The sequence below is a fragment of the Erpetoichthys calabaricus genome, chromosome 6, assembly GCF_900747795.2.
Source record: "Erpetoichthys calabaricus chromosome 6, fErpCal1.3, whole genome shotgun sequence".
Taxonomy (NCBI): domain Eukaryota; kingdom Metazoa; phylum Chordata; class Cladistia; order Polypteriformes; family Polypteridae; genus Erpetoichthys; species Erpetoichthys calabaricus.
The window spans coordinates 124175581-124463938 of NC_041399.2; the positions used below are offsets into that span (position 1 = coordinate 124175581).

The following is a 288358-nucleotide window of genomic DNA, read 5'->3' on the forward strand; positions in this document are numbered from 1 at the left end:
TCGGTCTCTCTTACCTTCCCCGCTATGCCTTTCTGGTCAGAAGCTCCTGCAGCGCGCCGATCCTCCTTTGCCTGCGGCTCCTGATCGCATGCCATTGCCATCCCTCCTGACCCAGAAGGCACATCGCTCGTCCAGCAGCGATAGCACAAGCTGCAGCTCTTCTTGCAGCTTCTGCAAAACCGCTGCCAAGGAGAGAGAAACAGCCGGCGGTGAGCTTACCTTTCGAGCAGCGCCACTCGCCGACTGCTGTCCTTGGGCCCTTCCCTGCAGTCCACTCGGGTTTCTTCGAGGCATGAGACGGACATTCCCTGCTCCCGCCTCCAACCAATCATTGGCGAGAAAACAGGACACGCTGTCCAATCCCGTGCCTGTCATGAGGAGGGACTTCTGGTCGGCAGCCATCTTGTCCTCCTCTCTCACAGGGAGACGAGATTCCGGGCAGCTCCGCGGCTGCTGCGGCTGTCGAAGCTGCAGCCCTTCCTTCTCGGCAGCTCCTCCAGCTGCTGCCGCGTCTTTGAGCTGCCCCTGAAACATAAAGTCCAACAGCGGACCGCTAATGGTCCGCGACTGTACATTTCCCTGCGGGGTTCAGTGCACGCCGCCCCTGCGGCACGTGGGTGAGCTTCCCTGCTGTGCTGGGCCTTCCACAGACTTTTTGCATAATACAGGTCCGCACCTTGAGCCAGGTGCAGCATCCTGCCGACTACGCCACTGTGGAAGGGTACAGCCCAGACACAGACAGGAGGACACGGTTTTAAGCATCACCACACGTTTATTTACACTATTTATATACAATGTCCTATGTGCATCGCCACCAAACACCCCCCACAGTCTCTTAACAGTCCAGGCTTCTCTTCTAAGCCACCTCACTTTCCTTCTCACACTTCAGGCCTCTCTTCGCCCACCTCCTTCTCCGACCTCGCCCACTTCCTCACCGACTCCAGCCTTGATTGTCGGAAGGCGGACCCTTTTATAGGCAGCCAAATGCCGACCACACCCAGCCACCTGTGACAGTGCTCATCTGACTGAATGCGGTGCACACGCAGTATTAGCTGGTGCAACCTTAAAGTACCTGGTGCACAGACCATGATAAGTGATGGGCATGAGGTAGCAAGTTGTATGCACCAAATTGTTTCCCAGAAAACAAAAAAATACACCATATCCCCTCAGGGTCTATGTGCGAGTGTGCAGACGAATACCTGCAAACAATAAGCACATACCTAAACACTTTGAGTCAGATAACCCTTCCACAACCCTATCTTAGTATAACGGGGCATGCGATGGGCATTTCGGGACTGACGTTGTGGGCATTACCTGACGTATGTCATGAAAATTGCAGGCTGCACTTACACCCATCCCGAGACAACCAATTAAGACAGATCCAATAGTATGGAGAGAGGCATCAGTGTATAGAAAAAAAAGAATTGACAGGTTGGGAAATGCCATGATTGGTGGAATCATCTGCTTCATCATCATCGAAAGGCTTCATCTGCTTCAGCTGCCCAAATGAATGGCACACCTTTGTGCATGAGGTGATGCAATGGCTCAGCAGTGTGGGTAAATTGTTTAATGAATCATCTGTAATAAGAACAAAGGCCTAGAAAGGCTTTGACCTGAGTGGGTGATGGTGTGACAGGCCATAATGCAACCTTGTCTGTGTTTACAACATCTGGCTGAATGCCTTCACTCAAAATACTGAGGCCCAAAAATGTGACAGAGGAGTGTGCCATATGGCACTTAGTGGGTATGACTTTGAGCCTTGATTCACGGAAACATAGGAAAACCTCATGTAAATGCTGAAGGTGTTGGGAGATGTCCTCACTATGGATGATAATGTCATCAAGATATATTAAACATATGATCCAGTGTAAGCCATGGAGCGCCAACTCCATCAAGCATTGAAAACTTGGAAGGGCATTAGAAATACCCAAAACATCATTTTGAAATGATAAAGTCTGACACCTGTAGAGAAAGCAGTTTTCTTAATGACTGTTAGGTCGAGTGGAATTTGCCAATATCCTGCAGCAAGGTCAATACTACTAAATATTCTGGAATCAGATAGACTACCCAGTGTGTCATCAACCCTGGGAAGCGGGTGAAAGTCTTTAACAGTAATTGTATTAAGGTGACGATAATCAACGCAAAATCTGTGGATACCATATATAGCTGCTGGTAAGTAAGGCAGGATCAAGCATGGGTCAGACACATGCCATAAGAAATCTCTCTGTCCAAAAAGGTTAGTTTTTAAAAAGGTTTAGTGAAAATTCAAGCAAACAGTCCACACAAGAATAGAGAAGAGTTGTTACACACATAGAATAAGTGGTAAAAAAAGGAAAAATGTTTCTCCTTATTAAACTTTGATTATTGCTATACTTAAAGATGAATTATTTCACTATGCTTTACTTCACATTCATTATGTTCTAAATGTGCGGCACTGCACATACAACTGAACACGTTAAGACACGGTTTGAAACCGTGTGCCTTCCATGCCTTACCTTTGGCAAGGCAGGTCACTAACTGAGACTAATCTCAGGTCGGAGGGACAAGAAATAGAATATACCAATTCAATTGAGCTTGTGGGGGTTATATGAACCTCCCATAGACTATGCACTAATACTGTATATAGGCAGACATTTAATATAACTTAGATAACTAGCAAATGGCTCTTACACCATCCTTTTTCCTAACTAATACAACTGGAGCCGACCATGGACTATGAGACTCCTCAATAACATTATGCTCCAGGAGCTTCTCCACTTCCTGTTGCAATAGAGCCTGTGTTGCAGGGGAAACTCTATATGGATGTAATTTGATTGGCTTAGCATCACCCATATGGATACTGTGGGCGATCAGGTTTATTCTGCTGTAATCATAAGGATGTGAGCTAAAAATATCTGAATAGTTCTTTAGTAAAGTTTCAAGTTGTATTACTTCTGCTGTTTAAAGTTCTTACTGAAAATTTTAAATAAATATTGTTGAAATGCTTTGGTAATAATAACTTGTTTATTTTTATATCAGCATTCAATTACTGCATATGTAGGGATCTGAATCATAGCACAAACATGAGGTTCGGACCTTTGATATTAGGCTGCCCATTTACCCAACGTATAAGGAATTCAAAGCAAAAATGGACTTTGTATTTTTCAATACTCAGGGATTTGGAAAAGAATAGTTATTTTTTTAAACCAGTTCTCAACTCTGCTACTGTTGTGAATTGTTGTATAATACAGTATATATAACATGTGTTAGTGAAAGACCAATGTTTGATTCTAAGTTGATTGGTCTTATACATACTCTTCTGTATTGCAATATTTTTACAAGTAAATAAAAAAGAAACAAGACAGGAATATATATTTTGCTAAATTTAGGCATGTTTGCTTTTGACTAAATAAATTATGTATCGTTTGCTTGGAAATTGATCTTAAACTTTATTTTGAGAGAATCAAAACAAGATTCAATATTTTTCACATGCAAGTTCTAAGATTGTTTTCTGAACATGGAGATAAATGTTGTTTACTGGAATATGGCAAAATAACAGTTGTTACATGATTATTAGTGTAGCTTTCTTTAATGCTAACTGATATTAATAACAATGTTCAATACAGTAAATAAATATCAAGCTAATAAATTTAAAAATTATTTCTGAATTTACTTTTGACCTCACAATTTTGGTGTCTGGTACATTATCTAACAACTAAGCCACTTTTGTCAATTAAGAAATGTAAGAGCTTTTACTTTCTGGGACACAAACTGATTTATTCTTTATTTAATCATTTTCCAACAGGTGTCTATAGGTCCTGCGGTGGGCTGGCACCCTGCCCGGGGTTTGTTTCCTACCTTGCGCCCTGTGTTGGCTGGGATTGTCTCTAGCAGACCCCCGTGACCCTGTAGTTAGGATATAGCGGGTTGGATAATGGATGGATGTCTATAGGTCTTTTACAGTTGATTATTTAACATGTTCCCTTTAGTTGACACACATAAAATGTTTAACACTGTGACTATCAGAAAGCCCATAAACTTGAAAAGAAACATTCAATATCTTTGAACAAGAATCAAACTCGTTAAGTCTTTTTAAATAATCAAAAGAAACCATTAAATAGCTTTTACATTTGTATGTGAAATTATGGCATTGTATGTGTTAAAACAGCATTGCAGACATTTATATAAATATCAATGGCAACATTTCTGTCATTTTCCAATGGATCTATATTATTACTTAACCACATTTGTATTTCTTGATCAGCAATATCAGGTGGGACTATTGTACTATTCTCTGTTTGAAATACTGACAGCATAGGATCAATTTCACTTTCACTGTATATACTATCCAGAACAGAACTATTCCAAGAAATAGAATTTAATATTCCTAAATGCCAGCGCTGTAGTGGAGAATACCCATTTTGTGTTGAGAGCCCATGGTTGTTCCATTGATTAATAAACTCTGTCAATGATCTATGAATCCGGGGAATGTACACATAGTGCAGAGTGAGAATATGCAGTCCATTAGTAGTATTTAGAATGCCTTGTTGCTCCATACACAGGAAGAGATTGCGGTAATGGAAGGTAACAACTCTGTTGACTTCTGCCCATAACCGTTCAATTCTTTGGTTGTGAACACTTCTCCCAGTAATAAAGCTTCCTCGATTAAGACCTCTTCGTTCTAACATAAATCTCGCAACCTCAGTGTTCTCTCCACTGTGATCACCACGTACTCTTGAGGGTAAGCCAAAATGTCTGACACAAATAATGTAAGCACGCTGGAGGCTCTGTTGTTGCCAAGATAATTCAAATAAATAATTGTGTGACTGAATCCATCTGAATCCAGCCCCGGTTTAACAATGACTGCCACCAGTACTGTTAGCCAACAGGGTGCTGGCGGAAATTGGGCTACTGTTGGCTGAAGAAGAACAAGAAGAAGAAGGAGAGAGGAGGAGACATGTCCCTAGGCAGGAGGAGAGGAGGAAGGTAAAGAGAGTGGAACTGAGGGTAGGAACTTTGAATGCTGGCAGTATGACTGGTAAGGGGAGAGAGTTAGCCAATATGATGGAGAGAAGGAAGGTTGATATATCGTGTGTGCAAGAGACTAAATGAAAGGGGAGTAAGGCGAGGTGGAATGGAGGTGGATTCAAATTGTTTTATCATGGTGTGGATAGGAGGAGAAATGGAGTAGGGGTTATTCTGAAGGAACAGTATGTCAAGAGTGTTTTGGAGGTGAAAAGAGTGTCAGACAGAGTAATGATTATGAAGCAGGAAATTGGAGGTGTGATGATGAATGTTGTTAGTGCAAATGCCCCGCAAGTTGGGTGTGCAATGGATGAGAAAGAAGATTTTTGGAATGAGTTGGATGAAGTGATGAACAGTGTACCCAAGGGACAGCAAGTGGTGATTGGAGCGAATTTCAATGGACATGCTGGTGAAGGGAACAGAGGAGATGAGGAGGTGATGGGTAGGTATGGTGTCAAGAAGAGGAATGAAGAACGTCAGAGGATAGTGGATTTTGCCAAAAGGATGGACATGGCTGTGGTGAATACATATTTTAAGAAGAGGGAGGAACATAGGATGATGTACAAGAGTGGAGGAAGATGTACACAGGTGGATTACATCCTATGCAGAAGACTCGATCTGAAGGAGATTGAGGACTGCAAAGTAGTAGAAGGGGAAAGTGTAGTTAAGCAGCATGGATTGGTGGTCTGGAGATCAAGAAGAGGAAGAGAGTGAGGTTGAGGGCAGAGCCAAGGATCAAATGGTGGAAGTTGAAAAAGGAAGACTGCAAGGTTGAGTTTAGGGAGAAGGTGAGACAGGCACTGGGTGGCAGTGAAGAGTTACCAGACAGTTGGGAAACTGCAGCAGATGTAGTAAGGGTGACAGCAAGAAGGGTGCTTGGCGTGACATCTGGACAGAGGAAGGAGGAAAAGGAAACCTGGTGGTGGAATGGGGAAGTACAGGAGAGTATACAGAGGAAGAGGATGGCAAAGAAGAAGTGGGATAGTCAGAGAGATGCAGAAAGTAGACAAGAGTGAAGAGAGAGGTGGCGAAGGCTAAATTAAAGGCCTATGATGAGTTGTATGAGAGGTTGAACACTAAGGAGGGACAAAAGGACCTGTACCAATTGGCTAGACACAGGGACCGAGCTGGGAAAGATGTGCAGCAGGTTAGGGTAATAAAGGATAAAGATGGAAATGTACTCACAAGCGAGGAGAGTGTGTTGAGCAGATGGAAAGAGTACGTTGAGAGACTGATGAATGAAGAGAACAAGAGAGAGAAGAGGTTAGATGATGTGGAGATTATGAATCAGGAAGAGCAACGGATTAGCAAGGAGGAAGTAAGGACAGCTATGAAGAGGATGAAGAATGGAAAAGCCGTTGGTCCAGATGTCACAGGTGTCTCGTCACACTTATAGGTAATCTAACTTAGACACCATTAAAATATCTGACTACGCCACCCAGTTTTATTAAGAGACTGGGAACTCCTGAAATTTACCAATAATAGCACACAGGTTTCTTTAAATTGGGCGGTGAGTAAACACACAATGAAAGACACAACAGTAATTTCAGAAAAAAGCAACAGTAAGTTCTATTGTACAAGACAATATAAGGTACATTAAAAAGATAAATGAACATAACAGAACCTAAACATATCAGGAATTAATTTCCTTTTTTTAAAAGGAAAATACACAGTCCACACTCTAAAAGTCTGTAAAAACAAGAATTGGAGGATACAACCTTTAGTGGTGCAGAGTCCAGTTTGTGCACTGTGTTACCCCAACACTTAATTGTTCAACTGTCCATGGATGCACTCTGTTTCCCGGCAGAAGTTGTGTCAAATTGTTGACTCCCTGTCAGCGTCTCTTCGTTGTTCCTTTTTCTTCCACTCTGGGCTCCTTGTGTGGCTGGGACTTAGGCACGCCTCATTCCTCGTCTGTCAGCTTCGCTTGGTCCTCTCATGCGGCTTCCCTCTTTCGCTGGACCCACAACTGGTGTCTCCTTGTGGAGCTGTCTCTTCCTCCCTGGAAGTAAATGTTGCCGTCCTTGTGCCTCACGTCGTGCCAGCCAGGTACCCTTGTCTGCCTGCGAGCCCCTGTGCCTTGTCCGAGTGTCTTGGCAGCGTTTCCTGTGGACTCTTCCTCTGCCTTCTGCTGGCCAAGAGTTTATATTTACTTCAGCCCCTGCTGTTGTCAGTCCTGGACAAACAGTTTAATCAATGGCACATCTAAATTGCCTGGGTTTAACAATTAATAAAAACACAAGTTAACAAAATGTATGGTTACCAAACATTAATAAGTACAGATATGCTGATGAGGAACCAATATTTCCAAGCCAGGTAAATACAGGCATCATCCAAGGCCAGACTTCAAAGCAGTGGCTCCCTTGCAAGACAGCAAATACCATTAATAAGTACAGACATGCTGATTAGAAACCAATATTTCCAAGCCAGGTAAATACAGACATTCTTCTAAGGCCAAACTTCAAAGCAGTGACTCCCTTGCAGGACAGCAAATACCATTAATAAGTACAGACAGCCTTTTAACTTCTCACCCCCCAGTCCCAACAGTGGGGGCCTAATGGAACCACCCAGTGCACAAAAAAAAATGTAAAAGTGTCCCCCTCTGACATCCCCCCAGACTTAACCATTGTCAGTCCCGGACAATCAGTTTAATCTTCTTATTCTCTCTAACGGGCTGGGGGTCTCCCCAAATTTTCCCTCCTCGATCGGCGCAACTCCACAGCTCCCCTCTCTGGGACATCACTATTTTCTCTAGAGGCTAGGTTTCCCATTGTCCAAAACCCATATATGGGAAGTCCAGGTGGAGATGGTTCGGCCGTTGGGGTAGCTGAAGCACTTAGTGGAGACAAACAACAAGGCTTTAAAGCATTACGGTGCACATTTTTCTCTCTACCTCCCCCTTCTGGTCTCACTTTATACACCACCCCAGAATCCCCTACCTGGCCCAGCACCACATAGGGTTCTTGGTTCCACCAACCTGTCAGCTTCCCTTGTCCGTGTCTACCTCTATTCCTCAGCCATACTCTTTCTCCAGGAAGCAAGGGAACAGCCTGAGCATTTTTGTCGTACTGAGTTTTATCATTTTTTGCTGCCTTATCCATTTTCCCCTTAGCAATCTGACCTGCATATAGTAGCTTCTGATGGTGCTCCTTTACCCATTCCTCTCTGGTACCCCCAGACTGCAGCCTATCCACCTCCAGAATCACATCTTTCGGGACTCTCAAATGGCGACTAAACATCAGATAAGCAGGAGCATAGCCAGTGGAAGTGTGAACAGTATTATTATAAATTAACAATAACTGGGGTAAGAAATCAGGCCAACGACTCTTCTTTTCCTCACTTAGGGTTCTTAGCATACTCAGCAGGGTCTGGTTAAATCTCTCAGTCATACCATTACCAGCTGGATGATAGGGCGTAGTCCTACTCTTTTCTACACCATACAACTCACACAGCTGTTGCATTAGGGTGGACTCAAAATTGGGTCCTTGGTCCGAGTGGAACCGCATGGGGCACCCAAAATGTCGGATTACATTTGTCTCTAATGCCCGTACAGTAGTCAGTGCTGTCTGATCTCGCGTTGGCACTGCCCATGCATAACAAGAAAACAAATCAGTCATAACTAAAATGTACTGATAGTAATCTTGTGGCCTTCCTAGAGAGAGAAAATCTATGGACACTACCTCTAAAGGAAAAGAAACAGAAATGGGTTGTAAAGGTGCCCTACATGTAGTCCTATCCTTCTGCAGGCTACAACTGACACACCCAGCCTGAAACAGTTTTACCTCCTTCTCCATGCCTGGCCAGAAAAATTGTCGATGCAGATTAGTGAAAGTCCTCTCTATTCCTGAATGCCCTGCGGCTTCGTGGAGCACCTTCCACACCTCCAGTCGTTCTTGTACTGGGCACAGTACCTGGAACCTAGGTTCATGGGTGTTAAGATCTAGTGTCTTGCGGCACAGGACATCCTCAACCAAGACATACCTCTGTAGATGTTGTAGCCATTTTCTTTCTGGGATTGACAGCCTCTTCCGCTCAGCAGTGGTAGGGCCTCGTCCTTGTTGTACATAGGTTCTTATCCCTTGGAGCTCTGAATCTTGGTCCTGGCTTGTTCTCCATTTAGCACCAATGGAGGGCTGCCCCTCATGGAGTGAGGGTACCACTAAGACCTCCTCTGTTCTGGCCACCATCTCTGTAGAGGGGATACTAACAGGAAATCTGGACAGGGAGTCAGCATTTACATTTTCCTTACCAGAACGGTACTTCTCCTCGAAGTCAAATGATGCCAATTGGGCCACCCACCGCTGCTCCACTGCTCCAAGGCGTGCTGTCTGTAAATGGGCAACAGGGTTATTGTCCATATACACAATGCATTTAGCCCCCATCAAATAATCTTTAAATTTCTCAGTAATGGCCCATTTTAGTGCCAAAAGCTCCAATTTAAAAGAACTGTAATTTGCATCATTCCGCTCTGCAGGGTGTAAACTTCGGCTGGCATATGCAATCACTCTTTCCCGGCCCTCCTGGACCTGTGACAAAACTGCACCTAGTCCATGATGACTAGCATCTGTATATAAGACAAATGGCAATGTAAAGTCTGCAAATGCAAGGATAGGGGCCTGTGTCAGAGTAGTTTTCAGTAAATCAAATGCCTGTTGACACTCCTGTGTCCAATTTACCTTTCTGTGGCCAAGTCTTTTATCTGCCGGGGCTCCAGTGAGCAAAGTAGTCAAAGGCCGTGTGATCTTCGCAAAGTCTTTTATGAAACGACGGTAATAGCCTGCTAGGCCCAGAAAAGCTCTTACCTGGCTCACAGTCTGTGGTGGAGCCCATTCTTGCACCGCTGTCACCCTTTCTGAATCTGGCTCTACCCCCTTCTGGCTGACAACATGTCCCAAAAATTTAACTTGCTTCTGGAACAGTTTACATTTAGTAGGGTGCAGTTTGAGGCCATGCTTCCATAGGCACATCAATATTTCATCAAGATGCCGCAAGTGGGTGGAGAAGTCTGGTGAATACACAATGATGTCATCTAGGTAGACCAAGGCTGATTCTGACAAGGGACTGCGTAGGCACTGCTGCATCAGCCTCTGAAAAGTGGCTGGACCATTACAAAGCCTAAAAGGCATACGGTTGAATTCATATAGGCCAAGGGGTGTGGCAAAAGCTGTCTTCTCTTGATCACGGGGATCCATCTGCACCTGCCAGTAGCCACTGGCTAAGTCCAAAGTGGAAAACCACTGTGCTTTGGTGAGGGTGTTCAGAGTCTCTTCAATCCTAGGCAAAGGAAACGCATCTTTATGAGTCATCGCATTCAACTTGCGATAGTCTACACAGAAACGCCACCGACCATCTTTTTTCTTTACCATCACAATTGGGGCTGCCCAGGGGCTACTGCTCTCTTGGATGACACCACTTTGTAACATTTCCTTCAAAAGTACCTTCATTTCCTGGTACATGTTGGGTGGTAAGGGATGAAATCTCTCTCGCACTGGTGGGGCATCTCCTGTCAGAATCCGATGTTGCACCAGGTCAGTACACCCAAAATCCTCATCACTCAATGCAAAGGCCTGGTTCCATTTCAGTAGTAATGCCTGTAGCTCTTTCTGTTGTTGTGGGGTCAAATCCTCCTGCTGGCATAAACTAACCAGCTCTGGTCTCAGGGTTGGTTGGTCAGCCATATCCTGCTCCACTAGATGCACCTGCACGACCCCATTGTCCATTGCTTCCAGAACCACTTCATTTGGATCCCACAGCTCCATTTCATCTAACCAGAACAAGCGGCCCAACTTCTGGTATCGGCTTATGAACACAGGGAAAGAGTTCAAGTTGCAAATACGCACAGGCATACGTCCTCCTTTCACCATCGCAACTGTTCGTGCAACAGTCAAAGATGACAGTTCAAACAGGGGTTCCACCAGCCCACAATAGTTCCTTCAGCAGCTCCTGAGTCCATTCCTTCATCTGTGTTTTCAGGTCACCCAGAATCTCAGCCTTGAATGCTAGTCTCCAGTCTGCCTATGAATGAGAATTAATTGCAGAGAACTCACCAACAACTCCGCAAGTTGCTTCCCTGTGTCCCGTATAATTGCATTCCCCTTCCAGCAGCAGAGCCTCTTGATGCACTTCCCCAAAAGTTTTATCTGGGTGGTGGCGCACAAATGTCCGTAGTGCTTGTTGCAGTCCACTGTCTTGGAGGCCCAACAAGAGCTGATCTCGCAGCTGTATATCGGAGGGGGCTTGGGCTGGGCTACGCTGTTGTAACCTGCAATGAAGTTCTCTCAATCTAAGGACAAAAGCCCTGACAGGTTCATTAGTCCTTTGTGCACAACTGTAAAATTGGGACATCAGAGTAGCTAATGGGACTTGGTCACCGTATAATCCATCTAGAACAAGAAAAATCTTTGTAACCCTATCTCTTTCTTCCACACTCAACACACTGACTTCCCGTTTGGCATCCCCAGTCAATGCTCCCATCACAATACTGACCTTTTGAGACTCCCCATATTCAGCAGCCTCTAATAACCCCTGTATCTTTTCTTTCCATTCAGCATATTTCAAATCACCTTTTTCCCCACTAAACTTGGCAATCCAAGGTGCACTGGCAAAAATAGGCATCATCATGATGATAATAAAAACACAGTAAAACTACCCCACAAAATCAATAACTAAATAAAAATGATTTAAAAAAAAAATGCCTAGTACTTCCAAGTGTGTTTACTCACAAGCCCAATCCTGCTGACTACTGCCAAAATTATGTCACAGGTGTCTGGTCACACTTATAGGTAATCTAACTTAGACACCATTAAAATATCCGACTACGCCACCCAGTTTTATTAAGAGACTGGGAACTCCTGAAATTTACCAATAATAGCACACAGGTTTCTTTAAATTGGGCGGTGAGTAAACACACAATGAAAGACACAACAGTAATTTCAGAAAAAAGCAACAGTGAGTTCTATTGTACAAGACAATATAAGGTACATTAAAAAGATAAATGAACATAACAGAACCTAAACATATCAGGAATTAATTTCCTTTTTTTAAAAGGAAAATACACAGTCCACACTCTAAAAGTCTGTAAAAACAAGAATTGGAGGATTCAATCTTTAGTGGTGCAGAGTCCAGTTTGTGCACTGTGTTACCCCAACACTTAATTGTTCAACTGTCCATGGATGCACTCTGTTTCCCGGCAGAAGTTGTGTCAAATTGTTGACTCCCTGTCAGCATCTCTTCGTTATTCCTTTTTCTTCCACTCTGGGCTCCTTGTGTGGCTGGGACCTAGGCACGCCTCATTCCTCGTCTAACAGCTTCGCTTGGTCCTCTCATGCGGCTTCCCTCTTTCGCTGGACCCACAACTGGTGTCTCCTTGTGGAGCTGTCTCTTCCTCCCTGGAAGTAAATGTTGCCGTCCTTGTGCCTCACGTCATGCCAGCCAGGTACCCTTGTCTGCCTGCGAGCCCCTGTGCCTTGTCCGAGTGTCTTGGCAGCGTTTCCTGTGGACTCTTCCTCTGCCTTCTGCTGGCCAGGAGTTTATATTTACTTCAGCCCCTGCTGTTGTCAGTCCTGGACAAACAGTTTAATCAATGGCACATCTAAATTGCCTGGGTTTAACAATTAATAAAAACACAAGTTAACAAAATGTATGGTTACCAAACATTAATAAGTACAGATATGCTGATGAGGAACCAATATTTCCAAGCCAGGTAAATACAGGCATCTTCCAAGGCCAGACTTCAAAGCAGTGACTCCCTTGCAAGACAGCAAATACCATTAATAAGTACAGACAGCCTTTTAACTTCTCACCCCCCAGTCCCAACAGTGGGGGCCTAATGGAACCACCCAGTGCACAAAAAAAATGTAAAAGTGTCCCCCTCTGACACAGATGACATACCTATGGAAGCATGGAGGTGTTTAGGAGAGATGGCAGTGGAGTTTTTAACCAGATTGTTTAATGGAATCTTGGAAAGTGAGAGGATGCCTGAGGAGTGGGGAAGAAGTGTACTGGTGCCGATATTTAAGAATAAGGGGGATGTGCAGGACTGTAGTAACTACAGGGGGATAAAATTGATGAGCCACGGCATGAAGTTATGGGAAAGAGTAGTGGAAGCTACAATAGGTTAAGAAGTAAGGTGATAATTAGTGAGCAGCAGTATGGTTTCATGTGAAGAAAGAGCACCACAGATGCAATGTTTGCTCTGAGGGTGTTGATGGAGAAGTATAGAGCAGACCAGAGGAGTTGCATTGCGTCTTTGTGGAACTGGAGAAAGCATATGACAGGGTGCCTTGAGAGGAGTTGTGGTATTGTATGAGGAAGTCGGGCGTGGCAGAGAAGTACGTAAGAGTTGTACAGGATATGTACGAGGGGAGTGTGACAGTGGTGAGGTCTGCGGTAGGACTGATGGATGCATTCAAGGTGGAGGTGGGATTACATCAGGGATCATCTCTTAGCCCTTTCTTATTTGTAATGGTGATGGACAGGTTGACAGATGAGATTAGACAGGAGTCTCCTTGGACTATGATGTTTGCTGATGATATTGTGATCTGTAGCGATAGTGGGGAGCAGGTTGAGGAGACCCTGGAGAGGTGGAGATATGCTCTAGAGAGGAGAGGAATGAAGGTTAGTAGGAACAGGACAGAATACATGTGTGTAAATGAGAGGGAGGTCAGTGGAATGGTGAGGATGCAGGGAGAAGAGTTGGCGAAGGTGGATGAGTTTAAATACTTGGGATCAACAGTACAGAGTAATGGGTATTGTGGAAGAGAGGTGAAAAAGAGAGTGCAGGCAGGGTGGAATGGGTGGAGTAGAGTGTCAGGAGTAATTTGTGACAGATGGGTATCAGCAAGAGTGAAAGGGAAGGTCTACAGGATGGTGGTGAGACCAGCTATGTTATATGGGTTGGAGATGGTGGCACTGACCAGAAAACAGGAGACAGAGCTGGAGGTAGCAGAGTTAAAGATGCTAAGATTTGCACTGGGTGTGACGAAGATGGTTAGGATTAGAAATAAGTACATTAGAGGGTCAGCTCAAGTTGGCCGGTTGGGAGACAAAGTCAGAGAGGCGAGATTGTATTGGTTTGGACATGTGCAGAGGAGAGATGTTGAGTATATTGGGAGAAGAATGCTAAGAATAGAGCTGCCAGGGAAGAGGAAAAGAGGAAGGCCTAGGAGAAGGTTTATGGATGTGGTGACAGAGGGCATGCAGGTGATGGATATAACAGAATAAGATGTAGAGGACAGAAATATATGGGCAATCCTTAATGGGAGAAGCCGAAAAAAAAAGAAGAAAGGATGCTAAATACAGGTTTGTGAGAAAATGGCTTTCAGCATTTGGCATGATAAAATTTCAACACCAGGTGCTAGAACCATGGATCTGGAACTGCATGGTCAAACTTAAGCACTCTAAGTTCAAATTTGCTTCCACCTCTCCTACCTGTTAGCCTGGGAAAGACAGACAGATAACCTGGATAATCCTTAAGGGCCAGATCGACAGTAGACAGTACTTTGTGTATGTAACTCTTCATTAAACCTGTCAATAATGGACTGCTAAGGGCAGTGAATAGTGCTGAAGTTAAATCCAGGCACAATTACATTCATTAAGTACAGAATTCAGGCATTTTGAGCCACTTTTTGACAAGTATTTGACAGACTGTGGACTTACTGAAGTATATTTACCTTTAGCTGGGTATTGGTCAAACTATTGCAATACAATACACAATTAATTTTTGTATGCCCGAAATCAAACAGGAAGTGTCACAATGGGCTTTAACAGGCCCTGCCTTTTGACATCCCCCCAGCCTTGACTCTCTAAGAAGACAAGGAGAAACTCCCAATAAAACCCTTGTAGGGAAAAACATGGAAGAAACCTTGAGAAAGGCAGTTCAAAGAGAAACCCCTTTCCAAATAGATTGGGCATGCAGTGGGTGTCAGAAAAGGGGGTAAATATAATACAATACTCAGAACAGAACACAAGTAATTCTCAATACAATATAATAGTGCAATAGAAATATTACAAGTACAGAGCAGAATTCAACAGTAGATGATATCACATAATACGATTTGGATTTGTTCAGAGTCCTGGGGCTTCATGTATAAACAGTGTGTACGTAGAAAAATGTTGCGTATGCCCATTCCCACACTCACATCGAGATGTATAAAAGCTAAACTTGGCGTAAAGCCACACACATTTTCATGCCAGCTCATTCCCTTGCATACGCAAGTTCTCATCTTGGTTTTGCAAACTGGAGCAACCCAGTGTCAAAGAAGTGCTATTGTTCCCGTGTGATTTCCCTTTCTCTTTTAGATCCACATCCACAATGCGTGTATTATCAAATACACTGAAATTAACTGCATATCGTTTATAAATTTAAGGCACCCAATTGTAATCAACCTGTAACAATATAATGGTGCACAGAATGGCCAATCTATTCCACTGCCATGGCTGCTTTAGCATTGTTGAAGGACTTCGCAAATGGAGGGATCAGAAGAGAACACGTATTCAGAGATCATACTAATTTCTTGGCACATGATGATGACTGGCTTCTTAGTCAGTTTAGATTTCCAAGAGCTGTCCTCTTGGAGCTGTGTGCTGAACTGGCGCTGGTTTTACAAAGGTAAACTTTGAGGAATTGTGCTCTACCTGCTCCTTTGCAAGTTCTGTCCACTCTCGTGTTTTTAGCCATAGGAGCTTTTCAGCGTGAACTGGCTGACTGATCCAGTATTTCTCAGTCATCTCTGAATCGTGTCATGCCAGCTGAATGGAATGGCATTATCCGCTTGTCAAGCAGATATATAACATTTCCGTATACTGTGGTTGAACATGCAAACATCAAAGCGCAATCTGCAGCAACGTCCGGTTTTCCCAATGTAATCGGAGTGGTTGACTGCACACACATTGCTTATAAAGGTGCCTTCATAGAAGTAATTTGTTTAAGTAAATAAAAACCATTTTCATTCATAGGGAACAAACTTTAAAATGGTGCTGTGCGTGATGGCTGGCTTCTCAGTAAGATTATTACCTTTTTGGTCACAGTTGTATGTTACCTGTATGATTTAACCATATAACACAATTACTTAGGTGACAGTGGGTACCCGCTGAAGATGTGGCTTCCCACCTCACTTGCAAACCCACTGAGTGAACAAGAGCGACATTATAATAATAACCTCCAGTCATCTGCTCGGGTGTACTATAATATATATATAATATATATAGCTTAAGGGCCGTTGGTGCTGCCTGGAAAAGACTGGTGGAGTGCTGCTCTATAGTCCACAGAAAGTGCGTCACATCGTGCAAGCATGTAGCGTTCTACATAATATGGCACACATTCGTAGCTTGCCCATACCTGAAGAGATGCAGTATTATGAACCTGACCCTGAACCACCAAATGATCAGCCAGCAATGTCGAATGAATGTATTTAACAGAATGTAAAAACAGGTAAGCAGATTTCACAAATTCATTAAATTTTTGGTCAATATCACACAATACTGTCTTTATATTCCGTAGTTCATTAGCTACATCTACCACCACAACCACTAATGCATTTTGTGAGTCTAGTACAGCGTCCGTCAGCACATAGCCAGATGATTGCCCAGCGGTTTCTGAGGCAGGGGTGTGTGAGCAGTCAGCACCTGAAGATGTGGTCGGAACAGAAGCAGCACCATCATCGCCTGGAGCCACATCCTCAGCATTGGGGTCATCTTTTGTACTAATTTCTGGAACAGAATAAATACTAATTAATACAATGTACAATGTTTGTCTTATTACACATGCAAATTATTTACACAAGTAATGTAGTGGATAATGGTAATCAAAAAAGAAATAAAAATTCACCATCACCCGCAGTGATGTCAGAATCTCCCTCCCCAGCTGGTAAAATGCCAGTAACAACTGTGTTGCCAATAATTGCAGCAACTCGATGCTCAAACGGAGTAAGCCCCGGGAGTTCACTACCTCCTCCAGTGGTGCTGAAATTCAAACAATGGGCTGCAACTCTCCTTTTTAGAGCAACTTTGATGTCTGACCATTTCTTTTTTATTTCGGTCACAAGTGTGATTTTCTGCTCCTCAACTTTTGAGTGTATCCACCACGCTATGCCACTCCATCAATTTCCTTTTATTGCTTATTCCACTACTTAAACTACCAAATAAAACATTTTTCCTTGCCTCTACTTCACTTAGTAGGACCTCCATTTCGCATTCGCTGAAGTTTGTTTTGTTTTTTTCCCGCGCTTTTGCCATTGTCTTCTTAAAGCAAGGGGCTGTTTATATTGATTTGCATATTCAAAGAGGTGTATTTCTGGGAGGAGTCGGGGTGGGGCAGCAGGCGTGTGCACGTGCGTATAGTTCACGCTGACCAAGATTTACATAGCCAAAGAACATGGAAGTTGGTGTACACACAGATTTATGCATCTGAAATTTTTTGTGCATACATACTTTTATCCATACACCATGTTTTAGTGAATTCTATGCATGGCATTATGCATGAGGCCCCTGGAGACATCGGCTATCAAGCTGCCTCGCCCTATTGGCCATTCCACATTTGAGGCAGCGCTGGGCCAGCTAATCTGATTAAAGGACCCCTCTACCCAATGATTCCTGCAATCCTCCATCAGAGATGACTTTACCTTAGGCAGGCAAAATAACGAGTAGGACAGTGGCACCAAGAGCCACATTTGAGTACAGAGAGGAGAAACAGAATAGGTAAGGGTTAGTAACAAATTATAACTATCATATTACTTATGTTTTAGTGCTAATGACTAACAATAGAGGTGCAGTATGTATAATTTATCAGCAGCTTTAGTCAGGATACGCTAAAGTAATGAGTCTTCAGCCGGGTATTTGAAAGCTGAGTTTGAAGGGGCATCTCTTAATATAGCAGACAGACCATTCCACAGTTTAGGGGCCCTGTAACTAAAAGCTTGATCTCCCACTGTTATTTTATTAGTCCTTGGAATCACAAGCAGACCAGCATCTTGAGATCTTAATGTACGTTCTGGTTTGTAAGTCATAAGTTCAGACAAGTAAGCGGGACCTAGGCCATTTAAGGCTTTATATGTTAAAAGGAAGATTTTGAAATCTGCCCTAAACTTAACCGGGAGCCAGTATAAGGATTTAAGAACTGGAGTTATATGTTCATATTTTCTTGTTCTTGTTCTTGTAATAATTCTTGCAGCAGAATTTTGAATTAACTGGCAGCTATATAAAGAACAGTTTGAACATCCAGTGAACACCGAATTGCAGCAGTCAATCCTGCTAGAAATCAATGCATGAATTAATTTCTCAGAATCTAGCTTATTTAGAAAAAGCCTTAATTTCCAACCATTTTTAAGATGGAAGAAACATGATTTAAACAACTTTGTAATGTGAACTTTAAATGGCGTGCTATAATCAAAGATAACTTCTAGATTGCAGGATGATTCAGTAAAATTAATGGTGATTCCAACTGAGTTAAATGATAACAAAATATTGTTGCGATCTGCATCATTTCCTCCAATAATTAACATCGCTGTTTTATTGGTGTTTAAAGACAAGTACCATATATACTTAAGTATAAGTCGGGTCTTGAAACCCAAAAAATTGATCATAAAATGAAACCCGACTTATACGGCCATTTAAAAATGCGACACTTAATTTTTTTTTTTTTACATCTTTTTGCCTCCTCCAATCTTGCATCAGTTTCTCAGATGCATCAAATTTAATTGCAGCAGTGCAGTTACCAATTTCTTTCAGCACTTCAACAACATTTAATTTAAAACTAGCTTCATATTTTCTTCTGATCAAACGCTCCATCGTAGATAAGGGATACTCTTATGATAAAAATGTATGAGGTTGTGAGATACAAAAAACACAAATCAGTGCAAATGATGCTTTGGAATAGTTTGAGTATTACTGTGTAGTCATGTAGGCACAGTAGACAGAGACAGAGAGAGAGAGGTTAGGAGCACACGCTGATACAGCGCATTGCCGCACCCACATAGAAAAAAAAGGCAGTGTGCTCCATAGTTATTCTCTCAATGGGAGGTTAGCATATCATAATCCCTTGTACCAATAGCGTGAGTTTTCTCCTTTCAACTTATACAACCGACATTATAAAATACTGGAAATTATACGGTAAAATCAAGTCCCATCTTATCCGCAGGAGAACTTATCCCCAAGTATATATGGTAGTTCTCATCCATCCACTCCTTTAATTCACTGGCACAACTAATTAACGACAACATTGAAGAAACTTCATTTGGTCTAAACAAAAGGCATAACTTGGGACTATGGGACACCATATTGAACTTTTGTGTATAATGATGGAGTACTGTTATCACATTTCTGTACATATTGGAACTGATTTGATAAATAAGAGATAAACCAAGCAAGGACAGTGCCTATAAGCCCAACATCATTTTCTAGCCTGTGCAGTAAAATGGAATGGTTAATGGTGTCAAACGCTGCACTTAAGTCTAACAACATAATTATAGTGGAGTTTCCTTCATCAGAGGATATCAGAATGTTGTTTACAACACATGTTAGTGCCATTTCTGTACTATGACCAGTGTGGAAACCAGGCTGGAATTTCTCAAATAAATTGTGATGTGTAAGGTGTGACTGAAGCTGATTGGCAAGTACTTTTTCTAGTATTTTAGAGAGAAAGGGTAAATTTGAAATGGGTATATAATTATTAAGTATATGTGGGTCTAGTCCTGACTTTTTAAGTAATGGTTTGATGACTGTCATTTTTAGTGCATTAGGTACTGTGCCATGAAATAATGAATTATTAGTAATATTAAGAATATGCGCTGCAAGAACATCAGTTCCACTTTTTACTAGTTTTGTTGGCACTAGACCTAGGGAACAAGTAGTAGGTTTCATTTTAGAAATTAAAGTGAAGACTTCCTGCTCTATTACAGGATTAAAACTTCTAAAGTGTTGAATGCAATGTGAGATAGGGTATGCCAAGCTAGTATGTGGTTTGCACTGTGATGCTGAGATCTGGGATCTTATTTTTAATTTTCTCATTAAAAAAGTTCATAAAGTCTGTACTGCTAATGTCTGTTGGTATTTTGCACTTTAGATTTGCATTCTCATTTGTTGAATTAGCCACTGTTCTAAACAGTACATAAGGATTTTTATTATTGTTATCTATTATTTTAGAATAGTAGTTTGAGCAAGCTTTAAAGAGAGCTTTTTTATATTTTTTAACCGTCTCTGACTGTGCAATTTCAAAGACCTGCAGCTTTGTTGTTTTCCATCTGCACTCTAGTTTTCGAAACTCTAATTTAAGAACGTGAGTGTTCTCATTAAACCAGGGAGAGTTTATATGTGCTTTGATCACTTCTGTTTTAATGGGAGCCACTATGTCCAGAGCATCTCTCAAGATAAAATTGTAATGTGCTGTTGTTATAATCTGTGAGTGTATTCGTAAGGGCAGAACCAAATCAAACATAATTAAGTAGTGACCGGAAATAACTTCATTCAATAGAGTAATATTTAAATTTTGAATTTGAACTTGGGCGGCATGGTGGCGCATTGGGTAGCACTGTTGCCTCGCAACTAGGAGACCCGGGTTCACATGCAGGTTAGGTGCATTGGCGATTCTAAATTGTCCCTAGTGTGTGCTTGGTGTGTGCACCCTGTGGTGGGCTGGCGTCCTGCCTGGGGTTTGTTCCTGCCTTACGCCCTGTGCTGGCTGGGATTGGCTCCAGCAGACCCATGTGACCCTGTCGTTAGGATATAGTGGGTTGGATAATGGATGGATTGATTTCAGCTTTGTAAGTTATAATTAAATCTAATGTGTGGTTATGATTTGAGTTGGATCTTTGACACTCTGACAAAATCCTACTGAATTTAACAAAGAAGTAAAATATTTGTTAAAAGTGTCAGTTTCATCATCAATGTATACATTAAAATCCCCCATCAATACTACGTGATCATAATTTATAGCCAAATCAGATAAAAGGTTGCCAAATTCAGTCATGAACAATGAATATAGCCCTGGCGGTCTGCAGATTAGCACTACAATTGTGTTGGAATCTGTTTTAATATTTAAAATGAATGCCTCAAAGGATGCAATATGCATTTTGTTACAATGAATTATTCCAAGGCCTCCTCCTCGACCAGAATCTCTAGATTTATGAAGGAATGTGTATCCATCTGGTGACACCTTAGCTAGGGAAACAGTGTCAAATTTTCTAAGCCAAGTTTCAGTGAGAAGACACAGATCAGATTTTGTACTTAATATAATATCATTTACCAAAAAAGCATTACTTGCCAATAGAGCAAATGTTCAAAAAGCAGCCTTTAAAACTGCATACTTCTTTCTGAACTGGTGATATATCTTTTGTTTTATTTTCAACTAAGTTTCTATTACAGGTGCCCCTGGTCTTGTTTTATCTCTTAGTCTAATTATACACCTTATTTTTTGGTTATCAAGTAATTTAAGGTCTGCATCATGACTAAATTTACTGGATGCCCCTCAACGGGGATTATGGGTAACAGGTGGAATAAACAATAGCCTGTGATTTAAGATCACACAACTGTGGCTTAGATTTTGCTCTAATCAGTCAGCCAGGCTTTTTTGCTGCCATATTTTGGGATGATACATAAGTTCCCTTCCAGTCAGGATGAAGACCATCTCTTTTGAAAAATCCAGACCTTTCCCTAAAATCATCCCAATTGTTCACAAAGGCTATGCTTTTATTTGCACACCAGGTTTGTAGCTAGATGAGAATGGAATTCATTCTGTTATAAATCATATCCTCTCTATACTGTATAATCTTGGTAAGGAGCCAAATACAAATAAATTCCAACATTTTCATTTAGCTTTGGTGCATAGAGAAATGAAGTTCCTCTTTAATACCTCAGATTGTTTTAAAAAATATAATTAGTGCAGACATGCAGCAATAAATGAGATATTTCATTGTCAGCGACACAATCCAATTGGGCCTCTATGTCAGAAATTGGCATTTAACTTTAACTGCTGGTTTAACATAGTTTGGAATTCTAACATTCCGCACTATGGAATCGCGAATAATGAGCACTTTGTTGTTCTCAGGATCCACAGACGCTGTGCAGAGTGCTGAGAATCTGTTCTGGGTCCACATTGGTGACCTGGATGCCGAGCGACTAAATTTTGGCTTCTTAGACCCCAATCTTACTCACACTGTGGCTGAATTGATCTGGCTATTCTTATTGCTATAGCATTACCTATAACAGCACAGTAGAAAATTCAGTTAAAACGATGAGAAATGTGAAAACTTGTCTGAGTTCAAGTATATTAGATGCATTTATCTGGGTATTCACGACGACTTTATGTATATTAGATGCATGTTTATCTGGGTGTGCATGATGAGCGTTTACCAAACTAAGATTCTTGAGCATAAGAATTAACTATCAAAGCTACTAATGTCTTCAGACAAAGTGAGTCTCAACTATAACTGCTGTCCATGCAATAGTGATTCAGCTCCTATATACAGACACAAGTAGCAGTGGAAGCGAAGCACAGTGTCATCTCATATACACATGGAGTATATATTCCAATATATACTCCAATATTCCAATTCCAAAATATTCCAACCCATAAGTAAAGAAGAATTACAACTGCAGCAAAAGCAAATATCTGATGAGGAGAATCCAACAACATGAAGTGAATTGCTAGCGGGTGCTAAAAGCCTTAATGAGAGGGTCTCCCAGCGAACCAGTTGAACTCAGAAGGCACTGAAGTTACTGCCAAAACAATGATAAAGATGAACTCATTGCTTAACATAAGTTACATTTGTTCTCTGGGCATCAAGTGCACAATTATATGTTGTGTATCCTACGATATATAAAGGATAGGTTTTATGGCTGACAATACAGACAGCTTCACCTGCCAAAAATGCATAGTTAACTTAGAGATGGTCGAAAAATATGTGTTTTGGAACACTGCATTTGGAATCTGACAGTGATTAGGCAAACCAAAAATTGGATTAACTTGGCTTGTTTAGACAATTCATCCATTTCTGACTTGGCTTCTATCTCTCCAGGGGCCTCATGTATAAACGGTGCGTATGCACAGAAATGTTGCGTACGAATGTTTCCACGCTCAAATCGCGATGCATAAAACCTAAACTTGGCGTAAAGCCACGCACATTTCCACGATAACTCATACCTTGGCGTACGCAATTTCTCCGCTCGGTTTTGCAGACTGGCAGCACCCAGCGTCAAAGCAGTGCTACTGTTCCTGTGTGATCACCCTTTCTTTCTTAGCTCCACATTCCTGACGCGGCTTTATAAATACACTGAAATTAACTGCATATTGTTTATTAGTGTAATGCATCTGATTGTAATTAACCTGTAGCAATATAATGGTCCAGGGAATAGCCATAGTATTCCAAATACCATAACTGCTTTAGCGTTGTTACGCTCACTGCATCTTGTTCTTCTTTTTGCTGCTCCCGTTAAGGGTTGCCACTGCGGATCATCTTTTTCCATATTACTCTCACTGCACCACTCGGAGTATTTATATCACTGTATCTGAGTGTGAATCAGAACAGCAGCTGATCGGAAAGAGAATTATCGGTATACAGTTTCAAGTACACACTACCTCAACCACGGCAAAAAGCGTCAAAGCCTTTCCTGTAAGGACCTCGCGTTTCAGAAACAGTTTCATCCCAAGAACTATAAACGCACTCAATCAGTCCATCAAGTGCTCCTTGTAGAACTGTTTGTACTTATAAGTACAATTACCTCACTGTAAACTTACACTACAGTTATAATATTGCACAACCTGCGCTACTTTATAAAGCGCGTATGATGGCAATATCATTTTTAAGATGAAATGCAGCAAAATATGTTGCTTATAGTATACATATAAAACTTTAACTTCATTTAAATAATCTGCATTGTTAATAATTAAACATGTGAGGACACGGTGCTGCAGCATATAGCTAGTTCACGGATAGCTCCTGCCTTGCGCTGTATTATTGCTGGTGCTGACGCGACACTGGAAGGATAGACGGATAGAATAATTAAACATGTACAACGAAGATATTTCAATGTTCCTTAAAAGTTTTGAAGATTCGGCGTTCTATGCTTACAGATGGCTTAACGTCTATTACAGAGCTGATTGTGTGGCGATTGAGTATTTGGAGAAAGAAAAGTATGTTTGAAAGAGACAGTACTTCTGTAATAAATTATTTCATCGAAGGTCGCACATGGAGCAGCAAGCCTCTTGCGTGAGATATGAACAATCACTGCGCCACCGTGTTCCCATGTTTAATAACATGCTTTCATTGCTATCATCATGAAAATGATATCACGTATACATCTCAGTATTTTAATTATTCAGAGAGCTGTAATATCTCGAATCTAATGGATTCTGTGTCCTGTCGGAGAAAGAGAAAGAACGAAAGCACGTAGTGATTCACACACATAGAGCACATAGAAGATCAAATACAGAACAAAGCATTTAACGTGCTACTTGAGAAACTAGTAAAATAAACGATTTTAAGGTGAAGTTTATGATGTTCTACTTTAATGGCAAAATAAACTACGTGATTACAGTGGAAATTTCGAGATTAAAGTTGACATTTCGTGCTTTTTTCCCACTGTGCGCCAATTTTTTTTTTGTCTGTATCCTAATAAGCTTTCATATGACACTCAGACGGTGGGCTACGAGTCGCCTTTTCACAGCGACTTTGATATGTGATTTCTTTTTTATTTCGGGTACTGTGCGACTTTGTGAACTTGCAGCATATGTTCCAGGGGAGCAAGCATGGGAAAGGAAATATCTCCCCCTGGACGCTAGATGTCAGCCTCCCTGGGTTGCAGTGCTGCCTCGGACTTCCGCAGGGCTTCATGGGAGTTGGAGTTTGGTGTAGCCCTGTTGGGTTCCGCAGGTGCCGCCAGGGGGTTCTGCAGCAAGAGCTGCTAGCCCCTTTTGGGCCTTAGTTTCGCCACACCTGGAAGTGCAGCCTGATGTTGGAAATTAAGCACCTGGAGCACTTCCAAATGCCTAATAAAAGGAGCCAGCAACCACCACTCATTGGCGAGAGTTGGGAGGAGGAGGACAAAGCTTAGAGGAGGAGTGGTGGTGGTGAATGAAAGAGAGGAGTATGGTGTTTAATTGGTGTTCTGATACACTTGGGACTGTGTTGTGCCTGTGGGAATTACGGGGAAGACGTACCCCACAGGTAAAGAACAATAAAAGTCTTTTTATTTTATACGTGCCTCCAGTGTGAATCTGCGTCGGGTTGGGCGCTTATATAGCACCTTGTTACAGTATAAAAAAGCTCTTTTTATAGCCCACTTGGCTACTATTCTATATTAATTGATAACAACAGTAATAATCCTTGTAAACTGTTTAGAACAGAGGCTAATCTAACAAATGATCATTCTGAAGTACAATGCAAAATACCTACAGATATTATCAGTGTAGACTTTATTAACTTCTTTAATGAGAAAATTGACAATATAAGATACCAGATTTCAGCATCACCTCTCAACTATCTACTAAACCCTGTCTCATCTTATACACACCACTTTAGTAATTTTAATTTGTTAACAGAACAGGAAGTCAAATTTTTAATTTCTAAAATGAAACAAACTACTTGTCCCTCAAACCCAGTACCATCTAAATTAGTAATAAGCTCAACAGAATTTTTGGCAGCACCCATTCTTAGCATTATCAAAAGTCTATTACTGCATGGTTCAGTCTCTGATGCACTAAAAGTGTCAGTTATCAGACCAAAATGTAAAAAGCCAAAGCTAGACTCACATATGCTTAATAATTATGGACCCATTTCAAATGTACTCTTTCTCTCTAAAATGCTTGAAAAAGTAATCACCAACAGCTTCAGTCCCACCTTACACATCCCAATTTATTTGAGAAATTCTGGTCATAGTACAGAAACAGTGCTAATCTGTGTTGTAAATTACATTCTTATATCCTATGATAAAGGAAATTCCACTGCAATAATGGTGTTAGACTTAAGCACAGTGTTTGATACCATTGAGCATTCTATTTTATTACAGAGGCTTGAAAGTTATATTAGGTTCACAAGTGTCCTGCTTGCCTGGTTTAGTTCTTATTTATCAAATCATTATCAGTTACACAGAAATATGCTGACAGTACTCCATCATTATACTCAGAAAGTAAATATGGTGTTCTGAATGGTTCAGATCTACGACATTTACTATTTTCACTTTACATGCTTCCAATGGGAACTATCATTAAAAAACAACATTAATTTTCACTGATATGGAGATGACACCAAATTATACCTGTCTTTTAGAGGAAATGAAATTTCTACAGTGGTGTTCTTAATTAACAGTGTCAGTGAGTTAAAAGAGTGGATGAATGAAAATTATTTGTCTCAGAATAGAGAAAAAACAGAAATGTTAGTTATTGGAGGGAATGGTACTGACCACTCTATAACTCAGGTGGAATCACCATTAGTTTTACTAAATCAGTACACAATTTAGATGGTATTTTTAACACTACATATCGTTTAAAACACACATTACAAAAGTGTACAAATCATGTTTTTCCATCTTAAAAATTTTGGAAGATTAAAATATTTTATAAATAAGCAACATACTGAGAAATTAATTCATGCATTTTTTCTAGTAGGGTTGGCTATTGCAATGTGCTACTTATTGGCTGTTCTAATCTTTCTTTATGCAGCTTTCAGTTAATTCAAAATGCTGCTGCAAGAATTGTGACACAAACCAGAGAATACATATAAATGACTCAAGTTCTCAACTCCTCACACAGGCTCATTTCAAAATTCTCATTGTAACTTATAAAGCCTTAAATGGCCAAGGCCCTAATTACTTATCTGAACTTATCATTACTTACAAAATAAAACACACATGGAGAACTCAAGATCCTGCCCTACTGAACATCACACAAAAGCCCATCAAGCTGTGGAATGATCTACCTGCTGATATTAGAGTTGCCTCTTCATTCTCAGCTTTTAAATCCAGGCTGAAGACCTGCTGCTTTAGTCTAGCATACCCTGATTAGGGCTGCTGATTAGCTGTGAAGACTGAATTTCTGTTTGTTAGTCATTTGTACAGAAATATAAGTAATAAAGTATTTATAAACTGTTACTAACCCTCCTCTATTCTGTTTCTTTTATTGGTATCTGGATATGGCACTTGGTGCCACTGCTGTACTGTCAGGTTGTTCTCCTGCATATGGAAAAGTCATCTCAGATACAGAAGTGTTGAAATAATCAGGTGGAAAGTTTCTCTCCTAGGTTGGAGACAGCATAGACTCTACTACAGGAAACCCATTACAGTTGTAGGCAACCAATTGGCCTAGGACTTTATTTTTGATTTTATTCTCTCTGTTGTCAACTGGTCATAGTTCATCAATTAATTAATAGATATTGTTGATTTTCATTTATGTTTGTTGAGTTTCTCATTTGTTCTCCATGTGTTTTAACAAATCTGTTTATATGTGTGCTAGTTCTGTATTTAGAAATTAGTATATTCTCTACATGTATTTTAACTGATAATTATTGATAGCATTCTGTGCCTACACTAAGTGAAGAGTTCTATATAAGGAAAAAGTTGTATGTATATCGTATATAACAGTCTTCTTTATTCAAACTCTCAAACTTGGACATCACCAGTTAATTGGTATGTAATATCACAGACTTGCTTATTGTAAAAAAGCATTTTACAATAAAGAAACTGTATGTTATTTGGTGTTTATTTTTTAATATTTCTTTTTAATGTCAACTAAATATATTTTTATATATGAATGTTATTTAATTTTGTGGTTTATAGAAAATCCTGCTATGCACAATTCTCTGTGCATTCCCATGAAAATAATTACTGAGAAATACGAGTACATTGGGAAACTTCCAAGTATCACACAATAAATAGCACAGATAAAGGGTTGGTGACCTGCAGAGTAGTCCCTTGTAATGTGGAGACAGATATGTTAAAATTTTCAGTCAAAATGAACTTAAGTTTCATGGATTGATGGGTTCGTAACAAAGGCCACAGTATCTTATCCAGCCAAGAAAAAAGGGCTTTGCAAGGGAATTTTCCATCCCCTATCAAACCTGAGGCCCCAAGTGAATACTAGCTTTTGGTGGAGATGTTTCTTAAATACAGGCCAGACTAGAAGATGCAGGACTTCCAAGGGATAGGTGTATGTTACATCCAGGTACATTGGTGGCGTATTTCTCTACTTAAGGGGCAAGGAGGGAAAAGTAACAACTAAGATCTTTTTAGAGTTTATAAAATGGTCTGTACGTTTGCATGTTATATATAAGTTAGAGACCAAGGTTAGACTCATGACATTGCATTTTTAGAATAGCAATCTTATTAATAATCAAAAAAAGAAAATTTGAGTATGTCTTAGAAGTACAAGTTTAAAGATCCACTTAAATGGATCGATAGATGTTTTTTGTCAGCAATACTTTCGTTTTACTCTTATATTTCTGTTACCCTCATTACCGTTATATTTTAAATTTTCACATCTATTTTTTAAACATTATCTCTTCTACCACTAAAACAAGCTCTCTGGATTTCATTGCTCATTTGCTGTTTTAGTCAGTTTTCACTTCTCTTAGTGAAGTCCACAGTGAAATCTCAACACTTTTCAAAGACTTATTCTGTGGATTTCATTGACCATAAATGGCTGTTAATTGTGGATGTCCTGTTAATTCTCTGTAAGTCACAATTTTTACCAAACCTTAAGGAAAATCTGCTCAAAAACCATTCTTTACAGAATCCTTAAGGAATTTGCTTTAGTAAATATTCCTAGCCAAAAATTCTGCCTTTATTTAGACTGAAAGTAAAAAAAGGCAGAAAAAGAAACACACCAACAAAGCTTATATTGTTTGCCATCAAATTCCAGTATAGAAAAAATACCTTCATTTTACAAATACAAGGGGCTGTTTGCATTTTCTTCTGTTAAAATAATAGTGTGTCAATGTATTTTTCTGAATAGCACTGAATAGCAATAGTCAATATTAACACTTAAATATAACCGTCTTAACTAGTTTTGCCTATTGAAAAAGGTGAAAATAAACTCTAAGTTGATGTTGATTTTAATATCCTAAATTAATCATTATTATGAGGTTATTGTATAGTGTTATCTAGCTTTTAAATCATTAAAAAAAATCTTAATTTGCAAGTTTCTAGCTCAGAGTTCACTAGCAAGGTATAATTGATTTATGCTACAGAAGCATATTCCCATTACCCAAAAAATAATAATAATAATTGCCTTATTTCATAAAGATATTCCCTGCTTTTACCAGTAGCATTGTACACAGGTTATTTGCTTCAGATGTTTTAACATGAACTAAAATAAAAATTCCTGCTTAACAGTGACAGGAGCTCAGGTTTGATTGCTAGTCTGGCAAGTATCTATGCTCCCCATGTGTTCATGAACAGTTGGTATGTGTGACTGAGGATAGCTATGGATGAGTGCTTGTTTTAAGAAATGTATCATTAATTACCCTCATTGGTGTTCATAAACTTCAACAAAGTATTATATTATCTAAAATTAGGACCATAGAGATCACAGTCATAATGTAACTTGGATTCACTGATTAAATACTTCTGAGTGCCAAGAGAATTTGTAATATGTAATCTACAGTATAATGTGCATGTGACCAGTTCACCTGGTGTTGTGGATGCGTTTAGTGTAGAATTTAAAGATAAGGTGCATGCCTACATTCCTTTTGCTTGCTACACTCTTCATTGTAGCCTGTTGCTGCTGGCTAGTCCTCTCCAGTGAAGAGAGAAGCAGCCTGGGGTTCCTTTGCTAGTACATAGCCTTTCCATCACCAAGACTCCTGCCTGGTCTTCTCCTGGCCTCATATGATAACTATGTGTTTTGCAGCTCCACTTTAACAGGGCAGGGAATCTTGGGGTTACAGTAGTCCTCAGAGTTGATGGGCAAGCACACAAACTGGACACACCCTTGCCTCAGCCACCACTGTCCCACTGCCTTGGAGGTTAACCTTGGATGATAACAGGCTAGAGGAGCAAACCCTGAGGGAAAAAACAATGTGTTGGCAGTGAGTGTAGGTGAATCTCAACATAACAAGAAACAGACAAAAGAAAAGGAGAAGAAAAGTTAGGTGAGGTCAATATTGATACTGACATTAAGGATGCCTTAAGATTGCAAAATGTGGTTTTCGAGCTAGTATTCCATTCCACAATTTATGGAGCATGTTTCCTTGTAAGGGGAAACAAGGAAAAAACAATCAGCAGCATCTGGATGATCCTAGAAAAGCTTGTGCTGCATTCCCATTCTGGAAAGTCTGAATTTCCAAGTCCCTAGTCGGAATTTTCAACTGAATGCTATTAAGTTGAAATTCCAATGTGGAAACTCAGGGATGGTCTGTCAAGTCTGAGTTGAACTGACTTCAGATCATGATGTCAGTCCATAATGGCAACGTTCACCGTGAACTTTAGTGAAAGCTGTAGCATTATACTGTGTATTAGCACTTGTATCTATCTATCTCATTAAATCAGTCATACACATGGCACTGTTAAACTTCTGTCTGTGGACAAAGTGTTTGGACATGCAAAATACAGTGCAATGTGTTGTTATCAACTGCTGTTTATTCTGATGGAGCAAGCACAAGAAAGGTTTTCCTAAACGTGTCCATATTGATTTTCTGAAGGTTTTATTGGAACATGGTCAGCTCAGGTGTGAAGTCATTCCCAGCTCTTACGTTCATCTTCTGAGGTAAATGGAATGCAGCATTGGAATTACCTTTTCATAATGGATGTTGCCTGTTTTGAAAGATTATTTTTTTTGGTTTAATATGCAGTCTGGCTTGTTTAAGGGACCCTATTACAGTCTCTATGCGGTGTAGGTGCTCTTCCCAGGTACTTGAAAAGTAAATCATGTCATCGAGGCAGGAAGAACCAAAGTCTCTGTGTGACCATAACAGTCTGTCTGCTGGAAACTGAAAGGACACCATATCCCAAAGGGAAAGTCACAGTACTACCAATAACTACTGGGGGTACTAAATGTAATTTTCTCCCTGGCCAAGGGGGGCAATAGGATTTGCCAACACCCTTTTGTTATATTGATAGTAATTAGGAAACAAAAATTACTGAGATTGTCATCCCCTGGCATGGGGTAGGCATTGAATATTGAAACCTTATTGATTAATGGGACTGGACTATGGACTAGTTCTTTCCTCTGTTGCTCTTAGGTTTATGATTTTCTTTACTTCCACTTTGACTTTAACTTGTTTCATCTGTATCCACAAATATTCACTCAAGGCAGGGTAGTGAGGTACAGTGTGTCCAGCCTCCTGACAGAGGTAGTAGCAGAGGAGAAAGTGGAGAGGAGCCATTTCTTCAGTGGTCTTGCTCCAGAGGATTGAAAGCAAGTTTCCATTTGTACAGCCTTTTCTTCTCTGCTGTAATATTAGCCACTTCTAGGACCTTGTGGTGTCTTTCTGTTAGTTTCACAAGCTCTTCCATGCAGTTCAAAGGTATGTTTCTGGACACACCTGAAAAATAAACCTGGCAAAGAGTGAAGGAAGACATCCGCAGCAACCATTTTAACCACTTTGTCTTTCACTTAGGTGAAGCCCTTTGAAGTATTTTTCCCGTAATTCAAAGTTATGAACACTTACAGGTCCCCTTGAGTCACATGTCTACTCACAGTACTTCCAAGCACATAGTCCAGGTGTTAAACCTTATCACGCTAATATCTCTTTCTTCACAAGTTCATAATTGGTGGCAAGGTGTTCATCCAGGTTATAGTATATGTGTAGCGCTTTGTCCATAAGAAACAGGGCCAGGATATTAATGTGAGAGAATATGGTTGAGAGTTTTCATATAATCAGAAATGTTTCACTGTCATCCTTGTGCTTAAGGAGAGTAAGTATTTGTGTTGGACCCACACCTGTTTCATTTCTTGAAAGGTCTTTGGCATTCCATGGCCATCAGGATCTATTGATTGGCAATCTGCATTTGTAATTATCTCATCTGGTTGGCTAGTTTCTGCATGGAGGGCATGTTCACTCTTATTTTTTTTACTTTGAATTAAATTAGTCTTCAGCAGTACATGCCAAGAGCCTTGTAGTACAATGATTTTGCTGAGTTGATTGTTTAATTGTATTTTCCAGCTGTGTCTGGGACTCCTATGCTACTCTGTTTGGAGAATTATTATTATTATTGTTATTGTTGTTGTTATTATTGTGGAGGTTATTGTTGTTTTTTGAAAAACTGAAGACTCCAAATACAAAAGTCAAACAACAAATTTACATCAAGATGTCATTATTTTGAGCATTTTTAATGTTTTGTTTAAACAAAAACATCACTACAGACCAATGCTGCTTAATGCTTCAAAAGCAAATGAACAATCTTTCTTGTCAATATTAGTCTATGAATTACATTAGATTTTTGTCCTTCCAATGTTTTTGACAAGTTGTGTCTATGCTGACATGTATATACAGTGCTAGTTGCATAATAGAGAAACAGCTCTATAAATTTAGTATCATGCTAAAACTAGATAACATCATCAAAGATGTAATAAAATTAATGTGAAAAAATATTAATGAAATCTGTAAAATTGCCACAAATGTGTAGCATTTACCAAAATGATGCAATGGCAGCCATTCTAGTGCCAGTAAAAACTTGCCACACATTAGCTAGCAGATAGTGAAGAGGTCAGAGATGTAGTTAGCCTAGCAGAGACAGGGATTATTAGGGGCCAGAGTAGACAAGGCAGTGATGAGTAATTTAGCCAGGACATTGGGAAGCATCCTACTATTTTCAAAAAATGCCCAGGGATCATTTATACTACAGAAAGCCAGGACCTCAATGTTGTGTCTCATCCGAAAGATGGCATCAATTTTTCCACCATAGTGTCCCTGTCACAACCCTGGGGCATTGTGATACATGCACAGTTCACAAGGTAAGCACTCACTGACAGACTCACCAACACTTTACCTAGCAGCAATCAAAACTTTTCTTAAATAGTCCTCATTCAAGTACTGGCCAGGATTAAACATGTTTAGCTGATTTTAGCCATGGATGTTGCTCCCAGTCATTACTGCTACTTTTTTTATCACAAAAAATCAGAAACTGTATTATATATGTTTAGCTCTGCCCTGCCTCTTACTTCTTCTGGTCTGCTGCCTCAACTTTTATCCTTTGCTCTTAATTTCTCTTTAACCCTTCTTTCCAGGTTTTTAATTTTTTTTCTTTTTTTCTGGATACATAAATTCTCCTTTTGATCTCCTATCAAAACAATGTCATTTGCTTTGTGTATACATTCTGCCAAACTGGTTACTAGGCCTCTGTTTCAATCTTTTCTATCTTTTCTTTCACTGTTTCTCTCTCTTCTTTTCAGTTTCACTTTATGTCAAACATATCCCTGTTTGATTCATCTGTCATTTGGCCTTTGATACATTTGACTCATTTAATCATTTTGTAAAGTGAGAGGTGGATAGGGTGTATGCCCTGCTGCACGTTTTGGGTGGTGGATGTGTTTCATGTAATCTTGCTCACTTTCTCTGTCTCTCTGTTTCTCTCTGCTTTAAATCTGGGATTTGGATTTGCTTAACATTAGTGGGTGTTTCTTTATTCATTGTATTAAATATTCTGCATCTGAGTGTTGTAGCAGTTAATACTTTGTGTATTTTAAAGTTTTATTTTGTCAATAAAACACTATCACAATAATGAATTTCATAGCAAAATATAGCTGTAATTGTCACAATCAAACAAAAATAAAATAAAAGATGTTAGATTTATTTTTACATTTATTCAAGTAAACAATATATACATATTGTCACACATGTGCAATTTGGGGACAGCCAAAGAGTCCAATTCAGTGTGTGAAAACAACAGAAAAAAAGTTAGTAATGAGCAGTGCATCAATCTGGTAATAGTCCTTTGTGATTACTCAAAATCACAATTTACGGGTTGACACCCCAACTCTTAATTTTGTTTGACTTCTATTTATTCTACATTGGTATAGTCGGCAGGATTATTGCTTGAAAAGATGACCGAAGATCAGGACCTGAACTCCATGCTGACCAACATCTTGACCGAACTTCAGAGGGTGAAGGTACAGCTAGGGGAGTTGAGAACGCAACTAGCAGAATCAGAGACTTGTGCGGCGTCAGCATTGGCAGTAAGGTCAGATCAAGCCCAGGCTCCATCCCAGGTATTAGTTCTGCTTACAGAAGCGGATGATATTGAATCTTATTTCTTGGTTTTTGAATGCACCACCACCAGGCATCACTGGGAGTGAGCTCAGCAGGCTTATTATTACCTCCCTGAGGCCTCTGACTATGACACCCTCTAGGCAGAGGTCTTAAAGAACTTTGGCGTTACTGAGAACCAGCAGGCGAGGGAATGGTGCCTCTGCCGATTAGACCTGGAGAGGCTGAACAGGGCACAGGCCTTTGATTTATAGAGAAAAAACGGGTGCTGGCTATGGCCAGACATCAACAGTGCCAGACAAGTTGAGGAGCAATTTGCCTGTGAAACACTTATCAATGCCCTCCCCAACTATCTTGCCCAGCAGGCCCACAAGCACACATATAAGAACATGGAGGCCTTGGTTGAGGTGATCAGGCACCACTGGGTTGTCTCTAATTTAGAGAGGGCAGAACAGTCTGCTCACCTATCTCAAGAGGGACGTGTCATTCCCACTGATCCCACCTGCCGCAGTATGGATCACACCGCCGTCGCAAGCCCTCAAGAAAAATAACCTAGCCTTCCCCACTGTTTCAAGTGTGGGGAGACTGGACACATCATTTCTGCTTGCTCCCAGCTGAGCAAACTAATGGACTGCAATGTGATCAAAGGAGAAAGGTATAGTGCTCTAGCTAACCCTTTATCTCTAACGTATACCGGAGTGGTGTTGGTAAATGGACATCTGGTGATTGCCATGTTTGATTCTAGGGGTAACATTGCTATTGTTGCTCAACGTTTTGTTCTACCACAACAATGGTTAAAAGGCAAGACTAGTCTAACCTGTATACATGGGGAAACTCAATGGTATAGGTCTGCCTCATGCATGATTAATTATGAGGGTACTATGAAAAAAGCAGTTGCTTTCATTGCATTGGCTGGCCCAGCACTAACTCAGCTGTGGAATGGCCAATAAGGAGGAGGCAGCTTGATGGCCAAAGTCTCCAGGACTCTGAACAAATCCAAATCGTATTATGTAATATCATCTACTTTTGAATTCTGCTCTGTACTTTTAATATTTCTATTGTACTATTATATTGTATTGAGGATTACTTGTGTTCTGTTCTTTGTATTGTATTGCACTTACCCCCTTTTGATAGCCACTGCATGCCCAACCTACCTGGAAAGGGTACTTTTGAGCTGGCTTTCCCAAGGTTTCTTCCATTTTTTTCTGGGAGTTTTTCCTTGTCATCTTAGAGAGTCAAGGCTGGGGGATGACAAGAGGCAGGGCGTGTTAAAGCCCATTGCGGCACTTCTTGTGTGATTTTGGGCTATATAAAAATAAATTGTATTTTATTGTGTTGAAAGCTTTGCACTTCAAACCCTAAGGTTGTAGGCTTAAATTCTACTACTGACATTGTGTAACCATAAGCAAGTAAGGAATGTAACAAATTGTGTTTAAAATATTGTAAGTCACCTTGGATAAAAGCATCACCCAACTATGTAAATGCTGATTTTCTTGCTGCTCTAAAGCACACTGCCTCTTACATATTTACCGTACTTAGTTTTGTTTCCAAATGAGATTAGAAACACATTCACTTGAAAAGATCTTGCAGTACAGTATGACAACTGATGATTATTGTGGTGTTAAGTAGCAGTTTAGACTTCATTGTTGCTAGCTATTTTGCAAATGTTAGTTAAAGAAGCAATGATAGTTAAACAGGCCTTTATTATTTAACAACCATGGATATTTATTTTTAAAGCCATTTTAACTGAACATGTTCTCTTACATAAATAAACTTTACAAAACATTAAAAAATTCAGTGATTACGGTTTCACTTTCAGAGTCTGCTAATTTTTGTTTGTTGTGGTAGGTACTATAAGATATTATAACTGAATAAAAAATATATGGTCTCTCTGAGGCTTCCTAATTTGATTTCTAAATTGTATTTATCTATATGATAGATAGATAGATAGATAGATAGATAGATAGATAGATAGATAGATAGATACCTTATAATACAATTAAGTACATTTAGGTACAAGCAGCAAAATAAATGAATAAATGCATAAAAAATAATCAATTTATCAATCAATTTATAAGCTAATTATTTAAGTGCTAGAAAAACATAATTTAGGCTAGGGTTTGTTATTAAGTCTTAGGTGAAATAGACCTCTAGTAATACACCTGAATTAGTGTTTTCATTTAGCTATATAGGAGATATCCCTATTTTGTGATTGAATAAAAAATATAGTCTCCCTTGTGCATTATAATTAGAATTTCCTCCTAAAAAAATGAACTCAATAATACATCTTGTGTTTGAAAAAAAAAACCTTTAATATCTAGTTGCATTGAAAAGTAGACCTAATATTTTGTGTTTTTAAGTGGAAAAGTTTGTTTTTTTTTCTTTTCATTGCACACCAAGCACCAGATTAAACAAATACCCACATTGGTCCAAGATAAATAACAGTGTGGTCTCTTTCACTATTAGTCTGTTAAACAGTCAACAAGATGCTTTCCATAACAGTTTTCAAAAAAGTATACATGATATATGCCCTATTCTCCAGCATAAACATACAAATATTGTTATATGTATTATTTGAAAAAGATCTTATAAGATTACCAAAATATTGTATAGAATTATATTTTAGAATATCATGATGACCATTGTAAATGCGCTAGATGATAAACAGCAAAACTTACAATGTGGAAAAAATATTAAAAACAGCAAAAACAACATATGGTGGTTTTCTGAATATTCTTAGGTGTAGCTAATTGCCTTCAATTAAATTTTGAGATATAGTTCAAAATTTAAATGAGTTCCACTGACTATATACCTTAAAAGATTAAAAAAAATAAATAAAAATGTGGTACACATTAAATCTTCATAGATAAATGATCAATTTGTAAATTTCAGTTTGTAGCAGGTTTCAAGATATAATTTTGAGGGACAGTAAATACATATATTTCTTATATCAAAGTACATTGTCAGTTCATGAATTCGATTTCCAATAGATCATATTGCACTGTTTTCTTTCTGTGACCATTTAAATCTGCTATCCTGCATCTTGTTAGATTATTGCCTTTTAATGAATAGCAATTGCAGACAACCAGCACTTCCAATTGACCACTGAAAGATTTTAAACACTTTTTTTTGTCTCCAAAGAGCCATCCATTTCAAGGTAGAAAGCAAAATAATCTTTCACTTTAAAAGCACTGTAAATTGGGTATCATCAGGTCTGCTACTTTGGAAAGCCACTAGGTGTAGCACTGTTACACGGACATCGGTGTCAAGTATAAAGCCTCATTTTATTTATAACCAGTTTCTAAAAATACAATAAATACTTTCGGTCATTTTGCACATTTTTTCAGTCCTCAACTAAATTACGTGTTTTCAAAAATGTCACAATGTATTCTTAGATTACTGCAATCCAAATCATCAATACTGTGTTTAAGAAAAAAATTCCTTAAAAAATTACAAACTTTCCTAAATATTTATGAACCGTATATTGCGCGATTTATATAAATGCCTACAAATGTATTTTCATTGCTCATTTGTAACCGAATTCAACATTGATACACAGATTTTTAATTATTTTACTACTTAAAAGTTCTTATTTATTTAAATAGCCCCCAAAAACCCCCATAAGCACATTTTCGCAATTCTTCGAGCTCTGTTTAGTGGAATATTTTCAAATCGGCTGGGATTATCACACACAGGATAAAATGTATACATTACTATAAAACATTTTATGTCAAAGTAATGATTTTTCATAGGAAGTGATTTATAAATTCACTACAACTGTTTGATAAGTCAATATGGATTTTTTATTTTGTATGTACTAGATATATATTGTTGTTTAATACAAGAAATTAGTACTAGTTTACTAGTGATAGCGTACTAATGCTAATACTCCTGTAATTTATTTATAGCTTACCATCACTGCTATTTGGTGCAGAATGAACCGCCGGAATTGTTATCTTGGCAGCATAACATGACATATCTTTTCTAAAAAAAGAAAACTGGTCTTGGAAAACATTACTATATATAAGCAAATTAAATGAAGATCTTTACGCTGTCTTTGAAGTCTTGGATGTACTGTATAATGAAGTTGCTATAATGATCAGTAGCTCATAATTCATGCAAGTAATCGGACGTCGGATATTCACGTGTTGAAATAGGAATACGCAGAAGCAGTAACAAGACATCTGTTTACCATATTTTATGACATAAGTGTTAAAGTAATATCCATTAGTCTTCATTTTTTTAAAATATGGTTATTAGCATTAGGAATCACGAGGAGATGGGGCTTATCATGACAGCATTACTACAAGGCAGGAAATAACGCTAAAAAGGGAAAAAACTTAGCCGAAAATGGTCTTTTGTGTCAGTGTTGTCTTTGTGCTGCACAATTAGTCTGAAATCCACAAATTTCACAGCTTAATTTGATACAGGCCAATGATAAAATGTCAATTGCATATAATCCGACAATTATTACAGTAAATGGGAATTGCGTGTGCGATGATACTAACGGGCGTTTAAGTATTTTAAAATGACTTTCGAAAACCAATTGAACAGACCCTTTATAAATGAAAATATTTTCGTTATGCTTAAAATTGTATATGACATTACTATAAGCAAAATGGGGAGATCCTGGTGGTTACTGCGTAAATATCTAAACGTGTGGCGGGGAAATGCAACTAGCAAAACAATGAAAAGCATTTCACACATTTATATTTCTGCATTTTAGTAGCTTCAAACTAGTAAGTGAAATCCGGAAAGGTTGTTATAGCTACCCAATCCACGGGGGTCCCTGTCTAAATCTCCTCTTAAATCTCTTGTCTCTCTTTAAACAGCATTATATATCACCGACTTCTTCTATGGCTAAGGAACTCTAATGAGTACTAAAAGACTATCTTCTGGTAATTAGCTCATTGCATTGCAGAGTTCCTTCACTGTCTGACAAACAAAGGAAGAGAGAGAGAGAGAGAGAGAGAGAGAGAGAGAGAGAGAGAGAGAGAGAGAGAGCAGTATCATCAGAATTTTCCCTTTGGCGATAAATTCTGATTGGATCCCCAAAGTGAACTACTTTAAACTTTATAATATTTGTCTCCTGACTGCAGTCTTGACTGGAAGTACTATAGGTCTGTGTGTCTCTCTGATGCTGCTTCAGACAGAAGAAAATACTTGACCGGGTGTGTGAGATTTTAAATATATTGTACTGCTATTATTACTATACCTAACTGTTTGTATGTATGAAGGGCAAATGCTTTGCACAACGTTTTTGAAAATGACCTGCTTTGGATGTTTCATCTTTCTTTGTGGAGTGGCTCAAGTCACGGCAAGCTACCCCATTTGGTGGTAAGTTTTTTTTTTAACTTTTAACTCTCTCTCTCTCTCTCTCTCTCTCTCTCTCTCTCTCTCTCTCTCTCTCTCTCTGTCTGTCTCTCTCTCTTTCTCTCATCTTGCTCGGTCGATCGTTCGCTCGTTTCGCGGGGACACGACTGGCTCTCATTTTCTCTTGTATTACTTTTTAAAACTTTCTGTGTCGTTAATCGAACTAAAACATGTTTTGGTCAATGGCATGCTTTCATGGTTATTTTGACATCTGATTTATATATATATATAAAGGTAATTTAATTGTAGTAATGTTTCGTTACACATTTTCTGTCAAATCTTTTAACGCATTTTAGACACTTGATCCAAAGCTGTATCAGATATCAGATAACATTTTAAAGCTAAACGGCCCTTTGATCCTTCTGAAAAAACACTGATTGAATTAAAGAGATAATGATATGAGTTGACATGAGCACTTCAATGTAATTTTTGAGCTAGTCAGGTGGAAACCTGCGCAAAGCAAGAATGACTTCAGGAGAACTGCAAAAATGCTTAAAGGTGCGAAACAAATCAGGTAAGACAAGAATGAACAACCTAGACTGGTTATGCAAACAAGGGTAATAGAAACTTTTTCAGACCGGTTGTAGATTGATCTGATATGTTTCTATAAAGTCATCTTTCTAAGTCATATTGCATTTATTCAAACATTTTAAATATTAATAAAACTCTTTTACGCACAAAATTCAAATATGATGCAAACGTGATTGAAATACGTTGTTCTTGCAAACATTTTAAGCAAAATATTCTTACTTCATAATTGACTTACACCTTACGGTAGCTACACTGTTTCAAAGTGGAAATAAATTTATAAATCTATATCCATTCGTCCATTAACTATTTGTATTAAATACTCTATGTCTTTGACCGAAAATATTTAAGTATGACTCCTACAAAAAACGAATTAAGTAAACAGTGCTTGAGAAGACATGTATATAATTTCTGGGTTTTATGCATACATATGAAACAGCAATCCCCTACTAGAAAAAAGTGGTTGTTTATCATTTATACGTGTTCACCAGCATTCAAACTGTTAATTTGTATATATAATATAATATAATATAATTGATGTTTTAATGAAACCTTCAAATTTACAATAAGGAGATAGCTATGTTAATCTACAGTATTTTACTTCTTGATTACTAATTTGATTAGAGTTTTGATGGTATTAGAAAGACGTAGTAAATACTAGTTTTATTTTTTGTTGGTACACCGTAGTAATACCTTCATACATTATTATTATTATTATTATTATTATTATTATTATTATTACAAGTAGTAGCAATTGTGTAGGTTCAGTATTTGTAGTAGTAGTTGTAGTGCATTAAAAAAAAAAAAATGTAGCTATTTATTTATTTATTTATAAGACTTATACTTTGATAAAACTTTATAAGAAGAAACAAAAGTGTATTTTGCTTTTGCTGTCTATATAAATTAAGCCATTATGTTTTGTAAATTCTACCGAAAATCTTTGCCAAAATTGTATAGAAAAACGATACTAAAACTTACATTACTGTATGTGTACATGAGCCATGCAGATAAGGGAAAAGGCAAAATTCGGTTTATTTAGCTAATTGCAAAGTATACCGTATCTTGGAACCAATATTAAAAAAAAATTCAGTATGTTCTGAAATGTACTTGTGGAATGAATATTAGAAAATACTCACAAAGGCCTTCTTTTACGTCTCAATTGCAACCCACCTAACCGTTTTGTATTACTGTATGCCTTACCTAATATAGGAAACTAATAATGAACCTCTAACATTATATTTGAGGACCTGGATATTTTAATATGTAGGTCCTTATTAAAATTCCAAACAATATTTTCATCGTCTCTTACCTTTCAGAGTTGTATAAATATGTACAGATATTTTTTCTCTATTTCCCAAATGTGCTAATCCATGTTCTGTTTTGCAATTAAACAATAAATTTTTGTCAACAGACGAAAGTAAAATCTTGATTTTTTTAAATAGAAGAAGACTAATTTGCCCCGTTTCGTTCATTGATTAGACATTTTGGCATATTAAACGTTTTTTCTAAAAACAGAACACTCGGATTTAACGGATTTATTAAAAGAACACCGAGTACATTTCGTTTCAATTGGAACATGTTCAAAATACGACTTTTTCAACAAACAATTCCTTCCCGCTAACAGTTACTTTCTGTCAAGATGATAGAGAAGAAGAAAAAAAGCACAATAGGAGTATCACACCCCTCCGAAATGGTTTGTTGTTGACAATTTAGTAATTTTAATACACTTGTTTTCGTATCTTGTTTCGTTTCATGGGCTTAGTGATCAACTATATATATCCGTTCTAAGCAAGCAAAGTATCTTTGCCATGTTTTATGCCTTTTGGAGTTATTTTTATTATTGAAATAATCTTCGCTTAATGGTGCTTTTTAAGTCTCATATTTTTAATGGTATTGATGTATGACAAATAAAGCTATTTCGGCAGGAGGTCACAGGGTTTATTGGGCAGTTTATTTGTTCATCTTGAAACAGATTTGGCTAAACTTCTCTTTATTTGCTCGAGTCAGGTGGGACGGGGCGGGGTACTGTGTTGGGAGATGTAATAGTGGAAACTTTGTCATACCGAACTTCTGCTAAAGACGAACAGATACAGTAAATGCTAGGCCAATGTCGGAATCTTACACCTTTTGTTACTTCTGTGCAATACATTTTTTATTTACCTGTTACAAGTTTTTTTTTCTGTTGTCTATAACGCATTGCCTTGATTGTAATTAATTGCAATTGTGTATTATTATTATTATTATTATTATTTGAGGTATATATAATACTTTTTCTTCCTATATCCCAATTGCCAAATGTTATCACTGTCTGGATGGGTCGCTTTTTGCCGGCAATAGTTTAAAACTGTATTTAACATATAATCATATTCTCTCCCTCTCTCTCTCTCTCTCTCTCTCTCTCTCTCTCTCTCTCTCTCTCTCTCTCTCTCTCTCTCTCTCTGGTAGTTGTTATAAGTTATCAGCGCGTAACGTTATGGATGTGTATCCTTCTTCACTGCATTAATGTCATGCTATATTGGATGCAGCCTATGTTGTAAAAAAAATAAATAATAATAATAAACTATACTCATCAAAACAGCACACACCGATTTATTTTTCATAACCGACAGGGAAATACAAGTAACAATAAGAGTGTATTTTTAAAATTCTGGTCGAAGTTATTGTGTACACATTAAAACGTTTTAAAGTTAAGCAAGGTAAACCTGAAATACAGTCATAAATATGCATTTGCTTTGTCTTATTTATCATTAGGTGCACAAAAACTCGTTAAAAGATAGATAGATAGATAGATAGATAGATAGATAGATAGATAGATAGATAGATAGATAGATAGATAGATAGATAGATAGATAGATAGAAACAAAAGACTCCGTATAATTAAAATATAGATTATTCCAATTGCATTGTCATTTAGTGTTTTTCTGCGAAATAGTGACTAACGCATTTAAAAAATTCCAAGGGCAGAAACCTTAATGGTGTTTAGCTAATTTATGTTTTTTTTAATAATATAGAACAGTCTGTATAACAACATCAATCTCTTAGCCATAAGGATATTGTATATTTTGTGAATTTTTAAACTCGAGGCCTTTGTTTCAGTGGTCATTATTTTAATTAAACAGAGAAAATTAACAATTTACTCCTTTTATCACATTTAAATTGAACTTGTGCAGCATTAACATATTAGAGTGAAAGTTTTGTGTCTTTTGAAAAAAAAATAAAAGCAAAATTCATTTTCCTTTACCCTCATATCTCTGTCTCATTATACACACACATATACACTCAAACACACTATATATACAGTATGTAACATGTATATTAATTATATACTATAGTCTTTTGGTAAATTTTGCTCTTGAGACAAATTAATTTCTATATATCTATCTTAATATTATATTCATATATAATATACTTGAGTAGAGTCTGGAAATTACTTGTTGAATTCTGGATTCAATTACAGCAAAAGTCCGTAAATTGCTTCAGATGCTTGACTGTTCTATAAAAAAATACAAATATTTGAATTCTACATAATCCTAATTCTTTTTATTTAGCGTAACATTTGTTTTCTTTAGGAAAACGTAATGATTAGTATTACTTGTATACTTTTCAATATACCTGTACATAGTGCAGCACCTATGCACCTGAAAATACTGTTTTTCTACTCATGAAATTGAATATATTTTTCTACAAGTATACTGAAATTTTAAAAACCTTCCAGTGAAAATGTCAGGTGATCATTACAGCTTTTGTACTGCAATAGATTAATGGTTTATATTAAGTTGAAAAGGCTCTTTCTATAAAGAAATGTATATTCCAAAAGAAATGCACAATAACTCTCACTGCTGCAAATTACAAGGCAGGTCATTCCACAAGATGGAGCACTTTCATTTCAATCGTATAAAGTGCTAAAACATCATATACAGACAGCCAGAATCCAAGAAGAACTGGGAAAACTTTCAGATAAGTTGTTTTTTATTTTTATTTTTAACTACAAGTAAATTGTGTTACAATAGATAGATAGATAGATAGATAGATAGATAGATAGATAGATAGATAGATAGATAGATAGATAGATAGATAGATAGATAGATAGATACTTTATTGATCCAGAGGGAAATTTAAGTACCAGTAACCAAAGACTATACCAAGTTACATATAAACATTTAAGTACACACTATACAAATATCAATACAATAAGCGCAATGGGAATTGTACAAATAATATTAGTATCAAAGTGACAGGTGGCACATAATAATAAAGAGACAGATACTAAAGTGATATAATATTAAAGTAAAAGTAAAATGAAGTGACATAGCTTATGCTGATAGGATAACATAATTAAAGTAACACATTATGAAAAAAAGTTTATTCAGTAGTTACCAAGTAGTGAGATACAGTATCAGATGTAATACATAGCTAATATAACTAATATATTGCTTATGAGCAGAGAAGGAGCATCAGGCCCAGAACTCAACCATCCCCCAGCCTTGTTTGGAAAGAATTAAAGAGTCTAATGGCTATGGGACAAAAGATCTTTTGAATCTGTCAGTTCTGTGATAGCAGCCTACCACTAAATAAACTCCTCTGCTTAATTATGGTCATGTATAGTGGCTGATGGTCACTGTCCATAATAGACAGCAGCACCCATAATGTCCTCCTCTCTGCCACTGTCACCGGAGAGTCCAGTTCCATGCCAACCACAGATCCTACTCACCTAATCAGCTTGTCAATACAATCAGCATCACTCTTCTTTAAGCAAATGCCCCAGCACACCACACCATAGAAGAGAATACTGGAAAGCACTGACTGATAGAACATCTGCAGGAGTTTCTTACATATGTTAAAGGAAACCAGCCTCCTCAGAAAACAGAGGTGACTTTGCCCCTTCCTGAAAGGAGTCTTTGTGTCCTCTGACCAGTCCAGCCTGTCATCCAACTGCACTCCAAGGTATTTATAGGTCTTGACCCACTCTGCATCAACCCCTTCAATGGAGATAGGTGTCAGCAGTGTTCTAGACCTGCTGGAGTCCATTACCATCTCCTTGGTTTTGGAACAGCTCAACAGCAACTGGTTTGACCAATACCATCCTACAAAGCCATTCACCAGACCCCTGTACTCCTCTTCCTGTCCACACCAGACATACCCCGGAATGGCCATATCATCTGAGAACTTCTGTCTTTTTAAAAATAATTTACAGATTTTTAAGCATTCCATTAATTAAAATAATAACCATTTCTTGCTTTTAAACCACACTAACAAAGCAGCTCTGCAATAGAAGTCGAGTGTATGTTCTTTGTAATTCAGACTATTGTTATGAACATATGGTTAACAGCTCATTTCTATTTAAATAGTTCTTAAACTTTGGATAGTTACAAATGAATAAGCACTGGCACAAAATAGATATAAAATGTGGATAAGCAGTTTGTTTCTTGTTTGCTTCTACATATGCAAATACCTGCTTTTAACTGTACTATAATAACATATTAAGATTACTCTAATTCAAGCTCAGGTTTTGGTTCCTTAGTTAACAGTGAAACAGTGCATACCTGTCACTGAGTAATTGCTTTTGTTTTATATGTGAAATTCCCCAAGTCAGTTGTTTTGATGATCTTTTGTTTACTTTCCCTTGCTTGTTTTCATTAATGAAAATATTGAATTCTTGTCACTCTGTTACACAATTATATTGTTACTCTTTTTGAAACAATGTCTCTAAAAGTAGCATATTTTTTTTCTTTATGTGCTGACTGCTAGTCATGACTGAAGAATGAAGCCTTTGATCTTCACTTAAGACTTTAATATTTTTAAAATATTTCTTCATTTATTAAATTTACAACTATTTTTTATCAATTCTGTTATTATTGAAAAATATTTTTTTGCTTTTCATGCATCTAAGTAAATGAAACTTGCATTTACTGTATTGATTATCTTAATACCGCATTAATGCCTCTTTATTACAAACTTCATTTGTAAAGGTACTGGAATGAGAATGCATTTTTTAATTTACCCTGACAGTTGATTTGCAAGCTGAATTTCTTATTTGCCTCTAGGCTGCCAGGTGGCTTGAGCTCTACAAGTTGTAAATAACACCTTGAAGTCTACAGATTGAAGGGTTCGGGAAATCAGCAGAATAAAGAAATAAGTTAAATGTTTTGTGAGATTTAATTCTAGAAGTTAAGGGATATTATGATTTAACAAATACTATCATTCAATATAACAGGGGCTTCCTATATCTTTGGAGAGTTGCTTCAGTCAATTATTTTTTTTTTATGTATTGCCTACTTAGACACTGTGGCCAGATAAAGTGATACTCCATGGCATTTGTTCTTACTTTTAAAACAATGATTAAAGGGGTGTGATATACTTCAAAGTGTAAGGTTTATTATGAACTCTTGGATTTAAAACAATCTTCTAAGACATGTTTAGGCATTTTTTTTTAATTCATACTGGATCCACTAAGCTGTTCCTTTTAAGAACACTGTTAATAACCCTTTTATTGTGCAGTTTGTTAACTTTTAAACATTGTCATTGTTTAATGGCTTTTAAAATATTATGGCAAACTACACACACACATATTATATATATATATAATATATATATATATATATATATATATATATATATACTATATATATATATTATTATATATATATATATACTATATATACATACATACATACATTTTACATACAATGTATTTATTGTATATATGGTTTAATATAGGTCATCTATACATCTTTAAAGAAATATACATTTTTTTAACATTAGAATAATTTTGAAAAATACAGCCCAATAAGCTTATCCTATTAAGTTAATTTCTACAAAACAACATTTAGTCCACTTTTGAAGGTCTAGCAAGTTCTACTATCTATCACACTGCATGATGATTTTCTTAATGAGTCTGAGGTTTTCTGTGTAAAGAAAAAAATTCTAATGTTTGTACAAAAGATGCTCTTAACTAGTGTTCTTCTGAATTCTTTTTAAAGTAACATCTGGGATCCACTATACTAATCTTTTCATACAGAATGTCAGTCGTTAATCTTTGTTTACATCAACTGAAAAAGTTTAGCTCCTTCCTTCACTCCATCTCTCCTCATGTCTCATACCCCTTAATCCTAAAATTAGTTTTATAGCTTTTATCAGGACTTTCTTTTATGCTGCTATGTGTTTTTGTCAAATGAAGACCAAAAACTGTATAACCACTTCACATAGTGCTATATGGCCAAACATTCTATTAGCTTTCTTTTAAAGCTTCTGTACACTGACTGCTTATAGACAATGACAGGTTCATTTTCTGAGGTCTTCACATGTGAGGAAATAGATAACAATCTGTGGTATCTGTGGAACTACTAAGGAGGAAATTGTAGAGGGAGAAGTACTTCTTAGATTAAATAAGCTGAAATCAAACAAATCACCTGGACCAATTAATATTTATTATTGAGTTCTTAAAGAGGTGTGTGAGTACATACAGTGCATCCGGAAAGTATTCACAGAGCATCACTTTTTCCACATTTTGTTATGTTACAGCCTTATTCCAAATGGATTAAATTCATTTTTTTCCTCAGAATTCTACACACAACACCCCATAATGACAACGTGAAAAAAGTTTACTTGAGATTTTTGCAAATTTATTAAAAATAGAAAAATTGAGAAAGCACATGTACATAAGTATTCACAGCCTTTGCCATGAAGCTCAGAATTGAGCTCAGGTGCATCCTGTTTCCCTTGATCATCCTTGTGATGTTTCTGCAGCTTAATTGGAGTCCACCTGTGGTAAATTCAGTTGATTGGACATGATTTGGAAAGGCACACACCTGTCTATATAAGTTCCCACAGTTGACAGTTCATGTCAGAGCACAAACCAAGCATGAAGTCAAAGGAATTGTCTGTAGACCTCTGAGACAGGATTGTCTCGAGGCACAAATCTGGGGAAGGTTACAGAAAAATTTCTGCTGCTTTGAAGGTCCCAATGAGCACAGTGGCCTCCATCATCCATAAGTAGAAGAAGTTCAAAACCACCAGGACTCTTCCTAGAGCTGGCCAGCCATCTAAACTGAGCGATCGGGGGAGAAGGGCATTAGTCAGGGAGGTGACCAAGAATCCGATGGTCACTCTGTCAGAGCTCCAGAGGTTGTCTGTGGAGAGAGGAGGACCTTCCAGTAGGACAACCATCTCTGCAGCAATCCACCAATCAGGCCTGTATGGTAGAGTGGCCAGGCGGAAGCCACTCCTTAGTAAAAGGCACATGGCAGCCCGCCTGGAGTTTGCCAAAAGGCACCTGAAAGACTCTCAGACCATGAGAAAGAAAATTCTCTGGTCTGATGAGACAAAGATTGAACTCTTTGGTATGAATGCCAGGCATCACGTTTGGAGGAAACCAGGCACCGCTCATCACCAGGCCAATACCATCCCTACAGTGAAGCATGGTGGTGGCAGCATCATGCTGTGGGGATGTTTTTCAGCGGCAGGGACTGGGAGACTAGTCAGGAAAGATGACTGCAGCAATGTACAGAGACATCCTGGATGAAAACCTGCTCTAGAGCGCTCTTGACCTCAGACTGGGGCGACGGTTCATCTTTCAGCAGGACAACAACCCTAAGCACACAGCCAAGATATCAAAGGATTGGCTTCAAGACAACTCTGTGAATGTCCTTGAGTGGCCCAGCCAGAGCCCAGACTTGAATTCGATTGAACATCTCTGGAGAGATCTTAAAATGGCTGTGCACCGACGCTTCCCATCCAACCTGATGGAGCTTGAGAGGTGCTGCAAAGAGCACTGGGCGAAACTGGCCAAGGATAGGTGTGCCAAGCTTGTGGCATCATATTCAAAAAGACTTGAGGCTGTAATTACTGCCAAAGGTGCATCAACAAAGTATTGAACAAAGGCTGTGAACACTTATGTACATGTGATTTCTCAGATTTTTTATTTTTAATAAATTGGCAAAAACCTCAAGTAAACTTTTTTCACATTGTCATTATGGAGTGTTGTGTGTAGAATTCTGAGGAAAAAATGAATTTAATCCACTTTGGAATAAGGCTGTAACATAACAAAATGTGGAAAAAGTGATGCACTGTGAATACTTTTCGGATGCACTGTATATAAACACTTGACATGTATTTTCAGTAAGTCACTGCACATTGTGGAAATTCTGAAGGACTGGAAAATCTCAAACATTAACCTGTTATATAATAAGGATGATCTGGCATAACCAAACAGGCATATGGGCCAGTAAGCTTAAAATGCATCACAGGTAAATTATTAGAAAGAATTATTAAGGTTTTCCTTAATTGATTGAGCAATGCATACGAAAAACAGGAGTTTTACTGATCAGTCAGCATGGGTTAAGACGAGGGAGATCATGCTTTACCAATATGCTGGTATTCTTTGTGTAAGCAACAAAAGGATTTAATCAAAATGGAGCATATATTATTTATCCTGACTTTCAGAAAGCATTTAATGAGGTGCCACATGAGAGGTTGGGCAACAGACTAAAAGAAGTGGAAGTTCAGGGTGTTGTTTGTAGATGGGTACAAAATTGACTCAAACACAGAAGAAGAGGGTTATGGTACAAGGCACAATATCAGGAATGGCTGATGTTAAGAATGGTGTGCTGCAGGGGTCAGTGATAGGGCTGCTGATATTTTCAATATATATAAATGATTCTGATAGGAATATAAGTAACAAGCTGGTTAAGTTTACAGATGATAATAAGCTAGATGGACTGGCAAATAATCTAGAACCTTGAATTATTACAGGGTGACTTGTACAGTATATAGAATTGGGCAGATTTGTCACAGGTGAAATTTAATGCAAGTAAATAAAAAGTATTGCACGTAGAAAGTACAAATGTTAGGTTTGAATACATAATGGGAGGTCTGAAAATCAAAAGTAAACTTAGGAGAAGTATTTAAGAATCGTAGTGAACTCAACACTATGAACTGCCAGACTGTGTTCAGAAGCCATTAAGAAGGCTAAAAGAAATAGGTTATATAGCATGATATGCAGAGTACAAGTCCAAAAACGTTATGCTGAAGCTATATAATGCACCAGTTGGACATCATATGGAATATTGTGTTTAGTTTTGGTCTCCAGGCTACAAAAAGGACATAGCAGCGCTAAAAAAAGTCCAGAAATGAGCAATTAGGCTGATTCCAGTGCTACAAGAGATGAAGTATGAAGAAAGATTAAAAGAGCTGAACTTTTTCAATTTAAGAAAAAGAAGAAGAAGATGAGACACGACTGAAATGTTTAAAATTAATTAACATAGTAGGGAATTAGTACAGTGGATTGATACAGTCACTTTAAAATGAGTTCATCAAGAACATGGGGACACAGTTGGAAACTTGTTAAGGGTAAATTTTGCACAAACATTAGGAAGTTTTTCTTTATACAAAGGATCATAGACACATGGAATAAGTTACCAAGTAGAGTGGTAGACAGTAGGACTTTATGGACTTTCAAAACTGAACTTGATATTATTTTGGAAGAATTAAGTGGATAGGACTTCCTAGGTTTATTGGGCTGAATGGCCAGTTGTTGTCTAGATTGTTCCAATGTTCTAATGACTGAAGGGAGCCTAATTACAAATATATTTAAACATTTGAAAGTAGATAATATGAAACTGGATATGAAAAACTTGTCCAGTCATTAACATTCAATAAAGTCTCCCTCTGTTTTGAAGAATTCTTTCCTTCTTCTGGGCCAGGTAGATAAGCATTATTTAAAGACAGTAAATAATATAGCCTCCTCACTGACACTGTTTTATACAGATTTAAATGATGGTTAATACTCATCTGCAGTACTCACTGAATTGAGAAAATAATTCACCACGGACGTAATCAAAGTATCTTCATTCCCAAAATACCTGTAAAAGTTGTGGTTTGGTGGCTATTTATTCACTACTTCATTAGGCTCACCTAATCACATTACCCAATTTAAATCAATTAAATACCTCAAAGGCACTTAAGGCCATTTATACCAATCAATATCACAATTTGAAGCTTTCCAAAACATCCTGTGACAATAATAAACAAGGATATTCTGTCCGGATAAAATTACAAGATGTGTTTCAGTAACTTGTTTAAAATATGCTCTGCTGTTTTTTGGCAATTGTTGCAGTGGGTTCCTTTAATAAGATCGATGATGGTATATTAAATTATAATCCTGGCCTGTCCTAACCTTCCAAAGCCAATCTTCACTAGTTTAAACAATAAATGACTAACCTAGTTATACATCTTCTCAATACATTGTTTCCCATTTGGTTCTAATGTATCACATAGCAGCAGAACAAGTACAATACAATACAATTTATTTTTGTATAGCCCAAAATCACACAAGAAGTGTCACAATGGGCTTTAACAGGCCCTGCCTCTTGATAGTCCCCCAGCCTTGACTCTCTAAGAAGACAAGGAAAAACTCCCAAAAAAAACCCTTGTCGGGAAAAAATGGAAGAAACCTTGGTAAAGGCAGTTCAAAGAGAGACCCCCTTTCCACGTAGGTTGGGGTAGCAGTGGGTGTCAAAAAGAACGGGGTCGATACAATACAATACACAGAACAGAACGGAAGTAATCCTCAATACAGTATAAAAATAAAAATATTACAAGTACGGAGCAGAATTTAAGAGTGGATGATATCCCTTAATATGATTTGGATTTGTTTAGAGTCCTGGAGACCTCAGCCATCAAGCTGCCTCCACCATTTGGCCATTCCACAGCTGAAACAGTGCTGGGGCCAGCCAATCCGATGAAAAGACCCCTCTACCCCTCGATTCCTGTGATCCTCCATCAGGGATCACTTTACCTTAGGCAGGCAAAACAACTTGGCAGGTGGGCACCAAGTTCCACATTTGAGTACCGAGAAGAAAAACAGAATAGGTGAGGGTTAGTAACAAATTATAACTATCATGTTACTTATGTTTTAGTGCTAATGACTAACAACAGAGATGCAGTCTGTACAGTTAATCAGCAGCTCTAGTTAGGATATGCTAAATTGAAGTAGTGAGTCTTCAGCCAGGATTTAAAAGCTGAGACTGAAGTGGCATCTCTTATAGTAGCAGGCAGACCACTCCACAGTTTAGGGGCCATGTAACTAAAAGCTCAAACTCCAGCTGTTATTTTATTAATTCTTGGAATCATAAGCAGACTCTTGAATCATAAGCAGAATCTTGAGATCTTAATGTGCACTCTGGTTTGTAAGTCATGATAAGTTCAGACAAGTAAGCCAGACCTTGGCCATTTAATGCTTTATATGATAAAAGGAGGATTTTGAAATCTGCCCTAAACTTAACCGGGAGCCAGTATAAGGATTTAAGAACTGGAGTTATGTGTTCGTACTTTCTTGTTTTTGTAATAATTGTTGCAGCAGCATTTTGGATTAACTGGAGGCTGTATAAAGAACAGTTTGAACATCCAGTGAACACCGCATTGCAGTAGTCAATCCTACTAGAAAAAAATGCATGAATTAATTTCTCAGAATCCTGTTTATTTAGAAAGTGCTTTAATTTCCCAACATTTTTAAAATGGAAGAAACATGATTTGGACAACTTTGTAATGTGTGCTTTAAATGACATGCTAGAGTCAAAGATAACTCCTAGATTGCGGGCTGATTCAGTAAAATTAATGGTGATTCCAACTGAGTTAAATGATGACAAAATATTGTTGTGATCAACATCATTCCCTCCAACAATTAACATCTCTGTTTTATTGGAGTTTAAAGATAGATAGTTCTCATCCATCCACTCCTTTAAATCACTAGCACATCTAATTAAAGACTACGTTGGAGAAACTTCATGTGATCTAAATGAAAGGTATAACTGGGTGTCACCTGCATACGAGTGAAAATTAACATTATATTTCTTAATGATAGATCCCAGTGGAACCATGCAAAGTGAAAACAGTAAATGTCCCAGTACTGAGCCCTGTGGGACACCATATATCAGTTCTGTGTATAATGATGGAATACTGTCAGCGCATTTCTGTACATATTGGAATCGATTTAATAAATAAGAACTAAACCAAGTGAGCACAGTGCCTGGAAGTTCAACATCATTTTCTAGCCTGTGCAGTAAAATAGAATGGTCAATGGTGTCAAATGCTGCGCTTAAGTCTAACAACATAATTACAGTGGAGTTTCCTTCATCAGAGGATATTACAATGTTGTTTACTCATTAGTGCTGTTTCTGTACTATGACCAGTGCAGAACCCAGACTGGAATTTCTCAAATAAATTGTATTGCGGTAGGTGTGACTGAGCTGACTGACAACTACTTTTTCTCGGTATTTTAGACAGAAAGGGTAAATTTGAAATAGGTCTATAATTATTAAGTATGTGTGGGTCAAGGTCTGACTTTTTAAGTAATGGTTTTAAATGACTGACACTTTTAGTGCATCAGGTATTGTGCCATGCAACAATGAGCTATTGATGATGTTTAGAAGAGGCGCTGCAAGAACATTCATTGCACTTTTTACTAGTTTTGTTGGCACTGGAGATAGGGAACAAGTAGTGGGTTTCATTTTAGAAATTAAAGTTAAGACTTCCTGACCAGTTTACAGGGATTTAAAATTACTAAAGTGCTGAATGCAATGTGAGATAGGGTCTGCTAAGCTAGTATGCCATTTGTACTTTGATGCTGAGATCGAGATCTTATATTTTTCATTTTCTCATTGAAGAAGTTCATAAGTCCTGTACTGCTATTATCTGTTGGTATTTTGCACTGTAGGTCTGAATTCCCATTTGTTGAATTAGCCACTGTTCTAAACAGTACATAAGGATTTTTATTATTGTTATCTATTACTTTGCAATAGTAGTCCGAGCGAGCTTTAAAGAGAGCTTTTTTATATTTTTTAACACTCTCTGTCCATGCAATGATGCTTTGTTGTTGTCCATCTGCGCTCCAGTTTTTGACACTCTAATTTAAGAGCTCAAGTGTTTTCATTAAACTAGGGAGAGTTTCTTTGTACTTTGATCACTTTTGTTTTAAGGGGAGACACTGCATCCAGGGCATCTAACAAGGTCAAATTATAATGTGATGTTAGCTGATCTAAATTGTTTTCCACATTTACATTTGATGTTAGCTGATCTAAATGGTTTTCCACAATTACACTCGACGTACTCAAAATATCTATATATTTTGAAGCAGAATTATAATCTAGATGTCGCACTGTCTTTGTTTTAATCTGTGAGTGTGCTGGCAAGGACATGACTAAATCAAATGTAATTAAGTAGTGATCAGAAATAACTTTATTTAATGGAGTAATATTTACATTTTGAATTTAAACTTTGTAAGTTATAATTAAATCTAATGTATGGTTATGATTATGAGTTGGACTTTTGACAATCTGACGAAATCCTACTGAATTTAACAAATAAGTAAAACATTTGCTAAAAGTGTCAGTTTCCACATCAATGTGTACATTAAAATCCCCCGTCAATACTACGTGATCATAATTTATAGCCAAATCAGATAAAAGGTTGCTAAATTCCATCATGAACAATGAATATGGCCCTGGTAGTCTGTATACTAGCACTATAATCGTGTTGGAATCTGTTTTAATATTTAAAATGAATGCCTCAAAGGATATAAAGTCGCCTAAATTTTTAGAAGTGACTTGTATTTTGTTACAATGAATTATTCCAAGGCCTCCTCCTCGACCAGAATCTCTAGACTTATGAAGTAACCAGTATCCCTCTGGTGACACCTCAGCTAGGGGAGTGCCATCTGTTCCAAAAGAAAGGACAATGTCCCATTAACCTGGGTTCCTCCTTATACCATCCAGATTAGAATAGAATTAGAGTAGAATTTATAAGACCACCGTATCAGTTTCTGTTCACAGCTTGGCACCTAACTCTTTAAGTTTGGATTGTAGCCTTTCTTTATGTATGCCATTAGTTGCAACATGGACAGTAACACACCTGCTCTGGCACCTCATCCCCACCTACACTTCATATTTATTAGAGTTATCATTTGGCTCCACAAGGTCCTGAAAAAGGTTGGATACCTCCAACCTTGGACAATGTGAAATTCTTACCTTAATCGTTCATCCAACTGTGACACACTTGTTTCTACATCTCTGATTTGGAGCCTCTTTCCACTTTGGAAAAGAAATTGGACAAAAAGCATCCCTCTCTTTTGTCATAAGAATACTGTATATACATTGATATTACAGTAAAATGAGAATAGAGAGAAAACTCAAGCAAAATGACACCTTTTATTGGCTAACTAAAAAGATTACAATATGCAAGCTGTCGAGGCAACTCAGGCCTCTTCTTCAGGCAAGATGTAATCAAATCAAGTAAAATGAGAAGTTATTCAAATCCAGTGTTATGTTACGATAGGTGAGTCATTACCCTATTTTTTAATAGCAAAGTCTGGAAATTTTTGAATGAATACAAAATGATTTTGCCTATGTAAATAACATTGCAAACAAACATAAGGATACTATTAAAATCTTGATTTTTTATATTTTTATATTTCATCTTTGTGCAATTCATATTTTTCTGAGTTTCCCAGAAGCATTGTGGCAGTAAGACCATCTGTATTAATAGTCAACGTTAATTTATGATTGTGTTACAAGTAGCTGGTTAAATCCTTTGTAATCAACATCCTCCTGACTCATTCGTTATATCACTATGTTTATCTTAAACTAGCTGTTTCTTTTGCAAACCTTAATAACAGACAAAAGTCTAAGGACAGAGCATGTTAAGTTCATGTCATGACAATTGTTTGGAAATTTTGAATACTAAGATTTATACACGACAAGGTGATGTCATATATACATTTTGACACCTGACACCTCTAACTAAACCACAGATGGCACCTAAAAATTATACAATGCAACATATTAGTAAACCCTCAGTGTGGTGAAGCACAATATATGTGAAAAATGCACTTCCTTCATTTTCATAAGTAATTGAGTCTCATATGATTTTTCACTACAGTGGTGCTGTGTTGTGACACTTATGCGAGTAGTGCAGCACACCATTGTTTTAGAGAGGCATATCCCTGCTGAAACAAGACAAGGAAAACAATGGAACGAAGAACAAGGGACGGAGGCTACAAATGTCAAAATTCTTGCTTGCAGTACAGGCTGGGTTAAGAAAAGGAATTAATTAATTTTGTGACAATACAATACAGATTCCTGGATCATATTTTTGGATTACAGCTGTTAAGCTGTAAAAATTTTTAATCATGATCAGTCGCAAAATTTTATTTGATAACTCGCGATTAACCACTTTTAACCAAGATAGTTCAACAATGTCTGTAAGTCTCCTGTAAATGCCATTGTTGCCCAACTTCTGAGCTGCTCAAACTGCAAAGACATGTGTCCTTTATAAAAATCCTGTATACAGTATGTGACACAGTTGTCCCATGTGAATTTAATGTGTAAGAACCCTCAGAACTTGCTTAATTATGTCTCTCAGTCCTGTATCTTCAACTATATTTAGAGGTATTTGGTGTGATGCGATCCATTTTACGGTAGGTAGAGGTAGTTAATTCTTTATTTTTTTTTTTAATTCATGAGCAAAAGTTGAGTTGTACATTCCTGGACTGGAGTCTACTGCAGATTTTGCTGCCTTGCTTTAACAGTGGCATCATGCATATTTTGCTCTTAAGTGCATTGTACAGTATTTCTCTGATATTTAAATTTGTCCACATTAAGTTTACAAGTATAGACAATTTTGTTCTGTAAACCATCTGCAGAGTTTAAAATCAAAAGCATGCATCATAACAAATGGTTAACTACAGCAGACTATTGGCACATATATAATCAAATGTCATGCAATATTCATAGGCCAGGGGTTTTAAACTTTTCCTTGGTATACCACCTCCAGAATTTGAAATATTTTGAATTAACACCATTTGTTTTTATCTTAAAACATTAAGTACTGAACTAGGTACAACTAGGCACTGAATTAGGCACAACTAAATGTACGATATCTTAACTTTCATTCCACCCCCTAACACACTATTTGGGGATTTTAGCAAGTGGTGTACTGTATATATCTCTCTATTATAAAAAAAATCTTGGAAGGCTTGGATGAGATGTGATTTCTCTGAGACACCTTAATGTCCCATGGGACAAGGCAGTGAGACAAAAGGACAGCTGTTGTACAGTCTTTTAAATGTTCAATAGCAACACGAGCGGCAGAGACGCAAAGTGGCTGGCACATAGCGTGCCCGGGAGGGGATGGGTGGGGGATATATAGTATATTTTGTAGTGTATGCCTTTAAGTCTTTCTTCTGTACAGCAAATTCTTTTTTAATTAATTATTTTTGTTAATGTAAGCACAATAGCATGGTTTGTTAAAAAACAAATAATTAGAAAGCCTAAACTATTCTGATTTGTATTTTATAAAAAATATACAGTTACATGCTTCTTTTATGTAACAATTGAATAATATTTTCATTTACTTCTATGTTTTGTGAAAAGCTAGGAAACTAGGAATGAAATTTCTTCCTTTTGGCCAAGTTCATTTGCAAAAAGCTGAGAAAACAGAAGATTCAGACTTTTGCTGTTTTTTTTATCGCTGCAAATATGAAAGCCATGAAATATTGTATTAATAAAACATCTTTTCTCTTAAATCTAATATTGACTAAAATTGATGTCTGGGAAATCAATCTGAGAAATGTTCTATGTATTTACTTTCCTATTAGACCTCATATCTAACATTACAAAGTCACTCATTAGCTACAGTTATCACCTAAGTAAACAAAGCAAATATCCTTTTAGGTTTAATACCTAGAAATGTTAGTAATTGCTTGCAGCCAGTCATAACAAAACACAGCTGGCTGGTGGCAAAAGCACAAGTTCTCTATAAGTATTTAGAAGGGACTAAATGATTCTTGTTCAGGCAAAGAAATATTACCAAAAAAACATGCTGCCTTCAACTAACAATGATAATGGAGAATGTCCTTATCTATTCAAGATGAATTTCCTTTTTACTTTGTTTGGCAACTAATTTGCCCATCTTTTCAAACTTGTCTGTATTAATTTTGTTTCCCTTAATCTGCAGAATTTTTAGGTGCTCGCAAATAATATAGGAGAAACCTATTGCAACAGTCACGTCTGTCTATTTGCATAAAACGATTTGGCCTCCTCACAGAATTAATTTGTTTAAATTTGGCACACTTATTCTTCAAAGAAAGTTTTGGAGTCAGTTTATTCTTTATTGAGATATATCAAACAGATTGCACTGTACAAAGTTTTGAAATACTGTATAAAAATCTTCCATTGAAAAGCATTGGTGAATCTGTGAACTCATCCATCTTAAAATAGAAAAACATTCTGTGTGATTTCAACTAACAATTCATTTACTGTTTCAAATTTTACATTGACAGCGTTTACACCAATTTGTATATTTTTCTCTTTTACTCATCTGCCAGCTGTTCAGTTTTCCAATACAACACTAGCGAAAAAGCATGCACTCAAGCAGCTCTTGCAGCAGCAGCCTTCTCTTGTTGCTTTAGATAAAGTTAACCATAAAAGTGCAAAAAAAAAAAGTCACTTCTCTCGAAATTAATGGATTAGGAAAGCAATTATGTAAGCATAATTAAGATTGTTTTGAATGAACTAATATTATGTGCTGAATATTATTGTAAACAAAAAGTTTTACTAACATAGAGCTAAACAGTGTTTCAATTAGTTAAATAGGAAAGAATGGTGCAGTTCCTGACAGTGATAAACAAAGCAATAGCAAATATCAAGGACAGGGCAGGGATTACAGTTAATAAGTACTGAAAGAGTTAAATAGCTATATAACATACAACAAACTGAGCTGAGGTTATGGTGTATTCATTGCCCTTAAATTTCAGCCAAACAAAATGAAATGTGAAGTGAGCCAACAGATGATCAGCTAAGTTGGACCTCAAACTTAATTAGAAGCTAATTCTTGCTGTTAATAAAACCCATTATTTATTTCCATGACTTGTTGGTGATCTCAGTCTGTCACAGCAGACATTTCCAGAATTGTTGATTTTTCTAAGAGCACCAACAAAATGTTTTGTGGTCTTGATCAGATAAACATCACTGAGACTTTTACCTTTTTTTATTTTTTGGATATTGTATGATGGATATTGGTTAGCTGGTCACGTGCTGAGTCATTTTGAATCTCATTATTATTTGGCCGATATTTAAGGAGAAAAGAAACAATGAAGGGGTCTGAGTTGCAGGAAGTCAATTGAAATGAAAGCAAAAGAATTTAATTACAAGGAAAAACTGGTCACTAATTAAGAAAATAATTAGAATGAAAACCTTCAGCCACTGTGTCACTTCAGGAGCTGGACATCCCATCATAGCACATTAAACTTAATGTCATTCTTATTTCACCATAAAAAGCACAAAAAATGTAGTAATAAATATTAAGTCAGTGTTTAACCCCCTTAGCCTTAGATCAGAGAGTCACTCGGGCTATAAACATAGAACTAAAAGTGTTAGTCCCGAGTATCACTCGTGCAACTTTATTGAAGCGTCTTGTGTGAAACCTGAGGACTACTTGGGCTGAAAAAGTGCCTACAGCGTTAAAGCCGAGTGATATTCAGACAACAGTATAAGCGAATAAGCGTCAGACTTGAGTGTTACCTGGGCAATGGTGTAAACGTGTCCTCTCCTAGCATCCTAATGGCATCTTGTAAGAAATACCTTTAATCAGCAGTGATGACAAAGTGAATCTGTCTTCCGGCAGTGAAATCAGAATGGTCAGTGAAACCAAAAAAATGTAAAATGTAATTTTTCAAGCCAAAAAATTAAACTTTTTTTCTTGAGAAAAAGTGTAATGCTAAGGAGGCTACAAGGGATGACAGAAAGTGTACAGCGTTAAAATGAGAGTAAAATTCAGTTTAATTAATTTAACATATATATAGTGTCCTCCAACTCAGGATAAACAAAAATAAACCCATTAAATGAAAAACAAATATTTTCTTTATTGCAAAAAATGAAACACACCACTATGGTGCATATTTTGAATGGCAGATCCAAGAAGAATGGAAAGTGTTATAGTGTGCAAGATTTTGGATTTTTTTCTGGTAGTGGGTCAAGGAAATCTGTTATCAAGAATACAGGCAAAATTCAATAATATCCCTAATCAATAATCAAACATGCAAGTCAGAAATTATATTGGGAGTAAAAAAAAAATGTTGTTACGAAACTAAGTTTCTTTTTGCCATCCTAATCTTTTTGTTTGTCTAATGCAGATCTTTGTTTTGAAGGATTACAAAGCATGAGCTGCCATTTTCAATAGCAGAAGCGAGATGACTTCATGTGTCATGTCACCATTTCCGCCATGGCCAGTGTTTGATCATGTTATCAGATCACCTATGTAATGCACTTAACATGAAAGATACCATCCAACCTATTAGTGCTTTTTCTAGACGAGGATTGAAAGAAATGTCAAAACCAGCTATGCACCTGTTTCCTGTAACCTCCTTCCTGTCATGTCATTAATCTATTGTCTTGATCAGACTTTTGTTTTAAATTGTTTGGAAACTCTCCTTGATTTCAGGAAAAATATTTATATCTTGCTTTAGAGGTTTTTGAGGGCAATGAACCATGTGGTCACATCTATTTTCGCGATTGATACGCTTTTGTGCTATTTTGTATCTTATTCAGCATTTTTAAAGTGGTTTTTTTTGATAGTTGCTATGTTATCACTAGACAAGGTCAGCTAGAGTTGTGCAACATAAAACATATCCCGGTCAACTGTATAAAGATCATGTAACGCACTTCCCGGTTGGCCTTGATTAGACTTAAATCAAACCTTAAAACTATTATTCCTTTGTTGTTTTGAAAAAAATCTGTTTAATAAAGTCTGGCTCTGCTTTTTAACCATAATTTAAGATTAATGTTTTGGTTTTTTGGATTCATCGATATGACTCTCTACTTGTTACTTTGGTTATAATTCATCTCTTAATTCTTTTTCTAACTAAATTCTGCCACTGTCCCTTGCAATCAACACGCTATGTGTTTCCCCTTAGAGACATTTATGACTGTGGAGCGTCAGTTACAGCACTACAGCCATGTGGCGCGTTTCCCCAAGGGTGATCCAACTTGTAACATCCTCATTGTTGGGGACCGGAGGAGCTGGACCAGGCCAAGGGGTCGCCCACTTAACACCTGGCTGTGGCAGATAGAGCATCATTTCCAGAGGGTGTGACTGGGCTGCGTATCTGCCGAATTGTTTCCTCGTGTAGTGGGTGCAGCAACCCACTATACCAGTGCATGCTCCCCAACTTGATTATCACTAAGCTCAAGGTTAGTTTTCAGGGATTTAAACCTAACTATGGTTTAAAAATTTCAAACACTCTAGAATTTCGCTTTGTCCACCAGCCTTCTCCAGCTTGCATTCATTTTCAGTTTCACAAGACTTCAGACCTGAAAAGTTTAAGGACTTACACAAGTGAGAAGACTTTGCAAGATTTCAGATTCCACTGTTCTCTTCCAGTTGTGCTAGCTTCCTGCAATCATTTGTAGCTAATATAAACTCGTACTTATATAAAAAAAAAACACCTAAAGGCCCTGCTCTTGTATATCTTTCTGCTCTTCTTCAATCATATATACCAGATTGTTTCCTCAGGTCTTCTAGTACTCATCTAGTTTCTATTTTCCAAGAAAATTGTCTACTGTATGAGCCTGAACATTTATTGTAGGTGTTCTCAAACTGTGGAACACTCTACTTCAATCAGTCAGTCAGTCATTATCCAACCCGCTATATTCTAACACAGGGTCACAGGGGTCTGCTGGAGCCAATCCTAGCCAACACTTGGGCGCAAGGCAGGAACAAATCCCTGGGCAGGGCGCCAGCCCACCGCAGGGCACATGCACACACACACCAAGCACACAATAGTGACAATTTAAGATTGCCAATGCACCTAACCTGCATGTCTTTGGACTGTGGGAGGAAACCGAAGCACCTGGAGGAAACCCACGCAGACATATGGAGAACATGCAAACTCCACGCAGGGAGGACCCAAGAAGCGAACCCAGGTCTTCTTACTGCAAGGCAGCAGCGCGACCACTGCGCCACCGTGCCGCCCCCCTCTGCTTCAGTCTCTGCAATTGCACAACTCTTACTGTTCCAATTCAATTCCAGGTTCTAGCAGTGCACACACCAATCAAAGTAAGTTTGAGGAGATTAGCAGTTATAATGTGTGGCTCAGATATTGGTGTATGGCAGAGGAGCACAGCTTTATAGAACATCGGGGCAGCTTCTGAAACAGATGGGCCTTGTGATGCCATTGCAGATTGCATTTGAACCTAAGGGACATCAATGTATTGGGAAAGCCTATGACTAGGTTAGTAAAGGATTGCTTAAACTAGGGAATTAGAGGGCAGGGAACTTAGAAATCACTAATTTAGTAACTTCAGAGAAAGGAAAGGATAGTTGAATTAATTCACCTTAATTAAATAATAAGTGTCTTGGTGTCTCTACAACTGCTACGTCACTGTCAATCCAGCAGTTTGTGATGTGCCATGTTTTGGAATGACAAATACAATGCATATAATTACCACATGCATTACAAAATACATTCCAATAGATAGTCCACTGCAAATATTTACACTAAGGTCTGTGTTGATTACGTAGATTTCAAGCTGCCTTAGATGGGTAGAACAGCTAGTAAAAAATATAGAACATAACTTTGAAATATCTATTCCATTGATATAAAGTGCAAGTAAAATAAATAATATGTTAAAAATGGTAATCTTGAAGCTGGGGGTATCAGGCCTAAAACAAGTTAGTTGTAGCTATACATCTGAGCATAGGATATGTTATTAAACCAAGCAGGTGCTTGACTATTCAGGGACAATGTCTGCCCCCCACCTTTTTTTGAAGAGATTCCACTGATTAATCCTTGAGAAGCTCTATATCTTCCTCCTAGTTGTTTCCTAGCATTCCTAAGGCTGGCTTCAGCTAGTTCAATTCTCTTTTTAACCTGATCAGTGACTGTTAGTCTGTCTTTTAAATAAGTAGCTTCTTTTTCCAGCAGTTGCTTTTCTGTTGTTGACTGGCATACGTCATTTTCAAACCAGGTTTTGTCAGCTAGTGTGGTGACTATTTCAGCTTTTAAACCATCTAAGGTTTCATACACCTTGACCTGATCCTGTTGCAAAACCTTTACTGTTGCTTTGAGGTTCTCTGTGTGTTTACATGCTGCCTACAGTTCATTTAATGTGTGGCTATGCAAGGCAGCTAATTATCAGCTCGTACCTGTGTATCTGCTAGGTCACACTCTGCATGCTTCTTGCTTTCTCTCATGGTCTGGAATTGTGCCTGCAATGCCTCATTTTGTTGCGATATCACTTTCTTCTCTGCTTTAGCAGTTGGAGCCATGGATTCTAGCTTCTTTACTTTTTCCACTTCTACAAACATAATTTTGAATTGCCTCAACAAATTTAATGAGATAGCAGAAAGCAGCTTCATTGCATTAACAGATTTGCCTTAATCTAACATTTGCTTTGCTTCTCGAACAAGTTCAATCTGATTTTGTTCAATGTCATAAAAACCTAAGCCCACTTTCAAAATAATCTGGATTCTCCAGAGAAGAAAGTCTAGCAACAAGCATTTCAACAAAGTTCATTATCTCAGATTCATTATGGCAAGCTTCCAAGAAAGCCACTAAGCAATACAGTATATCACAGTCTCCTTGGCCTAAGCAATGCAGTCTATATTATCCTGTGCACAGCTTATGCTGCCAGTCACTTGTAAAATAAGTCTGATGCTATACCCACCCCGGGATGCCAAATTAATGTGGGATTGTGATGTTTAATAATCAATATAATCCAGCAAATTAATGCAGTTAATGGGGTGTAGGATCTCTGTTTCATCTGCCTGGTGGGATGCCGGAAATATGAAGTGATCTATACAATATATGAACAAAGTTTATAAATCTGCAAAACTCTACATTAACACTTTCACTTTCTGTGTTGTGGTTCGAAATGTGACTGAATAATTACTTTCACAAATAACTCAGACATGCTTGTTGAAATAAGCAAAATAATGCAATTTATTTATAACATAAGGATAACAGAAAATGGATATATGCAATTATATATATATGTATGTATATGCTGTAGATATCTATACATATTAATAAAAGGCAAAGCCCTCACTGACTGACTGACTGACTGACTGACTGACTGACTCATCACTAATTCTTGAACTTCCCATGTAGGTGGAAGGCTGAAATTTGGCAGGCTCATTCCTTACAGCTTACTTACAAAAGTTAGGCAGGTTTCATTTCGAAATTCTGCGCGTAATGGTCATAACTGGAACATGTTTTTTGTCCATATACTCTAATGGAGGAGGCGGAGTCACGTATCGCGTCATCACGCCTCCTACGTAATCACGTGAACTAAAAACAAGGAAGAGATTTACAGCACGAGTCAAACGCGGGAACGAAGGTAAATGACGTTAATTTTTGAGTGTCTTTTAATACTGTGTAAGCATACATATTAACACATGTGCAATTAAACGTGTGCATTTACGGGGTGATTTCTCAGGCTTAAAAGCTCGCCTTTTACTAAAAAGGTAAATGCAAAACTATTTTCAATCATTCTATGATCTGATTCTCACAACTGAAGGCACCGTGGCTGATGGTAAATGACGTTAATTTTTGAGTGTCTTTTAATACTGTGTAAGCATACATATTAACACGTGCAATTAAACGTGTGCATTTACGGGGTGATTTCTCAGGCTTAAAAGCTCGCCTTTTATCAAACGCGGGAACAAAGGTAAATGACGTTGTTCACTGTCTTTTAATACTGTGTAACCATACATATTAACACATGTGCAATTAAACGTGTGCATTTACGGGGTGATTTCTCAGGCTTAAAAGCTCGCCTTTTATCAAACGCGGGAACAAAGGTACATGACGTTGTTCACTGTCTTTTAATACTGTGTAACCATACATATTAACACATGTGCAATTAAACGTGTGCATTTACGGGGTGATTTCTCAGGCTTAAAAGCTCGCCTTTTACTAAAAAGATAAATGTAAAACTATTTTCAATCATTCTATGATCTGCTTCTCACAACTGAAGGCACCGTGGCTGATGTTACGTCACTTGCTGTCCAACCATAAGCGTCACCTGGTAGGTAACCAGCCACTCACTTCACTCCCTTACTGGAATCGAACCTCTGAGGTTTTCTTTTGTTCTTAATTAAAATTTAAAAGCAATACTTCACCGCTGCTAAGCCCCTCTAGTGCTGACGTCCGAGGTTCGATTACCGTAAGCAAGTGCAGTGAGTGTGTAATTTCATTCACGGCATTCGTAGTCTGATTCACAATCTGATTGTATGGGTGGTTACCTACCAGGTAACGCTTATAGTTGGCCACCAAGTCAGGTCGAAGTGATCACTTGAGTAAAGGCAGCTTCACAAAAAAACAGATCCTTAACAAACTGTTATTAGTATATTTTACCTCAATTTAAAAAGGTTTTATTTTCTTCTTAATAAAAATTTAAAAGCGGTACTTCGCCGGCGCGAAGCGCGTGGATTTGACCGACTGACACATACAGACATATTCATGAGTGCAGGTACTTCAGAAAGAAAGCACCGTGTAAACCTAAAGTTTAAATTAAGTTCATAGACCTACAAAAGGTTGCCATTCATTTGAGGCAAGATTGCTTTTCTTCTGTACAACTATACGTTGCATTCTCAAGAGTGTGCTTGCACGGCTTTGGATATATATATATATATATATATATATATATATATATATATATATATATGTATGTATGTCTATATATAAATATGTAAGCTTATAAGTACTGCCTTACTTCTCTTTAAGAAAGGAAGATGTAATGATACTTGATTTAAACGATTCCATGTCTTCCTGGGTTTGCTTAGCTTATTGTCAATATCTTTACACGTTTTTTTAAGACTTATTGACTGAAACGGGCTTTCACGAAAAAAGTTAGGGCTTTGCTACAGGATACACCCTCCACAAGTTAAGCAAGTAAAAATAAAATATATATTTCTGTTTTATTCAAACCTTTTAAGTTCGTATGCATAGCCCCATTTGGTTGTTTAATTTTTTTTTTCTTTCTTCAGTAATATTTAATCTCCTTAAAGAAAAAGAACATATCCATTTTACTTTTTTTGTATCTCTTTAGTAATATTTTAGTGTAAAAGGATAACCAGTATTTAAACCTTTTATGTTACTTTATACATTTATTTTACACAATGTTGAAAAATTAATAAGAAAGCTACATATTTTGGCAGCTGCTGCTTTAATTTTCAATGAAATGAAAAAAGCTCTCCAAGAGAAAACGTCAATGAAGAAGAAACAGTTTGCACTATCTAAAAATGAGAAACCCTCATTTATAAAAGTTTGCTGCAGATGACTTAACTGAAAATAAATGAATAGTTCCTATGTGTATAATACATATTTATCTATTTTACTTATGCCTTTATTCCAGCAACTTACAACATCTGAGGTACAATTTGTTACATTACTTTTGTTTTTGCAGCACAGGCAGGTGAAGTGACTTCCTCAGGGTCACACAGTGGTGTCAGTACCAGGATTTGAACTGACAAGCTCTGGGTTTACTGAAATATTACTGAAGAAAGAAAAAATACAAAAACGGGCAAATAGGGCTATGCATACAGATGTCCATCCATCCATTATCCAACCCGCTATATCCTAAATACAGGAGCCAATAAGTACATATGTATATATACAGTATATATATATATATATATATATATATATATATATATATATATGTGAATGTATGTATGTATATATGTATGTCTATATTTATATATATATATATATATATACGTAGATATGTAAATTTGTATATGTATATATATATATGTACGGTATATGTGGATGTGTATATGTATATATGTGTATGTATATGTAGATATGCGTATATGTAGATATGTATATATATGTATATATGTTTATGTATATATATAGTTACATAACCTCTTTAACACACTACTTCTCTGCTGCGAAGCGCGGGTATTTTGCTATATGTAGATATCTGTATATGTAGATATGTATATATATGTATATATGTATATATATATGTTTACATAACCTCTTTAACACACTACTTCTCCGCTGCGAAGCGCGGGTATTTTGCTATATATATATATATGACAGCAACACTCATAACAATGACAACACAATTACATATATATATATATATATGTACATATGTATATATATATGTGTCAATCTATCTATGTATGTATGTCTAGATATATATATATATATATATATATATATATATATATATATATATATATATATATATATATATGTGTATATATATTTATGTTTATATGTTTATGTGTGTGTGTGTGTGTGTGTATATTTTATATATATAAAAGACAGCAACACTCATAACAATGACAACACAATTACATTGACAATCATATTACGTTATTTTTAAAATGTTTCCTTTTTTTTTTCATAACCTCTTTAACACACTACTTCTCCGCTGCGAAGCGCGGGTATTTTGCTAGTACAGTATAAACACAAAAGACACAAACAACACAAAACATAAAATTACGTAAGCTTAGTTTAACATTTTCTCCCCTTATAGAAAAAGGCACATAATTTACCACTTCTATCTTTTGGCTTTGTTAGAACTTTCCTCTCTTATAGGAAAAGGCACACAACTTATGAATTCTGATTGTTCAGTTCATGAGGTTATAATTCCTTCTGGCTGGTTATGATGTTTCTATTGCCAATAAGTGGCATTCATTTTCTTACAGCAGCTAGCATTTTCTTTGGCTCAGGGACCAAACCCCACCACACTGAATTCTCTATCTTAGTGTGTGAGGTGTTGCTCTGCCCTTTCCCTTAGGATGTAGGGTTATAGAAACATGTAATAGCCAGAATTTATGCTTCACAGGATTATTATCTATAGTTACAGTTAAGACTGTGATGAATTGTCCATGGCAAAGTGAAATATTAAATAAATAACTGTGATCAGGGAAGTGCAGGCTTCAATCACATGCGGGTGTGCAGGAGCACACTTCGCTCCAGGATGGTTGGAGTGCCTGGCTACACGTGTAAATGCACACATCAGTCAGGTGCCTTGTTCTTACTTGGTGGGAACAGCATCACACTTGCACCTAATTAGGTAAGCCAATATAAGAGACTAGCCAACCCGCGGCGTACCATACGTCGCATAATCAGGCCGCTTTTTTAATGATTTTTAAGCACAGGGAAAAAATTAACATTTGAAAAATCCGGAGGAGAGGGGAATGATGCCCATTACGCCCCATCCGTCATGCTAGTCTGCTGATTTCTCGTTCAGTAACCTGTGAGTAGTGATGGGCGGGGTGAAGCCTCACAAATTATCAACACGTTTGAAGCAATTGTGTCGGAAATCGTATCAAAGCTTTGAAACATGTCAAATGCACTCACCTCTCTCGTGACACCTCCTGGCCATTTTCATTAACGTTACAGAAACTTATGATACACTTCAATGACGTCTGTTAAAAGTCGTATTGCTTTTATTTTTTCGTAGCTACAGACTGACAACGAAGAGAAGGGTTTGTCAGCAGCTTGTAGTGTGTGATGTCTAAAAAATATAAATATAACTAACGCCGACAGGCAGAATGCACTATACGATAGCAAGAGTTAACAAAATAAGACGCCTCACCTCAGGCATTCCCGGCTCTTTCAATTAGTATTTACTTTTGCACTGTATCATTATAATCGCTCCTGTTATTAGTATTATAATTAACCCTGATCTTTTCTTGAGATCACATTTAATAGCCTTAAATGTTTTCTTTGGTCTGTCTTAATTAAAACGGAGTAGACAGAAAATAAAGGTTTATCCCTGTACTTTGCCATGATATAGGTAAGCACATTTGAGAAAGAAAATGTGAAATCCTTAAATCACAGATGTCATTATTCGATCAAGTATTAAAATCTGCAGTGCTTCGAAAGCTCGACACAGTGTCGAAACCTGAGTATCGAGCGGCCCATCACTACCTGTGAGTCACGTAGAGTTTCATTGTTGTTTTGCGATTCTGGCCGCTTTTTCGCGTACTGAGTTGTTCTGGAGTCACAGTTGAGAAACAGTTTTTTAATGTCTTTTAAGCACAGGGGAATAAATGAACATGTGGCCCGGTGCATTCTTTAACTGCCTTGTGGCGCTGTAGTAGTACGGATGGTTTGCAGTAAGGAGACAGTGGAAGATTGTGGGTTCGCTTCGCGGTTCCTCCCTGTGTGGATAACAAATTATCCGCGACAAACAAACTGTTTTACACGCTGCAAACCAATCAATGTTTTCAATGTTTTTTAAGCAGAGGGAAAAAAATGAACATTTGCAAAATCCGCAACGCTGCTTTCAGTAAGTACAATGCACACGCGTTTAATTTGTCAGCCACTTTTTGCCAGCTGTCTTTTCTGGTTTGGGCCGCTTTTGCAGTGTTACCTCTTGTGTATATTATATCTTGAAATCCTTTGAGTTGCTAATTAACTAACTAACACCCACCCACTCAGCTTGTGTGAAAAAAATGTGCCCGTTCTTTTATCATTTTGTTGCAGCCTATCAAAGACTTGCTGATCATGTTTTGTAGACTCAATATATATTGGCTTTTCACTCAGCGCGAGGGCGTGCATTCATCTCAGATTATTACATCTTGCTAGACTAATCTGCTACACGGCTGCGTTTGAAAAACCGACTTATCCCGGATGAGTTTCACCGGCATTAATGATTAGGAATTTGGTTGGAACAAAACCCTGCAGCCACAGGGGTTCACCAGGACCGAGTTTGGCAAACACTACTGAACAGAGATGAAACCAACTCAGGTGAGGAGTGGGGGTGGGCAAAGTAGTTGCAGCTATTGATTATTCAGTGTTGTTTGCCTGGGTGTCTGATCTGCTCAACAGGATTATAAATAAAAGGAAAACAATGTGAAGGCAATGTCACAGGTGATTCTGTGGTATAGCGGGTCCACAGCTCCCCTTCAAAAGCCCATTTTTAAATAAATAATCATCGCACTCACAGTGTAGCGAGGGGCGTGGAAGTGTGGTTGAAATGGTTTCCGGGTAGACTCGTGCTTCGGGCATTTCTCCCCTGTGCAGTGTGTGAGCGAGTGAGGAGAGAGAGAGAAAGCCGGTACGTTAGAGTGAGTGAGAGCAGGCTTGAAGGCAATGAGTTTCTGTGGTATAGCGGGTCCATAGCTCACTTTCAAAAGGCCATTTTTAATCAGGCGACTGACAGTAGTGGAGTCAGGCACAGAGAAGGTCAGCTGCAGAGAGAGCGTCTCGACTGTTGCAGGGCCTGAAGCAGGTGAGACGCTAATGAAGAAGAGGCACAGGGCTTATTGGTTTTTAAAGACTGCTTCCTTCATTGTGTTTTAACTTCAGTTTTAAAGGATTGCGCGGCTCTCACTTGCGCTGCCTGTGTGTGCCCTCTGTCTCTCTGTGGCGCTGCCTCTGTGTGTGTGCGTGGCTCTCTGTCGAGTGCTGCCTGTGTGTGCGCTTGTCTCTCTCTGGCGTTGCCTCTGTGTGTGTGCGCGGCTCTCTGCGGCTCTCTCTCGCGCTGCCTCTGTGTGTGTGCGTGGCTCTCTCTCGCGCGCTGCCTGTGTGTGCGCTTGTCTCTCTCTGCCGTTGCCTCTGTGTGTGTGCGCAACTCTCTCTCGTGCTGCCTCTGTGTGTGTGCGTGGCTCTCTCTCGCACGCTGCCTGTGTGTGCGCTTGTCTTTCTCTGGCGTTGCCTCTGTGTGTGTGCGCGGCTCTCTCTCGCGCTGCCTGTGTATGCCTCTGTCTCTCTCTGGCATTGCCTCTGTGTGTGTGTGTGTGTGTGTGCCTCTGTCACTGCCTGTGTGTGCGCGCGGCTCTCTCTCTCGCGCTGCCTGTGTGTGCCTCTGTCTCTCTCTAGCGCTGCTTCTGTGTGAACCAAGATTCCACTGAGGTTGACTAATGAAAAGACAACGTGGCTCAGAGCTGCAAGTGGACTGTTGCACAGACAAACAGAAATGACGGCATGTTTTTCGAGGAGTTGCGTCCAAGTTGGTGGCCGTGGCTGTGATTTTTTCGTCGTATCCAATGGTCTAAGAGTTGGTGGGCGTGGCTCCTTCCTGCGTGCGCCATTGGCGTCTAACTTGTCGGCTGTTTAGTGAATCCACGCCCCTTCCTGCGTGCTTTCCATGGTTGGCTACTTGTCTTCTGGCTTAGTGAATTATATACATAGATATTTGCACGACAGATTGGGAGGAAAAGAATAAGAGAAAAATAGAAAGAGAGAGTGAAACAGAGGTTAAAGGAAAAGAAGGATGAACAAAGGCAGGATTGAGAGAAGCCAGCATGCGAAGGGATTGAGGCAGGCAGCCAAGAGGAAGCCCCTTGGAGGAGCTTAGGGCCGCCACTCAAAGGGGCCAAAGAGCATCACTCTGGCCGAGTGTTTCTAGGTGTCTGAAGTGACCTGTTGCTCAAGTGGATGCCTACATAAGGCTGAGTCATAGCAGCACAAGTAGCAGAAGTGAGGCTTGGCACAGCACCCTGGTGGGAGCCTGTGGGACAGCAGGACCCAAGCCTGGATTTTAAAGGTTGACTGTGCATGTTGGTTGGGCATCTCCTCTGTCTGCAGGATTTCGTGTGGGTTAGGTAGAGTGGATGTTGGTTTTTGAAGAATGCAACAAAGCTTGTGAGATTTTAAATGACTGTTTCCTGCCTGTGATTTTTAATCTTGGAGTATGGAGCAGACCCGGACTGTCACAAACACCACAGTACCATAGTACATTAGCTGGCTTTATCCTATCTATTAAATTACAGTTAATAGTTCTCAGAATCAAAGAATACTTATAGTTTGAGGGGAGAGATGCATGATTTATTTCCTGGCCGTCTATCTCCATATATGTGGAAGTACTTTTAGTGAGCTTTCTTTTCTTTGTTCAAGAGGTATCCTTCCTTGCACCGTCTGGTTACAGGTGGTATTGCAGTTTTTCTTTGACGGTTTTACACAAAGTGTCCTCGGATACTAGCAAAGTTACACCTGCTAAATCAATTGGTGATCAGGCAGTGGCCATTGTTAGCAAGGCAAATGCATGGTTTACATATGGTCTCAGTCTCTCTTACTCCTGTCCTCACTGTCTCTGAGCAAGTTTAGACTAATGGGAACCTTGTCCAAACTCCAACAAAGATGTGAAATATTAAATTATATTAAATATTAAAGGTATTAAATCTACCTTTTCAGTAAGCACGGTTGTTCTCTAGAGTAAAGGGAATACTTTGACTTTTGTTGCCGCCACACCCTATCAACTATGGGTTCTGGCTATGAGCAGCCAAATTATGGCCTGGTCAAGCTGCAGCGTAGTAAGAGAAGAGCAGTTAGTTAGGGTGGTGTCAATACGGTTTTATAGGGAGGAAAATAGGTTGCGTCATTTACTTCTTGGGAGCACATACACCCATCCACTTAGTTGACCACTGGTGCAAAGTTCTGTTCATCAGTTTTACTCTTCCTGAATTTTTAGACCTTTATTTAGAACCTGAGTCCATTACACACCTTCGAGAGAGATGTCGCAGCTTGTTACGTAGTCTGGTATCAATCATCTTATCAAATAAGGCTGCAGATGTTGCATTCCAAAAGGTGGCCCATTTAGGCACCTAAATAAAAATAGATATAGTCAGTCAGTAAGTCATTGTCCAACCCGCTATATCCTAACACAGGGTCACGGGGGTCTGCTGGAGCCATCCCAGTCAACACAGGGCACAAGGCAGGAACAAACTCTTAACAAAGATATTATCATACACTTGAAAAAGGACTAAAGACTTGTAGTTTCTTATGTTTGCAATCTTTGTGCACAATTTTCTGAATTCAATACTCCTCCAGGAAGTTCTTGGTGTGATAAACTTTGTTTGGTTTCTGCCATACATGGTGTAGTACAAGACAAGAAGTCTTGTTATTCATTCAAATAGAACTTGCTAAATAAAAGTTGTGCTACTGTGTTCCTGTTGGAATGGAAGGGATTTCTCTTCTCCTATATTCTCCATTTGTAAATAATCCTGTAAATAATGCACCACAAAAACTATTATAGGTTTTGCTTTTATATAGAGGTGGCAGTTCTTCTTCATCATAACCTAATCAAGAGCCCTTGATTAACAGAAACATCTTAACCTACCTGTTAATTTCATATGACAGTGGTAAATGTGGGAAAAGCTTTTCATGTATGGTTTCTGCTTATCAAATTATTTTGATGAATAAATAAGTACTCTGTACAGGGATTGTTCCAGCTTTGTGCCAGATTCTTAATGAGATAGGCTCCAGCTTTTCTTCGACTCTGCTCAAGGTAAGCGGGTTTGGAAATGGACAGAGGAATGGATGGATGGATGGATGGATGGATGGATGGATGGATGGATGGATGGATGGATAATAAAAAATCAGTACCTCTTATATATTATTTGGTAGTTTAGGTTAAATCTGCCTAGTTTTAGGAGTTGGTGAGGAATACTATATAGCTGTTACTTATTCCCCTAGATGTTAAATTATAAAAATTAAAGTGTGAGCACTTACTTTTCACTTCACTATATGACACTGGTAAACTTTTTCTTGACTAAAGGAGGTACAATATTGGTCCTTTGTGGGTATGTTTCTTTTTGTGCCTTTGGGCAACATGGCACCTGGTGTCAAAATCTGGTTTATACATTTTTTGTTACTTGGAAATAATAACCTTTTTGATTCTATTCATCTAAGTATTGATATGATTCACATTCTTCCACTGTGCATTGCTGGGAAAGGATTCATTAAGGTCAAGTGAAGGATTGGATTCCTGAAAGAAAAATCTGTGCATGATTTCGTATTAGTTTTGAATGTACTGATTACAACATTCCTCTGATTACAGTTTACAGCTTTTTGTTACTTGGCTTTGGTTACTTGTATCTTTTTGGGCTTATGATTTACCACTGTGTTTTCTAAATATAATCCTGGTTTCACTTGCAGAGCTTTGTTATTTAATTTCTGTCTTCCCATTTATGCCCCCTTTGTGCATTTGATTTCTCTGTGCTATCTCCAGATCTTGGTTTATCTCTAAGCTGCCGTTGCTTGGCTTGTGATACAATATTTAATATACAGTTTTAAAAATTCAGTCTTCAGTTTATTTGCAATGGTGTTCCTGCATTAAGGTCCTGTCAATAATTTAACTTATTATTGAAATGCTTATAACAACCCATAATTTTGTCATTTTAGGCAACTTCTAACTTTTCTTTGTATGTTCAATGTATTTTCCTATGTAGGAAATTATTGCTTTTTGTGGTTTGTAAAATTGTCTTTACTCCAACTGCTGCATGCTTGTTTCTTACTGAAGAGGCTAGCCACATTTCAGCAATGGGGCTTAAAGGCCATAGCACTTTATTGACAGTATTCTGTGATTCTGCTTCTGGGAGATTAGCTCTGATACTAAACAACAACCAGTCTTGTGTTTGAGCAGTTCAATGTATGTATTCTGCATGTTCTGCCTGTGTAATTTTTGGTTGCTTATTTTTTCACTTCTCTCACAAGGAAACTCTGTTCTAAATTTGAGGTGTTGATGTTTCAGTTTAGTCAGTTCTTAGCCAACGTATTTTCCTGGGATTCATATGATTGTGGGACATTCAGTTTACTAAATATGTAAACCACTAGCCGACACCCGCCGTAACATACGGCGGTGTAAGAATAGAGAACGGACAACAGTGAGAAAGGAATTCAGAAATCAAGAAGAAATAAATACTTCTTGAAAGACGCAGTGTGCATGTAAAATTTCCAGCCAAGCAGGATTACATGTGAAAGTGATAAATAAATCAGGCTTTCCGAATTTACGTACTATGGCCATGGCAAGCTGATAGTTTTGTTGCATGTATCTTGGACTTCCTGGAAATGTGGATGGTAATATGATCATTTTGCCTACACATACGTTATTTTCAGCGTTTGCTTGCAGTGCATCTGAAAGTCCTTTGTATTGTTCCACACGCAGATCTTGTTGATGTAATCTGAGATAGTTGAGACCTCTGTTTTAACATACACATCTACGACGTACTGTTGGAATAGTTTGCCGCTGGAGTGCAAAATACTAAATGTATTCCTCATTGCTAATCTGTACGCGTAAAATTGGCACTGAGTAAGCGTTATTTGCTTGGCGGTTCTTTTATCGGGAACATGTAAATCTTTGTACTAGCCAATGTCTCTGGAAGGGAATAAAAGTGGGTAAACCATAGGATCGCAATTCATATTGAGCGTAGAAATCTGTTTACAGGAGTTGCCTATGGGATAGATGCAAATGTCCCTTACGGAAGGATGTTCGCCATCTTCTCCGACGAAAATTGCTGCAACATCGGTGTGACATGTGACATAAGTGAGTTTTGACTTTTCTTATGGGCAGACAAGCAATTCTGCTTTGCCAATACATAGTTTTGATTCATAGAATGTTTAAATCAAATTTGAATGATTTTTTACCAAAAAATACTACTTCTGTTGCTGTCTTTTATAGCAGGGATTCCTATAGAACTCTATGTGTACCAGCTACAGCCCACTAGATGTGCTGCTACCCTTATTGCAGATGTTGTTCATTCCCAGTTTTTACTTGAACATTGTTTGTTCATTATTTTACTGACTTGATAAGAATAGGCTCTAAGAGTAGAACTCCTGTTTATGGATAATCCAATTGTCAATAAACATTCATTAAAAATTTTATTTGAGTTTTCTGTGATCTTCCTTTCTCTTGTTAATAAGGCATTCCTAGGAGTATTACATGCTCCTAGGAATTATATCCATCCATCCATCCATTTTCCAACCCGCTGAATCCGAACACAGGGTCACGGGGGTCTGCTGGAGCCAATCCCAGCCAACACAGGGCAGGAACCAATCTCGGGCAGGGTGCCAACCCACTGCAGGACACACACAAATACACCCACACACCAAGCACACACTAGGGCCAATTTAGAATCGCCAGTCCACCTAACCAGCATGTCTTTGGACTGTGGGAGGAAACCGGAGCGGTGGAAACCCACGCAGACACGGGGAGAACATGCAAACTCCACGCAGGGAGGACCCAGGAAACGAACCCAGGTCTCCTAACTGCGAGGCAGCAGCGCTACCCACTGCGCCACCGTGCCGCTAGGAATTATATGTTTCACATTTTCATCTGTTTAAAACCTACATCTCCAGTTTCCTTTCATCCAAGCCTGGTTAAAATGGATATTACCAGGGTGGAAGAGATATGCCCTGAGGCAGAGGGTAGTTGAGCTAGAGCACTTGAAACAATATTTCTGAAAGAGTGATAATTCTGAATTATAGTTTAATATAGAACATGAGGAGGTAGAAAACATTGTTTTGTGTTTAACCAACTAGTCTACACAAACTAATAATAAATGTTATTAGGATTGTAAAAGCTATATTTATTCTGATATATTTCATTTTGTTTTATTTCATTCTATGTTTTTATGTACTTTCTTTATTAACCTTCCTAACACACACCTTTCACGCCCTGTTACAATTTACATTCTGAAAAAAAAAAAAAAAAAAAGTATAGATTTTATATATATATATATATATATATATATATATATATATATATATATATATATATATATATACTTATTGACATGTGCATGAATTGTAAGGTCTGAAAAAGTAATTACTGTACTAAAGTTACAGTATAAAAGGAGTCATCTGGAAATGAATGGCAGTACATAACAAGGCATATATCCAGAAGAGGGGTAAAGTTACTAATTAGCATAAAATTCACCTACTTTATTAAGGAATTCAATGCACATAGAAAAATCTACTCAAACAAAGAGAAAGAGAGCAAGAATGCAAAATCTTCACAGTGACTGCTTCCAGACCCAAATTTGAACCCTGGCTCTGGAAGAAGTCAAATTGCATTTTTCGGTATTGTACCATTGTAGGGAAGCACTAAAGTCCCCACTCTCTTTAAAATGATGATGCATTTATTTTTATTGGAGATGTCAGGAATGCACCAGGCCTTGACTCAGCTCACACCCTCACAAACAGAGACACACAAATGTCAGTTTAACCAAAATGAAAAAGAATTTATTGAATAAATAATGAAATGAATACAATTATCGCGTACACAGGACCCACACAAAATCCTAATGGTGATAATAGATTTTCAGTCTACATACAGCTATAAAACCACCTGACAAAACACTCAACACTGAAAGATAAAAACTCACAAAACAGTTCAAAAACCTTCCAGTATAACAGATGCAGATGGTGGTGAAAAATAAACTGAGATCCCAATTAAACAGCCTCCTGAATGTTATGAAAAGTTTGGTCCTACTATTATCCAGTTGTTACATGATGATTTGTGGACATAGGGTGCACTCTCATATGAAGACATTTTCCAACCATAACAAAACTACACGAATGATCAGGTACAGAACAAGAAAATAAATCCAGAGAAAACTGTAATTCCAATTGTTGCTACTGTACTCCAGTTGTGAAGTGAAGTATATAGACAAAAAGACATCAAAATACTGCAATCCTGCCAGCTTCTACTGGCCCCCTTTTAAATTCTGCATCATGCCTTGTTTCACCTAGCAGCCCCCGCAACAACTGCCAAAACTCATTATTTGGGTCCAGGGCTGTTGTGAACCGTAGTCTGTTTTAAGTAGTGCTGCGATATACTCATCTTGCTGCCAATCACAAATAATATTCCAAACTAAAAAGTCACAATGTAAGGAAGAAGGAAACATATACTGTACATTTCATGTACTATCAAGCTAAATTTAGCTGTATGATTAACTGAGTCATTAGGCATTGAACTGCACAATTTCTTGTTCTGTTTCATAAATCAACTTTCTCAAAATGTATTCTTTTTCACTGACTGTGATGAAATTTAAACTGGAAAGTCTTTTTAGTAACAGTTACATATTTAGGATTGTAGGAAGAAAACATTTAAACATATGATTGAGGCTGTTTAAATAATCATAATTTTTCTCATTTGCAGCAACATGTAGTCAAATTACAGCAACTGACTATTCATGTGCTTTGAACTTGGGAGAATTTTAAGTACACACATTATATATATATATATATATATATATATATATATATATATATATATATATATATATATATATATATATAGTGAATTAAATGCTATATAGAGCCCGACCCGGCACAGACTACACAGAAGCATGTGTAAAAGCACAACAAGATCTTTATTATTTTCACCTGTGGGGCACATCTTCCCCGTGAACCCCACAGGTAATATACAATCCCAAAGCACTTAAACCACAACACACAACCCTTCTTCTGGTACCACCACTCCACCCAGGCAACCTCTTCCTCCCGATTCTGGCAGCTGAGTGGTGGTCACTGGCTCCCTTTTATTGGGTACCCGGAAGTGCTCCAGGTGGTTGATTATTGACATCCGGCTGTACTTCCTGGTAGGGTGAAACCAGTGCCCAAAAGGGGCCAGCCGCTCCTGTTGCAGCACCCCCTGGCGGCGCCTGCGAAACCCCACAGAGCTGCACAGAACTCCAACTCCCATGAAGCCCTGGGGGAGTTCGAGGCACTGCTGCAACCCAGGGAGGCTGCCATCTAGCGTCCAGGGGGAGATACTGGGCTTCCCACCCTTTTCCCCCAGCAGATGTGGTGAAGGGGCGTCCTGGCCAGGCATGGGCCCTGGCCATCCGTCACAATATAAAATGGTTATTGTGCTTTGCCCCCTGCTCGCTTTGCTCGCCAACCCCCATGTTTGGTTTTTCGGATACACATTTTTTTTATTTTTTTTTATTTGAATTGTTGCTATTTCATTAGTTTCACTTTTATTTCAGAACTTATGTAAAAACAATATTTGGAATCTTTCTAGTCCCAATATGCTGAATCTTTTAAATGTGCTCATTGAGACATGTGTTTAATGACTTTGTACCATAATTCAGGATAGGTTTACTCTGTTTTGAATTTCAGCACAAATAAAGTGATCTACATCATCAGCAGTTAATAATTTTTTTTGCAAAGTAACCAATAAATACATGTGAGGTAAACCCCGTGTTTGAAATTCTCTGACTTAAACTTCAAAGCCTTACAAAATGTACATACATCTGACATATCTCCTGTGTCCATATATTCAATCTCTATTCGCCTTTTAGTTATTTCTCCGAGTAGTAATTTCTCTTTTTTTGTGCTAATGCGATGTTTACTTTCTTTTTTGACACTGCCGTTTTTTTTCTGCTTTCATATTCTGTATCTTGCTCTGCATTTGTTTCGCCCCTATGTTTTTTTTGAGTCTTTTGAATTCCAGTTTTCATTATCTCTAACCTGCTCTGCATATGTTTGCCCCCCTTTTTATTAACCTCTTTATGACATTTTACTTTGTTTTCTACTCTGTCTTTTATTTCTGACCTCGCTTTGTACTGCTTTTTGTTCAAAGACACCTGGTCCGTGGTGATTATTTTCCCTTTTTCGAGTAATAATTTCCGTTTTTTTTGCGCTACTGCGATCTTTACTTTCTTTTTTTATACTTTCTAATTTTCCTACTTTCATATTCTTTAACTTTCTCCACATTTGTATCGCGTCATAATCTGCTCTGCATGTGTATAGCGCCAATGTTTGTGAATGTGTTTATGAAGTTGCGAAGGCGAAAAGACTTTGTTTTCCACTCTTTGCCTTTTATTTCTGACCTCGATTTGTCCTGCTATTTTTTCAATTACACCTGGTTCTGATGATTAATTACCTTCTGTTTGCGCTAATGCGATCTTTACTATCTTTTTTTTTTTATATACTGTAGCGACTGACGTAATAATGTGTCGCAAAAGTTCTACTTGAACAATCGCCGACTTCGTAACCCCAAACACAACTTTCTAGCACCCTCTCCGACCCCTCCTCCCCCGGGTTTCGCCACCCCTTACCGCATCAATCAATACCTCGCAATCAGTCTTCCGTGCTGTACTCTGCCTTCCCTAAATCAGACCTAACAGTCACTTAAAACAAAAAAGGCTTCAACCTGGCTGGGATGCTACAATACTTTCGAATTTTACTGCTTTCATATTCTGTACCTGTCTCTGCATGTTTATCACGCCATCATTTGTGTGAGCCTTTCGAATTCCACTGCTTTCATAATCTCTTATCTGCCTTTTTTTCTCTCCAATGCTTTTAGGTCTCTTTTCTCAGCGCTGCTCTTTCTTCTTTGCTTTTAGTTGTTGACATTTCATCTAGAGCGTATTGTCCTTATATGCCTTATATGTGCTGAGAGCACAGGATCTGTGTGCTAAAGGCACTTTCCACGACTGAGTGTTTTGATGGCCATGCTCTTATTTGATATCGTTTGAAAGTAGGGCATGTCTTGCAAGAATCTCATGTTCCACAACCCTGCGAAACGGCCCTGGGACAATCTCTTGGCACCAAGTCTCTTGTTTACGGTCCCGCGAGACGCTCCATGGCCAGTCTTTTTTGTCTCGCGGGTCTTTTAAATGTCTTCTGAGAACTTCTGAGAAGATCACATATCGTCGCCCTGCTTTTTTCTTTCCAGGATTTTTTTTTATAATTAAGAGATATATACTTTGAATCTGTAAGGGCATGGACTTGAAAAATGCAAAAACTGCAAAGACATTCTGTTCAGTGTTGACCACCAATATGTCCAGGATTTCTTGCAAATTAATTGAATTTTACTTCATACAAATCATTATCTAAACATACTGATGCTTGATTGGGTTTAAATCAGGTGATTGTTGATGCTGCTGTATCAAGTTGAATTCATTCTTTGTATTTCTGGAAACATTCCAGGATATTCTTAGTCTTCTGGTATGTAGAATTTCCCTGCTGAAAAAAACATTTGCAAGTAGGTACATGGCTTCCATGAAGGGAAGAATCTGACTGGCAGTTATAATCAAATGCTTTGTGGTATTCAAATATAGTTATGCTACTGTGACTCACACCATTACATCATGACAAAGACTGTCGATTTTCAGACTGGAGAAACTGAATTAGTTGTCTAAAGTCCTCAGACTTAGGTATGGAAAATAAATGAAGGCCACAGGTAACAAAGATAGTGATTAATTTGTCAAATACTATATATTGTTTGAGATATATTTATGTTAATAATAGACAGAATATGTATTGGAGATATATATTTTTGGAAGAAGTAAATGTAAACTATTATAAAAATTAGTCATCAAGTAAATATAAAGTCATTTTCTATCAGTAATAATATAATAAGTACATTCCTGTCTTATCCAGACTAAGCCGCCAAAGTTAACAAATTGCAAAAATGCCAAAAGCCTGCTTGTACCGAGCATTATATAACAGTGCTAAGCTAATAAGGTTTGTGAATTCATAGTAGTACTTCTCCCTCTACAATTTTCAAATCACTAAATAGTTCTTTAGTAGTTCCTGTTACTACTGGGATGTTATTCAATGAAATTTCCCTTATCTGCAGAATTGTTCCCCAACTGCTCTTTTCCTTCACTATCCTTGTTCGTGGTTGCATACGAAAATTTAAACTTAACAGTTTTAGACTTTGCATCTGTTATGTCATTTTCTAATACAATCCAGATCAGGATTGCAAGGGTCCTGGAGAATACCCTAACTAGCCTAGGTTGCAAGGCAGGAATAAACCCTGGACAGTCCATCACAGAGTGAACACACACACATACACACCAAACACACACACTCTTAAACATAATAGTTCTTCAGAGCAATGTCATGGGGAGCCATTTTTGGTTCCAAAAAGAACCATCCACAGAAAGAATCCTTATTTATTAAGATCTTTAGCAGGCTTCATAAAGTAAATAATAATGAATAGTTGGTAACTTATTTGTGAAATACCAATGGGTCATAATTTTAAGAGGACTCTTGCTGCATACCGTCATATGAAAAAGTTTGGGAACCCATCTTAATTCTTTGGATTTTTGTTTATCATTGGCTGAGCTTTCAAAGTAGCAACTTCCTTTTAATATATGACATGCCTTATGGAAACAGTAGTATTTCAGCAGTGACATTAAGTTTATTGTATTAACAGAAAATATGCAATATGCATCATAACAAAATTAGACAGGTGCATAAATTTGGGCACCCCAACAGAGATATTACATCAATGTTTAGTTGAGCCTGCTTTTTGCAAATATAACGGCCTCTAGACGCCTCCTATAGCCTTTGATGAGTGTCTGGATTCTGAATGGAAGTATTTTTGACCATTCTTCCATACAAAATCTCTCCAGTTCAGTTAAATTTGATGGCTGCTGAGCATGGACAGCCTGCTTCAAATCATCCCAAAGATTTTCGATAATATTCAAGTCAGAGGACTGTGACGGCCATTCCAGAACATTGTACTTCTCCCTCTGCATGAATGCCTTTGTAGATTTCGAATTGTGTTTTGGGTCATTGTCTTGTTGGAATATCCAACCCCTGCGTAACTTCAACTTTGTGACTGATGCTTGAACATTATCCTGAAGAATTTGTTGATATTGGGTTGAATTCATCAGACCCTTGACTTTAACAAGGGCCCCAGTCCCTGAACTAGCCACGCAGCCCCACAGCATGATGGAACCGCCACCAAATTTGACAGCAGGTGACAGGTGTTTTTCTTGGAATGCGGTGTTCTTCTTCCACCATGCAAAGCGCTTTTTGTTATGACCAAATAACTCAATTTTTGTCTCATCAGTCCAAAGCACTTTGTTCCAAAATGAATCTGGCTTGTCTAAATGAGCATTTGCATACAACAAGCGACTCTGTTTGTGGCATGAGTGCAGAAAGGGCTTCTTTCTCATCAGCCTACCATACAGATGTTCTTTGTGCAAATTGCGCTGAATTGTAGAACAATGTACAGATACACCATCTGCAGCAAGATGTTCTTGCAGGTCTTTGGAGGTGATCTGTGGGTTGTCTGTAACCATTCTCACAATCCTGCGCATATGCTGCTCCTGTATTTTTCTTGGCCTGCCAGACCTGGGTTTAACAGCAACTGTGCCTGTGGCCTTCCATTTCCTGATTACATTCCTTACAGTTGAAACTGACAGTTTAAACTTCTGAGATAGCTTTTTGTAGCCTTCCCCTAAACCATGATACTGAACAATCTTTGTTTTCAGATCTTTTGAGAGTTGCTTTGAGGATTCCATGCTGTCTAGTGATGGGCGGTATGACCAAAATTCTATATAACGGTATTTTTCAAAATTATACCGGTTTCACGGTATTGGACGGTATTTTTTTCTCATGCATGAGTGGATGTTAACCACATTTTCCACTGCAATTACTAGCTAAGAATAACCTATTCCACTGTCATGAGAATTGTACATTGTACAAAAAACATTTTAATATGTACACAAGTATTAATACAGGTTTTCATGGCCCCATAAAGTGATAGTTTTCAAGGGGGTGGCACTAATGAAGAGAAGGAATCACGTTGCATGACAGATGCAGTCAAAATATAGAGCCTTTATATTGAACAAAGTTTGCAAACAATTTTGACAACATATTTTCAACCATTCAAAGAGGCATTTATACTTAGTAAAATATTCAGAGGTGCTTGTGAAAAGTTGTATTGCACTGAACATGTCTTAGAAAAGGAATAAATAGTAAATATTTTTTGTAAACCAACTACACTTTCTTAATGTTAACAATCTCTGTCCACAGACACGTTAAAGTGACTTTTTAAACAACTTTACCATCATTAAACTGCATAATATTTAAACTAATAAATAATAACAATACAATAAATAATAGTGCAACTTCCAGTAATAATACTATTACTTCCAAGACTTCAAAGCCCAGGTGCATTACACAGAATTCACCAAATTAAAATAAAATAAAACAAGTGCAACTTGGTGATGACATCTTTACCAACTGAACCATCGTTAAGGCAAACTGCATTAATATGGACCTTGCTTCAAGCTAAGCTATATACATAAATAATAAAACTGCAACTTGCATTTATAATGCTATTTGTAGTATAGCACTACGGAAGCGTATAAGGGCTCATTTATACTTCACGCTCAGAATGCGTATGCGTCCGCATCATGGCTGCCACACGTTCCCAGCATTCATTTGATGCGTCCTCTGAGCAGGTCCTCAGAAATTAACGCGACGCGTGCGTGAGTTGCAGTACCAGCAAAAAGTCAGGGGGCGCAGTGTGCTAAAAGTTGGAATGTGACGTCAGAGTCTCTGATTACTATCTACATGTGACAGAAAGCCGCTTTGCGGATCCTATGAGATTGGTGTGCGCACTTCGATGTTTGATGAATGGTTCGAAGTGGTGAAGCAAACTGCCGACATACAGATGCATTCGTGGTGCTTTTATATTCAAGTGTTGCATATTCCCGATCGTAATGACACGATACATTTTAAAAGTCTCACATACCGTCTTCTGTGCCGTCTTTTTTTCTAGGGCTTCCTCCAGTACTGACAGCAGTGGCAAACAGCAATAGATCGCCACACTGAGCACATTAAATGTATGATATTCCAACTCTCTGCATATTTAGAATCCATTGATTTATACTTGATATCACTTTCATGATGAAATGCATTGAAGTATGTATGTTACATTTTACAGATAAATCGGAAATTTCGTTTAAATAATGAATACTGTTAATAATGACACACATGGGGGTGACACGGTGGCGGAGCGTTAGCGCTGCTGTCTTGCAGGGAGTCATGTCGCTGATATTCCCTGCCTGGAGTTTACATGTTTTCCTTCTGGGTTTCCACAGTGTGCTCCAGTTTTCTTTCAAAAATATGCAGATTTGGTTACACTAAAATGACGCCAGCGTGTACGTGTGTGCTTGTATTCACCTTGCGATGAGCTGATGCCTCGTCCAGGGATTGTTTCAGCCTTGTGCCCAATACTAGCTGAAGTGGACAAATCTCTGGACTGATGGATTTAATCATTAAACATCCTTTTCAGAGATATTGCGGTAAGGTGTCATCGGAGTTTAATGGGTGTGCCAGGCAATTCACAACACAGCGAAGCCAAACCTGTTCTTCCCGAGATAATATCTCGCACTGCCACCTGGTGGATTCCTCCAGATTTACGTAAAGTACGCACGCAAGTATAAACAGTACAACGCTTGCGTAGCAGGAGCATCCTCTGCAGGATGTGTTGCGTCGCGTGAAGTATAAATCCGGCCTTAGGGCCACGGTGAAGAAAAAAAAAAATACGGACACAGTGAAGAAAAAAAAAACTATATGTCGAGATTAAAGTCGACATTTCCACTTTATTCTCAATGTTTATTTTGTCATTAAAGTAGAATGTCGTAAACTAAAATTCGTCCTAAAATCAATGTTTAATTTGCTAGATTTTCTCAAACCCCATCATAAGTTAATGTAGCACATTAAATGCTTTGTGTTAAGTGTTCCCCGACCCAGTTGTTAATCGCTGTACGTTTCTTAAACTGACTTCCTCTGCACTAAGAGGAAGTGCTTGCAACGATCGCCGCACAGAATACATTCAGTTCATGATATTCCTGCTCTCTGAAAATGTAGAATGCTAAGATAAATTTTCATGATGAAATGCATTAAAGCAGGTATTAAACATGTACGGTAGTGCTGCTCCCTCGCAGTAAGGGGTCCCTAGGTGTACGTTCAGTGTAGAGAACTTTATGGCAGGAGTGACGAGGCGCCAAAAAACTGGATGTATGAATGGGTATCGCACAAGTTTATCTTAAATATTGTGTAAATATTGGGTTTGTGATCTGGTGGTCGGAGACATGAACACAGAATTCAATGCATGTTGTTCTGAGCGGGCTTTCTTTATTGCATGCGTGCTGTCTCTGTCTGATGTACCAAACCCGCAGTTCCTATCTTTCCTTTTTCTTTCTCCACATAACCAATCACCACACGATAAACGTCTTTGTGAAAATAAACGTAGTTATAACCTTAGACTATGGAGTGTTCAGAACTTTAAAAAAATCTTTGTTATACATGTTTAGTTATGCCATCCATTCAGGGTTGCGCCCATCCCAGTAAGCATTGTGTGCGAGGCAGGAGCAAATCCTGAACGTGACACCAGCACATTGTAGGGTGAATACAACCAATACATACACTAGCAGGGTCAATATAGCATAACAAAACCCCACATCCTACATGACTTTGAAAGGAAACTGAAGCACACCGAGTAAACCCACCAGAAAAACATGCTATTTCAAAGCTGGGAACACCCGGAACCCCATTGCTGCGAGACAGAAGTGCAACATCCACGTCACCGTGCCCCCACATGATTAATACATGCTTTAATGCATTTCATCATGAAAATTATATCAAGTATTTATCTTAGCATTCTAAATGTTCAGGGAGCAGGAATATCATGAAATTAATGTATTCTGTGTGCTGCCTGCACCTCCTCTTAGTGCAAGAGGAAGTCAGTTTAAGAAGCACGTAGTGATTAACATGGCTCCGGGAACACTTAACACAAAGCATTTAATGTGCTACATAACTTATGATGGGGTTTGAGAAAATCTAGTAAATTAAATATTCATTTTAAGATGAAGTTTAGTTTATGATCCTCTACTTTAATAACAAATTACAAGAATAAAGTCAAAATGTCGACTTTAATCTTGACAAACGGTGAGAATAAAGTAGAAATGTCGAGAATAAAGTCAACATGTTGACTTTATTCTCGTCATAAGCATCGAGATTAAAGTGGAAATGTCAAGAATAAAGTCAACATGTTGCACTATTACACAGTATCCAGGTACGTTACACAGTATTGAAAAAAATAAAACAAGTACAACTTGGCTTGCAGTATTACCCAGTAGTACAGAAATAATATTCACACATTTGAACATAATATTCCACATCCGACCTTTTAAATCCAAAGTATCTCCAGACAATAGACGTGACTCCTTTTTCCAGCAAAAGTTCTTCTGTGTCATCATATTCAACTTTATCGTCTGCTTCAGTTTTCAGAATGTTCTCTGTCCATTTTCACCGCACAATACCTCCACTTTTTCACATTTGATTTAATTTCATACAACTGAATACTGTTTCACTAAAAATCTTTGTTCGGAAAAGACCCCAGTACTCAGATGTTCCTAAGAAATGAAAGACATACCACTGTTATCTTTTTTGTTGAAAGTAGAGTAAATTATTATGCTGACTGAGAGGGATTCACAAACTTTTTCATATTACTGTATATACACTAACACTGGCTAAATACAGGTTTTCTTAATCTGTCAGTTGTAGTAGCTAATCTGTAGGTAGCCTAAACCATACATTAGATTTCAGGTTTCTTCTACATATTAGGAAGTTTATCAAAGCACAAAAATTCAACTTTATATGCAAAGAACCCTTCGCAGAATTAAATGGTTCTTTATCAAACAATGGTACTATGAGGAACCACACAAACTAATTAAGTAACTAAAGATAAGAGTGTATTTAGGCAGTTCAGGGGTTTCCCTACAGCAATGGAGGTGAAAGAACAGTTCATCATAAAAGAGTATTTCTGCTGCACACCTTTAGAATTGAAGAAGTAAAGTGGCTTGGAGCGAAAGGTAAAGATGCAATTCTTTAGTCTAGGGAAAACATAAGTTTGGGAAAAATCCATAGTCATATTTTGAAAACAACCAATTCCATTGTAGCTTCTGTAGGTTAAATTTGCTTCTCTGGTGTGGTTTGAGAGAAGAAGATGCCAGGTTAAAATCTTAACTTCCACTTTAACATAGTCCCATCGATAAATAAACCAGTGGGATCGATTTTACACTGGCTCACCATAGGCATGTGAGGCATCTTGGTCATGTTCAGGCAAACTGAGTGCACTGATGACACTATAATTGAGGGTAACATTACAACAAACCTGCTAGTGTCTCTAGCTGTAGTGGTATTGGCTGAAGAATGGCATGTTTTGAGGAGGTCTTCAGGAGTCTATTCAATACTATTTATAGATGAGCAAGGTTCTCTTTCCATTATGTTATCTAATAGGATTATTGAGAATGTGTTAAATGCTTCATATTAATAATATTGCTCTGATGTTAAAGTAGTTCTCAGAGCATGTCTTTCCTTACTGTTAAAGCTACAGGACATCCCCTTGGGACTTTATCTCAAGGCTTACTTGATCCACAGAGAGGGTGGCTACTTCCTCGGCCTGGGTCACTTCAGGTCCATCTTTTTTCTTCCTTCTCTTCCCCAGAAGCAGCTACAACTCAATGCTGGAAATTGAAACCTTTGCAATAAAGGGAGGCTTAGTTGTCACTCAGATAAGAGCTTGATTATACTCCTCCAGAGACTAAATGTTTTCCCAGCAGAAGGGTGCATGGACTCAGTCAGGTCAATCAGGTCTCTCTTGTAGTTTCTGCTTTATGCTGAAGATAAGGCATTTGCTGACAAAAGATTTAATAATTTTCTTATTAGTAAGAAATATATGCAATCTTACATCAAAAAGTGTTTGTAGATCCTAAAGGAGAAGGCAAAGGGCACTACTTCTTGCATCAGTCGTATCATGAGTATTAATGAGGTGTCAGACCTAAATTTTAGTTTTGTTGGGGGTACCCCTAAGTGACAGTACAACTGATGGCAGAGCTTTAGGCCACTTAAGTTGCATCTATACACAAAGTTTCAAAAACTTGTGTTTAGTGGCACCATTGGTGTACTCTACCCGACCTACACTCTGTGGTCTGTAGGCTCAGTGAAGCAACTGTTATATGTAATCCTTTGGTAAGGCACTATATAAGTTCATGAGCAAAATTAGTTCTTCCATTTGACAGGATCTGAACTGGAATCTGAAATTGGGGAATGATTTCTTTTAACAATGTTTGCTGCTGCAGCTTCATCATTTCTCCTGTGAGGCATATCCACTTTTGTCAGGTGGCATTCGTATTAAATCCATTTACAGTTGATGAACAGAGCATATGCTGTAGGTGGTGGAAAAGCAGATATTGCCTTTGTTTTAAACACATTACATGTGCCTACGTTTATCCCTATGCCTGGTACATAGTATTCTTTCTGCAACTACTTCAAAATCCCCCTTTTGACACATGCATCAGCACATGTGTCAGCCTAATTAACCACAGACAGAGCAGCAGGGTTACCAAATTATTAACCCCATTTTTTTCTTTTCAGTTTTGTTAATAAAGTAAAGTCCCATAAATTAATAATAATTAATAATGAGTAATACATTTTGGCAAATGTGAAAAGAAGAGCTATAGTAGTCAACTGAAGCAGGAAGAAACGGACAGCCAAAGGGTGTCAGTCAGGGAAAAGCCTGTAAGTAATGGAACAATCTGATGAGAGTGAAATCACTCCACTCATCCAACTGAAGGCACCAAGATTCAATTTCAGAGATAAAATCAAAAGAAAATAAGGTAAAACAGCAAATAGGTTATTAGTCAGATAGCCATGTTCTGGCAATGTAGCACCACGTGTACCTAGAGAACTGGTGCCATTTAGAAAAACAGAGTCAAATAAGAATAACTGGATCAACAGATATCTGTTTAAATTTAATAAAAGACCAAATTGGGAAAAACATTTGGGCTCCACATTCCCAACTCCCATTTTCCAATACAAAACACTGTTCAGGAGAAAACGTACAGTACATTTGTATCTTGTAATTATTTGCAGGAGTGATATTTCTATATTGTACTAGGGGGTTTTGCCCCCTGCTCGCTTCGTTCACTAAACCCCTGCCTACGCTACGTGCCAGCAACTTCACGTCACTCACGTATGTGGATTTCACTTTCACCAAACAACAAAACTTTTAATTCTCATGGACAGGCCTCTTCATTGGGAAGAAACACTACTTTTCCCTGATGACAACACAAATCAGATGATCTACAAGTCTCTGACTTAAAGCTTAATGCCAAACAATATCTACATACTTCTGTCATATCACCTATGTCCATATATTCTATATATTTTCGCTTTTACCTTTTCATCAATACCTCATTGAATTTTGATTCCATGTTTGGAATTACATTGTGACAAAGCCTACAAGTTATGTGTCTGACAATAGCATTCACACAAATGAGAAATGATTGAACCGTGTGTGTGGTTATATGGGCAGGACTTTTCCAAATTTCTTTGCATAAGCTCTTGTCTCGCGGGGCTTGAAATTTTCTCTCGTGGGATTTCACTTTCACCAAACAACACATCTTCTAATTCTCATGGATACACCTCTTCATTGGAAAGAAACACTACTTCTTTTTTTCCCTGATGGCAACACGAATTAGACGATCTACAAGTCTCCAACTTAAAGTTTAAATCTGAACAATATATTCGATCTCTTTTCACTGTTCTGTTACTTCACCGAGTAATAATTTCCGTTTGTTTGCACTAAAGCGATCTTTACTATCCTTTTTTTTGAGACTTTCGAATTTTTGTATTTCCATTATCTCTTAACCAGCTCTGCATGTGTACTGCGGCAATGTTTTTGGAATCTTTTAATTCACGTGGATATGTCTCTTCATTGGGAAGAAACACTACTTTTTTTTTTCCCTGATGACAACATGAATTAGATGATCTGCAAGTCTCCAACTTAAAGTTTAAATCTGAACAATATATTCAATCTCTTTTCGCTGTTCCGTTATTTCACTGAGTAATAATTTCCATTTATTTGCACTAATGCCATCTTTATTATTGTCACAAAAAGACGTCAAAAAGGTTTGGGGCAGTCACCCGTATATTATGATCCTGGTTGCAAAAGTTGAAATGATTGAGTAGTTTACAAGACTGAGTCTAAAACAGAACTGAATACGTGGAGGTAAGATGGCGATTTTAAAGGCTGGTGGATGAAATGATGTCATCTATACTGGAACCGGAAGTGACATCTTCGGGACCGAAAGTGATGTCATCAGAGGCACTGGAACTGGAAGTGACACCATCAGAGGTGCCCAGACCTGGCAGGATTTCCCAGGAATGGTCTGCAAGGAACTGAGAGAGACAGTCAGCACACTCCACCACCCCCTTATCTGATATAGTATTACAATTACTCAAGCTCTTTGGCTGCCTCCTAATCGCACGTGTGTGACACTATCCTTTTTTAGAGACATTCGAAATTTCATAATTCCAGTATCTCTAACCTGCTCTGCATGTGTACCGCACCAACATTTTTGAATTCTTTACGACATTCGACTTTGTCAACTACTCTTTGTCTTTTATTTCCAGCGTGGTTAAATCTCTTGGCACAAAGTCTCGCGGGATGTGAAAGTGTCTCTCTGAGAAAATCAAGTCTCCTCTCTTTCCAAGATTTTCTTTTTATAATAAAGAGATAAATTTGTATTTATATCTATATTCTAATATAAAATTCCTTAGTATATCAATTTATTAAAAACACACAAAACCTTCCACTATCCACTGTAGCTTTGCAGAATTAATAATTTCTATTTTGCACTCTAACCATACAAACACTGAATAAAGATTTAATAAAGTTACTTACAGTATTAAGCTTGGCTGTGACATACAAAGGAATATTTATATTTATATACATGGTTCTCACATAATTTTCAAATTATTAGCATGCCAAATCTGCCTACATATGCAGCAGATCACACTGATAGGTGTAGGTCAACAAGACACTGAGAACAAAACTTCTGGTCCTATTTATTAATGAACCAGTACTCTTATCCCAAGTAAAAAAGAAATCGTTTTGTAAATAATATAAATTTATTTATACAAAATAATGCCAAAATGTTGATTTCTTTTTACCCATAAAATCCTGTCAAGCCTAAGTAACACAAGCTGTGTTGCTAAAGTCCAATATCTTCACTGATAATTCCAAGGTAGGAGTTTTGAAAATGCTGAGTCTTTGGAAAAGGCACCATCTACAGTTCTGATAGTTTAACACTCATTCATTGCTCCCTGCATTCAGTTTAAAAAGAATAACCAAAATGAAACTTTAACAGCTCAAACATGTTTTTTACAAAATGATTCTGATTAATCAGTGTACAGTACATATATCACAATTGGAACTGAAGCTTACTGCAATTGCAAAACAGGAACAGTAGTCCATCCCCGGGTGAACACAGACATATACTAAGGTCAATTTAGCAACACCTATTCACCTTCTCTGAACATCACCGAACAGTGGAAAGAAACCAGAGCAACTGGGAAAACACACACATACTGTAGGTACAGTACATGCAATGCAGGAACATGCAAACTCAATGCAGGGAGAACTTGGGATGTGAAAGTTTCTTTTTTTGTAGTCACCATAACGCCCCCATTTTCCATTCACCCTATAGTCTATGCACTAAAATGGTTAAAAGAATTGCAGTAATGAAAATTTATTAGGTCAGTACAGCAAATTATTTTGTTGCATTCCCCAATTACTTTATTTACTTTTAATTTATGCACTTTAACACTTTAATTCTATCAGCATAATATATCCAAATACTTTTACCCCAAATTAGTTAACTAAGCAAGCAACCATAAGAACACACACACACATCATGAGATCACTCAATCAGATACATACACACACATACACATTAACAAACTGCAGAATGTACTTTATTGTTATCAAAAGAACATCTTCTCAAAAGGCTTGGCCACAGCTCTGTAAAAAGACACCTTACATTTGTTAAAATATATATATATATATATATATATATATATATATATATATATATATATATATATATATATATATATATATATATATAATCCAATGTATGTCTGTCCACTTTTCACAAGACAACTAAACGGATTTAGATGGGTTTTTTTCTATAATTTACTTGAACATTCCAGTTGCTTTTCCAACTACTCTCTTTGCCCTATGTATCATAGTTCGCTTGCTGGAGTGATATATTCGCGCTAATCAGAGACAGAGGCTGTGGCCTAAGGGGAGGGAAGTGTTACGTCAGGAATGGGGAGCCAGGCAGGGCCCTCCTCACTGTCCTTTTTCACTAATATGCCGGTGGAGCCGCTGGGCATGGTTAGTATATACAGTATAAAAACATTCTGAGAAACGTTAGTGTGTGTGTGTTTGCAAAAAAATGGATACAAACAGATATAAGTCCCTATCTGAGCAGAAATCATTTCCTTGATATAATGCTTATTCTAAAATTGTCTTACCACTTGCCATATTTTAAAAATGTTTTGAACAGACCCTCTAAGTGAGAATTTGATTTTTTCCAATTACAAACAGTATGAAACATCAGTTACCCACTGACTTATAAAAAGTTGGTTGGGATTTTTCCAGTTGAGCAAGATTAGTTTACATGCTAGTAGTGTGGTATAAGCAATTACCACTTCTCCACTTCTAGTCCATCTATGAGTACAACAAACAAACTGCTAATGAGCTTGGACTGATTGTTTCACCAAGATTGTCTGAAAGGGATTCAAAGATTTTTGTCCAAAATGATGTTAATTTATTGCACTTCCAAAACATGTGTTCTAGTGAGGCTGGAACTAGATTGCCATGTTCTTAGACTGGATCTTGCTCTGGATATATTTTGGAAAATTTTATTGATTGGATAGATAGATAGATAGATAGATAGATAGATAGATAGATAGATAGATAGATAGATAGATAGATAGATAGATAGATAGATAGATACTTTATTAATCCCAAGGGGAAATTCACATACTCCAGCAGCACCTTACTGATACAAAAAACAATATTAAATTAAAGATTGATAATAATGCAGGTAAAAACAGACAATATCTTTATATAATGTTAATGTTTACCCCCCCGGGTGGAACTGAAGAGTCGCATAGTTTGGGGGAGGAACGATCTTCTCAGTCTATCAGTTGAGCAGGACAGTGACAGCAGTCTGTCGCTGAAGCTGCTCTTCTGTCTGGAGATGACACTGTTTAGTGGATGCAGTGGATTATTCATAATTGATAGGAGCCTGCTGAGTGCTCGTCGCTCTGCCACAGATGTCAAACTGTCCAGCTCCATGCCAACAATAGAGCCTGCCTTCCTCACCAGTTTGTCCAGGCGTGAGGCGTCTTTCTTCTTAATGGTGCCTCCCCAGCACACCACCGCGTAGAAGAGGGAGTTTGCCACAACCGTCTTATTGAACATCTGCAGCATCTTATTGCAGATGTTGAAGGACGCCAGCCTTCTAAGGAAGTATAACCGGCTCTGTCCTTTCTTACACAGAGCATCAGTATTGGCAGTCCAGTCTAATTTATCATCCAGCTGCACTCCCAGGTATTTATAGGTCTGCACCATCTGCACACAGTCACCTCTGATGATCACGGGGTCCATGAGGGGTCTGGGCATCCTATAATCCACCACCAGCTCCTTGGTTTTGCTGGTGTTCAGGTGTAGGTGGTTTGAGTCGCACCATTTAACAAACTCATTGATTAGGTCCCTATACTCCTCCTCCTGCCCACTCCTGATGCAGCCCACGATAACAGTGTCATCAGCGAACTTTTGCACGTGGCAGGACTCCGAGTTGTATTGGAAGTCCGATGTATATAGGCTGAACAGGACCGGAGAAAGTACAGTCCCTTGTGGCGCTCCTGTGTTGCTGACCACAATGTCAGACGTGCAGTTCCCAAGACGCACATACTGAGGTCTGTCTTTAAGATAGTCCACAATCCATGCCACTAGGTATGAATCTACTCCCATCTCTGTCAGCTTGTCCCTAAGGAGCAGAGGTTGGATTGTGTTGAAGGCACTAGAGAAGTCCAGAAACATAATTCTTACAGCACCACTGCCTCTGTCCAAGTGGGAGAGGGATCGATGTAGCATATAGATGATGGCATCCTCCGCTCCCACCTTCTCCTGATATGCAAACTGCAGAGGGTCGAGGGCGTGTTGAACCTGTGGTCTCAGGTGGGGAAGCAACAGCCTCTCCATGGTCTTCATCACATTTGATGTCAGAGCAACAGGCCGGAAGTCATTCAGCTCACTAGGACGTGATACCTTTGGTACTGGGGTGATGCAAGATGTTTTCCAAAGCCTCGGGACTCTCCCCTGTTCCAGGCTCAGGTTGAAGATGCGCTGTAGAGGACCCCTCAGCTCCGATGCACAGACCTTCAGCAGTCGTGGCGATACTCCATCTGGACCCGCTGCTTTTCTGGCACGAAGTCTCCTCAGCTCTCTGCTCACCTGCGCTGTTGTAATTATGGGTGGGGATGTCTCTCCTTTGCTGGTATCAGCAGAAGGATTTGTGGAGGGTGCAGAGTGAGAGTGGGTTAGGGTGGTCAAACCTGTTAAAGAAGTTGTTCATTTGGTTTGCTCTCTTCACGTCTCTCTCGATGGTGGTACCCCACTTCGAGCTGCAGCCAGTGATGATCTTCATCCCATCCCACACTTCCTTCATGCTGTTATTCTGCAACTTCTGCTCCAGCTTTCTCCTGTACTGCTCCTTTGCCACCCTGAGCTGGACTCGGAGTTCCTTCTGCACGTGCTTGAGCTCATGCTGATAACCACCTTTGAAAGCCCTTTTCTTCTGGTTCAAAAGGCCCTTGATGTCACTTGTAATCCATGGCTTGTTGTTAGCATAGCAGCGTACAGTTCTTACTGGAACTAGAATGTCCATACAGAAGTTGATGTAGTCAGTAGTGCAGTCAACAACTTCCTCAATGTTCTCACTATGTGATCCCTGCAGGATATCCCATATATACTGTATATATATATATATATATATATATCAAACATGAAAAGATTTTAAGTCCAGTGATTGAATGCTTTGAGCATATGGACCTAGAGTGTATTCATTGCATTGCTACCTTCCACTCTCTGAGATATTAAGTAAAAGATCCTTTCCCTCGCACCCTAGGATCTTTGAAAGGACCTTCTCCACTTTAAGCCCATCTGGGAGTACACCAAACACTACTCTTAATGAATTAGGAGTGATCATAACACCAAGGCTGTCTCATAGGCATTTAAAGATTTTGGTCCAGCATGATGTTCATTTGGACTACTGGTGAGGGGACGCTGGCGCACGCATGTTGTTGCCGCTCCTCCCTGTAAACAACACTTCTCACAAAATTCGCCTAATTCTACACTTTCTTACGTTTGTTTTATTTCTTTTATTGTACGTATAGTTCGTGGATACAGCTGACTCGAATTGTATGGATTTGGCTTATATTTACAGATTTTATGGACTCTACTTTGACTGGGAATAGCTGAGTCTGTGGATCACAGGACGAGAACCTTCAAGCATTTCTTTGTGCCTGGCAATCTAGGACCTCGGGATGATCTGTCTCCGTGATTATATTTAATTCGCTTTGCTGATCTGCTCCCGTTTCATCTTATAGTACTATACGACTGGGAACTGATCTGATGTTCTTATTAACCTGGCTTTTGGCTCCGGGGCGATCACGCCTGAAATTACCAAGCGTTACATTTTGTGACTGTGTATTGGAACCTCCAACTCCTGCTACCTCCTCTTGCTATGCTTTCTGCTGATTGCTATGGCTGCTCACCTACGCTACCACACCCGCCTGTCCTACCGGTTCCACTCTGCTGTGCTGCTTCTCCACTGCTATTCAGATAAGTATTACTCAGCATCATGCTAAAATACTCTCATGACAAACTCCTTCTTATTAAACAGTTTGTCCAGAGCAAATGGTCTGACTGCAACATCCTAAAGGACGCCGGTATTTTGCAGCGCCCGAAATATATACATCGCGGGTCAGGTCGCCGCCACCGCCGGGCTGCGAATGAAAAGACCACCGGCAGCATTTGCTCAGGAATACGCCGTCCTTCTCATGACCCTGGAAATAGAATTGTCAGTGTGCCAAATTTGCATTATGTGGGAATAAACCCTGATTGCGGCTCTGTGCAGAAAGAAGCCTCATTATGTAATATTGCACTGTTTAACTCACAGAGGCGACTCCAATTGGTTTCACTTTCCACTCAGAGCCTCGCAGCTCAAGACATGGCGGCGGGCTGGCAGTAATTATCAGAGAAGACTTAAACGTTAAAAGAATCCCAATTGACTGCCCATTGTCTTTTGAGTGCCTGGCTCTTAAACTAACAACGGAATCAGGTCCTGTCTCACTCATTGTTCTTTATCGTCCCCCAAAATACAATGCATCCTTCTTATCCGATCTGATTGAACTTTTGACCCACCTAAGCTCTTACTCTCAGAGAATTATCCTTCTTGGTGATTTCAACATCCATATTGACACCCCCCACATCTAAACTGAGAAATGAATTCCTGTCCTTACTGGACTGTTTTGACTTGACACAACATGTTGATTTTCCAACCCATTGTGGCGGTCATATATTGGACCTGATCTGCACTTCTGGACTATCTGTTGCCAACATTTACAGCACTGATTTGGGACTCTCTGACCATAAAGCAGTATTTTTCACTGTCTCATTACCTCTCCCACCTCTTACCTGTAAACGACAAATTTCTTACAGAAACCTTAAAAATATCTGTCCCTCTATCCTTTCTGGATCCATTTCTGATCTTTTACTGTCTGCACCTATTCCACCAACACTAGATAGTTTTGTTGACTATTATAACACAGCCCTTCACTCAGCATTAGATAAAACAGCTCCTTTAAAACATAAGGAGGTTTCCTTTAAGCGCTCAGCTCCTTGGTATAACTCAGAATTGCGATCTATGAAAGCAGCTGGCCGACGCCTTGAGAGAATGTCACGTAAGACTGGCCTCACCGTGCACATCCAGGCTTTCTCTGACCACCAAAGAGCTTACAGAGAAGCACTAACTTCTGCCAAGAACACCCATTATGGCAGAATAATAGAAAGTAGCCATGATAACCCAAGGGTTTTGTTCTCTGTAGTTAATAAACTACTCGAACCCGCATCTGGTCCAACTACCTCTTCTACTGAAGTCTGTGAGGAATTCCTCCACTTTTTCCGTAACAAAATTAAAGATCTAAATAATTCAACCAACATAAATACATCATCTGTTTATATCTCTCCCTGTTTTCCCACTCCATCCAGCTCCTTCTCTAAGTTCTCACCAGTCACATCTGCGTTTGTTAATGACCTGCTTTATAAGATGAGGCCGACTACTTGTGTACTGGACCCCATCCCCACCACACTACTTAAATCCTGCCTTCATGCCATAATCCCGACTGTTACAACAATAATAAACTCATCCCTTGACACCGGCTCTGTGCCGCTCACTTTTAAAAGTGCTTCTGTAACCCCAACGTTAAAAAAGTCTGGCCTTGATGCTGACAATCTTAACAATTTCCGGCCTATTTCCCACTTACCTTTCCTGTCAAAAGTTCTTGAGCGTGTTGTAGCTTCCCAACTCACCAATTACCTAACCTCTAATAATTTGATGGAACCCTTTCAGTCTGGTTTCAGGGCGCGGCACAGCTGTGAAACTGCTCTGCTACGGGTAACCAATGATTTGCTTATGGCAGCAGACTCTGGACAAACCAGCATATTAATTCTGTTAGACCTCAGTGCAGCATTTGACACTGTCAGACATGACATCCTACTGTCCAGAATGGAGAACATGCTGGGTATCTCTGGCACTGCCCTCCAGTGGTTCAAGTCCTATCTGACTGATAGGCAAGAGTTTGTTAGTCTTGGCAACAGTAGATCCAGCTCAGCGCCAGTCACACAAGGAGTCCCTCAGGGCTCTGTCCTCGGTCCTCTGCTTTTCTGTATTTATATGCTTCCCCTTGGCCATATTATCCGTAGTTATGGATTGGGTTATAATTTTTATGCAGATGATACTCAGCTCTACTTCAATGTTAAAAGTGAAACTTCATCAGAGCTTTCTCAGCTCACAACCTGCCTTAGTGAAATTAAAACCTGGATGGAGCAGAACTCTTTAAAATTAAATTGCAATAAAACTGAACTCCTGCAAATTGGGACTAAAATGCAACTTAATAAAATGAGCTCCTTCCCAGTCCATCTTGGCAGTGTTCTCATCAGACCTGCCTCTACTGTAAAAAATCTTGGTGTCATTTTTGACTCCTCCCTCACTTATTCCGCCCACATAAATCACATTAAGAAACTTTCTTACTTTCACCTCCGTAACATATCCCGTGTTCGCTCCTTCCTCTCCTTCTCTAATGCTGAGAAACTTGTCCATGCTTTTATCACATCCCGCATTGATTATTGTAATTCCCTACTGGCAGGTGCCCCTTCTAATCTTATATCACAGCTCCAGCTTATTCAAAACTCAGCTGCAAGAGTCCTTACTCGAGCCAGCAGCAGCGAGCACATCACACCCATCCTGCTCCGCCTTCACTGGCTCCCTGTGTCCTACAGAATCGAATATAAAATCCTACTAATAACCTACAAAGCTTTAAATAACCTCGCGCCAAACTACATCAGTGACCTTCTCCATCACTATGTGCCTGCCCGCCCACTAAGGTCCTCTGATTCTGGTAATCTTGTTGTGCCCGTCACTAATCTACACTCCATGGGTGACAGGGCCTTCAGCTGTATAGCGCCCAGATTCTGGAATGACCTACCAAAATTAATCAGGTCAGCTGACTCCATGAATTCTTTTAAAAAACAACTCAAAACTCATCTGTTCAGGAAGGCTTTTAGCTCTACTTGACTTTATTACCTTTCTCTCAGTTTACTTCTCTGTCAAGATGCTCATGTAACCTGTATGTGTGTGCGAGACCATCAATTATGTTGTCTGTTTTTTTTTCAGAATTTACTGTCTTAATCTTCTTTGTTTATTTATCTGGTTTGTACAATGCTATATACTGTATATTCTGCCATTCTTTATTTATTCTGTAAGTGCCTTGAGCATGGGAAAGGCGCTATATAAATAAAATGTATTATTATTATTTTTATTATTATTTGGTGCACACCTAAAACATGTGGCTCAGTGAGAATGCAATGGTCCCAGGTTGGATCATGCCCCGGAAACATGTTGGATAATTTTAAATGAGATAGATGTGCTCGATAAAAGATTTTAAGTTGAATAATTGTATGTTTTGCACATATGGAGCTAGAGTGAATTCTCTGCATGGCTGCCTTCCACTCCTTTATATATATATATATATATATATATATATATATATATATATATATATATATATATATATATACACATTGTGGAAAGCAGCCCAGACACAGACAGGCAGACAGCAATTCTTCAACACCAAACACATGTTTATTCATATCTACAATAATAAAGTGAACACACAACCCCAAAGTTCAGGCCTCACAATGCCTCTTCCTTTCTTCAGGCTGCCTCTTTTCCACTCCTCCCGAGCTCTGTCTTTCTCCCCTCCTGACTCAAGCCATCGAATGGAGGGAGGCGGCCCCTTTTATACACACCCGATTGTGCTTCAGGTGCCTCCCGATTAGCTTCCGCCGGCACTCCCCAGTGTGGCGGAAGTACCGGCTGCGCACCTGGAAGCACTTCGGGTGTCCCTGGTCTTCTTCCCCCCAGCACTTCCGGGTGTGGCGGAAGTGCTGAGGGCCAGGGCTCCTCAGGCATTGAGGCGCCCCCTGGTGGTGACCACGGGCCCCTATAGGGTTAAGCACCCAAGCTCATTTCCTGTGGTCCCCAAAGCCACCAGGGCGGTCACCCCCTCGCAGTTTGGAGGAGGTGTAATCCCTCCTCTGGTCCTTCTGGGCATCCCGGCTGGGTTCCACCCCCAGCCGCCTGTGAGAACATATATCTAAATTGGAAATAGTGGAAAAATTGTGTTAATAGGAAGCTAAATTTGCAGTGTAATTGTTCGTTGTATGCAAAGACATTATCTATATTCAAATCTCTAAATGATTTAATCCTGTACATTTTCCAAACATTAAAAACTGTGTAAGTTTGAGAGGGTGAAAAAAGGGTGCTTATCATGTAGAAGTTCCACAGATAAAAAGTTTCTCTATCTTGAAGTGCTTCCTACATTGCTTCCATATTCTGAGTGAATGAAGGACAATTGGGTTGTTAGTATATTGATAATAACTTGTAACGGCCGACCCCTTACCCAGCTGGCAGCTACACCTCCAAGCCCTGTGGCCTGGATGAATTACTGAGCTGAATCTAAATAACAAGCCGTACCTCTAACAAATGAAAATTTTCCCCACAATCGACGGGTTAAACAAGCACGCAAAAAACAGATGATATGTAAAAATAGGTAATTATATTAAATGAGCAATAAGAAGAAAAAAAAAACGCACAATAAATATATATATAATAAATACATATATATAACCCTCCACCAAAGCAACAACACCATATATATATATATATATATATATATATATATATATATATATATATATATATATATATATATACACACACACAATAAACCCTCCCTTGCCCTTGTAACATATAACAAACAACACGAATAACCAAAAATGAATGAGATACGGAAATGAATGTGAACTTGAGTCCGGTCAAAAACTGTCCTGAATACGGTTGACTGAACTAGCGATAAATGAGTCGTTTGATTTTCCCGGAACAAAATGGAGCAACCTCACCGTGAATCCTCGGTGAGTGGTGGATGATGAAGTCCGACCTCGGGGTCTCTCGTGATGAGGGTATTGAAGTAAGTCCGGCGGATTGAAAAACAAACTGGATGAAAATGCGCAATGTGGAGTACAGCAGGTATAAATGGCTCGTGGTCGTGAAAATGAAAAGTCTCCTTCTCTCCTCTCCTTCCCCCTCTCCTTCCTCCTTTTTCTGTTCCCTCCTGATTACTTAAATAGTCCTGTGATGGATGTAATGGATTAATAGCAAACAGGTGTTTTCCAGGATTGAGGCTGCGGTCTCCTCCCATCATCTGTCCCCCTTTACGGGGACGACATTCACTGACACACAAACAGCAAACGGGATGATGGAACAAGACGCACATGGTACTAACACTGACAACACTATTACTACTATGTAGCCCCGCTACATCCCCCCCCACCACCAACCCTGGACAAGGGAGGGCCGAAGTACGACTTAATATTGGCCACATGAATAGTGTCAAGCTTGGAGTTAGTGCCGATACCCCTTTGAATTTGGAAATTAACTGGACTAGTTTGTTTCATGATGACTGCTGGACCTAACCATTTAGGCGCAAGCTTGGCGGAGAACTGCTTGCTCGCATCCGAGAAGTGGTGGGCTCTAGTCCAGACCAAGTCTCCCGGCTTGAAGTGCGGTTCCTTCCGCCGGGCATTATATAACCGGGCATGTCTGGACGTCGATTCCACCAACCTCTGTTGGATTCTCCGCCGAAATTCTTCTAATTTTAAAGTGTTATTATGAAGGGTGATTTGTGAACTAGGGGCTCCGGGTAAAAGTCGGTCGAACAGGCCCATCAGCTGTCTGCCCAGTGCCACCAAAGCAGGCGTTTCACCTGTGGCTTCGTGCACTGCGGTGTTCAGGGCAAACCGGAGCTTGGGGAGCCATTTATCCCAGTCCTGATGGTGTTCACCCACATAGGAGGCAATCATGTGCTTCAGGGTCCGATTCACTCTTTCCGTCATGTTAGCCTGGGGATGGTATGCTGTAGTAAGATTTTTCTTCACTCCCCAGGCTGTATAGAGATCATCAAGGACTGAACTTGTGAACTGGGGACCCCTGTCCGAGATGATGTTCTTCGGTACCACCCAGCGGATGAATATCTCATTCTTCACGGTGGAGCTCACCTTGCTGGCATGGGCATCTGTCAGTGCAAATAGCTCCACCCACTTAGAGAAATAATCCACTACCACCATCAGGACAGTCTTTCTTGAGCTGGTCATCGGGAATGGCCCCATCAGATCAACCCCCAAAGTCTCTCCTGGTCCAACTGCAATAGTCGATTGTAACATCCCTGATGGTTTACCAGGTGGGTTCTTCAGCTGTTGACACGTGTGGCAGTTCTTCACTTGGGGGCAAACATCTGTCTGGACCGATGGCTACCACGCCACCCCCAGAATCTTCAGGAGGGTTTTTGTCCGGCCAAGATGACCACCTAAAGGACTGTCATGAAAAAAGTTCAAAAACTCGGGGATGAGCGCCTCCGGGACCACAAGTTGTTGTTGCAGGCCCCCCAAGGATGATGTCACAGATCTATAAAGAACTTCCTGGAGGTCCACAAAGTGTACCTGGTCGGTGCGCTGGTTATCCAGCTCCTTCCGAATGTTTTGGCAGAAAGGGCTGGAAGCTTGTGCTTGGGCCAGATCATAGAGTGTACTAGGTAGTGATGGAAATACCTTCTTTGCTTCTGCCAAACACACCATCCCCGAGGATTCTGACGCCCTAGACAGAGCATCAGGCACGATGTTGCTACAGCCCTTCCGGTACATCACCTTGAAGGTGAAATTCTGGAGGCGCAGCACCCACCTGGTCAGTCGGGAAGATGTCTTCAGGTGATTAAACACCCAGGTCAGAGCATGGTGGTCTGTGTACACTTCAAAATCAACCCCTTCTAGAAAATGTTTCCATTTTTCCATGGCCCACACTACTGCCAGGCACTCCTTTTCTGCTGTAGAGTAATTGAGCTCGGCGCCGTGCAGCGCTCGCGCAGCATATGCGATGACGCGCTCTTCCTTGTCCTTTTTTTGGATGAGCACAGCCCTGAGCCCCAGGTTGCTGGCATCAGTATGTACTTGAAAAGCGAGCCATGGATCGGGCTGGGCCAGGACGGGTGACTTCTGTAGATGTTCTTTCAGCTGCTCGATGGCGTCCTTGCATTCTTTATTCCATTCCCACGGGACATCTTTCTTTCTTAGTTGGTTTAAGGGAGTCGCTATGTCAGCCAACCGAGGGATGTATTAATGGTACCACCCCACCAACCAAAAGAAACACTGCAAAGATTTTAAGTCTGTGGGCGTGGGGTAGTCTCGGATGGCCGAAATCTTCTCTGGGTCTACCGCGACCCCCTCTGCAGACACGATATGCCCGAGGAAATGGATTTAGGGTTGGATGAAGGTACACTTTTTTGTGTTCAGGGTGTGGTGTGCTTGCTGGAGACGCTGAAAGATGGTACCCAGGTCCTGGAGATGCTGTTCTAGTGAAGGGGAGTAAATAATAACATCATCGATGTATACAAAGCATATCTTTCCGATTAATCCCCTCAGCACTTCTTCCATAAGTCGTTGGAAAGTGGCCCCAGCGTTCTTTAGGCCAAATGGCATGGTTTTAAATTGGAAAAAGCCCTCGGGGGTGATTATGGCCGTCTTCTTTTTACTCCCCTCATCCATCGGCACCTGCCAATAGCCACTGCGGAGGTCCAATGTACTAAAAACAGCCGCTCCATGCAGTGACTCGAGTATTTCGTGAATCAGTGGCATGGGATATGCGTCCAGGTTTGTCTTCGCATTCACACCCCTGTAGTCCACGCAGAAACGAAAGGTGTCATCTGTTTTCTTCACTAGGACTACAGGGGACGCCCAGGAGGAGAAAGATGGTTCAATTATTCCCTCGGCGAGCATTTTGTCTAGATGTTGTTTAATAATGTCCCTCTTCAGTGGAGAAACCCGATACGCCCGGTGTCTCACAGGGACTTCGTCGGAGGTATGAATCACGTGGGTAACCCCGCGTGTGACTCCCAATTTCTCAGTCCATACCCCCGACCACTTCTTCAGGACCAGCCTGACCTCTTCGGGTTGTTCCTCCACTGGGGCAGCCGCCGAGGTTTGATTTTCACTCCTCACTGCTGCGTAAAAATTGATTTGCTTCAGACTTAAGTCTTCCCTAGGCTTATGTACAAAATCGCATACCCCTTCCCCTGGCTCCGTATACCCCTGGGACAGAGATGAATAGTCATTTTCATAGCTGTTAAAGAATCCAGCCCAAGGAGTAACGGGACGGACAGGTGTCGGTCATCCAGGACGTAGGTCTCTATTTCCCAGGTGGTGGACAGTACGCTCAGAGAGGGCACCACTTATGTAACGGCCGAACCCTTACCCAGCTGGCAGCTACACCTCCAAGCCCTGTGGCCTGGATAAATTACTTAGCTGAATGTAAATAACAAGCCATACCTCTAACAAATGAAAATTTTCCCCACAATTGACGGGTTAAACAAGCACGCAAAAAACAGATGATATGCGAACGCTGCAACCAAGCTCCTGCCTCACTGGGTCACATGTTCTGGGTCTGCACCAAATTAACATTATTTTGGACAAAAATTTTCAAGTGCCTTTCATACAGCCTTGGGGTCACAATCCCTCCTAACTCACTAACAGCTGTGTTCGGTGTTCTTCCAGACGGACTTGAAGTGGAAAAGGACAAGCAAACAGTGATTGCATTCACTACACTTTTGGCACGCAGACTTATTCTGTTAAATTGGAAGAATCCTAACTCTCCTCTCATAAGTCAGTGGGAAACCGATGTTTTATATTATTTGAAATAGGAAAAAATCAAATTCTCAGTTAGAGGATCTGTACAAAATTTTTTCAAAACCTGGCAGGATCTGATCAATATTATTTTAGAATAAGAGAAATAACTATTACAGCATATAATTCCCTTCTCCATCTCTTATTTACATATATATTTATTTCTCCCTTTCCTTTGCTTATTGTTGTCTTATTAAAAAGCCCTAAGCAATTCTCCTTTAGCTAAGCTCTCCTTCTCAGGGGTGGGGTTTGATTTGTCTTTAATTTGTTTGGTTATAAATTGATCTATTTGTATGGAATGATTACAATAAAAATTAATAAAATATTAAAAAAAAACAAAAAAAAAACAGATGATATGTAAAAATAGGTAATTATATTAAATGAGCAATAAGAAGAAAAAAAATGCACAATAAATATATCCATCCATCCATCCATTTTCCAACCCGCTGAATCCGAACACAGGGTCACGGGGGTCTGCTGGAGCCAATCCCAGCCAACACAGGGCACAAGGCAGGAAACAATCCTGGGCAGGGTGCCAACCCACCGCAGGACACACACAAACACACCCACACACCAAGCACACACTAGGGTCAATTTAGAATCGCCAATCCACCTAACCTGCATGTCTTTGGACTATGGGAGGAAACCGGAACGCCCGGAGGAAACCCACGCAGACACGGAGAGAACATGCAAACTCCACGCAGGGAGGACCCGGGAATCGAACCCAGGTCCCCAGATCTCCCAACTGCGAGACAGCAGCGCTACCCACTGCGCCACCGTGCCGCCCACAATAAATATATATATATATATACACACACACACACACACACACACACACACACACACACACACACACACACACACACACACACACACACACACACACACACACACACACGTGTGAATTAGATACGCAAATGAATGTGAACTTAAGTCCGGTCAAAAACTGACCTGAATACGGTTGACTGAACTAGCGATAAATGAGTCGTTTGATTTTCCCGGAACAAAATGGAGCAGCCTCACCGTGAATCCTCGGTGCATGGTGGATGATGAAGTCCGATCCCGGGGTCTCTCGTGATGAGGGTATGAAGTAAGTCTGGCGGATTGAAAAACAAACTGGATGAAAATGCGCGATGTGGAGTACAGCAGGTATAAATGGCTCGTGGTCGTGAAAATGAAAAGTCTCCTCTTCTCTCCTTCCTCCTTTTTCTGTTCCCTCCTGATTACTTAAATAGTCCTGTGATGGATGTAATGGATTAATAGCAAACAGGTGTATTCCAGGATTGAGGCTGCGGTCTCCTCCCATCATCCGTCCCCCTTTACGGGGATGACATTCACTGACACACAAACAGCAAACGGGACGATGGAACAAGATGCACGTGGTACTAACACTGACAACATTATTACTACTATGTAGCCCCGCTACAAACTTGTATTTACTGAGGTACAAAGCAAGGAATATAAAGATGTACTGCATTATTTTATTTCTATTGCAGACCAAGCTTGTTTGTTTTCATCTGTTTGTGTTAGTGTTCAGGGTTTTACAGCTTGTATATTTGCCAGCCAGTAACAAAACTGAAAGTTAGGCTGAGCCATGCTACCTTCTGCTTTAAGTTGTTGTAGGGTTGCCCTTTGGATGCATGAATGTTTTGAATTCCAAATAAATGAGGTTATGATTGAATCTAATCTTTTTGAATATTATTTTTTAATATATATGGGGATGTTTTGAAATACAAAAAGAAGCTTAGGATATTCATCTTGACAGTGTTAATTCTCCCTACTAAAGTGAGAAGGAGGGTAAACCACCTATGCACGTCATGTCTACGTTTTTCCATGCAGACAGCAAAATTGTGTTGAAAAAGAGCTTTATATTTATTTGTGATATTTATCCCTAGGTATTTAAACTGATCAGTGATGATTAAAGGGAAGGTGTCCAATCTAATGTTGTGTGCTACAGAATTCACTGGAAAAATCACACTTTTACTCAAATTAAGTCCAGATATCTTTTGAAATTCTCTGAGTGCTGTTAGGGCTGCAGGCACAGAATGTTATGGGTCTGATATATATAGTACCATATCGTCTGCATATAGTGATATTTTCTGTTCAGGTCCTTCTTTTATAATCCCCATTGTCTCAGATGCACCTTGAAAGTGAATAGCCAAAGCTCAATGGCATTTGCATATAGCAGTGGTGACAGGGGGCATTCTTGTCTAGTACCACGTTCTTGTGTGAAGTAGCCTGAAATAATGTTGTTAATACAAACTGAAGCTTCTGGACTGGTGTACAGTAGTTTGATCCAATGCATATATGTTTGAGCCAAACCCAAATTTGTGCAATGTGGTGAATGGGTAGTCTCATTCAACCATATCAAATGCTTTTTTCTGCATCCAAAGATAATAAGATCTCCAGAGTGTTAGATTTTATGAGTTAATATATTACATTAAATAGTCGTCGAAGATTGGAAGCTAAGTGCCTACCTTTAATAAATTCGGTTTGGTCTTGTGATATCACTGAAGGAAGCACTTTCTCAGTCCTTTTAGCTAGAACTTTGGAGAGAGAGAGTGAGAGTGTGAGAGTGAGATTGGTCTGTATGATGCACATTGTGATAAGTCCTTATTTTTCTTAGGAAAGAGAGTAATTAATGAAAAATTTGAGGTAGAATTTTATTGTCTCTGGCTTCTATAAATATTGCTAATAAAAGAGGAGCTAACTTAATTGAATCACTCTGAAGTGAGTTTCTAGCATCTAGTAATTCTGAGATTGTCAGAGGTTTATCCAATTCTGCAGTAAGAATATCTAGCTGTGGTATCTGTAATGCATCAAAAACACATTAGATTATGTATTCTTTAAAGTGAGTAGAATATAACTTTAAGTAGTCTCTAAATGTGTGCATTATATTTTTATAGTCAATGATTTTATCTCCATTTGTGTTGGTAATTATTGATATTGTACTGTGAACGTCCTGCTTGTGGATTTGTTGAGCTAAGATCTTATTAGCCTTCTCTCCATGTTCACAGTAATGATGCTGCAATTTAAAAATGAGTTGTTCCATTTCTTTTATTGTCAAGGGGTTGAGTTCTGATTGCAAAGCCTGTCTTTCCTTATTAAGTGCCTCATTTGCAGACCTGGCATGTTCTTGATCTATTCTGATGATTTCACTGATTAACTTTAATGCCTTCTTCATTTCTGATTTATTTTTGTGGGAGAGATATGAAATAATCTGTCCTCTTCAGAGTTTCCCAGAGTATTCCTGCGGAGATCTCTGAGGATGCATGTGTCCCTAAAGAGAATCAATTTGCTTGGATATAAATTCTGTGCAGTTCTCGGCAGCTGATAACAGAGGGTTAAGACGCCAGCTGCGAGATGAATATGTGGGGCGTAATGATTTGAGCTCCATGATCAGAGGGGCATGTTCAGAGTTAACAATAGCATTGTACTAGCAAGATTTGATCGTGGGCAAAAAATTGTTATCTATAAAGAATAATCAATTCTTGAGTAATAATGATGTACAGTTTAGAATAAGGAATATGATCTTAAGTATGGATTTAGAAATCTCCAAGGGTCTGATGTTATTATCAATTACAAACTGTGTAATTACTTTTGCAGTGTTAGATGTTATCGCCCCTGTAGCTGAATACCTATCCAGGTCTGAATTTAAAACACAAAGTCTCCAGCCATTATATTTTTATGAGTGTTCACATTAGAAATGGATGAAAATACATTATGTATGAATTGTCTATCATCCACATTGGATATGTAGATATTTATCAAATCACTTTACAATTAAATTACCCGTCACTATCATGTATAACCCTTCAGGATCAGATTCTACATCTAATAATACAAACGAAATTGTTCTTTGAATTAGGATTCCCACATCTCTAGTTTTCTTGTATAACTGGAGTGGATTGTCTTCTTTAAACTGAGTGAAATATAAGGATCATTGTACTCCATAAATATGTGGGTTATATTTTTATGGTCAATGATTTTATCTTCATCTGTGTTGGTAATTTCTATTATTGTGGTGCAAATTTTCTGCTTGTGGTTTTCTTGAGCTAAAATCTTATTAGCCTTCTCGCCATACAGTGATCCCTCGCTATATCGCGCTTCGCCTTTCGTGGCTTCACTCTATCGCGGATTTTATATGTAAGCATATTTAAATATATATCGCGGATTTTTTACTGGTTCGCGGATTTCTGAGGACAATGGGTCTTTTAATTTCTGGTACATGCTTCCTCAGTTGGTTTGCCCAGTTGATTTCATACAACGGACGCTATTGGTGGATGGCTGAGAAGCTACCCAACTTACTTTTCTCTCTGTCTCTTGCGCTGACTTTCTCTGATCCTGACGTAGGGGGTGTGAGCAGGGGGGCTGTTCGCACACCTAGACGATACGGACGCTCGTCTAAAAATGCTGAAAGATTATCTTCACGTTGCTACCTTCTGTGTGCAGCTGCTTGGTGAAGCGACATGCTGCACGGTGCTTCGCATACTTAAAAGCTCAAAGGGCACGTATTGATTTTTCAGTTTGTTTTTCTCTCTCTCTCTCTCCCTGCTCCTGACGGAGGGGGTGTGAGCTGCTGCCTTCAACAGCTTTGTACCGGCGGTGCTTCGCATATAAGCCAAACAGCCCTATTGATTTGTTTGCTTTCCTCTCTGCTCCTGACACGCACTCCTTTGAAGAGGAAGATATGTTTGCATTCTTTTAATTGTGAGACAGAACTGTCATCTCTGTCTTGTCATGGAGCACAGTTTAAACTTTTGAAAAAGAGACAAATGTTTGTTTGCAGTGTTTGAATAACGTTCCTGTCTCTCTACAACCTCCTGTGTTTCTGCGCAAATCTGTGACCCAAGCATGACAATATAAAAATAACCATATAAACATATGGTTTCTACTTCGCGGATTTTCTTATTTCGCGGGTGGCTCTGGAACGCAACCCCCGCGATGGAGGAGGGATTACTGTATTCATTAAAATGATGTTGTGATTTAAAGATGAGCTGTTCTGTTTCTTTTTTTGTGAAGAGATTGAATCCTGATTGTCTTTTCCTATGAAGTTCCTCATTTAGAGACTGTGCGTATTCTGGTAATTTTGCTGATTAATTCTGATGCCTTCTTAGTTTCCAATTTATTTTTTTGGGAAAGATATGAAATAATCTGTCCTCTAAAATGTCTTACCAGAGTATTCCTGCAGTGACCTCTGAGGATGCATTTGCCTCTAAAAACTAATCAATTACTTAAATTGAATTATGTAAAATTTACATCTGTTAACAATAGGAGGCTAAGATGCCAGCTACGAAATAAGTGTGTAGAGCATAGTGATGATTCAAGTTCCAAGATCAGCAGGGCATGATCAGAGATAACAACAGTATTGTACTTAGAAGATTTGATAGTGGCAATGAATTATTATTGATAAAGAAATAATCAATTAATTGTATTAGTACTCATATTGCGAATAGATTCAAATATGTTTTGGATCCAAATTAGGTACATAGATGTTCAAAATTACTTTAGATTTGAATAAATTACCCATCACCATAACATAGCACCCTTCAAGATCAGATACTATGTCTGATGCTACAAATGAGATGTTTTGTTATTAAGATTGCCACACCTCTGGTTTTCTTTGTATAGCTGGAATAAAAACCTGGTAATCCAATCTCTTTGCATTTGAAAGTGGTCCTTAGTTATTAAGTGAGTCTCCTGTAAAAATACTGTCTCAGCATTTAGGCCTATTAGGTGGGATTTTTTTTCCTCTTTAGATCATGATTGAGACATTTGACATTCCAGCTTACAAAGTTCACTGTTTGGTTAGAGAGACACTATCTACTTTCGCTGATTAAAACAGATTTTGTGGCAGAATCACACAGTTTCAAACATGAAAATCTAACAGCATACTCCCACCAGCAAAAGACATGCAGCAGTCTGTGACAGTGTGTTGGCTTCAAGTAAATGTGACAAAGAATCAATGGTAGTAAAAGTTTTCCAAACACAAAAAAGGCAAATGATAATGCAAAAAGATATAAACTTTCAGTTTAAATAAACTTGGAATATTACATAGCAAAGGGAGAACTGAGTTTCACACAAATGAAACCAGTTATTTTGCTATGACCTTTCTCCAACATATGACAACAATGTTCTTTGTAATGAGCTAATTTCCAACATTACTGCATACTTACAAAAGTGTTTAGTGTAATTCTGAATTCATAAGCCAAATTGTGAGTTTAGTTAATTAATTTAAAACTGTTTTTAAGGGTATAGTGTGTGTGTGTGTGTGTGTGTGTGTGTGTATTCATTTCACAACCAGAGCCAGAAGTGCTACTGTTTTATTTTTATTTATTACTATTTATTTTTAATGTTTTATTATATAAATGTTGTATAAAACCTATATTTTGTTTAAAATATCTACAAGTAGTTCATTTTTTAAAGAATACATTTATGAAATATTTATACAAACCTGTTTATTTTGTGAAAAGTTCCATTTCATGCAGAAGAATTGCCAGATTAATCGATTATCAAAATAATCATTAGTTTCAGCCCTATAGATATTTTTCACTTTGTGAACACAATATACTCATAAGTTTTCAGCAAGTGCTTTAAATGGTTCCAGAAATACTTCAATAAACTAAACAATTCTATCTGTATCACACAACATTACATTCACAACACACACACACACACACTGCAGTTGGGATTGAGTGGCTGAGAAAGTAATCAAACAACATTCGAAGAAAAGAAGAAACGGATGCCTTACCTGGCTATAGTTTTGTACCTTCTGGCTTTGTAAACACTGCTACAGTTAGACTTTCCATTTCATATTTTCTTGACCTGCATAAATTCTTAAGTTACTTCATACCCATTTCTTTTTACCCTATTTAATGTTATTCTTTCCCCATTAATATATATAAATTGATTTTTTTCCTGAGAATTCATTAATACAATGACAAATGTAATAATAACTTAAAAGTTTCAGCTATACTCCCTGGATTTAATAATTGCAAGTCCATCTGAAAAGCACCTCTGACACAGGGTTTCTCAGTTAATCGCTGAAAGCGGTGTCTATGCTGCACCGTGGTCAATCTATCTTAGTGCTGTTGAGTACAGTATCTTGAGTGGCTCAGCAATCCGATCCTTGCATGGAAGTCCCTTCCGCAGGAACTACATACGAGGTTTGATTTTGAAACTGGAGCCTGAGTTTGTTGTTTCTGCCTTCTGCGTTGCCTTCTGTCCTCTAGCTGCTGGAGCAGTCTTTCTTCGCCTCTCTTGATGCCTTCTTGAACAACCCAGCACCAGCCACTTCTGTTGCCTGCAAGCTGTTCCCAATTTTATGAGTCGATGCCAGTTCATTTTTGGTCAAGCTTGCAGACATATTTATACTGCTGGGCGGCCCACTGGGCGTGTCCTGTGACCAGCTCGCCGTCCATGACATCCTTAGGAATGTGACCATCTGGCATTCAATGTACATGTCCCAGCCAGCACATTTGTCTCTGGCTAAGGAGAAGATGCATGCTCAGTGAGTTGGCATGCTCCAGAACACTGGTGTTGGTAACTTTGGCATGCTATGTGATACTGAGGATGCATCGTAGACAGCAAAGGTGGAAACTCTCTAGTCGAATTTCCTGCCTGGCATTTGTAGTCCAGGATTCGCTGCCATACAGCAAGGTGGTGAGGACACGAGCTTGGTATACCTTCAGTTTGGTATTCAGGGTCAGTTGATTGTTTTTCCATACTCTCTTGCTCAGTTTGGCTGTCACACTGGCAGCTCTAGCAATCCACCTGTCGATTTCACTATCGAGTGATAGGTTGCTGATGATGATGGAACCCAGGTATGTAAAGTGGTCGGTGACTTCAAGCACTGTTCTGTCAATGCTAATTTAAGGTGGAGCAGGGACATCCTGGCCCATGACATGTTTCTTCTTAATGTTAATAGCCAGACCAAACTTCCTGCAGGCATTTACAAAACAGATGATCAGCTACTGGTGGACCATTTCAGTATGTGAAGTCAGGGTCACATCATCAGCAGACAGCAATTCTCTAATGAGGATTGTGCGAATCTTAGTCTTTGCCCTTAGGCAAGCTAAGTTGAGCAGCTTCCTATTGCTGGTATGTAGGTTGATGTGTTCGACAGAGCTGTTGAATGAAGTTCAGTAGTATGGAGGAGAAAATGCCAAACAGAGTTGGTGCAAGGACGCTATCTTGTCATTACACGTCATGTGGTACCTTGCCTTCCCTCCAGCAGAGGCACAGGAGCTCATAAACTGGCTTTAGTAAGGCTGGCTTTCCACATTTAATGATCTCTGGTGGTATGGCGTCCTATTCCAATGCCTTTCCACATTAGGGCATCAGTGGCTTTGCTAAGTTCAGGGACAGTTGGTTCTGTGTCTAGGTCTCTAGAACAGGCAGGTCTTCAATGATGTCTAACACTAATTGAGTGACAGAGTTTTCTGTGGCATACAGGTCAAGACAGTGTTCGACCCATCGACCCATTTGTGTGTTTTTGTCTGTGAATACCTCTCCTGTGTTAAACTTCAGAGGTGCATACTTCTTCATTTGCTTACCCATTGCTTGTTTAATGCATTCATACATGGTCCTGATGTTGTCAGTGTCTGGCACCAGCTGAATATTGCCTGATAGTTGAAGCCAATAGTCATTTGTGCAGCAATTTACAGTTTATTGGACCTAGCAATGGGGATCTTTCAGTTTCTGTAGATTTTGCTGTCTTGGGTGGCACTTGTAAGTGATAAATGCATTTCACTTAGTGTCAATGACTGTCTCTAACACTGATATGCCAGCCTTAAACCAGTCTGCATTATGGTGCTCTGTCTTGCCATAAGTCATGATGGCAGCACTGCAGATGGTGTTTCTGAGGGAATTCCATCTGGCTTCTATGCACTGCTGTTGGTCACTAGCCTTTCCAAGCCTCTCTATGAACTCCTTGTTTTTGTATGTGTGGGTGGACTTACTGATGTTAATTTTTGGTTCACATTTCTTCTTGGAATTTCTTTGGTTTGAGCTTTACCTTTGAAACAATCATGGAGTGGTCAATATCACTGTCTGCACTGTGGTATACTCTGGTATTGCATACGCTGTTTAGGAAGTCATATCTGGTGATGAACGAGTCAAGCTGGTACCAGTGTTTTGACTTTGGGTGTCTCCAGGAAGCACGTTGACATGCTTTGTTCTGAAAATATGTATTTGTGATTCACAGGCTGTGATGGCAGCAGAACTCAAATAACCTCTGGCTATTCTGATTCATTTTTCCTGTGCCGTGATGACCTAACATGCTTGGCCATGATTCTTGATTTGCCCCAACCCTAGGATTAAAATCTTCCAAGAGGTAAATGTGCTCTAAAATTGGGACTCTGTTAACAATACTATCTAGGTGTTCATAAAACTGGTCTTTGACTTTGGAAGTCACATTTAGGGTTGGTGCATAGATGCACACAAAGTTTACAATACCTGCTGATGTGAAGAGGTGTAGGATGAGAACTCTTTCTGTGCCACCCATTGGTGGTCAAATCATGTGGAGAGGGGTGTTCCTGACAGCAAAACCAACTCCTTGTTCCCTGGTTTCCTCAACATATTTCCCCTGCCAGAAGAAGGTATAATGATCTTCCTCCAGGGATCCACTGTCTGGTAGCCTTGTTTCCTGCAGTGCAGCTATGTCAACATGAAGTCTTGAGCATCCTCAGTTTCTTTCAGGTCATTGGACAGTCCAGTGCGCATTGTTCACACGTTCCAGCTTGAGATACAAAAAACTGGGGTCTTATGTTTTTTCCAGTGATATTGTCCTGTTGCATGGTTAACACTCTGTTGGTTGAGCAAAACTCTGAGCTCCAGGAACCTGCTGAAGCAGGCAGACGCATGGTGGGTCAACACCTTACTGGGGCTGCTCAGCTTGAGGTAAGTGATAGTTGACCAATGGGACACAAAGATCCTTCCCACCATTGAAGATGACCCGTGAAATCCAGCTCTGTGCCTTTTTAGGAACAAGGACTTAAAACCTGTAACTGCTGTCTTCCGTGATGTGCTCACACCATGAGGTGAGACTGGAGTAACCTCTCCAGGATGCAGGCCTTGGCAACAGTATATAAAGGCCTTGTTCTGCCCAGACAACAGTACCCCCCCCTTTCAGCCGTGTCGACTAAATCCAAAGGAATGGAAAATATTACATTTGGAGCCAGCTTGAATGTAGGAGTTGCTGGAAGAAGGTTCAGTATTGACATCCAACTGCATTTGGGACTCTGACTTCAGGTTTTCCTCAGGGTAAACTGCTGAAGCCATGACTGGGTATAGCCGCAAAACAGCAGAGGTTTGAAGTAAGAGTTTTCCTTCTCCTTGATGAGTGGTCCTCCTGGATTGATGAGCTAGATGCGCCCAAAGCAACTGGTTATGGTGCCAGTAACAAGGTGTCACCCCTTCTCCTGTTAATAAAAACATTTCCGCCAGGCTTAGAAACTAAGCCACATGTGAAGGCCAAGAGCTGGACTTAGTTGTCAGAGGCTATATGAGATGCATGCCATGGGGGGGGCATTTGTAGGTGGTGGGAGCTTGTCCCAGCTATGACACCCTTTGGAACCAAAGCTTACAGTGAACTTTGTTAAAAAAAGTATTGAAAAATGTGATTTTTCAGAATAGTGTTCTGTTTTACAGTAATCCCTCCTCCATTGCGGGGGTTGCGTTCCAGAGCCACCCGTGAAATAAGAAAATCCGCGAAGTAGAAACCATATGTTTATATGGTTATTTTTATATTGTCATGCTTGGGTCACAGATTTGCGCAGAAACACAGGAGGTTGTAGAGAGACAGGAACGTTATTCAAACACTGCAAACAAACATTTGTCTCTTTTTCAAAAGTTTAAACTGTGCTCCATGACAAGACAGAGATGACAGTTCTGTCTCACAATTAAAAGAATGCAAACATATCTTCCTCTTCAAAGGAAACAGAGAGTAAAGCAAACAAATCAATAGGGCTGTTTGTTTTTAAGTATGCGAAGCACCGCTGGTACAAAGCTGTTGAAGGCGGCAGCTCACACCCCCTCCGTCAGGAGCAGAGAGAGAGAGAGAGAGAGAACCAAAGTCAAAAATCAATACGTGCCCTTTGAGCTTTTAAGTATGCGAAGCACCGTGTAGCATACTTAAAAGCTGCACACAGAAGGTAGCAACGTGAAGATAATCTTTCAGCATTTTTAGACGAGCGTCCGTATCGTCTAGGTGTGCGAACAGCCCCCCTGCTCACACCCCCTACGTCAGGATCACAGACAGTCAGCGCAAGAGAGAGAGAAAGAAAAGTAAGCTGGGTAGCTTCTCAGCCATCTGATGAGTTATGAGGAAAGAACAAAGCATCTGAGCCTTTCAGTTTAAACATAGGGACACGGAAACTTGTTAAGGGTAAATTTCGCACAAACATTAGAACGTTTTTCTTCACACAGAGAGCCACAAACACATGTAAAAAGTTACCAAGTAGTGTGATAGACAACTTTCAAAATTCAACTTAATATTATTCTGGAGGAATTAAGTGAATAGGACTGGCAAGCTTTTTGTGTTGAATGGCCTGTTCACATCTAAATCTTTCTAATGTTCTAACGCTTAATGGAACTCAATTTCCCCCATTTACTATATAAGCAATAAAAATGGTATAACATAAACTTAATAAATTCCACCACCCCAATAAAAAAAACAATAAAATCTTCCACTGTATGTATCGCTTTAGCCAATTAGTCCTCAGTGTGAAACACCTTGGGCCTCAAGAGGAATTCAAACTAAAACTTGGCATATGGACAAAAACAGAAATGTGTGTACAGACAAAAAAATTCAGATACATAAAATTGTGCATAAGCAAATTTCCAAGCACTTCCCCTTTATAAATCCCAATCAATGTGAATTTTAACGCACATGTATGCACCTACAGCACCACCCCAACTCCTCCCAGAATTTCAGATATTTGAATATGCAAATCAATACAAATAGCCCCTTCCATTCAGTGTTTTGTTAAAAGACAATGGTAAAAGCACATATAAAAAAGAAAGAAAAAAAAGTGGTCAGATGTCAAAGTCAACCTGAAAAGGTGAGAGTCTGAGTGTCACATAGAGCATATTAGGGCCACAGACAAGAGAAAAAAAATGAGGACACAGTGAAGAAAAAAAAAGGCCTATGTTAAGATTAAAGTCGAAATGTTGACTTTAATCTCGCAGTTTATTTTGTCATTAAAGTAGAATGTCGTAAACTTCATCTTATAATCAATGTTTAATTTACTAGAGTTTCTCAAATCCCATTGTAACTAAAGTAGCACAATAAATGCTTCGCATTCTATGAGTTCCTCAACCCAGTTATTAATCGCTATGTGCTTCTTCGACAGGCCTTCTCTTAGTAATCGCCATACAGTATACATTATATTCATGATATTAGAGGTCTCTGAACATTTTAGAATACTAAGATGTATACTTGATATCATTTTCATGATGAAATGCATTAAAACAGTAGTAAACATGTTGGGGGCATGATGGTGCACCGGTAGTGATGAGGTGCCACCTGTCCAGAGATTGTTCCAGTCTCCTGCAAGATGCTTGCTGTGGTGCACACAACCCTGGATGGAATAATTTCTTGCAGCAGTACTGTCTTTGTCAAGCATACCAACTCCAATTCCTGTCCTTCCGTTTTCTTTCTCCACATAACCAATCGCCACACAATGTCTGTAATTAATGTAAAATTAGCTGTAAGCTTAAAATGAAGATTCTTCAAAGTTTTAAGGAGCATTGAAAAATCTTCCTAGCATCGCACCAGTCCCAGCAAGAACAATCCCTGCACCACCGTGCCCCCACATGTTTAATTATTAACACTTTATATTATTTAAATGAAGTTAACAATTTATCTGTAAAATAGAATACACATATTTTAATGCATTTCATCATAAAAATGATATCAAGTATACATCGTAGTGTTCTAACAGCACACAGCTCCAAGAGGACAGCTCTTGGAAATCTAAATTGACTTAGAAGCCAGTCATAATCATATGTAAATTATGTGCTATTGAATTGAATTGAATTTCTTTATTGTCATTGTATGGTACAATGAGATTCAATATGCAACTCCTCCATAAACTTTTTTTCCTATAAAATGATAACAAATAGTAATAATAATATGATAAAAAATAATAGAAAATATACAATATGAAAGCATAAGTACAAAGAGTGCAGATAGTGCAAATGGTTCATAAAGTGTCTCAGGTTGTGCAATATTACAGTTGTAGTGCATGAAACTGTTTCTGAGCCTCAAGATCCATGCAGGAAAGGCTCTGAAGCATTTGCCAGATGGGAGAAGTTCAAATAGATGGTGGCATGGGTGAGTGGAATCCATGCAGACACTGGTGGCCTTCCTTAAGGCTGTAGCATGTGCTATAAATGTTCTCCAGGACTCAAAACTGTACCCCGACTATCCTCTGTGCTCTTGACACAACCTGCTGTTGAGTTTTCCGATCAGCTGCTTTTCAGCTGTGATATTAGTACCACACCCAGTTAAAATGATTAAAAATACTCTCAGGGTTGCACTGAGAGCAACATCGCCAAAGCAGCTATGGTATTTGGAATAGTCTGGCCATTCCATGCACCATTCTGCCCTGTTACAGATTGATTATACTTAAGTGCCTTAAATTTGTAAACAATACGCTATTAATTTTGGTGTATTTGATACAGCCTGCATCATAGATGTGAATCTAAAAAAGAAAGGGAAAAAACACAGAAATAATAGCACTAGTTTGACGCTGGGTGCTGCCAGTTTGCAAAACCAAACAGAAAAGTGTATACGCATGGTATGAGGCTGCCATGAAAATGTGTGTGGCTTTATGGCAAGTTTAGTTTTTATACAAATCGAAGTGCGCGTGGAAACGGACATAGAAAACATTTTTCTGCATATGCTCCATTTATACATGAAACCCCTTAAATACTACTGACTTACTTGTATGTGAAAAATGTTTGATTAATTAAATCCAGCAATGACACTTCTAACTGCGGTGGGTTGGCACCCTGCCCGGGATTGGTTCCTGCCTTTTGTGCCCTGTGTTGGCTGGGATTGGCTCCAGCAGACCCCCGTGACCCTGTGTTCGGATTCAGCGGGTTGGAGAATGGATGGATGGAATGACACTTCTAAATTTGAACTTCTGACAAACATTTATATTGTTAATTTCAGTACATATTGTCAGACGTGTAAACCTTTTTTAACACTGAAATGGAACAGGAATTACTTGACTTGTAAGACTGAAATTTCTTGCTTTCCATCATCCATTGTATTTGTGGATAGCTGAAGAACATGTATATTTTAAACCATACTACTCTTTCAATTTCAAAAAATGGCTTATATATTCAGGTAAAATATGATCTCACATGCAATTGTACCTTACTTATTTAATCTACTGTAAATGTTTGAGTCCTTAGCTATGAAATGAAATAGTCCACCAAAGTTTTATTTTCATTGTCTATGAACTTATGTAATGCTAGATAGTTCCAGAATGCATTTATGATAAAAAAGAGATGTATAAAACACATTTTATTGTAATCTTTTATAGTTTTAATTACATGAGTTATTGCTCTGTTTGGTCTAAAGTGTAAAAAAATTCATTAAATGTACATTTTTAATCTTAAATCCACCAATTAGCTGTTTCTCTAAACAAGATTATTAATCTTGATGTTTACCATTCCAAAACATCACAATGTATTAATACATTTCTCACTTATCAAAACCCTTCATATCGATATAATATAGATATGTCAACATATCTGCTGCCAGTTTTGTTTTTTGAGTAAATGTATCTTGTACAGAATGATTAAATATTTTGACTTTAAAAGACCCATACATTGTACAGTATGTGCCTAGCAATGAACTGGCATTATATCCAAGGCACATTTTCAGTTTTGTAACTGATGTTTCTTCTAGTTCCTACAACCCTGTAAAAAAACCAGCAGATTTAGAGATTGAATGGGTGTGAATTTCACATATTATTGCACTTCTAACAATAATAAGAATTAGGCACTTGCACCATTTATATTTACTACAGTATTATAATTCACTTAGCTAGCCTTGCAGGATCACCTGACGTATGAGCCATTATTATTTTAACTTTGGATGATCTCCCCAGTGTGCTATATTTCAGTATCAGTAACTTTGAAGGATCAGGTGTCATAAGCGTTATCATTCCAAAGGCTAGCCAGTTTGCTTAGTTATATAAAATCTAATGTACTGTATTACTAACAGCAAAGTACAAACAATACTAAAGTCTTCTGGGGCAAATTTACATGCCTTAAGAATGATTCTCTGGGCTTCTTTCTATAATGTATATATATATATATTGATAGAGTTGAGTGATGGACTAGAGCCTAAGCATTTGCTATGTGTGTATGCTTTCCACCTGAGCAGATTAAGAACAGAATTGAATTCAAGAATGTCATTAATAAGTACTATATTCTATATTCTCAGTCTGACATTTTCTAAAAATATTTTAATAAATAGATTATCACATTTTTTTCTGTTGATTTTCCTTAAATATAAACATTTAATTTCATTAATACAGTGTACCAAATACCAAATACGAAAAGAAAATTCTTAATAATCACAGAGTAAACTCCAAGTTAAATACCTTGTCTCACCTAATTCTAATCTATATTTCCTGGATATATATATTATTTAATTTTACTTCTGCTTCGGTTTTACCTTACAATACTAGATATATAACTTGAGGTGAAGGCATGTACATTCTTTCTTCAAAACATGCTTTGTTGCCCCAGGCCCTACAAGTGAAGTGCAAATTCTGTCCTCTGTAGGGACTTGCTGAAATATGCATTAAAATTGGATCCACTTTAAATCAAAGGTACAAACTAGGTTAGACCTGATTTGAGTCATTAATGAACATGTTCCATTATGTCATTTTTTTTTTCTTTTTCTAATTATGTACATTCAAAGACAGTAGTGAGGCGAGGAGAGTGATAGAATTTTACTCTGAAAAGAGAACAGTTTCTGACATATAATCAAAAGAACAACATGTTAATATGGGAATATCACCAATTATGTTGTTGCAAGCAGATTCATAGTAATGTTCTGGTGTGCTCAACATAAATCTTTTTTTTTTTATATTTTTATTTTATTAATTTTCATTGTAATCATTCCATACAAACAGATCAATTTATAACCCAACAAATTTAAAAACAAATCAAACCCCATCCCTGAGAAGGAGAGCTTAGCTAAAGGAAAATTTCTTTAAGCTTTTTAATAAGGCAACATTAGACAAAAGAAGGGGAGAAGTAAATATCTATATAAATAAGAGATGGAGAAGGGAGTTAAATGCAATAATAGTTAATTCTCTTATTCTAAAATAATATTGATTAAATCCTGCCAAGTTTTGAAAAAATTTTGTACAGATCCTCTAACTGAAAATTTGATTTTTTCCAATTTCAAATAATATAAAACATCAGTTTCCCACTGACTTATAAGAGGAGAATTAGGATTCTTCCAATTTAACAAAATAAGTCTGCGTGCCAAGAGTGTAGTGAATGCAATCACCGTTTGTTTGTCCTTCTCCAATTCAAGTCCATCTGGAAGGACACCAAATACAGCTGTTAGTGGGTTAGGAGGGATTGTGATACTAAGGCTGTCTGAGAGGCACTTAAAAATTTTTGTCCAAAATGATGTTAGTTTGGTGCAGGCCCAGAACATGTGACCCAGTGAGGCAGGAGCTTGGTTGCAGCGCTCGCAGGTTGGATCCTGGCCTGGAAACATTTTGGACAGTTTTAAGCGAGACAGATGAGCTCGATATATAATTTTTAGTTGAATAATTCTATGCTTTGCGCATATAGAACTCGAGTGAATTCTCTGCTTTGCTACCTTCCACTCCTTTTCTGATATATTGATTAAGAGATCTTCTTCCCAATGTCCTCTTGGATCTTTGAAAGGTAGGGACTCTAATAAGATTTTATATATTGCGGAAATAGTGTTTGTTTCCTCGGAATTGAGCAGTATTTTTTCCAGCATTGTGGAGGGTGCAAGGTGGGGGAAATCGGGCAATTTCTGTTTAACAAAATTTCTAATTTGAAGATAGTAAAAGAAATGTGTAGCTGGGAGGTTAAATTTTGAACGTAATTGTTCAAAAGATGTAAATATGTTGTCTATATAAAGATCTCTGAGCATTTTAATCCCAAAACTTTTCCAGGTATTAAAAACTGGATATACTTGCGAAGGTTAAAAGAGGTGGTTCCCTTGCAGAGGTGCCACTGATAAAAGATTTTCCATCTTAAAATGCTTCCTAATTTGGTTCCATATTCTGAGTGAGTAAAGCACAATTGGGTTATTAGTATATTTGCGATAACTTTCATTTATTGGAGAGCAGAGCAGGGAATATAAAGAAGTACTACAGGATTTTACTTCTATTGCAGACCAAGCCTGTGTATGTGCATTTATTTGTGTCCAGGTTTTTATGGCTTGTATGTTTGCTGCCCAGTAATAAAACTGAAAATTAGGTAAAGCCATGCCACCGTCTGCCTGAGGTCTTTGTAGGGTCGCTCTTCGGATACGTGGGTGTTTTGAGTTCCAAATGAATGAGGTTATTATTGAATCTAACTGTTTAAAAAACGATTTATTGATATATATTGAAATGTTTTGAAATAAAAAGAGAAGTTTAGGAAGGATATTCATCTTAACAATGTTAATTCTTCCGGCTAGAGTGAGATGAAGGGTTGACCATCTATGCAAGTCTTGCTTAATTTTTCCATACAGACGCCAAAATTTTGTTGATAAAGAGCTTTATGTTTACTTGTGATATTTACCCCTAGGTATTTAAACTGATCTGCTATGGTAAAAGGTAGGGTGTCTAATTTAATATTATATGCTTGTGAGTTCACTGGAAAGAGTATACTTTTATTCAGATTAATTCTAAGACCAGATATCTTTTGAAATTCTGTTAGTGCTGTTAAAACAGCAGGGGACAGTGTTTTCTGGGTCCGATATATATAAGACCATATCATCTGCATATAGAGAAATTTTCTGTTCCAGTCCTTCTCTGACAATCCCCTTTATCTGATGAGAATTTCGGCAGTGAACCGCCAGTGGTTCAATAGCGATTGCAAACAACAGTGGCGACAAGGGACATCCTTGTCTGGTACCATGTTCTAGTTTAAAGTAGTCTGAGCAAATTTTATTAATACAAACTGAAGCTTCTGGACTGGTATACAGTAGTTTAATCCAAGCACAAATATTCGGGCCAAACCCAAATTTCTCCAATGCAGTGAAAAGGTAATTCCATTCGATCATGTCAAATGCCTTTTCTGCGTCTAATGATAGTAATATCTCTGGGGTGTTTGATTTTGCTGGTGAATATATAACATTAAACAAGCGTCGGAGATTTGAAGATAGATGTCGGCCTTTAATAAATCCAGTTTGATCTTGTGATATTACCGAGGGCAGCACTTTCTCCATCCTTCTAGCTAGGATTTTTGAGAGTATCTTAACATCATTATTCAGGAGTGAAATTGGTCTATATGATGCACATTGTAACAAGTCCTTATTTTGTTTAGGAAAGACGGTGATTAATACTTGTCGAAATGTTTGAGGTAGTATTTGGTGGTCTTTAGCTTCTGTAAATGTTACCAATAAGAGTGGAGCTAGCTGAGTGGAGAATTTCTTATAAAACTCTACGGGGTAACCATCAGGGCCTGATGATTTCCCGCTTTGTAGTGACTTTATAGCGTCTAGTAATTCTGTTAGCGTTAGAGGTTTATCTAGTTCCTCAGCACTTAAAGCATCTATTTGTGGTATTTGTGAATTATCCAGAAATGCATTAGATTGCGTGTTGTCTTCTTTGGGCTCAGTGGAATATAAAGACTTATAGTAATCTCTAAATGTGTGCATTATTTTATTATGGTCGATGATTTCTTCTCCATTCTTGTTGGTGATTACTGGTATTGCATTGTGAACTTCTTGTTTATGAATTTGTTGAGCTAAAAGCTTATTAGCTTTTTCTCCGTGTTCATAGTAATGCTGTCTAGACTTATAAATAAGTTGTTCAGTTTCTTTAGTTGTTAAGATGTTAAGTTCTGTATGCAGGGCCTGCCTTTTCCTGTGAAGAGCTTCACTTGGACGCCTGGCTTGTTCTTCATCTATTCTAGTAATTTCATTTCTTAGCTCTGACACTTTCTTGGTTTCTAATTTATTTCTATGGGAAAGATATGAAATAATCTGGCCTCTTAGGAAGGCCTTTAGAGTTTCCCAGAGTGTTCCTGCAGAAACCTCTGCAGACGTGTTTGTCTCTAGGAAGAAGCTGATTTGTTTGGATATAAATTCTGTGCAGTTCTCGTCTGCCAATAAAAGAGGGTTAAGACGCCATCTGCGAGGTGAGTACGAGGGGCTTATTGATTTTAGCTCCAAGACTAGAGGGGCATGGTCAGAGATAACAATTGTGTCATATTTGCATGATTTAATTGTAGGCAGGAAATTATTATCTATAAAAAAATAATCAATTCTTGAGTAGCTATAATGCACTGGTGAGTAGAACGAATATGTTCTTGAGTTTGGGTTAAGAAACCTCCAGGGGTCTGATAAGTTGTGATCATTTAAAAACTGTGTAATTATCTTTGCAGTATTAGATGTCGTCCCCCCTGTCACGGGAGTCCTATCTAAGAGTGGATTTAAAACACAATTAAAGTCCCCAGCCATTATAATTTTATGAGTGTTCACATTGGGAATGGATGCAAATAGATTTTGCATGAATTCCTTATCATCAACATTGGGTGCATAAACATTTATCAAAATCATTTTACTGTTATATAAGTTGCCCATGACCATCACATATCTCCCTTCAGGGTCCGACACTACCTCTGATGCTACAAATGGAACTGTTCTATGTATGAGAATTCCCACCCCTCTAGTTTTCTTTATAAAGCTAGAATGGAACATTTGGCCAGTCCAGCCTTTTTGTAGTCTGAACTGATCCTTGGTTAGTAAGTGGGTCTCCTGTAGAAATACTATTTTAGCGTTTAAGCCTGTTAGGTGAGTGCATACTTTCTTTCTCTTTAATTCGTGATTCAGGCCTTTAACATTCCAGCTCACAAAGTTAACTGTCCCATCATGGAGACATTGATTCTGAGTTTTTAATGTCATTTTATAGTTTTAATTGGTAATATGGCAGTTTTTAATCTTAGTTTCAAGATTCCCCAGGAGTTGTTGCATGTTAGCCTGTTGCTGCATTGATATTTATAATTATAAGGATTATAAGAATAGATTAAATATAACCTGCTCTCCTTCTCTCCCCCCTTTATCCCCCCACCCCCCCCATTTTGCCTCCCCACATGAGGCTAGACCCCACTTCGCGATGTTCCAGTCCTCTGACATACGAAGAGACAGAGCACGTCCAAAACAAAAACAAACCCCACCCTGCAGCGGCGTTACAGAATTAAAACAGAGATATCTTTTACAGTTAAATCCTTAATACTATCTGCCGAAAATGTTCTCATTAACAATATTTAAGTTTGAAATAATCTTCAGCGCTTTTAAGTTAAGATATTAAGATTAAAAAAAAAAAAAAAAAAAAAAAAACAACCCTGGGAGTGATTTTAAAAACTAGTCTAGGATAAACCTGGTAATTCATACTGTAATAGTATAATGGTAATTGTATAAATAGTAGAACAAGCATTAAACCAAGGGTATGAAGTTAAACAGTCTACTTTAAGGTATAGTAAAATAAAATAAAAAAATAAATAAATAAAAAAAAAAAAAAGGAATAAATAAATAAATAAATAAAACGAATCCTACTTTAATCACTTCCACATTTTCACACTCACGTCTATAACTCTATAACTCTGATTAAAACATAAACATATAACATATAAAGTCCAGATAAAAACAAAAAAGAAAAAAAAAAAAAAAAAGAAAATAAGATGTATAATTATAATACCAGTCTCTTTAAACATGGATCCAGCGATCAGATCATAGGTCTTTCCCGTGCCTTGATAGAATACGGCTCTTTAATTTTAATTAACTTTCAAAAAAGTGTCGGAAACAGCTTCTTTAATTCTTTTTCAGCTTCTTCTTTGCTGAAGAAGATATAATGTCCATCTTGAACTTCCACTTTCAGTTTGGCAGGATACAAGAGGCTGTATTTGATATCGGCTTCCCGTAGCATCCTTTTAATGTCGATGTAGGATCTGCGTTTTGCAGCTGTTGATGGTGAGAAGTCGGGAAAAATACGAATAAGATTATTTTCGAATATAATCTCTTGTTTGTGTCTGAGAAGTGCCATCACATCAAGCTTACATCTTAGTCGTTCGAAGCGGACAATAAAAGACCTAGATTTAAAGGCGCTTGGTATCTTTGTGCGATAAGCCGTGGCTATCTCATTGTCGAGTTTAAAGTCATCTCCAATTATTTTAGACAGTAATTCTACTGCAAATTTCACTGGGCTTGAGCTTTCTCGTTTCTCAGGTATACCCTCAATTCTTATATTATTTCTTCTGCACCCATCCTCCAGGGCTGCAAGTCTGTCTCCAAGTTTTTTGTATTCCGAGTTCGCAGCTGTGGCTTTTTCATCGGCGTTAGATGCCAGTTGTTCCGCTGTTTCCACTCGAGCCGTGAGTCCCTGCTTAACGTCTTCCAGCTGATCTGAAACGTCATTAATATGATCATCAAGCCTTTTCAGTTTGGAGTTAGTTTCTTCAATGTGTTCCACTAATTTCTCCAACATGCCTTTAAAGTTCACGTCGAAACGTTCAAATAGACGCGTTTCCTTATCTTTGTTATCCTTCTTGAGCTCAGTGGCCACCTTCTTAAGATCATTTGTGTTATCTTTCTTAAGCTCATTCATGGCCGTAACCATGGCAGTGGCCAGTGTAGTGTTCATCTCTTTCTGTGTAGCTATCTGTGTAGCGATCATCTCTTTCAGTTCGGACAGTTCGCTTCTGCTTTCATGCTCCGCAAGTGAAAATGCAGCTCCTGTTACAGGCTCGCGATGAGTAGATGAGAGCACGTCCTGCAGAGCCCTTTCTAGTCTCGAATGATCCTCAGAAATCGGCGATCCATCGTGACCTGTATCACTTGCGCCTTCGCTCCCATTTTCACTCTCGACTGGAGACGATACAATGGAGCGGGGCCCCAGGAATTCTGCGCACTCGTCTGCCTGTTCCAGGTCAGTCTCCGTGATGCCATACCTTACACTTGCACTCAGGCCGGAAGTCTGTCCGGACTTCGATGCAGCTTTAAGTTTCTTTTCCGGTTCTTTCTGACTTTTCTTCTTGTTACTCATGCTTGTATATTGTAGTGGAAGTTCCTTGGTCGGGTTAAATACAGGATACCTCTAAATAATATGAAATACGTGGGAAAATAAAGCCGCTGCTAGCGGAGCTCTGCTTCAGACGTCCATCTCCTATAAACGGACGAAACCAACATAAATCTAGTAAAACAGTAACTGCCAATCTGCAGTAGCAATGATCAAAATTGTGAAAAAACTGCATGTAACTATTGGTATTGTATACAATGTAAGATATTTGCAATTTTTGTCTTCTAGAATTAAGTGATTATGTAGTTAGAGTCTCTAGAATGTTCACATTTTAAATATATTCTACTATTATGTGTATGGTTTATCATTATCATAATTGAGGTATTCAGGACCAAACTCTAAATCTGACATCCATCCATCCATTATCTAACCCACTATATCCTAACTACAGGGTCACGGGGGTCTGCTGGAGCCAATCCCAGTCAACACAAGGCGCAAGGCAGGAAATAAAACCCGGGCAGGGCGCCAGCCCACCGCAGTAAATCTGACATTCCTCAGAAATTTGTTTATATGTGTTACAATGTCTACGCCTTACTGTATAACTTCTACAAATGCATCTTCAGCTTTGTATTAAATATCCTCAAAATGTGTGTGTGTAGGACTCATTTTATTTCTAAATTCAAAAATAATTAAAAAATTAGCCTTTATTACATATTTTTGGCAAGACTTCTTCCAATTACTTTGACTATTTTAATATCATGTCAGGCTGATGTCATTTTTATAAGCACTGACTGGAAAACGACAAATCTGGAAAAGGACAGGTGATAGCCTGGATTGTGACATCTTCAGGAGGATAACACCGATCTTGGTGCTGAGTAAGGTCCTTGCTAGGGTCATCCTCAATAGCATCCTTGATCACTTGCTCACCCATCAGTGACTAGAGCAGCCTGGTTTTACACCTAAGAAGTTTACCATTGACTGTATCCTGGTACTGAGGGTTCACATCAAGTGCAAATGTGAATATCGGCAGAGTTTCTTTACAGCCTTTGTAGATTTTCATAAAGTGTTAGACTCAATTGATCAAACTGGCTTGTGGGACATCCTGAGATTTCGCATTGTACACTGGTACTGTGAGTGCTGTGTAGAGTGGAGGCAGAACCTCTGCATTTTTCCCAGTTGCTTCTGGATTATATCAGGGGTTTGTCCTTGCTCCTATTGTTTTCAATGCTTGCATGGAATAGGTGTTGGGAATGGTTGTGGAGTCCAGCAGTTGTAGAGCAAATATTGGTGAAGAATTATTCATTTATCTTGACTTTGTCAATGATGCTGTGATCTTCGCTGAGTCAATTGAGGCTCTAATCAGAAGTTCAATAAATAAATAAAAAAGTGATATGCATGTGTTTAAAAATCCATCCTTAAAATGAGAAACAAACAACAGGAGCAACACAGCCATCGTGTCCTTAGTATACAATCAGACGATCCCAGCACAACTCCATCCCTGTCTCCCTGGCTCACCCATTGTTCTCAAAACCTGTACAGACATTAACAGCCATGGTCTTCATCACCGACCCCGTCTTAGTTGCCTCACACGATTCCTGCCAGACTTCTGGGGTGTGTCATCCTACGATCATCCTTCATGCTCCCACAGTCGTACCTCAGATGCCTAAGGAGGATTCCACCATGTTCATCTCATCTTGCCACCTGATGCTGCTTTCTCCACACAGTTTCTGTTCTCTCTCCCCATTTTTTTTCTTTCAGCTCTCTCTACTGTGCTGGTTCCTTTTAAATTGACACTCCCAGTAAGGCCCAGGTGTGCTCTTTCCAAGGAACTAATGAGGCACTTGCCTGATGCATGCACTTGCACGTGACTTCTCAGTTTGGGAGCCCCCCCTACCCCCATCACTTCCTGGAGTGAAGCACGTTCAATTAGAGCCAGCACTTTGCGGGGCATAACTACTTAAAATCAGTAGTTTGAGTGTCTGGGCTTGCAAGTGTCCTGGATAAAAACAAAGATCCAGGCCTTTAACACCAGACTCCCTGAAGCCTACAAAAAAAGTTGTAATGCCGGGTCACCTTAAATTCCTTCACACCTCTTCATCAGTACCTTTGTTTTGCAAATGTGTCAATCGGCAAGCAGCCTGCTATCCCATCATCCCCACCAACGCAGCTGAAGTTCTCCCTGCTCAAGTCTGTTTGGGTTTGAGGTGCTTTGAATTGTAAAGGTTAAATAATATATTGTTATTCGTAATACATACATTTTATGTGTGTCCCGTTCCTACAGCGATCTGGATAAATGTATGATGACAGGAAATGAGAGGTAAGAAATTTTGAACATATAACTAAAACAGAAACTTTTTCCAAGTTATAGTAATAATGATGTGATATGTATAATGTGTGAAGACTTTACTCAAAATATCAAATAAACACTTTCACAAAAGGTATAACAAAACAGTTGCACTTTTATTCAAGAATATAACCAAAGAAAAAGAAATCATTCAATACACATGTTGCTGTCAATGATTAAAAACCCAACCCCAAATATCAAGAAAGTTCAATAGAAAGTTGAAGTGTCTGCTTGGCTGGTGTAGAGGTAAGAACTGCTGTCTTGTAATCAAGAGGTTGCAGGTTTGAGTCTGAGCTCTTTCTATTTGAGTAGTGAACATGGAACATGGAATATATTATGGATATATTATTTACCATATACAGCTCAAGGCACCCCACACCCAGATAAAGAGACTTGAGCTGGGAGAACTTCAGCTGCATCAGTGGGGAATGAGATAGCAGGCTGCTTTCTGCTTGTACTGATCAACATTTGCAAAACAAACACACTGATGAAGAGGTGTGAAGGAATTTAAGGTGGCCCGGTATTACGACTTTTTTCGTAGGCTTCAGGGATTTTAGTATTAATGACCTCTTGGGCACAACAATCAGCAGTTTGTATGTCTGCGGATTGAATGTCAACCTTGTTGAGAGGTTTACTTACCTCTGGTGGCTCTTCCTATGAAATCAGTAGACAGATTGGCAGAGCACGGGAGGGTTATGAGAATGCTGGAAAGGGGTGTGTGCGGCTCTCGATACCTCTGCAAAAGGACGAAGGTCCAAGTCTTTAGAGTCCTGGTACTTTCTCTTTTGCTTTATGGTTGTGAGACATGGACACTATCCAGTGACCTGAGATGAAGACTGGACTCCTTCGGTACTGTGTCTTTTCAGAGAATCCTTGGATACCACTTTGTGTCAAATGAGTGGTTGATCATGGAGTCCCAAATGAGGCACATTACCTGCATTGTGATGGAGCATTAAGATGATCCGGCTCACAGGATCTTCATTGTTGAGGACCAAAGTGCCTGGACCTGGCCAAGAGGAAGTCCACGTAACACCTGGCTGTGGCAGATAGATGGTCATTTCTGGAGGGTAGGACTGGACCACGTATCTGCCTGGGGTGTTGTCGCAGGATCCCGAGCAGTTTCGTTATGTGGTGGGTGCAGCAATGCATTGTACCACTCCATGTTTCCCAACCTGACCTGACCTGACCTGACCTGATAAAATGCATTAAATAGTTTATTTCACCCGATGCTCCTTAACTAGAGACAAGACAAACATGGCACTAAGCAATTTAAAAGTGAATGACCAGATGGGCAGTTAACCTATTTATATACCTCACATATATTTTTTTTGGAATCAAATATATATCTCACAGCTTTAGTGACTTTTTGCTTATCTTGAATGTTTTTAAGCTTTTCTGAAAGTAGTTATAAAAGATACAGCTAGCTTCTGTAGAGAATTATATTATTAGAGAGATCTGTTTACTATACACTATGAAGCACTTACTTCTTAACCCTTATTCTTTATCCATCTTTAATTGTATTCTGAATGAAAACAAGCTTGAATTACATATCTTGTATAGGTTTAAATCTCATTGCACAAAAAAGTTGCAGAAACTAGTTCTTACAGATAAAAAAGTGTCAGAATAGTACTTCTCCTACATATCTAGGGCACCCATTATTTTGTCTCAGCATCACACTTTCTAAAAGAATGGCATGACCAGGTATATTAGAACACTCTAGATGAGAACAGGCCATTCAGCCCAACAAAGCTCGCCAGTACTATCCACTTATTTCTTCCAAGAAAACATCAAGTCGAGTTTTGAAAGACCCTAACGTCTTACTGTCTACCACACTACTTGGTAGCTTATTCCAAGTTTCTATCGTTCTTTGTGTAAAGAAAAACTTCCTAATGTTTGTGCGAATTTTACCCTTAACAAGTTTCCAACTGTGTCCCCGTGTTCTTGATGAACTCATTTTAAAATAACAGTCTCGATCCACTGCACTAATTCCCTTCATAATTTTAAACACTTCAATCATGTCACCTCTTAATCTTCTTTTGCTTAAACTGTAAAGGCTCAGCTCTTTTAATCTTTCCTCATAATTCAAGCATGTTAAGCTTACTGGCCTATAGTTGTTTGGATCTGCCCTGTCACCCTTTTTATATAATGGGATGATATTTGCCATTTTCCAGTCCTTCGGAATCTCTCCAGTGCGCAGTGACTTCCTAAAAATATGCGTCAAGGGTTTATATATGTACTCACTAGCCTCCTTAAGAAAATGAGGATAAATATTATCTGGTCCTGGTGATTTGTTCGATTTCAGCTTATTTAATCTGAGCAGTACTTCTCCCTCTACAATTTCCAAATCCCTCAGTATCTCCTTAGTAGTCGCGTTTACCTCTGGGAGGTTATCCACTTGCTCACTTGTAAACACCTCAGAAAAATGTAAGTTTAAGGCATCCGCTATTTCACTGTCTGTATCTTTTAATTCCCCTTTACTATTCCTGATGCACTTGACTTCCTCCTTGACTGTTCTTTTACTACTAAAATTCTGAAAGAATCTCTTAGGGTCTTCTTTCACCTTGTCTACTATATTCCTCTCCAACTGTCTTTTAGCCTTCCTGATATCCTTCTTAATGGTTGCCCTCATGTTCTCATACGCTCTACAATTCACTTCGCAGTCATTAGTCTTATATGCCTTATAAAGCAGTTTTTTCCTTTGCAACTTCTTTTTTAAATCTTTATTAATCCACCGTGGAGTTTTTTTTAGTTTCCTATTAATTCCAAATTTAGGTATGTATCTGTCCTGCATTACATGTAAAACATTTTTAAACCTGTTCCACTGCTCCTCGACTGTCTCCACACTTAAAAGCTGATCCCAGTGTATCCTACTTAGACTTTGTCGCATCTGCTGAAAATTAGCCCTACCAAAGTTCAACTTAACAATTTTAGTCTTTGCATCTGCACTCTTACAAAATACTGAGAATTGTATTACATTATGGTCACTTGACCCTAGTGGTTCAATCACCTCTACACCCTCAATTCTATCCTGATTATTACAAAATACTAAATCCAGACAGGCTTCACCCCGTGTTGGTGCTTTATCATGCTGTGTTAAAAAACAGTCATTGATTACTTCTAAAAACTCCTGCTCTTGTACTCCGCACTCTGTAAGGTTATCCCAGTTAATATTTGGATAATTAAAGTCCCCCATGACTATAATATCTCCCTGTAAACTTGCCTTTTTGATATTACTAAAAAGATTTGTGTTGAAATTAATGTCCGAATTGGGTGGTCTATAACACACTCCTAAAATAAGACCTCTTTCCCTAATATTTTCCAGGCGAAGCCACATGTCCTCACTACGATGGGGCTCATCATCCAACTGAAGAAGACGTACATTTAAATCCTGCTTGGCATAAACAGCAACCCCACCTCCTTTTCTGTTCTGTCTATCCTTCCTAAAAAATGTGTATCCCTCTATGTTACACTCATCCCCATCTTTGTTATTTAGCCAGGTTTCCGTTAGTGCTATAATATCATAATTATGCTCTGCTACATATAACTCCAACTCACTTACCTTATTTTTGATACTTCTAGCATTAAGGCAAGCTATTTTTAATGTATTACTCCTTCTACATTTAAATGTTTGCTTAGAATTTACATTACTATGCATTCTTGTTTCTACACCATTGTTTGCTCTTCCATGTATAGATCTAAACCTGGCCTGTCCTAAACTCCCTGACCCCCCATTCCCTAGTTTAAACAATCCTCGACTAGCCTACACATACGCCTCCCCAATACATTGGTGCCCCTCCAGTTCAGATGTAACCCGTCACGGTGGAACAGGTCCCATCTGTTCCAAAAGGAGTCCCAATGCCCCATAAACCTATACCCTTCTACCCTGCACCAAGATTTGAGCCACGCGTTAAGCCTTCTAATCTCCTCAATCTTACCTGGACTGGCACGTGGCACAGGCAGAACTTCGGAGAAGACTACCTTGTCAGTTCTGCTCCTCAGCTTAGCACCTAACTCTTTGAATTTGGATCGCAGAACTGACAGACTACCCTTATGTATGTCATTTGTTCCAACATGGACAATGACAACTGGATCCACCCCCGCTCTGGCCAAGAGCCTATCCACCCTTCCAGGGAGGTCCCCCACCTGTGCTCCCGGAAGGCAACACACCGTGCGAGACTCTCTCTCTCTGGAGCACACCTGTGCTTCAATCCCCCTAATGATTGAGTCCCCAACTATCACTACCTCTCTCTTTTTGGGAACTGGTTTTGAGGTGACCCGTAGGGGCTCCTCATCCCTGCCTACCTCCTCAGAATTATCAGAGACACCGTCCAGCTCCGCAAGTACATGATAATGGTTTGCCACTTCTAATTCTGGGGTTGATGCCCCTGGACAGTGTGCACTCTTTGCATTAAGCCTTGTGACCGTGACCCACCTGTTTCTACCTGTCTGGTCTGGAATCTCCTCCTGCGCCACCTTGGGGGTGCACACTATCTCTCTAAAGGACACCTGGGCCAAGTCTGCCAATTCTCTATTACAACGTTGGTCAGCCAACTCCTCCTCCAGTTCAGTGACCCTGAACTGGGTACTGTTGTCATTTATTTACTTGGCATGACTCAGAGGACAAAAGGTTGAAAAATTTGACCAGAAAATAAAGTAAAAAATGATCAAAATAAGAATAGCACGGTAAGATATAAACAAACTTCAGGGTGAGAAGTTCATTTCTAAAAGTACTCACTACGTAAGTATCTTTTTTCTATAGCAAATAGCCTGTCACAAAGGTTTTATTCTTTGATCCATCCAGAAACTCGGATGCTAGTGTTACTACAATACCATCTCAAATATAGCTTGAATTGCAGCATCTCATGATGTACAATAATCAACCATGTGCCTGATGATGAACATCATTCCCAACAGAAAATTTTCTGGTAGAATTATAAATATGAAATCACACTGTGACGATATAACTAAGAAAACAAGGTTCCTTATGGGTTCAGTCCAAGGATAAAGTTAGGTTTATCTATGAGGAGAATGAAAGGCCTTCCCTTCTTTAGTTAAGAATTGGTAATAGCTATAAAAGGTAAAGTCTAAAGAATAAAGAATGCAGGTGTGAGAGTAATTTCACATGTTGTTGCTAATTGCCTCATTGATCTTTCAACAGTTCCTTAATCAAAATTTGTAACCTATCACCATACTTTCAGGATACTATGTACTATTTAATGTAAAACTATATATGCTGCCATTCCACAATATAAGAATGTATATGCCAGCACAGAACTACACGCACATCAAGTCTATTCTGACAGAATTACTTGATGCAAGGCAGGTTTTCCTTACCTGAACAGGGCTCCAGTTTAATCCAGGTTACACTGACACAAACCCACATTTGTCCACACTTGGTCAATTTGGTGCTGCAAGTCAACCTAACACTCTGTTTTTAGAACTCTGGTAGTCCCGGAATAAACATATTCAAGATGCAGAGAATATTCACACATAATGCATCTCACCCGGGAAACAAATTAGTATGCTGTCTGGTGGCATTTATAACCACTAGCATATATACAGTTTTGTCAATAGCAAATGAATGCAAAATAAGCATATATTTTAATTTTTTCTACTGTTTCAGAGCGCACCTGCCTCACAGTTTCAATTCTACATTTTGCACATTTTTATTGTGTCTGCAACTGTTTGTATTTTTTTACAGAATCTACAAATATGCAGATTCCATTAAATAATACCATTCATTTTCCACAGTATGAATTTATTTGGGTGTACACATGAGTTTACATTGTAATAAACTGACCTTCCATCCATTCATGGTTTGAATTCAGAGCTGTACACATGGGGTCCAGTCCCACAAAAACCAAAACAGAAAAAGCAACTTCACATAACAGCTGGGTGTTTTATTTCATATAGGATGAGAACAAACATTTTGAATCTATTTATCTTTGAATGGTGTTATCTAGCTTCTCAGCGTTTACACATTTTTCAGTCCTTTGCCAGCATATTTTGAACATTATAAAAATAAGTTTTCTTGCTTAGTTAAATAAAATAATGCCATTTTTGCTGGCATTTGGATGATGTTTTCTGGAAACATTTAATCTAACCAGGAAGTTTTAAATCAAGTCTATTTTGCTAAAACTAAAAGATACTCTTTGTACAAAAGGAAGTTATGCCACTAAATAATTAGAACTACACAAACCATGTAGACAAGTTCACTTCTAAGAAAGCAAAATGCAATATAAAATTATTTTATAAAGCTCTTAGTATCATTTTTGAAAACAAGTTTTGACTGAAAAACTTTAAACATGCTTTATGTTAAATCCTCTGCAAGAAAATACTTTTTTTCTCAGTAATATAAAGATGTGGATATTTAGATTTCGTATGGAGTAAATATTTACTATGTAATAAAACACTATCTGTGCAGTAAGCTATTTATCTGTGCAATACTTGTTTATTTGTTTGTGAAAACAGTATGTAACATTAAAATACACAAAAGTAAACATTGATACATGTTATGTTATTTTATTAAAAGAGCAACAGTCATGTAAAAAAGCAGCAATGTGGAATTTTGTTTTGATTTGGGCAGGGGAAGATAGAATTAAAATAGAACAAGATGTTAATATATAAAAGTTTTTGGACTTGGTTGCAGAAGAAGGTTGGGATGGAGGACAACTCCGGGACACTCAGTGTCACAATTTAAATGATTAAGTGATTATTTTAGTACTGTAGGCACCTGTACAAAGAAGCTACAGTAGGGTCCATGAGCAAGAAAGGTATGTTATAATATGATATATTTTTCAAATATACCAGGCAGCTATTTGTGCTCTTCAAATTATATCAATATTTCCAAAAAACAACAACCACCACAGCTGCTACTTCATTAGATCTCAAGTACATATTTAGATAAGTAAAAAGCTGTCAGTGGACTGAAAAGCAGTTTCAGATTGACTGTTTCAAACACAAATGCCAGCTATTCTGGAACACCTATGGTATTCCCCCACAGATCAGACATTGTTTAACATACAACCTTAATTGATGTTTTTGCATTAACATTTGTTTATTTTTATCACTGTAAAGAATTTGTTCAAATATTTTAAAAATAACAATGACAACAGAATTAGATTCATGTAGAATGCATAAAGTACCCGTTTTAGTAACATTTTAAATTATCATTTAGTTAAATACTAAGATAAAAAAAATTACATCAATCTACATTGATTACATCAAAACTTTGATCTACAGTTCTTGGTGATTGTTTATGGAAACTCTATGACTAAATGTACTAAATGTAAATCTCTTAAATATAAAGATTTTGAAAGATGTTCCTGAAGGAAAATCAAAATATACATTAATATTTGCCCACAAATGGACAAGAAGCTGAATAGAAGGAGAATCCCCAGCTGCATGAAAGCCTTGGCTGGTGTTTCAATAACTTGTGACGATTTGTTTTACTTTCAGGAGTGACTATCAGGTGTATAAAAAAGGAAAAGCTGAAAGTTTTATTTTTTTTAGAAAGTTTCTTTTTTAAATTAAATTTCTAAAATTCACTAATACTTTTTAAATAGGAGATTTTGAAATTTACAGAAGTTAGTAAAATGTTCTCTATTCAAGGTATCTGAAGAAAAAATGAAATTGTCTTGACAGGTTTCTTTGAAGAGTAAGGATATCCAATTTCAACAAAATCGGTCCACAATTAGTGGTATTGTTTCATGTGAACAGACAGCCATGGCAATGACAATATGTACTTTTAGATTTTATGTGAGCGCATCTAATAAAGGAAGCCCTTTAAAGCTGTTCCTTGTTATGTTGTAGAAAAATATTTCAGTTTTTTCTTCATTTCCTTTATTGTATTATAAAATATGCATTTGTCATTGTAAAAAAGAAGCTTTTGAAATGTGCATATTGGATATGATTATTGAAATGCTGTTTACAATATTTATATATGCAAAAGTTTTGCACAAACACATTTTAATGTTATTTCAGTTATTGTAATGTACAGCATAATTCTGTATTGTAATAAATCTCTGTTCCAATGTTTCAGGCTCAAGAATTTTTCTTGCTTTAACCCTGAAAATATAACATGATTGAACAGAACTGTAGTATATTGAATCTATACAGAAATATTATAAATTAGTCACTTTCTTGTTTGGTTAATTATTATTATGCCTTTACCAAAGAGAAATGACAAGATACAGATACAATTTTGTATCTACATTTCTGCAAATAATAGAAGTGATTTAGAGGCTGTGATTGAACCTGCAGCTATGTGGTTTGATGTGTTGTCTGTAATTCCTGCTTGAAAGGTACCTAGAACATCTGGTAATGAACTGAGACTGAGACTGCAATAGATGTTAGGACAAAGTATAGCTAGAATTGCCTCAGGTGGTTGAGCTGCCATCTGACAGGAAATCCAGAGAAGGCAGAAGTGAATAACAGGAGTTTGAGAGAAGTGAGGGTACAAAATAGGTGACACTTGATTCAATTAAAATGTTTTTACAGTCAACCCTCTTTCTTGGAGTAGAAAATGAAGAGTATATGATGAAGTCAGAGAGGGGTGGAGACAAGACCAAGAAAAAAAACAGCAGAAAGGGTGGAGTTTAACAGCCAGACTGAAAGTTGTTCTTCTGGGAATATATGTTGCATTAAATTATAAGTCGAAAACAAAATTATAATATAAATCTAAGTTTTTGTGAGTACTTAAGAAGAAAGAATACAAATTAGTTTAGCTATTTGAATAAGTATTACTGAATCCTTGAGACAGACTAGAAACACATTAATTGGTATAGCAAAAGCAAAACTCCATCAAGCTACACAACTTTTCCATTGTGTGACTCGCTGCAACAAAATTATGAAGCAGCAGGCCTGTGTGTGTGTAAGAGTTGACAGTCATCAAAAAGTACAATATTGAAAATACAACCATGAGGAAAAGGAAAACGAAAAGATGTTAGTCTGTCTGATGCATTGTTTTTGCCATATGATGACAGAAAGGAAAAAGGAATAAGAAAGGGATATGATTGCAGCCAAGCGCACCATACCTGAAAAAATTTCTTGTTGGCACCAGCGCTATTAAACTGATATTAAACAGATATTAATTTCCTGTAGGCATGTGGCAAACTCATGATACCTTGGAAATTTTAAACTGTACAGAACAGTTGTCACAGAGTTGTATCAATTTTCATCCCCTGCAATTCCATTTTATTTGTTCTTGGGGGTTCCTTAAAATGAATATGCCATTTCCACTATCCTACAAGAAATACAGGAGGTTCAAAGAACATTTGCAACGTTTCTTGAAACTTATGTACTGAGATTTATAAGACTTTAATGTCTAATATTGCAAAATATTCATTTTATAATTATTGTGATTCCATGAAATAAATCATTTCCTTTATTCATCTCTAGCAAAAAAGCATCTTACCTCATTTTCTTTTATAATTATTAATTTTTGTTAATCAGTGCATGTAGCTAAAGCATCACATTATTAGTATTCCTATATAAAATCAAAACCTAGTTTGAATTAAAAACTACTTTTTAATCCATTCACATGAATGTTAAATTACTGATTTACTGTGGTCCAAATCCCTATGTACTTCATGAAATTCACAGTTTTAAGAGGATTTCCCCTTAAATAAGTCAACTTTAAACTGTAATATGTATGCATTAAGTAAGTATGTGTTAGGTGAACTTGTAAATAATATAAATTTAATCTTTTCCACATTTTAAACAAACTAAAAATGAAATAATATATAGTATATTGTGATATAATTAGACATTATAGCTCTCATGTCAGCCCACTGCACTCAGAAATTCACCAAGTAGGTACAAATGAAAAAAGTACAAACAAAGTGAAATGGCTGCACTCCTAATACAAAGCAAGGGTCAGTCTGGCATCCTGGCTAGTGACTGAGATCCCTGCCCCCAGTATTTTATGCTACTACCCAATCCATTTATCTCTCTTTCTTTCTAATATGTTGGTGCAATTGTCTATTGGCACTGTGCAACACACAGTATATGTTATTATTTTTGCATACACTTCAGATAGGGGAAATCCTTTGTTTAAGAAGCAAATATAAAAGTAATAAAAATATGAGTTTTAATGGCTATGAATATTGTTAATTTAAGCTGTAAAATATTGCCCTGCTGTCATGTAATTGCAATGGGTAGAACAAGTTTAGGATAGACATAAAACAAGATAGACCTGGTAGGGTCCATTGTTTAAAAACAGCACTCTTGACTCCAGATTACCTCCAAGCACAAGTGTGAATAAATGTATATTGATTGCAGCAGTGAAAGGTGTATGTGGCCCTTAAGTTATAAAGAGTCTGTGGGGGACTGGCAATACACCTGAAGAACACCTCAAGAGCAGTAAATGATTTTTGCAAGGACAGGGTAGCACTGAAGCCAGTAAGGCTGTCTGACATTGTAAATGTGAGTTGGGAACACTTAAGGTTTACAAAAGGGAGCTCTAAGGAGATAGTTCTAGAATTTCAGAGTGTTATTAAAAATAAGTGATTTTAGATTTAAGTAATCCCATGGTTGTGTTTAATGCTTAATACCAGTGGCCTCTTGAGCTTAGAGCCAGGATGATTACTGGAGAAATAACTGTAAAAGACAAAGTAGGAAATGGTCAGAATGTGAGTGGAAACGATTATTGTGTTTTTCGAAGTGCTATGTGTTTTAAAAAAATGTGCAAGTGTGTGAGAAACCCGGATAATTCTGGATCAGTCTCTCTCTCTCTGGTGATGACAAGTGGTGCAGCCATAGTTTGTTATTCTTCTGCTTTTCTTTTATATTTTGTGTTTTTCCTAGATTGTCCCTCCCTTTTGTTTTGCATAATAATACTATTAGTATAGTTTCTTCATACTTCTTCATGGCTTCGGTTGGCACACAGACTGCCCCTAGTAAAACCTTTAATGAAAACAACTTGGCCTCTATGTGAATAAGTAATTAGGCCTGCTGAGATTTGCTAATTAGCCTGAAATTGCTGCAAAAAGAAGCATTTAAACATGATGTAACATTCATGAAATTGACAGTCATAGTGTTTCAAATGCCTGTTTTAGACATAATAACATGCCATACATATTGTATTGTATTTACATTCTATCTTTGTGAAATTATTTGTCTTAAACAATTTATAAACACTTGATTTAAAGCTATACAAATGTCATAGATGAAAATGACATTATTTTGATCACATTGATTGTACACAATATTTAATACTGATGTAATGACATACATAAATAAACCCATTTTGTTTGGCTTCTGCAAATATATAACTGTCTTGTGTTGAGCTTTCTAAAAGTATTTACGATTTACTCAGATTATACTGTAACATTTTGGACTGTTTAATCAGTGATGCTTGAATCTTTTGGCTTGACAGAAAAACGTTTTAAATACATTTCCTGAACCTGTAGCACTCATATTCGAACTGTACCACCCTTGAAAAACATAGCTCTTCTGTTAATATAATTGTTTCATGAATTTAATCACTGAATAACTTTCTTACACTTATTATTTTTAGTGATTTTTATAACTTTTTCTGTAAAACTTCAAATCCAAAAATGTGTGAAATGTTTTTAGGATTAACTCCCTATAAGCTTAATTAAGCACATTCCGTAATTAGATAGATAGATGTACTTCAGTGTTTGCATTTATTTTTTATCATGAATACCTAATGAATAATTTTAACTTGTACATCAAATCACATATTATTAATTGCTATATGGAAAAAAAATACAAATATTTAACAATTTATAAAAAAATAGAAAATACTTTTTACTTTATTTTTTAACTATTTTCTTCTTTATTCCATATTCACATCTACTACTACTAATAATAATAATCCTTTTTTGTAATGGCTAAAGCAGAATTAAAATACAGAACTATTAGATACCTAAGACCACTTGCTTCAAGAAAAGCATCCTGTTTTCTCTTGCAAATGTACTTCCCCTTTGTTTCTGCCAATGTGAACCAAAATGGCAAGACATTAAGGCATTCATTAAAGGAATTGTATTAAGAAACATAGTTAGGGGTCTGTTCCAGAAAGCAGGATTAGTGTGAAATCTGGAGAAAGTAAGTTGGAATCCCATTCAAGAAAACCTGTGTTTCTGGAAGAGATTAAGCCAGAGTTGTCTGACGGAGTGGTGGCTCTGAGGCTAGGGATATGCACTGGCAATCGGAAGGTTGCCGGTTCGAATCCTGTAAATGCCAAAAGGGACTCTGCTCTGTTGGGCCCTTCAGCAAGGCCCTTAACCTGAAATTGCTGAGCGCTTTGAGTAGTGAGAAAAGCGCTATATAAATGCAAAGAATTATTATTATTATTATATGTGGGGCCAAAGATGAGGATAGTGTGATAATCCTGGCTTTTGGTATGGGATCTGGATCAGAATGAAAGATTTGATAAAATCCATCTCAGTTACTGGAGCAAACAATGCTAATCTACAAAAGAGAAGGTTTAAAGGGAAGGATTAAAGCTTTGAGGCTGCAGCAGAGCATCCAATCATAAAATCAAAGTCTATAAAAGTCATGTCAGAAATGCTGATCCCAGCTGCACTATTCAAGAAGCAGAAAATGCTGACAAAATGTTGAAAATGTTGTGCTCCTTCCTGAATGAGCAGCCAGCATAGAAGCACAACTCCCTCACCAAATTATGTGAAGCGAAGCATAATTAGATCATGCATTTTAGCATGCCTAAAGGAGTGAACATTGTCTGCATGAACATTGTCATTCCACATCTGAGGCTTTCATATATCTGAACAACCTTCTAAAGCATGAAATGTTGAAAGCTCATTGTAATTTGATGGATATTTCCTGTTTATTTTTTTTAAGGGCAGTTTTTTCACAATATTGGAAAAGCTATACATATATGCAATACATATCAGCAAAGCAATTGAAAGTGTCCCTGACTTTGAAGCACTGTCTGCACACACACACATACTCACATGCTCCTAAAACAGAAATACAGGTAAAATTCCGTTACAACAAACTGCCAGGGACCTAAAAAATATTTTGTTGTAATGAAAATTTCTCTATTTGTTGCTATAGTGCTTTCTTTAACTTGCGTCCAGGTGTTTGCAATCATTTCAGTAGCTTCTTTCGTGTTAATTTTAATCTTCTCCTGTCTACAAGTTATGCTGATGAGACTTTTTCTCAGCATTTCCTTGTGATGATACACTTTCAGGGTGCGAATGATGCCCAAACCCAATGGCTGAAGCACTGCTGTGCATTTGGATGGGAGGAATTCAACGTGAACATTATCTAAATGCAGAAGCATGTTGCGGGCAGCACAGTTATCAATCAGAAGCCGAATCATCCTTTTCTTCTTCTTCATATTGTGAGGTTTCTGAACTCTTTTGGGATCCTCCCGACCCAACGGAAACCTGATAATAAAATGTGTCCCGAAGCGCGATTGCTGCGTCTGTGGAAGATTGTTTGTACATTGCCGGGGCAGGGCAACAGCAGGCTAACAGTGCTTCAGTGAAGTGCCAAAGAAGCGAATCCTAAAAGATCGTGGGCACACTATAAGTCCCTGTCTTACACCCCAAAACATGAGGCTGAGTCTCAGTACTTTAACAAAACTAGCTTTATTCAGCTTGAAACAGGAACAGCACGGTTATTTATTGTAGCGTGATCTGCCACTCTCCTATACTGAGACACAGCAGTCATGCAGGGTCATGGCCAGGTTAGTGGCCAAGTAATCCTGTTCTGTGCATTTACAATGTTCCTTGCATCACCCATCGAGATCTTTTCTGTTTGCTTCGGTGAAGAGCCGCAGCTGAGCTATGAGCCTGCTGTTGCTCGGGCAACAGATAAACAGTCTTCCAAAGATGCGGTAATCGGGATGCTCTTCGGTGTGTTGTTCAGCTGGAGGAGGTCCCAAGAGAGTTTAGAAACCTCACATTTTCTTGAATGAGTGTCGCATTAATAGGAATGTTTCTTGAACAAGCATCACTGAACCACATAGAAACGGCTTTTATGGCATCTTCAAATGCAGCAGTTCACATACATTTGCATCCCGAGATTTTTCTTCTTTTTTTGCTCAGTTTTTCAAGAAAGTTGACAATGTCAATGGCAAAATTCCGAATTCACTGGCAACGTCTTTTTTCTTTTTGCCGCAATCGAGAGCTTCAAAAATGTATTTTTTTTTCTAATATGAACTGTTATTGTTTTTTTGTGTCTGCCATTTCTATAGGAGGGTGATAATGAGTTAAATTCCAATGGATGTTTTTCAAATGTTGACGAACAATAAGCAAAAGGTATCACTGAAAACAAAAACAACAAAAAAACAGTACAAGGAAAGTTAGACAAAAGAAATGTTTTTTACAATGTTTCTGTTCAGGGATTGTTGTGCACAAGTGAGCTGCAACCACAGAACTAACTGCTCTGTGGATGATTCATTCCAGCATTTCAAGGTCTTTTGGGCACTTCGTTGTACTGAAAGTATCTGCTGAATGTACTTCGTAGTAACGAGATTTCAGTAGACTCGTGTCATATGGGGAAACTGTTGGGACCATAAAAATACTTCGTTGTAATGAAAATTTTGTTGTAAAGATATTAATTGTAACGGAATTTTACCTGTAAATAATCGCCATCAAAGAGGTATTCCACAGAGTCACAGGTATGGCAATCAAATTTAAACAACTATGGCATTTCTGAGCAGTAATAACTTCATCCCCTTCATCCCCTCTGCAGTTGTCCCATCTGATTCTCAGGCTTGTAATTCCTGGCTGATCAACTGTCAAGAGCTCAACTCATAAGGGCTTGTAAATTTTGTCGTGAACACACGTTAATCCGGCTCATTGTGTCCAGGATTGCCTGATCTTATTAAAATCTGGTGCTGTGGACCCAGCTAATCCTCTGGTGCAAAATACAGTCAGGTCCATAAGTATTTGGACAGTGACAAAATTTTCAAAATTTTTGCCCTGTACACCAGCACAATGGATTTGAAACAAAGCAATCAAGATGTGATTGAAGTATAGATTATCAGATTCAATTCAAGGGAAAATATTCTATGAGCTGTTCAGAAAAGACAGATATTTTTATACATAATCCTCCTATTTTCAGGAGCTCAAAAGTATTCAGACAAACTAACATGATCATAAATTAATAAATAATCACTCAAATGTTCATACACTTTTGAGCCCCTGAAATAGGGGGGGGGGGGCGCTATGCAGAAAAATGTCTGTAATTCCTAGAAGGCTCATACAATATTTTTGGTAAACCCCTTAAATTACAGCTAAAAGTCTATAGTTCAGTCAGTCAGTCATTCTCCAACCCGCTATATCCTAACACAGGGTCACGGGGGTCTACTGGAGCCAAATAATTGCTTTATTTCAAATCCATTTTGGTGGTGTACAGAGACAAAATAATGAAAATTGTGTCACTGTCCAAATACTTATAGACATGACTGTAGCACTAAAACAAGATGGGATTCTTTCTGAGATTATCTAATATCTCTTTCTGGAACATTCTCTAGAAACATGCTTGGCCATTGAGCATTGGGCATAAATCAAAAATCAGAGTTGATGGAGATCTTAAACTCTTTAAATATTTATTCATAATTTTGGACACTAGTAAACATGTAGTGCCAGGGGAATTTGAGTACTCAATATGCAGATTAGCAATGTGAAATTTGTATTTGACTCTTGCATCACATCAAGAAGCTTTATTGTGTTCCACTGTAGATACTGTATACCCGGTCCAGATGGTATTGTTACGACTTCAAAGAAGACAGTATTTAAGAGTTACCAGCAGAAAAACATATAAAAACAGACAGGATGTTAAAATCAGAAAAAACAAAAAATGCCATATGACAAGCCAAGATAAAGGACACACAAAGATTTTCAGAAGCAAGAATTCCCCAGAAGACCTTATATGCTGTGACCATGAAAGACACATTCAAGACAAGTATGTGTGCCCAAATGGCGGACACTCAAAATGGCAGTGAACATATGTGACCCTAAGTAATGGTTGAAATGTCCCAAAAATAATAAATGATTACAAATATTGACACAAGATATCTGAAAAAACTACCAGAAGTAAGATAACCCCTAACAGGAATAAAAAGACAAAAAGCACAGGAGGTGGTAAGTGTATTTTAATAATAATGTTGCATGTGCATTTGTTCTGACTAAGAAGGCAGTCAGACCAAAAAATTCTTGAGTGAGAGTCAGGAGAAAGAATGAATACAAAAAGCAAGCAAAAGTCAAAACAGAAAGTCAAAAAGAGAGTAGTCAAAACCAAATCTTAAACCAAAAATCAGAGACAAAGGGCAGATCTTTATTTTAATAATAATTATATAATAGTAATTAATAATCAGAGTATCAAAGAATATAATATGCTATGTTTTTTCCAATCTCAGATACAAGTGACTGTTTTGGGGAATCTTTATACTGACAAACCAATCACATTACACTGGTACAGCTTCAGTGCATCATGGGAGAATCCCAGTGGAAATGGGCTATGCAAAAGTCAAAAACAGCAGTGCACAACATCAAACCAGAATGGTGTCAGAAAAGATACAAAAAAATAATCAACTTCAAAGTGTAAGTTCCAAGTAATATATATTCCTGCTCAGAATTAAGTCCCTTGGGTATTAAAACCCCCAAAATGACACCAAGATTAATTTTCTAGCTTCCGACTTAAAAACAAATGCATATCATAACTTTCATAAGCTTAATATTTGCTTTTTGCATAATAGTTTCTAAATAATGATCAGTTTCTAAAAAGGTATCAGTATATCAATAAGGTGTTTTTAATACCATTTACTTAACAGCATGAAAAATGGATGTTTATTAGTACTTTTTACCAACAATGATGTCTAAATAGCATATTTAGACAATTAAGCCATTAGCTATCCAAGCTTACAGTTATAGTACATTTTCTTATGTTTTTGTGCTCTGCTGATTCTAATTGATGTAGGGAAGATTGGAATTTTATGGATTTTCAGAACAATGTGTTTATTTTGTTTTCAACAATGCAAACATACAGAACATTAGGATTTTCAAGTACTAGTCCTTCAGACTTTGCCTTCAGATAGGCACTTACAATAATTTGGTATTAACCACTGTTGTTATTTTGAGATTTTAATTTGCTTAACTGTGTTCCCCAATTAATTTTTTTCTTAACTGTTCAGGAATTAACACGACAGTACAAAATAGCAAGGTAGCTGACAGTTAATTAGCTAGCTCCAATCCATTTTTATCTGAATAATCTTTATTTCATTCTTTTAATGAAATATTCAGAAAAAAATAAAAGTTGCTAAACTACCTGGAAAAGTAATATGTACTTTAATACAAATTTCTGATACAGCAAAATTATGTCAAGAACAGACAAGACTTTCTAATTAAAAGGTACGGAGGCACAAGAACTGGTTAAAGTGAAAATCTTTGACCATTATGATTCTCCACCTCCTGCCAGAACCAAGATTAGCCAGTCCTGTAGTAGATGCTGTGCAAACAGTGTTTACCTACTGTATGATGACAAACATATCTAAAGTAAGAGCCCAGGCAATTCAATTCAGCAGATTATGTGTTTTCAGATGTGTTCCTAAAGTACCATTGTACTCTCCCATCAACAACTGTTTCTGTCTAAGTAATTAAGCTTACTGTTTCATTCACAAGAATGTATTTGTTTTCTTCAGGATGCGTTGTAAAGGTTGCTTTCATTACTTTCAAACTGCATTTAATTAAAGCAGTCTTTTAATGAAAAGCACAGAGGTGCAACTGAACTGGAATTACTTTCTTTATGGACACCCATGACTACTGGAAACAGTAATGCAATTTTTTAAGTACAAATAAGAGTGTATTAAGATTCTTCAGAGTTAAAGACCACAATAATAATACATTTACTATGTCAGTTTCTGTAATTGCTTGTCCTGATCAAGGTAGCTGAATATTTCATTTAACATTATAAAATTAATGTATATTCATATACTGCCTGATAGAGTAAGAGGATACATAAGGGTATATATATATATATATATATCAGAATGAGTGAACTTGGCTAAAAACAATGTAACCAACTTGAACTTGAGGCCCAGATCTATTTTACTTAATCCAAAAATGGTGACAAATTAATTGTATCTGTTTTTTAATGCAATTCTACATAAAATACAAAAAATATTCAAGAAAATTACATACATTTTACCTTTTGGAAATATATTTTTGTAAGAATGAATGGGCTTGCCTGCTGCAGTTATTCACTAACCTTTCTTCTTTCTGCAGGTCTTTAGCTGTGGGACACCAGTATTCAACTCTAGGGACTCAGCCAATACTGTGTGGTAGCATTCCAGGCTTAGTGCCAAAACAACTTAGGTTCTGTCGAAATTACGTAGAAATCATGCCTAGTGTGGCAGAAGGAGTAAAAATTGGAATACAGGAGTGCCAACATCAATTCCGAGGACGAAGATGGAATTGCACAACCATCAATGATAGTTTGGCCATCTTTGGACCAGTGCTCGATAAAGGTAAGCAAGGGCAACAAAGAGGAAGAATCATTAAGCATTAGTATACTGTATGTCCAAGTGCTTCAATTTCAGAATAATGTATTATTTGAGAAACAGTCAGAAGAATAATAAACTTAAGACCTTAGAATAAGTATACATATAGTCTTTATTTAGAAACCTCACAGATACAGTAGTATTTTATTTGCTTCAGCTGGATTAAAATAATATCTACATATGAAACAATGTTAATTTTGAATTAATGGCTACATTACAAATGGCTACATATTCAGTAATACATTGCAGAGTAAATAGTGAACAGATTTAAAAAATGTTGCTTAATAATATTAAATTATATCCAATTGTAATACTATTTACAATCCAGTATGTGGATTGTAACACCCGGGGAAATAGGACTATTGACCTACTGTATGCAAACGTTAAAGACGCATACAGTGCCACCCCGCTGCTTGCGCTTGGGAAAGCAGATCATAACCTGGTTCTGCTTCAGCCTCACTACAAATCAAGAGTGAGGGAATTACCTACAACCACACGCTCATTCAGGAAGTAGTCCCCTGAGGCAGAGCAGGCTCTGAGAGACTGCTTTGGAACTTCAGACTGGGATATCCTGTAGGGATCATATAGTGAGAACATTGAGGAGGTTGTTGACTGCACTACTGACTACATCGACTTCTGTATGGACATTGTAGTTCCAGTAAGAACAGTACGCTGCTATGCTAACAACAAGCTATGGATTACAAGTGACATCAAGGGCCTTTTGAACCAGAAAAAAAGGGCTTTTAAAGGCGGTGATCAGCATGAGCTCAAGCGCGTGCAGAAGGAACTCCGAGTCCAGCTCAGGGAGGCGAAGGAGCAGTACAGGAGAAAGCTCTAGCAGAAGTTGCAGAATAACAGCATGAAGGAAGTGTGGGATGGGGTGAAGATCATTACTGGCTGCAGCTTGAAGCGGGGTGCCACCATCGAGAGAGATGTGGAGAGAGTGAACCTGATGAACAACTTCTTTAACAGGTTTGACCACCCTAACCCACTCTCACCTCAGAGTACTGCATTCTCCACCCATCCTTCTGCTGATACCAGCATAGGAGAGAGTTTCTCCCCACCCACAATTACAGCAGCACAGATAAGCAGAGAGCTGAGGAGACGTCGGGCCAGCAAAGCATGGGTCCAGATGGAGTATCGCCACGACTGCTGAAGGCCTGTGCGTTGGAGCTGGGGAGTCCTCTATAGCACATCTTCAACCTGAGCCTGGAACAGGGGAGAGTCCCAAGGCATTGGAACACATCTTGCATCACCCCAGTCCCAAAGGTACCATGTCCTGGTGAGCTGACTGACTTCCGGCCTGTTGCTCTGATGTCACATGTGATAAAGACCATGGAGCAGCCGCTGCTTCACGACCTGAGGCCACAGATCTGCCACGACCTCGACCCTCTGCAGTTCGCATACCAGGAGAAGGTGGGAGCGGAGGATGCCATCATCTATATGCTACACCGATCCCTCTCCCACTTGGACAGAGGCAGTGGTGCTGTAAGAATTATGTTTCTGGACTTCTCTAGCACCTTCAACACCATCCAACCTCGGATCCTTAGTGACAAGCTGACAGAGATGGGAGTAGATTCGTACCTGGTGGCATGGATTGTGGACTATCTTACAGACAGACCTCAGTATGTGCGTCTTGGGAATTGCAGGTCTGACATTGTGGTCAGCAGCAAAGGGCTGCATCAGGAGTGGACAGGAGGAGGAGTATAGGAGCCTAATCAAGGACTTTGTTAAATGGTGCGACTCAAACCACCTACACCTGAACACCAGCAAAACCAAAGAGCTGGTGGTGGATTTTAAGAGGCCCAGGCCCAAATTGGACACTGTGATTATCAGAGGTGACTGTGTGCACAGGGTACAGACCTATAAATACCTGGGAGTGCAGCTGGATGATAAATTGGACTGGACTGCCAATATTGATGCTCTGTGCAAGAGAGGACAGCGCCGACTATACTTCCTTAGAAGTCTGGCATCCTTCAACATCTGCAATAAGATGCTGCAGATGTTCTATCAGACGGTTGTGGTGAGCAACCTCTTCTATGTGGTGGTGTGCTGGGGAGGCAGCATAAAGAGGAGGGACACCTCACGCCTGGACAAACTGGTGCGGAGCTGGACAGTTTGACCTATTTGGCAGAGTGACGGTCGCTGAGCAGGCTCCTGTCAATCATGAAGAATCCACTGCATCCACTGAACAGTATCATCTCCAGACAGATGTTGTTGATCTGTTCTGCCACAGATGTCAAACTGTCCAGCTCCATGTCTACAATAGAGCCTGCCTTCCTTACCAGTTTGTCCAGGCGTGAGGTGTCCCTGTCCTGGTCCACTGACAGACTGAGGAGATCGTTCCTCCCCCACACTATGGGACTCTTCAATTCCACCTTTGGGGGTAACCGTTAACACTATACAAGTTTATTGTCTATTATACCTGCCTTGCACTCTCCACCTTGCTTTTTTTTGTTTTTTTAACTTGCGCTGCGTTTTTATTGCTCTTTAATTAATATTGTTTTTATTAGTATGCTGCTGCTGGAGTATGTGAATTTCCCTTTGGGGATTAATAAAGTATATATGTATATAAGGAAATAAGTATTTCCCTTTTCTAATAGGTTACACATTTCCTAAATTCTAAAGACTAAAGTGAGCTACAAAAGCTAGGTAGTGGCAATAAGTTACAACTCCACTTGCTGGCGACTAGGTTTTTTAGTGCTCTAACATTAACAGTGGTGTCAGTTGAAGCACTGCACATCATTTAATCATCAAACTTGTGTTAAGAAACAATCTTTGGGTTCCTTTATACCGACAGCAATACACCTAATGCATCACTGTGATGGTAACTTCCAAGTCAGATGTTTTCTTTTCTTTTTTTACATTTTTTTCATTTTTAGTCATCCTAGTGCCTGTTCAGACCATACTGTGTGTGTAAATATGTATATTTATTTAACTATTTATGTATTTATTTATTAAAAGAGCTTCTGTAAAAAAGCAAAATTCCAACAAGGGACACATAAAGTTCTATCTATCTATCTATCTATCTATCTATCTATCTATCTATCTATCTATCTATCTATCTATCTATCTATCTATCTATCTATCTATCTATCTATCTATCTATCTATCTATCTATCTATCTATCTATCTATCTATCTATCTATCTATCTATCTATTTCACACTTTATTGTTTTTACCTTCTATATTTATCATCCACACTGAGCTAACATAAAAAATACTATAATGGATTTGCTGATTTGCAAAGCTTTCCCTTGGGGAAAAAAAAATTGACATGAAGGCCATGTCAATAGATAATTATATGGTCTGAAGACAGCAATTAAAACAGACATGAGCTGAATATTTTCAATTTATTTCTGTTTTCGTGCCCTACTGTGTTATGTTTGATAAAAAATATATATATATATATTTTGACATACTGTTAAAAGTTCTCTTACAACCTGGGATTGTCTGGTATCCTAGACAATTTTCTTTTAATAATCATTTACTACGAATGGAAGAAACTGTGTTATGTACAATTCAAAATGCATAGCTAAACACTACTGTGTAATGCATTTTTAGATAATCTGGAATTTTATTGACTTTTACATCCCTAAGTTTTCAGTACAGTCTCACATAGAATCAAACCTAACAGCAACCAATTCAAGGCACTATGAAATGAACACCAGATACAGTAATACACCCAGAATAACTAATCCAAGCAGGGTGATTTATAATTGTAAATACATTTAACAGTGTTTGTGTGTAGATTGTTGTTAAATTCCAGCTGCTAGTGGTAAGCCATGTCGTGGTAATGTAGTTCAAATCAGGCTGTGGTCTACTTAATGCACTGTACTAAGTTAGACTGATTCTCTCTGTTACACTAAAAAAACATGAATTAGAGTAGCAAATTTACACTAAGAAAAAGCAATAGTGTGAAAACAAATTAAGATCAAAATTTTGTTAAACTCCATAAGTATTCTGGGAGCTTTGGAAGAACAGTAGACAAGAGAACCAGTGATGAATGTGGAGAGTAAGCACTAAGGAAAGCCGTGCAATCATCCTAGTGGTAGAATGAAGGATAAGGAATAACGTACCCTCACTTACACTTGACAGCAACTGCTAGACCTGCAGCCTTTGTCTCCCAGAGCACTGGAACTAATCACAAGGCTGCAAGCAGAGCTACTGTGTAGATGCCAGCAAAAGAGAGAAGGAGCCCAGCTCCTCAACAAGATAAGTGACAGACCAATGTTACCACTGTGACAACTGGTTGAAAATGAAACACGCAAACACACACATATGCGAACGTTATTTTGTACCAAGTAATAGTTGGGCTTCAGCAACATGTTATTTGAGAAATTTCTTTTTCTTCGGTTTTATTCTTGAATAAAAGTATACTTGTGTGAAAGTGTTTCTTGGATATTTGAGCTTAACACATCCTACACTTCACATCAAAATTATGTTGTTATTACTATAACATATGAAAACATTTTCTGTTTTAGCCGTGTGTTCAGAATTTCTTTCCCTGCATTTCCTCTTTCATTCTATATTTACACAGATCATTGTAGACACAGAACACAAATGAAATGTATTGTGACGGGCGGTCTCGGCCATCACCCAGCCGGAACACCAATGCAATGGATGACTCAGGGGATAGAGGATTGCTGAGGCAGCCCTTCAGGGTGGCTATGGCACCATGGTCTCCCGCAAGACATGCTGGGAGCTGGAGTTTGGTGCAGCTCTGTTGGGTTCCATGGGGGCCGCCAGGTGAAGCCGCAGAGCCATTCGGTAGATTTCCAGCACACCTGGGAGCGATTTCAGGTAATCCTGACTCCCAGGTGCTGAATAAAAAGGGCCTCCTTACTCCATTCGGGGAGCCTGAATTGGGAGGAGGTGAACAAAGCTTGCCGGGGAGAGCAGTGGAGGCAGTGAAAGAAGGAAATGAAAAGGACTGTGTTTGATTAGCAGTGCTGTAGACTGTATTGTGCTGAGTGGAGCAAAAGGAAAGCTGTCCATGACTGTAAAAAAACGTGCTATTAGGCAAAGTCGTGTCCTATCTGACTGTGTCAGGTTAGGGTTGCTGTATGAGGCGAGCTTCAAAAAGGCGACCTCAATTGGGCGCAGCGAATAAAGGCGCGCGTAAATAAAGGCGAGCTTCAAAAGGGCGACCTCAATTGGGCGCAGCGAATAAACCACGTAGATATTTTATTATTTTCTAAATTATCTACGAATGCCTTTATTCGCCGCGCTCAATTGAGGTTGCCCTTTTGAAGCTCGCCTTTATTTACACGCGCCTTTATTCGCCGCGCCCAATTGAGGTCGCCCTTTTGAAGCTCGCCTTTTTGTGCGCGACCTTATTGAAGGATACCTGCTGTATGTGCTCCTGGGCTTCACAGTGTGTATTTAAAATTACAGTAAAATCACAGTATTTCATTACCTTATAAATGCATCACCAGATAAACACTGCAACACAGACTTCAGCTGTGAGGAATGCAGCAGGTCAATGCCTTCGTCTGACTGAATTTGGGAGGGGGGGGGGGGGGGGGGGGGTTGTGGTTGTCTGGTGATGCTTGTAGCAGGCTGCGTTCTGCTAATCCACACCTTTGCAAAAGAAAAGCAGGCTATTAGTGCAGCGATAAGGAGCTGGGAGCTTCTTGGCATATGTCAGGAAAATTTAAGGAGGTCAGGGACAAGGAAAAAAAATCATAAGCTTCAGGAATTCTAGTTTTAAATCTGAGAATGTTCCAGAATACCAGCTGCCATCTGCATTCTGCATGACCTTTACTTACAATGACATTACACTTGTAGTCTCAGGCTCCTCTCCATTTCCTGGACTGTGTGCCTCTGATGATCAAGTGAAAAGACAGCTGGCTTGAGGACTGGATGGAAGCAGCCCCAGGGTATATTCAAGAAAATTATTATTGGATGTCATCATGAAAAATCCCCTCTATCCCCTCTAGGAGTGCCTCTGGGGATCTTTCCTACCCACTGCTATCAGGCAATTTAATGCTTCCTGCCTACGTACTCTGCCCCCTGCATTTATGGTCAAAGTTCATTTTGAAATTTTTGCACAATATATATTTATTTATTTATGGATGGAATGGTTGAATATTGATTGAATGATTGATTGATTGTCTGTATTTTTTGTCCTGTGAGTAACGGACTTCAGGAATGGGCTGGCACTCTGGCTAGGATAGTTCATGGAACATTACCCAGCCACAAAGCCAGTTTGTTGGAAGAACAGAAGGACTATTTACCTCCCCAATACAATAAGTGGAACTCCTCTGGGACGACAATGCGTACACGGATGCCTGCAGGGAAGGCTGGGAGTTGCACAGCCCTGCAGTGTTATACCATGCTGCCGGGGGAGCTGCAGGACAAATCTTCCTCACTTAAATAAACTTCCGCATGACCCGAAATGCCTCCTGCCAGTAATGTTGTGGCACCGGAAATGTTTCGGGTCCAGCTTAAAAGAGGAAGAGTTTCCTTTATGGGTGGTCAGAGTCAGGAGGCAGTGAACAAAGATTGCCAGGAAGAAAGAGAAAAAAGGAGAAGGTAGAGAAAGGAAGAATAAGTGTTATGAAATTGTTATATCACGTGTGCAGATTTGTGTTATAATAAATCATCATTTGAGTTTATATTTGTGTTGGTGTATTGGAGGGTTTTGGGGCTCAGTGGTGCCCCCTACAGGTCACAGTCTGTTTCCTTATATTTTTATGGTTCTGCTGCTATGTGCATTTAAATTTCCCCTTGTGATTAGTAAAGTTTAACTAATCTAATCTAATCTAATTTTTAAAACAATTAAAGTTTCTGAACATGCCTCAACATTTTCTAACTTTTAACTTGTATCAACTGCAACTGTGCTCAGCACTAAAGACATACATCTTACTTTATCTGCACACGACCATTCTCTTTTCTCTTTTGCAGGTTTTCTCTGATCAGAAAAACTGTTTCAGTCCTAAGCTTCATGTTAACTTAGCCCTTTTATTAACCCTTCCTTCAGTGCTCATTGGATATGAGCTCTTGTCTTATCTTCACCACTTTACCACAAAATGCCCTTAATTGGACTTTGCCCTAATCAGCTCTGCCATCTTTGCTCCCTTGGTGTTTCTGGTACATTTTTGCATTCTACATTTTAGTTATATCCCTGTCTATATGGGCATTGAATTATCATTTTCCTTTGGGTTCAGCAATTCCGTACTAATCTGTACTATTATCTGCTGTCTTTTCCAGTCCATCTGTTGTAATAATCTGCGCCACCATCACCTCTTCAAGGTACCATGCTGCCCCCTGCATTTATGGTTTGAGTGACAGGTTCCCCAGATGTGCACATGACCATCATCATCAAATTCTTCTATTTGAAGCCTGTAAACCATCAGGACTACTTTAGACCATCTATGATAGGTAGAATGCCCAGCTTGGCGGTCCTTTGGCATTAACCCTGTAGATTTTGTTTTTATCTCCAGCCTAACTGAAGATTTTTTTTTTGTATCCTGGCCATCCAAACTTACAGTTTCCATTGTTACATACTGCATAATATTATCACCTAATTTTGTTTGTTTAGGAGGGAGAGTGAAAATGCGGGTTCTGCTTCACACTTCCACTTCCCTTTTGGGAGCCCTTGAACCCAACACCGTCGGTAATGTAACCGTATGAGCTGGACAATGAGGACACCAAACAAAGCAAGGGGAAGATGCAAAGTGCAGAAATGCTATTATTAAAAACAAACAAAATAAATCCAAACAATGTTCAAAAGAAAGTGCAGTGCTGCAAAACGTCAATAAATAAATAATCCATTAAAAATAGAGTGAAATGTGGAGGTTAAAATAATCCAATAAATATTCCATTTAAAAACGAGGTTAAAAATCAATAATGGCTGGAAGCAGTCCTTTAAAAACCCCGGTGCCTTCTTTAGCTGGCGGCTCCCCTGCTTCTCTTATCCGGGCCCTGCAACAGGAGAGTCTTCTTACTGGTTTGGTAGCTTTCCGAGCCCTGGCTCCATATGGCTCCTCCCAGACTGAAACTCGGGTTTCCCAAGCGACCAAGGCTCTCACACTGGGGCTTCAACCTCCCAAGCCTCTGACTCCCGCCTCTTTCTGCGGCCTTATGCGGCAAGCCGTCCTCGATCGTGGTCACTCCTGCTCATCTGTAAAACTCAGTAGGAGTGACCCAATCCATCCGGCCCTACCCCCCAAATGTGCCAGCCAAACACCCCGCTAGGGCTCGCTTCCCAGATGCCTCTACTTATTACAGCGAGCCTGCTCTTGTTCACTTGCTCACTCTTTCCTGCACCGTCTTCTTCGCCAGTCTTCTCCCTTTTCTCTTTTGTAACCACCATCCTTTTCTTTATTTGTCTTTCTCCTCTCTGTACTCACGCTTCTCCTATTTGTAATGGGAACGTGGCATAGGTGCGGCAATTAGCAGCTCCTGGTATCAATTACGGACATGAGTGATCCCACACTTGTGCCCAGGAACTGCTCCACCCCCGCCACACTACCACACCTCCTCTTTAAGCCGCAATTATTTATTTAAAACTGGTCTTTCCTTCTGAGCTGCGGACCCGCTATACCACAGGGAGTGATATCATAAATTTATATTTTACAGTGAAATGTTAAAATAAGGGGCAGCATGGTGGCGCAGTGGGTAGCGCTGCTGCCTCGCAGTTGGGAGACCTGGGGACCTGGGTTCACTTCCCGGGTCCTCCCTGCGTGGAGTTTGCATGTTCTCCACGTGTCTGCGTGGGTTTCCTCCGGGCGCTCCGGTTTCCTCCCACAGTCCAAAGACATGCAGGTTAGGTGGATTGGCGATTCTAAATTGGCCCTAGTGTGTGCTTGGTGTGTGGGTGTGTTTGTGTGTGTCCTGTGGTGGGTTGGCACCCTGCCGGGGATTGGTTCCTGCCTTGTGCCCTGTGTTGGCTGGGATTGGCTCCAGAAGACCCCCGTGACCCTGTGTTCGGATTCAGCGGGTTGGAAAATGGATGGATGGATGTTAAAATAACTTAATATTTACACCTAGGAACTACAGTTATAGTTAGACTTCATTGTTCTAGTATCGGTCCTAGCTGCAGTACATTGTATTGATTGTAAGAGGTGCACATTTCTTTTGGAAATAAATCGAAAAACAAAATGAAGTCTTTTACTAAGACAGAAAATAGAATTAAAAACTGAAGGAAGTCTTTTGTAAGGATTGTGAGTTGTTTTTAAGTCAGAGTTTAAGTGTACTTGTAGTTTAACAAGAATTGCAAAGAGCTGATCACTAAAGATTCTATTACTACTCTAGTTACTAGAGCCAAAAAAAACGAAAGAGGTATGAATCAAAAATAGAATATCAAATTCAGTATTAATCAACCACATTGTTGCATAATGTCTGGATGCACCTGCCAGGCTTCTAGCAGAACAGAGCATGAAAACATCACAACAGTGGGGGAGCATGAAGGTCCCTTAAACACTCCCAGGAATGATTTTCATGGCTGTAACCCAACAATAAACAAGATATGTCACCAAGGAGTGTCTCCTACAAGAGTCTGAAATTCACTGTACTTCAGATTCAGGTTCTCTGTGTATCTCTATGGGAGCAAAGAGTGAAACTACCTCTGAGCAAGGACTAGTGCTAACTGGTTTCAAACATGAAATGTGAAATGCTAGGTGTAGTTTAAAGTGGGGTGGTAAAGCCAACCTATATGAGAGTTAGCCTGTCTATTTACTATGATATAGAGAATGATGAAATGCAGTGTAAACATACAGACAGAAACCTTCAATTGAATATCTTTAATGGAAAACAGCATTTTGTTTCCCACACAAAAGTTTGAGTTTTTCACAGTTTATGATTGGCAAATTGCTTAGCCTGAGGATACTAGCATTACTCAGATTCTTTTCAACTTGATCGCATGTAGCATGGAGAGGAGCAATATTTTTTATAAGACTGGGGACTGTCAAAGAAACAGACTGTAAATTCAACAGATTAGGCTTCAAACTATAAAAGCTTTCAAATGATGCCATTTTTGTTCCAGAGTGATATAGCACATTTTTGCTACATTTGCATCTACTGTGCATCTAATGAACTTCTCTAAGGTGTAGTTCACTCAGTCTTCACATTTGACTGAGGGTGATAGCCCAAAGAGAGGTTTAATGTGCATCCCACCTTATCACAGAATGAAACTAAAGTAAAGAAACTAAAACTAAACTAAAGTGAGAACCTCTATCTGAATTGATTGGTGAGAGAAAACAGTGTAGTCTGAAAATTTCAGCCAAAAATACATCAAGAAGTTTTTTAACTGCAGGAATTTCCTTCAGAAGGATTTAAGTGGGTGCTTTTAGATAAACAATTAATGGCTAATAGAATTACCACATTATTATATGACAGTCAAGTCAAGTCAAGTTGGGGAGCATACACTGGTACAGTGCGTTGCCGCACCCACTACACAACGAAACAACTCGGGATCCCGGTTTGCAACCCCCCAGGCAGACACGCGGTCCAGTCCCACCCTCCGGAAATGACCTTCTATCTGCCGTAGCCAGGTGTTATGTGGGCGACCCCTTGGTCTGGTCCAGCCACTCGGGTCCCCAACAATGAGGATCTTACGAGCTGGATCACCCTTGGGGAAAAGCGCCACATGGCCGTAGTGCCGTAACTGACGCTCCCTCACAATGTAGGCAATGTGCCTCATTCGAGACTCCATGAACAACCGCTCATTCGACACAAAGTCAAACCGACGGTACCCAAGGATTTTCCATAGAGACACAGTACCAAAGGTGTCCAGTCTTTGTCTCAGGTCATGACATAGACTTTACAAATATTATTTCAATTGAAATGCTTCTGCATCAGCTATTGACTTCAATTAACTTAAACTTCAACTTCATTGAAAGGCAAAATAGCTGCTAGGAATTTCCCTTGGTGTTACATCCATACACATAACAAAGCACATAGAACTAAACAACACAATATAAAATACATGACACCATTTCAACATTACATATAGTAAACCCAGATATCCATCCATCCATCCATTTTCCAACCCGCTGAATGCGAACACAGGGTCACGGGGGTCTGCTGGAGCCAATCCCAGCCAACACAGGGCACAAGGCAGGAAACAATCCTTTGCAGGGTGCCAACCCACCGCAGTAAACCCAGATATATAAAATAATATAGTAAAGTAGAATCACTCCTACCCAGTAATAATAATAATAATTCTTTGCATTTATATAGCGCTTTTCTCACTACTCAAAGCACTTAGCAAGTGCAGGTTAAGGGCCTTGCTCAAGGGCCCAACAGAGCAGAGTCACTTTTGGTATTTACGGGATTTGAACCGGAAACCTTTCCGATTGCCAGTGCAGATCCCTAGCCTCAAAATATATTAGTTACGTCCTATTTAAAATAAACATAATTTATACTGATTGGAAGAGGTTAGAAATCAAGAAGATACAGTTGAATCAGAGACCGTGTTTAACCATAGTGAATGCAGTAGGAAAGAAACTGTTTCTATGTCTAGTAGCTCTTAACTTTAATGACTTGTAATGTTTCCTTGATGGCAACAACTGAAAGAGATGGTTGCCTGGGTGAGTGTAGTCTTTGCTTATATTTTTGGTTTGTTTCCTGACCCATTATTATTATTATTATTCCCATGCTAATTATTCCTTTGATATTCAAAAGTGTTACTCTGATGACTCCAATTAAATACTTCTATCTTAAATTCCGGCTGCACATATTTTCAATATTCTGTTGCATAATATAGGTTGAATCTAGTAACTTTATTAATTTTCTGGGGTTTGTCATTCAGGCAATTACTAGAAACCTCTCAGGAAGTACTACATTTTCTGTGACCTTTTAAGGAATATCAGAATCAAACTTTCAAGACAAGTTGTCAGCTTTCCCATTTTTATTCCATGGTTATACATTACAAAATCAAAACTAATCAAAAATGTAGCCTGCTATGTTCATCTCTGAGCATATTTAAAATAAACTGCATTCTTGTTGGCTGTATAAATAACAACAGGAAACTCAGCACTTTTTAGTCATTGTCTCCATGCACCAATTTTAATTGACAACAAATCTCTACTCCCTACTCATAATTTTGTTCTGCTGATTAAAGGTTTCAGGAGAAAATTCCAAAGGATGCAACGCGTCACTGTGGTTAGTTCTGTGAGATAAAATGGTATCCACTCCAACAATAGAGAAAACTGCCTCAGTTACGTTTAGTGAAGTCCAGGAGCTGTAATATCAGAAAAGAAGTGAACAGTTGTTTAAGCATATCCGTAGACTTTGGAGCCTCGGGTGTCCAAGCTATTGTATTTTGAGTATTTTTATATGTGACATGATTGGAGAAATAATAGAACTAAAATGTTTCATAAACAACTAGTAATGATGTGATTCCGGCACCACAAAATAGCAAAAATGGACAAGGCCTTCAAAAAGACCTACAAAAACAGCCCAAATATACGCCTCACCCAGGGAGGCCTGATTCTAGATGACCGTAAAGCTTCAGGCCATACCAGGCTCCAAAACAGAGAACAGACTTTTAAAGTTCAAAAATCACTAGGCAGTCTCAGATTTCTCATAATCTGTTTCACAAGAACTTTATAAAAGATGCTGTTTATTTACAAAGAGAAAAAAGAAAAAAAAGCACAAAAGAGCAAAAAGGAACTGCTAAAGTAAACAAGTACCATAAACAAAATCCAAGTAAAGAATCCAATAAACAATGCAAAAAATCAGAAAAGATTGTAAATCCAAAAAAATATATACACAATAATAACCAAAGAAATAAACCACAGGGACCTTCTGTTCCAGCCTGAATATAAAGGCTGGAGGCAGGCTACTAACAATTAAGTTAGGGTGGTGTTGCCTCTTAGGGCATCCAGCCACAAAACAAATAACAAAAATATATACATAGAAACCAAATAATCACAAAATCAAATAATATTTATACAGGGGTGGGCAAAAGTAAGTGTACAGTTGTTTGTATGGAAAAAAACATGAAGGTTATGGTTATTCCAATAGCTTTATTAACACAATAGATTTATTAACTTTTTTAACTTAAAAGAATGTCACAATGGCACAGTGCCATTAGGTACAATCTCGTAAGTGCTCAAATTGTTGGCCTTCATTATTTACACATTCTTGAAATCTACTTGCTATACTCAAGCACACTTTGGCACAGAGTTCTTTACTGTCAATTTCTTGACATGCTTCTCTTATGTAGCTAATCATTTCATCCATGATGTGAAAAACGTTATCTTTGACAACACCCCAGAAGAAGAAGTCCATTGAAGTGAGGTCTGGTGATTGTGCTGGCCATTCCACTGGCCCTCGTCGACCTATCCACCTCATCAACAAACTCATGCACTTTCATGGAATACTGTAGTGTGGAGGAGCTCTGTCTTGTTGAAAGAAGAAGTCTTCATTATCATGCTGTCTCTGTAATTGTGGTAAAACAGTGTCCCTCAGCATGTTAAGATACAGGTCATTTGTAAGAGTTGTATGGAAAAAAAACAGGTCCAAGTACCTATTTACATGAAAGACCTGCATAAACTGTAATCCCCGGCTGATTCAACTGTTCTTCTTTCATTACATGGGGATTTTCTGTGCAATAATAGACACAGTTGTGGCGATTTACAGCACCTGAAAGTTTAAATTGAGCTTCGTTGGACCATGTAATTTTATCAATGATGCCATTGTCTTGTATTACTTCATTCATAACCACTTTGCAGAATTGTAAATGGCAATCCGGAAGTGCTTCGAGTAAAGCTGGTAAGCTTGACTCTATTCTGGCGCTGTGAAAAGACATGAGAGGCGTTGAATAAGTGGGAAGCTCCTGGCCTTGCCCAGGGCGCCATCAGTGAAATATCACTACTCTCACTTTTTTTTCACTATCCTGGTGAGGCGGGAGGGGGTGCTCTCTCTTCTGGCATCAAGCACCCGAGCCACCATCAGGTGCAACCTACTCCAGGGACAGTGGCAGGTAGGGAGTTTAACTGGGGCAGTACACCTGTGAAAACATAACGGAGGTGTCCTTAGGCAAGCTCAGGGAGGCCAGAAACCTCCTGTGGAGCAGAAGGGCAAAAACTCGCTTGATCTTGATTTTCAGTACAGATCCCTCCTAAATGTGACGATACCCTAGCACTGCAGAGCCTTGATGGGCCAGAGATAGCTGGATGCTGCTCCCTGCTGCAGGGGGTGGACCAGTCACAGAGAGCTGTTTGAGACAGGGCCGGGGAGCAGCCCGAATGAGCAGCCACTCCCTCTTCCTCTTCTGCACTGACTGTTCGTGGGGAACCCGGTGCTAAATCATTCGTAGATAACCTGATTCTGCGCCGGGGTGTCGTACTTAGCACAGCAGCTCCCTCGCTGCGATCTATTGAAAGTCAGCCCTTGCGCCAAGGTTTTGTCCCCTTCCGCATGCCACCTACATGCCCAGAAAATGGTCCAGGGACTTTGCACACATGATTGGCCTGGCGGGTACACGACCAGATGTCCATTTGGCACTGGCCTGGAACTGTGAAGACCCTGAACTCTGATTTTAAGGTTGTGGTGGGGCTTAATAGTCAAGAAGGCAGAGGGTCATCCAAAAAATAAGAGATTGGTTATTGTCATAGGATGGGTACATGACCAGATGTCCGTTTGCCTCTGTCCCGGGGCTGTGAAGACTCTGAACTCTGATTTAAAGGTGGTGGTGTGGGCTAATAGTCAAAAAGGCAGAAGGTCATGTAACTTAAAAGAGGCATGAGTGGTGTGGGGCCCAATGGAGTAGCAGAGGAAATGTAGCCAGGGAGGGCAAAGGGTCATGCCAGCTGGGAGGCAGAGGGTAATATAGCCGAGGCAAGAAGAGGGTCATGCAGGCTCACAGGCAGAAGGTCATGTAAGATATGAGGCAGATGTAAACCTACTTTTGCCCACTTGTCCCGGGCTACATGACCCTCTTCCACTGAGACCACATTACCTTCTGCGGGGTAGGTAAAAATAGGTTTACAGTTGTTCGTATGGAAAAAGACATGCAAGTTATGAATATTCTAGCGAACTCACAACTGTAAATCTACTTTTGCTCACCCCTGTATATAATACATAATAAAGCAAATAATAAAAATACATAACAATATATACATAAGAAAAAGTAACCAAAGCATCAAAAAAGGCAAGGGAGTAACTCTGGCTTATACAACATATAGTTTAGAAAGCCCACAGATCTGTGTACTTGATTCATATTCATTGATGACTCCCAATTTACTGTAAAACCACAGATGCCTGTGTTTTATCTCTCCTCAAACCTTTTTGAGTTTTCTCATAATACAAAAACAGCAAAGAGTCCAAATGAAACTTTTCAAACTTCACATAAAGTGTGTTCTTTCACAGTCTTTGAGTACTTCTTTATTGAGTACTGAGAAAAGCGCTATATAAATGTAATGAATTATTATTATTATTATTGTGTGAAATAATTATTTCCATATTATTAGAAAATGTCATGAACATAAGTCATAATGCCTAAGTTGAAAAATGCCATTGACAAAGTTTGGTAAACCCCCAGAGAATTAGCCAGGCATTATGGCATTGCCTTATCTCTCTATAAAAAAAAATCTTGAAAGGAGACAAGACGTGATTTTCTCTGAGAGACACTTATACGTCCAAGGAAATAAAGGACAAAGAGTAGATTACAAAGTAGAATGCTGTAAAGAATTAAAAAATGTTGGCGCAGTACACATGCAGAGCAGGTTAGAGATAACGGAAGTACAAAAATTCGAAAGTCTCAAAAAAAAGGATAGGAAAGATTGTATTAGAGCAAACAAATGGAAATTATTACTCGGTGAAATAACAGAAGAGCGAAAAGCGATCAAATATGTTGTTTGGATTTAAACTTTAAGTTGGAGACTTATAGATCGTCTAATTCGTGTTGCCAGCGAGAATTAAAAGATTCCAAAAACGTTGGCGCAGTATGAAGTCCCGTGAAACGTAGACTTTTAACATGACATTCTTTCAAGTCACGCCCTACTTACAACTATATTTTCAAACAAGGCCATGGTCATCTAACCTCAGTTATGTGAATGCTTTTGGCAGACACACTTCCTGTGCTTTCAGCTCTTATAAATTTTATCAGGACCATAATTTTATATGTTTTAGATGACACATAAACGACTAAGTGAAGAAGAAAGAGCATGGACAAATATTTGAAAAAGTTGTTTTATTTATTAGAGAGAAACAAACAATATTCAGTCACAGGCAGATATACATTGCGTTGTCACGATGTAAGTCCAACAACGGAATCAAAATTCAAAGCAATCTTGAAGAAAAGTTAATTCCAAATATTGTTTTTACTACCAATGACTAAGTTTTAAAGTAAAAGTGAAAATAATGCATATGTAGCAATCTCTTAAAATTGTATATCCGGTTAACTAAATCCGAGGGTGGGCGAGCGAAGTGATTAGGGGGCAGAGCCCCCTAGTATATTCCTAATATCCTGAAGTGGTGTTAAACACTATCTTTCACTTGCACCCCTGTGCTACTCGGGTTGCCCACAGCTGCCATACTCCCTTGAAATAGCCATAAACCAAGAATGATATGAGAAATGAGGACACAAAAAGCAAGAGGTATTGCATCAGGATGCTCAGTGCTTTTATTCATAAAGGGCAGTATAGTCATTCCTTATTAAAGAGATTAATAAATAATCTATACTAATAACAGTGTTCAGTGGAGGTTGAAACCAATAAATAAATAATCCAAAAAAAGAGGTTAAAATCTGCAGGTTAAAACAAAGGAATGATCTTTCAAAAATCCAACTTACACCTCTGTGCTCTCTTCTAAAAATTGACACCTCCTCTGCTAATCCATTACAATCTTTTGAGCAAGAGGAGACATCCTCCAATAGGCACAGTCAACCCCTTAAATCCGGGTCACGTTCCAGCTATAGAACCTTGGCATTCAGCGGGAACCCTATGAGCCCTCTTCCTTTCTCCTGCTACTATCCTTTGCCCTTCATTGGGAACCCCCTCAGAGCAGTTTTCCTGAGGAGCTCAACATGAGTAAGCTTTGACTGCTTGCTCCTTTCTGGGTCACTTCCTCCTTTCTACTGCATCTGCTCTACCACGATTCTGCTTTTTCTCTTCCTTATTCTTTCATTTAACTTCCTTTTTTTTCTTATCCAATTTTTCCTGTTCTTTCCTTCTCTCTCAATTCAGACCCCTTTTATCCCCATGGGCACAGATGCCTTATTTGCAAACACCAAAGCACTAATGAGGAAAACAACTGAACTGCATTTGTCTGCATGTGAATACAGGTCCAGCTAGTCTTTCGATCAACACCCCAGGGCTATTTGTCCACACTACCATGTGCACCTACAGCCACACAGAGCACAAGCACACTCTTTTTAAATCTAAATACACAGACCCCAAATGTGTTTCATCATAACCCCTCACAGTTTCTAACAATATTGTAAACATTATGAACGTCTAAATTCATTAACACAGTGGAATTTATGACCTGATTCAGTTGCAAAGAAATTACCTGGAACGGATAGCTGTTCTTTGCAATGATTTTATTCAGTACTCTGCAGTTGATTCACAAATGCAGACCGTAGTCTTTTTTCAACATAAAAGACCCCAGCTCCCAGCACACCGTAAGATTGTTGTCACTTTGGGCATACAGGCTATTCAGTACTCCAGTATTCCACACAGCATGCGTTAAAAAAAAAAAAAACTTTCTGTATTCCTTCTTCATTTGACATGCTCATTAGTTGACCGTAATGACAACATTATGTGTATGTCCTTACGAGCATTCAGTCAAGGTTCTTTCATTTGCCGACCTGCTAACGCTGTTCATCACGGTACTTTTAAGCTTGAGATGTTTAGGGGCCATAATGAACTCACCTTTTTGAAAATATAGGACACAGGAGACACATGTAAATTGGAAACAACAGCCACCGGATTGGACACAACAGCTTGTGCCCGATATGCTATTGGATTGCTAGCAAAATCTTATACAGTTCAGTGTTCTTTTTTCTCAGTAAATTGAGAAAGTACAAATTAACATATAATAATTAGTACATACATATATATCTGTAACATACCTGTTTATCATAGCTGTTAATTGCATATATGTACTATAAGTTAGATATACACTGTACAATTATAAGGCCGGCAGCATAATCAGTTTTGTTTGGAATACATGTGCTGTGTTTGAGCAGAAATAAGAGAAGACAACAGCTTATAAGAGAATAAGAGAAGTCGGACATTACTAGATAAGACCTCTGTCGATGGATACCTGTACTGCCACCGGATATATAATGACTTATTTCTCTGCGATGGCAGGTCAGCTCCACATAGATAATTTGCATATGCATGTGCTGTAGTCATGATACAAAACAAGCCTTAAAGAAGCCCTCCCGCTCTGCCCCTCATCCATAACACAGGATAATAATAAAAACAAAAGATGTATTACTATTTAATAATAATAATGCATGGAGTTTGCATGTTCTCCCCGTGTCTGCCTGGGTTTCCTCCGGGCGCTCCGGTTTCCTCCCACAGTCCAAAGACATGCAGGTTAGGTGGACTGGCGATTCTAAATTGGCCCTAGTGTGTGCTTGGTGTGTGGGTGTGTTTGTGTGTGTCCTGCGGTGGGTTGGCACCCTGCCCAGGATTGGTTCCCTGCCTTGTGCCCTGTGTTGGCTGGGATTGGCTCCAGCAGACCCCCGTGACCCTGTGTTCGGATTCAGCGGGTTGGGAAATGGATGGATGGATGAAGTGTTTCTTTTTTCTTAATGGAAGAAGAAAGTGCGAAGCATCTGCACAGATATTGTGAAACAAAGAAGATGTGAGGCTTAACTTCAAACAATGGACTGAGCAAATCCTATGCATGCTGCTGCTTCGTGACATAGACAATGTGTGCGCCAAGAGTGGAACTCTGTGAGCACAATGATCTATATTTTATTTACTTAATGCAAGTTTGTGACCATTTGTTGTTATTTGTTTGGGGTATTCATTCCCTTTGCATTTTTTGTTGTTTGGGGCACACTGGTAGAGTGGTAGCACTGCTGCCTCACAGCTCATATCACATATTTGGCCACAATAATCAGTCCACCATAGTTGGCAAACATTTTTCCCTAACCCCCATGGATGCTTAAAAGACCATGGCACCATTATAATCCTATCAAAACTAGTTCAGTTTCTCCTTCCCCATTGAATTTAATGCTTTTCATCTGTTTTACAAATACTGTATTATGAACATTTCAGTGATTTTGCTGAATTCACAGCAAAGTGAACTGTTTACTCATCACTATTAATTACCCCACAATTAGCACTGGAGTTTCTAGATTTGCCTTATGTAGTTGTTTTTTTTTTGTAGCTTCCTTTTTTGTTCTTCATCTATCTATCTGTGAGCTTTATTCACTTTCTTACTGCTTCTAAATTTTTTGATGAACTAGGGGGCTTTGCCCCCTACTTGCTTCGCTTACCCACCCCCTCTCACGCATGCCACACGCCAGCCACTTCGCGTTTAAAAGTCTGTACAGCAGCTGTCCTTTTGTCTCACTGCCTTGTCTTGCGAAACTTTAAGGTGTCTCAGAGAAAATCACATCTCGTCTCCTTCCAAGCCTTTCAAGATTTTTTTTATAATAGAGAGATTTGTTCTGCATTTTATGTAAAACACTTCTATACTGTATTCATCATTAGATGTATTTTGTAATGTGTTTATTCGTGCATTGAATGTCAATTGAAAATTTCCCAGTTCCCAGAACCACCCTGTATAACACACATGTATGAGGCCTCGGTCCCTAATGCTGTCTAGTCAAATCATCCTTACTAACTTTGCATTTAAATTCTGTTTTATCTAAATAGCAACTCTTCCACTTTTTCAGCTTTGCCTGTCTTTGCTAAACAGTGTCTGCCCATCTATGCTATACCCCTCCCATTCGCAATTATTTAGCCAGGGTTCTGTCATTCCTATTATATTTAAGTTACGTGGAGTTACACATAATTCCAACTCATTTATTTTATTTTCAATCCTCCTAGCATTAAAACAAGCAATTTTTAATGTATTGCTTATTGTACTACGGCACTTCAGCTTTGGGCAAGAAATTAAGGTTACTATGTTTGTTTGATATTACACTACTGTTTGTCTCTTCATGTATCATTTTAATTCTGGCCTGTCTTAAACTACCTGTTTCACCATTCCCTTGTATAAACAGTCTTCAACTATCCTACTCATATGCCTTCATATTGGTTCCCTTCTGTTCTAATATAGCCTGTCATGGTGCAACAGGTCCCATCTGTTAACCAAGGAATCCTAGTGCTTCATAAACCTACCTATGCACTGGACTTTCTGTCTTTGGAGAATCTGCATCTCAGTTTCCATACAGGCTGAATGTCCACTGCCACTTCTTTGGTATTTCTATGGACTGGATTTGTAGTGACCAATTGGGCTCTTCATCCCAGTCTATCACCTCAGTGTTATCAGAACCACTGTCCAGTTCTGCAAAATCCTGACAACAGTTGAAATCTTAACCTCTGTGATTGATGCATCTGGATGGTGTGCACCTCCTACCTTGTATTTATGTCTGACAGTAACCTACCTATTTTTACCTCTCTGATCTGGAGACTCCTTTTGTGCTATTTTGTGAGTTCACACTGTCTCCCTAAAGGACACCTGGGAAAGATCTGCCTGTTCTTTAATACAATGTACAGTGGTTTCTGCACCTCTTCCTTGAGTTCAGCTACCCAGACCTCACAAAACTCTTTCCAAAACTTGGAAATAAACTGTGGACCCCTATCCAACACAACAGAAGATGGGAATCCATGAAGGCACAATACTTGTCAAAAAAAGGCTTCTGCCGGTAATTTGGCAGATGGAAGCCTCTTCAGAGGCACAAAGTGAGCACTTTTAGAAATCTATCTACAATAGGTTTAAAATTCCCAGCTGCGCGTGAATCAATCAGAGCATTCGTGACAATAACATTAACCATGCAAGGAACTGTACAGGGTTTGAGTGCACATTCCCACCCTTCCAACCCTAATGGAGAGGTTTTCCTTTAATTGGTGCTGCTGTTTACTAATACTAATTGTTGTAATACCTGAATCCACAGGCCCGAGAGTGGTCATGGACTCATTTGGTCTAAAGGTAGTTCCTCTTTCCCATCTCTGTCTTAATTTTCTTTCTGCTAGATGTGTGCCCACTTTTTGGGCTACCTCTATCATTGCATCAAGTATGTTGCCAATATTATGTCAATAACTTTTTTAACCTCCTTAGTAAACAAAACCAATGAAAAGCACTGGTTGTTAGTGTCGTACATTATGGAAGCCCATTGAAAAGGTTTCTTATTAAGCAAAGATATTATAAACAATAGACGTGTCAGATTGTTTGGACTCGTTTTATGTTGGACTTCAAAAACAATGCAACACTTATTAAGGAAACTCCGACACTCATTTGGATCCCCTGAAAAACAAATTGGAAGTGGAATCTGAGGCTCATGATGGTGGGTCACCGTGGGTGCAACTTGGAGCAGGAGTCGAATTAGCCAAGGTATTAACTGATTCACCACCCCCGCCAGCTGTTTCACATATCCTTGCACTCATTCTACTTGACTCTTTGAGTTTTTATTTTTGCCCTGCATAACTTTTATGTCCCTGACAATATACCGCATCTCAAGGTCACTTGTATTGATCTAATCTTTTGTCCTGATTTAGCAGGAAAACAGGATAACAAATTTCTGAGTAAACCGGGAGAAATGGGTAAAAGGCAAAACAAAAGAAAAAAATAAACCTTAGTGACTGTAACTCAAACAAGAAGAAAATCGAAGAAAAAAAAAAAACATGCAATAAATCAAAAGGAAGCATGGGTTTATCCACAGGTCGGTAAGGTTCATGGCCAAAGCTGACCTTTTATGCTGATTAAATCAACGTCACAACCCTGGAGATTCTGCCCCTAGAAGTGAGGGTCATAACCCTGAAAACAGTACACAGTATGGCTTCTCTTAAAGGCAAAGCATCAATTTCCAGCCTAAATCATGACATATGCATGTTCGTCAGTTAATTTTTCTTTTATAAATTCCAATGTTTGCATCAGAAGATGCATATGCACATTTAGAGTCTCTTTTTGTTCATAGCTTTATAAATGATATCCCTGACCTTATACGGCTACCACATTATTCAAGTTAAAGGGCTACCTCCAATGAAAGTGCAATCCCAATGAGGAAGACATCAAGTTCACTTTGGAAGAGTAGTTGCACAGACAAGGTAAATTGATAGAGTAGCATTAAAAATCTTTGTGAGTGTTAAAACAAGTGCATTTGTGTCTCATGGGAGTTATAATGAAAATAAAATTTCTAGATTTGTAACCACCAGGAATGAATGCATTCATTGCGTTCTTAATTTTTTAACTGTTGGCTGTTTAACTAGTTGGCTGTGTGTTGTTGAGTTGAATGATTTTAATGTCTTTTTTAAATGCTTCTGCAATGTTTTAGGAGTCTGCATGTACAGATATGAGTCAATAGTTTGACCATTTGGTACAATGTCTATCAAAATCATCCCCTTCAGCAACTAAAAACAGTGGCCATGAAGGGGTATCCTTATATTACTTTAAATTAAATTTTGATCACATTTTATTGAGCTAAGCTAATCACATTAAATATATTCAATGTGCATTCAAAACTACAATCAATATATTTCTACCAAAAGAGCGGTAAGACACATTAAACATGATCAAAAATTGAAATCCCACCCCTACCCAGCTTGGAGATCCATGATAACAAAATGCTCATTATAAAATGGTTCCTCACATATATTAACACATCAAAACAAACGCAGAGCAACATAGAGCTAAATTTTGAATAAAATCAATATATCCTTGCCAAATTCTGAAATGCTTTCTCTGATTGTTTTTAGTCATTTGGGTCATTTTGTGTTTTGAAGCCTTTAATTTCCACAATAAAAGAACAACTTTTTCCTGCTTTTGTTCTAACCCTTATTCTTAAAGCCCCCAATCACACTTAAGCATCGTCAATTTTCAGTATTTGTTTGACATTTTTTAAGTTTTTTAACTAACATTTGCATGCATTTTTGAAGCATTTTCAGGTGTTTTTCAAACATTTTCCACCATTTATTCAGGCATTTTTTAAAAGTTGTGTTTTGCAGGGAAATATATGATTGACATCATTTCTTTTACCATTTTGTGGGTTTAAAGGTGTTCTAGTATTGTGAGGTGAGTGTTGTGTCTCCAGAATGTTCTCTTTGACTTTAGTACTTTTAATTGTGGTGATCACAGTACTTTAGAAGCATCATAGAAACCATGCATCATTTTGCAAAGTTATCGCCTGTTGCTGTTGATGCAACATGGTGCAAGTGCATGGTTTAGTCATCGAGTGACAGGTTATACGGAAGAGGTTCAGCATGTGCGTAGTGGGTAATCAAGTGAAAAGAACTGAATTGCCATTATATTCATATACATTTAATGATGAATGTGCTGGGGGGTATTTAATCCATCCACTTTAGGGTCACAGGGAGGCAGTGAATATCGCAGCAAACATTGGGTGTAAGCTTAGAAAGAAATGTGGAGGGACGGTGGACCAGTCCTTTGCCTGGCCCACCCACACAGCCAATCAGAAAAGCGTGCACTGCATGCATTCCAGTAACAGAAACCTATTAATAAAGTATGTATTTAGTTTTAATTCAGTTATTTGATAAGATTTTTAATAACAGTGCAATTTAGTAATGCAGAAGCCAATGTTCATATCTGGGGTTTCAGGTTGGGGATGGAAAAGGGAGATAGATGTTATTTACTTCATATTACATTAATGTTCTTAACTGCGAAGTATGACTGAAACATTTGTAGCATTCAGTGTTAAAACAGGTAGTCATTAGCAGTTGAGCACACTCACTAATACTGCTCAATCCCGAAATGCCTGAGCAGAATATACAAACCACAAACACTTGACACAAAAATGACAGCTCTGTGCTACCAATCTGCCTATATGATAAAATAATTGCACTAATCTTATTAAATTTCAATTTGAGTAAAGCTAAATGCATACTTATATATTTTGTTTAGTTCTTGTCACTTGATTGATCTTCATAAATAGCAGTCACTATAGACGACTGATGCACCCATCAGCACGACGCTCCTGGAGTGAAGTTCCTTCTTGTTAAAACACTTCAAAATTCTCTTTGTTTTATTACCAGAATTTTACAAGCAATCTGAAGAAGCCTTGCTTCAAACTTGAGATACAGGCTTATGGTGTTCACCAGCCCAAGTAGTATGACAAAGGCTTTAAAGTCAAAAATATCCAGAAAAGAAGAAACAAAAAATGTAAAAATCTCTGGCCACTGTGAACATGCGAGGTATGACAACTGTTGAAATGTTGTGGTACCAGCCAGGTCACCATGCTTTACAGAAAATGAAATATTCAAACAAAAACCACACACAATGGTGCTTCTACAAGATGTATCTTAGGATTGGGGAAATGCTTAAAGTGATCTTGTTTAAGCATCGGTCCAGAATGAGATGTCGTCATCTATAAGCACCTCAGGTTTATACTCCTCTGGCTGGAAGGGGCAGATTCAGTTACCCTCACCGAGCATCTTCTCCTGGCTGTGGGAACAGAAAGAGATGATACCCCTGGAGTGGGATTGCTTAGCCAAGATGAGTCAGAGGGGTGACCCACAGACACACATGCGTGACACCCAAAAAAAACAAGAACGATGATTCTTTAAATAAGATAAAGATCAACTTCAAAAACAGAAAAAAAAAAACTTTAAAAGTGAAAACGAAGCTAATTATATGATCTAAAAAAAGGTTTGCAAACAAAAGGGCAAATGAAAAGCTAAAAAAAGTCCAGCATCCCAAAATCAGTAACTTAATCAGAATGTCAATAAACCAAAGAATCCATCTAAAAACACACAAATCCAAAAAATATACAGAAACTAAGAAAAGTTAAAAAAGGACAATGCCAATGCATCAATCTGAAGGGCTGTTGCCTCTTAAATAGTGCTGGGGAGTCTTGCACGTTAACCTATGGGGCACTTACCCAGCTGCTGTGTCAGGAGGCACCGTCCCATAGGTTTAATATGTAAAGGGAAAGACACTTTTTACACATTTCTAGTCAAAAGACATTGTAACATGCTAAGCAGTGGTTCTGTGGTTAAGGGTCTGCGCTGATTCAAATCCTGTTACTGCCAGAAGAGATCTTACTCTGTTGAGCTCTTGAGCAGTTCCTTTGGGATTAATAAAGTAAATCAAAAAAATTCATCAGTAGGCTTTGCGCCCTATGAACTAAGTTAACTGAACTATTCTATAACATTTCAGTAATTATTACAAAGTACTTGTTAAACAAGATAATACTTACAAAAACAACAATTGCAATTTAGTTATTCAAATATCTTTTCTGAAAAATTTTCACCATCAGTAATTAATTGTTTAAATATACCATGATATTTCCAAAACATATTTGCATTATAGTTTTTGCTAATTTAATTAATGTGTTAGAGTACTGTTTCATACAAGCAGTGTATTCAACTGGCTAACATATAATAATGATAATAATTGTTTATATTTATATAGCACTTTTCTCACTACTCAAAGCACTTTTCATAGTGAGTGGGGAGCCACTTCCAATATCACTAATGTGTAGTATCCACCTGGATGATGTGACAGCAGCTATTTTTGCGTCAGTACGCTCACCCCACATTACCTATTAAGTAGCAAAGCTGTGAAGAGAGTTTGCCAATTAGAGACTTTGGGTGATTAGGGGCCCAGAATGACTTGGCAATTTAGCCTGGGCATTGGGATTAACCCTGCTCTTTACAAAGGATGCCCAGGGATCTTTTATAACTACAAACAGCCAGGACCTCGGTTTTATGTCTTGTCCTAAGGACAGCGCCATGGTTGCAGTGTCCTCATCACTGCACTGGGGCATTGGGATCCACATTCACACTACAAGGTAATCATCCTCTACTGGCTTCATCAACACCTCTTCCAGCCGCAATCCAAGCTTTTTCCTAGATAGTCTCCATTCCAAGTAATGGCTAGACCCAAACATGCTTAGCTTCAGGTGGATGGCCTCTTTTGAAGTGCATGTGGCATGGCACCTTCACAATTTCCATTAGCTAATTTTCCAAGGGAATTTCCTGGGATTCATTTAATTTTTTAACAATAAAAGACTTATACTTTAAACTCCATTTTTATGGTATACTTTGTTTGAGGGAAAACAAAATTATTTTCACTAAGATTTATTTATCTGTGAATAACTGTTTAACTGCTGGCACTATCATAAAACAATTCTGTATGTTACTGTATGTAACCTTAATATTCACTAACAAATTATTTTTCCTCTTAAAGGTAACATTAGGTAAACAATTCAAGCAAAATAAGTTAGAAAGGCATGACAGCATACTTTGTACTGCCACCGTTATATACTGTATAACAACAACAGTAATTTATTTCTTGTATAGTATAGCCCAAAACTACACAAGGAATGCCTCAAAGGGCTTTAACATGCTCAGACACAGTCAGAGTCCCGGAAACATCAGACAACTAGTCACCTTCCTCCTACTGGTCATTCAGCAGATTTAGTGCTGGGCCGGCTAGTCTGATGAAATGACCCTTCTCTGGCATGACTTTTCCTTAGACAAGTAAACAACTTGACATTAGAGCAGTGGAAGCGGAACTGATATTGGCATCCATCAGCATTGTTTTCCTCCATCTTTCATCTGTTTACTGAACCTGATGGATTCACACAATAGATAACAGCAATATGTTTCTGAATCATAATTGTAATTCCAAATGACATCTCCCAATGTTTACAATGCTGCATTCAATAATAATAATAAGTTAAAACATATTCATTGAAAAAAGCACATTTAATTAAAGTGCCTATGCAGTAAAAGGTGTTCATCCCCTTAGAAGTTTTCACATTTTATTGTTATACAACATTTAATCACAATGGATTGAGTATGGCTTTATTTGAAACTAATTAACAGAAAAATACTTTTAATGCTAAATTAAAAACAGGGGTGCATTTCCCGAAAGCTTTGTAATGCTAAGTACTTCACTACTCTTACTTAAAATTGTTTGTTAATTAGCGATTGTTTCCTGAAACCCTCCATAAGTAAAGTAGTACTTAATCTCATTTGTAAATTAATGAATTTACCCACACACACTTCTAATGTTGGACTTTTACCTGTGATTTTGTCACAGAGAGAGACAGAGATCACCCTAAGCAGTTCACAAAAAACACACTGATGCTTTTAGTAGGACAATTTAATAACAACAACAACAATAATAATAATAGTAAGTCAGTGTTGTAATATATACAGAACAGTATAATACTGGCTATATATTAATGCAAAGTGACTTTATGTAGCTTAGACAATCTGAGTAACTAATTAGTTAACTAATCAAGCATGCTACTTAATTAATCACATCCTGTAAAGTTGAAAGGTGAATCAACCCTTAGTATCAGCAATGACAATGGAAGCTGTCCAGAGACACCGTTTGAGAAGAAGCCAAGTTGCAGGTTTAAATGCTCAACTTGAACACCTTGGACCATCTCAGCAACCACACACTAATAAAGAAATAAAGAATACCCAAGTGTAAAATAACAGCCCTCGTTGGTCTGGTACTGGATACATTTGAAAGAGGAATAAACTAGAATTTTGTCCTCAGTCCCAATGTGTAGCTGCTAACATCTCTTCATTGGATTCCTGTAGGCCATTGATGATTCATATGGTTTCAGCAAGGTTGCTGTGTCCAAAACTGCACATGCAGCAACCAGATTACTACTGCACCATACATGCAACAAACCCTGAGATTGTGGGTTCAGATCCCACTACTGACACTGTGTGACCATGAGTAAATTAACTATTATGTATTTTATATTTGTTACTATTTTATGTCACTTTGCAGAAATATGTTTTCACTTTGACATTCGAGAGTATTTTTCTACTTATCAATGTCAAAAAATAAAAACTAAACCCAGTGTTTTTCAATGCTGTATAATAATGTTACACAATTCCAAGGAATTAGTACTGCAAATAGCATATTTTCATACATACAGTAAGTGTAGATCAAAGTGCAAAGTAAAAAAGAAATGTTAAAGTAAAATAGAAGAATCCCTAGTTTATGTTTCTAATGGTTAAAAATAGTAAAAGTATCTGATATGATAACATTTGTTAGTCATATTCCTTTGATATTACTAAATGTAATGTATGGCAACACTTGTGTGTTGGATGGGTAAAATGATAAGGTCACAGGAATATGCAATGTTCATAAATACCATTGCCTTGGGATTTCATTGATAATCTTTATGAAAATTGAAGTTGCCTACTGTTAGTTAATTGTCATGACCAGGGACAGACCCCATGTCAATGAACCCCTGGCTCCAATGAGACATTACAAACCAGCCAAAACAAAAACATATATACATCCAATAAAATATGTTATTCAACTAAATGCCAATGTTTGATTTTTTACTTGGGGGACATAAAAACAATCTAATAACTTCATTATAGGAGCCAAATAGATAGCAAATACTACACCATTTACACATTAATAATTTGCATTAGGATTACTTGAACATCTGGCAACTGGTGAAAAACACAATACATGTTTTCCTTTTAGTAATAAAATAAGTACAGTAAAACAGCAGAGGTAGCACGTCCTGCATTTACACAAAAAGAGGAATAATGCAATTAGCATTCAGCTGCCCTCCTTCCCCACTAGTGATCTTAAAAATCAGTTACTATTTTGCTTGAACTGAGACTGTCCATGCTAAAGCCAAATGAACAGTGTAACTCTGGATTTTGTTGAAGCATTAAGTTCAGTGCTGCTCCTGGTCTACCTGAGTGATCTTGTAGTGATAAAAACAATATTGTAGCCATCAAAATTATCTCATTTACTAAACTAATTCAAACAATCAATGCAAGCCAACTCCTACCACCAGGTCCACATACAATATTAAACACAGCTAGAAAAAAATGAAAATAACAACTAATAAATCAGTTGTCTTAAGACTTGGCGTAATTTCTCTCACTGATGGCGGGTAGTCAAACCACTGATTGTGAAATTGCAAAACTCTCTTAATTTTGCTACAGTGCCTCCAGAAAGTATTCACAGTGCATCACTTTTTCCACATTTTGTTATGTTACAGCCTTATTCCAAAATGGATTAAATTCATTTTTTTCCTCAGAATTCTACACACAACACCCCATAATGACAACGTGAAAAACATTTACTTGAGGTTTTTGCAAATTTATTAAAAATAAAAAAATTGAGAAAGCACATGTACATAAGTATTCACAGCCTTTGCCATGAAGCTCAAAATTGAGCTCAGGTGCATCCTGTTTCCCCTGATCATCCTTGAGATGTTTCTGCAGCTTAATTGGAGTCCACCTATGGTAAATTCAGTTGATTGGACATGATTTGGAAAGGCACACACCTGTCTATATAAGGTCCCACAGTTGACAGTTCATGTCAGAGCACAAACCAAGCATGAAGTCAAAGGAATTGTCTGTAGACATCAGAGACAGGATTGTCTCGAGGCACAAATCTGGGGAAGGTTACAGAAAAATTTCTGCTGCTTTGAAGGTCCCAATGAGCACAGTGGCCTCCATCATCCGTAAGTGGAAGAAGTTCAAAACCATCAGGACTCTTCCTAGAGCTGGCCAGCCATCTAAACTGAGCGATCGGGGGTGAAGGGCCTTAGTCAGGGAGGTGACCAAGAACCTGATGGTCACTCTGTCAGAGCTCCAGAGGTCCTCTGTGGAGAGAGGAGAACCTTCCAGAAGGACAACCATCTCTGCAGCAATCCACCAATCAGGCCTGTATGGTAGAGTGGCCAGACGGAAGCCACTCCTTAGTAAATGGCACATGGCAGCCCACCTGGAGTTTGCCAAAAGGCACCTGAAGGACTCTCAGACCATGAGAAAGAAAATTCTCTGGTCTGATGAGACAAAGATTGAACTCTTTAGTGTGAATGCCAGGCATCACTTTGGAGGAAACCAGGCACTGCTCATCACCAGGCCAATACCATCCCTACAGTGAAGCATGGTGGTGGCAGCATCATGCTGTGGGGATGTTTTTCAGCGGCAGGGACTGGGAGACTAGTCAGGATAAAGGGAAAGATGACTGCAGTAATGTACAGAGACATTCTGGATGAAAACCTGCTCTAGAGCGCTCTTGACCTCAGACTGGGGCGACAGTTCATATTTCAGCAGGACAACGACCCTAAGCACATAGCCAAGATATCAAAGGAATGGCTTCAGGACAACTCTGTGAATGTCCTTGAGTGGCCCAGCCAGAGCCCAGACTTGAATCCGATTGAACATCTTTGGAAAGATCTTAAAATGGCTGTGCACCGACACTTCCCATCCAACCTGATGGAGCTTGAGAGGTGCTGTAAAGAGGAATGGGCGAAACTGGCCAAGGATAGGTGTGCCGAGCTTGTGGCATCATATTCAAAAAGACTTGAGGCTGTAATTGCTGCCAAAGGTGCATCGACAAAGTTTTGAGCAAAGGCTGTGAATACTTATGTACATGTGATTTCTCAGTTTTTTTATTTTTAATAAATTTGCAAAAACCTCAAGTAAACTTTTTTCACGTTGTCATTATGGGGTGTTGTGTGTAGAATTCTGAGGAAAAAAATGAATTTAATCCATTTTGGAATAAGGCTGTAACATAACAAAATGTGGAAAAAGTGATGCGCTGTGAATACTTTCCAGATGCACGGAAATACCTTTAATATATTATTGCATATCCTTCTACAGATAATTTCTTCATATTCTACAGTGATAATGTTTCACACTGCTCATATAGTTTTCTGTTGTTGTCCTGTCTTTATTGCCTTCTAGATAGATAGATAGATAGATAGATAGATAGATAGATAGATAGATAGATAGATAGATAGATAGATAGATAGATAGATAGATAGATAGATCTTTATGTGTCCCTTGTTGAAAATTTGGCTTTTTAAAGAAGCTTTTTAAATAAATAAATACATAAATAGTATACATTTACACACACAGTATGGTCTGAACAGGCACTAGAATGACTAAAAATGAAAAAATGTAAAAAAAGAAAAGAAAATGTCTGACTTGGCAGTCACCATCACAGTGATCTAGTTAGATCACTAAAAAACCTAGTCGCCAGCAAGTGGAGTTGTAACTTATTGCCACTACCTAGCTTTTGTAGCTCACTTTAGTCTTTAGAATTTAGGCTATGTGTAGCCTATTAGAAAAGGGAAATACTTAGTGAATTTGCAATACAAATATTAAGGAACTGAAACACTACATGCTATGAATGCCCAGAGAGAACACAAAGCTGTCTGGTGTTTTACAGTTCTCCAATTAGCTGTTCTTTTGCAATCATAGAGAGTCAGTCCAGTGATTCTGATAAGGCAGGGGTAGAATTTCCCCTTGGGATTAATAAAGTATCTATCTATCTATCTATCTATCTATCTATCTATCTATCTATCTATCTATCTATCTATCTATCTATCTATCTATCTATCTATCTATCTATCTATCTATCTATCTATCTATCTATCTATCTATCTATCTATCTATCTATCTATCTATCTATCTATCTATCTATCTATCTATCTATCTATCTATCTATCACTAGAAACTAACTGCATTTTAGACAAAATGACAAACTATAGTGGCAATCAAATTTGCTTCTGCAGCTAGCTAGCAAGTTTGTGATAACTTGTCACCTAGAGCTACTTAAATCAAGAACCAATGTAGTGTTGTAAAGTTAATGAATGGTAACTTTTCTCACCTCTTCTAAACAAAGCTGATATTTTCATACTTTACGTTGCATTCTCCAGCACCATTTGTTTCAGTTAATCCTTGCTTTCTCAGCACCACCTTCCTTTTTTCTTTCTCCTTAGGAATCCACTGTAAAACTGTTAAATATAGTGAGCAGGTTAAGAAAATGGATTGATGGATGGTTTAAATTTCATGCAGGCAGAGTTGTACCATTTGGGTAGGAGTCACCTCCTTTTTCTGAATATTTGCACATCTACTGTAGTAGGATTATACCACTTGGAAAGGGGTCATGTTTTTATGGAGCTACTAAATACATGTGCATTATTTATGAGGATTTGAAAGGATATTCTTTGTAGCTTGAATGGCTAGAAATGGCAATGGCCCATGGGGAAATTTGCTGGTGTTCCTGATGACCTCTTCAGCGATCCTGATGGCCACTCCAACCCTTCCTGGAATTACAATTATACCAAGGGGGCAAAACATTTTTACCAGGGCATGTGTGTTCTGCCTCTGCAACTCAATTGATTTAATTTTTATGAGGGCCACCATGGCATTCGAGCCCGAAGGGCCCACTCATGGATTCATACCTGGTCATGACTAGCTATTAGTGTTGATCAGTGAAATTTGCCAAAGTATTTTTAGCAGCAAATATGCTTTGCTCGCTGTTGATCTTGTTAGCTGAAATATTTTCATTGAATTTCACTGTGTGGAACATTTTTTCTCCAAAGCTGATAATACTTATTTCTATGGCACATTTCCATACAAATGATGTAGTTCAAAATTCCTTACAAGATGTGAAGGAAATAGTTACAAGAATGATACAAAGTACCAAGATTCTCTTTACAATTTAACCATCTCAAGAAAATGTTCACCAAGGTACAGCTTTCCATTTCTAGGTGAACAGAATGAGCAAAATTAAAATTTATTAACTGTTTCAATACATATATCCATCCATCCATCCATCCCCTTCCACTTATCCGAGATCGGGTGGTCAATACATATAGGTACTGTTAATCCATGTTTAACTCAAAATGAAGAAAATTATTTTTCTGCTGACAATCACATCAACAACATAAAACACCTTACTAGTTAAAGTTGTTTTATTAAGTAAATATATTTTAAGGGCCTCAGAATGAAGTGTCAATTCTGAATATTTACGGCAACTGGAAATATCTCTCTATTACAAAAGAAAATCTTGAGACAAGACTATTGCCAAGAGATTTTTTCAAGTCCCATGAGACGAGACTATTGCCAAGAGATTTTTCAAGTCCTGCCCTCCTCTCAACCATTTTCAACCACGCCCACGGTCCTCTCACCTCTTGTTCGTGTCAATGCTTTTGTCAGACACAGTTCCTGCTCTCTCAGCTCTTATACATTTTTACATTTTCCTCACTTTAAGATCCCAATAAAAGAAGACTTATGTCCAAATTTATTTAAGTATTTCATCCCGAAGGGTTATCAACAGAAGAAATGAGTACACAGCCATTCCTAGCATGGAGAAACGATGACGTCAAACAAATTAATGTGAAAATTGTTGATCGGTTACACAGCAAATTGGTCAAATGCGTATCAATAGACTATACTGTCAAACAATTCTGACGTTAAGTTTTAACAGGCAAGAAGAAAGGTAATATAGTACATTTTGCGCGGATAACATTAGACACCAAAGGAGATCTTGATATGCCTTTTGTATTAAAATGTTTACAGTTTCCCATTAGAATAGCTTTTGCTATGACGATTAACAAATAACAGGGACAAACATTTGAAAAAGTCAAATTATTTATTAGAGGGAAAGAAATGATATTCACTCACGGGCAGTTACACTTTGCGTTGTCACAATGTAAGTCCAAACACGGAATCAAAATTCAATGTGATATTGATGAAAAGTTAATCTAAAAAATTGTTTTTACTGAGGTTTTACAGTAAAAGTGTAAGTTTACAAAGTATTTGCGTGTTAATTTCAAAGCCAAACAGAATGAAAACGTATAATGCAATGAATGCCTCCAACTCAACATGAAACATAATTTTCTTTCAATGTATTACGTTTTACTATTTTTTAAGATGGTTAATTACTCGCTGTAATGTAAAATAGTTAGTTCTAATATGCATATGTAACAATTCCCATAAAAATAACAATCTGTTTAAATTGTACATCCGCTTTCCCATACACGAGCGGCAGATCCACAAAGTGGCCAGCACTTAGCGCCCGCCTGGGGGTTGGTGAGAGAAGAGAGAACCCCCTAATCAATTAAATTATTAACATTTATACCAAATTGTAAATTCTTTTTGATACATCTGTAATTAGTTATTAAAAACCCCAAAACAATGTATCTTTTTAGTTAAACCTATTGTATTTTAATGTGTATGGGATTTTTAGCACTCAAATTACTGTATTTTAGTAAGTGTTGGTAGTTTCTTCTATACAAATTGACACTCATAAATACTTTACTACCTTACTAATGTAATCTGAAAGAATCCAAGAGCATTGCCTATTGGAATAGAAGTAGTCATTCACAGAAAAGGGGAAAAAAGCTTGGCACAGAAGGATTTCAGTCAGTTGCGAAGAGGCAAGAATTGGCTGTAGGCTTCGTTAGATCTTTTTATCATCAGTAGAGCTCCAGATACATTAACCTTTGAACCAGTGGGACTTGCTCAAATAACCATAAAAAGGAGTGGAACATAAAATTCTTGTGGTCAAACAGTGCAAAGTTATGGTTATGAACAATGGAATCTCCTATAATGACTACTTACCAGTAATTATCAGGCAAGGTAAAAAAGCTAAGAGCCTGGAAATGGTTAGTGAACATGAGGTTAGGCTAGAGAGGTGAAGATGACATAGCCTATTGTTTCTGCTTTTGCAAATTATCCTGCTAAAATCTGTTGTGAAAAGGAGTGAGTGTAAAGATCTTTAACTGTATATAATATGGCCTTAATCATTTTTCCATCTGTGGCCTTTAATTATTGCTTCATGCTGCCAGGGTAGACTAAGAGATGGATGAAGAATTAATGGTTCACTAAGCATCTAACATTTCTTAAAAATTTGTCAGTTTGCCTTCTGTTTTCTTTACTGTGCCTGAAACAGCATGACATCCATGGGTGTTTCCGATCACAAAATTGTCTCAATGGATTTACCCACAAATTCACTATACAGTACTCTAAACCACAGCGCTGTATCCACTTCAGGGACCTGAAAAAAATTGATTTGACTGATTTAAATACTGACATGAAGATCTTCTCCTTTGCTCTCCACCTTTCTTCTGTCAGTGAATTAGATAGATAGATAGATAGATAGATAGATAGATAGATAGATAGATAGATAGATAGATAGATAGATAGATAGATAGATAGATAGATAGATAGATAGATAGATAGATAGATAGATAGATAGATAGATAGATAGATAGATACTTTATTAATCCCAATGGGAAATTCACATTCTTCAGCAGCAGCATACTGATACAATAAATAATATTAAATTAAAGCAATAAATAAAAATAGAAAAATAAAAGTAGAAAAGTACACATTAGTCGATTACTACAACAATGGGCTCCACAACATCCTTGAGACCCATGCCCAAGTTAAATCACGAGTGGCCTCTTTTGTAAAATCTGCCCCGTGGTTTACAAGTGAGCTTTGAAATATGAAAACAGCTGGGCGAGCCCTCGAGTGGTGTTTTATTTCAACCAGTTCAACAGTCCACAAATTAGCTTATCTGGAACCACCAAAAAAACTTCTCCAGGGCACTGACCACTGCCAGATCTCAATACTATTCAAACTAATCAACAACAGTCCTGGAAATTCCAAACAACTTTTTTCTGTGATAAACCATTTACTCAATCCTCACACCTACGCCTGTAATAATATAACAGAAGAGCAGTGCAATAATTTTATTGAATATTTCACCTCTTAAGTAGGCAGCATCCACTCCTCATTGCCTCCAGCCCTCCATCGCTGGATGTTTCTACATGAAAGCCAATGGGCTGCCGTCCCCAGTTCCTCTATACTACAGTTAAAGAAGTTGAGGACATCTTACAGAGTTTGAGACCTTCAATGTGTTCATTGGACCCTTTTCCTACTCCTCTGGTAAAAGCTAATGTATCAGATATAAGCCCTCTTATTGCTGATATCATTAATCACTCTCTCCAGAGGCTTAGTCCCACTGGCCTTGAAAACCGCAAAAATTAGACCTCATTTAAAAAAATCCTTTGGATCCTGAAGTGATAGCAAACTATCATTTGATCTCCAACTGTCCATTTTTGTCTAAGGTTTTGGAAAAGGTTGTTTTGGTTCAGCTTCAAGATCACCTCAAAAAATTCAATCTGTTTGAAAAATTTCAGTCTGGTTTCCGAACTTCTCACAGCACAGAGACAGCCCTGGTCAGAGTCACCAATGACCTCCTGATGGCTGCTGACCATGGTTCTCCATCACTCCTTATCCTCCTGGACCTTGAAGCTGCATTTGATACGGTAGATCATAATATTCTCCTTCATCATCTTCACTATACAATTGGACTTTCTGGCATTGCTTTGGAGTGGTTCGAGTCCTATCTTAGAGATAGGACTGAGTATGTGGCCTTGGGGAATGTGAAATCTCATACCCACCCTGTCACCTGTGGGGTCCCACAAGGATCAGTCCTTGGGCCGACCCTTTTTAATATCTATACTAGCAAAATACCTGTGCTTCGCAGTGGCGAAATACTGCCTTAAAATTGTTATTAAGAAGAAAAGTAAACATTTTTACACTGAGGGAAAATATACAAATAATTATTTGTTAAGAATCTCTTTGTATACCACGTTGTCAGTTCGGCCCTCCGGTTGTAATATGACCAAGCTGTGCACTGAGCTTACTCTTGAGCATGCAACGTACAGTTGGCCATGTGAAAAGCAATCTTGCCTCAAATCAATGCCAACCTTTTGTAGGGTTTGTCCCTGAGACTTAATTGTCATTGCAAAGCAGAGCCTTACTGGAAATTCGAGGCGTTTGAATTGAAATGGGAGATCAGAGGGTATAACGGGGATGCGAGGAATAAAAAGCTCTCCCCTGAGCCACTGCCAGTAAAAATAGTTGCCTCAATTAGGTTCTTTTGTAGACACGTGACCTGAAGTCTCGTGCCATTACAAAGTTTTGGTGGCTGTACGCAAATCCACAATCTGGTTTTTTGAGCCAAACCTGTTGTTTTTGTATGAGCCGCTTTTTATTAGTGGGATCGTACCTAGAAACAGAAGCTCAATTAACTTGTGGATTTGCCTGCGAGTATTTAGCGACAGCGTGTCTATTAACTTGTGGATTTTTCTGCGAGTATTTGGCGGCAGCGTCACGAAGTTGTTTCCACCTAGCTGCATCAGAAAATGTACCACGACGTCTGAGACGCCTCCTTTTTACTGTTTTCTCACAGCTTGGATTGCTGCTGTCATAATCGGTTTGAGTTACTTTTGTAAGTAAGCTGTAAGGAATGAGCCTGCCAAATTTCAGCCTTCTACCTAACATGGGAAGTTGGAGAATTAGTGATGAGTGAGTCAGTGAGGGCTTTGCCTTTTGTCGTGTCGCAAAAGTCAATGAATGACTGCTAATGAAGTGACCAAGTTAGAAGAAGTAAGGCAGGACAAAATTTCTTTGTATACAAATCTAAAAATAGCCTACCTAATCTCCAAGAACGCGCACAAAAGCAAGGGAACGATGGGAGCACCAGAACTCTGCTCACATCACGTCGCTTCGTACCACAAGCCGCAAGTAGTAAGTCTGTGATAAGCGGAATACCGCTACGCTTTGCACTCACGGGACGGAAGGACAATCCTGACCTCTTTTATATAGTGTCTTGATACTACCCCTGGGTCACATCATCCGCAAGCATGGAGTTTCATGCCATTTCTATGCCGATGATACGCAGCTCTATGTGAGACTGGATTCGACTTCTCTTATACCTCCATCAACTTTTTCCTCTTGCTTGGATGAGATTGAGGCCTGGATGTCAAAGAACTTCCTCAAGCTGAACAGCACCAAAACTGAAGCTCTTTTAATTGGCACCCCCCATCAACTTCGTTCCTCTGTAAATTGTATTTCCTTTTCTGACCGTACAATTACCCTCTCTCCTTCTGTTACAAATCTGGGTGTCAAGTTAGACTCCCATCTGTCATTTGATATACATATCCATCACCTTTGTAAAATTGCATTCCTTCATCTGTGAAACATAGCCAAACTCCATCCCTACCTCTCCCTCTGTGATGCTGAAAAGCTGGTTCATGCCTTTGTGTCATCCAGACTGGACTATTGTAATGCACTCCTCATCGGGATACCCAACAAGAGCCTTCAAAAGCTACAACAAATTCAAGAATCCTGATGAGGGTGCGGAAATATGAACACATTTCACAAATCCTTCGATCACTTCATTGGCTCCCTATCAATCTCTGTATAGAATACAAACTCTGTTTGTTTACACACCAGTGTATCCATGGAAATGCTCCACAATATCTTAAGGAACTCCTTATACTACAATCCACTACAAGAAACCTCCATTTTACAAATACCTCCCGCCTTCACCCCCCTGTGACCAAACTTCATACAATGGGAGACCGAGCCTTTGCAGCCACTGCTCCACGTCTCTAGAATGCCCTACCAGAGAGCCTAAGAACACAGCAGAGTGTGGGCTGTTTTAAAAAAACAGCTAAAGACTTTTCTATTTAGGAAAGCTTATTAACAAGAATGCTATAATTATTGTTGTTTTATCTCTGTTTTTATTTTGCCTTGCCTTTGTTTAACTTTTTATGTTGCACTTTGAGATTTACTGCTAATGTAAAGTGTCCCTATAAATAAAATTCATTATTATTGTTATTATTATCATCTTAATACAAACTTGTCTGTTAGCCAATTCAAACATGCACTAGTAAATTTCAAAATGGAAATTTTATTTCTAGAAGTTAATTAGCCAGTGATTTTCAAAGTGCTCACAAGACAAGCTGTAACTTGAAATTATATAAATCAGTTTTAAACAAGCTTCATACAATTCTGGGTTATGATGGTTGCAGGTTATCCTGACAGCTGCTGGTGCAAGGTGGAAAAATCTGATCACAGGACATACTCAATGCACACACCCACACCTATATTGACACAGGGCTAGTTTGGAATCAACAATGAGCTTTACAAACAAGTTTTTGGCAATGTGTGAAGAAAACCCCGACAGTCATAAATACTTAATTGCATTGCTTAAATATATTAAAGTCAATTAAGGTCAACAAAATTATTAATGTTTTCAAATTTTTAAAAATTGGGTCTGATTTTTACCACATTTGTAGCTATTTTCTTTTTTTACCTCATTGTCAGAATTATTTCAAGTTTAACTTGAAATAACCCCTTTATTAATATAATTGAGATTCCATTGTGTGCATAGTTTAATTTCAGTAAAAAATCAGTTTGGTATTTTTTAAAAGTTTAAAAACAATAGGAATCATGTTTGAATTAACTTTCAAATGCATAATCACTTGTGACATGGCGCCGAGAGAGGCGACGTGTTGTGTGCTGCTCCTCACAGACTTTTCGTTTTTGTGTCTGTATTTTTGTTATTGTCGCTGTTTGTACTGCCTGTTCACTGTTTTATTAAGTATGATCGTACAACATTGGTAAACATCGGAGCAAAAAGGCACAAGTCGCTACTTTTGAAGTTATCGACCAGGGGCTGCTCGCCTCAATAACTCAAGACCAAGGTGGGAAGCAGCCCACCCGACGGACCAGGAGGAGAAAACGTGGCTGGCGTGCCGGGATGCAAGCGAGGACGAAACGCTGAGGACTGCAACTTCTACTGCCTACCAGCCTACCATTTTCCTGGCCAATGCCCAGTCTCTGGACAACAAACTAGACGATCGCCATGGTAGACTTTGTTTTCAGCGAGATCTACGTGACTGTTGTGTTTTCTGCCTCATAGAAACATGGCTCACCGTCTGCACACCAGATTCGGCTGTCCAGCTAGACGGCTTCTCTATTCACCGCGCTGATCGGTCGGTCTCCTCCGGGAAAAAGAGAGGTGGCGGGGTATGCATCCTCATCAACAACACATGGTGTATGGATGTGTAAGTAATTTCACAAAGCTGTTTACCGGACATGTACTGTCTGATCATCAAGTGCCAGCTGCAATCCTCCGAATACCGGTCCCAAATTATTTAACAACTGTTTTCCTATCGAGTGGACAATATTTAGGAGCGGGAGCAATAAGGTTAGTTATAACCAGCTTACTTATTTAAAAATATCGGTTGCGTCATGACATCTGACAAGATAATAATGATGATGTACTTCTGGCTGTATGACGTGAAGTCGAAGCATGTGATGTTGTTTGAGGGTCTGACCAGCTGGGACACCATAGTGAATTATAATAACTACTTTTACCACTAAGAGACGTTGCAGCTGTTGTGCTGGAATTAATACAAAATATTGGAAATACATCTTATTGTCTTGCAATAAATATTTTTTCGCGGCTTTCAGTGTAGTATTGTCCACTCGATAGGAAAACAGTTGTTAAATAATTTGGGACCGGTATTTGGAGGATTGCCGTGCCAGCTGCTTTACCTGCCTAGGGAGTTTATAGCTGTACACATGGCGGCTGTTTACATAGCACCGCGCTTAAGGAACTGTACAACCTCGTTACGGACTGTGAAAACACACACCCTGATGGTCTGGTTATCATCGCCAGGGACTTCAACAAAGCAAGCTTCATGTCTGTTTACCCCAAATACTACTAAAACGTCTCCTGTCCCACCAGGGGTGCTAATACGTTGGACCACTGCTACACGGTACACAAAATAGCGTATCGCTCGCTTCCGCGGCAGAACCTAGGGCAGTCAGACCACCGCACTGTGCTGCTCCTCCCTGTTTACAAGCAGCAGTTGAAGCACACAGACTCTGAAAACCCGAAGACTCGAAACAGGTGAATCAATAATTCCAATACAGAAACTATAGGAAGTTGCGCAAATGCGCATGCGCGACTGAACGAATCACTCCCACTAGACGACTCGTTCTTCCCGAGTCACATTAAATATTCGTTCAAAATGAACGACCCATCACTAACACAGAGCCGGGCTTGCAGGAGGTACACTGTTGGACCCCGGAAGTGGAGGAGAAACTTAGTAACTGCTTTGAATTTGTGGATTGGGATGTTTTCAAATAGTCCTCTGAGAATCTGGACGAGTATGTCGTAGTTGTCACAGGCTTCATCGGGAAATGTGTGGATGACTGCGTACCCACAAAGTCTGTACGCGTATTTCCCAGCCAGAAGCCCTAGATGTGTGCTGAAGTACGCCGGCAGATCCGTGAGCGCAGCAGTGCGTTTCACTCCTGAGATACACAGGCATACAAAAAGAGCAGGTATGATCTCTGGAAAGCCATTAAATATGCAAATCGCCAGTATGCCAACAAATTGGACTGTCAGTTTAAGAGCACAGCAGACGCTCGTCGGATGTGGCAGGGTATTCAGCTGATCACAGACTACAAACCCCGGACACACGCAGCCACAGCTACCACCGCTTCACTCCCGGATGAGTTGAACGTGTTTTTCGCTCGCTTCCAGCTCGCTAACACGGGCAGACCCATGCAACCCCCGGCAGTGCCGCAAGACTCCAGCCTGAGGCTTTCCGAGGATGACATGAGGAAGACTTTTTCCCGACTCAGCATCCGCAAAGCACTTGGCCCAGACAGAGTCTAAAGGTCGCGTTTTAAAAACACGTTGCGACCAGCTAGCTGCTGTCTTTACAGATATTTTTAACACATCTCTGAGAGTTTCATCTGACCCCACCTGCTTCAAGCACACAGCCATCATCCCTGTCCCAAAGAAAAATAAAGCAGACTGCCCTAATGATTACCGCCCAGTAGCACTTACTCCCATAGCCATGAAGTGCTTTGAGAGGCTGGTGCTAGAACACATCAAGGACATCATCCCTGACAGTCTGGACCCCCTCCAGTTTGCCTACCATTGCAACAGGTCCACTGAGGATGCCATCTTCATAACACTTCACACCACCCTGTCTCATCTGGGGAACAAGAACTGTTATACCGGGCTGCTGTTTGTGGACTACAGGTCTGCATTTAACACTGTTATTCCATCCCAGCTCATCGCTAAACTTCAGACCTCAGCAAGTGCGTATTGGTGGAAAAACCTCCTCCATCATCACCACCATCAACACTGGCACCGCGCAGGGCTGAGCCCCCTGCTTTACTCTCTCTACACCCATGACTGTGTAGCTAAGTACAGCTCTAACACCATCCTCAAGTTTGCTGACGATACCACTGTAATAGGTCTGGTCAGCGAGGACGATGAGACGACCTATAGGGAGGAGATCTGACTCCTATCAGAATGGTGTCAGGACAACAACCTCACCCTCAACGTTAGCAAAACTAAGGAGATGCTTGTGGATTTCCGCAAACAGGCAACAGAGCACAGCCCTGTCTACATCGGAGGTGAGGCTGTGGAGCAGGTCAGCAGCTTTAGGTTCCTCAGAGTCATCCTCACTGATGACCTTAAATGGTAAAGTCACACTGCGGCAGTAGTCAAGAAAGCCCAACAATGCCTCTACTTCCTCAGGAGACTGTCCCCCACAACCCTGTGCAGATTCTACAGGTGTACTGTGGAATCCATCCTGACAGGATGTATCAAATCCTGGTACAACAACTGCTCATTTCAGGACTGCAGAGCTCTGCAGCGTGTGGTAAACACAGCACAGCAGATCACGGGCACACAGCTCCCTGCGATCCATGACATCCACACTACACGCTGTCTCAGGAAAGTGAACCATATCAGGCGGGACCCCAGCCACTCTGCACTGTCACTTTTCACCCTCCTCCCATCTGGGAAGCGACTAAAGTCCATTTGGACACGCACCTCCAGGTTCAGGAACCGTATCTACCCAACTGCAATCAGACTCATGAACAATCACTAACCTTGTGTCACCTCCACTGCTACCTGCACATATACTTCTGCCACTGTCTCTATTTATTCCTAGAATTCTGGTTTTATTTATTTACTTATTTATATTCATTTATTTATTGTGTGTGTGTGTGTGTTTTTTTTTTTTGTCTATTTTCACTGTCTGCAGGGCCACATGCAAGCAAGCATTTCATTGTACATGGTACTTGCACTTGTACACGTGACAATAAAGAATTGAAATTGAAAAAGATGTCTTTTCACATTTTCTGCAAAAGTATAGACCACTATTGTACTGATAAAGGTGTATTGTTCAGTTTTTAAGGGTAAGTCAATTAAAATTGCTTTGCTGAATAAAAAATATGTGATCTTATTCTTGTGCACTACAATAAATAGAATTCTTCTGAGAACATGACAGATTGAAAAGTCAATTTTACTTAAGATTATTTTTAAAGTAGCTTTTTCAAATAAAAAACACTTTTCTTGAACAAATATATATTTTTCAGAAGCAGGAGTAACAAAATTGCAAATACTTTTCTTCAAAAATGTTTATATTGGTCTTACAGATGAGGCTATTGTATTACAGAGTCATAAATGATTATGATTATATAACTAATTTTTTCACAGCTGAATAACAATTGTAGCAAATATATTAATATACTCTGCTTTGTTTGAATTTTTGGATATATTTATTTTTGATATTTTTTTCCACAGATATTTCCTTTATTCACTTATACTACATTTAACAAAAATATTTAGCTTGTGAAACTATTGAAATTTATTTTAAAATGCTAAAAGCTATTGAAATAACCGTAACTATTTTTGTAAGATTTGTGTTTAAGCCCATTCCATTTAGTAAATTAAGTTACCTGCTTAATTTGTTCTCTGGACACTTTGAAGGCAAAATTGTAAAATCTGCTTATTTAGCTTTCCTAAGGGCAATACTCTAAAGAAGTCCCTGTTTTCAGAATTATTGCAATGAGATGGAGTTATCCTATTACCATTTAGAATTACATTAATTTATAATCCCTTCTATGTATCATAGTGTTGTTGGCATTATTTTACATTACTTTTTAATGCCTTAAAAGAAAGCATTTTCAAAACCTTAAGTTTATGAGTAGAGTGACAAGCTCAAATCATACATGTTATACATTTAACAAGTCTGACATGTCCACGAGTCTCAACCTTGTGGCATTAGTATAATAGTTTTAGGTTATAGTCGAAAGTATAATTTAAAGATTAATGAATAATGTTATATTTGCTTTTTTAAAAATTTCTAACTAGTGAAATTTAGCATTGTCAAGCAATGATCCATCAAGATCATTGGTACTGGTATAATTCTATGGCATTTGCAGAACGAATGGGTTAACCTGACAAAGGATTTAAAGTGAACTCAACAGAGAATCTCTGAACACCATCTTCTTTGAGTTGCTTCAATTGCCGTAATCCTGGGACACCATATAGCAACTTCTATAAATCAAATTTCCTAATATTTCTTTTCACCATGAAACTAATATGTTTTGAATTTAAAACATCCAAGTCCGAGTTATTGTTTTTAAATGTAAACTATAGTTGGTTGTGTAAAATTTTTTTCACCTTGTGGAAGTGTGTGACAAAGTTAGAAGCCGTTTTAGCCTTTTAGGTAGTCATACTCGTAGTATTAAATAGATAAGGAGAGCAACTGCAAACCACTGCCCTGTTACTTCATGTCATTCAGCAATTCAATTATACATTTAAACAACAACTGTAGACAATGTGTACGTATTTGCACTATAAACAGTAATTTGTTAGTTTAAATGTTACTTTAAAGTATTTCTCCTTCTAAATATAAAAAGTTTTAGAATGTTGTGCAAAAATTAACTAAACTGACAAGCCTTTGAATTTGAAAATTCACAGCATAGGCTTTTGTTGCCAGTTTCTCTTTTTGACTCTCAGAGCGAGTCCAGACGTTACTCCTGTAATCCTATAAATTCATAAACCATTGACTGTGAAATGAAAAAAATATATCTTGTGCCTCAGGGAAGAAAGAAGACAGACTTTAATTACAATGAGCATATCCAGGCTAGCAAAGTAATAGGACACTTAATAAGTTATCTGTGCTACTTTACTTTGAATTATAACAAGTTATTTGCCATATAAACTTCATAATTTTATTAAACTTAGAGATGGTTAGTAGTAAATGCAACATATAGATAGTCCAAATGCTTTTTGTGTACAAGATTTTCTCTAAATGACTAACTTGGAATTAAATCTATTTCTCCTGTTTTTGTATTCCAGTCATCCACTAGCTATCATAAATTATGACTAGTAATTTATTTAACTTCACAATTATGGTATGCATGTGAATCCTGTATTTTATCTGAAAAAGTTAAGTTTGCAATTCAGACAAATTTGTTAAGTTTCGTTTTACTTTGCATATATGCTATACTGTATATATGATTTTAAATATATTTATATATTAATAGATATATATATATTGATATAGTATGTATTGTACATACTGAACTAAGCATATTTGAAAATGTTATACAGCAACCAAAAGATAATTGCAGAATTTGCATTGTTACACCATTTCATCAATTTTATTATTAGGAAAATTCTTAAAATCATTATGAATTGAATCTGACAGTTACGGTTTTTTATTTGTCAGGTTAGCCATTATTCTTTATAATGTGGGCTCTTTAAATTTAATTGGTTACTTTGCAATAGCATTCAGTGCAGGGTTTAAGGAGGGCTTTCTTATTTTGATTAATTCTCTCCGTGTATGCAGAATTGTGATCCTCCAATTTTATTTTTATGTACGCTATTTAATGGTATTCAAATTTTATATACTGTGTAGCACAGATTACACATGTTGAGATATTTTTCACTTAAATTACCTTTGTTTAGATAGGATTTTCTTCATCTAATCATTTTTTCAAAATCAAGTTCTACTTTTTTATTTACTAGTTTTAGTTGATAAATAAATACAATGTTCAACAATATCATATGTAATATTTAGTGATATAAAATATATAAATTTATAATTTAAACACTAATATTCTGCTTAATTTTACATCAGTGATATATGGGTGAATAGTTAGTGTATTGGTTATTATAGTGGGTGTTTTTATGCATTAATAAGTTTGTTTGTACTTTATTATTATAATTTTATATAAATTTATTTGGCAGTGCTTAAGTTTCCCTGTTGTGAGTAATCACACTACAGAACTACAATTTAACACTATTTTTACTGTTGAGTAACCAAAATATACAGTATGTGTTATTTGGGAGAAATACTTTAAAGATAACTATTATTATTAAATATATTATTATTGAATTGCATAATTCAAAAAAGAAATTAACCTAATTTGGGGTGTGTTGTTTAAGTTGATCAGGTCTTCAAAGGTCTTTGATTTCAGGTTATGGCCTCTGACTTTTTGATGAGAAATTGTTACACTTTAGGATGTGAGAGGAGTCCCTCTTTTCATGGAGTGTATGTTCACTTATGCTTTGGGGAGGTGAGCACACTAGTTTATCATTAACTAGGTGTAAGAAAGAAAGATGGGGTGCAGTAAATGGAATTGATGGGGGACCTTGCCCCACACCCTGCTGGGGCCTTCTCTAAACACAATATCTTCACAACTATGAGATTAAGTTGAAGAGAAAGAGCTTTTCACAATTCACACGCCCTTTAAATTGTTTTATTAAACCATTTGAATAGGGATTTCCCATTCCTCCGACAACTTGGGCCCAGCTAGTGCATAGTTCTGTGTTGCTATGACTTAACTTGGTCCTTGCTAATCACTAGTGAGGGTGAATTTCATATAAAATATTTGGGGCTATTGTTGGCATAATGTGGCGTGACAGTGGCAGCACAAAGAGGGATTCATGCCCACAGCAGGTAATAAGGACGATTTGCTATACCAACCAGGCAGAGAGAAGAAGGGGGTGGCTGTCACATGCAATCGAGACACTTAAAGCAGATCTGTGCATTCCATTCTCAGGTAGGCCCAAGCCCTGTCTTCGTTTGTCAAGATGTTTTATAAACTTGCCTTAGACTATAATCTGTCATTTTACTCTTGTTTTTGGTGCCATATCATGTCATTTTATTGCTATTCTTTGGTTATTTCATTGCTTTCCTCCTGCAAACTCTGGGTGGTCTTTGTTTACAAATGCAAGTTAAGTAAAATAACTTTGTATATAAACATTCTTATTGGATAAGCTATAAAAATTACATTTACGAGTAAAAAAATCACATATATTCAATTACATATATTCTAGCACCGTTATCCTCACATTACATTATATATAATTATTAAAATAAAGGGGGAGTTAGGTAAAGTATAATAAAATAGTGTTTCTTTTATAGGTTGCCAGGTAAGTAGTTCAGTAGTAATTAATGTACTGACAGTCAATGTTCTTTACAAACTGCTTTCAGTATCTACATTATCATCTATAAAACAAATTAGCATAACATATAAAACTCACCTTGTATAGAACAAACATTTAAAAAAATGTAATTTTTTTCTTAAATAAATAAACATTCCAAGGTAGATGATTTCTAGCTGAGCAATGGTTAAGTGATCGATATTGTCAAGTAAGGCTACTCATATTTAATATGTAAAAAATATTTTTATCCAAATGAACTATAATCAGAAATTATAAGAAAGACATTGAGTGTTTTGTAGGTTTGATGTGTTCAAAGTAGGCCTACTAGTGCAGAATCACAGTAATATATTGTGATTTGATAATTAGAGTATTATTTTGTTTTGACTTTCAAAATTGTGAAGAAAAATTTGATTTTAAAATAAAATCTTATTGATTCAGGACAAGTATAGGTTCTAATTTTAATAGATTAATAGGAACAATATTATCACATGTATAGAGTGCAGTAAAATTCTTACTTGCATGTGCTAATGAACTTGTAACACGTTGCCACTCTCTGGCCCCATGGTCAATAAGTAGTACTGTACTGCCTTACCTTGAAACCTCTGTCTTACTTAACTCAAAACTTCTATCTTTCTTATCTAATATACCTTATTTACCCCAAACTTAAAAGTGCATAGAGAAGACTCATCAGTCTCAGGATATATCCATAACACAGCGTGTACATGAATGTTTTTTAAATGGCTCATTGAGTAAAGGTTGAGGTCAAGTGAGTTCAAGTTTATTCTATAAAATGAAACACAACTATAAATTATATTTATTAGTAAAACGGGTAATGAAAAGTAATGCACTCTTTACTTGAATATATAAACCATTTTACATATAACTTTTAATAATTCAGCAGAATTTTGTATTATTGTTGAAAGCTGTTTTTTCATATTTTGTACAAATTAAAAAATAAATCATGCAATTTGTGAATCAGTTATTCACTAAAGTATTTGTGTTGTATATTTTTGTATAATAAACTAATCCTTGTTTCATGTAACATTTCACAAAACATTTAACAAACTATCACAGTAAGGTGCACACAATAACAGCACAATAAATCAAATACTGTATGTCAGAAGTAAGTTTTAAAAAATAAGTGTTATAGATTTCATAATACCAAGTTTTATTTTGTATTTACTTGTGGGAACTGAAGAGTACCATCCATAAGTATTTTAAGATAGTTTTATGACACACTGACACCTCAAAGCTGTATTAAGGTTCCCAAATTGAGGGAAGGGATATTATTAAACTGTCTAAGCTATTATTATGAGGGATCCTGAATTGTTGCCCAAGTTTATAGTGTAAAGATGTTTGATATTAAATGCCAGATATGTGTCAGGCTGTCTTAAGGCCACCCAGGGAGATACATAGTCATGGGCTATAGTGTCAGTCATTCAATTCAAATCAATTTACTTCACTTCAATTTTATGGTCCCAAGGGTGTCAGGTTTTACAGACAATGACATAACATTAAAATAAATCACAACAGTCATCAAACATAAACTTAATACAAATAAATTATAATATAGCAGTGAGAACTTGCAGTGAAATGTTAGATCAGATGTATTACTCATAAAAGTTAACCAAACTTGACTAATTATTGCTGCAAATAATGACTGTTTAGCTCATGATTTAAGCCTGTGGATGTTTATTAAAGTTGAAAATATTTAGAAAATTAATAGTATTTGGGATAAATGAGTTTTTGAACTATTTGCTTTTCATCTTTGGAACCTTAAACCTTTCGCCTGGTGGCAACAACTGAATAGTATCAATATTTTGACTTTATAAATAGTTCTGTTTGTGGGTTTATGATGTGAAACATTATTTTGTTTTTTCTCCACTGACTATTGGTCTTCCACAAGTCAATGTATTGTTTTTGTTGGAATTTTCTTTTTTTGTCCTTTTCCCATCCCCACCCTTACCTTCCTTTGTACATAAATAGAGAGGATTGTTACTATTTGCTTGTTTCCCCCAAATAAATACAAACTAAAATTCCACACTTGCCATATTTTGAGGAGCACAAAGTAATACAGCTGTTTGCAAAGTCCAGTCAGAAATATCTAATTGTGCCCTTCAGAGGACAGAAATAAATTAATGTAATCATTTAGTTTCACAAAAGATGGATCCACCGTTAAGTAACTGGATGCTATAGTTTTCACATGAGAATTAGTTTAATTAGCAAATTTAACTTGGGGTAGTATAAGTAACTGTGATTTCTGCATGAGTATGCCCTACACTGGACTGGTGCACCAACCAGAACTCCTGAGGCTGTTAGAGCACATCTTAACAACCCAAATTTCAAAAGCAGCTACAATAAATGGATAGATGGATGTACTGCACACAGATTTTATTTATTTACTCACCAATATCTACATGACAAAAACACATTAAGGTCTCTGTTCATGCAGTCCTACAGAGCAATATGACTGGTCTGTTTTACTTTGGTGTGATTGGTCAGCTTGGCTTTGTGAATGTAACAAAAGAGGAAGTGTGAGTGTGAGATGCACAAGGAGGAGTAAAGGCACATGCTGAAAAAGTCGCATTCAAAGATGGAAAAAACAGAGCTAGACAGGAGGCAAGAAAGGTGCCTCAAAAATAATGAACATTAGAACAATGGAACAACCTAGACGAGAAAAGTCCATTCAGCCCAACAAAGCTGGCCAGTCCTGTCCACTTAATTCTTCTAAAAAAACTAATCAAGTTGAGTTTTGAAAGTCCCTAAAGTCCTATTGTCTACCACACTACTTGGTAGCTTATTCCAAGTGTCTATGGTTCTCGGAGTAAAGAAATACTTCCTAATGTTTGTGCGAAATTTAACCTTAGCAAGTTTTTATCTGTGTCCCTTTGTTCTTTATGAACTCATTTTAAATAACAGTCTCGATCCACTGTACTAATTCCCTTCATAATTTTTAACACTTTATTCATGTCACCTCTTCTTCTTCCTTTGTTAGAAATCTTCTTTTGCTTAAAAATCTCCTTTTGCTTAAAATTTTTTTGCTCTTTTTGACAGTCTTAGAAGCAGGCTTTGCAGGAATGTGTTGATGAGAGTGAGTATCGGTGAAGAGAGGTTCAAGCACACATGAATGCAGAGAATTCCAATTGTCTATCGTTCTTTGTGTGAAGAAAAACTTCCTAATGTTTGTGCGAAATTTACCCTTAACAAGTTTCCAACTGTGTCCCCGTGTTCTTGATGAATACATTTTAAAAAAAACAGTCTTGTTTCTCTGTACTAATTCCCTTCATAATTTTAAACAATTAAATCATGTCATCGTTTAAACTTCTTTTGCTTAAACTGTAGAGGCTCAGCTTTTTTAATCTTTCCTCATAATTCAACCCCTGTAGCCCTAGAATCAGCCTAGTTGCTCTTCTCTGGACCTTTTCTAGTGCTGCTATGTCCTTTTTGCACACAGTACCCCAGATGAGGACATACCAGTTCATTATAAAGCTTGAGCATAACCTCCTTGGACTTGTTCTCCACATATCATGCTATATAACCTAACATTCTGTTTGACTTCTTAATGGCTTCTGAACACTATCGGGAAGTTGATAGCTTAGAGTCCACTATGACTCGTAAATCCTTCTCATAAGGTGTACTCTCGATTTTCCAACCACCCATTGTGTATTCAAACCTAACGTTTTTACTTCCTTTGCGTAATACTTTACATTTACTGACATTAATCTGCCATAAATCAGCCTAAGCCTGTATGCTATCCATGTCCTTCTGTAACAATGTACGGATTCCAAATGATCTGCTAATCTACTTATCTTGGCATCATCTGCAAATTTAACCAGCTTGTTACTTATGTTCCTATCTAAATCATTTATGTAAATTAAAAATAGCAGCGGCCCTAGCACTGACCCCTGTTAAACACCTCTGTTAACATCAGCCAATTCTGATAAGGTTCCTTGCACCATCACCCTCTGCTTCCTGTGTCTGAGCCAATTCTGCATCCATCTAAAAACATAATCCTGAACTCCCACTTCTTTTAGTTTGATACCCGACCTCTCATTTGGCACCTTATTAAATGCTTTCTGAAAGTCGAGATAAATAATATCATATGCTCCACTTTAGTCATATCCTTTTGTTGCCTCCTCATAGAATTCCAGCATGTTAGTAAAACACGACCTCCCTCTTCTGAACTCATGCTGACTGTTCCTAATAACTCCTGTTCTTGCCAGGTGTTGCTCAATCTTATCCTTATTATTTCCTTTCATTAATTTTCCTGTGATGCATGTTAAGCTTTCTAGCCTATTGTTGCTTGGATCTACCCCGTCATCCTTTTTGTATAATGCAATGATATTTGCCATTTTCCAGTCCTTGGGAATCTCTCCAGTCTGCAGTGACTTCCTAAAAATATGTGTCAAGGGTTTATATATGTGCTTGTTTACCCCCCTTATGAACTCGTGGGTAAATATTATCTGGTCCTGGGGCCTCATGTATAAACGTTGCGTACGCACAGAAATGTTGCATAAGAACGTTTCCACGTTCAAATCGCAATGTATAAAACCTACACTTGGCGTAAAGCCACACACTTTTCCACGGTACCTCATACCCTCATACAAGTTCTCCGCTCGGTTTTGCAGACTGGCGGCACCCAGTGTCAAAGCAGTGCTACTGTTCCTGTGTGGTTACCCTTTCTTAGATCCACATCCACAATGGCGGCTTTATCAAATACAGTAATCCCTCCTCCATCACGGGGGTTGCGTTCCAGAGCCACCCGCGAAATAAGAAAATCCGCGAAGTAGAAACCATATGTTTATATGGTTATTTCTATATTGTCATGCTTAGGTCACAGATTTGCGCAGAAACACATGAGGTTGTAGAGAGACAGGAACGTTATTCAAACACTGCAAACAAACATTTGTGTCTTTTTCAAAAGTTTAAACTGTGCTCAATGACAAGACAGAGATGACAGTTCAGTCTCACAATTAAAAGAATGCAAACATATCTTCCTCTTCAAAGGAGCAAAAAAATCAATAGGGCTGTTTGGCTTGTAAGTATGCGAAGCACCGTGGCACAAAGCTGTTGAAGGCAGCAGCTCACACCCCCTCCGTCAGGAGCAGAGTGAGAGTGAGAGAGAGAGAGACAGATAAAAAAATCAATACGTGCCCTTTGCGCTTTTAAGTATGCGAAGCACCGTGCAGCATAGTTAAAAGCTGCACACAGAAGGTAGCAACGTGAAGATAATCTTTCAGCATTTTCAGACGAGCGTCCGTATCGTCTAGGTGTGCGAACAGCCCCCCTGCTCACACCCCCTACGTCAGGATCACAGATAGCGCAAGAGAGAGAGAAAGAAAAGTAAGTTGGGTAGCTTCTCAGCCATCTGCCAATAGCGTCCCTTGTATGAAATCAACTGGGCAAACCAACTGAGGAAGCATGTACCAGAAATTAAAAGACCCATTGTCCTCAGAAACCCGTGAAGCAGCGAAAAATCCGCGATATATATTTAAATATGCTTACATATAAAATCCGCGATGGAGTGAAGCCGCGAAAGGCGAAGCGCGATATAGCGAGGGATTACTGTACACTGAAATTAATCACATATCGTTCATAAAATTAATGCATCTGATTGTAATTAACCTGTAACAATGTAATGGTCCACAGAATGGTCAAAATATTCTAAATACCATAACTGCTTTAGCGTTGTTACTCTCACTGCACCTTCTTCTTCTTCTGTCAGCTGCTTTCGTTAGGGGTATGCTACAGCGGATCATCTTTTTCCATATTACTCGCACTGTACCACTCGGAGTATTTATATCACTGTATCTGAGTGTGAATCACAGATCTACAGCGATTGGAAAGAGAATTATCGGTATACAGCATCAAGCACTCGCTGCCTCAGCCATTCGCTATTTGAACTGCTCTTATCCGACCAACGCTTCACAGCCTTTCCTGTTCGGACCTCGCAGTTCACAAACAGTTTCATCCCAAGAACTATACACGCACTCAATCAGTCCATTAAGTGCTCCTTGTAGAACTGTTTGTACTTGCAAGTTACCGTGAGGTAATTGTACTTATGATACAGTTATAATATTGCACAACCTGAGCCACTTTATAAAGCGTGTATTTACGTATGATGACGATACCATTTTTAAGATGAAATGCAGCAAAATATGTTGATTAAATTATACAGATAAAACTTTAACTACACAGTGTCGCAACGCTAGCGAGCTTGAGCTTCGTTCACGGTTTGTTCCTGTCTCGCGCTGTATTCATGCTGTGGCTGGCGCGACACTGGAAGGATAGATGGATAGTATAATTAAACATTATGAAGATATTTCGATGTTCCTTAAAAGTTTTGAAGAATCGGCGTTCTACGCTTACAGATGGCTTAACGTCTATTACAGAGGTGATTGTGTGGTGATTGGGTATTTGGAGAAAGAAAAGTAAGGACAGGAATTGGGGGTTAGTACATTTGAAAAAGACAGTACTTCTGTAATAAAGCATTTCATTGAAGGTCGCGCATGGCGCTGCAAGCATCTTAGTGTAAGACACGAACAATCACTGCGCCACCGTGTTCCCATGTTTAATAACATGCTTTAACTCATATCATCATGAAAATGATATCACGTATACTTCTCAGTATTTTAATTATTCAGAGAGCTGTAATATTACGAACATAATAGATTTTGTGTCCTGTCGGAGGAAGAGCACGTAGTGATTCAGGCACATAGAGCACATATAGGATCAAATACAAAACAAAGCATTTAATGTGCTACTTTAGTTACAATGGGATTTGAGAAACTAGTAAATTAAACGATTTTAAGATGAAGTTTATGATGTTCTACTTTAATGACCAAATAAACTACGTGATTAAAGTGGAAATTTCGAGATTAAAGTTGATGTTTCGTGCTTTTTTCACACTGTGTGCCTTTTTTTTCACTGTACCCTAATAAGCTTTCATATGACACTCAGACGGTGTGCTACAAGTCGCCTTTTCATGCCGACTTTGATATGTGACAACTTTTTTATTTCGGGCACTGTGCAACTTTGTGAACTTCAGCTTTCGAGTTTCTCTGACACGCTATGTCACTCAATCAACTTCCTTTTGTTGCTTATATAACTTTAAACCAACAAATAGTACGTTTTTCTTTGCCTCCATTTGGTATTTGCTGAAATTCTTCTATTTTTCCTCGTACTTTTGCCATTGCTTTTTAACAGAACGCTGGGCTTAAGGGCTATTTATATTAATTTGCATATTCAAAGAGGCGTAATTCTGGGAGGAGTTGAGGTGGGACAGCAAGCGTGTGCACGTGCGTTTATTTCCACGCTGAGCGGGATTTATGTAGTGGATGAACGCGGAAGTTGGCGAATGCACAGATTCTTGCATCTGGATTTTTCTGTGCGTAAGCACATTTCGGCTTTTGTGCTTACGTCATGTTATAGTGCGAATTCTACGCACGGTGTTATGCATGAGGCCCCTGGTGATTTGTTTGATTTCATCTTATTTAATCTGAGCCGAACTTCTCCCTCTACAATTTCCAAATCCCTCAGTACCTCCTTAGTAGTCCTGTTTACCTCTGGAAGTTTATCCACTTGCTCACTTGTGAAGACCTCAGAAAAATTTAAGTTTAGGGCATCCACTATTTCATTGTCTGTATCTTTTAATTCCCCTTTACTATTTCTGATGCACTTCACCTCCTCCTTGACTGTTCTTTTACTATTAAAATACTGAAAGAATTGCTTAGGGTCTTCTTTCGCCTTATCTGCTAGATTCCTCTCGAACTGTCTTTTAGCCTCCCTGATTTCCTTCTTAATGGTTGCTCTCATGTTCTCATATGCTGTACGATTCACTTTGGAGTTATTAATCTTATATGCCTTATAAAGCAGTTTTTTCCTTTGCAGCTTCTTTTTTAAATCTATATTAATCCACTGTGGAGTTTTTTAAAATTTCCTATTAATTTCAAATTTAAGTATGTATCTGTCCTTTATTACATGTAAAACATTTTTAAATCTATTCCACTTCTCCTCGACTGCCTCCACACTTAAAAGATTATCCCAGTCTATCCTCCTTAGACTTTGTCGCATCTGGTCAAAATTTGCCAAAGTTCTACCAAACTACAAGAACTACCAAAGTTCAACTTAACAATTTTAGCTTTTGCATCTGCACTCTTAAAAAATAATGAGAATTGTATTATATTATGGTCACTTGACCCTAGTGGTTCATACACCTCTACACCATCAATTTATTTCAAAATACTAAATCCAGACAAGCTTCAAGTTGGTGCTTTAAAATACTGTGTTAAAAACAGTTACTGATTACTTCTAAAAATTTCTGCTATTGAGCTCCTCCATCTGCAAGGTTATCCCAGTTAATATTTGAATAATTAAAATCCCCCATGACTATAATATCTCCCTGTAAACTTGCCTTTTTGATATTACTAAACAGAAGGAGAAGTACTGCTCACATTAAACAGGTTGAAATCAGATTACCAGGACCAGATAATGTTTATCTTCAAGTTTTTAAGAAGATTAGTGAATACATACATTAACCCTTTATGCATATTTTAAAGAAGTCACTGCACACTGGGGTTTTGAAGGAAGGAAAAATAGCACATATTATCCTGTTATATAAAAAGGGTGATTGGGCAGATCCAAGTAACTGTAGGCCAGTAAGCTTAATGTGCATCACAGGTAAATTAATGGAAGGAAATAATAAGGATAATAATGAGCAAGACATGGCAATAAAAGGAGTTTTACTAAACAGTCAGCATGGGTTCAGGTGAAGAAGGTCGTGATTTACTAATATGCCTTATTTCTATGAGAAGGTAACAAAAAGATATGATCTGAGTGGTGTACATGATATTACTTATTTGATAAAGTCCCACTTGAGAGGTTGGGTATCAAACTAACAGGGGTGGGACTTAAGTGTGCTGTTTGTAAATAGGTGAAGAATTGGCCAAAACACAGGAAGCAAAGTGTAACGGTGAAGTTAACCTCTTCAGAATTGGGTGATGTTAAGAGTGGTGTCCCTCAGTGGTCAGTGCTAGGGCCTCTGCTATTTTTAATATATATAAATGATTTGGATAGGAATATAAGTAACAAGCTGGTTAAGTATGATATCCAAATAAGTGGATTAGCAGATAATTTTGAATCTTGGGCAGATTTCTGGGACATGAAATTTAATGTAAATAAATGTAAAGTATTACACATAGAGAAGGAAAATGTTTAGATTTTAATAAACAATGGGGGGTCTTGAAAGTACACCTTACGAGAAAGATGTAGGAGCCGTAGTGAACTCATTACTATTAAGAACTATTAAGAAGGTTAACAAAACATTAGGTTATATAGCACAATGTGTAGAGTACAAGGCAAAAGTGGCTATGCTTAAGCTTTCAAACACACTGGTGAGGCCTCACCTGGAGTTATGTGTACAGTTTTGGTATTCAAGCTACTAAAAAGACATAGAACCACTACAAAAAGAAGAACAATGACTAGGCTGATTCCAGGGCTGCAGGTGATGAGTTGTGAGGAAAGATTAAATGAGCTGAGCCTTTTCTAGTTTATGCAAAAGGAGATTAAGAAGTGATATGATTTAAGTGTATACAATTACAGTGGTGTGAAAAACTATTTGCCCCCTTCCTGATTTCTTATTCTTTTGCATGTTTGTCACACAAAATGTTTCTGATCATCAAACACATTTAACCATTAGTCAAATATAACACAAGTAAACACAAAATGCAGTTTTTAAATGATGGTTTTTATTATTTAGGGAGAACAAAAATCCAAACCTACATGGCCCTGTGTGAAAAAGTAATTGCCCCCTTGTTAAAAAATAACCTAACTGTGGTGTATCACACCTGAGTTCAATTTCCATAGCCACCCCCAGGCCTGATTACTGCCACACCTGTTTCAATCAAGAAATCACTTAAATAGGAGCTGCCTGACACAGAGAAGTAGACCAAAAGCACCTCAAAAGCTAGACATCATGCCAAGATCCAAAGAAATTCAGGAACAAATGAGAACAGAAGTAATTGAGATCTATCAGTCTGGTAAAGGTTATAAAGCCATTTCTAAAGCTTTGGGACTCCAGCGAACCACAGTGAGAGCCATTATCCACAAATGGCAAAAACATGGAACAGTGGTGAACCTTCCCAGGAGTGGCCGGCCGACCAAAATTATCCCAAGAGCGCAGAGACGACTCATCCGAGAGGTCACAAAAGACCCCAGGACAACATCTAAAGAACTGCAGGCCTCACTTGCCTCAATTAAGGTCAGTGTTCACGACTCCACCATAAGAAAGAGACTGGGCAAAAACTGCCTGCATGGCAGATGTCCAAGACGCAAACCACTGTTAAGCAAAAAGAACATTAGGGCTCGTCTCAATTTTGCTAAGAAACATCTCAATGATTGCCAAGACTTTTGGGAAAATACCTTGTGGATTGATGAGACAAAAGTTGAACTTTTTGGAAGGCAAATGTCCCGTTACATCTGGCGTAAAAGGAACACAGCATTTCAGAAAAAGAACATCATACCAACAGTAAAATATGGTGGTGGTAGTGTGATGGTCTGGGGTTGTTTTGCTGCTTCAGGACCTGGAAGGCTTGCTGTGATAGATGGAACCATGAATTCTACTGTCTACCAAAAAATCCTGAAGGAGAATGTCCGGCCATCTGTTCGTCAACTCAAGCTGAAGCGATCTTGGGTGCTGCAACAGGACAATGACCCAAAACACACCAGCAAATCCACCTCTGAATGGCTGAAGAAAAACAAAATGAAGACTTTGGAGTGGCCTAGTCAAAGTCCTGACCTGAATCCAATTGAGATGCTATGGCATGACCTTAAAAAGGCGGTTCATGCTAGAAAACCCTCAAATAAAGCTGAATTACAACAATTTTGCAAAGATGAGTGGGCCAAAATTCCTCCAGAGCGCTGTAAAAGACTCATTGCAAGTTATCGCAAACGCTTGATTGCAGTTATTGCTGCTAAGGGTGGCCCAACCAGTTATTAGGTTCAGGGGGCAATTACTTTTTCACACAGGGCCATGTAGGTTTGGATTTTTTTTTCTCCCTAAATAATAAAAACCACCATTTACAAACTGCATTTTGTGTTTACTTGTGTTATATTTGACTAATGGTTAAATGTGTTTGATGATCAGAAACATTTTGTGTGACAAACATGCAAAAGAATAAGAAATCAGGAAGGGGGCAAATAGTTTTTCACACCACTGTATGAAGGGATTGGACAGTGAATCAATACTGCCAGTTTAAAATAAGTTCATAAAGAACATTTGAACACAGTTGAAAAATGTGTCAATTGTAAATTTTGCACAAACATTATAAGGTTTTTTGTCACACAGAGAAACATAGACACATAAAGTAAGTTACCAAGTAGTGTGGCAGACAGTAGAACATTAGAGGCCTTCAAAACTAGATGTCATGCTATTTTGGAGGAATTAAATGGATAGGACTGGTGAGCTTTTTGGGTTAAATGGCCTGTTTTTATCTATATTTTTCTAATATTTGAATTTTCTAAAAGTTCCTTTTATCAGTAAGGTTAAGTTATATAACATATTTATATATGTTTTAATTTACACCAGTCAGAGAACAGATACATGGTACAGTATATTCTAATGCCATCCTACATGGCTTAATATTATTTAAAGATCCCAAAATATTTAAGCGGATTAAAAATCTTGGGAAAGTATCTGTTTCAAAGAGTAGCACTTATTACATGTAGAGAACAAAATGAAAAGTATTATCTATAAATTGATCTACTGGCACAAATGAAGTTAAAAGTTTAACATGCAGACAGAGTTCAAGTATTTTGCAAGTTCATACAACAGGTTTTTCTCTTAAAAAGCTAGTTGGTGAAAAGCAGATTTTTTTTCTCAAATTTTACCATACTTCCCAAATGTTTACCTTGATAGTAATGTAGACAGATAGATACTTTATTAATCCCAAGGGGAAATTCACATACTCCAGCAGCAGCATACTGATACAAAAAAAATATTAAATTAAAGAATAATAAAAATGCAGGTAAAAACAGACAATAACTTTGAATAATGTTAACGTTTACCCCCCCGGGTGGAATTGAAGAGTCGCATAGTTTGGGGGAGGAACGATCTCCTCAGTCTGTCAGTGGAGCAGGACAATGAAAGCAGTCTGTCGCTGAAGCTGCTCTTCTGTCTGGAGATGACACTGTTTAGTGGATGCAGTGGATTCTCCATAATTGATAGGAGCTTGCTGAGTGTCCGTTGCTCTGCCATAGATGTCAAACTGTCCAGCTCCATGCCTACAATAGAGCCTACCTTCCTCACCAGTTTGTCCAAACATGAGGCATCCTTCTTCTTAATGCTGCCTCCCTAGCACACCACCGCGTAGAAGAGGGCACTCGCCACAACCATCTGATAGAACATCTGCAGCATCTTGTTGCAGATGTTGAAGGACGCCAGTCTTCTAAGGAAGTATAGCTGGCTCTGTCCTCTCTTGCATAGAGAATCAGTATTGTCAGTCCAGTCCAATTTATCATCCAGCTGCACTCCCAGGTATTTATAGGTCTGTACCCTCTGCACACAGTCTCCATATGTAGATATGTGTATATGTAGATATGTATATATATGTATATATGTTTATGTATATATATATAGTTACATAACCTCTTTAACACACTACTTCTCCGCTGCGAAGCGCGGGTATTTTGCTATATGTAGATATCTGTATATGTAGATATGTATGTATATGTATATATGTATATATATATATGTTTACATAACCTCTTTAACACACTACTTCTCCGCTGCGAAGCGCGGGTATTTTGCTATATATATATATATATATGACAGCAACACTCATAACAATGACAACACAGTTACATATATATATATGTACATATGTATATATATATATATGTGTCAATCTATCTATGTATGTATGTCTAGATATATATATATATATATATATATAAATGTTTATGTGTGTGTGTGTGTGTATATTTTATATATATAAAAGACAGCAACACTCATAACAATGACAACACAATTACATTGACAATCATGTTACGTTATTTTTAAAATGTTTCCTTTTTTTTTTCATAACCTCTTTAACACACTACTTCTCCGCTGCGAAGCACGGGTATTTTGCTAGTATTGAATAAAAGCACCTCAAAAGATGTAAAATCACTTATATTTTGGAAGTCATGCATAATTCATTACAGAAAATTATTCCAAGTATTCCTCCTTCACTAATAATTCTTAATTTATAGAGAACCATTCGGAGCTGCCTCATCTACAGTAATACACAGTCCACTAAACTGCTGTAAATACAGAAAATAATGCTTTGTTTTGGTAAATTAAGAATAATACAAGAAGGGCTGACTGAAATAGTGAAAAAGAAACACAAGAGAAGACCTATTTCATGTAAGGATGAATGCAAATTTTAAGAAATGTTTAATTATATCAAGGGTTGTTTTTACTTTTAGCTAACAATGTAGAATTTAAATTTTATTTCTGTTGCATATCTGCTGTGTCAACATCTGGAATTGCACTAATCATAATTAAATGATTTTAAAGCCATGATTTTAATAATTAATTGATACGAATGTTACATTTATCTGGGATATTTACTGAAAAATATTAAAATTTATTTAAGGCTACTGAAAACTACAACTGTTCTTAGATTTTCAGATGTTTTTCAACATGGAAAATTTTATTCTATATTCAGAGAAAAATGCTAAAAATCTAACTTGTGCTCAAGAAGGCATAGTTTAGGCTTTTAATACAGTTCTGCCAGTACTAAAGCTTTTGATGACCAATGACTCTGTAGTAGCAGATATGATAATGGATGGCAGTGAAAGTTTCAAACTACAGGTATATACTTGTATGGAAATATCATAAATAGTGAAAACTGGACATGTCTTCACACTTTAAAATGTGAAATTTAAAGTTTATAATAGATAGATACTTTATTAATCCCAAGGGGATATTCACATACTCCAGCAGCAGCATACTGATAAAGAAGAATATTAAATTAAAGAGTGATAACAATGCCGATAACAATGCAGGTATACAGACAGACAATAACTTTGTATAATTTTAATGTTTACCCCCCCGGGTGGAATTGAAGATTCGCATAGTGTGGGAGAGGAACGATCTCCTCAGTCTGTCAGTGGAGCAGGACATTGACAGCAGTCTGTCGCTGAAGCTGCTCCTCTGTCTGGAGATACTGTTTAGTGGATGCAGTGGATTCTCCATTATAGACAGGAGCCTGCTCAGTGCCCGTCGCTCTGCCACGGATGTCAAACTGTCCAGCTCCATGCCTACAATAGAGCCTGCCTTCCTCACCAGTTTGTCCAGGCGTGAGGCGTCCCTCTTCTTTATGCTGCTTCCCCAGCACACCACTGTGTAGAAGAGGGCGCTCACCACAACCGTCTGATAGAACATCTGCAGCATCTTACTGTAGATGTTGAAGGACGCCAGACTTCTAAGGAAGTATAGTCAGCTCTGTCCTTTCTTACACAGAGCATCAGTATTGGCAGTCCAGTCCAATTTATCATCCAGCTGCACTCCCAGGTATTTATAGGTTTTCACCCTCTGCACACAGTCACTTCTGATGATCACGATGTCCATGAGGGGTCTGGTCCTCCTAAAATCCACCATCAGCTCCTTGGTTTTGCTGGTGTTCAGTTGTAAGTGGTTTGAGTCGCACCATTTAACAAAGTCCTTGATTAAGTTCCTATACTCCTCTTCCTGCCCATTCCTGATGCAGCCCACGATAGCAGTGTCATCAGCGAACTTTTGCACGTGGCAGGAATCCGAGTTGTATTGGAAGTCCAGTGTATATAGGCTGAACAGGACTGGAGAAAGTACAGTCCCCAGCGGCGCTCCTGTGTTGCTTTATGGGTGTAAGTGAATGTGTATTCTTTCTCTTTTTACCTTTATGAAACCAATTTCACAAAGCATTAGTATTTTTCAATGTTCTCTTTTATCTTATATACAATTTCTTTCAACTTTTAATTTATGTTCTGTTTTCTCATTTCAGCAACTAGAGAGTCTGCCTTTGTCCATGCCATTGCTTCTGCTGGGGTGGCTTTTGCAGTAACAAGATCCTGTGCTGAGGGCTCTGCTACAATATGTGGTTGTGACACCCGTCATAAGGGTCCTCCGGGAGAGGGCTGGAAATGGGGAGGATGCAGTGAAGATGCAGAGTTTGGCAGCATGGTATCACGAGAGTTTGCTGATGCTAGGGAAAACAGGCCTGATGCAAGATCCGCAATGAATCGTCACAACAATGAAGCAGGTCGCACGGTAGGGATGAGATTTACTTTTTTGAACAAAAAAAGATAATCCAATGTTTTGTAATTAAAACATTCCCCTTCTTTCATTATTGTAAAATTAAACTGTATATGTCTGCTTTTCAGTCAATCATTGACCATATGCACCTAAAATGCAAGTGCCATGGCTTGTCCGGGAGCTGTGAAGTGAAGACTTGCTGGTGGTCTCAACCTGACTTTCGTGTAATTGGAGACTATTTAAAGGACAAGTATGACAGTGCTTCTGAGATGGTAGTGGAGAAGCATCGGGAGTCGAGGGGCTGGGTGGAAACACTGAGACCTAAATACACTTTCTTCAAACCACCAACAGAAAGGGATCTGGTTTATTATGAGAGTTCCCCAAACTTTTGTGAACCTAATCCAGAGACTGGATCATTTGGCACACGTGATCGAATCTGCAATGTGACATCCCATGGTATAGATGGCTGTGACCTACTTTGCTGTGGTCGTGGTCACAACACAAGGACAGAGAAACGAAAGGAAAAATGTCATTGTATCTTTCATTGGTGCTGCTATGTGAGTTGTCAAGAGTGTGTTCGTGTCTATGATGTACATACTTGCAAATAAGAAACCTAATAGAGAAGCTTCAATGTGCTTAACATTTTCTTCCCAAAAATGACATAAATGTTATGTTTGAGAATTAAATATTTGCAGCTGACTGCATAAATGCTGGGTAATGTCTATTTGTGGGAAATCTTGACTATTTAGTTGGTTTAGCAAATTCAGTTATGTTTCAAAAATGGAAGTTGCAATTATTCATCAATACAGCCTTAAATCATTAATGCATGCTTTTTAAACAGATTGGATGTTCAACTGTAACTTCATGCAGTATTTGAACATTCACAGTTTTAGTTACTGAAATTGTGACCATGCCCTTGGGGAGAACATGTCTTGGAAAAATTGAAGTTACCCAAGACAATGTTGTTTTGTTTTAGAGAACTGGTGATTAAATTTTTACTTTAGAAGTAGCTGTCCAATTACTCAAGTAGGAAATAAATACAAAAACATACTGTACTATCAGGGAATTTATTAAGGTAGCAAATAACTCAAACATTTTTTCAGTTCTTACCCAAACTTTCAGTACACTTTGCTTTGTTTAATTTCTATTGTATTGTACTATAAACCATTTATAGTGGTCTCTTATTTTCAACTCTTGTTTTTTTTTTTTTAATTAAGGTAAGCTGACTGCATTTTCATCATGTATAAATCTGATTAACAAAAATGTTTATTTAAAGTATATGTAAGTAAGATCCAAAGGTTGTCAATGTATTTTAAACATTTTCATTTATTTGTTTAACGTCATATTTGATTTGTTTATTCTCAGTTAATTTATGTGAACCATTTAAGTTGGTTTACAATGAATTTTTTACAATAATGTTTATGTGTGAAATGCCAAAATAACATTTTTAAAAATCTACATTCATTCAGTAATACAATGCTAACAATTCATATATACATATCAGGAAAAAAGAAATATGCTGTTCCATTGACCTTATTGTTTGTGTCTATTATATAGCTGTTTTGCAATTTTCCACACAATGTAAGATTTTTTCAGTTAATGCAAAAAGTACTGAGCACATGCATTGTCTACTAGCTGTCAACTTATGTTAGAGGAAAAAGAAATGTCAAGAAAACATACTTCTCACAAGTTAACTGCTGTCTTTTGTTTTCTAAAATAATTTCATCAAACCCAGCTTCTTTCTTCAAAAATGAAGCACTGGATGAAGGACATATGTAATTTTGAATTATATAAATGACTGAGTTTTCAGCATTTAATACTGTATGTGCTTTTGTATAATACATCTTAAAAATAATATGTGTGTCTTCTGTAAATATCTATATTTAATGGAGTACTCTGGGAATGCTGTCAAAGCAGTATTGTTACTGATCACTTTGGCTCTTCCCTCTTTGAATGCTGCTATCAAACTATAGCTATATGTTATAAAATTAATATTTTCTTTCTATGAAAGAAATAGTTTAGAAATAGCTAAAAATGTGAAGTTTTGTACTAATACAGATTTAAAATATATTGTGTTCATATTAATCCTAGAGACAGACATCAAAGGTGTGAATGAAAAGAATGAATTGTGAGATTCTAATGCTAATATATCATATTGTATGGCTTTTTAATTACACACATATAATCATATTGGACTGCTAAGTATGAAGCTACATCAGGTAAATATAAAGTTTGTTTGCAAGCTGAATGTTAACAAATGAGTGTCATGTAGAATATGCCATCAGTGGACACTTTTTTATATGCCCTTTCCATTTACCATCCACACATAATCATACCAAGTCAAATTATAGTGACCATGTTCCCAAATTCTCTCCAAGTAAAAATGTGTTTTCCATCCAACTTTCATAACATGCATGTTAATTAAGCTGACAGCATTAGTATGACTGAATGTGGGCATATGGTATATTGGACCAGTGATATTTCAACAAACACTGACTTCCCATGATACTGAACTGAATGAGTTAGAAAATATATAAATGGATATACAGATGAACATATATGTCTGTGTGTGTGTTTGTTTGGACAGTTTGCAATTGATACCATAGATATTTTCCAGTATTCTGTTCAAATAAACATTTATAATGTAAAATGTATCATGCTGAAGATTCTGAGCATTTTGGTAGGTGGGTCTTAGTAAATTGACTTTTGATCAGGAATGATTTCAGATTTAAATATTTAAATAACTAGAAGGTTTGTTGGGATATTCATTAATTGCTTTTAATGACTTAAAACAAAATAATTCATTCTACAGATACACCTTTGATACACAATTCCCATAAACAGTATATATTTCTTAGTAGCCTTTGTTTTTGATGTTATTTTTTTCTTTACAAGACATGTGCATGTCTTAAATTCCTAAATCCAAAGTTTTGTACAAACTAGTTTGTGAGTTTCTTTTGTACTTATAAAGTTGGATTTTTATGATTATTTATTTAAAATATGTATATATTAGTATGTAAGAGTATATATTTGCAGAAATAACAAAATCATTTTGAGACAGTGTTTCTTAATTTACCACTGAATTTATTACCTCAGAGTCTGTTTTTCACTGACAGCACATCAGATATAATTGTGTTTCTGCAACTGTTTGTGTTATTTTTTTAGATGTTAACTTTGTAATAATAAATTAAAATAATCCTTATGACTAAATAGTTGTGTTTTTGTCTTTGGATTTCTTGCAAAATTTTACTATATTTTTCAGTCAATGTGAAATTCTTGCATTAAACATTTTAAATAATTTTGATTTACAGTGTAATAAACCTGTTTATGGATTTTGTTTTCAATAACGTTTTTTTGTCAAATCTCATTAAAGTTGCACTCTTGGTTACCATTGGGCTTTATTTACTTGGCCATGGTCACACTGGATCAGCTAATTTCTGTTGAGTGATTTAGCCTTAATGTATTCATAATACTTATAAATCATTTCTATTTACAATGGGTCATTAACAGCCTGATCAATATGGTCTAGTTTTGAACTCCTTAATAAATAAATACCTTAGCATGTGGTTTTCATCATTGTTATCACCTGTTTAACTGCCATGTTTCTGGTTTACCACACATTTTTTTTTCTTAAGTTCCTGTTGTCCTGGACATATATCTTTCACTAGGCATCATTCCCTTCACCTCCATCTTGATGTACCCCTTCATCCAATCAACACCCAGTCTTTCACTCCACATGCCCAAACCACTTTAATATGTTTCTCCCCATCACAATACGTTCACCTCTAGCCCTTCTCTAAGCATTCATCATCCTCTTCATGACATACCATGCAATCACCTGATCATTCTCATCTATGTTGTTTGCAGCTTTCCTGTAGGGTCTGTCATAAGCCATGTATCACTCCTATATAGAGCACCTGTAAAATTTTCCCTCCAAAACCAGAGAGGCTCCTTTAGAAATCAGAATGGGGAAGAGCTCCTTGAATGCCTTCCATATATTCTTAAACCTTGCAATCATTGCAGTTTCCACACTTCCCCTGCACTCAACATTTTACCAACTGTATCTATCTTTCCTACTTTCTCACAAAACATGTCTATTGCTAACATCTAAATTTACACTTACTTCATCAGCATTCTGCAACCTGTCATACACTTTCTACAAACAAAGGTCACATTAACTCCCTTAAGATTACCATGCCCTACTGTTCCATACTACCTGCCCCATTGCCTGAAACCATTTCCTTGGTCTTTTTTTGCATTTACCTTTAGGCCATTCCATTTCATTATTTTCTCCTTTATTCCTTCCAATTTATTAATTCCAAGGCTATTACCATTTGGACTTCTTCTTAACCATTAGCACCCTTTACAACCACTTCTTCCAAGGCAGCACAGATGTTACTTCTATCAACCTGTTAATTTTCCCCTTTATTGCTTTTGCCAACTTGAGGGCAGTATAACTTGAGGCGGCCTTCTGCTGTTATGCATCTAAAATCTGGAATAGCCTGCCAGTAGGAATTCGCCAGGCTAATACAGTGGAGCACTTTAAAAAACTGCTGAAAACACATTACTTTAACATGGCCTTTTCATAACTTCACTGTAATTTAATCCTGAAACTCTGTATATCCAATTCATTATAATAACTATTCATGGTGGCTCTAAAATCTGTACTAACCCCTACTCTCTCTTCTGTTTCCTTTTCCGGTGTCCTTTTGGTGGTGGCTTGCGCCACCACCATCTACTCTAAGTACCATGATGTTCCAAAAATGATGGATGGATTAAAAGCCAGAAGTCTGTATGACCACCAGCATCAAGTGACTCCGTGAGAACCCTAACTACAAAGAGGACTATTTCATTTATGTTAGGTAGAATGCCCAGAGGGGACTGGGCGGTCTCGTGGCCTGGAACCACTACAGATTTTATTTTTTTCTCCAGCTCTCTGGAGTTTTTTTTTTTTTGTTTTTTCTGTCCACCCTGGCCATCGGACCTTACTCCTTTTCTATGTTAACTAATGTTGCCTTATTTTAATTTCTTATTTTGTCTTTTATTTTTCTTTTCTTCATTATGTAAAGCACTTTGAGCTATTTTATGTATGAAAATGTGCTATGTAAATAAATGTTGTTGTTGTTGTTGTTGTATACGAAAACTATATTCACCAGTCATATTCACCAATCATTTACCAATATTTTACCAACTACAACACAATCAATCAAAGTTTCCACCTGCACTACTTAGTCTGTTTATTCTTCTGACACAAGTACTCCAACCCTAGCATTGCCATTACTGCTCCTTGTTAGAAAAATATCAACCTTCCACTGATCCCACTAAGAAATCTCACATATTTATTTACCTTCCATCAAGGCCCATGTAAGTAGTATTCATGTACTCTTCATCTCTTCAACACTTCTATCAATTTGCCTAATTTCTCATCATAGAGCCAGTATTCTAAGTCACAATACTCATACTTCTTTAAATTCCTTTTGCCACCAGAGGTGACTTAATGGAGCTGGATTATCTTAAACATGGTCTCACAAGCTTTAAGAGACATTTGCAAATCGGTCCAGAGACATAAAATGTTATTAATTTCCCTATATATGTATGTTTGTAGTTGTGGTATACAATAGAATTAGGTTTGAATATACAATGGGCGGTCAGAAAATCGAGAGTACACCTTATGAGAAGGATTTAGGAGTCATAATGGACTCTAAGCTATCAACTTCCCAACAGTGTTCAGAAGCCATTAAGAAGGCTAACAGAATGTTAGGATATATAGCACGATGTGTGGAGTACAAGTCCAAGGAGGTTATGCTCAACCTTTATAATGCACTGGTGAGGCCTCATCTTGAGTACTGTGTGCAGTTTTGGTCTCCAGGCTACAAAAAGGACATAGCAGCACTAGAAAAGGTCCAGAGAAGAGCGACTAGGCTGATTCCAGGGCTACAGGGGTTGAATTATGAGGAAAGATTAAAAGAGTTGAGCCTTTACAGTTTAAGCAAAAGAAGATTAAGAGGTGACATGATTGAAGTGTTTAAAATTATGAAGGGAATTAGTACAGTGGATCGAGACTGTTATTTTAAAATGAGTTTATCAAGAACGCGGGGACACAGTTGGAAACTTGTTAAGGGTAAATTTCACACAAACATTAGGAAGTTTTCCTTTACACAAAGAACAATAGAAACTTGGAATAAGCTACCAAGTAGTGTGGTAGACAGTAAGACGTTAGGGTCTTTCAAAACTCGACTTGATGTTTTCTTGGAAGAAATAAGTGGATAGTAGAGCTTTGTTGGGCTGAATGACCTGTTCTCATCTAGAGTGTTCTAATATTCTAATATTCTAATAGAATTGATTTTGTAAAAAAAACAGTACTCATCTGTAGCAAATGATGGGAATATTATTAATTGAATCAGCTCATTTACAAATGCAACTGGGAGGGTATAACAATAATTTTGACTAATTATTCTCAGAAACTGTTCTATAACTATTACTGATGGGATATCAGCAGGAGAATTTTGCTGAGAACAAGCAGTAGATATTAGAATTTGGTGGCAAATATGAGGTTCTGATTCGATTTTGTTGGGAACATTGTCACAGAACCAAAAACACTGTCACAAGACCATTTGTCGCAGAATCAGGTTATCCCATTTAAATTGGGTAAAGGCCTTAACTACCTCAAACAAGAGAGAAGTGTTAGGGAATATAGAGCAAAGGCTGCATAAATAATGTCCAGAAGGCTGTGAAATTAATCAAAAGTAATGACCTGTCTGGATAAAGCAAGTTTGATTTGTACAGTAGCTTGTTTCCATTTCACAATTTTTAGCTTTGTGCCAACACTTCAGAAAGCAACTTAATTTCTGATTTAATCAAGGATAGGATTCTTTCATTATTACAATGAAATGGTCTATCTTTATTATTTTTGATGTGGAGCATCAATGTTTCATTCTCCAGACTGGACAACAGTACTATGAAGAGATTTGTTCAATTTATTGGTGAAAATTTACACAAGTTAACTTTCAGCTTATCTGTCTGTGGTGTGGACATAACCATATACCATTTTTAAACAAATAACCCAAACACATTTTCTACAATAAACAAATTAATACTATTTATTTATAACATAAGTATAATAAAAGACGTACATATGCAAGTATATACAGACAATTGACAATCATAGACGATGCAAAACATGTAGCTTACAGTCTGTTTTAGCTTATTGGTTAGTTTATTGGTTTGATTTGTTTTTCTTTCCTAAAGAAAATGGCACAAAACTTGTGAATTCTACCTTCATAATTTTTTAATAAAAACGTTATCACAAAACTATTATTCAGAATCAGCTTTTAAATGCTCTTGTCAAAGGTCTGGGGCCTCATGTATAAACAGTGCGTACACACAAAAATGATGCGCCAGACCATTTCCACGCTCAAATCGCGATGTATAAAACCTAAACTTGGTGTAAAGCCACACACATTTTCACGGTAGCTCAAACCCTGGCGTACACAAGTTCTCTGCTCAGTTTTGCAAACTAGCAGCACCCAGCGTCAAAGCAGTGCTTTTGTTCCAGTGTGGTTTCCCTTTTTTTAGATGCACATCGCTGATGCGGCTTTATAAATACATTGAAATTAACCGCATATTGTTTATTAGTTTAAGGCATCTGATTGTAATTAACCTGTAACAATACAACAGTCCACAGAATGGCCAAACTATTCAAATACCATAGCTTCTTTAGCGTTGTTCCTCTCACTGCACCTTCTTCTTTCAGCTGCTCCTATTAAGGGTTGCCACAGCGGATCATCTTTTTCCATATTACTCTCGCTGTACCACTCGGAGTTTTTATATCACTGTATCTGAGTGTGGAATCACAGCTCTACAGCAGCTGATTGGAAAGAGAATTATCGGTATACAGCATCAAGCACATGCTGCCTCAGCCATGCTGCCTATTTGAACTGCTCTTACACAGCAAACGCTTCAGAACCTTTCCTGTAGGGACATCATGGTTCAGAAACAGTTTCATACCAAGAACTATAAATGCACTAAATCAGTCCATCAAGTGCTCCCAGTAGAACTGTTTGTACTTATACTGTTCAGGGATTGTTCCTGCCTCGCGCTGTATTCTTGCTGGGACTGGCAGGACACTGGAAGGATAGATGGATGGAATAATTAAACATGTACTATGAAGATATTTCAATGTTCCTTAAAAGTTTTGAAGAATCAGCGTACTAAGCTTACAGATGACTTAACATCTATTACAAAGACTGATTGTGTGGCGATTGGTTACTTGGAGAAAGAAAAGGAAGGATTGGTATTGGAGGTTACTACGTTTGAAAGAGACAGTACTGCTGCAATAAAATTATTTCATCAAAGGTTGCGCACGGCGCAGCAAGTATCTTGCAGGAGGCAGGAAAAATCTCTGGACAGGGAGCCAGCTCGTCACTATCACTGCACCACCGTGTTCCCATGTTTAATAACATGCTTTAACTCCTATCATCATGAAAATGATATCAAGTATACATCTCAGTATTTTAATTATTCAGAGAGCTGTAATATAATGAATGTAATGGATTCTGTGTCCAGTCGGAGGAAGAGAAAGCCTGTTTAAGAAGCATGTAGTGATTCACACACAGAGCACATAGAAGAACATATACAAAACAAAACATTTAATGTGCTACTATAGTTTCGATGGTATTTGAGAAACTAGTAAATTAAACAATTTAATGATGAAGTTTATGATGTTCTACTTTAATAACAAAATAAACTACAAGATTAAAGTGGAAATTTTGAGATTAAAGTTGACATTTTGAGCTTTTTTCTCACTGTGTCCCTATTATTTTTTCTTTTCTCTGTACCCTAATAAGCTTTCATATGACACTCAGACAGTGGGCTATGACTCGCCTTTTCACAGTGACTTTGATATCTGACAACTTCTTTATTTTGGGGACTGTGTGACTTTGTGAACTTGAGCTTTCAAGTTTCTCCGACACTCTATGTCACTCGATCAACTTCCTTTTGTTGTTTATACCACTGTTTAAACCAACAAATAGTATGTTTTTCCTTGCCTCCACTTAGTATTCGCTGAAATTCTTCTTTTCCCCGTGCTTTTGCCATTGTCTTTTCACAGAACACAGAACTTAAGGGGTTATTTATATTGATTTGCATATTCAAAGAGGCGTAATTCTGGGAGGAGAAGGTGTGACACAGCAGGCGGGTGCATGTGTGTTGCATTTCATGCAGACCAGGATTTTTGTAACAGAAGAACGTGCATCTGGATTTGTGCATATGCACATTTCTGATTTTGTCCGTATGCCATGTTTTAGTGTGAATTCTACGCATGGTGTTATACATGAGGCCATTGGTGCTTCCTGCCTTGCTATATGGTTGTGAGACATGGACGCTATCCAGTGACCTGAAACAAAGACTGGACTCCTTTGGTACTGTGTGTCTTCAGAGAATCCTTGGGTACCATTGGTTTAACTTTGTTTCGAATGAACACTTGCTCAACAAGTCCCAAATGAGGCATATTACCTGCATTGTGAGGGATCGTCAGTTACGGCACTATGGCCATGTGACATGATTCTCCAAGGATGGGTGATCTGGCTCACAGGATCTTCACTGTTGAGAACCCTAGTGGCTGGACCAGCCCAAGGGGACGTCCACGTAACACCCGACTGTGGCAGATAGATGGTAATTTCCAAAGGGTTTGACTGTGCACCGTGTCTGCCTGGGGGATTGCCAACCAGATTCCTGAGCTGTTTCGTCATGTGGTGGTTGCGGCAATGTACTGTACCAGTGCAAGCTCCCCAACCTGACCTGACCTAATGGTCAGTCTTTGATCAGTTATCTTTTTTCTTCATCAAGAAAAGCATATTGGTTTTACTCAGCCTCTCTGGCTTATGTAGTTTGCTGTGTTTTAGGAAGTCTGAAATGCAATGTGGCATCCTTGTCCAACTGTATTATTATTACCCCCTGAAGGAGAAAGGTCACTTAACTATTGTTATGACTACACCATACGCAAAATGCTGCTGCTATACAACAGAAGTTAAGGCTGGGCAGATCTAGTACTTGCCATGAATTATAAAAGGAATGAGTGGAAATTTGGCATTGTTTTTGGGTGCATATAAACCCAAAAATTTGTTCAATAATTGGTGCAAAGTTAAGTTCATTAAAGCTGCCATTGATTAACTTTTGGCTCTTTGCTCACTGAGGGACACATTCTCCAGATGCAAAGAGGACCCATCTCATCTTGAGCTAAATATGGGCTTCGACTAGCACTGCATTGAGTAGTAAATTAATCACTGCCATATAGGGACTGTGGAATATTTCTGAATTCTTACTGAATAACTATGGCATCAAACAGATTTTAAGAATTGGATATTATAAAATGAATCAATGTAATCAAAATTTAAGTACATAAATGCCTAAAGCATCAAAGAAAATACAGAACACAATTCTTGGTGAAAAAAGTGCATATGCAAATTCATCACAACAAGATTAGTGTATGCATGAAAATAAAACAATCGATAACTTTTAGAACTGCTTCAAGTAAGTGTGGTGGCATGATAAGTTGAAGAAGATTGTTAACCAAAGAATATAAAAAAGAAAACACTGGAGGTCTTCTGGTTTGGCTATCCTTCTCTGGGCCATTATGGCACTAAAGTGTAGAAAAATTAAGCCAACAATTTTTTAGGCTCTGTGGAATTCCATCAGAATGCAATCTGTACATGACTAATGCCTCACTGTGACTGAATATTTATTTAAAGCCAGGTTATAGGTTTTCTTTCTTTTTGGTAATTATCTTATGTATTTGATAGGGGTTGTTGCTATTTGTTATATTTATTAAGCTTCTGAAAAAAGGCTAAATCTATATATCTATCTTATTCTGGTGTGATGTCCACAGTTTATAGTGAAACCGACCCATCCATCCATTCATCCATTTTCCAACCCGCTGAATCCAAACACAGGGTCACGGGGGTCTGCTGGAGCCAATCCCAGCCAACACAGGGCACAAGGCAGGAACCAATCCCGGGCAGGGTGCCAACCCACCGCAGGACTGAAACCGATCCCCCTGTTTTAAATGATAATGCAGTATTAGAGACTAAACATGGCAGTACTTCAGGTAAAAAAGCTAGAATAGTTGAGGAAATGAATGTTGAGAAAGAATGAAAGAAACCTCCTCTCAGAAAGAGGAAGGAAAAATAGATGAGTGAATAGGATCCAAAAGAACTAACAAAATGAGCCTGATAGAAGATGCTGATATTTGTTTAAAGAATTGTTTTATAAGCAACTAGCTGAAATACCCAGCGTTGCCCAGGAGGAAAATAGTGTTTTTTGTTTTTTTTAATTGTGAAAACTTTAAACATAAAAATACAGTAAATTAACAAACAATGAAGACTCACTAATGTGCTTGTCTTGCGGTCTTGTATGTATGTTATCATCCATTTGACGCTCAGAACCGGCCAACTGTATTTAATTTCAAAAGCAACAGGGGCACAGTGGTGCTCAGACATAAAGACTGCTGGCAGTCACCTCCAGTTTGCCCTCTGGTGGTTGTTCCGAGTGTCAACTGGATGATAACATGAATACAACACCTCAAGATCACCCTCCACTCTACCCCAAAGGAGGTGGGTTAGGGTTGATTTCACCATACAGTATTTTTAGTCGACCAATGAGAAACATTTGTACCAAGTCTCATGAAAATCGCTCCAGCCGTTTGAAAGTGATGCTGGAACACACATAGATACATACACGCACTGACTTTTATATTTAGAGACAAGGCAATCAGTTTAACTTTTGAGGAGGATAGGGATAGTGATGACAGTGACTCTTCGATAATGAGTCAAGAATCAAGAATAAGTACAGCACTGAAAACATGAGGAACTTTTTGGAATTTATTGACGAGTTAATGATGTTGAACATGTTCCTGTTCTGGAGCTATCTCTAGTTTCAACCTGGCGTGTTACACAATGCTGTTCCATTGGGAATAGACAAGAAACAGTGCAATCAGCTAAAGAACATCATTATTAAAGTTAAACGGTACCTTCCCTCTAATATAACACATTGACTCCTCACCATTCCATCATTTTTTCATTAGTTCAAGGTTTTCTCTTAGTCACTGTTCCTTATTTCTTCTTTTCAGTGCCTATTTTCTCTTTTAATTCGCTGAATGTTAACAGGTGCAGAAACTACATACAAAGAACTGTACCCTTGAAGATTTAGAACATAAAAAATTCAATATAATTTTCCTTTAAGAATTTCATACAGACGCTATGAATCAGTCTGACTGGCAGAGGAACTGGGGAGGGACAACATTCTTAAGCCATGGCTCTAGCACCAGTGCAGGAGTTGCAGTGCTCTTCAGTAAAACATTTATCCCAGATTCCATGATGTTTTTTTTTTAATTAATTTTAATTAAAAGCAAATATCAATCCATACAATAAAATTAAACGTAACAAAACCAAAATTCAAAAGTAAGAGGAGAGAGAGCCAACAAAGCAACTCATAGAAGCAGAAATGAAGGAAGAGTATCCTTTTCCTCAATATAGAAGCTTTTTCTAAAATGTTATTGATTTGTTCCTGCCATATTTTAAAAAGGTTTTGAACAGATCCTCTGAGTGAGAATTAGATTTTTTCCAATATTATATAGTATAGGACATCACTTACCCACTGACCTAATGATGGTGGGTTGGGATTCTTCCAGTTGAGCAATATAATTCTACATGCTAGTAGTGAGGTAAAGGCAATTACGATTAGTTTGTCCTTCTCCACTTTAAGCCCTTCTGGGAGTACACCAAACACAGCTGTAAATGAGTTAGAAGTGATTATGACACCACGGCTATCTGATAGGCATTCAAAGATTTTGTCCAAAACAATGTTAATTCGGTGCATGCTCAAATCATGTGGTCCAATGAGGCTGGAGATAGTTTGCAAAGTTCACAGGTTGAATCTTGCCCTGGAAACATTTTGGATAGTTTTAATTGAGATAAATGCACTCAATAGAAGACTTTATGCTGAATAATAGAGTGCTTTGCGCATATGGAGTCAGAGTGTATTCTGTGCATGGCTTCCTTCCACTCGTTTTCTGAAATGTTAAATGAAAGATTCTTTCCCCATTGTGCCTTGGGATGTTTGAAAGTAAGGGACTCTAAAATGTTTTTGTAAATTGTAGAAATGCTATCCGAGTCTTCAAGACTGATGAGTATTTCTTCTGGAATAGAAACAGGTAGAAGGTCAGGAAAATTGGGCAGTTTCAGTTTAGCAAAGTTTCTAGTTTGAAATTAATGGTAAAATTGTGTTAATGAAAAGTTAAATTTGAAGCTTAACTGCTCAAAGGATGCAAAAATATTATTGATGTACAATTCTCTAAATGTTTTAATCTCAGACATTTTCCAAGCATTAAATACTGTGTATGTTTGATGGGGTGGAACAAGAGTGGTTGTCATGTAAAGGTGCAACAGATATGAGCTTCTCTGTCTTAAAGTGCTTCCTACATTGGTTCCATATTCTGAGTGAATGAAGGGCATTTGGATTATTACTGTATTGGCAATAATTTGTATTTACTGGGGCACAGAGCTGGGAATGTAAATAAATACTTCAAGATTTTTATTCTATTGCCCTTTGGATGTGTGGATGTTAAAAATTCCAAATAAATGAGGTTATAATTGAATCTAATTTCTTAAAAAAAAGATTTGTTAATGGTTTGAAATAGAAAAAGAAGTTTCTGAAGGATGTTAATCTTAACAGTGTTAAATTCTACCTGATAATCTGTGATGGAGGGTGGACTTCTATTCAGATTTTCTTTAATTTTTTCCATGCAGACAGCAAAATTTTGTTGAAAAAGTTTTATATTTACTTGTGATATTTACCCAGAGATATTTAAACTGATCTGCTAAAAAAATGGCTCAATGGCGATTGCAAAGAGCAATAGTGATAGGGGACATGCTTGTCAAGTACCGTGTGTAAGTTTGAAGTAGTCCAAAATAATATTGTTAATACACACTCAGGCATATGGAGTAATTTGATCCATGCACATATGTTTGGGCCAAACCCAAATTTGTGCAATGTGGTGAATAGGTAGTATCATTCAACCATGTTAAATTGGTCTGAGATTGAAGTTGGTCTGTATGATGCACATTGTATCAAGTCCTTATTTTTCTTAGGAAAGTAATTTTGTTTTCTTTAGCTTCTGCAAACATTGATAATAGTGGAGGTAACTTATTTGAATATTTTTTTTTACAAAATTCCACTGGATAGCCCATTAGGGCTGGCTGCTTTCCCACTCTGAAGTGCGTTTATAGTGTCAAAGAACTCATTAGATTGAATCTTATCTTCTTTAGACTGAATAAAGTATAAGGACTTAAAGTACTCTCTAAACGTGATGGTTATATTTTTATGGTCTTTGATTTTATATCCTTCTGAGTTGATAATTGCTGCATTGCAGACTTCCTGCTTGTGGATTTGTTGAACTAAAATCACATTGGCCTTTTCTCCTTGTTGATAATAATAATAATAATGTCATGATTTAAAGATGAGTTGTTCCGTATCTTTAGTAGTCAAGAAGTTAAATTCTGATTGCATCTGATTCTGATTGGCTTTTCCCATGAAGTGCCTCATTTTGAGACCTGGGCATCCATGCATAACACTGTTTATAGAATTCACACTAAAACATGTTGTATGGACAAAAGTGGAAATGTGCATTCTCACAAAAAAATTCCTGCTCCATAAATTTTTTATAAAGTATCTATCTATCTATCTATCTAAACCCTGGTCAGTGTGAAAAGTAATGCATGTGCACATGCCTACCATCCCACTCTGACTCCTCCCATAATTTTGCATATTTTAATATAAGTATCACCTTCAGTTCAGTATTTGGTTAAAAGAAAATGGTAAAAGCACAAGAAAAAAAGAACATACTATTTGTTGGCTTTATCAGTGGTATAAATAACAAAAGGAAGTTGATCAAGTGATACAGAGTGGTAGAGAAAGTCGAAAGTTCATGTTCAGAAAGTCACACAGTGCCCAAAATAAAAAAGAAGTGGTCAGATATCAAATTTGCCATGAAATGGCAAGTCGTAGCCCACCATCTGAGTGTCATATGGAAGTGTATTAGTGTACAGAGAAAAAAAAAATAGAACACAGTGAAAAAAAAAAAAAGGTTAAAATGTCCACATTAATCTTGTAGTTTATCTTGTCATTAGAGCAGAAAGTTGTAAAATTAATCTTCAAATCAATATTTACTAGAGTTTCTCAGATCCCATCATAAAGTAGTACGTTAAATGCTTTGTATTCTATTTGTTCTATTTGTTCTTCTATGTGCTGTATGTGTATGAACCGCTATGTGCTTCTTAAACAGGCTTCCTCTTATGCCGACAGGACACAGAATATGTTACATTCATGATATTACAGCTCTCTGAACAATTTAAACACTAAGATATATGCTTGATATCATTTTCATGATGAAACAAATTAAAGGGCAGGTGGCGCAGTGGTAGCGATGAACTGGCACCCCGTCCAGAGATTGTTCCTGCCTCCCACAAGATGCTTGCTGGGATGTGCGTGACCCTCAATGAAATAGTTTATTGCAGCAGTACTTTTTCAAGCGTACTAACCCCCACTTCCTGTCCTTCCTTTTCTTTCTCTACATAACCAATCAGCACACAATAAGCTCTGTAATAAATGCCAAACCATTTGTAAGCTTAGAACACTGATTATTCAAAACTTTTAAGGAACATTGAAATATCTTTGTAGTACATGTTTAATTATTCCATCCATCCATCCAGGGTTGTGTCATTAGAGTCCCAGCAAGTCCCAGCAAGCATACAACGTGAGGCAGGAATAAACCCTGGACAGGGTGCCAGCTCATCTCTACTGCTGCACCACCATGCCCACATGTTTAATTATAAACAGTATATATTATTTAAATGAAGTTAAAAATTTATCCGTATAATGTAATATACATACCTTAATGCATTTCATCTTAAAAATTCTATCATGAGCTCCAAGAAGATAACTCTTGGAAAACAACTTAGAAGCTAGTTGTCATCACCTGTAAACATGCACTCCCTTATATTGAATTGAATTAATTTATTGTTATTGAATGGTAATAATGGGATTCAATATGCAAATCCTCCATAAACTTATTTTCCTATAAAATGATAAAATAACAATGATAATAATCTATAATAATAAAAGGCAAAGCCCTCACTGACTGACTCACTCACTGACTGACTGACTGACTGACTGACTCATCACTAATTCTCCAACTTCCCGTGTAGGTGGAAGGCTGAAATTTGGCAGGCTCATTCCTTACAGCTTACTTACAAAAGTTAGGCAGGTTTCATTTCGAAATTCAAAGCGTAATGGTCATAACTGGAACATATTTTTTGTCCATACACTGTAATGGAGGAGGCGGAGTCACGTATCGCGTCATCACGCCTCCTACGTAATCACGTGAACTAAAAACAAGGAAGACAATTACAGCACGAGTCACACGCGGGAAAAACAAGGAAGAGATTTACAACATGAGTCAAACGCGGGAACGAAGGTAAATGATGTTAATTTTTGAGTGTCTTTTAATACTGTGTAAGCATACATATTAACACATGTGCAATTAAACGTGTGCATTTACGGGGTGATTTCTCAGGCTTAAAAGCTCGCCTTTTACTAAAAAGGTAAATGCAAAACTGTTTTCAATCATTCTATGATCTGCTTCTCACAACTGAAGGCACCGTGGCTGATGTTACGTCACTTGCTGTCCAACCATAAGCGTTACCTGGTAGGTAACCAGCCACTCACTTCACTCCCTTACTGGAATCGAACCTCTGAGGTTTTCTTTTGTTCTTAATTAAAATTTAAAAGCAATACTTCACCGCTGCTAAGCCCCTCTAGCGCTGACGTCCGAGGTTCGATTACCGTAAGCAAGTGCAGTGAGTGTGTAATTTCATTCACGCCATTCATAGTCTGATTCACAATCTGATTGTATGGGTGGTTACCTACCAGGTAATGCTTATAGTTGGCCACCAAGTCAGGTCGAAGTGATCACTCGAGTAAAGGCAGCTTCCCAAAAAAACAGATCCTTAACAAACTGTTATTAGTATATTTTACCTCAATTTAAAAAGGTTTTATTTTCTTCTTAATAAAAATTTAAAAGCGGTACTTCGCCGGTGCGAAGCGCGTGGATTTCACCGACTGACACATACAGACATATTCATGAGTGCAGGTACTTCGGAAAGAAAGCACCGTGTAAACCTAAAGTTTAAATTAAGTTCATAGACCTACAAAAGGTTGCCATTCATTTGAGGCAAGATTGCTTTTCTTCTGTACAACTATACGTTGCATTCTCAAGAGTGTGCTTGCACGGCTTCGGATATATATATATATATATATATATATATATATATATATATATATATATATATATATATATATATATATGTATGTATGTCTATATATAAATATGTAAGCTTATAAGTACTGCCTTACTTCTCTTTAAGAAAGGAAGATGTAATGATACTTGATTTAAACGATTCCATGTCTTCCTGGGTTTGCTTAGCTTATTGTCAATATCTTTACACGTTTTTTTAAGACTTATTGACTGAAACGGGCTTTCACGAAAAAAGTTAGGGCTTTGCTACAGGATACACCCTCCACAAGTTAAGCAAGTAAAAATAAAATATGTATTTCTGTTTTATTTAAACCTTTTAAGTTCGTATGCATAGCCCCATTTGGCTGTTTTATTTTTTTTTTCTTTCTTCAGTAATATTTATTCTCCTTAAAGAAAAAGAACATATCCATTTTACTTTTTTTGTATCTCTTTAGTAATATTTTAGTGTAAAAGGATAACCAGTATTTAAACCTTTTATGTTACTTTATACATTTATTTTACACAATGTTGAAAAATTAATAAGAAAGCTACATATTTTGGCAGCTGCTGCTTTAATTTTCAATGAAATGAAAAAAGCTCTCCAAGAGAAAACGACAATGAAGAAGAAACAGTTTGCACTATCTAAAAATGAGAAACCCTTATTTATAAAAGTTTGCTGCAGATGACTTAACTGAAAATAAATGAATAGTTCCTATGTGTATAATACATATTTATCTATTTTACTTATGCCTTTATTCCAGCAACTTACAACATCTGAGGTACAATTTGTTACATTACTTTTGTTTTTTGCAGCACAGGCAGGTGAAGTGACTTCCTCAGGGTCACACAGTGGTGTCAGTACCAGGATTTGAACTGACAAGCTCTGGGTTTACTGAAATATTACTGAAGAAAGAAAAAATACGAAAACGGGCAAATAGGGCTATGCATACAGATGTCCATCCATCCAATATCCAACCCACTATATCCTAAATACAGGAGCCAATAAGTACATATATATATACAGTATATATATATATATATATATATATATATATATATATATATATATATATATATATATGTGAATGTATGTATGTATATATGTATGTCTATATTTATATATATATATATGTAGATATGTAAATTTGTATATGTATATATATATATGTATATGTGGATGTGTATATGTATATATGCGTATGTATATGTAGATATGTGTATATGTAGATATGTATATATATGTATATATGTTTATGTATATATATAGTTACATAACCTCTTTAACACACTACTTCTCCGCTGCGAAGCGCGGGTATTTTGCTATATGTAGATTATCTGTATATGTAGATATGTATATATATATATATATGTATATATATATGTTTACATAACCTCTTTAACACACTACTTCTCCGCTGCGAAGCGCGGGTATTTTGCTATATATATATATATGACAGCAACACTCATAACAATGACAACACAATTACATATATATATATGTACATATGTATATACAGTATATATGTGTCAATCTATCTATGTATGTATGTCTAGATATATATATATATATATATATGTGTATATATATCTATATATATATGTTTATGTGTGTGTGTGTGTGTATATTTTATATATATAAAAGACAGCAACACTCATAACAATGACAACACAATTACATTGACAATCATGTTACGTTATTTTTAAAATGTTTCCTTTTCTTTTTCACAACCTCTTTAACACACTACTTCTCCGCTGTGAAGCACAGGTATTTTGCTAGTAATATGATAAAAACAATGAAACAATATATACAATATGAAAGCATAAGTACAATATACATGTACATATAGTGCAGATAGTGCAAATGGTTTATAAAATGGTGCATGTTGTGCAATATTACAACTGTAATGCAAGTTTACAGTGAGGTAACTGTACTTATAAGTACAAACAGTTCTACCAGGAGCACTTGGAGCGACTGAGTGCATTTATAGCTCTTGTTTCTGTACCTTAAGGTCCCTACAGTAAAGGCTGTGAAGCGTTTGTCAAATGTGAGAAGTTCAAATAAACTGTGCGCATGGCGAGGCAGCATGTGCTATCCTCTGTGCTCTCGACAGACTGCCGTAGAGCTGTGATTCCACACTCAGATACAGTGGGTTAAAATACTCTGTGTGGTGCACTGGGAGTAACAACTCTAAAACAGCTATGATATTTGGAATAGTTTGGCCATTCTGTGGACCATTATATTGTTACAGGTTGATTACAATCAGATGCCTTAAATTTATAAATGACATGCGGTTAATTTCAGTGTATTTAATAAAGCCGCATCAGGAAAATGAATATAAAAAGAAAGGGAAACCACACAGGAACAGTAGCACTGCTTTGATGCTGGGTGCCGCCAGTTTGCAAAACTGAGCAGAAAACTTGCGGGATAGCAAGTTACTTGCTGCTTGTGCTGATCGACAGATTTGCAAAACAAAAGACACTGATGGACAGGTGAGAAGGAATTTAAGGTGGCCCGGTATTACAAGTTTTTTGTAGGCTTCATGGATTCTAGTGTTAAATAAATTGCTTTTTCACCTTTCCATATCGCCCCTTAGGACCACATGTTACATCTGACACTACAACTGGGATAGTTCTGTGTATTAAGATTTCCACACCCCTAGTTTTCTTTGTAATGCTGGAGTGAAAAATTTGGCCAATCCAATCCCTTTGCAACCAAAACCGGTCCTTACTTATTATGTGAATCTCATGTAAAATACCATGTTGGCATTTAAACCTGTTAACACTAGAATTACCAAAGCCTATGAAAAAAACTTGTAAATCTGGCCCACCTTAAATCCCTTTGCACCTCTCCATCAGCGTCTTTTGTCTTGTAAATGTGTCAGTAAGCCCAAACAGCAAGAAGCCTGCTATACCCGTACCCCCAGCAAGGGCCCACAGAAAGGGCCCAGCTGAAGCCTTGATTATCTTGGAGTGAAGTGCTATAGTTTTAGAGGGAAAATAATAGATGGTTATTTGGAACACATGCATTTCATGTGTGTTCCATGTCTACAACAATCTATGTAAACACATCATTAAAACAAACATTTTTCATGTTTTAATAATAACAAAATGTCAACATGAACTGTATAATGTGTGAAGGCTAAAGGCCAAATATCAAACACTTTCACACAAGGTGCAAATGTAATACGATAGTTTCCGTGGTGCAGTGATAAGAACTGCTGACTTGTAATCAAGAGGTCGCAGAATCGATCGTGATTGTCTTGTAAATTTACCGTTTTGAGTATTGAGCTGCTCTTATTGTTAATATTATACAATAAAAACATACATTTGATTTGTGTCTGTAACAGCCGATGTACATTTATAGGACTTGTAAAAGTTAGTAGGTTTTTTATTCACTTTTATTCTCAGTCACAATCACAATACTGTAGATGTGACTGGTGTTTTGAGACAATGGAACTGGAAATTCTCTGATCTGGAGGGATAAAAACTGACACAAACAAACGCTGGAGAATCTGCCTTCTTCGTATCTCATTTTTTTTATTCAGTTTTATTGAGTGTTCCTGCTCACGCTGAATTAGTATGCACCTTATGGTCCATGATGTCAAAGCTGCACTGACAAAAAACAGACATAGGTATATATGATATTTGGAATAATTCATTTTAGGACCAGTATAGTACATTTCAGAAAACTTTGTGGCACTGATGCAACATTATTCATATTGTTCATAGTCATTTGCATGCCTTCTTGTAGTTGTAATCAGTGACTGTGTTTTTTTTTTTTTTTTTTTCTATCTTGCCCAGTCTCCACATTTTGGAGCATGGTGTTGTTTTTCTTTTATACTCCAGGACATGCAGAGGAAAGAACAGTACAGAGAGGTCAGTTCCGTTGTAACGGCCGACCCCTTACCCAGCCGGCAGCTACATCTCCAAGACCTGTGGCCTGGATAATTTACTGAGTATGAATCCAACTATCAAGCCGTACCTCTAACAAATTAAACTTTTCCCCACAATCGACGGTGTAAATATAAACACACAAAAGCAGGTATGTAAAATTAAACTGATTAAATGTATTAAAATGAAACAAAACAAATGCAAAAATAGAAAGATAAACATATATAAATATAAATATCCCTCCACCACAGCAACAACGAGACACCACCATATATAAATACAACAAAACCCTCCCTTGCCCTTGTAACATAACAAACAACACAAATAACAAAAACTGAATGAGATACGGAACTGAATGGTCATGAACTTGAGTCCGAATATATAATTGTCCTGAAATGCAGCTGACTGGTTAACCAATACATGGAGTGTTTGTATTTCCCGGAACAAAATGGAGCAACCTCACCGTGAATCCTCGGCGCGTGGTGGATGATGAAGTCCGACCCCGGGGTCTCTTGTGATGAGGGTATTGAAAAACAAACTGGATGAAAATGCGCGATGTGGAATACAGCAGGTACAGATGGCTCGTGGTCATGAAAATGAAAAGTCTCCTTCTCTCCTCTCCTTCCTTTTATTCTGTTCCCTCCTGATTGCTTAAATAGTCCTGTGATGGATGTAACTGATTAATAGCAAACAGGTGTTTTCCAGGATTGAGGTTGCGGTCTCCTCCCATCATCCGTCCCCCAAGCAAACAGGACGATGGAACAAGACGCACGTGGTACTAACACTGACAACACTATTACTACTATGTAGCCCCGCTACATTCCCCCCAACCCCCCCCCCCCCCCAACCTTGGACAAGGGAGGGCCGAAGTACGGCTTGATATTGGCCACATGAATAGTGTCAAGCTTGGAGTTAGTGCTGATACCCCTTTGAATTTGGAAATTAACTGGACCAGTTTGTTTCATGATGACTGCTGGACCTAACCATTTAGGCGCAAGCTTGGCGGAGAACCGCTTGCTGACATCCGAGAGGTGGTGGGCTCTAGTCCAGACCAAGTCTCCCGGCTTGAAGTGCACTTCCTTCCACTGGGCATTATATAACCAGGCATGTCTAGACATCAATTCCACCAACCTGTGTTGGATTCTCCGCCAAAATTCTTCTAATTTTAAAGTGTTATTATGGAGGGTGATTTGTGAACTAGGGGCTCCGGGTAAAAGTCGGTTGAACGGGCCCTTCAGCTGTCTGCCCAGCGCCACCAAAGCAGGCGTTTCACCTGTGGCTTCATGCACCACGGTGTTCAGGGCAAACCGGAGCTCGGGGAGCCATTTATCCCAGTCCTGATGGCGTTCACCCACATAGAAGGCAATCATGTGCTTCAGGGTCCGATTCACTCGTTCAGTCATGTTAGCCTGTGGATGGTATGCTGTATAGAGATCATCAAGGACTGAACTTGTGAAATGGGGACCCCTGTCCGAGATGATGTTCTTTGGCACCCCCCAGCGGGTGAATATCTCATTCTTCAGGGTGGAGCTCACCTTGCTGGCATGGGTATCTGTCAGTGCAAATAGCTCCACCATTTTCCACTAAGAAATAATCCACTACCACCATCAGGACAGTCTTTCTTGAGCTGGTCATCGGGAATGGCCTCATCAGATCAACCCCCAAAGTCTCTCCTGGTCCAACTACGATAGTCGATTGTAACATCCCTGATGGTTTACCAGGTGGGTTCTTCAGTTGTTGACACGTGTGGCAGTTGTTCACGTGGCGGCAAACATCTGTCCGGACTGATGGCCACCATGCCACCCCCATCTTCAGGAGGGTTTTTGTCTGGCCAAGATGACCAGCTAAAGGACTGTCGTGAAAAAAGTTCAAAAAGTTGGGGATGAGCGCCTCCAGGACCACAAGTTGTTGCTGCAGGCCCCCCAAGGATGATGGAACAGATCTATAAAGAACTCCCTGGAGGTTCACAAAGTGAACCCGGTCGGTGCGCTGGTTATCCAGCTCCTTCCGAATATTTTGGCAGAAAGGGCTGGAAGGTTGTGCTTGGGCAGATCATAGAGAGTACTAGGTAGTGATGGAAATACCTTCTTTGCTTCTGCCAAGCACACCATCCCCGAGGATTCTGATGCCCTAGACAGAGCGTCAGGCACGATGTTGCTACAGCCCTTCCGGTACGTCACCTTGAAGGTGAAATTCTGGAGGCGTAGCACCCACCTGGTCAGTCGGGAAGATGTCTTCGGGTGATTAAACACCCAGGTCAGAGCATGGTGGTCTGTGTACACTTCAAAATCAACCCCTTCTAGAAAATGTTTCCATTTTTCCACGGCCCACACTACTGCCAGGCACTCCTTGTCTGCTGTTGAGTAATTGAGCTCGGCGCCATGCAGCGCTCGCGAAGCAGATGCGATGACGCGCTCTTCCTTGTCCTTTTTTTGGATGAGCACGGCCCCGAGCCCCAGGTTGCTGGCGTCAGTATTTACTTGAAAAGCGAGCTGTGGATCGGGCTGGGCCAGGACGGGTGGCTTCTGTAGATGTTCTTTCAGCTGCTCGACGGCATCCTGGCATTCTTTAGTCCATTCCCATGGGACATCTTTCTTTCTTAGCTGGTTTAAGGGAGCCGCGATGTCAGCCAACCAAGGGATGTATTTATGGTACCACCCCACCAACCCCAAGAAACGCTGCAAAGATTTTAAGTCTGTGGGCGTGGGGTAGTCTCGGATGGCTGAAATCTTCTCTGGGTCTACAGTGACTCCCTCTGCAGACACGATATGCCCGAGGAAATGGATTTGGGGTTGGATGAAGGTACACTGTGTTCAGGGTGAGGTGTGCTTGCTGGACACGATGAAAGATGGTATCCAGATCCTGGAGATGCTGTTCTATTGAAGGGGAGTAAATAATAACATCATCGATGTACACAAAGCATATCTTTCCAATTAATCCCCTCAGTACTTGTTCCATTAGCCGTTGGAAAGTGGCACTAGCGTTCTTTAGGCCAAATGGCATGGTTTTAAATTGGAACAAGCCCTCGGGGGGTGATTACGGCCGTCTTCTTTTTACTCCCCTCATCCATCGGCACCTGCCAATAGCCACTACAGAGGTCCAATGTACTAAAAACAGCCACTCCATGCAGTGACTCAAGTATTTCATGAACCAGGGGCATGGGATATGTGTCCAGGTTTGTCTTCGCGTTCACACCCCTGTAGTCCACGCAGAAATGAAAGGTGTCATCTGTTTTCTTCACTAGGACTACAGGGGACGCCCAGGAGGAGAAAGATGGTTCAATTATTCCCTCGGTGAGCATTTTGTCTAAATGTTGTTTAATAATATCCCTCTTCAGTGGAGAAACCCGATATGCCTGGTGTCTCACAGGGACTTCGTCGGAGGTATGAATCACGTGGGTAACCCCGCGTGCGCCTCCCAATTTCTCAGTCCATACCCCCGACCACTTCTTCAGGACCAGCCTGACCTCTTCAGGTTGTTCCTCCACTGGGGCAGCCGCCGAGGTTTGTTTTTCACTTCTCACTGCTGCGTAAAAATTGATTTGCTTCAGACTTAACTCTTCCCTAGGCTTATGTACAAAATCGCATACCCCTTCCCCTGAAATGCTTTCTATTTACATAAGCAAATTATTCTCTGAGGGCACCTTTATAGTATAGTGTCGGTGCTGAGAGACACAATGGATCAATTGTCTGCTCTTTATCCTTAAAAGGACTGTTTGCCTTTTCCCACACTAGTTGGAAAAAGCCCCTGTGACTTTGCAGAGCTGCCATTTTTATCGGCACGTCTGCTATCTATATACAGTGGAACCTGGGTTCATGAATGTCTCAGTACACGTACAACTCGGTTTACAACCAAAAAGTTCGCCAAACTTTTGCCTCGGTTCACGACCACACACTCGGTTTACGAACAAGCCAGTTTCCCTTTCGGTTTGTGTGCACGAGATGATTTCCGCACGTGTTGCATTGTTCTCCGTGCGTGCGTGCTTTCGCTGTGAAGTCTTTGTGCTCTATTTCATTTCCCTTCGTACGCGCCGATTACTGTATTTAAGCACGTGTTCAGCCTCTCCCTGTTCATTGTTCTCAGTCAGAGGTGCCTGCTTTACCTGTGAACTCTTTGTGCTCTACAGTATTTCGTGTGCTTTTGCAGTTAACCATGGCTTCTAAGCAAGTGAAGAGTGGTGAGAATTATTGAGACTTAATTATGAGAAGTGTTGCAATGTTACTTTTCTCTTTTTTCAAATGTTCATTTTTTCCCTGTGCTTAAAACTCATTTTTAAAAAGTGTGTTTACAGCGATCGGGTTGTAATGCTGTTAGCTTGAACTGCTGTAATGTTACTTTCTTGGCTGGCTTTTAAATAAAGTTCGGATTTGTTCAAATGTTCTTTTTTTCCCCTGTGCTTAAAACTCATTTAAAAAGTGTTTATACAGCAATCAGATTGTAAGGCTATAGCGCGAACTGCTGCAATATTACACATGGGGGGGAGCTCACATGCTGCTGAGAGAGAGAGCCTGCGCATGCAGCTGAGAGGAGAGGGGGGAGGGGAGCTCGCGTGCTGCTGAGAGAGAGAGAGCCTGCTGTGCAGCTTAGCAGGGAGCCTGGGTGTTTGTGTCAGTGTTATTCAATGTTTTTACATTAGTTTACTATTACACTGTGCATTCTATGGTGTAATTAACTATATTTGTGCTTAAAAAATTTAAAAATATATTTACATACAGTTCATACGGTCTGGAATGGATTAATTGTATTTACATACAATCCTATGGGGGAAATTGCTTCAGTTCACGACCAAATCGGTTTATGACCAGAGGTCTGGAACGAATTATGGTCGTGAACCGAGGTTCCACTGTATATAAAAGCCAAATACCACTGACTCAATCATCACGAAATCTCCCGAAGACTTGGGACTTGAAATTTGGAATGTAGGTTACCCTTGCCCCATAGGTTCATGCTAAGAAACGGTTTTAAAAATTTCATGATCCAAGCGTGTTCTGTCTGTATGTCTGTCCGCTTTTCACGACAGGATTACTTAATGGATTAAGATCTGATTGTTTTCTATAATTTGTTTGAGTTTTCCAGTTGATTTTGCAACTTCTCTCATTGTGCTAAGTACCATAGATCGGTTGTTGATAGATACTGATGTATTTATGCAAATCCAAGAGAGTGGCTGTGGGCCAAGAACAGGAGGGCGGGGCCTTCCTCATTCACTCTCCAGCCTCTGCTTGAGTTGGTCTACGTCTTGCCACATGTTGGAGTGCACTTTGCCTCCGCTTAGCTAACAATACCTGTTTGTTCAACAGACATTATCATCTACAGATTGTTAAGGAGTAACGTTTAACATTTTTGATAGAGAGATCAGAGCTCCATGTGGTTTAGAGAGTAGCCGCTGATTGCTAGCGATATCACGGCCATGTACCTTTCTCCCCACGCAGGGAACGCTCTCCCGTCAGAGCTGAACACGATCAGATATACTGCCAACGTCTATTGGTTTTTAAAGTTTGCCCTGTTTCATTACTATGTGGGCGCAGCCACGGGATACTGCTAGTATATGATATAATGCTAGCTAATTCTTTTGGTGATTCATCCCTGGCTGATGTAACATGTCTGGCGCCATTGCAATAGCAATGTTCATGGAGTTGACCACTCTGATTACATCTGTTAAACCGGATGTTGCTGCAAATTGCTCTTTCATGTTTCCCAGATTAACCCCAGTGTAAGGAAATCTTATATATCTAAATGACAAGCATATAATACCATCCTATACAGCTGGCATGATGTGACTAAGTGATGATTGAGAAATACCCAATCATTCAGCAAGTTAATGTTGAAAAGCTTCTGTGGCCAAAAACCCGAGAGTGGACAGAACTTGCAAAGGAGCAGGTAGAGCCGAAGCCATTTCAACACACAGCTCCAAATGGATAGCTCTTGGAAATTGAAATCAAGTTAGAAGCCAGTCATCATCATCTATAAATAGGCGCTCTCTTCTAATTATTCCATTTGTGATGTCTTCTAACAACGCTAAAGCAGCCATGGTAATTGGAATAGTTTGGCCATTCCATGCAATATTACATTATTGCAGAATGATTACAATCAAGTGAATTAAATTTGTAAATGATATGCAATAAATTTCGATGTATTTGATAAAACCCACATCATAGATGTGGATCTATAAAAGAAAAGAAGACCACAAAAACAGTAGCATTGCTTTGATGTTGCGTGCCACCACTTTGGTAAACCAAGCAGAAAGTTATGTACGCAAAGGGAAACCCTGCTGTGAAAATGGCTTTTCACCAAGTTTAGTTTTTATACATCTTGAAGTGAGCGTAGAAATGGGCGTACGTGACATTTTTCTGTGTACTGTTGTGTAGAGCCAGGGCCCTTGCCCAGCCGGGAAGCCTTTATGCTGGAAAGTCCAGAGGAGGGAGCATATCCAAAGCTTTACCTCCCCCATAGTGCTATGTGGCAGCACCCCTGGGTTGCAGCGGTGCCTCCGACTCCCACAGGGCTCCATGGGAGCTGGAGTTTGGTGCAGCCCTGTTGGGCTCAGTGGGCACTGCCAGAGGGTGCTGCAGCTGTTGCTGAGCCCTTAAGTGCTGCCAGAAGTAGGCCAACGAGCACCTGGAGCATTTCCGGTTGCCTTATAAGGAGCCAGCAGCCACTATTCTGGGGGCCACATTCAGATGGAAGATGATGAAGCTTGCCAGGAGGAGTGGAGGTGAAGAAAGAGAAAGAAGAGAAGGAAAAGAAAGAAGTGTGCCTTTGACTTTTGCTGGGACTCTGCTGTACACATGGGAAATGGAGGAAAGCATTTCCCATGAGAAAAAGAAAACAAAATAAAAACGTGTGCCCTGAACTTGTGTCCTGCGTCTGTCTGTGGTCCACAGTATGCACTATTTATACATGAGGCCCCAGATCTTTTATATCTTGATGCTGTTTCTAAATCTTCTTGTTTAGATCCATTATTTCTTTCTATATATCCTTCTTTATATTGCTCTTTATATCTTTTATGCCACTTCCCCAAGTGCAGCAATCATTTCCTTCAGCTTCTTCATAATTCATAGACAGAGTTGTGAGTCCAGTTGGGGTTGATGCAACTGACTCAGGGGGGGTGTTAGTTGCATTTGACAACGAGGATGAAAGGGCTGTGCTCAGTTCCTATCCTCTTTAAACTGACAAATTCTCCTTGCTTGCATCACTCACGGTTTTCGCTGCCACTTTTGCTTTTGGCTGGAGCTGATGCTACAGTATCAGGTCCTGGCAGATCAATTCCTTCACCCTTCTGTTCCAGATCAGTCTTTGATAGGCCATACCGTAACCTTGAGGCTGTTTTAGACTTTGATGAAAGTTTAGCTGCCTTATCTTATCCTTTTTCTTTTGTTTTTGAACCCTGTGTTTGCTTCTCATCCTTATTTATACTTGCATATAATGTAAATACAAAACACCTTGGGTTGATAGTTAAAAAAAAAGGGTAAAATAACACTGCTGCTAACGGAGCTCAGCTTTAGCCATCCATCTCACGCAAAGGACGAGACCATCTTCAGATTCTGTTCTGAGTAAATTAAAGGACGCCTAATGAAAGTTCTACAAATGCAGAGTAAAAAGATTATTTTTATAAATATCTGTTGTGGGGGAGCTTGCAGCCAGCCACTGTAAAAAAATTCACATGTTCCATTCCATTTGAACTTGTGTGCTGCGGAGGTGTCACCTGTTCCCAGCTGCACTCAGGTCCTAATTTGGGATTTGAGGTGGTTCGTCATGTGGTGGGTGTGGCAACGTTCGATATCAGTGCATGCCCTCAGCCTCTCTCTTTTGTGGCCACTAGGGGGTACACCAGAACCCTAAACCGCAGACATATCTACCACACACACACACAGACCTGACTTCAAGTCCAGTTCTTTAATATAACAAGTTTACCTTGTACAGATTTCTTCCCCACACTGCCATAAAGCGTTCCAACACCCAACAGTACAGCACAGCACTTTCTTCAATCCTTTATTCTCTCTGATGTCCTCCACTCCACCCAGGCGAGTGTTGTCCCTCTCCTCTCTGACTCAGACTCCCTGGCCCAAGTAGAGGACTCTCTTTTAACTACTGAGATGGGAGTACTTCCAGTGCTCAATCTGCTGTCTTCCAGGTCAAGCAGGACCAAATCAGTCATGGTGTACTTGATATCTGATGGCTTCCCTAGCAGCCCCCACAGAACCTGGCAGGGTAGCACCATGAGACCGCAACTCCCATTTTGCCCTGTAGGTATCCATACTGGGGCTTGCCAAATGGAATGCTGCTGCCCTGTGTATAGGATAGGCTCTACTTATGGCAGGCTGTCACCCACTGCAGTGGCATGGCAGGACGTCAGCCACTGTCCTATGCTTCCAGCCTTGCAATTCCAACCATTATATTCCTCTGTGGCTGCTGGGACTCTAGACCCAGTAGCTACAGCAACATCCTTCCAGATCCATTGCCTGACACAGGTGGAGAATATTACTGCTCCCTTATTGACCTTCATCTAGAATGGCCTCCTGTCCAGGCAAGGGAGCAAGATCCATCCTGGCTGGGACACTGGTTCATCCCTCACACTATGCTGCAAATGAGAGCAAAGAAAGAGTTTTTCTTTTTTTCTTTCATTAAAAAAGTGCTCTCTGAGTGAAGTTCTAAGGCTATTGTGTTTTTACCTGGTGACTTTAAAATTGTACTGAAAATGCTGTATTGGACAGAAATGGAACATCCAAAGTTAGTTAAAGTGCTGAAGTTTGTCCTTAATCAGCAAGAACATGTAGATTTGTGGAGGAGATTAAACTGAACAGGTAGACAGTGTACATGGCTCAATGTTTCTGGTGGGATGGTGTCAATAAGGATAGGATGGACTCAGATTAAATACAATAAGAACTTAATTGTGGGCTCTTCTTTTTTGCCTATAGGGTTTTCAGACCATAGTTTAGTTCTAATTTGGTTTTCATTGGGGTGCAAGTGTAACTTTAAAATCTTTTTGACAATTTAATTCTAAACTTCTTAAAGATTATATTTCGTCAATACTATCAGCTAACTAAAACAATGGTGGGACATTTCCAAAGACCACTTTAAACTGTTCTGCCAGTTCTACTGTGAATATTCTTCAAAGGTGGCTACTAATATTAAAGAACTGAAGATATTTGGCCAATTCAAGCCAAACTGGAAACTGGTTTTGATGACACTTTCCTTTATACCCTACAAGCAAAAAATGATTCTCTGAGGTCTCTGGATGAAAAGGTGAAAGGCACCACAGTTTATGGAAAATTCCAAACCATACCACAAGTTGATGCTCCAGCAGGTTTTCTTTTCATTGGAACAAAAGGTTGTCCAAGCAAAAACCATCCCTTGCCTAAAAATGGCGAATGGGACTGAAATGTCTGAGGCCAAGGAAATCTGTGAATTTACATTCAAATTCTGAAAGGGCTTATTCTCTTCAGAAACATTAGACTTGCCTTCCAAAACTAAATTTTTCTCTAATGATCAACCATAGTTGTCTCCATCTACCAGACTAATCTGCCAATAGCACCTGACGAAGTTACAACTGCTCTTGGGAATTTAAATCTGAACAAAGCCCCAGGAATTGACTGACTTACTGTTGAAAATAACAAGTGTTTTTTAGCATAATGGGCAAGGTCTTCCTGACTGTTTTCTTGGATACCAATCAGAATAAAAAACATCCTTAAATTAGCCAGACAGCTGAACAGGTGTCCTTGTGCCCACTCTGCTTGATGTGCAAAATCTTTTCTAAAGCTTTGGCTTTTTGTCTAAGGACTGTTATTGACAGCTTGGTGTCTCTTGAACAATCATGTTGTACCCATGAACAATCAATTTTTGATACATTTTCTTTGTGGGGGCAGCACGGTGGTAGTGCTGCTGCCTCTCAGTAAGGAGACCTGGGTTCGCTTCCCGGGTCCTCCCTGCGTAGATTTTGCATGTTCTCCCTGTGTCTGCGTGGGTTTCCTCCAGGTGCTCCGGTTTCCTCCCACAGACCAAAGACATGCAGGTTAGGTGCATTGGTGATCCTAAATTGTCCCTACTGTGTGCTTGGTGTGTGGGTGGGTGTGTGTGTGCCCTGTGATGGGCTGGCACTCTGCCTGGGGTTTGTTCCTGCCTTGCGCCCTGCGTTGGCTGGGATTGGCTCAAGCAGACCCCCGTGAGCCTGTGTTAGAATATAGTGGGTTGGATAATGGATGGATGGATGGATTTTCTTTGTGAGTGATTTGGCCATTACCTCTGAGATTCTTGATTTTAAAACTGGTCTAATATCCTTAGATCAGGAGAAGGCATTTGACAGTATAGACCATCAGTAGGTTACTGTTTCAAAGATGTTTGGATTTGGTCAAGTTTCCCTACAATACCTTAACTTAATACATACCAATGTGTTCAGTATTTTAAAAATCAGTGGTGGTTTGGGAGCTTCTTTATCTGTTACAAAAGGTATTTGTCAGAGGTGTGCACTTGCCGGTATTCTGTATTCACTGACAATAGAGTCTCTGCTCAACAGACTTCAAGAGCTGCTCCAGTGCCTGTCTTTGCTTGTGTGTTCCTTTAAAGTGGTAACATATGCTGAAAATGACACGGTTATTATAAATTAACCTAAAGATGTTGTCCTGCTGCAAAACTTTTACAGGTTTTTGAAAGTGTTCCATTTGCCGAGGTTAACTGTCAACTTTAAGTATAATCCTTTTCTGATGGAATCTATGGGATGGTGCTCCTCCAAAATTCTCCCTAGGAGAGAGAACCAACATAATTAAATTATGGAAGCTTTTGAAAGGATTAATGTTGGAGGTCCCCTGTCATTGGGACTTCTTAATTAAATTAAATGTTGTAAAGTAAGACTGTTAGACATTTTACAGCGCCTCTCATGTATTACTTCCCATGAAAAAAATCAGGAGTGGTCTCCCCTAGACTTTCTCGTATACTCAGATATGGGGATGGATATTTGAGGAGTAAGCTGCAAGTCAATGATTATATTTTTGTATTATGTACATTAAATAACAATCAACAACAAATTAAATCAAATTAATAATATATTGAGCAATTATTATAAAAGTAAACTTGAATAAATTTGACCCTGCAGCTGCATGAATAAAAACGTACCACATCCAGTTAGCGGAAATAGCTCAAGTTGATAGAAATCTATATTTTGTGCCTAGATAGATAGATAGATAGTGTAGAAGAAAGATGTTCTCCTGAGCACCTCGTACTCTGTGTATTTGGTGACTAAAAACTTTCATTTCAACAATGCTTGTAAGCCCTGTTACAAAGGCTATGAACTGACAAAAATATATTGTGCAAGGGCTCAACAAAATCAGTTTCTATATGATTCAAACTGTTTTCTTTGTTAACTTCCTCAAAGTAAATGAGACAGGGTGAAGAAGTCACAAGGTCGCAGGGGGTACGTGACATTTGTCTTTTGGCCAATATTGGAGACTGTAAGAAAATGCTTAGTTAGAGATATAAGAAAAAGCTTAGCTTTTATATATTGTTTTAAGGAACTAACCATTGTTGTTGTTTTGCAGTACTTGTGTAACTGAAATCACAAGACAAAGCGCTATAAAAACTTTGGGATACCCTGGCCGGGGGGCAGATGAAGGGCGGTGTCCTAGGACTGTGGTTCTCTGTCATTTATCCTTTGCCTGGTGTGAATAAAAGATTTTTACTAACTTTAATTATATCTCTCTGTCTTCAGTCACGAGAAACGACACCATAGAAAAAGTGTCCACAGCTTTCTGGCGCCCGGACATGGGGCAAGAGACAGCCGACTGACTCCTCGGGCGGGACCACCTCAGTGATCCGTCTTTTCAAACGGACTGCCGCCAATACGGGCCCCGGCAGCAGAGCAAGCAGCTCCGGCAAAGGTTAGGACTGCCCTGTCCTGAGACGGCTCCTGCGTGAGGAGCCTCCGGTCTCCTCTTTGGCTACATCCACGGTGACTGAACGGATTTCCAGACAGAGTTTAAACACTTCCAGGCTGGGGTAAGTTCTGGGGATTTCCAACCGCCTGGGAGGGCGAGTTTCCTGTTGGCCGTCTAGTCATACTCATATCTCAACAGGTTGCTTAAGGTGATGGAGACTTGACCCAAGCAGTTTGACGCATACGAAAGGTCTGACGAAGGCATACTGGCCTCACTCATATCCTAGACTCGGCTGGACGTATTGATGTAGTATTCTGCTGAACCGAATCGGACACGAAGTCACCTGAGCTGGAATCCGGGGATGTGAGAGGACAGGCTAACGGAACGTGTAATGGGGTGGATGGAAATATAAATAGAAAAGAGCACAGATCTTGCAGGTTTACTGTTAGGATGGAATAAATAAATCTACATACAAATAGAGAAATACCGTGTTCTCCTGGGAACTGGGACAGGACCGATAGCTAGGTGTCTCCCCTTGGGACTAAAGAAGGGAAGAGTAAGGAACAGTGAGTGGCACACTTAATACCTCGCTAATTCATACGGACAAGGGAATAGATGAATAAGTACATAGTTGGAAAATTAATACAGGACTCAGGAAGAACAAGGGGACATAATGGGAACTTATAACAGTAAGCCTGCTAGTCGACGCTCTGAGGGCTCGAAATCATTAATGTTGGAAGGATTATTTTCGGAGGATCAGCAGATGCCACGTAAAAATGGGTCACCTAGAAAATTCGTAGAAAAGAATACAGGTTTAGATTTCAAGAAAGCATGCAAAAAGTGGAATAAGCAGAGTGGCGGGCGTTGGCCAATTCAAGGGACTGCAGATGCAGGTGAGATACAGGAAATTAGGAAAATCCTGTGTAGAAATATGCAGGGCTGCTGTAATGGAGGACCATATCGCATGGATATGTTTGATAGATGGTAATTAGTAATCAAAGACCGCACATTAGAGGCGGCCCAGAAAAGAAACGAGCTATTAGCGGCAGAAGTTAAAACGAGAAAAGAAAAAGAGGAACTACTGCTGGCATTACAGTAAGTGCAGTTAGATTCGGGACCACAGTCCACAGGCAAACGAAGAAAAAATTACAAAGATGACCCTGCATATAATATAGCATCAGCCCCCCCCCCCCACTTCCACGTCCAAATACTGCTAACTTACAGGATGATCCCCCAGGAGCAGATTTTTTCGATCAGCAAGCTCAATATGACCCATCCACACACACTGATTCAGACACAGATGATCCCAATCCTATAAAATTGTCAGGGCCATCCATTTCTCAACGCACTAGAAGCCATACACAATCCCGACAGAATCCCACCTCCTTCCCGAAAGACAATAATTATTCCCCTTTCCGACCACAAACCCCGCAAGATTCTTCTCTTTCATGCCCCCTCATTGAAGTCCCGAACCCTCGTCATGACCCCTCCCAACCAGCGGGTGCTGACAACCCTACCACCATTATGATATACCTAACTGGGACATACAGGAGCTGAAAGAGATGGTGAAAGAGCTGCCTGACCCTAAGGTGATCGGTGGGTTAAAATTTGTGGAACATTTACAACAGATGGATGATATGTACAAACCTAATGCTGTGGAATGGACTCAGGTGCTCCGTCGGAAACTAGGCACCACATGGGCCACTGTTAATCATGGGCAGCAAAATGGCCAGCAGTGGCAATGGAATGAAACCTTGCCTAGAGGCCGAAACGAAGGTCCTTTTATTGCACAATGGGAGCATGTAAAAAACAATATTAAGGACAAGTATAAGAAAGGCACAGACTGGTCTCTTATATCAGCTGCTAAACAGAAAAAAGATGAGACAGTAGATGAGTGGGCACATCGAATTCAGGAACTAATGGCAACACACTCCGGCCTTGAAAATCCAGACGATCGCATAAAAGCTGCGGTTCCTCCGTTTGTTTGCGGACTCAGAACTGACATTCAAAATAAAGTACGCACCTCCTGTATTGGGTGGGAGGCTGCAACTTTTGAGGAAGTACAACGACATGCCGAACATGCCGAAAAACAGACCAAACAGAAGGAATCTGACACTCAGGCCAAGTTGGTGGCAGCCCAGATGAACTATTATACAGGAGGTGCTCCTGATCGAGGCCGAGGCTTCCGAGGGAGAGGACAAGGAAGAGGACGAGGACAAGGAGGATATGGGGTCCCTCTTGCTGACCAATCTAAGAACCCTTTTACGCCCTCTCCTTTTAACCACAACATTAATTCATACTCCTGCTATAGCTGTGGTGAAACCGGTCATTTCCGCCGGGAGTGCCCCCACAGACAACAGCAACACCCGGCTACCCCTCCTCAGCCTGTCTTTCCCGACACACCCGACCAACAATTCTGGCCCTAGGATTCCGCAGGGACCCCCAGCCATTCGCTCCAGTTACCTCTGCTCACCCATAATTCAGAAATTGATCCTTTGCTGACATTGCTTGTTGATGGCACTGAGACTATTTTTTTAGTTGATACTGGAGCCACTCGATCTACCCTCTCGCTGGCAAAGGTCTCTGCCTCGAACGAGACTGTTACTGTGCTTACTGCCTCTGGACAACCTCACCTTCTCCAAGTCTCCAAACCCCTTCAAGTTCAGTCACGTCCTGGAGGACATACCTTACTGCACCGATTTCTTTTAAACCAGCTTTGTCCCGTTAACCTCCTTGGGCGGGACCTCATGACAAAACTTTCTCTCTCTATTTCTATGACTGAAAAAGGCTTTTTCTGTTCAACCCCCAAGTTGTTGTGTCAAATCGCCCCCCATCCTAAACCCTCCTTTGCAGCATGGACTTTAAATATTTCCCCACACACCATTCTCCTCAAAGCCCTACACTCTTTTCCTTCCTGTCTTTTTCCCCATTTACAGGCCCCTGACACCTTACACTGTACTGCCCAATATTTTCCTGCAGAAGTAGACACCCCCTGGCTAGAATCTTTCCTTACTTCAGGTACTTGCCCCGAAACCCTTCACATCCCCTGCATTTTTATTTCATCCACAAAGGCAGCTGCATCTGTCCATCTCACATGCTCACAGAATATTTTCTATCTAGGCGGCTCAGTGCCTCATATTTCCTTAGCCAAATCACGCACTGTTAAATGGGTGGAAATAGGACAATGGGTAGAACAATATCTTAATAGAACAGACTGGTTACCTGTTGCTCCAGGTATTTTTGATACTTCAGACCATTTGATAACTAAAGTGGTGCTTCAAACTGATTTTTTAGTAAATCGTGCTTTGTGCCGTCCTTCCTCTTTTGCTTTTTCATTGCAAACCACTTCCCCTTCTTGGTTATCTGTGCTCCCTGATTCACTATGGCCACAGGGAAAGAATGATTATGGAAGGATAGCCCATTGTGAGCCTCTGGTGATCTACCCAAAATCCTCCTTCTGCCCGCACCGTGCCCAGTATCCTCTGTCTCCCGAAGCAGAGGCTGGCATTTCCGCCGTACATTCTGATCTCGTAAAACGCGGTGCCATTATTCCAATTAAATACTCTCCAGTTAATTCCCCTATTTTACCTGTAAAAAAGGCTGATGGTTCATGGCGTTTCGTACAAGATTTGCGACAAGTCAATTCTGCCGTCTTCCCTAGGGCTCCTATCGTCCCTAATCCTTCCACTATTCTTTCTACAATCCCTCCCTCTGCTCGTTATTTTTCAGTGATTGATTTAGCCAATGCTTTCTTTTCCATTCCTGTACACCCTGATTCTCAATTTTGGTTTGCTTTTACTTTTCAAAACCGCCGCTGGACATGGACCGTCATGCCTCAGGGATACACTGAAGCCCCTTGTGTATATGGACAAGCCCTTGCTCAAAATTTAGAAGGCTTTTAGGTGGACAGAGGTAGTATATTAATACAGTATGTAGATGATATTATGCTATGTAGCAATAATGAAGAGGACTGTGCACAAGATACCCAGAAGTTATTATTGTTTCTGGGGGACAATGGCCATAAAGTTTCTAAAGCTAAGCTGCAGTTAATTCAAACAACTGTAAAGTACCTAGGTCATGACATCACTTGTGGAACAAGAGCTCTCTCTAGCGATCGCATTAACACCATTCAAAATCTTCCCAGACCTGTCACAAAACAGCAGGTCATGTCTGTATTGGGCATTCTAGGCTACTTCAGACAGTGGGTTTTAAATTTTACTGAAAGAGCACAGCCGTTGCAACAATTGGCTAATACTCCTGGCGTTCCTCTTTTGGGCCAGGTCCAATGGAATGAACAGGCTGAGAAGGCTCTCCGTGACTTAAAAGCTGCTCTTCTTTCTGCGCCTGCGCTTGGTTTACCTGATCATTCTCGTCCATTCACTTTGTTCGTGGACGAAAAGCAGGGATTCATGAATGCAGTATTAACGCAGCTGCATGGGGATAAACAGAGACCAGTGGCTTATTTTTCTAAAAAACTGGATTCAGTAGCCGCAGCGCTTCCTCCGTGCCTTCGTGCTGTGGCTGCAACAACAGAAGCTGTATTAGCAAGCACGGATGTAGTTCTCATGAGCCCCCTTACAGTACAAGTACCTCATGCTGTACATTCCATATTAATACAGGCTAAAACCTCGCATCTCACCACTGCTAGGGCAATACACTATCAGAATGTACTCTGTACTTTGTCAAATGTTACAATAGAAAGATGCTCTACTTTAAATCCTGCCACCCTCCTTCCAACCGAAAATGAAGGTGAGCCACATAATTGTCATGATGAAATAGCAAAGGTTGTAAAACCTAGAGTAGACCTACAGGAAACACCCTTCGTAATTGGAGAAATAATTTTTGTGGATGGATGCTCTTTAAGATTAGAAAACGGAGCACCCTCGACCAGTTACGCAGTGGTCCAAGGGGACCGCCTGCTGGAAGCAAATCGAATTCCATCAAGCTTAAGTGCACAAGCAGCTGAACTCATAGCTCTCACTCGAGCGTGTCAGCTGTCCGAAGGAAAGATCGTAACAATTTATACAGATTCCAGGTATGCTTTTGGAGTCTGCCATGATCATGGAGCACTATGGAAACTAAGGGGATTTAAGACCAGTACTGGCAAACCCATTCAACATCAGAAATTGATCGAATCTCTTTTAGAAGCCATAACCAAACCATCGAAGCTAGCAATTGTTAAATGTCAAGCCCACACAGGAAAACAGGATCCTGTTAGCAAAGGAAATGAATTAGCTGACCACTTTGCTAAAAAGGCTGCATATAATAACACACCTATTTCTTTATTCCAACAGGGAAATGACCAGGACCCTGATAACCAAATTATTTCTTTACAGAGTGCAGCCACGGACATCGAAAAAAGAAAATGGTCCAAAGAAGGGTCCCTCTCTGATGGAGTCTGGACTCACAAACACACTAACAAACCTTTTCTCCCAAAAGCCTCTTTCCCAGGAATGGCAAAAATAGCCCATGGCCTCGATCATGCAGGTAGAGATGCCATGGTTCGAGATGTTGAAAAATATTGGGAAGCTGTAGGTTTCTCTACATATGCAGAGCAATTTTGCAGACGCTGTGCATTATGTCAGAAGTTTAATGTAGGAAAGGGCACCCAGTTAAGTCCCGCCGTTACACCTAATCCAATGGGTCCGTTTGAACATCTCCAAATGGATTTCATTGAACTAACACCGTCTAAAGGTTACCGTTATTGTCTAGTAATTGTTGATGTGTTCTCCCGATGGGTAGAAGCTTTCCCTTCAAAACACAACGATGCCAAAACAGTAGCTAAAGCATTAATCAAAGAAATCATTCCTAGGTGGGGCATACCCCAGAAATTGCAAACAGATAATGGCACTCACTTTGTGAATTCCATTATAAATGAATTAACTACCTGGCTCCAAATCAATGTGCACCATTATTGTAAATACCATCCCCAAAGCAGAGGCATCGTAAAACGATGCAATGGCACCTTAAAAGCTAAGCTCGCAAAAATTTGTGAACAAACTAATTTATCATGGCCGGATGCACTACCCTTGGCTTTAATGGGATTGAAAGGACGAACACACCGACAATTGGGACTATCGCCGTTTGAAATTCTGACCGGACGTCCCATGCCCGTTGGCATGGTTGTAGGTAATGTGAGTTTGCATACTGTGGACAATGATCTTCTCTCTAGTCTTGCAGGTCTCCGAACCTCGTTGAAGGAAGTCCACCAGCAGGTTAATCAGGCCTGGAGGACCAGCCCACCTTCTAAGGATTCACCAATTTCCTTGGGCACCTGGATCCTGGTTCGAGACACTCGGAGGAAACACTGGCATCAGCCTAGGTGGAGAGGACCGTTCCAAGTTCTTCTGTCCACGCCACACGCTGTGAAAGTTGAAGGATTGCCCGCCTGGATTCACGCTTCACACTGCAAAAGATGGCACCCTTGACATTCATACTCATGCTGACTATACTCTTACTGTTTTTCCTTCCATTATCCATTTTACGAGTGACATTGACTTTCCAGGTGGGGAAGACTGCCTCATTCCAGGTTGACTTTTGTGAAATCGCCCCCTGTAGTGGCAGACAGGAACAATGGGAATGGTTTGACAAATATGTCTGTGTGAGCTACCCTTATTATGACTCTGATTCAAGTTTTGCTTCATCTGACTCTCTTTGTCCATTCTGGAGCGATGTATTTGCAAATACAGGACCACACAACTGGGGTTATGAACCCTGGCTGGCTACACAGTATGGCCTAAAGACTCGATTTTCTATTATAAAAGGACACGCCCCTCATGACTGTGCTGAGAACCATTGTAACCCTTTGATTATTACTTTAAAAGATCCCTCTTTGCATGATTCAGGAACTTATGTCTTCTCTTTCCTTTCCTCCTGATTTGCAACAGACTTCTGTTAAAATAATGAATATTTCTACTCTTTCATCCACCTTTTCTATTGTGTCCAAATATTTCACTGCTTCCATGGCTAAGGCTTATATGTTACACGAGGAGCAAATGCTCCAATTCTCTTCCTCCTCTACTTCTACTCCTTCCCCTTCTCCTATTCTTTCCCGTTCTGCTTCTATCTAACCTATATTTTTGTCTGTTCAAAAGGGGGGAGTGTAGAAGAAAGATGTTCTCCTGAGCACCTCGTACTCTGTGTATTTGGTGACTAAAAAATTTTATTTCAGCAATGCTTGTAAGCCCTGTTACAAAGGCTATGAACTGACAAAAATATATTGTGCAAGGGCTCAACAAAATCAGTTTCTATATGATTCAAACTGTTTTCTTGGTTAACTTCCTCAAAGTAAATGAGACAGGGTGAAGAAGTCACAAGGTCGCAGGGGGTACGTGACATTTGTCTTTTGGCCAATATTGGAGACTGTAAGAAAATGCTTAGTTAGAGATATAAGAAAAAGCTTAGCTTTTATATATTGTTTTAAGGAACTAACCGTTGTTGTTGTTTTGCAGTACTTGTGTAATTGAAATCACAAGACAAAGCGCTATAAAAACTTTGGGATACCCTGGCCGGGGGGCAGATGAAGGGCGGTGTCCTAGGACTGTGGTTCTCTGTCATTTATCCTTTGCCTGGTGTGAATAAAAGATTTTTACTAACTTCAATTATATCTCTCTGTCTTCAGTCACGAGAAACGACACCATAGAAAAAGTGTCCACAATAGATAGATAGATAGATAGATAGATAGATAGATAGATAGATAGATAGATAGATAGATAGATAGATAGATAGATAGATAGATAGATAGATAGATAGATAGATAGATAGATAGATAGATAGATAGATAGATAGATAGATAGATAGATAGATAGATAGATACTTTATTAATCCCAAGGGGAAATTCACATACTCCAGCAGCACCTTACTGATACAAAAAACAATATTAAATTAAAGATTGATAATAATGCAGGTAAAAACAGACAATAACTTTATATAATGTTAACGTTTACCCCCCCGGGTGGAATTGAAAAGTCGCATAGTTTGGGGGAGGAATGATCTCCTCAGTCTGTCAGTGGAGCAGGACAGTGTACTTGTATGCAAGAGGCAAGAGGGGCCTGAGTTGCCTCGAAAGCTTGCATATTGTAATCTTTTTAGTTAGCCAATAAAAGGTGTCATTTTGCTTGGCTTTTCTCTACATTCATAATGGCTAACACAGTACAACACCCTAGTACTACGGTTATCCTAAGTGAAAGCGTACTCAAGTTATCTTGTTTACATACACACAGACACATAGACATAATTCCAAAAATGGTATTTTTCAGACTCAGGGATGTCTAAAACGTTAAGATTCATCAAAATCTCGAAATAGAATTTTTGGACGATTACAACACATTCCCTACTCTTTGTGTACGAGAAAGTAAAAATGGAGTTGATGATTGGGAATAGAAAGTCTTGTCCATGTTGATGATACCTTGATTTACCTCTTCTGTTCTCCTACAATGTAAAAATAGGGTTATCTAAATGGGAAATATCAGTGTTTCTTGCAGTGCTATTCCTGTCAACAAAAATTAAAGCAAAACATATTGTTAATGAAAAAATAATTTCTTTAATTAAAACTGAATGAAAAAACATCTAGACAACTAGAACTAAGTGAATATGAGAAAATAAAAACAAAAGCAAAACTAGTTTTTGTTATTTTAATTTTCATCAAACTACCCTTTGCAGCATGTCCATGCGAGCATGAAGTTGCTGGTATATTTAATAAATGTTATTTAAAACAGCAACATACAGAAATTTGGTGTCGCCTGTTAGGGAGATGGATGTCTGAAGCGGAACTCCATTAGCAGTTGTATTATTTTTTCTGTTATTTTTTATCATCCCAAGGTATCCTGTATTTACTCAACCCAAGGGGGTTCTATTACAGTCTATGCAAGCATATTGTGGACATTGGGAGTCGTTGTTTCCCCTTTAAACCCAAAAGACTGACACAAGGACATAAGGACACGTGGTAAAAGCACTGAAAAGTATTTTTAATGCCGTTTCTTCTACAAAACAGTGCCCTAAGCACCCCAGCCATATACACAAGCAAGTAAATAAACACAATACACACAATTCTCTTTTTCTCTTTTTTTTCCTCCACACCTCCCAGCAAGCTCTGTCCTACACTTCCCAACTCCGGCTCGCTTGCTGGGTCCCCAGCAGTCCTTTAAATAATGCCCGACCTGGAAGTGCTTCTGATCTTCTGTCCACGTGACTTTCCAGCATTTCCAGGTCAGATGGAGAACCTGGAAGTACTTTTGTCCCTGTGACTCGATAGTAGTTCTCGGCTATGTAAAAAGTACGAGTCCCCAGGTCCTCCTGCAGCGTCTCCTGGCTGCACCCACTGTACCGAGCAGGGCTGTGCAGTCGAACTACAGATCCCATGGTGCCCTGCGGGAATCTGGGGCACTGCTATGCTGGAGGGAAGCTGCCATCTAGTGTCTTGGGGGAAGTAGTGTCCCAAAGAGGTTGCCTTCCCCCATCCTTCCACTTGGTGTCCCGGCTGGGTTGAGCTGTCGACCATCTATCATAATATATAAACATGACTGGCAGGAAAGGGTCTCAGAAAGAAATGGAAAAGTAAGCTACAGCTTCATCCAAGCTTAGACCGGCATCAAGTCCAAGCTCAAGCTTCCCGGGACCTGGTACTGCTGCATGGTCTCCACCCGAGAGCGAAAGCGGGAACGAATGTGCTAGTGAGTCAGGTCATGATAGCTTGTCAATTCCAGAAGATTAATTGAAACTGAAAATGGCCTTGCCTTCAACGTTGTCATCTACTCCTTGCGAGCCGGGAACATCGACTTTAACTGGGCTTGCCACTTCACCTGCGTAGCTTGGAGAAGACTGAAATGATCTGTCCGAACTGAAAGTAATGATCGCCACAATGACCACCGCCCAAGACATAAAGGAGCTCAAGAATGATTTAAAGAAATATTTAAAGAAGGAAATAAATGATATAAGGAAGGAAATAAAGGACATATACAAGACAAACAAGAAGCTGCTTCAGGATATTAAAGACCAGGAAAAATGTTTAAATAATCACTTTGAGGCAGCCTTTAAAGGTATGCTAAAAAAACTGAGGATCAAATACAGGAAAATTTGAGAAGAAACTTGGCGCTTAGTTCAAACGTGTTAAGCAAATGTTTATGAATCAAATTGAAATAGCTGAGCAACTGGCATCTAGATAGATAGATAGATAGATAGATAGATAGATAGATAGATAGATAGATAGATAGATAGATAGATAGATAGATAGATAGATAGATAGATAGATAGATAGATAGATAGATAGATAGATAGATAGATAGATAGATAGATAGATAGATAGATAGATAGATAGATACTTTATTAATCCCAAGGGGAAATTCACATACTCCAGCAGCACCTTACTGATACAAAAAACAATATTAAATTAAAAATTGATAATAATGCAGGTAAAAACAGACAATAACTTTATATAATGTTAACGTTTACCTCCCCCAGGTGGAATTGAAGAGTCGCATAGTGTGGTGGAGGAACGATCTCCTCAGTCTGTCAGTGGAGCAGGACAGTGACAGCAGTCTGTCGCTGAAGCTGCTCCTCTGTCTAGAGATGACACTGTTTAGTGGATGCAGTGGATTTTCCATAATTGATAGGAGCCTGCTGAGCGCCCGTTGCTCTGCCACAGATGTCAAACTGTCTAGCTCCATGCCAACAATAGAGCCTGCCTTCCTCACTAGTTTGTCCAGGCGTGAGGCATCTTTCTTCTTAATGCTACCTCCCCAGCACACCACCGCGTAGAAGAGGGCGTTCGCCACAACTGTCTGATGTTGAAGGACGCCAGCCTTCTATGGAAGTATAACCGTCTCTGTCCTTTCTTACACAGAGCATCAGTATTGGCAGTCCAATCTAATTTATCATCCAGCTGCACTCCCAGGTATTTATAGGTTTGCACTATCTGCACACAGTCACCTCTGATGATCACGGGGTCCATGAGAGGTCTGGGCCTCCTAAAATCCACCACCAGCTCCTTGGTTTTGCTGGTGTTCAGGTGTAGGTGGTTTGAGTCGCACCATTTAACAAAGTCATTGATTAGGTCCCTATACTCCTCCTCCTGCCCACTCCTGATGCAGCCCACGATAGCAGTGTCATCAGCGAACTTTTGCATGTGGCAGGACTCCAAGTTGTGTTGGAAGTCCGATGTATATAGGCTGAACAGGATCGGAGAAAGTACAGTCCCTTGTGGCGCCCCTGTGTTGCTGACCACAATGTCAAACGTGCAGTTCCCAAGACGCACATACTGAGATCTGTCTTTAAGATAGTCCACGATCCATGCCACCAGGTATGAATCTACTCCCATCTCTGTCAGCTTGTCCCTAAGGAGCAGAGGTTGGATTGTGTTGAAGGCGCTAGAGAAGTCTAGAAACATAATTCTTACAGCACCACTGCCTCTGTCCAAGTGAGAGAGGGATCGATGTAGCATATAGATGATGGCATCCTCCGCTCCCACCTTCTCCTGATATGCAAACTGCAGAGGGTCGAGGGCGTGTTGAACCTGTGGCCTTCTGTGGTGAAGCAGCAGCCTCTCCATGGTCTTCATCACATGTGATGTCAGAGCAACAGGCCGGAAGTCATTCAGCTCACTAGGACGTGATACCTTTGGGACTGGGGTGATGCAAGATGTTTTCCAAAGCCTCGGGACTCTCCCCTGTTCCAGGCTCAGGTTGAAGATGCGCTGTAGAGGACTACTGCTGACTAAAAAGCAACAGCTGCAGATTCCAAATGCAAAGCACTCAGAGACAGACTTGTTGCACTGGAAGATGGATATAGAAGGAATAATATTAGAATAATATTAGAATCGAAGGTCACCCTGAAAATTGTGAAAGTCCAAACCCAGTTAAATTCATAGCTGAACTATTCTCTAAAATAATTGGAGAGGACTTCAAATCAGACACCAAGATAGCAGCAGCTTACAGCATGCGGGGATCAAATACTGTACCTTTAAACCTAGGACTCTTATTGTGCGTTTTGAAAAATTACAATCTAAATTACATATAATGTTTAAGATACTCCTCTTAACCTATAAGGCACTAAATGGTCTAGCCCCTGCCTACTTGAGTGTCTTGCTCCATCGTCACAATCCCCCTCGTGTTCTTAGATCCGCAGATCAGCTGCTCCTAACCGTTCCCAAGGCACATTTTAAAGCTCGTGGTGAAAGGGCTTTTTCTGTCTGTGCACCCAAGCTCTGGAACTCCTTACCTTTAGTGGTTAGGCAAGCCGCTTCAGTCGCCACATTCAAATCACACCTAAAAACGCACTTCTTCACATTGGCTTTTAATTCTTAACCTGTCTTATTCCCACTTGCTTTTTGCTATTTCTCTGTTTTATTGGGTCCCCTGACCTGTTTTTTTTTTTTAGTGTCTCTGTTTTAATTCTCTCTTAATGTTTGTTTTTAATATTTTGCTTTTAGTCTTGCTTGTTTTAACTGTACAGCGCTTCGGTCAGTTGTAATGCTGTGTTTTTAAGCGCTTAACAAATAAAAATGGTATGGTATGGTAATGTTACTTTTCAGACATTCATATTTTCCCTGATTTCTCATCCTCAACAGCTGCTAAATGTGCCGTTTTTTACAACATTAAACAGCACTTACAGAAAGCCAAGATCAGATACAGCCTCTTCTATCCTGCCAAACTGAAAATGGACATTCAAGATGAGTTCTACATTTTTACCTCTGCAGAGGGAAGCAGAAAAAGAGCTAAGAAAACTGATCCCGACACTTTTTTGAAATATGATGGTGAGTTGTACCCTCTCATGGTGTGGAAAAGAAGATCTTACCGGCAGTTTGATCCACTGGCCATGATACTGGTACTATAATTATACATTCTTTTCCCTTCTCAGACATTTTTTGCCAATGCTTTAATTATATGTGTATATGTATCGTGGCGGATGGCCGGGGTCCATGCCCGGCCAGGATGCCCCTTCAGTATATGTTCAGGGGGAGCAGCCATGGACTTTGCAAGATCTTTCCCCTTGATGCTAGATGGCAACCCCCCTGAGTTGGAACAGTGCCTCGGTTTCCCTCAGGGCTCCATTGGAATTGGAGTTGGGTGCAGCCCTATTGGGTCCTGCAGGTGCCGCCAGGAGGTGCTGCAGATGGGACTCCTGAGCCCTTATGAGCAGTGTATTCACCACACCGAAAGTGCAGCCGGAACTTGGTAGTCAGCCACCTGGAGCACTTCCAGGTGGACTATAAAAGGGGCCAGCAGCCACCACTCAGTTTCCAGAGTCGGAAGGAGGAGGAGGACGAAGCTTGATGGAGAGGAGTGGTGGTTAAGGGAGAAGAGTGTGGTGTTTTGTGTCGTGCTTTGGGAATGTGTTGTGCCTATGAGAAATGGGGAAGATGTGCCCCAGAGGTAAAGAAAAATAAAATTTTATTTGTTTTTATACGTGATTCCGGTGTGAGGTATATATATAGCGCCTTTGTTACAGTATGTACTGTGTCTTTTATTTATTTATTTATTTTTTAAAGGAGAGCATTTAACATCATACCCTTGATTTATTGTAGTAGGGCTTATTATGCTTATCCAGGGCCACTGTTTAACATTATTTCCTGGGTTTACTATCTCATTTTACGCTTATATTATTTGGATTGTACTGTCAATAGATATTTCTATTTTATTCTTTATACGTCGCTTCTGGGGGGCTTGTTTTGTTTTGGACGTGCTCCGTCTCTAGGTATGTCAGAGCACTGGGAGTCTGTGAAGTGTGGTTCAGCCTCACATGGGGAGGCAAAATGGGGGGACGGGGGGAGAGAATGAGAGCAAGCTATCTCTAATCTGCCCTTTTAATCCTTATAATTATAAGTGTCAACATAATAATAGGCTTCATGGCAAGAACTCCTGAGAAAATTAGAAATTAAGGTCAAAGCTGCTTATTTTTAATTAAGACTACAAAATGACAACAAAGTTCAGAAGCCATGTCTCCATGACTGAACAGTTAACTTTGTGAGCTGGAATGTTAAAGGCCTGAAATAAGGCCTAAACTCAAAAACAGTATTTTTACAGGAGACCCACTTATTAAGCAAGGATCAGTTTCGGCTGCATAAAGACTGGACTGGCCAAATGTTCCATTCCAGCTTTACAAAGAAAACTAGAGGTGTGGGAATTCTTATACATAGGACAGTCTCATTTGTAGTATCAGATGTAGTATGATCCTGAAGGGAGATATGTTATTGTCATAGGTAATTTATATACAGTAATCCCTCCTCCATCGCGGGGGTTGCGTTCCAGAGCCACCCGCGAAATAGGAAAATCCGCGAAGTAGAAAACATATGTTTATATGGTTATTTTTAGAATGTCATGCTTGGGTCACAGATTTGCGCAGAAACACAGGAGGTTGTAGAGAGACAGGAACGTTATTCAAACACTGCAAACAAACATTTGTCTCTTTTTCAAAAGTTTAAACTGTGCTCCATGACAAGACAGAGATGACAGTTCTGTCTCACAATTAAAAGAATGCAAACATATCTTCCTTTTCAAAGGAGTGCAAAGCAAGCAGTCAAAAAAAAAATCAATAGGGCTTTTTGGCTTTTAAGTATGCGAAGCACCGCCGGTACAAAGCTGTTGAAGGCGGCAGCTCACACCCCCTCTGTCAGGAGCAGGAAGAGATAGAGAGAGAGATAGAGAGAGATAGAGAGAGACAGATAAAAAAAATCAATACGTGCCCTTTGAGCTTTTAAGTATGCGAAGCTCCGTGCAGCATGTCCTTCAGGAAGCAGCTGCACACAGCCCCCCTGCTCACACCCCCCTACGTCAGCGCAAGAGAGAGAGAGAGAGAGAGAGAGAGAGAAAGTAAGCTGGATAGCTTCTCAGCCATCTGCCAATAGCGTCCCTTGTATGAAATCAACTGGGCAAACCAACTGAGGAAGCATGAACCAGAAATTAAAAGACCTATTGTCCGCAGAAACCCGCGAAGCAGCGAAAAATCCGCGATATATATTTAAATATGCTTACATATAAAATCCGCGATGGAGTGAAGCCGCGAAAGGCGAAGCGCGATATAGCGAGGGATCACTGTAACTGTAAAGTAATTTTGATAAATATTTATGCAGCCAATGTTGATGATAGGGAATTCATCCATCCATCCATTGTCCAACCCGCTGAATCCGAACACAGGGTCACGGGGGTCTGCTGGAGCCAATCCCAGCCAACACAGGGCACAAGGCAGGAACCAATCCCAGGCAGGGTGCCAACCCACCGCAGTAGGGAATTCATGCAACATGTATTTGCATCCATTCCCAATGTGAACACTCATAAAATTATAATAGCTGGGGACTCCTTATACGCCACAGGGGTGATGACATCTAACACCACAAAGACAATTACACAGTTTTTAACTGAGCACAACTTATCAGACCCCTGGAGATTTCTAAACCCAAACTCTTGCTACTCAAGAATTGGTTATTTCTTTGTAGATAACAATTTCTTGCCTGTGATTAAATCTTTTAAGTATGACACTATTGTTATTTATGCCCCTTTGATTTTGGAGCTAAAATCATTATGCCCCATATACTCATCTCTCAGATGGCGTCTTAATCTACTTTTATTAGCAGGCGAGAACGGTACAGAATTTATATCCAAGCAAATCAATATTTTTTTTAGAGACAAATACATGCTCAGAGGTTTCTGCAGGAATACTCTGGGAAACCCTGAAGGCCTTCTTAAGAGGACAGATTATCTCATATCTTTCCCACAGAAATAAATTGGAAATACATTGGAAACCAAGAAGGTGTCAGAGCTAATCAATGAAATTACTAGAATAGACCAAAAAGATGCCAGGTGTCCAAGTGAGGCACTTCTTAGGAAAAGGCAGGCTCTGCATTCAGAACTCAACCTCTTAACAACTAAAGAAACTGAACAACTCGTGTTTAAATCAAGACATCATTAATATGAACATGGAATTTCATCAACACAGGAAATACTACATGTATATATTTAGTTTTAATCAGGTTATTAGCACTAAAGTTTCAACATGGGCAGTATGGTGTCTATGGGCAGGAAGACAACACTGTTGTCACTGAACACATTCCTGTTACACTATAGTGATGAACTTCTTTGTGCTTTGTCGATAGCAAATGGATTGACTACAACAATCTTAATATATTTAGAGTTATTCAGTATTACAAAGTTTTTAACAGAGGAACATGATGCGTTGTACTTTGGTACTCAATAACATTCTTATTTTGACAATGTATGAAATCTGATATTTATCTTCATTGAAGTAAGCTCCTGTGATGGATCTGTGTGCACTGAACTTTCCTTATCAAACATTGTTATATGTAAAATATGGCTTATCAATGATAAAACATAGAACTATCTGATTCAATGTAGACTGCAATCTTGATGTCATTGAAAAAAAATTGAAGAGTTTGCATTTCTAAATTAGACTTACTTTGCAGCCTGCATAGAGGCCTGAGTGGGATGGTTAGATCTGAACTGAATAGCAAACACATAGTCATTAAATGGTAGATGTTAAACTGATAATGAAATCTGCTATTTTCCTAGTCATTGTTCCTTATCTTTGTGAGTGATTCTAACATCTATAGTTATATTTTTACATATAAGCATAAAAAAATATAAGCATAAAAATAAACAACAAAGTATTTGTTCATGACTTTCTCTTTTTTCCTCCTTGATTCTTAATCTAATTCAAAACTTAACTTTGAAATTTTTATCTATTGTTTGATGTTTTATATTAGTTTATATCCTGTGATATTAATGTCACCTTTGCTTTTATTCCTATTGTATTCCTTTGACTCTTTTGAAACACTTGAGCATGAAAAAGATCCTATATACATCAAATAATAAAAATATTATTATTATTAGTGATTGCTAACCTGGGGGGTATTTTCTGTACGTCACTTAAATCATCCAAGATCAGATGCTCATCTTGGATGAGTTAATGCCAGTGAAACTCATCCGGGATAAGTCAGTTTTTCAAACGCAGCCATGTAGTAGATTAGTCTAGCTGGATCTAATCATCCGAGATGAATGCGCACGCCCGGGCTGATTGAAAAGCCCATATATATTGAGTCTAGAAAACATGATCAGCAAGTCTTTGATAGGCTGTAATAAAATGACGAAAGAATGGGCGCATTTTTTTTTCACACAAGCGGAGCAAGACCTTTTATTCGAGGGACATGAAGAATTTCAAGATTTAATATGCACAAGGGGTAACACTGCAAAAGCAGCCCAAACCAGAAAAGACAGCTGGCAAAAAGTGGCCGACAAATTAAACGTGTGTGCATTGTATTTACTGAATGCAGCGTTTCATTTCCTATGTGTCAGATTAATTATTATTTAATATGTCATAATTCTAGATCAAACGTGAGCACAAGGAGAACACGGGAACAGGTTAAAGTGCAGTACAAGAATATACTTCAAACTGGTAAATATTGGTATACAGTGATCCCTCGCTATATCGCGCTTCGCCTTTCGCGGCTTCATTCTATCGCGGATTTTATATGTAAGCATATTTAAATATATATCGCGGATTTTTTGCTGGTTCGCGGATTTCTGAGGACAATGGGTTTTTTAATTTCTGGTACATGCTTCCTCAGTTGGTTTGCCCAGTTGATTTCATACAAGGGACGCTATTGGCAGATGGCTGAGAAGCTACCCAACTTACTTTTCTTTCTCTCTCTCTTGCGCTGACTATCTGTGATCCTGACGTAGGGGGTGTGAGCAAGGGGGGCTGTTCGCACACCTAGACGATACGGACGCTCGTCTAAAAATGCTGAAAGATTATCTTCACGTTGCTACCTTCTGTGTGCAGCTTTTAAATATGCTGCACGGTGCTTCGCATACTTAAAAGCTCAAAGGGCACGTATTGATTTTTGACTTTGTTTTTCTCTCTCTCTCTCTCCCTGCTCCTGACGGAGGGGGTGTGAGCTGCCGCCTTCAACAGCTTTGTACCGCAAGCCAAACAGCCCTATTGATTTGTTTGTTTTCCTCTCTGTTTCCTTTGAAGAGGAAGATATGTTTGCATTCTTTTAATTGTGAGACAGAACTGTCATCTCTGTCTTGTCATGGAGCACAGTTTAAACTTTTGAAAAAGAGACAAATGTTTGTTTGCAGTGTTTGAATAACGTTCCTGTTTCTCTACAACCTCCTGTGTTTCTGCGCAAATCTGTGACCCAAGCATGACAATATAAAAATAACCATATAAACATATGGTTTCTACTTCGCGGATTTTCTTATTTCGCGGGTGGCTCTGGAACGCAACCCCCGCGATGGAGGAGAGATCACTGTATATCCATCCATCCATTTTCCAACCCGCTGAATCCGAACACAGGGTCACGGGGGTCTGCCGGAGCCAATCCCAGCCAACACAGGGCACAAGGCAGGGAACCAATCCTGGGCAGGGTGCCAACCCACCACAGGACACACACAAACACACCCACACACCAAGCACACACTAGGGCCAATTTAGAATCGCCAATCCACCTAACCTGCATGTCTTTGGACTGTGGGAGGAAACCGGAGCGCCCGGAGGAAACCCAGGCAGACACGGGGAGAACATGCAAACTCCACGCAGGGCGGACCCGGGAAGCGAACCCAGGTCCCCAGATCTCCCAACTGCGAGGCAGCAGCGCTACCCACTGCGCCACCGTGCCGCCTACTGTATATCTAATTTAAAGAATTGTTGATACAAAGAATCATATATAATGTAAAGAACATTAATTTTAAAGCTAATAAGAAGGCAGACAAGCAAAAAACAGGTGGAAGTCCATGCGGTCCAGACCTAACTCCTACAGAAGAGTTGGCTCTCCAGCAAAATGTCCATCGCCCTGTTTCTGAGGGCATTCCAGGGGGAAGCTCCTCCTCAGAACCAGTGGCAGGATGCAGTGGTCACTTCATTTCAGGTAAAGAATGGTCATTGCATATATTTGTCCTCAATGTGTGCCATAGGTATGTTCCATATAGCCGTCTTTTTTTTGGGGGGGTCAGTTGCAGAGAATGTCATATCCCTAGAACCTGTGTCTAACCAACGAGATATTGACAAAGGTCAAATATTTGATGAAGATACTGTGTCTGATTATTCATCAGGAGGAGAGGTACATTTTCCAAATAATGTTTGATCAAACTCCACTCTGATCAGTCCCATGTGCCCCAATCACATTTGGAAATCCTGGGTAATGAGACTGTTAGGCTGATTGTGAGATTCTTTATGGAACTGTGGGTGTTTTTGCCTATGTATTACCTACCTGCAATGGCATGAAATGCCTCTTTTATTGTCTGCACACGCAGGTGTCCAGGAAACACTATGAAAACCCGAAGGAAATATTTCAGAGCCAAACAGACTTTACGAATTGCCTGTCAAACTGCACTTTTAGATAGATTTTCTGCATCGCCTACAGTATATAAAAAAAGTGCCGCTTGCAAAAAACCTCAAAGCAATGCATACTGTCTGTGTGGTTGTGACAGCCCGACTTCACCTATTTTGACTTCGAATATAAGGTGCTAATAAATCTTTGAGGTACAATATTCCCCCTCAGCTAAAGCGGTATCTTTCGAAAAGAATTTCCTCCGGGAGCAATAAAGGATCTTGCCGATCGCGCAAAACCCTCTCTATATGAAATTCTCTTCTTATAATTTGTGCACCGATATCAATTGATCGCTCATTCATGAATGGTGAAGCCATGACTGAATGAATTCCACGCACGGACACTGATTAAGTGTGTGAGCTAATCCTTGTTTACATCGAACAAACCTGCTCGGAGCAGGTTTGAGGATTTGGATGTGCTGCTATGACAACACACCCAGCAAGAGTTTCGAAAAACCGACAGATCCAGGATCAGGCCAAAACGTCAACAATTACATCCGGCTAAACGAGTAATCCACGTACGAAAAATACCCCCCTGGTCAGTGTCTACATGCTGTTTCCATGTTCTCTCCATGTGTCTGTGGACTGAGAGTAACTTTAGCTATTGTTTTATATTGTGATAAGAGGACTGTAGCGAAGTGCAATTTAAAATAAATAATCAGGTCCTGGAGCTTGCAGTCTCCAGGGCTGATTAGGGTGCTTGGCTAATCACACATTCACTTGCAAATATGAATGGATCCATCAGGTGACACATTCACACCTCAGAGTAGGCAGAGGACCACACCTGCTCCCAATCAGAGGGGATACAAAATATATCACAAAAAAAAGAGAGAGAGAGAGAGAGAGAGAGAGGATCCAATGAGGAGAATAGTGGTGTTACAGAAAGAAGAGAGAGACAGGCTAGTGAGGAGCCTACAGTATGTGAGGAGGAAAGGAGGCATGTGGTCAGGAATATGCCCTAGGGAAACAAGCAGTAGACTTGTGCTCGAGTGTAGGGCTAATGAAGGGGCGCTCTGATAAGCAATGAAAATGGGTAGGAGTGGCCCCATTGTGCAGTGTCTCCTGAGTGACACAGATGAACTGGCTGAGGAAGATGTGGGGTTCAGAAGAGAGTCCTACTGGTGTCAAAGGACTGGCAGTGGGAACCTGACACCAGGATAAAATTGCACCTGTCGGTGGGAGACTCCTCAGGCTGCAAGGTCCTGATGCAAGAAGGTGAGGAGATGGCACAGTTTAGAGAGAGGCATTGGAGCTCATGTTCCTTAAAGGAAGAAAATCTGCCTGTAATTTTAACCTTGGTTTTATTGGGTCTATTTATGGAGTGTTTATTTATGAAAGATAGTTTTGATGCACTGCACCTTGGTTTGGATTTTAAATAAAAACACTGAACACTTTTGCACCAACCTCTGCTGAATGTGTGTGTCTTCATTTGCCTGGCTCATCTCGAGTCATGACTGACAACCATTATGGTTCAAGAGGTTCCCGAAAGTAATCAGGGAATTTGAAGCCAACCCAGACAATATTATGCTTTTAGAATGTAGTATATACATGGAAAAACTTGCATCCATACTTATGCTATTATTGTTAACACAGTTCAAAGCAGTTGCTTCAAAAAATAGGCAAAGTAAAAAGGTATTTTTCAGGGAATTCTTAAGTTTTGAAATGGAAATATGACATATTATCAGCATCAGGAAATACAGTATATAAAATAAATTTTAAATTATATGTGTGCAGTGATCTTACTGCTTGCAGACAGAATGAAAAAAATTTAAAAAATCACTTTTGAAGTTAAATCATTTGTTTAAGCTTGTTGTAGGTTAAAGCAATAAACAACATCAGAGCCCAATATTGTTATTGGACAGTATAATGAAAAAATTGAGTTCTGTCACAGACAGTGAAATTGTATGATGTAGAATTATGATATGTATGATATAATGATATAGAATTTGACAACTATAAAGAAAACTGTGTTTTTACATGTCCATTTGCACTTTTTTGTAATACACAACTAATAAAATATGACAAAAACTAAAAGTTAATTGCTGAAAAACTAAAGCTAAATAAATAAGAATGAAAAACTAAAAAAAAAATCTAAAAATAGTAAATGGCAAAAAACATAAATTAAATTTTAAATGAAATCCAAAACTAACTAATAAATAAAAATATAAAAAATATTTTAAAACTAGAAAAACAATGGTTTCTTGTCCTTGTTTTTGTACAACTATAAAGTAGTAAGAAGAAAAACATAATATTTTGGAGTCATATATATACACATGTAAATATTTTCAGTGAAGTAATCTAAAGTCAAAAAAGAATCACACACATAGTTACTATGGGTGTTGAGTGTACAAAAGCAGGAATGACTCACAGAAAAAGGCAGAATGGACTTAACAACATGTCCTTTTTAAGGAAAGCAAGTTGGGTCATAACCTCATTAACTCCATTTGGGTCATGGAAGACACCTCTTTATGTTTTAAATATTATTTTGTAATTCTGTTGTGTGTTCATACTATAGTGTGTGAGTGTATGTGTGAGTGTGTGTTTATTTATTTATTTAAAGAACTTCTGTAAAAAGCTCTTTCCTTCCTTCCTTGTGTATTATATAGTATCTCCCTTTGTTGCACCTTAGCCACTTTCAATACGTTGGAGAAACAAGATTAAGATAATGTCCTGGTTTAAGTAAGGAGGGCAATACTATGTGTGGGATGTTCAAAGTAGGACAGAGATTAATTTAAACCTTGTTCTTAATGATGGAGCTTTGCAAAAAAGTAAAGGTGGATAGTCTTCAAAGAAAGTATGGAGGTTTAAAATGTTACTGCTTAAGAATGGCACAACAAAAATTCGTCTTTGTTATTTGTTAGATTATTGTTTATGACACTGGTTTCAGGGCAATGCTCCCTATTTTTGTACATTTAAATGCCTTCTGAATGTATTTAGAAGAATAATCTGTATTTCTGAAATGTAGCTACACATCACAAGCTAACAAGACAAAGGTTTTGCAAGTCAATTTAATTATCTCGAATAAAACCTGAAGGAATATTTAGGATAAAATAAAAAAAAGTATGTTTACAGTTGTGAGTTCGCTGGAATAATCATAACCTGCATGTCTTTTTCCATATGAACAACTGTAAACCTACTTTTTCCCACCCCACAGAGCATAATGTGATCTCAGAGGAAGAGAGTCATGTAGGTGGGACAGGTGGGCAAATGAAGGTTTACATCTGCCTTACATCCTACATGACCTTCTGCCTCCAAGCCTACATGACCCTCTGCTCCTGAAGGGACTTAGACATTTTTCCATCCCCTGTTGCAAACTACATGACCTTCTGCTCGCTCTGGCTACATGACCCTGTTAAGCCCCCCCACCACCTGTAAATCAGAGTTCAGGGTCCTCACAGCCCCAGGGCCAGTGCAAATGGGCATTGCGGCTACCAGTGCCGGCGACAGCTGGGTATGGGCCCGATGCTCCAGGGCCATCCATTTTCAGGGCTGGTTGTTTCGGCAGGTGAGTTGTTACACACTCCTTAGCGGTTTCCAACTTCCTTGGCCACTGTCCTGTGGTCTGTATCAACCAACAACTTTTTTGGGATTTGAATTTGATGAGTGTCTGCATTGGGTGCCTTAACCCTGCGTTCAGTTCACCTGCAGTGCCAGTTCTGCTTACCAAAAGTGGCCCACCAGGCCCTCGGCATTCCATGCCATGGCTCCACGCCAGAGAGTGGGGCTTTTTACTGATTTAAAGATTGCAAATAGGCTGAGATTGTTTCAGCCTTCAAGGCCTCTTATCATTCACTTTACCAGATAAAACTAAATCAATAAGTGAGGGAAACTTCAGAGGGAACCAGCTACTAGATGGTTCGATTAGTATTTCGCCACTATACCCAGGTTGGATGACCGATTTGCATGTCAGAACAGCTACAGACCTCCTACAGACTTTTCTCTGGTTTCACTCTGCCCAGGTGTAGTTCACCATCTTTCAGGTCCTATCATGTATGCTCTGGCTCCACCTTGAGCCACAGGTGGGCCTGGGATCCCACCTCGGTGGGCCATCCAAGCACTGCACCCTTCATTTTCATTGCACCAAATGGTGTTGGAGCAAGACCCTCCCTCACAGAGGAAGGAGGCCCGGGGAGGAAGTGTGGGGACTGAAGCAATGGCCTGAGCTAGCCCGCCTGAGGCTCTCCCTTATCGGGCTCTGAGCGCCTATTGATCATGTTGGTTCGCTCTCTAGCACAACCAGCTGAGGACAATGGGCCTAAAAAGTTCTTCGCTGAAAATCTCCAGAAGGGTATCACTTCGGACCAGAGCCCTGGGAAAGGTACCAGGCTTAACCCCAGACGGTGTCTGCGGCGGCTGGCACCTCTTGATGGCTACCGGCCAAGGGTGGTTTCTTCCCACTGACGACAGAGCTGAGGGGGAAGATGTAAGGTTTCTAAACTCTTTTGGGACTCACCCCAATGGGACAACACATCAAAGAATGATCATCACGTCTGTGGAAGACAGCATATCTGTTGCCAGGGCAACTAAAGGATCCCAGTACTGCAGCATCTCGTGGCAAAAGCAAATCTGAGCTGATTGCTGTCGCACTACAAGTACCATCATCGACGGGTGATGCAAGGAACATTATAAATGCAGGGAACAGTATTACTTGGCCACTAACCTGGCCATGGCCCTTACAAATTATTGTGTCTGTGCATAGGAGAGTGGTAGATACCAATACAATAAATAACCATGCTGTTCCTATTTCAAGCAGAATAAAGCTGGTTTTGCTAAAGTACTGAGACTCTGCCTCGTGTGTTGGGGTCCAAGACAGGGACTCACATGTCACTGCATATATATATATATATATATATATATATATATATATATATATATATATATATATATATATATATATATATATATATATATATATATATATATATATATATATATATATATACATGCAAGCCCATGCTGTAAAAAGGAACTATTGAAATTGTTTTTCTCTTTCAGCTTCTCTTTCAGCTTCATGCTGCAGCCTCGTACGTCTTTCTCCTTCTGACTTGTTAACTTGGGGCTGCCTTGCTGGCGCTTTCAGCTTCAAGCTGTAGCCTTGCACTTCCAGGCCGGGCAGACAGACACACGTACTTCCACGCGTAGATGTTTATATATAAAGTACACCCCCAAAATTCGCAGGGTATACTTTCCTAGAGCACCAGTGAATTGTGAAATACCGCAAATTTTGGATGTGGTTAAAAAATGCCTATTTTTATAGTTTAAACCCTAAATATGCCCCCAAAACACTTTAATTTCAAACTCAGCTTAATACATTACCTAAAAATAAAGAATGTAAAGGTAAACCTGTATACTGTACAGTACTGTAGTGCTATGTCTCCCGCAGTGCTAGAATGTAAAATACCGTTGTTACCGCTACTGTATATGTACTGTAATTCATACAAGTGCGTTTTCATTGCCAGAAGCCTTAGAAGGTGCAGACCGTTTGGGTGACATCTTGGGGCTTTAACCCTTAAACTGCCACATACTTGGGGGTTAATGCATCCCTGGACACCAAATACTTTTTTGCTGCACTTTTTAAGTAAACATCATAATTCACAAAGTAAATGTAAAATTTTAATGGAACACATTTTTTTTCATGCAAAGGGCATCACAATTATTGCATCGCTGATCATTTTACACACTGCTAATGAACTGTAAAAACTATTTAAAAAACTACTGGAACAATATGTACCAGGTGCAACTGATGCCATGGATGAAATTCAGTAAATCACTGAGCCAACTGAGCTTGAGTTGGCTGCACGCAAGCACACAGAGGTAAGCGCTGATGCTTGCAGGCTAGTCTAGTGCAGCGGCTCAATCCCAGGGCAGTGAGGCTGCAGTACTGCAAGGTGTCACGTTTGGGTCACAGAATTGCACAGAAACACAGGAGATTGTAGAGACAGGAACTTTATTCAGACACTTCAAACAAACATGTCTCTTTCAGAAGTAAAATGAGCTCAGTATGCAGTTAGTTCTGGATTAAAGAACAGACAAACATCATTGGGGAGCACAACGGGAGCGGGACCCCAACAGGAGCAGAAGATGTCTGGGGGAGAAGAGAGAAACAAAGCAATCAGCCAAAAAGAACAGGTGCTGTTCAGGCTTTTAAGTAAGCGTAGAGCAGCTGCAAGTAAGCCCAGCAAGTAAGGGAGCAATGTGGAAGTAGTCTATCAGTGTTTTTTAAGAGGGGTTTTTTGAGGAGCGTCTTCTAGGGGTGCGTTCAGCCCCCCTGCTCACAAGGGTCTGGCAATGGTCATGAGCTGGCTGCTCAATGAATGACTGATCAGCTCCTGCATGCTCACAAATGGCACTGGGAAAAAACTATAGCCAGTTGTGGTGGTTTAAGGGTTAAGAGGAACAAAACAGAAAACACAAGAACACTCAGCTGGAGATGCATCACAGTCAATCTGCAGCAAGGAGAAATGAATAACGCTGTAGTGGTCCGGTGCTGCTAAGATTTACACCATCGAGAAGATAGCAATTTATTTATTTTTATGGTGGAGATTCCAGGGACGCACCCAGCATTGGCCCGACCCGCACGCACTCACAAACAAAGACAAAAACAAAGCAAACCTATAATCAAAAAGCAAATAAACAATGTAATGGAAACAAATGGGGCGGCACGGTGGTGTAGTGGGTAGCGCTGCTGCCTCACAGTTGGGTGACCTGGGGATATGGGTTCACTTCCCGGGTCCTCCCTGCGTGGAGTTTGCATATTCTCCCCTGTCTGAGTGGGTTTCCTCCGGGCGTTCCGGTTTCCTCCCACAGTCCACAGACATGCAGGTTAGGTGGATTGGCAATTCTAAATTGGCCCTAGTGTGTGCTTGGTGTGTGGGTGTGTTTGTGTGTGTCCTGCGGTGGGTTGGCACCCTGCCCGGGATTGGTTCCTGCCTTGTGCCCTGTGTTGGCTGGGATTGGTTCCAGCAGATCCCCGTGACCCTGTGTTCGGATTCAGCGGGTTGGAAAATGGATGGATGGATGGAAACAAATGAAATAAATGAAAACAACGATACCACCCCTGTTCCCCTTACGGTGATTACACATTAAATACAACGAAGCACAAACAAAACACACACACAGCAACAGATGAAATGTAATGATGAAAGTAGATAGTCCAGAGATCCAAACGTTGAATGGGAATGTAAACATAGTCCTACTGCTAGTTCCTGAAATAGTGAAGACGGGTGGACGGGTTCAGGAGCGCTCCTTTCTTTGCAGGATGGCCATGAATCCACTTACAGTCCTCATGTACACAGGCAGACAGCAGACAATCCAGATGCCAACCACGAAACGATCCAGGACAAAACGAATAAGTACAGGTAACCCAACAGAAGGCAGACAGACAGGAACTTGAAACACAAATTACAAAAACTTTTTTTTTGCTTTTGGTCACCAGCCCCCTTTTTAAAAGCCACGCTGACATCCTTTGACCCCAACAACCCCAGCACACTAAGCAGAAAACCAATCAGAGCCACTGCAGGGAATGCTGGGAGTTGCAGTTTCAAATTCTATTGGCTACTTTCACCATCCCAAGCTGTGTTTTCCTCTACAGTTGCTTCCTGTTCTCTCTACAGTACATTATTGCCACGAAAAAAGCCGTAAAAATTGCAGAGGATATTTGCGGTTTCCACTAATAATTATTAGAAAGATTCTAAGGAAAAATCCGTGAATGACTGAGGCCGCAAACTCTGAACCGCAACTTAACTATTTATTTCTTGTGTTCCTTTTTTGTTTAAATGTCTTCAGATAAAGAGAAATGATTTTCAATATCAAAAAAATAAATCACATTTATTTTTGCTTTGCATATCTGTATTATTCTAAATTATTAAAGATAAGTACAGCAAGAGTCCTACAAAACCATTAATTGAGAGGCATATAAAGAGATACGATAAATTGAATTCTTAGCGTCAAACATCTTTTTCAGAAGAACAAAAAGGTACATTTTGTGCTAAGCAGCACCATTCATAACATCAAAGTCTACATTCAAGACCCCTGCCTATCAATTTATTGAATTCTATACTGGTTACTGGTGGCATAGCATTATTTCATTCCTCAGGTCGTCTTGCAGTTAACTGTCAAAAATGGCAAAGTTCCATTTCAGAAGGACTGTCAGAAAAAATAAAGAAGCAATATTAATTCTTGTCTTGGTTGTAAGTATATAAGAAAAAGTGAGGCTTGTAAAGATTTTAGAAAAAGAGCTGGATTTTTTCTCATTATGATATAAGATGTGTCTCTTTTCGTACAAAGCATCTATATGAAGAACAAAAAATTGTAAGGAGGGCTTAGTATATGGATTTAGTACTAGGGTGTTGTACCGTGTTAGCCATTATGAATGTAGAGAAAAGCCAAGCAAAATGACACCTTTTATTGGCTAACTATAAAGATTACAATATGCAAGCTCTCGATGCAACTCTGGCCCCTTCTTCAGGCAAGATTACATGCTATTGTGCCTTCAAACATCGTCCACCCCCCTGTCGGGTTGTGAAGTGTAGAAATCGCATCCCGTATTTTGCAGTTGCTACAAAATAACATAAAGGGTTGGGATCACTGAAGGCAAACCCCATGTAATTGGAAAAAAAAAGTACAGAATAGTGCTGAAAATTGTCTTTTCAGATGGGAGTCTAAATGTCAACAGTCATATGGCGGATCTTCTGGCTTTATACAGTTTTGGCAGGAACAGGCAGGTTCAGGCAGATGGCCACCTGAAGTGATGTCATTGGTGTAAAAGCCATCAATCTTCCTGGTCTGCAGAGGGAGGAAAAGAATAGGTATTAGCACACAGCGCCAAAGAGTGCAGCAGTGGGAAATTACCCTCACCAGAGCCTTAAGCTGTCCCCTATGCGCATGTGTGTGACAACTGTTAAATAAATGCAATTCTACTGTAAATCACTATGTGACATTATTATTCTCATATTTTTTCTCATTATACCAGGATACAATAGGTAGACAAACTCGAAAAAGTCAAAAGCAACATTAAGGTTTAGTTGTTCTGCTTCTAAATTGAATTGATCTGGAATAGCAAAAATTTTGTTGACATTCTGAAAGCAATCGGAAGCCATGCATGCATAATTTATTATGTGCTTATGTATTATGGAAACATGTTTTATGGAGGTATATAAAAGTGTTTGTGATAATATGATAGATGCAATGAAATAGGGAAAAACTTATTTGAATTTTTATTAATTCATATATGACACTAAATCCCCTCTTGGACAGAGACTGTGAACACTGAGCAGGCTTAAATGTTTCAGCACTCTTTTGAGTTATGTTTTCTGGAGATGTTTGCTCTTGATAGGGTTACCAATGGCAAATTGGTCTAAGGGTACAGGTTACACCTGGTAAAGTCCATTATAGTTCCTATTTAATCAAAAAGTGATCCTTAATCTAGAAGGTGGTTTTGCCAATGAAGGATATGAAGCGAGGTGATCCATGATCCTCCAAAAATCTATATGCAGGCAGCATGTGGTCCCACCATCCACAATGTGAAGAATGAGGTGTCCTAGTGAACCCCTCTCAGATGATATGTATAAGAGGAAAAAATCTTGAAACCAGGGTCTTGACAATGGAAACTAGCTATTTTGAATATGAACACACAGTAACTACTCTATTAGCTGAGGATCCAGATTTAAAGCTTAAGTTTATATCACCTAGATATAGCAGGACTCACTTCTACAGAGAATTGACTCTGGAATCAGATTTCATCACGAAGATGGTGTGGTAGAGGGCCTGATACTGCAGACAGTTTGACAGTGCAGTTCAGAGGTCTGTCTATAAAATGCTTTGGTGATAGGTGCACTGCAAATATTGTCAGTGACAAGAGACCTCCAGCATGTAACACAATGCCCCAACATAATTGATAATGCTTGTGAATTTCCTACTAGAAGGACAACTCTAGAAGTTCCCAAGGCCATTCCTGATTCCAGAAGCACTCTGTGCAAGTAGTTCCTGGCTAGGTCATAAAAGTCCTTTCCACTTACGAAAGCAGTGAGCCTGGAGTTATGAGATTTCAAGGGCTCAATTGACCAGAGATGGAGAGGCCTGAGGAACAAATGTGTACATGGAGAGTAAACAAGGTATGAAGAGATGTGAAAGACAATCAGCCAACTCGAGCAAAGACACAGGGTATAATCTTTGTATGGTTAAACCCATGTAGTAAGACTGAAGGTTTAATATATTTTTAATGTAGTGCATATTGTACCTACTATCCTTGTTTTCTTGTATCTTGCTGTTATTCATTATATTTATTCTATTAAACACGTTTTATTTATATATTTGTGGTGAAACTGTCTAGGGCATTCACTTGACAGACCTGGAAGACCTAAATGGGTAGTGATGGTGTAGTGATTTAGCCACATAATCTATATGATTATAATATATTTATGCAGTGAATATTTACATATTTCATGCAATTATTTGTATTAAGCAAATCAGTTTAAGAACTACTGCCATCAACATGACAGGATTATGGTGAAAAATAAAGCTGGCCTGGAAATGACTAATACAGTTTAAAAGGAACAGAACACTTACAAGAAAAGGAGGGGAAAATGAGTCCACACAGTAGGAACATATGTGATTCTTCCAGTATCTACCGTATTATACCAGCTTTTGTGCAATTTAAGCTTTGCTGCTTGTGCCTGTGATTAATGTACTACATGTGATGGAGAAGCAGAACACCACACTGTATGAGTGCAGATGATAAAGTGTCATTAGATATTAAAGCAAGCTTTTATTGAGGGTCTGGGAAATGGGAAAAATGGAAGGATATGATGCTCTTTAAAGACTTGCCCAAAGCCAAAGAAACATAGAGAGTATAGGATTCTATACAGTTACCTCAATTACAGACAGCTGCTGTGTCATCTGATAGGTGTGCATTCCCAAAGACTGTTTAGTTTATCAATGGAAGGCTGGATATCAGAATCCATGGAACAGAACTGTGAATGTATTTGGAAGGTTGTTACTACTGTGAATAGTAGGAGGCATTGCAGCACCCAAACCACAAACACAAACACAATGACACTAGCCCTGGTATAAATAAAAGTGTATATTAACAACAATACCTTACAAAAAGGTTTCATATATGTTGTTCAGCCACACATTTTCAGTTCTTCTCTCTCTTTCTCTATTTTGTTTCCTCCACTCCTACCAGGTGATTGTTGCCTGGCTCCACTCCCGACTCTGACTCACTTGGACAAGGCAGTGTACTTCTTTTTATTGAAAACCTGGGGGCACTTTAGGTGCTATGGCTTTGCCTATCAGAAGGACATCTGGGTCATATAGAAGTCCCAAAAACTAGGGAGTGTAACTCCCCGCAGCATCCCCTGGCAGCACCCACAGACACCAGCACATCTGCCTTGCTGGACTACAGTTCTCAGGATTCCCTGTGGGTGTCTGAATGGGTACCAAAACACAGGGATGTGACGCTCTTGTGGATTAGGGGATATGGATCCTCCCTTGATCTCTACATTGTATTTATTCTTTACAAGATATGAAAGAAATAGTTACAAGCAAAGAAAAAACAAATTAAAATTAGGCCAAAAAATGCTGAGCCCTCGTTGGACATTCCACCTAACATAAATAAATGTTCTTAAACTGTTCCTTATTGTTTTCTAAGCTTATTCTTAAAGGATTAAATGCAGTAGGTCTCATGGTAAGTTTCATTCAGACATCACAGATGACAGTGCAGGACTTTGATCAGGTGATGGTGGTGGTGGTGCAGAACACCACCACAAAATTACCAGAAACAAAAGCAGAGAAAAGTAAAGATTTCAGATTATTTGAAGTGTAGCTGCATTTTTTCCAAAATGACCAAAGTTCAGCAGCTCTAGCATTAAAATGGGATTCAACAAAAGCCTGACATGCTGAAATGATTCCACAGACAAAACATATTCTTTTTTTAAAAGTTTAAGTTAAAATTCAAGTTCACACAAAAAGGAAAAAAATTAAATAACAAAAAAAGAAAAGTTCTTTTTAAGAAAAGTTCTGTTCAAAGCTTAAATCTTGTTACATTTAAGATTGTTACAAATCACTTCAAAAACGTTTCTGAACCATTTCAAAACAGTCAGAAAACTGTATGCCTATTCCATTTCCATCCATCCATTATCCAACCCGCTATAGCCTAACTACAGGGTCACGGGGGTCTGCTGGAGCCAATTCCAGCCAACACAGGGCGCAAGGCAGGAAACAAACCCCAGGCAGGGCGCCAGCCCACCACAGGCCTATCCCATTTCTAACCTGAAAATGGGTCTTTTAAGTCCTTGATTACTGGGACCTGTTCTAAACAACAACTGACACAATTAACATACTATCTCAGTTATAGCAAGTAAGTTCTATCTCTTACTAACTTATAAGGGGAAAAGACTATACCACTGTCTATGACTATGAAAGAAAATTACATTCTGCTCAAATTAAGCAAACACTAATATGAATTTAACTCAAAGCTTTTAACTTTTTTAAGGTTAGCTCTTACATTTCCAGCCCTTAATTGGCTATGCCGGAGAGGAGATAATTACTATACTTTAATTCAATATGGACCAATTAACTTTACTTTTACATTAACTATTGTATTTCAAATCATTAGCAATAACACTGCAAACAAACAAAAACATTCTTATTTCAAACGTTGGCTGTTTCTTGAGGCATGCACAGTTTATTCACGAGTCTGTCCAGTGTGCTAGTTTTGGTCTGCACACAAACTCTCCTGACTGCACCTTTGGCATTTGGCATAGTCTTGATGACTCAACCCATTACCCAGGAACTGTGGGGTGTAGTTTTATCTACAATTAAAACAACATCCCCTGGTTCAAAATGTCTTCTTGGTGCAAGCCATTTTTGACATTCTTGAAGTATTGGCAAATTTAGTCCATCTTTTCCAAAACAAATCAGACATGTATAGAATTTGCTTCCAGCATCTTTGAGTGCATTGTTAAGGGTGGAGTGGTGGCTCTGAGGATAAAGGATCTGTGCTGGTATCCCGAAGGTTGCCAGTTCGAGTCCCCGTCACTGCCAAAAGAGATCCTACTCTGCTGGGCCCTTGTGCAAGGCCCTTAACCTTCAATAGCTCCAGGGACGCTGTACAATGGCTGACACTGCGCTCTGACCCCAAGGGGTATGCGAAAACTCACAAATTCCTAATACAAGAAATTGTATAAGGCGAAATAAAGAACAAAAAAAAAATTGTTTGTGTTTAGAAAAGATGTCAGGTTGTGTCTTCATTAATAGCAAGTGATTGGGTGTGAGTGGCTCCAAATCATTTGGGTCATCTGATGTCTTTGTGAGAGGTCTCTTATTGATAATTGATTCCAATTTACACATCATTGTTTGAAGACTTTCATCTCATTGAATGTTTGTTGGATTAGTGTTGAGTTTAAAATCTATCTTTCCATTGTCTGAGCGCATGATTTTAAATTGTCGTCTTCTGCACATACAGTAAATCGGCGTATGGCTTGGATACAAGAATCAGTGTCTAAGATATGTGCAATCTCTATGTGTGCAGCTCTTGACACAGACTTGACCAGACTTCATCCTCTTTTGACTTGAAAGGGACCAAAATAATCAACTCCTGAACGGTGGTTGGTTGGGTACTAGGTGATCTTCTGGCAAATGTGCCATTTTTTGCACTCCTGGTTTCGCATTGTATTTTCTGCATGTTGTGCATTTTGAAATAGGGATTGGTTCCTGCCTTGTGCCCTGTGTTGGCTGGGATTGGCTCCAGCAGAACCCCGTGACCCTGTGTTTGGATTCAGCGGGTTGGAAAATGGATGGATGGATGATAGCCGAGTTTGCTTGAGGTATCCAGTATTTCTGGCGTAACTGTGCAAGCACATGGTTGCGCCCACAATGTCCGATTTGTTTATGAATGTATTGTAATAAGAGAGAAGCAACATGTGAATGCTTGTGAAGAATTGCAGGATGTTTAGCTTCTTCAGACATTGCAACTTTGTTGAGTCTTCCTCCAACTCTCAGTATTCCATCTTGTATGATCGGGTCAAGTTTATAGATTTGACTGTTCTTTTTTACACAAGCCTTTTTCTTTAGAGACTTTAATTCTTCTGGAAATTCTTGGTGTTGACTGAGGTGGATAAGGTCTGTTTCAGCTTTAGCTAAGTCTTCTAGAGAAATTGGGCTCGGTTTTAAAGTGTTTATACCTTTTCATTTGCTTTGCAACGAGTGATTTTTGTTTTTCTGGATTACTTTTAGACAGACTGACTTCCAGTTGAAATGTTTTTCTTTCATTTCTTAAGTGCAGCAGTATGTCTTTAAACTTGAGGAGCCAAGCCACCGCTTTCTTCAAGCATAGCCAATCTGAAAAGTAGGTGATTAGTTTGTTGATGGGCTCGATCACCTCCTCTATTCTTGTCATGTTGACTGCACAAGTTTTAACTTCTGGATCATCTTCAAAAAGTGAATCGATTAGTTGATCTGGTCTTTTTGGACACTCTTGTTCGGGCTTCATTAAAGAAACTTGGACCTTGTGACCATGTGGTGCTTTTGTGAAAGCTTTCTATGCTTAGCCCTCTGGATGCTTGATCAGCCAGATTAAAGGAAGATGTGAAATGAAGTTGGGATGTTGTGTATAACGTACATAAAAACAGAATACAATGATTTGCAAATCCTTTTCAACCTATATTCAATTGAATACACTACGAAGACAAGATATCGAATGTTCAAACTGATAAACTTTATTGTTGTTTTGCAAATTTTCACTCATTTTGAATTTGATGCCTGCAACATGTTCCAAAAAAGCTGGGACAGGGGCAGCAAAAGACTGGGAAAGTTGAGGAATGTTCAAAAAAACACCTGTTTTGAACATTCCACAAGTGAACAGGTTAATTGGAAACAGGTATTTGTAATGATTGGGTATAAAAGGAGCATCCCCAAAAGGCTCAGTCGTTCACAAGCAAGGATGGGGCAAGGTTCACCACTTTGTGAACAACTGCGTGGGCAAATAGTCCAGCAGTTTAAGAACAACGTTTCTCAACGTACAATTGCAAGGAATCTAGGGATTTCATCATCTACTGTCTATAATATCATCAAAAGATTCAGAGAATCTGGAGAAATCTCTGCACGTAAGCGGCAAGGCTGAATACCAACACTGGATGCCCGTGACCTTCGATCTCTCAGGCGGCACTGCATTAAAAACCGATATCATTCTGTAAAGGATATTACCACGTGGGCTCAGGAATACTTCAGAAAACCATTGTCAGTTAACACAGTTCGTCGCTACATCTACAAGTGCAAGTTAAAACTCTACCATGCAAAGCAAAAGCCATACATCAACAACACCCAGAAATGCCGCCGGCTTCTCTGGGCCCGAGCTCATCTGAGATGGACTGAATGCAAAGTGGAAATGTGTGCTGTGGTCTGACGAGTCCACATTTCAAATTGTTTTTGGAAATCATGGACGTCGTGTCCTCCGGGCCAAAGAGGAAAAGGACCATCTGGATTGTTATCAGCGCAAAGTTCAAAAGCCAGCATCTGTGATGGTATGGGGGTGTGTTAGTGCCCATGGCATGGGTAACTTGCACATCTGTGAAGGCACCATTAATGTTGAAAGGTACATACAGGTTTTGGAGCAACATATGCTGCCATCCAAGTGACGTCTTTTTCAGGGACGTCCCTGCTTATTTCAGCAGGACAATGCGAAGCCACATTCTGCATGTGTTACAACAGCGTGGCTTCGTAGTAAAAGAGTGCGGGTATTAGACTGACCTGCCTGCATTCCAGACCTGTCTCCCATTGAAAATGTGTGGCGCATTATGAAGCGCAAAATACAACAACGGAGACCCCGGACTGTTGAGCAACTGAAGTTGTACATCAAGCAAGAATGGGAAAGAATTCCACCTACACAGCTTCAACAATTAGTGTCCTCAGTTCCCAAACGCTTATTGAGTGTTGTTAAAAGGAAAGGTGATATAACACAGTGGTAAACATGCCCCTGTCCCAGCTTTTTTGGAACGTGTTGCAGGCATCAAATTCAAAATGAGTGAAGATTTGCAAAACAACAATAAAGTTTATCAATTTGAACATTCGATATCTTGTCTTTGTAGTGTATTCAATTGAATATAGGTTGAAAAGGATTTGCAAATCATTGTATTCTGTTTTTATTTATGTTTTACACAACGTCCCAGCTTCATTGGAATTGGGGTTGTACCTCCATTGTGAAGGTTGTGAATGATCTCTGATCATGGAGATTCTGTTGGCAACAAAGGTCTTGAATCGAGTACTTTCATTTGAAATGTATTTTAGAACTGTGGTGCTGTCAGTCCAAAATGTAGATTCTTGTAAGGGCATTTGAAGCTCACCTTTTAGCATTTTGTCCATTTTGACTAAAACAGCGGCTGCTGTCAGCTCCAATCTTGGAATTGTGACATGCTTCAGTGGTGCATCTCTTGGCTTACCCATCAGGAATGAACAATGCTTTTTGCCCTATTCATTGGTTAAGACAAGGTAAGTGATGGTGCCATATCCATCTTTACTGGCATCTGCAAAATGGTGCATTTGTGCTGAGTTTTAGGTCCCAAGCCAGGTAGGTTTGAAGTATCTGTTCACTTATAGTCTGCAAGAAATTGCAAATCATCCATCCATTTTTTCCATTTCTGAATGTGTTTGACATCTTCTTCTTCATCCCACCCAAATTTCTCTTTGCACAAGTCTCTTAGAATAAGCTTTGCTGGCAATATGGCGGATGCTAGAAAACCAAGGGGATCGTAAACTGAGCTAACAACAGACAGAATACCATGCCTTGTAGCAGGCTTGTTTTGGTAACTTAATCTGAAATTTGAAACTGTCCATTTCTTTGCACCACTGGATGCCCAGGGCATACTCTGTGGGGAGGAGACTGTGGCTCAAGTCTAAGTCCCTTTATTCAGGAGCTCTGTCTTCTTCAGGAATAGACAATAAAAGTACTCTGTTGCTACTCACCCACTGAGTTAAATAAAATCCACCTTTGAGGCATATAGCTTGGAGGTCCTTTGCCAGCTTTATTGCTTGTTCTTCTGTTGCCACCGATTTTAAGCAGTAATCCACATAGAAGTTATTGAGAACGGTGTTAACAGCTTCTTCAGAAAATGTATTTCTGGCATCTTCGGCTGTTCTACGCAAAGCATAAGAAGCACAACTGGGTGAAGAAGCAGCACCAAAAAGATGTACTGTCATTTTGAATTCTTCCAGGTCTTTACTTAGATTACCTTCAGGCCACCATTAAAAGTATAAAATATCAGTGTCTTTATCTGGTACTTTAACTTGGTAGAACATTGACTTAATGTCTGCCATTAATGCTACTGGCTCCTTTCTGAATCTTGTAAGGACACCAATGAGGGTATTAGATCAGGGCTTTTTAATAATTGTTCATTAAGTGAAGTCCCCTTGTAGGTGGCAGTGCAATCAAAGACCACTTGAATCTTAATTTTCTTTGGATGATACACATTGTGATGTGGGATGTACTACACCCTGCCTTCATTGCAATTCAGACTTTCTTTGGGTACTTTTACAGCATAACCCTTATCAAGAATGTCTTTCATAAAAGCTCTATAGTCTTCATGGAAACCTGAATTTTTGCTCAGTTTTCTTTTGAGCCCAATAGCATGCTGTTCAGCAATACAGCGATTGTTGGGCAATTTGTTTCATCCCTCAAAGGCAAATTTAAACAATAAGTGCCACCTACCAGTCCTGCAGATTCTGAGGCTATGCACATGAACTTGATGTCTTCCTGTGATATTTCCTCTTTCTCTTCACAACTGCGCTCTGGAAAATCTGTGTTATACTATTGCAGCAACATATCTTCAATTTCTGTTATTGACACATGATTGATTGAATGTTTGGGCAGCTTACCACTTTGTTTTGCGAGGTCATCTATCTCTTTGTATGGTCCACCAACCACCCATCCAAGTTCAGTCTTTATAGCATGAGGTCCACCTCCTTGGCTAGGTATGATTCGCGTCTGCTTGAAGATTTCTGGGTAATTGATTTCTGTTAAAAGATCAACTTCAGAGTCAATATGAGATAGACGTACCTCTTTAAGATATACCCATTTTATCAATATCCTCTTGTAGTGGAATATTTTTTTCTGTTCACTGGAATGGAGACCTGTGTAAAGACCTTTGGCAAATCAATATATTCATCATCATTGAAACCACAGACTTGCAAATCTGATAAGACAGAACATTGGGTTCGAATTTTTGAATCATCACCATAATTACTCATAGTTTTGAGGAATACTTGTGTTTTTCTCCCTTGAAGGTTTAATTGTCTCTGGAGCTTTTCAGTGCAAATTGTTACTGTACTGCCGGGGTCTATAAAGGCTTATATTTCTACATACCTTTCACTCATCTTAGATTTTACCTTAACAGAAACCACATGCAGTGAGCACTCTTCACCGAAAACCCAGTAAAGGCACAAGTTCCAGTCTCAGCTTCCCTTTCAGTAGAAGTCGCCACCCTGGCTGTAACTTTAGATGTTGCTCCACTATCTTTTTTGACGTGCAGGATATCTGGGTTCTGCATGTCTGACACTTCATTCTTTCTTTACAATTCTTACCAAGGTGCCCCTGTTTGAGACAGCAAAAGCATTAACCTTTAGATTTTAAAAAGTCAATTCTTTCTTTAGTGCCCTGCGGTGGGCTGGTGCCCTGCCCAGGGTTTATTCCTGCCTTGTGCCCCGTGTTGGCTGGGAATGGCTCCAGCAGACCCCTGTGACCCTGTGTTAGGATATGGCGGGTTGGATAATGGATGGATGGATGGAATTCTTTCTTTATGTGGCAGTTCTTTGATTTTTACTACATTCAGCAAGGGTATGCTGGCTATTGCAGAATACACATGGCTTTTCAAATGCACAGGCATCATTAACAGTCTTTTTGACCAAGATTTCTTGAGTCCCCTTTTCAGCAGCATCAGAAATACTTGTAGTGAAAATACCTCCTGATCTCTGACCATACTTAAGAGGAGACCTACCCTTGTCAGTCTTTTCCTTTTTCTCTGTGCTACCTGTTGAAGCTTTTCCATAAATAGGATGCATAAACATCTTAGCCTGTCGATGTAAAAAGGTAGTTAAATCGCGAATATCTGACTCTTTGTCTTCTTCTTTTTCTAGTTCAAAAGCTATGTCTCACCACTTATCTTGTAGAGAATATGGGAGCTTTGAGAGTATAGTACGGATATTTTCATTGTTATTAAATGCCGCTCGATTTCTTGCTTTGGTCATGGAGTCCATATAGTTATCAAGAAAGGTTTACATAGTCTCTCAGGGCCTCTCTAGCATTTTGTTTTATTTGAGGCAACTTCAATGCCTTACTTATGTATGCATCTACTACAAACATTTGGTTACCATAGTAAGTTTCAAGTTGTTTTCTGGCTCTTTCATAACCTTGACTTGGTGGCAATCATGCACAACCCTTAATCATTTCTTGAGCTGGACCTCTTGTGTATTGAATCAGGTAATCTAATTTATCTTGTGGGTCTACTATTATGTCATCTACAACATGATCAAAAGCTCTGATAAAGTCTGCATAAGCCAGTGGGTCACCTGAAAATAAAGGGACTTGCCTGTGTGGTACTTCACCAAGCGGCACAGGAGGTGCTGGAGCAGGAGCTATCCTTTGTTGGGTTAATGATTTAGCAATTTTCATTGATTGCTTTCTGAGATTTGGCTTGATTTTTCTTATATTCAGGTTGATTCTGAGCTAACACGTCAACAAGATCGTGTCTGTAAGTCTGCGAATGGGCCCCTGCGGTAGTTATTAGTCGTAACTGTCTTTCAGAATCGAGTTCGTCCAACCTTTGTTGGATTCTATCGAGTGTCGATTGTTCAACCAACACTGCCAAAGAAGGTGATGATGTCAGAGCGCTTTGTTGTGATGACAAGCCGCATTTCTTATCGAGGGCACATTTTAACTGAGGAGAAGCTTGCCGTACTGCTGACTTTGTGTGATCCCGTTCTTGAAATTGCATCTCTCCGAATTGATTAACTAGCTTTTCTTCAGATGAGTGTGTTAAAAAGCTATTTATATCTTTCAGCCATGTCTGTGTACCGCTAATAAATTTGTTCCATTTCTTAGAGCTTTCTGCGAATGATATTTTCTGTTTCTAAATTGCGGTTCTTTACTTAGCGCTGATAGTAGACTTTTATTCAGCTCCTCAGTCTGACTGTGCATCTCACGAAAAATTCCAAACTTTTGCGCTACTTCTAGGGTAGCACGGTGAGACAGTGGTAGCACTGCTGTCTCACAATAAGGAGACCCGGGTTCGCTTCCCGGGTCCTCCCTGTGTGTGGTTTGCATGTTCTCCCCGTGTCTGCGTGGGTTTCCTCTGGGTGCTCCGGTTTCCTCTCACAGTCCAAAGACATGCAGGTTAGGTGCATTGGCAATCCTAAATTGTCCCTAGTGTGTGTGTTTGTGTGTGTGTGTGCCCTGCGGTGGGCTGGTGTCCTGCCCAGGGATTTGTTCCTGCCTTGTGCCCTGTGTTGGTTGGAATTGGCTCCAGCAGACCCCCGTGACCCTGTGTTAGGATATAGTGGGTTGGATGGATGGATGCGCTACTTGTATGTGATTTCCTGGAGTGTCTTTAAGGCTTTCGATTTCAGCCATAAGCTGAAAGCTGATCTTTTCTTTGACTTACTGTATATGACCTTTAAGATCTCCAATTATATTCTCTGGCTTTGAATCTGTACTCAGAACCACTCCCAACTTTACTTGAGCTATGCTTAGACACTGCCATGACAGCAGCTCGAGTAACTGAGAGCACATTTCTTGACAGCAAGTACGTCATAATCAAACATTGAAACAGATGACTTCCTTACAGTGAGGCTTCCATGACTCAGGCAAAAGTACAAGCGATCATCCACAATGTCTTATATAAGTATTTGTATCTTAAATCTTCTCAAGTTCAGGAATGGCGACCTTGCTTTCATTTACAATCATGCAGAGCTAGAAGATAACAGCACAGTACCTCGGGATAGCTCAGTTCTTTGTCTTTCGTTGACGAGTTCTGGAGCACAAGTGTCCTCGATCTCAGATGGTAGTTTCCAGTTCAAGTTCAACACCTTCAAATGGCAAGTTTGCTGACGAAAATTACCAAAGTTCAGCAGCTCTAGTGTAAAAATAGGATTCAACAAAAGCCTGATGTGCTGAAATGATTCCACAAACAAAATATGTTCAATTTTAAAGGTTTTGGTTAAAATTCAAAGTAAAAGAGTTCACACAAAAAGGAAAAAATTAAAATAGTAAAAAAAGAAAAGTTCTTGTTAAGAAAAGTTCTGTTCAAAGCTTAAATCTTGTTACATTTCAAATCATTACAAATCACTTCAAAAACGTTTCTGAACCATTTCAAAACAGTCAGAAAACTGTATGCGTATCCCATTTCTAAGCTGAAAATGGGTCTTTTAAGTCCCTGATTACTGGCTAAGCAAACTAAGCAAACACTAATATGAGTTTAACTCAAAGCTTTAACTTTCCAAGATTGGCTCTTACATGTTTTTTTAAAAGTAGAACTAAAATATAGCTACGAATAAGATAAATTTAAAAATTTGGGTTTTAGGTGTTTTTTAAAAAAGATCCCCAGTGTTAGCCTTTTGTATCTCTATTGGTAAAGTATTCCAGATTTTTGGTACAAAATGACAGCAGGTCACCTCACCACTTATTTTTTTTGGCTGGTTATGACTCGGAATGTAGGGGGATCGGCACTCCAAATTGTAGGGTGTAACATATGGGATGGATGGGCATCCCGGCCAGGAGAGGGGATGGTACCTTACCTGGACGGGAGGCTCCTGGAGGACCAACAGTTGTCCCGGCCAAGAGAGAGAAAGGCTCCAGATCCAAAAAGGACTTCTCAGAAGGAGAAATGAACATCCTGACCTGGAATTTCATACCCGTGCAGGAGGCCACAGGCAATTGGAAAGGTGTCCAGAAAAGACATGTTTCGAGGCTCTTCCCTGGCTGGGATAAAAGAAGAGAACAGGGAAGGACTGACTCTGAGGATTGTTTATTCCCCCCTGCCATTAGATGGCTGCATCTCTCCATATTGACATCCTTCATCTTATGTTTTTTTATAATCTGGTCTAAAGCAGCATATAGATTGAAAATACCATTGGGCCAGAATATATTCTTGTGGTACACCTTATACAATAAAATGGATCTCTGAACTACAATCACCACAACTAGCAAAGAATTTTATGCCTGTTAAATAGAACTGAAACTAATTTAAGGCACTACTGGAGAGGTCCATCCATTGTCTGAGACAAATAAAAGAATGTGGATTGTACTGTCAACTACTGTTCTTAGGTCTAGTAGAACAAGTTATTTACTGCTGTACTTTAAGCAGTGCAGTTTTTATATTATGATTTGCTTTAAAACCTGACTGAAACTTATCAGGAATAGAATGTTTATACTTAAATAGTCATTTATTTCTGAAAAGTTGTTTTTTCTACAGTTTTACTTAAAAAACACAGGTTATAAATAGGCCTAAAGTTGTCAATTTCATAGTCAATATTATTTTTCTTGAGCTGGGGTTTTACTTTTGAGGTCTTTAGACAATCTGGGAAGGCGCGGTATCTAATGAAGAGTTCACTATGTTAAGTATACTACCAATTAGCACATCCAAGATTTCTTTAAAAAGAGCCTGTTGGGACTGGATCAAGGACACAAGTGGAAGGTTTTAGTTGAGAAGCGATATTGCGAAGTTCAGGTAAAGGAGTGAAGGAATTTCATTCTCTAAAAAAGCATGCCGAGGTTCAGCAGGATTTCTATTTGAGGAATGTAAAAATTTGGCAAAAGCTTCACAAGTTTCGCTAAATGTTTTCAGAGGGCATTTCATTGGTTGAACTGGGTTTAGAAAATGATCAGTAGTTGAAAATAAAATTCTTGGGTTTCTTGGATAATCATTTACATTTTTAGAAAAAAACGACTGCCTCTCAAGACAGACTACTTTGTACTTATTTATATCTGCCTTTAATTTTTCATAGTGTATTATTAATTCACTTTTTCTCTATTTACACTCAGCCCTACAATATTTTTTCTTAAGATTCAACAATCAGTGAATTTTCCAAGGTATTTTAGTGCTTGAGGATTTCTTAACATTTTTTTCAGGGGCCACATTAATAGCTGAAGCTCTCACTTTAGAAAAAATCAGGAGTGGTCTCCCCTAGACTTTCTTATATCCTTAGATATGGGGATGGATATTTGAGAGGTAAACCTCAAGACAATGATTATATTTGTATATTATGTACATTAAAGAACCATCAACAGCAAATCAAATCAAATTAATAATATATTGAACAATTATTATAAAAGTAAACTTGAATCAATTGGACTCTGCAGCTGCATGAATAAAAAAATACCACTTCAGGTTATCGGAAATAGCACAAAGGTTGATAGAAATTTACGTTTTCTACCTAATAGTTGTATGCAAAATTTGGGTGACCTAACTGAAAGCGTACTCAAGTCATCGTGTTTATAAACAAACACACACAGACAGACACACAGAAATAATTCTAAAAATGGCATTTTTCAGACTCAGGGAGGTCTAAAACATCAAGATTAATCAAAATCTGGAAATTGAATTTTTGGACGATTACAATGCTTTCCCTGCAAGAAAGCAAATCAGACACAGGGAGGTCTAAAACGTTGAGATTCATCAAAATCTCAAGATCAAATTTTTGGACGATTATAATACTTTCCCTATACTTCTTATATGAGAAAGTAAAAATGCTAATCTCAACTGGGGATATTATATTGGAAGGAAAACGTTTAGGAACTCCTAAACCTGGTGCATATGCCTTCCTCAGATAAGGAAGCATCAGATGTCCTGGGATCTACCTCCATGATTGAGGATGTTGTAGTGAAAAAGATCCTCAGTGACAAAACCATGGGGTAAATGAAATCTAACTAAAAATCCTGAAAGCACTGCATATTGTGGCAATGCTTTTTGCTAACATACCAATTCTGTACTGTGTGAAAGATTAGACCACTACCCATGTATCATAATTTGACTTTGACTTTTAATTTTTCTTAATGGTTCCTGGAGTTCAAAAAATAATGTATATAGCTTTGGGTGGTTTTGAGAACCAGAGCTCCAATGCTCACATTTTTTTCAAAGCATCTGTTCTCATGTTAGTTATTTTTTTTCATTATCTCTCAGTGATATATTGTTTTTCCCATGGGCACCACCATTATGAGATTTTACTGTTAACATTTACTATGTGATTGTTAGGGGTGATATGTTTGCATTATTATAGCTTTTGATCTTCTTACTCCCATCTTTCACTATGATTTTTGTCCTATTTTCTGGTTTTAGTTAATTAGATTCTTGCTCACCTGTTTTTCCCAGAAACATTGACCATTTAATATTGAATGCTGAGATGGAGGGGTTTTATCATGAAATAAAGTTACAAATACCTCATCTGAAGAGAAAGGACGAGCAATTCCTTTGTGCTGACCTGTGCTTTGCAAACACTAGAGGTTGTTGAGAGTTTTTGGTCTGTTCTGTACGGTGGCCCGGAGGGGCAAAGCGTGAAAAAAACACACACAATAAACATTAACAAAAAACACATAAAACAAATTAATAAAAAACACATAGAACAAATTAACATGAAACACATAGAACAAATTACCAAAAAACACATAAAACAAATTAACATGAAACACATAGAACAAGTTAACATTAAACACATAGAACAAATTAACACGAAACACATAGAACAAATTAACAAAAAACACATAAAACAAATTAACATGAAACACATAGAACAAATTAGAAAGAAAACGGAAGTGGACTCTCAAAACGGAAATGACATAGTTTTTAATTTACCAGAAAGGAGAAAAAGAAGAAAACCTACACTGGTGGTATTTTTGAAGATACAGAAACATTATCATTTTTGTCACATCAGTCTCGTTTTTTAGTATAGTTTCAGCGATTGGTTATAAAGCAAGCCTTGCGTTGGTATTTCATAGTTTTAAGGTGTTTTCAGTTCGTTCCAACATTGTTTAAAATAACAATGTTTTGTCCTTTTTGTGGCACAAATCTTCGGTTAAGAACAGCATATTGCCATAACTGCAGCCGCTCTCTAAGTGTATTGACAAGCGTTTTAGAAAATGATTCAGGTATGTTATGTTTTTAATGGCATACTATATATTAGACTTAAACTGACTGCAAGTAAATGGTAGTGATATATGCATAAGTTAATAACCATTGGGCATATTGTCTAAAGTTGCAAAAATAACATTATATATCGCGCTTATTCAAATTCAGTGACGTAGGGAGCCTCAGTATGTCCCGACAGCACTAGGCTAAAGTCCAAAAGTTTTGGACGAGATGCCAGTCCATTTTAGGGCCCATTCAATCACTTTTAGAAGTAATTCTAACGTTGAAGAGGTAAGCGAGTTATCAGAAATAAATGAAAAACGGGAAACTTTGTAAATTTGTAACTTTGAAACTTTAAAATGAGCAATAATATATGATTATTATATAATGTCGTTTAATTTTTTTATGGGTTACTGTGCACTAAATATCCAGCCACACTAAATAAT

General features: G+C 38.8%; 1 protein-coding gene across 2 annotated transcripts; it reads left to right on the top strand.

Moving 5' to 3' along the window:
• The first annotated feature begins 39234 nt into the window (after positions 1 to 39234).
• Positions 39235 to 213896, top strand: wnt3a (wingless-type MMTV integration site family, member 3A). Of its 2 annotated transcripts, XM_051928897.1 has the most exons (5): positions 39235 to 39470; positions 145974 to 146157; positions 147838 to 148079; positions 210116 to 210381; positions 210495 to 213896. In XM_051928897.1, the coding sequence occupies exons 2-5, from the start codon at positions 146048 to 146050 to the stop codon at positions 210972 to 210974; spliced, it is 1098 nt and encodes a 365-aa protein (XP_051784857.1). In that variant the 5' UTR covers positions 39235 to 39470; positions 145974 to 146047; the 3' UTR covers positions 210975 to 213896. The 2 variants fall into 2 exon arrangements, with proteins under 2 accessions (XP_051784857.1, XP_028659739.1); XM_028803906.2 differs by lacking the exon at positions 145974 to 146157.
• The last annotated feature ends 74462 nt before the right edge of the window (positions 213897 to 288358 follow it).

Excerpts from the sequence above, each read along its gene's own strand:
- wnt3a (XM_051928897.1), top strand. The coding sequence starts at position 146,048 with ATGGGAGAATCCCAGTGGAAATGGGCTATGCAAAAGTCAAAAACAGCA. Across the intron at positions 146,158-147,837 it reads AAAATAATCAACTTCAAAGT|GTCTTTAGCTGTGGGACACC; the intron begins GTAAGTTCCAAG and ends TTCTTTCTGCAG. Across the intron at positions 210,382-210,494 it reads ACAATGAAGCAGGTCGCACG|TCAATCATTGACCATATGCA; the intron begins GTAGGGATGAGA and ends TCTGCTTTTCAG.